Source organism: Sylvia atricapilla, chromosome 9 (genome assembly GCF_009819655.1).
Source record: "Sylvia atricapilla isolate bSylAtr1 chromosome 9, bSylAtr1.pri, whole genome shotgun sequence".
NCBI classification, from domain to species: domain Eukaryota; kingdom Metazoa; phylum Chordata; class Aves; order Passeriformes; family Sylviidae; genus Sylvia; species Sylvia atricapilla.
The window spans coordinates 24,881,543-25,116,838 of record NC_089148.1 but is presented as its reverse complement, the minus strand read 5'-3'; the positions used below and the strand labels follow the sequence as shown (position 1 = coordinate 25,116,838).

Sequence of the window (235,296 nt, the reverse complement as noted above, 5' to 3'; positions counted from 1 at the left end):
ATACCCCAGAATCTCCCACAGCTGAGCCCCAGAACCCTCTTGGAGCCAAAACCCCAAACCCTCCCATGTCCTAAACCCAAAACCTCCCATGGCTCAGTCCCAGAATTCCCACAGCCGAAACTCAGAACCCTTCTGTGGGCAAAATGCAAAACTCTCCCATGGCTGAAACCCAGAACCTCCAAAATCCTAAACCCAGAACCTCCAGTGTCTGAAACCCATAATCCTTCCATTCTAAACCCAGAACATCCAATGTCCTAAACCCAAAACCTCCCATGGCCAAAACCCAGAACCTCCAATGTCTGAAGCCCAGCACCCTTTGATATCCTAAACCCAAAACCCTTCCATGTCCTAAACCCAGAACTTCCAATGTCCTAAACCCAGAACCTCCAATGTTCTAAACCCAGAACCTCCAATGTCCTAAACCCAGAACCTCTCATATCCCGAACCCAGCCCCTGCCCTCCCGGTGGCCCCAGGGAGCGGCTCCTCGGGCGCGGGCAGAGCCGGGCTCCCGGTGGCAGGGCCACCATCCCTCGTCCGCGGGGCCCTCGTCCTTCCTGCGGTGGCAGCGGAGGCGACAGGAAGGCGGGCGGCGGCAGGAAGCGGTGGCCGCGCACGGCCCGGCCCGCGGGACCTTTCATGTCCCTGCCTGACCCAAACCAAGCCACTTTCCAGTCAAAAACATCCTGCGCCAGGGCAGGAGCTGCGGCACAGGCGCGCCCTCGCTGCGGGTGACACCGGCAGTGTCCCCTGGGGGGCTCCAGCGGCTTTCCCTGGAGCCTCTGAAGCCAGCTCACCTCCTGTCACATCCCTCCTGGGCCGGCAGAAGGGGCTTCAGCCGCAAGATCCGGGGGATTTTCCCAGCTCCCAACCAGGGTCTGAGCCTCGGGAACTCCTTGGTGAAAATTCCTTGGTGAAAACTCCTTGAAGAGCTACTAGTGAGGATCTTTCCCAGTGGATTAACAGAATCCCAGAATTGGTTTGGGTTAGAAGGAGCTTGAATCTCCCCCAGTGTCAGCCCTGCCATGGCAGGGACACTCCCCACTGTCCCGGGCTGCTCCAAGCCTGGTCTCGGGCATTTCCAGGGATCCAGGAACAGCCACAGTTTCTCTGGGAATTCCATCCCAGCCCCTCCCCACCCTCCCAGGGAAGAATTCCTTCCCCGTCTCCCATCTGAATCTCTCCTCTTCTCATTTAAACCATCCTCCCTTCACCGCACTCATCCTCTCTCCATCCCTGGGCTGTGCTGGGGCCGCATCCTGCCCGCGGCTCCCGGGGATGTGCAGGGATGGGGAAGGGAATATTGGGCTGGAAAAGCACCGGCACTCCCGGGGGAGGAAAGCACCGGACCAGGGGGAGCAGCAGCGCTGGGGCTGCGGCTGGGGCACCCACGATGGGGCAGGGGGTGCCCGGGTGGGGGCCCCGGCGGGGCTGCTCTGTCCTTGTCCCCTCTCTCTGCCCGTGTCCTCTCCCCTCCAGCCCCGCTCTCTTCATTCCTGTCCCTTCCCTGACCCAGTTCTGCCAGGCGGCTTCCCTGGGATCACAGGCAGCTCCGGGGCTGGGAAGAGCCGCCTTTCCCTGCTCCTTCCCCGCAGCGGCAGCACCGGGAAAATCTTCCAGTGGCTGCTGCGCCACAGAACCGACCCCGACCCTTCTGTTTTCCCTCTGGTTTTAGGGTGGAAATCCCAATTCGCTGGCTCAGTGTCCTCTGCTCCTCTGGGACTGAGGATTCCCCGTGGCTCTGCTCCATCCTCCGTCCGGAGCTGCCGGGGGATTCACACGGGTTCCTTGGGCCCCGGGAATTGGCAGCTGGAGCAGGGATGTGGGTTCCTTCTCCCCGGTGGGTGCTGCTCCCCCTCCCCGGTGGCCCCAGGTCACTTCCAGCGACTCCCAGCAGCTCCTGGGGTGTGTGGGGTGGATGGTGAGGGACCCCAGCTCAGGGTCTGCACGTTCCTGGGACACGGATTCACAGGGATGCACCCGGATCTGTCCCCTCCATGCTGCCACCATTAACCACAGATGTCACCACAGCCCCTGAGTGACAGCTGGCCTTGTCCCCGAGGACACCATTCCCCCCTGAGGCCATGGAGCTGGGATTTCAGGGGGATTTCCACCAGCCCTAAATGCACCCACGGGCCTCAGTCCCAGGGATGAGCAGTGGGAGCAGATCCAGCCCTTCCCGGGTCCCACAGAGCTCCTGCCACTGCCAGGAAACTGCTGACCCACAGGTCACCCTTGTTCACAGGGACTGTGCTGCAGAGAAATAAAATAATAAACCAGCCCTGCTGCTTGTTCCCAGCCCAGCCTGCTCCCCTGGGGCTGGATTTCCGTGTCCTTCCCCCTCCCCGGTCCATGGGAGTTAGGGATGAGCGTGGCTGTTCCCACCTGAACATCCCAGTGATGTGTGACAGGGCCAGAACAAGGGACAGACAGGACAAAGTGGCCTCAAGCGGCACCAGGAGAGGTTTAGGTTGGACATTTGAGGGAATTTCTCCATGGAAAGGCTGGTCAGGCATTGGAAGAGCAGCCCAGGGCAGTGAGGAGTCCCCATCCCTGCAGGGATTTAAAATCCATGTGGATGTGGCACATGGGGACAGCCAGTGGTGGCCTCAGGGGGCTTTTCCAACCTCAGTGGTTCCATATTCTCCTGTCCCTGCTCCACAGCCCCGTGTCCCTCTGCCTGGGACATTCCCAGGTTCTGATCCAGCCACGAGGATCTGCGGTTGCAGGAACCCTTTGGCAGCCGAGGGCGTTTGGGTTCCAGTTCCCCTGGAATTCCCGAGGAGGAGAGACGTGGAGAAACAGGGAGGAGCCGGGGCAGGAGCACAAAGCGGAGGTTTTCTCAGGGCTGGAACGGGGCCCAGGGCTCCCAGCACCGGCAGCTCCCGAGGGAAGGGAGATGGGAAACCCCCCCTGGCTTGGGGACACTGAGGGGACACGGGGGTGGCCGGCAAGGCCAGGGCAGGTTGTGGTCCAGCTGATGGGGTCTAAGGTGGGTTTGGGGGTTTAAATTCTCCCGAATGTCCCTTTTGGGGTGGCACAAGGCGCCCGAAGCCAAGAGTCCCCGAGGTGTCCCTGTCCCCAAGCCCTGCTCCTGCTGCCCGATTTCCTGCTCTGCTGAGGGAGTTTCTGCCACCCTGGTGTGGCACCGTCCCCACCCGTGTCACTGCCCTGCGGGGGACACGGCGACAGCAGAGCTCTGCCCACGGGGCTGCAGGGCGGCACGGCAGAGCACGCGGTGTCTGCACATCTGTCCGGGCCCTGCACATCTGCCCGGGCCCTGCACAGCTGCACAGCTCCATCTGCCGAGCTCCCGGCGCTGCGCAGGGCTCGGGCCGCTCCAGAGCCGGGCATTGCCCCGGGAATGGGGAATGTCCCCTCCGGGGACACGGCGGGGCCGGGCCGGGCCCTGCAGGGCTCACACAGCGCGGGCGGCACAGCTGGAATCCCGCACAGCTGGATCCCCCACCGCTGGAGGCAGAGGCTCCAGGGCTGCGCTGGAGACTCCTCTGCCTTTGCTGCCCCAGATGTTTCCCCCTCGCTGCTCCTTTTTCAGTTCATTTCAAGAAGAATTCAATAATTAATTCAGAATTCAACACCCTTCATTAGCAGACGGGCCCGAAGGTGATCAGGACGATTCCCAAAACCACCTCGGATTTGAACGGAAGACTCCACTGAACTGTGGCAGGGCAGAATTTGTTCCTCGGGGTTTCTTTACACAGCTGCGATATTTTTTTTAGCTGAAGGAGGCCGAAGCTCCGCTCCAGCCCCAGGAATAAACCCCGAGGGAACGGGCGGGGCCGGGGGATGAGCCTGGCTCGGGGCCACGGGGGATGGACCCATCCCCATCCTACAGCACGTTCCAGGGATCAAACCCCAAAGGGGCTCGATCATATTCCGTGGTGTGAGATGGGAGTGTGCCTGCAGCCCCCCAAACCTGCACCACCACTCTGCCAGCGTTCCTGGACACCTTTTTCCCAAAAAAAGAGTAAAGATTAATTAATTGTCAATATTCTGGAGCATCCTGGGGCAGCTGCAGCTCGTCCCCATGGAGGGGTGGTGCTGATTACCCTAATTAGCGCCGGGTTATCAGGGTCGGGGCCGGGCTCAGGGGTTGATCCTGGAGCAGAGCGAGGTGAGTTCCCTTGTGGGGTGTGCAGGGATGTCCCTTTGGGGTTTGGGGGCTGCTGGCTGTCCCTGGGTGCGGTTGCAATGGGATTTTTGGGATTGGAGCAGCTCCCAGGAGGGTGTGGGACCCTCCCTTTGTGCCCCTGGCCACAGCCCGGTGTCACCGCCGCCTCCGGGCAATCCCTGCAAAGAGGCAGCGCTGGTTCTGGAGGGGTTCAATCCCTCCCGGGTGTCCCCTTGGTGTCCCCAGCACCTCTGGGGACCCCCGGCTGCTCCCTGGCAGGGCTCCCTGCCAGCTTTGGTGGCCCTGAGCAGAGCCGCTGGCACACGGGTGGTGCCACCTCCGTGTCCCTTGTCCCGCCGGCTGCTCGGCCCCACAACCGCTCGGTTTAGGGCATTCCTGCCCCGGGCCAGCCCCTCTGTGACACCGGTGACACCCCGCCGCTGTCCCCAGGGGGTGGCTCTCTCCAGGGCTGGGTGGGGCTCCTCTGGCATTTCGGGGCTTTGGGGGCTGCAGGGGATTTTCAGAGCCCCTCTGGGGGGACAGGGGGGGTTTTAGGGCCGCAGCTGCCATCCCGAAGGGAGCTCCTCCCGTGCTGGGATGTGCCTGGGCCAGGGAGCGTGTCCATGCGAAATTCCCTTTTTCCCGGCGCTGCTCTCCAGCCCCATCCTGCTCTCCTCCTCTCCGGGCTGGGAGCTCATTCCCTCCTGTCCTCCCGGGGTGGAAGTGGCTCCGTGTGCCTGGGAATGCCCAGGATTCCTGGAGCACGAGGGAAGGGAGTTGTGGAGCGGCTCCAGCCCTGAGGAAAACCCTGGGATGAGCTGGGGGCTGACAGGGGCTGTTCCTATGGATTCTGCACCTCTGGGATGAGCTGGGGCTGCTCCCGTGGGCTCTCCATTCCCGGGATGAGCTGGATTAGCTGGATTCCTGGGATTAGTGTTTTCCCATGGATTCTCCATTCCCGGGATGAGCTGGGATTCTCTGGATGCTCATGAAACGCTCAGGTTGCCCAAAGCCCAACGTGGGGCTGCCCCAGGAGTGTTTGGGGTCAGCCTCTTGGGGTTCAGGGGGTGGCACCTGGGAGTCCCGATGGTGCCTTTGGGTTTTCAGGACCTGGGCGATGGATTGATCCCCTCTGTGCCCTCCTGAGCCCTTTCCTGGGGGTTCTCCCCTCTCCCAGCCTCCTTCCCTGCTAGGGCAGAGCCTCTGAGGAAGGAATGCTGTGAATTGGCTCCAGGGAGAGCTCCGAGCCCCTGGCAGGGCCTGGAGGGGCTCCAGGAGAGCTGCAGAGGGACTGGAGACAAGGGATGGAGGGACAGGACACAGGGAATGGCTGTAAGCTGGAAAAGTGGAGATTTGGGTAGATATTGAGAAGGAATTCCTGGCTGGGAGGATGGGGAAGGGCTGGAACAGAATTCCCAGAGCAGCTGTGGTTGTCCTGGATCCCTGGCAGTGCCCAAGGCCAGGCTGGATGAGGTTGGAGCAGCCTGGGACAGTGGGAGCTGTCCCTGCCCGTGTCTCCTATAACCCAAATTTTATAGGGAAAGAGGCAAAAAAGCCGAATTTCCCAGGAAAATCCATCCTGCCGTGCCCAGGGCTGTGGGAACCCCTGGACAGTGACAGCTCCAGCCTCTCCCACCTCACTCCCGGCGGGATCAGCTCAGGGCTCAGCCCAGCTCCATGCACCTTTAATTCCAGCCCCTGCCAAGGGCCGTGGGGCGATAGCAACAACCCCCGGCTGCTCCTAACGCCGGGGATTTGCCACGTCGTGCCCCAGGCTGAGGATTGGGGTTTTATTTAGCAAATCCCAGAGCTGCTGCAGCGGGGCCGGGCTCCTCCGCTGTCACATGGAGCTGAGGCTGACTCTGCCGGGGATGACTAATGCTCGCCGTGACTCATTCCCTGCCTCTTTTATTGGGATTTGGGGGTTTTTTTCTCTTTTTTTTTTTTTAAATCTCCAGGCCCTGCTGGTCTCTCGCTGGCAGCTCCTGGCTCCTCTCCTTGGGGAGATTTCCAGCGCTTTTGGTGGGGATCGTCCTCGTGGTCTCCTTGGGGAGGGGTTTGGCAGTCAGACGGTGGATTCCAGAATTTTGGAAGGATGGGGTTTGGTGGCAGCTGCCCTCTGCAGGGACATGGGAATGCTCCAGCAGGGACCAGGCTCTCCTTTTCCACCTGTTTTTTTGGGCAAAGCTCGCTCCAGGAGCAGCTCCGTGGGCTCATTTTGGCCACAGGAAGGGCAGGTTTGGTCTGGCCCCGTGGCAGGAGAAGTTTCACAGGGCTGAGATTTCCCTGGATGGATCCAGGGATGATCCCACGGCTCCAGGGAAAGCTGGAGCAGCAGCCAGAGGATTCCCAGGTGGGATTTGGGGGAGGCCGCCCAAACCCGGTGCTGAAACAGGGGAATTTGGTGAAAAGGGTCTTTTTTGATGCATATCCTGGCCTGGGAAGGGATTGGCAGGGATCTCCTGGCTCTCCTTGCTTGGCTAAGGAATCTCAGCCCTCTGGAGCTGTGGGAAGGGGGCACTGGCTCTGCCCTGGGTGGATCCCACTGGATTTGGGATCACAGATCCCCAGATTTAGGTTTGGAGGGACCTTAAAGCTCACCCCAATCCAGCCCTGTCCACCTTCCCTTAGGATTGCTCCAGACCCTGTTCCCTGGGAAGTTTTTTTGGGGGGGGATTTGTGTTATTTTGGCGTGTCCAGGAGGAATTTGGACAGGGAAGTTTCCTGTCCATCCCCGGGACAATCCAGCCTGGCTCCTGGGGGTGTTTTAGGGCCGGGTTTGGGGACAGTGGAACAACAATCCAGGGGTTGTGCTCAGCCTGGGATTACAACAGGAATTCCTCTGGGCTCCTGTGCTGGAATGGGGACTGGTCACAGGAGCTCCCGGCAGGGATTAGAGGAACCATCTGCTCCATAATCCCGTCCCTGGGGCTGCTGTTGTGGCATTTCCCACCAGCTGGGACGGGACAGGGCTGTGCTGGACGCAGGGACCTCGCTGGGCTCCTGTCCCCTCACTCATTTAGCCACACCCTTGGAGGTGCTTGGCTTCTGGATTAATTTTTAACATTTTAAATTTTTTTTTTAATTAATTTTTTGGTTGGTGGGGTTTTTTTTGGGGGGGGGGTGGGTTTTTCGGTTAGTTTTGTTTTGAGGTTATTTTGGGGGAGTATTTTTGTTTTGTTTTGCGGTTATTTTGGGGGGATATTTTTGTTTTGGTTTTGTGGGTTTTTTTGTGGTTTGTTTTGGGGGGGGTTTTTTGGGGGGGGGGTTTGGGGTTTTTGGGGTTTTTTGGGGTTGGTTTTTTTTTTTTTTTTTTTTTTTGGTTTGTTTTTTGGTTGTGGTTTTTTTTTGGTTTTTTTTTGGTTTTTTTTTTTTTTTTTTCCCTAGAGAAATTGTATTTTAACGGGGGAAAAATAATTGATTTTCATTCATGAAAAAACTGCAAAAAAAATTCTTTTTAATGGGAAAAGCGATGTGTGTGGGCATTGCTCCCCGCGCGGGGAGAAACCCTGACAAGCCCCTGGGGCTGATCCTAAAGATGCTGATGCGGGGTGAGCGGTAGAAGGGAAGGTTTCCATCCCCGCTCGGCGGTCACGTTGGAAAGCCACTTTGGGACTCGCGGCTTGTCCCCAAGTCGCCGGGACAGAGGCGGCTCCTCCACGGACAGCGGTGCCTGTCCCGGGTTGTCCGGGAGCGGTTTGGGATGAGGAGCCCGGCCGGGATAGGCTCCAGGAGGATCCCGGGGGGATGGAGCGCGTTTTCTGCCAGGGAAAACCAAAACTTCAGCCGGGCTTCAGGAGCTGGTTACCGCCGATTTTTGCCAGGGGTGGTTTTAAATCCCGAATTTCCTTGGTTAAGGCAGGAGAGATCCCGGTAATCGGGGCTGAGCTTGGCCTCGGCAGCGGTGACAGCTCTGGGGACAGTTGGGAAAATCCCCCCGGGGGCTCTTCCAGGGCACAGGGACGGGACACGGGGCGGGGTGGCATCGCGAGGGGACACGGGGCAGGGTGACAAGATGGGGACACAGGGCAAGGTGGCATCGCGGTGGGGACCCAGAGTGGCATCACGGGGGACACAGGGCAAGGTGGCATCGCGGTGGGGACCCAGAGTGGCATCACGGGGGACACAGGGCAGGGTGGCATCCCGGTGGGGACATAAAGCAGGGTGACACGGTGGGGACACAGGATGGCATCGCCGTGGGGACACAGAGCGGGGTGGCATCACAGGGTAGGGACATAGAGCAGGGTGGCATAGCGAGGGGACACGGGGCAGGGTGGCATCACGGGGACAGCCCAGCCCGGCCTCGGCGCTCGCAGCCCCCCCGCCCTCGCTGCCTCCCCGGCCTCTTTTGTTCCTCGCTCCGCTTTCCCTTCATGCGAGATTAATTCCCGGGCGCTGTCAGAAGCAGTCGGGGAGAAGAAATTTTTGATGGTTGTTTTTTTTTTTTTTTTTTTTTTCCTCCCTCATCCTCGTGTCGGGGCTCATTGGTGGCGCCGTGACGTCAGGGATGGATTTGTCCCCGCGATGGCTGCGGGAGAGGCGCCCGGGAGGGCCCGGCTCCATCCCCGCGCTGCGCTGCCTCCTCCAGCCGGCCTGCAGCCCTTTTTAAATCATTATTCTTATTCTTTTTCTCGCCGATTCTCGGCCCCGCACGCTCCCTAATCTGACAGCGGCCGGGAATTAGCGGCGCTGGCCGCAATAGGATTAAGGGAGGGGGAAGTGCGTCACCAGGTGGGACAGCAGGTTTGGGCTTTGGGGACAGCGGCCACGCTGGGGAGGGTGGGGAAAAAAAAATAAATAAAATCGGAGGTTTAGGGGAGAAAAAAAAAATGGGGGGGAAGGAAAAATCTGGGAAGTAGGTTGGAGCGTTCCCGGGGGTGTGTCGGCAGCGAGCGCGCATGTGAGGGGCGGGAGGCACCGAGCCCGCCTCGTCCTCCCTTTCTCCGAGCATCCTCCGCGATGCCAGCCTGGAGGTGATACAGGCACGGCGGCATCCACGGCCTGCCAACCGCGGCCTTCCTCCTCATCATCCTCCTCCTCTCCTCCTCGTCCTCGCCCTCTGGGCAGCGGCGCTGAGCGAGCCCCGCGTTCTCCCGTCTGCTTTTTCCAGGCTCCTGGTGAAGTGAGGAATGCGATTGTGCCACCATGATGGAAGGTAGGTGATGATTTTCCGCTCGGGAAAAGGAGGAGGCGCTGAGCCCCTTTCCTGGGCTGCGGGGAGAGGGTTGGAGCTTTTCCGAAATCAAATGATAATAATGGTGTAATTATTATTATTAATAATAATAATAATTCGGTGGGCTGCTCCCCTCCCCCTAATCCCCAGCAATCCGAGGCTGTGCCGAGGGTGGTGATATAATATCCAGCCCATCAGGTTCTTTGCAGTTCCAGCCCTGTGTAGGCAGCTCGGGGCTGGGCGAATTCCCGGTTTTCCAGGGGAGCTGCCGCGTTCCTCCGAACCCGGAGCCGCCTGGAGCCGGGAGGGTTTGGATCCTGGAATTGGGATTTTTTTCTTCTCTCCCGGAGGATGGAGCTGAGGGTGTGCAGCTGTCCGATGGGATCGGGTGGTTTTTTTTTTTCCCTGGATGGATGAGCATCACTGCAGTGGGGAAAACGAGGGAATTGGAACTTGAGATGATTTTTAAAAAATTTTTATTTTATTTTTTTTTCTTGCCGTGTGGTGGAGATGCAGCTCTGGGGGAGGAGGAGGAGATGTCGGATTGGGGTTTCTTGGCATTAAAAAAAAAAAAAGGGAATGAGGAGGGAAACAGGATGCTTCAGGGAGCCCTGTCTGATGCTGTGTGGGAAAAGCCTCTGGGCATGACAGGAATTTTATCCTCTGTCGTCTGTCTCGGCCGTATGTAAAGCTCTCCTTCATTATTTATCATTTTAATTCCTCCCGGAGCAGGGTGCAGGCAAAGGATGTCTGCGATTTAATGATATTTTAGTAGCACGGATCCTCCAGGGCCGACGAGAACAAAATATCTTGAATTTTGAGAGGGGGGGGGAATTTCTGGCCCGTTGGTGGCAGCAGCAGCAGGGCCTGGTTTGGTGGAGCCACTTCCAAGGCAAGGATTTTCTTGGGATGACAGGCAGAAATTGGGATGTTTCTTGGGTTGTCCCTGAATTTTGGAGCTGCTCCTTGCCCGGATTTACCTGGGATTTGTGGGATTTGGATGAGTTTCAGAGATTTCCCTGCTCTGGGGTGTTCAGGTGTCGTCGTGGGGACACACGGAATGGCTTCTCCCAGGGATTCTTTGGGATGCTTTGGTGCGAGGGAAATGAGTTGTGTTGTCTTTTCGATGCTGGGAAAAGCTTTCCCTGGTGCTGAGGAGAGTCACAAGCAGGAGAGGTTTTAATTTTAGCCCGTGACATCAAACCCATCCCACGACAGGAGCAGGTCATGGCAGGGGAAATGCCATTAAAAACCCAGCTTCACCCAAAATTCCAAGCTTTACTCAGGAATTGGCATGGATTAATTAAAGTTGTCTTGTTGTAGGCCTTGGTTTGAGTCATTGGTTCAGTTTTGAGGCTGTTTGAGGGGAGTGAATCGGGTTTTTGAGGCTGATTTGGGGTTTTTTTTGGAGGGGTTGGTTTTATTCCTGGAGGATTTTGGCCTGGCAGGAGCTTTGGTCACATCCCCACACTGGGGATGGATCCAGGGCATTGGGATCTGGCAGAGGTGGAATCACCTTCCATGACCCAGTCATGCATGGAAAAATAAAATTAAATACTCATCATAAAAAGGGAATTATTAAACAGCTTGAAACGTTCCCCAAGCGGCTGAACAAACCTAGAACAGGAGTTGGAAAATGAGAAATAATTCCTGGTTGGTTTTTTGGGGTTTTTTTTGGTTTCTTGAGTTTTGCAATAGTTTTGGAAATTGGTTTGTGGGAGAGTGGATCTTCAATCTGAAACCCTTGCAGGGGGGATTTATTGGATATTAATATAATTAATTCAACGGTTTTTAAGAAGCTTGGCTTAACTGGAGCTGAAACTTCTAAACCTGGGCAGAACACCGAGAGCTCCTGGCAGTGAACACCTTGGAGGGGTTTAATTATTCCTGCAATTAATGATTGAAGTCATTTTTGAGTGCTGAAGCGTTGGACACGGGGCTGGAAGTGGAGGCAGGACCTGAGGCCAGCAGGATGGAGGTGGCTCATGAATTCTTTCTGAATCCTTTTCCTTGAGGGAAAAAAGAGAATTCTCCTCGCTGGGAATGGCGCAGGATGAGCGATTTTTGCTGGATATGGACGTTATGTTCAATACATGGAATATTTTTTTTTTTCATTCTTCTGGGAGAAAACTGTTTCTTTTTGTCTAAAAATCCCCAAGAGACTGAATTTTGGGAGATGTTTCCAGAGGCCAGACCCTGCTGGAGGAGGCTGGAGGTGTCACAGGTGTCTCCAGCAGTGGAAATTCCTCCAGCCTCACGCAGGGGCAGGATGAGGGGCTCCAGGAACATCCTCCGTGGATTTGTTGTTCTTGGCTTGGCTGAGCAGGGTCAGGATGGGGATTTCACCCCTCCAGGTGTGAGCTGAGAGGGGTTTGGCCTTTCCCTGGGATTGGGAAAGGCTCAGGAACACCCCGGGCACGTGGTGGGGGTGAATATCCGGGCACAAAACGGGTTTGTCTCCTTTTGGGATCCTCTCCTGGATCTCCAGGGCGTCGGGAGGGTTTAATGAACTTTAGGAATCGCTGCTCGGGGTGGAGCTCCGGGATTTTGGTTCCTGTGGCAAAGGTGATCCCTGTTTTCCCTGGAGCTGCTCCTCCAAACCCCCCAAAAAAGGAGGAGAAGTTTTCCCAGAGTGGGGATTTCTCTGGATCTCTTCAAGCTGGGAAGTTTGGTCACTCAGGGAATTCCCGTGGGAATGTTGTGTGCAGCCAGGGCTGGTGGAAGGAATCCAAGCCCACGGCAGGGGTGGGATGAGATGGGATTGAAACCAACCCAAACCAGTCTGGGATTCCCTGGTCACAGCCAAGCCTGGAAAAAATTTTCTGGGATTATCTTTTAGTCCTTGTGGTCTCTGGTTTTTTGGAATGCTGGGCCCAGAGGGGTCAATGGCACATCCAAAAAAAATCCCCTTTGCTGGTTGAAAATGGACTTGATTTTATTTTCAGGTGGTCTTGTCTCAGGACATTTCACCTGAGTGTGCTCAGTGTCGTTCACAGGACTCAGCAAGGAGATCATCTGGGGAATTTTGGGATTTGAGGAGGCGAATTTTGGGGGGGTTTGGGATTTGAGGAGGCGAATTTTGGGGGGTTTGGGATTTGAGGAGGCGAATTTTGGGGGGTTGGGCTTTGAGGAGGCAGATTTTGGGGGAATTTGGGATTTGAGGAGGAGAATTTTGGGGGAATTTGGGATTTGAGGAGGAGAATTTTGGGGGAATTTGGGATTTGAGGAGGAGAATTTTGGGGGAATTTGGGCTTTGAGGATGCAAATTTTGGGGGTTTTCTTTGAGGAGGAGGATTTGGGGAATTTGGGATTTGAGGAGACAAATTGGGGGTTGGGATTTGAGGAGAAGGATTGGGAGGTTTTGGGATTTGAGGAGGTGAATTTGGGGTTTTCTTTGAGAGAGCCACCAGCAGGTTTGATGGAAACATGATAAATTCAGGCATGAGTGGAAAACCATCCCAGAAAATGCCCAGAACCCGGGATCAAGACCTGGATTTCCCAGTGTTTGGTCAGAAATCCACGGCTGAGCTCAGATCCAAGGAGAACCAGGGCTTGGGAGGGCTTTGCCTTCTGAGATGGATTTTTCCAGACCTGCTGGAATTTTCTGCAGAACTGGGAAGGAAACAACTTTTTTAGGATGTAGATTTTTTTTTTTCCCCTCTCCCTCTTTTCCATGCCCAGCCCAGGAAATGCTGAGCCTTGATCCAGGGATTTGGCTCTTCAGGATGGGCTGAGGGTTGTGGATTTCCCACCACTCTCAAGACCAAAAGGATTTTTGGGGATGTTTTGGGGGGAAATTTTGTGTAAATGAGGACTTGGAAGTGAAAAGTTTGGAAGAGAAGTGGGGGAAAAAAGCTCTGGAGCTCTTGGGTTTTGTGGTTAAAAAAAAAATTTAAAAAAGTCAAAATCTGGAGGGAAAGTAAAACCAAAAACAAAAAGGCAAAACCTAAAGAAAAAAAGCAAAACTCCTCCTTGGGATGAGCCCAGTTTAAAAGGTGCCCTTGGGCATCTGGAGCTGGTGCTCAAACGCAGGAATTTGGGTTTTCCTGCCAAGGCAGGAATTTCCAGAGTGATTCATCAGCCTCACTCGTGTTTTCAGGATTTGGGGGGAGAAAAAAAATTCCAGGTGAAGTCAGGTGCTGCTCACCTTGAACCTCCCCCAGGGTGGAGTTTTAGCTGTTAAAATTGTGGATTTGGGGTGGAAATCCTGCCCTAAATGTTGGTGTTGAGCCCTCAGAGCTGTTGGAGGTGGAAAATGGGATTTATCCAGAGTTTGTGGGAGGAACCTCAACACAATTTTGGGGTTGGAGAGGAGGAATAGGAAGGAAAATGAGATTTATCCAGAGTTTGTGGCAGGAATCAGAATCCAACATTGGGATTGGAGGAATATGAGGGAAAACGGGATTTTCCCAGGGATTGTGACAGGAATCCCAATCCCATATTGGAAGAGGAGGAATATGAAGGGAAATGGGATTTATCCAGGATCTGTGGTGGGAATCCTGACCCAATGTTGGGAGAGGAGGAATATGAGGGAAAATGGGAATTACTCAGAATTTGTGGCAGGAATACTACCCCAATTTTGGGGTTGGAGAGGAAAAACATGAAGGGAAATGGGATTTATCCAGAATTTGTGGCAGGAATTCCAACCCAATTTTGAGATTATAGAGAAGGAATGTGAAGGAAAATGGGATTTACCCAGAATTTGTGGCAGGAATCCCAACCCAATTTTGGAGTTGGAGAGGAAGAACACGCAGGAAGGCTTGGGCAGGAGGGGGATGCAGAGCTCCTCCCCAAAACCCTGGAAAATGCTGGGATGCTCCAAACCCATCAGTGACGACCCATCTGCCTTGGCAGGGAAGGCATTTCCCTCATCCCCATTCCCCCTTTTTTCCCTAAACTCATTTCCTCAACCCCAAACCACGCGCATCATCCTTTCCTTTTTTTTTTTTTTTTTTTTTTTTTTTTTCTCCCCAAAACTGGGAGGGAAAAAAAAAAATCCCCCCAAATTAAAAAAACCCCTCCTCCTTGAGTGCGCTGCAGGTGGGTTTTTGGGGCAGGAGCTTTTCCCGGGAGCACAAAGGGTGGCCCTGTTGGCTGTGCCAGCCATTGAGGAGCTCAGCTCTTTGTGTGCGCACCCCAAAGTCCCCCGCAGCAGGAGCCTCTTCCCTCGGCCACTTCCGAAGGGTTTTTTTCTTTTTTGCTCTGCCCGTGCCAATGAAAGAGGAGGAGAGGGGCTGGAAATGCTTCCAGCTGCTGGCTTTTTGTCCTGAAAGCCTCAAAAAATGGATTGGTTTTTAGGTTTAATTTGGTGATAGGGGTTGGGGAGGGTTAAAATTTTAATTTTTTTCCCTTTTTAAATTTAGGGTTTTTTTCCCTTTTTAATGGTGTTCTTTTCCAGTTTTTAATGTTTTTTTAAATTTTTTTTCTTTTTAATTTTTTAATGTTTTTTCCCTTTTAATGTTATGATTTTTCTTCTTTTTAGCATTAGGTTTTTTTTTTTTTTTCCTCCTTTTTAGTGTTGGAGGGTTTTTTTCCTTTTTAGTATTGGAGGTGGTTTTTTTCCCCCTTTTTGGTGTTGGGTTTTCTTTTTTCCCCCTTTTTGGTGTTGTGGTTTTTTTTTTTTCCCCCCCCCCTTTTTGGTGTTGTGGTTTTTTTTTTTTTTTTTTCCCCCCTTTTTTGTTTTTTTTTTTTTTTTTTTTTCCCCCCTTTTTGGTGTTGTGTTTTTTTTTTTTTTTCCTTTTTAATGTTTTGGGTTTTTTCTCCCTTTTTAATGTTTCCCTTTTGATTTTAACTTTTTTCCATTTGATTTTAATTTTTTCCATTTAAAGTTTTTTTTTTTGCCTTTTTTTTTTTTTTTTTTTTTTTTCTTTCCCAATTTTAATTCCTGGGGCCAGAAATTTTGGGGGTTATCTTGTAGGAATTCCTGCCCTTTCTCCTAGAAACATCTCCTCCCCTGTAGAGGAAATTTCGATGTGGGATTGGGAAAGAGGAATTCCCAGCACATTTACACTGGGATATCCTGGGAATATTCTGCAGCTGGAATCTTGTCCCTGGGACCTGAGTGATTTGAGCTGAGCTCTGCCCACGGAGTGATTTGGGGTTTTTTTTAATACCTGGCTGTATTTAGGTTGGATTTTTGGGAATATTTCACCATGGAAAGGGTTTTCCAGCCCTGGCATGTGCTGGATCCCCATTCCTGGGGGGATTTCACGGCCCTGTGGATGTGCCACATGTGGGGACAGGGGACAGTGGTGGCCTTGGCTGTGCTGGATTTGATCTTGGGGAGCCTTTTCCAGCCTTAAAATTCCATGATTCCAAACCAACCCTCACTGTGCACGGAGCAGGATTTCACTCCAGGGCTCGGGAATTCTCCAATCTCCTTGAATCTTTGGGGAGGTGGCAAAGAGAGGGACGTCCTGGGAGCCCAAATCCCACTGGGAATGTGGGGCTGGATCCTGCTCTGGGACAGGGGGACACAACCCCAAGGTTGGGGTGACCCCAGAACCTCCTGGGATCCTTCCCACCCGGAATGGGAGTGGGAGAAAGGGTTTGGGTGTGAATTCAGCCCCCCTTGGGAGGAGTTCAGCTCATCAGAGGCTGGATTTGGGATCAGCCGTGGGATTTTGGATCACCACTGCAGGGAGATCCTTCAGTCCCATATTCCCATTCAGTCACTCCTTCAGTGCCTCTTTCTACTGAAATGTCTGAGTTTATTTGTGGGGTTTTAACAAAACCCAAACCCAGGGTTGTTGCTGCTCACTTTGATTTTTCAGGGATTTCCTTTCCTCAGGGCCACAGGCAAAGTGCCAACAGTGTCCTGCTCTGGCAGAGAGTGATGGAACATCCCTTTTTCCTCTTGTTTTTATTTTTTTTTTTTTCTTGAGGGGGGTGGGTTGTGGTTTTTGTTGTTTGGGATTTTTTTGTTTGAGTTGTTTTGGGGTGGGTTTTTTTTGTTTGTTTTTGTTGGAGTTTTTTGTTTGGGGTTTTTTGGGGTGGTTTTTTCATTTTTGTTTTTGTTGGGGTTTTTTGTTTGGGGTTTTTTGGGGTGTTTTTGTTTGTTGTTGTTGTTGGTTTGGGGTTTTTTTTGTGGTCTTTGTTTTGGTTTTTGGGGTTAGGTTTTTGTTGTTGTTGTTTTTTTTTTTTACTTTCTAACAGGGAGGAGCTGTTGTAAGCCTGAGGAGGGTTGTAATCCTAAAATCATGGAATTGTTCAGTGGAAGGGACCTTAAAGCTCATCCTATGGGCAGGGACAATTCCACTGTCTCAGGCTGCTCCAACCTGGCCTCGGACACTGCCAGGGGCAGCCACAGCAAATCTGGGAATTCCATCCCAGGGAACAATTCCTGCCCGATCTCCTATTTGGGATGTTGGGAAATCATTCCCTGTCCCTCCGTCCCTTGTCCCCAGTCCCTCTGCAGCTCTCCTGGAGCCCCTCCAGGGGCTCAGAGCTCTCCCTGGAGCTTCTCCTCTCCAGGTGCCCATTCCCAACTGCCCAGATGCTGGATTTGGGGCTGGATCCCGATGGATTTGTGCTCCCAGGGCAGTGCAGGAGCAGCTTTGGGGTGCTGCTGCTCCAGGATCTCGTCCCTGGAGCAGGATCTGGGATGAGACTTGGCAATGAGGGCAGCTGAAATATTAATGCTCTGTTGGAGGGCTCAGGTTGTCCCTGAGCGCTGCTGCGGAGCAGGGGCAGGGGGAAGCCTTTGGAATGTTAGGAAAAGCATTAATTAACTTAATTAATTGGACAAAATTAAAAGCAACGGTGGCTGCAAGGTGGTGACCGGGGCTGGGTTTTTTTTTTGTGCTGCAGAGGGTGAAGAAATGGAGAATTTCGGGGTGTTCAAAGGACCAAAAGTGCCCGTTTTGACACCAAAATGGCCTTGGTGGTGCCCAGGCTGCTGCTGTGGAGGAGGAGGGGAACCTTCTGTAGAACCTTCAGCAGTTGGGGTGTTGATTTAAGGTTTTAACACTGGATTTGGTGTGAGGCTTTTCCCTCAGGGTTTTGGGGTTTGCTCTGCTGTGCTCAGCACAGGCAGGATTGTTCCCCCTTTGGGTCCCCCCATCCCTGGGCTCACCCAAGGGAAATCCAGGAGGAAAATGCAGGTTTGTGTGTGCTGGGCAAAGCAAAAGCTGCTCAAATCCAGCCCTGAAAACACCCCCCGTGCCCCTAAAACTAGAGAAAAACCAAACCTCAGAGTGATTATTTCATTTTCCTCCTCCTTCTTTCCCTGCTCTTGTGTCCATCACAGCCATGGATAAATTTAATCTTTGTGCACAAGTGAAGTAGAATTCATTTCAAGCATTTATTTTTTTACTTCAATCACCACAGGGAGCATCAATACTCTGTCTTTGCTCTTGGAGAGGTGTTTTCCTTGAGAGTTCAATGCTCCCAAGGGAATCATTTTTCCTCCAGGGACCTCCCTCAATTTTTTGGGAGCAGCTGCTCCCTGGGGTTGGTTTGCTCCTAGAATTAAATTTTTGATGCAGAAAACGATGTTGGTCCTTGTTAAGAACGAAACGAGGAAATTTTCTCAGTGTTAAATAGTAAATTGTGGTTCTCAGGTGGAATTGGTACAGGCAGCAGGAAAAAAAGGGGTTTTAGAGGTGGCTAATGCCCTGGATTTGGAGATTTTTGTGTGTGTGTGTTTGAAGTGAGATGAACCAGCAGTGGGTTTGTTCTGGCAGCTCTGGAATCTCCAGTGCAGAGAATTCCACATGGGATTTCCGTGGCTGAAGGCTGTGACCTTTATGAAAAGATCTGGTCAGTTTTTATAAAGCTGAGTCTTGCCAGGACAGTTCTTGGGGTGCTTCTTCAGCCCTAAAACCACCCGAGAGGAGCAGAGGGCGCAAATCCCAACCCTCAGCTCAGTCCCTGTGCCTCTGGATGGGGAATTTTCCTGTGGCAGGGGAGCTCCTGGGGGGGGATCCCAATTCCTGGGGGGGGATCCCAATTCCTGGGGGGGGATCCCAATTCCTGGGGGGATCCCCAATCCTGGGAAATCCCAGCCTTGTCCCACCTCTGAGCTGTGTCCCCTTGTGTCCCCCTTGGGGCAGTCACTGGGATTTTTATGGGTGGGTTTTTTGGGGATCTGCTCCCTCTCCAGAGACAGAGCTCCTCTTTATTCTCCTTTTCCCAAATATCCCTGTTTTCCCCCTGAATCCAGGCAGATGGAACTCTTACATAACCCAGCTGCTGAGCAAATTTCAGATGGAGGTTCTGCTTCAGAGGAGAGCCAAGAGCAGCTCAGTCCTGGGGGTTTGGAGGATGAGGATTTTTCCAGCAGGGAGATAAACGGGGAATATTCCTCTGGTGTTAAAGGACTCACCTTAAACCTTGGAGTGCTGGGGACGGGGAAAAGGCTGGATTTGGGGACACAGAGCCATCCAGGAACGGGGCAGGGTGGGTGAGCCTGTGGGCTTCAGCTGGTTTTTATGGATCCCACAGGCTGGAAAACTTGGGATGGGAGAAGTTCTCCTTGTTTTAAAATCCCCCAAACCATCCTGGAACTCTGCAAAAAGAGAAACCCACTCCTCCTCAGGCTTATGGTGGTGGCTGCTGCTCCTGGGGGCTCTGGAATTCCAGGATATCCCTGCTGGCTCCAGAATCCTCCTGGTCCCAGGAATTGTGCAGATAAAAACCAACCAGGTTCAGGGTTTAAACTGGATTTTTAACACCCAGGAGGATTTTTTTCCTCCTTTCATCAGTGCCCACAAAGAGCAGGGGAAAGGAGGGAGTCGTTAGGGCGGAAATACTGGGAAATAACAACTGGGAAACAAATAATAACTGGGAAATGATAATTGGGAAACAAATATTGAGTGGGAAATATTAACTGGGAAACAATTGACTGGGAAATAAATAATAGCAGGGAAATAAGTAATAGCTGGGAAAGAAATATTGACTGGGAAGCAACTGGGAAAATTAACTGTGAAACAAATATTAAATGAGAAATATTAACTGGGGAACAAATATTAACTGGGAAATATTAACTGTGAGACAACAATTGAGTGGGAAATAATAACTGGGAAAGAAATAATAACTGGGAAATAATAACTGAAATAACTATTGACTGGGAAACAATGAAATGGGAAATATTAATTATGGAATAAATATTAAGTGAGAAATATTAACTGTGAAATAAGTATTGAGTGGGAAATATTAACTGGGAAACAAATAAGAACTGGGAAATAATAACTGAAATAACTATTGAGTGGGAAACAATGAAATGGGAAATATTAATTGTGGAAAAAATATTGAGAAATATTAACTGGGAAATAAGTATTGACTGGGAAATATTAACTGGGAAATAAGTATTGACTGGGAAATATTAACTGGGAAACAAGTATTAAGTGAGAGATAATAACTGTGAAACAAATATCGAGTGGGGAATATGAAGTGGGAAATAACTCAGTCCCACGCACAGGGGGAGGGAGTTAATTAGTGTTAAATGAACAAATAAATGGCAGTAAGGAATGTCCATCCCCAAAACCCTGGCTCCTGGGGTTCAGTGATCCCCTGGCTCCTCCCTTTGCCCACCTCATTTCTGAACTGCTGCCAGCGAGGGAAGGAGGAACCTTTGGGAGGGTTTATTGGAGGGCTTTTATTACTATTGACATTTATTAATATCAATTTATTTTTCCTTTTGTGTTGTTTGTTTGGTTTTTTTTTTTCCCTTTTGTGTTCCTCTCGCCCTCAGGACTGAAAAAACGTACCAGGAAGGCCTTTGGCATACGGAAGAAAGAAAAGGACACTGATTCCACGTGAGTCCATCCGAGCTCCTGAGATTTCTCCTGTGGTTTGCAGCAGGCAGGAGCTGCTCCTCAGCACAGGCAGGGATTTGGGGGCATCCCAAGCCCTTGGGATGTCTTTGGGATGGGTTTTGAACAGCAGACACGTTCCAGATGTTTGCTCCACAAACACCTGGCCAGTGTGGGATTTCCTGGGGGCTGCTGCAGGGTTTTCTCGGCGTTTGGGGTTTTTTTTTTGGGGGGGGACCAAAAATGACTCCTCAGAGGTGGAGCAGATTTATCTCCTCATAAGCTGCTCTTGGGGCTGCTTAGAGATGCAAATTCCATTTTTCACTGATGTTTTGGGGCAGCTCAAGGGGGGGCAGGTGCTGCACGGGGATTTCACATCCCAGGAAACATCTGGCAGGGAATTCTGCCCACATCTGGTGGGGGATGTTGTGTGAGGGTCTGGAGCCCCAGGAGAGGCTGAGGGAGCTGGAAAGGGACTGAGCCTGGAGAAAAGGAGCTCAGGGGGGACCTTGTGGCTCTGCACAACTCCCTGCCAGGAGGGGACAGCCGGGGGGGATTTGGGATCTGCTCCCAGGGAACAGGGACAGGAGGAGAGGGAACGACCTCAGGCTGGGCCAGGGGAGGTTTAGATTGGGTATTTGGGAATATTCTTTCATGGAAAGGTTGCCCAGCCCTGGCACAGGTAGAGTCCTCACCTCTGGAGGGGTTTAAAAGCCACATGGATGTGGCACTTGGGGACACGAGGTGGCCTTGGCAGTGCTGGGAATGGTTGGATTTGATGATCTCAAGGGGTTTTTCCAACCCAAACAATTCCCTGGTTCTCAGCCACCGCTGCTGTGGCTTTGAGGTGGCTGTCCCCAGGTGCTGTGGCAGAGGAGCCTGTGCCACCACACCCTGGGGACAGGCAGCAGGGAGTCCCCTCCTGCAGCTCTGCTGGCTGTTGTGTGTCTGTCAGCAGAAACTCTGAGGTTTTGCCTTTTATTCCATTTGGATTTATTTCCCTGAGTTGTTTTACGTCCTGGTGGAGTTGTTTGGAGGTTTCCCATGACAAGGGACACATCCCAGGCCCTTGGTGACCCTGGTGGCACTGCCATCTCTGCCATTTCCTGCTGCAAACAGGGACCGAGAGCAGGGGACACAGAGCCCAGCCCCGAAAGAGGGATGTGCATCCCCTCGGTGCCATCCTGCTGTCCCCAGGGATGGTGGCATCCATCCCCCGAGCTGTGGGACAGCCAGGAGCTGCAGCTGGCTGTGAGTTCATCCATCATTTTGAGGGAATGAGGCTCCTTTGCATCTTCTCCTCCTGGAAACCCTCCGGGGCTGGGCGCTGCCTTTATCCAGCGCTGAGATGGCCGGGGACAGGCCGGGGACAGGCCGGGGACAGGCCGGGGACAGGCCGGCAGGGCCAGGAGGGATCCCAGCGGACGGAGGAGGTCGCCCAGAGGCCGCTGCAATTAGCAGCAGCGGTGATTAGCGCGGCGGGGTCACGGCGCGGTCACGGCCCCGAAGGGCTTTGGGAGCTCTCCAAATCCCCGGCGGCTGCGGGAAGGGACAAGGGATGGAGATGGGAGAGGGATGGAGAAGGGACAAGGGAAGGGATGGAGGTGGGAGAAAGGGAAGGAAGGATGAAAGGAGGGTGAGAAGGGAGCCCGGGAGAAGAGAAGGGATAGGAGGGATGGAGCTGGGAGAAGAGGGAGAGAGGGATGGAAGGAGGGATGGAGCCAGGATAAGGGATAAGAGAAATGATGGAGAAAGGAAAGGAAGGATGAAAGGAGGGAGAGAGGGAGGGATGAAAGGAGGGATGGAGCCGGGATAAGGGAGGAAGAAAGGATGGAGGCGGGATGGAGCAGGGACAAGGGAAGGGAGGGATGCATGGAGCTGGGAGAAGGAAAGGAAGGATGAAAGGAGGGAGAGAAAGGAGCCCGAGAGAAGGGAGAGAGGGAGGGATGAAAGGAGGGATGGAGCTGGGATAAGGGAAGGGATGGAGAAGGAAGAAGTAAAGGGTGGAGGCAGGAGAAGGAAGGGGAGGGATGGAGCAGGGATAAGGAAAGGATGGAGAGAAAGGGAAAGAAGCATGAAAGGAGGGAGAGAAGGGAGCCTGGGAGAAGAGAAGGGATAGAAGGAGGGATGGAGCCAGGAGAAGGGTGGGATGGTGGCATCTGTCACCTCCTGCAGCCAGCCCCGGCCGTGGCCAGGCCACCACAGCCCCAGGACGCTGCGCTGGGCTCCCTGGAGCTGCTGTGGGCAAGGAGCTGCTGCTCTGGGGAGGGTCTCCACAGCACTTCCAGCCGGGCTGGGAGCAGGGAGGGACATCCCCTGGGCTGGGAATCGGCACAAGGAAGAAACACAAGAGCAAAACGGATTTTTTTGCCACTTCCAAAGGATTTCAGAGGCGTTTGTGAAAGGAGGTGGAGCCTAAAGAGCAGAGGTGGGACACAAGCATGGATTAGTTGGATGTGCTGACAACGTTGTAATTCCAATTTTTGCTGCAATGAATTCATTAAAAAATAAAAAAAACCCAACAGTTTTTATGAGTTGATTGGGTGAGGTTTGGGCATTAACCCAGCTCCTTTTTCTGTTCTTTGCAGAGGGTCACCAGACAGGGATGGCATCGTGAGTATTGCCCAGCCCCAGTGTCACCTCCCCTTCCACCTCCATCAGCACCTGTCAACTGTTTCCTGCTTCATACAGAAAATAAAAGTAAAAAAAAAAAAAAAAAAAAAAAAAAAAAAATTTAAAAAAAGGGGGCAAATTCCAGGTTTCCTATAAAAAATAACCACAGAGGGAGACCTGAGGAGCTCCAGGGGCAGAGGGAGCAGATGTCCTGCTAAAGCCCAGCTCCTCATCCTCATTTCTGCCCCTGCTAATTGGCTTGGGCCAGATTTGCTGCCTGAGGAGTTTCAGGGCAAATTGTCAGAGCAGCTGTTTGCCGCCTCTATTTTTATTTTCTGTATTAACCTGCGAACGAGGAGATGTTTGTGGTTGGTTTTTGGTTCGTTTTAGAGTGGTTTGGGGTTTTGTTTTTTGAATTATTGCTGCTTGTATTCCTAGTGTTAGTCTGGATTATTGCTGCTAGAGCTGGGGCCTGTCTCCTGAAGTGTTTGATATCAAAAATAAGCTGGGCTCAGACTGGGCTTTACTTATTCAGGTTTTAGAATTTCACCTCAAAATTAAGCTGAGCCCCTCATGAAGCTCAGCAGGGAAAGCAGTGCTGGGGTAATTTTTTAAAAACAAAACAAAAAAAAAATTTGGAGGGGCCAAGCTGCTCTTTGCAAGAAATCATTTTTGTTTTCCCCCCAATCTGACCCAAATTCCTCAGCTCTGGGCCTTCCTTGTGTTTTCAAGCTGCTTGTTAGGAAATAGAGATTGAAGTGAAGGTAGTGCCTTTAGCAGGGCTCTATTCAGCAGTGATAAATGAATAAATAGCAGGTTCAGGCTGGATATATTAATAAATGACAGGGTTAGGTGGATAAATTAATAAATATCAGGTTTAGGTTGGATAAATTAGTAAATATGTTTAGGTGGATAAATTAATAAATGGCAGGTTTAGGTTAGATAAATTTATAAATAGGTTTAGGTGGATATATTAATAAATGGCAGGTTTAGCTTGGATATATAAATAAATAGATTTAGGTGGATAAGTTATAAAATGGCAGGGTTAGCTGGATATATTAATAAATAAGTTTAGGTGGATATATTAATAAATAAGTTTAGGTGGATATATTAATAAATGGCAGGTTTAGCTTGGATATATTAATAAATGGTAGGTTTAGGTTGGCTTTCAGAGGAATTTCTCCACACAAAGGGGGTCAGGGAGGTTTGGGGTCCCCATCCCTGGAGGTGCCCAGGGAACACCTGGATGTGGCACTTGGTGACAGGGTGGGGACAGGGCACAGCTCAGACTTGGATGATCCTGGAGGATTTTCCCCACTTGAATTCTGGGACTCTCCAGGGAACATCCCCAGGCTGTTCCCTCTTCCAGCAGAAATCCCATGGAAATTCCAGCAGCTTTTCCATGCCGGGTGTGGGCATAGGCACCTCAGGTGTCCTCTCCAAGGATGCAGAAATGCAATGTTTTTAGGGAATAAAATGAAGCCCCTGATGGTGATTGAGGCAGAGGGATTGGAGGTGGAGACTTTGAATATTATTTTTCATCCTTCCAGACCCTTTTTCCACGTAATTTTTTGCAGCCACTGGAATATCCAGGAGGCAAATCCTGACTGCTGAATAGAGCCCAGAGGAAAATCCACCTTGAATCCTGGTGGAGCCACAGCTGAACCTTCCTCTCCTGGCAAAATCTGTGTTCCCTAGCTGCTAAAACTTAGCTTTAAAATGAGAAACCAAAATAAAAACCGCAGGCAAGGAGCAGATTTAACCCTTTCTCTGCCACCCCCACCCTTGCAGCAGCCCAGCCCTCATCCCAATGATCCAAGTTCCAATAGCAAAGCCGAGGGCACGCGGGAAGGAGGAAATAAAAACGGGGTAAGGAAAAACTGAGCTCAGCTCCCAGCTCCCACAGGGCTGTGGAAAAACAGGGAGTCACTTTTGCCTTGGGATCCAGAGGGCAGGAAAATCCCTCTGGGCTCAGCCAGGCTGATGGAAACGGGGTTGGGTACAAAGGGATCCCGTGGAGCAGCATCCAGAATTCCCATGCAATAGGATCCTGAGGTGGTTTTCCCAGAGCTGAGGTTTTCCAGGGAAGCTGCTCCATCCTTGGGCAGTGTGAGGGGGTCTCCTGGCAGGGACCTCTGGGGTGGGAATGTTCCCTCTGGAAGCTCAAGGTTGTTGGATTATCCCATTTAGCAGCCCCAAATGATTGTGGCCGTGGGGCTTTGGATGGGTTTGGGTGCCCAGAGCCAACCAGGAAAGGGGTCCCAATGTTCCAGAGGGTTCCTGGAGCCTCTTCCAAAGGGAATTCCCTCGATCCCAAGCAGCAGTTCCTGTGTGTGTTGGTGTTTCATGGCATGGACTCATCCCAGACCCTTCCCAATGCTCCGTCCTGAATTCCCAACGCCTGAAATGTGGGATAATGGGATCTGAATCCTTCCTGGGATTGCCCTTTCTTGGGGAAGGGGTTTCTCTCCCCGGATAAGCCTCCTTGCTCCCCTGGAACTGGGAGCCTCCTTCCCAAGGGCTGGAACACCCCAGCACAGGGAGAAACAGCCATTTCCCCCTTTTCCCTGAGGAATGTTGGATGTCCACCTGAAGAATATCCAAAAAAACCCTCATTCTTTCATCTCTGTGGGAGGGGAGATTTCCAGAGATGGGGAATGCTGTTGGAGTTCTGATGTGGGTGTGGGATCCTGCCCTGGGATGTGCTGTGCTCCTGCTTCCTCCATTTAAACCACAGGAATTTTCCTTTCCAGAAGAAAACCAATGGAGCCCCAAATGGATTTTATGCAGAGATCGACTGGGACAGATATGTAAGTGTCCCCTGGAGCTTCCCAGGGGAATCCTGGGCTCTTCCCACACTCATTTTGGGCTTTTGGGGTGGAATCAGCTCTGTCCAGACCCAACCAGAATTCCCAGGAATGAGGTGGCTCTGGAGAGCTCTATCCTGGCTCAGGGGAGGCTGCAGTTTATCCCGAGAAAACTTTTAATTATAAATGAGGATTAAAACCTTTCCTTCTGCAAAATGGACGGTGGGGTTTGAGGGGCCCTTTGCTCTGGGTGGCCCCAGGGGAGGAAAGAGCTGCTCCAGCTTTCCAGGAATTAATGTTCCTAATCTTCCTGATTTTTGTTTTGTTTTATTTTGGTTTTTTTTCCCTATCCAGAACTCTCCTGAGCTGGATGAGGAGGGATACAGCATCCGACCCGAGGAACCAGGATATATCCTTTGGGTTTGGCTTTGCCTCTTGGGTTGCAGCCTGCAACAAGAGCTGGGCTTCACAGGCAGGCCACTGGCTCTTTTTATTTAATTGTTATTAATTATTATTATTCATTTCCACCTTTTGATTTTTCAGCCTGCAACAAGAGCTGGGCTTCACAGGCAGGCCACTGGCTCTTTTTATTTTATTATTATTAATTATTATTATTCATTTCCACCTTTTGATTTTTCATTTGGAGCTGGCAGTCCACGGGTGAAGCTGAATTCCTCAGGGAATTACCTGAGGCGTTGGGATTGTTGTTGGTTCACTGCTATGAAATGAGGAGTGGGGGAAACATCCCCTGGGTTGGAGACTAAAATGTCTGTGATTATCCTGGAGAAAAGGAGGATCAGGGAGGAATTTGTGGCTCTCAGCAAGGAGGGGACAGCCGGGGGGGTCAGGCTTTGCTCCCTGGGAACAGGGATAGGAGGAGAGAGAACAGCCTCAAGTTCCAGGGGAGGTTTAGGTTGGATATTTGGGAAAATTCCTTCATGGAAAAGGCTGGTCAGGCACTGGAGTCCCCATTCCTGGAGGGATTTAAAATCCACGTGGGATGGTTGGAGCCCATTGTCTCACAGGGCTTGGAAAACAGGGAATCCCCCTTGGTTTGGAATCCAGAGAGTAGGAAAAACCCTCTGGGGTCAGCCAGGCTGCTGGAAATGGGGTTAAACCCAAATGGATGGGAGAAAAGCAGGAATTCCAATGGAACAGGATCCAGAGGAGGTTTTTCCCAGAGCTGAGCTTCCAAGGAAGCTGCTCCATCCTTTTCCCTTGGGCAATGTGAGCAGCAGAGGTGTGAGGGGCTGCATCCTGGCAGGGAGCTGGGATGGGAATGTTCCCCCTGGAAGCTCAAGGCAGCTGGACTATCCCTAGGACCAACCCCATGAAATCCAGACCTGGATCCACCCCCTGGGCTGGATTTATCCCTGAGAACAGCATCTCCACAGGGCTCCAGCACCGACAGCACCATCTCCTCCCCCAATTTGGGCTCAGCATTTTTGGGGCCGGCAGAGATTCCCTCTCTCCTGGAAAACCCTGAGGCAGGCCAAATTCCTTAACTGAGCTGTACCTACCAAAGGAAAGCACTTCTACTCCTCCAGCGAGTCGGAGGAGGAGGAGGAGGCGCACAAGAAGTTCAACATCAAGATCAAGCCCCTGCAGGCCAAGGACGTGCTGCGCAGCGCCGCCACCGTGGACGAGCTCAAGGCCTCCGTGGGCAACATCGCACTTTCCCCGTCCCCCGTGGTGAGTCCATCCCAGGGTGAGCCATCCATGGGGATCACCCCAAACCTGCAGTTCCACTCAGCTTTGCTGCCTTTGTTTTGGGGGTCTGGCCCGCAGGGATGTGGCTGCTTTTGGTTTAAAGCATCTGGAGAAATTCGCTTTCTTGCTCATAAAAGAGGTCAGGGTGTGTTATTCCCTGATATTTCCCCCTGTTTCTCCTCGTTTTTTGATGAGGAGAAAGGGGATTTTTCAATCAAGGGCCATTTTCAGTTGTTGTCATTCAAGGTCTTGCCCTAATTCCTCAGGCCAAGGGTAACATCCGTGTGATTTTCCATGGGCTTTTAGAGGGATGTTTCTCACCCTGGAGGTGAATCCAGGTTCCTTGAAGGAAAGGTCATTTTTCCTTAGTCCATCCTGGCACAGACACCATCCCCCCTCTGCTTTTCCTAAGGCTTGTTCCGTTCCCGTTGGCTCATCCCAATCTGTTCAGCCACGGAAAGATGGATTCTGGGCTTTCAGGAGGATTCAGTGTGGGCTTCAGTGACTTCCCAGAGCTTTCCATGATTTATTTATAACCTGGATCTCAAGTGTGAATGACTCTCCAAGCCAAACTGAAATAAAATCCCTGTGATTTGTTCCTGCTTCCCAACCGGGGAGTCTGTTGGTATTCCAGGATTTGAAATGGCAGTTGGATGCTTTGGGAAGCCCAAAAAAAAAAAAAGGAGAAACCCAACCTCAAAACAAACAATTTAAAAGTGAGGATGAATTATAAATGATGGTGAATTAGAAAAACTAAATCCTTGTGGAATGTGTATTTTACCAAATAGGATTTTTTTTTTTGTCTCTTTTCCGTGGGGTTTTTCCGGCCGAGGTTGGGGTTGTTTGGGAAGGGGAGAGGAGGATCCCAGTGTGTGGGATGTGAGTGGATGAGGGGTTTGGGTGCTGGGTTCAGGGGACACTGCTGTGCCTGGGGCTGGAGCCTCCCTGTGGAATGAGCTCAGGGAAAAGCCAGGCTGGGCAGGAGGATCCCAAATCCGGGTGCAGAGCCAAAGGGAGCAGATGGGCTGGGAGTGGAGCTGCTCTGGATCCTGGCACAGGCCTGGAAAGCCCCAGAGCCCGGGGCAGGAGCTGCCTGCAGGAATCTGGCATCCACAGGAATTCCAGGTTTCACTGCCAGGTCCCTGCCCTTCTCCTGGCCTTGGCTCCTCTCCCAAAGCAGCTGCAAATCCCTGCTCCAGCACCACTGCGGGAAGGGAGACCAGAAATCCCATGGGCTGGGCTGGGAGAGACCAGAAATCCCATCCCATGGGACTGTCCCAGGCTGCTCCAGCACTGCCAAGGATCCAGGGGCAGCTCCAGCTTCCCTGGGCAGCCTGTGATCCACAGTCATCATCATTCCCATCATCATTCTGCACTGGGAATTCTGCTGCCTTCCCTGGGAATGGCCAGCAGGGCCTGCAATGATAAATCCATGGAATTCTTTCCTTTAAGATGGCTCAGACACAACTTTTATATCCCCAAATGCTCCTTCTCCCTCCCATGTGATGGGTGAAGCTGGAGCATTCCTGTCCCTCTGCTTTGCTTCCTCTTTAACCTGGAGGTTTTAACAAATCTTTGATTCCTCTTTATTAAAAATCCCTCACTTTCTCATTCTCTCTCTCTCTTTTTTTTTTTTTTTTTCCTTTTCTGCCTCCTTTTAGAGGAAAAGTCCGGTAAGAAACACCATTTTTGTCTCCTGGAATATTTTAACCCAGCTTTGTGTGCCCTTGTCCTGTCGCTAGGGCTGAGCTGAGCCAAAAGCAAATACCAAATCCTGCCCTTCTAGGATGGAGTTTAATTTCCTTTATCGCTGGCTTAGAGCACCTTAAAATAGGATGTGTAAAAATAGAGCTGGGCTTGGCTCTCAGCGTGCTTTGGGTGCAGGAATTTTGCACCAGGTGTGTGAGGGTTGGGTTTTACCTGGTTTGTGGCACACCCAAAGGTGGGAGAAGGCAGGAATCCCACTCCGTGCTGCCATTGGGGTTTCTCCAAGAGAACTCAGCTTCCAGTGGGGAAATCTCCCCCATTTCCCAGGGTTTGGGTTCCCCTGGGGGGCTCTCCCAGGGTGACCCTGGAGGTGTGGTGGCTGTTGGGGACCTTGGGGTGCTGACCTGTCACTCTCTGACCAGGTGTCTCTTCTCTCCCCTTCTCGCTGACCGCAGCGGCGCAGCCCGGTAAGGACCCTGGAAATCCTGGGAATGGGATCCTGGAGGGGTCCCTGCCCGTGCCAGGGCTCTGGGGTGGGCACAGGGCCTGGGGACAGCTGCCAGTGGTGTCACACACCCCATTGTGTGAGCCCCAGGGATGGTGGCACTTTGATAACACCAAGGGGTGTCAGTGGTGGGAATCCTGGAGATCCCACTCCTGTTCTGGGGTGTCCCTACTCCCGTGGCTGGGATAATTTGGGGTTTGCTCCACGAACCATTGGCACAGCTGCCCACAGCAGTGCTGAGTGCCCATTCCCAGAGGGATTTAACATCCCCATGATGTGGCACTTGGGACACCTCCAAAGGCAGAGGTGGCTTCGTGTGGCTCAGAGGTGTTCTGTGGGGTTTTCTGTGGGGTTTTCTGCTCCCTAAAGCTCAGCCAGCTGCAGGAAATGTTGCCTCAGACAGCTCCTGCTGGGCTGCTTTGCTCCTGGGGTGACAACTGCCATGCCCCCATGTCCCCGTGCATCCCACTTATTGCTGTGTTTCTCCTTCCAGGGGACGATTAAAAGGAATTTATCCAGTGAGTATCTCCTGCAGCCTGTAAAAACAACACTCATTGCACCTGCTGGAGGGGTGGGGAGGGAAAAAGGGGTGAGTTCAATTTGTTTTAAAGTGGTCCTGGCAGAGCTGGAGTTTTCCTTGGTGAAAATCCTTGGGATACCTGCAGCAGTGCAATTCCCTGTTTAGTTCTGTACAGAAATAAAAGGGAATTAAAAGCAGATTTTTTTTTTTTCCTGCCAGGATCTGCCCAGCAGGGTGGGTGGGACATCAGGGGGATGCCCTGGGGTGGGGGAATGACTCTGATCCACGTCTCTCCTGCCCCAGGTGAGGAGATCACACGGCCCCGGCGCTCCACGCCCACGCCAGACCCCTCCAGGTCAGTGCAGGGCCCTGGGTGGGCTCATCCAAGGCTCAGGCTCCTCATCTCAGGGTGGGTTTGGGACATTCCCACTTGCACTGCGCTTGGTGGGAAGCTTTGAGGGGTTGGATGGGATATTGGGGGAGGAAGGGGATTCCCAGAGCAGCTGTGGCTGCCCCTGGATCCCTGGCAGTGCCCAGGGCCAGGGTGGACCCTGGGACAGTGGAGGTGTCCCTGGGACAGTGGAAGTGTCCCTGCCATGGCAGAGGTGGCTCTGGGTGGGGTTTAAGGTCTTTCCAACCCAAACCATTCCAGGATTTTGGCAGGACTGAGGAGCTGGTGGTGGTTGGGATATTTGGTGTCCACTCCGGTTCTCCAAGGACATTCCCTGCTGGAAGCCACCTTGAGCCTGATCTGTACAGAGCTCTGAGGGGGGATGTATTGATTTAGGACAGCAAACATGCAAGTTTTTTATGGAATGAAGCCAAATCTCACTGGGAAAGTGCCTTGGGCAGCTCCAGGGCTCCACTCAAGGCGCTGTGGACCAAACATGGCCCAACATAAACTAAGGTCCAATTTAAGTCCAATATCTAAACTTCCTGTTTGAATATTTCTAAATGATATTTAGAAATCATTTATTTAGATATTTAGATCTCTAAATCATAAATTATTTATTTAGATATCTAAATCATAGATTTAGGTATTTAGAGAGCAAAGCAGGCTCCATTTTTTAAAAAAAAAGTGTTAACATTTATCCCTATATACTTTTAAAAAGACATCCTTCCTACACTCCACATTTCCAGCTGACAAAGTGCTTCACTTGCCCCATTTCACGTTTAGTGAAGCAAGGCAAGCAAAGTTTAGAGTTTCAGTATTGAAACTCATGGAGGAATTCTTATTCCTACCTCCAGAAAAGGCAAATAATACAAAAAACCAGGACACTCTTTGCATTTAGACTTTTTGGGTTTTTTTTCCCCCCATAATTTTTCTCTGTGAGGAGTTTCAATTCTTACTTAAACTCAGAAATCACACATTTCTCATGGTATTGCACTAGAACTTTAAGGATTATAGACTGTAAAATTTGACCTCACACCCTGAGGGCTCACGACACTGTGTGCAACACCTCCTTGCACTTTGTGGGAATAATCTCTGCATCACCCAGCTTCCAAAAAGACCAGAGCTGCACACAGAACTTACACACAGAACCCGAGATGGTCCAGATCTCGAGTATTTATTTCTTTAAATCCTTTCAAGTTTTTCTTTAAATCCATGAAGTTTTGGGCTGATCCTAAAGAGCAGTTCAGTGTCCCAGCCGCTGCTGTGGCACCACTGTGGTGCCACCGCTCTCCTTTCCCATTTCCCCCACCCGGAATCCTGTGTTTGCCCAGCTCCTCCTTGGCCTGGGATTATAAAAATAGTGCTGAAAAGTGTCGGTGTTTGTCTCGAAGGCGGGGTGAGGGCACAGGCCTGCCCCTCAGCGTGCTCTGTGTCACCCCACAGCAGGAGAGGCGCAGAGGACGCGGCGGCGCTGGCCCCGCTCTTCGGGCCCCCGCTGGAGTCAGCCTTCGAGGAGCACAAGTTGGAGGGTGAGTTTGGGGAGACGGTGTGTGGGGCTCTGGGGAGCTTGGGGACAGGGTTTGGGGTCCTGGTGCGTTTGGTGGCAGTGTTTGGGGCCATGGAAGGTTTGGGGTCCTGGTGAATTTGGGGCCGTGGTGAGTTTGGTGACAGTGTTTGGAAGGTTTGGGGTCCTGGTGGGTTTGGAGCTGTGGTAGGTTTGGGGTCGTGGTGGATTTGGTGACAGTGTTTGGGGCCGTGGCAGGTTTGGGGTCCTGGTGACTTTGGGGCTGTGGCAAGTGACTTTGGTGACAGGACGAGTTTGGGGCCGTGGCAGGTGGATTTGGAGATGTGGTGAGTGAGTTTGGGGCCATGGTGAGTGAATTTGGGGACCTGGTGAGTTTGAGGCTAGGGCAGGTGAGTTTGGGGCCCTGGTGTGTGGGTTTGGTGACAGGGTAATCTTGGGGCCTGTGGCAGGTGGATTTGGGGATGTGGTGAGTGAGTTTGGGGACATGGTGAGTTTGGTGACAGGGTTTGGGTGCAGGGTGACTTTGGGTGCAGGGTGACTTTGGGTGCAGGGTGACTTTGGGGCTGTGGCAAGTGACTTTGGTGATGGGGGTGAGTATGGGGCCCGTGGTAGGTGGATTTGGAGATGTGGTGAGTGTGTTTGGGGACATGGTGACTTTGGGGCCGTGGTGTGTTTGGGGACATGGTGACTTTGGGACACGGTGGCATCTCCTGGGCAGGTTCTCCAGCCCTGGCAGGAGTGGAGTCCCCATCCCTGGAGGCATTTCTGAGCTGTGGCACTTGGGGACACGTCAGGGGTGGAATTTGCTGTGCTGGGCTCCGAGGGCTTTTCCAAGCTGGACAATTCCCAGGTTCCCAGCCCTGCTGCTGCGGGAGGAAGGAGCCCAGGGAGGGCTGGGAGGGTTGTGGCCTCAGGCTGGGTGGAAACAGAGCAAGTGCTTAACTCAATTAGTTAATTACCAGGTCCGGGAGAGATCCTGACAGGGAACAGCTCAAGAAGAGCAAAACTGAGGATTTTCCCATCCAGCCATCCCCCTGGAGCAGGGGGGGTTAACTCCATCCAGGATTCTGGACAAACCTTGCACCCCTCCATTCCTGGGAAATGCCACCTCAAAAATGTCCTTTTCCCCCTCCTCTAACATGGAGACACTTTGTTTTCTTCCAAGCCTGATTTTTTCCTGAAGCACAGGAGCCTTGCAAGACTTGTTTTCCCCAAAACCAACCCCATTCCTGCCCCTGGAGCAGGCTGTTCCCAGAGATTTTTTTTTTTCCTCCTCCTTTTCCTCCAGGACCTCAGGGAGTGCCCACTGCCCTCGTAGCCTCGTTAGGTCCTGTCATTAACGACTCCAATTAATTCTTTTAATCAAAGCAACGTTTGCAAGCAGTCCTCTGCACAAAAAAACCTCCAAGAAATCTAAATTATATATAAAAATATCTCTTTTTTCCCCCTTTATTCCCTGGGAATAAAATAATATTTTCATTTTAATACCTAATGGGTTTTTGGTTTTGTTTTTTTTTTTTTTTTTGCATTTCCTAAAATCCCAGACCCCTTTTGCCATCAGGAAAATGTTTTCCCTCCCATAATAATGCCTCCCAATCCATCCCTGGCATTGTTTTGTTTGTCAAGCAGCATAAGTGTCAAACTAATTGTACGTCCAGCTTCAAAATCAGACAGGATTTTAATTATCCACCGTGACAGAGCCCCCTGTCTTTAATTAATGAAGTTTCTGTCACTGTCTGGGCCCTCTTTTTTTCCCAGGGCCTCGGTGTCTCATTTGTGCGTTTGGAAGAAAATATTTGGGTTTTTTCATTGCTTTCAAATGTTTATTTTTGATTTATTTCCAGCTGCCCTGGACCAGCCTGAGGTGTGGGGGTCAGTCCAGCCCATCAACACCAACGTCGAGTCCCCAAAACTTCCAAGACCTTTTCCAACTGGAAGTAAGTGACCAGAAAAAAAAAACAATTCATATATCCAGAGGATCAGGTCAAAGATTTGAGTTTTCCCTCAGCCAGCTCGTGCAATTTCAGATTATTTTATTAAATTCCAGAATATTTTAAACTAAAGGGTTTTTTTCTCCCCCCTTTGTGGGGTGGAGGAGGAAGGGGGATTGAGGGATGAGATGGATCCTGATCCTGATCCATGCCAGGGTTACTTGGCTGGAAATTTGGAAGCACCAGTTTTTCCAGGATAACATCAGGAAGAGCAGCACAGCCCCGAATCCCTGATTTTTATTGCCATTTTCCCTGTGCCCGGGGCAGCCTCAGAATCATTTCCTTTGCAGAAATACCCCTTGTAAAGCACTGCTGGTTAATTAACTGCTGGTTAATTAGCCCCAGCATTCCCGATGCCGCCTTCACATCCTGGATCCACGCGGGATGGGCACGGGAGAAAGGTGGAGGCAGCTCCGTGCCTCAGAGAGCCCAGGTTTAATTAAAATGTTAATTTAGGGGCTTGAAAGAGAAGCGCAGGCTGAGATGTAAAATTAAAAAAAAAAAAAAAAAAAAGGAGGAAAATTTCATCAAACCCAAGAAAACTTGCATTTCCCACAGCCAGAGGAGAGGGATGGATGAGGTTTTGAGATTTTGGGAAGGAATTCCTCCTGGTCAGGGTGGGAGGGATGAAATTCCCACAGGAGCTGTGGCTGCTCCATCCCTGTGAGTGTCCGAGGCTGGGCTTGGAGCTCAGCCCGGCCTTTGCCCCTTTTCCCGGCAATCCCCTCGGATATTCCAGGGAACGTCCTGCCGCTCTCCAGCTGAATCCCCCTCTCTCTGTGCTCTGTTCCAGCCCCTCCGCCGCTGCCCCCGAAGAACATCCCGGCCACGCCGCCGCGCACCGGCTCCCCCCTGCCCCCGGCCATGGGTACGGGGGACACTGGGGGGACAGGGGCGACATCGGGGGGACAGGGACACTGCCTGGGGTGACACCGGGGGGACAGGGCCACTGCCTGGGGTGACAGGGAGACGGCCCGGGGTGACACCAGGAGGACAGGGACACGGCCCGGAGTGACACCGAGGAGGGGACAGGTCCCATCCTGAGCTCCAGGGAGGACAGGTGCCATCCCCAGCTCTGGGGTGACACTGGGGATGGGACAGATCTCAGCCCCAGGGTGGCACTAGGTGGGGACAAAGTCCCATCCTGGGCTCTGGGGTGGCACTGGGGATGGACAGGTCCCATCCTGGGCTCTGGGGTGGCACTAGGAGGGGGGACAGGTCCCAGGGCACTGGGTGGGACAGGTGCCATCCCCAGCTCGGGGGTGACACTGGGGATGGGGCAAGTCCCTGTGGTTGTGTTTTGGACACGGATTTGGTCCCTGGGCATCCTCTTCCCTTGGCATTCAGAGAATTCCAGACTGGGCTGGGAGTTTAAAGCCCATCCAGTGCCACCCCTGCCATGGCAGGGACACCTCCCACTGTCCCCAGCTGCTCCAAGCCCTGTCCAGCCTGGCCTGGGACACTTCCAGGGGCAGCCACAGCTCTGTGGTGTTTCAGTGGATGCTGCAGTAGAAGCAGCACAAAGATATTTTTGCCTCCCATGCTGGTCTCACCCCTGTGAAATTAATGTTCTTTCCCCCATCCGTGCCTTTGGATCTGTCACTCTGGGAGTGCAGTGCAGGATTAGCCTTAATACCCTGCTGAGAGCTGGGATTTATTCCCAATTCCAGAGCCCTGCTCCTGCCTGGGGCAGCCCTTCATGGGCTGTGCTGAGGAAATCACAGGGTCTGCATCCCTGCTCCTGCATTCCCCGGCCCCCAAATTCCTACTGAAAGGTGGGGAAAGCCCCTCTGGCCGTGCAGGGCGGGGAAATGGTGCTGGGAACGAAGGACACCCTGAGGGCAGGGATGGGAAGGTGCTGGATGCAGCCAGAGGACATCAGGTGTCTCCAGGCATATAATTCATGGTGCTGGCTGATGGAAAAGCAGCGTTGGAGCAGAGCCTTTGGAGAGGGCACTTTTCCACAAATTGCTGCCCTGCTCTGTCCATCACCATCTCATCTGTGCTGCCACATCCCGATTTTCCTGTTTTGTGGGAGCTGGCAGAAGTGTCCGTGTCCATCCATTGATCCATTCCCAGCAGCAAATGCTGGCTCATTTGCTGGGCTGTGCCTCGTGTGTATCTGTGAAGCAAGTGGCTGAGGTCTGGTTCTGTCTGGTGTAGCAAATTCCTCTTTTATTCCCCTCGCCCTAAATGTGGAACTGTGGATGGCTCCCTAAAACAGAGGAGCAGGGCTGGGCTGGTGCTGCCTGAGGATCCCAGCGGGCATTTGAGTGTTAGGATGTCCCTTGGCTGGATGTGAAATGCTTGGCTGGTGGATCTGTGGTGGTTCTGGAGGCAGGTGGGGAGGTTGGTGTGTGGTGGTTCAGCGAGCAGAGCCCCCAAATCCCGATCTGTGCCCCCCCAAATCCCGATCTGTGCCCCCAATCTGTGTCCCCCAAATGCCAATCTGTTTCCCCCCAATCCCAAACTCTGCTCTGAAATCCCGATCTGTTCCTGCTTGTGGCTGGAATACACTCCCCGTGTGCGTCCTGTGCTGCATGCCCAGCCTCCAGCAGTGTCCAATCAGCATGTCTAAATATATATACATATATATATTTATACCTGAGTGTTTATAAATATATATATATACACAGAGAGAGAGAGTGGGGCGTGCCAGAGTGCTGAGTGCACACCTTTGATATCTGCTGATAATTCAGAGTTGCTGATGAGGACGTGATGTGGTCGAGAGGACAAAACAAAAAAAGGCGGTAAATTTGGGGGGAATTTGGGATTCTTGGCTGTGAGCGCCGGCTCGTGGTGCATGCTCGCTCCTCCAGCCTTTGGATCCCGCGGGATTCATCCCATGTCACACACCTGGCTGTGCTGGAAACCTTCTTGCCCATGAATTATATCAATAGCCATAAGAAAAGGTGATTTATTTTTTTTTTAGAGCCTCTCCCGTAGAAGTAGAGCCCGTAGAGAGTAGCGCAACCCTGGCTTAATGCTCGGTGTAAAATAAACCTCCTCTGACCACAGGAGGGGACCAGGCAGCAGCAGCAGCAGAGCCCAAACGGGACAAACTCCCGTCCATCAATGACTTGGACAGCATTTTTGGCCCCGTGCCGTCCCCTAAATCTGCTGCTGCCACGGCTGAAGACAAGTGGGTCAATTTTTCCGATCCATCCCCGGAAAACGCTCCTCCGGATTTGTCACCCCGGGAAAAAGCGGCGTGTCCTCCTCCGGCGGCGGGCAGCGCTCCGGCCGAGCATCCCCCCCGCCCGCTGCCCTCGCCGCTGCAGCTGCAAGACGCTCCTAAGAAGCTTTCGGAGCAGCCATACCTTAAGGATGATTCTTCTGAACCGGTGGCATCTCCTAAAGATTTCGGGCCGGGTCCAAGAGGCACCCCGCCGCCCCCGCCGCCGCCCACCTACCGCGCGGTGGTTTCATCGCCCGGACCGGGCAGCAGCACGGGGAACACCAGCGGTACGTGCTGTGAGCTCGGCTCTGCTTCGGTGTGGTCGTGGTGACCCTCCTGCCTGGCTGTGTCCCACCCAGCCGTGTCCCACCGTTGCTTCCAGCCTGTGTTTTGCGCCTCTCGTGTCCTTCCCCGCGCTCCCACGGGGCTGGGAGGGTGTCCGGAGCTGCCCTTCTCACCCCCAAATTGGGCACGGGGTTGTTGTTGTTGTTGTTGCTGTTTGAGCCTCGGATCCAGGGTTTATTGGGGGGGTTTTGGGGTGGTTGGGTTTTTTGTTTAATCACATCGTGTCCTGCCGGTAATTCACGGGTGTGAATGGTGCTTGGCCCTCCCTGGCTCTGGGGATGGGGAGATGTGCTCCAGGGTGTTCCTGTCCCCACGGGAGAAGCTGCTGGCTCTGCCTGCCTTCACCTGCTTAATTATAAATGTTCATTAGGGCAAACGAGCTGGCGGAGGCTCAGTTTACTCACAGCCCTCGCTTGAGGAGCTGCAGCCTCAGCCTGTTCTTTGAGGGCTTGGCCCCAGCTCAGCTCCCACCCTGCACCCACCAGGGGTGATCTCTGTGGGATTCACCCCACGGAGCCTTGAGGGACCCGCACTGTTGTTGGGGTGGGTGTGCAGCCCCCCAGCTCCGTATCCCATCCTTGTCACCCTCCTCACGGGAGCTTGGAATCTGTGTCACTGCCTGGGGCATCTGTCACCTCCCCTGAGTGCAAATGTGGCTTTGCTTCAGTGGCTTCTCTGTGCTGGCTCGGGGGGCTGGGTGGGGTCCCTGTGGGGGCTGCGGTGTCCAGCTGGAGCTGGAACTTCTCCAGAAGCTTCCAGGAGCAGCAAACGCCAGGATTGACCCTGTGCTGCTCTCCAGCCCATTCCCAGCTGAGGAATGGAGATGGGATGGAGGATCCCCACTATGGGATGGAGAAGTGCCCAGGGCTCCCCACGTGGGGATGGATGGAGGGGCCTCACTCAGCCTGTCCCAGAAGATCCACATTCCCTCTCCAGGAATTCCCTCCTGTCTCAGTCTGGATTGTTTTGCAGCCCCGGTGCAGCGAGCTGGGAAACCAAAGTGTGGGCACAGCAAATCCTCCACGAGCTGCATCGGGGTGTGGGCACAGCTCCAGCACCTGTCCCGCCCCTCCCACCTTGGCAAGGCTCATTTTTGGGTGCTGTGGAGCCACCCCAGGATCTCCTCCTGCCCTTGGATCCCGTGGGTGTCACCAAGGCAGGGCTGGGGGGGAGAAGGAAGCGTTGGGTTGGGTTAGAAGGGCTCTCAAAGCTCATCTTGTTCTAACCCCCTTCTACCACCCCACGTTGCTCCAAGCCCAGCATTCCCACAGATTTCTGATCCTGTTTCCACATGCTGGCAGTTGCTGGGGTAGGAAATATCCATTCCCTGGCTGGAAGCCACCACGTGCCCGGATTTGGGCTGCCTGGTGGCCACAGTGCCCTCCCTGCAAGGCTCCACCCTCTGACACTCAGTCCTGCAAGGTTTTCCCTCAGTGTTTCCTATTTGGTCAGGTTTTTAGTGGGATAAGGAAGGAAAATTTCCAACTTTTGGCTTTGAAATAAACGTGGCTTGAATTTTGGAGTCGTGCACAGGAATGACTGGAATTTACTGCCTTTAAGCCAGGCCCTCTCTTGTCTGAGCCTGCCCTCCTTCACCTCTTTATGTTTCTATAAATCCAGCTTTGATCTTTGCTTAATCTGAGCTCTCACCCAAAAAAAAACCTAAGAAATTATTCTCTTGTAAGAAAATGGTGAAGTTTTCATGCCATCAGACTGAGCCAAGCACAGAGCTGCTGAAATCCATGGAAGCTGGTGATAAACACTGGCTCAGTGATCCTGGGACTGAGGTCTGGGCTCCCTCCCGTTCCTGGTGCCCTTCCTGTCCTGGTGCCATCTCTGCACAGCTCCAGTTCGTGCTGGACTTCTCCTGGAAGGAATTCCTGCCTGTGGAGCAAAGCAGGCTCTCGTGAAGCTGTTGAAATCCCCATCTGCTGACAGAAGTCCCCCTTTGCAGCAGGACCCGTGTGAGCCCTGGGATTAACACCCCTTTGGGAGGCTCTTCCCGAGGGCTGGGAGCTGTGTCATGCTCCCACCAAATCCCAGCCCTTTCCTCTTCCTCCCTGTGCTGAGGATCCCTAATTCCCGGCTCTGCTGCCCCTGGAGCAGTGGATTCACCCATCAGTCCATCCCTCCTGCCCATATTATTTTTTTTTCTGGGTGGAAAGCTGCGAGTTGGTGCTACCCAAGCCGTTATCACTCTGATAACACTTCTACAGAGAGGACATGGAGCAGCCCTCTCCAGGAACCCCCGGCATCCTCCCACGGTCCGTGCACATCTCCCGGGCTGTGCCACCACCACGGGGAGCTCCCGGGGGCTCTGGGGTGGGCAGCGGAGCCCTCGGGGCACTCACGGCTCCCGTTTGTTGCAGGTTCCTCATCCCCGGCTCGGCCCGGCACGCCGCTGGCCACGTGTGGCACTCCTCCTCCGCCACCGCCCCGGCCCCCGTCCCGGCCCAAGCTGCCCCCCGGCAAACCGCCCGTCAGCGATGTGGTACGTGGGCACGGGCTGGGGACACGGCGGGGACACTGCCGGGCTGGAACGGGGCCGTGCAGGGCAGGGAGGGACCTAGGGCGGGACGGGTTTTGTTAGGATTTGTCCACTGGGGTAAATCGCCCGTGGGAAGGGCTGTGCCCACCTTGGCTCTGCCAGCCTGGAGATGCCAGGTGGGTTATTCCCACCTCTGCCAGCGTGGAGATGCCAGGTGGGTTATTCTCACCTTGGCTCTGCCAGCCGGGTGATGCCAGGTGGGTTATCCCCACCCCTGCCAGCCCGGTGATGCCAGCCCTGCGTGGGCACTCTCGGCAAGGGCAGGGAATGGGCTGAGGTGGGAATGTGCCCCGGATGAGGGAGTGGGGCAGAGCAGGTCCAGCCAGCCCAGGAGTGGTGCCCAGGCTCCAGGTAACGTGTGTGGGGTTTGGGACTGATGCTGAGGGGCTGAAATGACCCCTGAAGGCCTGGGGAGCTGGCACCTGGTGGGCACTGCTCCCTTCCCAGCCCATTCCACACACCCCACAGCCCCTGGAGCTCCCATCCTCGCTGTGGAAGGGTGGGAATTCCAACACCCACCCCCACACGATGGTGGGGATAATGTCTTTTCCCTGCTCCACGCTAAAATGCCATTAGCGCTAAAACAACTCAAGCCATTCCCAGGTTGTTTTTTTTTTCCCTCTGGGACACCAGCAGAGCAATGGGGCAGGTCCAGACAAAGTTTTATTGGTTTGACGCAAATGTTTCTGCGCGGATTTTGTTTAACTTTGTGTTATTTTTATGTTTCTCTCTCCAGTCCAGGCCTTTTAGCCCTCCCATCCACTCCTCCAGCCCTCCTCCGATAGCACCTTTAGCCCGTGCTGAAAGTACTTCTTCCATCTCTTCCACCAATTCCCTGAGTGCAGCCACCACACCCACCGTCGGTAAACACACACAGCGCTGCTGTTCTTTCACCTTTCCTCCGCCCTCGAATAATTCCCGAGGCCTTGCCATTCGCCAGGGCGTTCTCTGGGCTCGGATTCCATAGTTTTAAAGGCTAAAAGGGGTTTGGAGGCAGGGGGTGATGGATCAGGAGGATGATGCTGCTGCCAGGGAAGTTTTTCCAAATGTTGTGGGAAATGGAGGTTTGGTGGAAGTCAAGGGAATCAGAATGTCAAATGTGGTTCTGGGCTGTAAATTGGGGCAAAATAAGCTTTTTTTTATTATTATTTTTTGCAGGGGGTGCTTATGCCTGGAGGGGAGTGGGGCTGGAAGCCAGACCTTGGGATGCAGGAATATTAAATCTCTTGGGATGTTTTAAATTCACCCTTGCCCCTAGAGCAGTAACAGGAAAAGGGGTTTGGAAAAGCCTCTTCCAGGCACAGGGCATGTCCTAGGGCAGAACCAAACGCTGCAGGTTCCTTTTAGAGGAGTGTCCTGAAAGAAAAGTGGGGTTTGCCCAAACCCCGGGGCTGAGACGAGGAACGGGAATCAAGTCTGGCTGGCAGCTCCCAGCTCCAGGCGCTGGGTCCCCCCACGCCATCCCCTCTGTCCCCTCCTGTCCCCTCTGTCCCTGCTGCCAGCGCTGTCCCCTCCATCCCTGCCAGCTCCTCGCTTCCTGCAGCTCCATCTCCTCCCGGGGGACATCTCCCTCCTTTGTCTTTTCTTCCCAACCCTCTGGAGAACCCAGCCTGGCGGGACTTCCCGTGTGCTCTGTCACTGCTGTCACCTCGGCCAGCGGTGGCACTGCCACCAAGCCTGCCTGTGGTGGCTGGAGGGTGCTGGTGACAAGGTGCTGGTGGCAGCACTGTCCCCGTGGTGCTGGTGGCACCGAGCCCTCCCTCGTGGCTTTGCTGGAGTCTCCGAGTGCGTCTCCATCCTGTTGTTGCTTCACTCTCAGGTGTTGTGGGTGCTCCCTGTGCCTGTTCCGGCTGTTGGTCACTGTCACAGCACCTTGCTGGATAAAATGTCACCTGGACAGCGAGCCCTGAGCGTCCCCTGTGCCGTAGGCCACCGCTGGTGGCACTGGCAGTGGCCTTGAGCGGTGCCTGAGGGCACAGTGGCCACAGGGACACGGTTTTAGTGGAGGGGACAGCCAGGCTGAGGACAGGGACAGTCCCAGGGGCTGCAGGAGGGTGATGGGAGCCACCCGAGGGCTGCTCCTGCCACCCGAGCTCCCTCTCAGTCTGGAGTTCTTTTCTTCTCTCATATTTTTGGGAACAAAAGCTGCTGTTTGATGGTTAAACGACCTCCCCGTGCTGAGCAGGGGTTGCTGGGCTGGGGGGAGAAGCAGGAATCCCACACTTCCCATGGAGGTCTCCATGGAGAAGAGCCAAAATCGGGGCCCTGGAGCCATCCCCAACTGGGGAACTCCAAATGGGGCAGCCAGGAGGAGCAGCCCAGACTTTGTAGGTGTTGCACTTCCAGCTCCATGCACAGATTATGCTGAGTGGGAAGGGATCCATCGGGATCATGGGTCCAACTCCTGCCCTACACAGACCCCCAACAATCCCACCCTGAGCACCCCTGGCAGTGCTGTCCAAACCCTCCTGGAGCTCTGGCAGCCTCGGGGCTGGGCCCACTCCCAGCACCCTCTGGATGAGGAATCTTTTCTGCTGGCATCCCACCTAATCCTTGGGGAAAGCTGGACGAGGCACAGAAGGGTTTGGGATCTGCGTTGGGGAAGCCTCTCCCTGTCCCCACCGAGGCCAGGGTGGGCACTGCTGCTGGGGGAGCTCCCCGGAAAACCCACAGCACAGGAGGGACAACTCCCAGGTCCCGAAATGGGAAGAGCTGGGCTGGGAGGTGTGCAGGGATGGGCAGGTGTGGAATCAGGGACCCCTCCAGGTCCCGGGGGGCCTGGGACACCCCAATCCAGCTGGGGCTGGAGTCTGCCTCCAGCACATCCCTCGTTCCCTGGGGCAAAGCCTGACGGAGTTTGCCCGGGAGCACGGGCAGGGTTGTTCCATCTCCGTGTCCTCCGTGCTGTTCTGGTGTGCTTTCCTCGTTGGCTGCATGTCCCTCTGGACAATTCCTGGCACAGCAAGGAGCTGTTTGATTCCCGTGTCGGTGCCCCTCCCGTCGTTCCCGTGTCTCTGCGTTGATACAAGTGCGCTGCTTGGTTTCACTTGGGATCCGTGTTTTCATTCTTTTTGTGCTCTTTTTCTTTCTTTTTCTTTTCTTTATTTCTTTCCTTTTGCGTTTCTTTCTGCTTGTGTTATCAGAGGATGATGCTTTTATTGCCAAACTGCCCGCGTTTGAAAGGCGCAGTGAAACGCCGGCAGGTACTGTACTAGCAGGGAGTTTTCCAAGAAATCCGCCTCCGGAGCGGCCCCCCACCGCTCGCAGCACCTTGCATGACAGTTTCTCAGTGACTCAAAGGACTTGGAGGTGGAAGGCTGGCACCTCCTCAATTCCGAAAGGTTCATGTAGCAGCTCAAAAAGCTGGTTTTGCCCTTCTTCATCCTCCTCCTCACCCCGCCCTCACATCCCGAGTTATTGCAGCGTGGTGGCTCTGGAAGGGGAGCGCTGTGATGGGAAAGGGAAGGCTCCAGCTAGGATCCGCTGCTGTGTGTGTGCGTGTGTCCGGTTCTCTGCAAGTGTCGTGTCCTGAGAGGCGAGTGCCAACAGCCACGTGTCACTGTCCCTGAGTGTCACGGCGGGGGTGACACGAGGAGCAGCATCCCGCCGGGAATGCTGCGCCCCGCTCCGCGCAGGCAGACCAACCTCTTCTACCGCGGCCAAAACAAAAATATTAACAGAAACAATCCAAAACCTCCAACCTGCTCACCCAACGGGCAGAACGACTCTTCCATCTGGGCTTCCATAGCTTTGCTTCCCGCTTTCTGTCCCCCCCGGGCCAGCGGCCGGTGTCACACCCCTGTCCCCTGCACGTGTGACCGCCCTGCAGCGCCTCGTCCCCACCCCGTAGCGACATTAATGACCTGCTCTGTGACTCACACTGTGTCCTTCTCTCTCCCTCTCCTTAACCTTTCCCATCCCGCTTCAACTCCTGGCCATACAGAGAATGAACAGCCTTCCCTCGTTTGGTTTGACAGAGGAAAGTTTTATTTGACTTTCGAAGGTAAGTAGTGCAAAGCACGCCCGGTAACCGCTCGCTCCCCTCGCTCTCTCTCGCTCCCGGGGTTCCCTTCCAAGGCTCCATCCAATCCAGCTTTTCCAGGCTCCATCCTGTGCAGCTTCCCGTGCGGAATGCTATGGCTACTTAGGTGATTACATCGCCAATCCGACCGGAATCCTTTTAATTTGATTTTTTGTGCCATTTGTTCTGCTGATCTCTTATTTATTTTTTTTCCCTCCTCGCTGATTTCCTTACCAAAAAAAAAAAAAAAAAAAAAAAAAAAAAAAAAAAAAAATCCGGCCCAAGCAACCCAAAAACCCAAAGGAACATTTGGAATATTCGGAATATTCCCAGATGGAGGTGAAAACCAGGGAGCGGAGCCGCTTGCACTGCCGAGGAACTTGACTCTGCCAGGGCTTCTCTCTGCTCTCCCTGCGAGCTGCTGGGTGCGCTTAATTCCCACCCAAAGGTGTCAAGGTGTGAAGGTGTGAAGGTGTCGGGTTCGCTGCCTCCTCCCCACCTCCCGTCCCAGGTTTGGGCAGGAAAGGCTCCGGGAACCGCCCCTGGGCTTGTGCTGCTGCGGGGTTTGGTTGGGAGTGCCGGAGGATTTTGCGGTCCCTCGTGGATGAGGGGCGCTGGGGAGGGGAAAACCTCGGTGTGGGGCCGATGGCACCTTCTCCGAGGGCTGTCACATCCCAGAGAGGACAAAGGGCCAGTCCCGCGGGGCACTGAGCCACCGTTTCCCTGTTAACACCAGAAAGAAGAGCAGGAGGTTGGTTTGCAGGGGAGGGATTCCCGAAAATGCCAAGGAAACACCTGGGAGCTGCTGTGGTGCCTGCAGGCAGCGCTGGGCATCTGCTGCCAGGCCCGAGGGTGGCTCCATGTGTGATCCCCAAAGTGTCCCCTCCTGCAAAGGAGTGGCCCAGGGTGGCACTGCCTGGCTGAGGAGTGACCCAGGGTGGCACTGCCTGGCTGGGGACAAAAGGAGTGACCCAGGGTGGCACTGCCTGGCTGAGGAGTGGCCCAGGGTGGCACTGCCTGGCTGAGGACAGAAGGAGTGACCCAGGGTGGCACTGCCTGGCTGAGGAGTGGCCCAGGGTGGCACTGCCTGGCTGAGGACAGAAGGAGTGACCCAGGGTGGCACTGCCTGGCTGAGGAGTGGCCCAGGGTGGCACTGCCTGGCTGAGGACAGAAGGAGTGACCCAGGGTGGCACTGCCTGGCTGGGGACAAAAGGAGTGGCTCAGGGTGGCACTGCCTGGCTGAGGAGTGGCCCAGGGTGGCACTGCCTGGCTGAGGAGTGACCCAGGGTGGCACTGCCTGGCTGGGGACAAAAGGAGTGGCCCAGGGTGGCACTGCCTGGCATGGGCTGCTTGAAGCCATGGAACAAACCTATCCTGGTGACAGTGATGGCAGAGCAGAGCAGAAGGAAGGGGTCAGGGTGGTGACATGGGGGGTTGGGTCCTTCCTTTCCCCCTTTTTCCTTGATCCCAAGGTCCCCACTCTGACAATCCCTGCTGTGATGTCCCCACTCCGATGGCATGTCCCAGCCTGGACCCAGGAGGGGTCATGGAGGAGCTGCTTCCTCCTGGTGCTCGGGGCAGTTTTGCTGTTTCCAGCCCCAATCCCTGTCTGGATTTCCTTTCTCAGGGGCTCGTTGGGAGCTCTGGGAAGAGCTGAGAACATCAGGGACAGCGTTATCCCTCAGCAGGGATATTCCAGCTCCACATTCCCCCTGCTGCCTGCATTCTTCCTGCCCCAGCGCTGCACCTTTGGGGCTTTCCTCGTGCCTTGGAATCTTAAACTTGTATTGGAACTCTTGGCCTTGGTCCTGGTGGTGTGAATGGTCTGGAGCATGGGGTGGGGTTTTCCTGGGACTGCAGGAGTGTGGCACTGATCATCCCACAGCCCAGCACGGAGCTGCCTCACTCCCACATGCTGCATTTCCTGCTTTATCTCTACATATATAAGCCCAACTTCAAAATATATATTAAAAATTATAAACTTCGTGTGCAGGGAAGTGAGAGGAGATCAGCTGAGTTTGGTGTCTGGAACTCAGGGCATGGAATGCCAGAAGGGAAATCATGGTTTTGTTCTGGATTTGGGGTTTTTTTTGGTGACAAGATGCATGTGCTTGAGGAGCCTGGGACAGTTTGTCCCTGTGTGGAAGGAGATGTGGTGATGCTGTTGTGCAGAGTTGTGGTCTGGGATCCCTGGTTACCCCACAGCTGCATTTTCCTCTTTTTACAGGGAAAAATAAGGCAAATTAAACTGGTCTGCTGCTTATGGCTGGATCCAAAGCTCCAGAAAGTGGATTTTTTTTTCTTTGTTATTATGAGGTCGTTTGTGCAAATGAAATGTTTACAAAAATGACTTTTGAAGCAGGAGCTGAAAAGGCAGGTTTGAGGTGGAGTTGTGCCACAGCAACTGGATTTGTCTCTCAGATTTCTGGATGATAATTCCAATGCTTATGATAGTTTATACTTCTCTTTTTTTAGTGAAAACCTGAGCGTAAAAATTAATTTATTCTCTGAAGCCACGAGGAGAAGGATTTATGGATCCCTGAGGGAAGAGTGGAGGGAACCAAGAACCCCAATTCCTCCCACATCTTCTTCAGCCCATTAAAAATGAGGATGTGTTTTGTTGGTGTTGCTGCTGCTCAGATGGACTCACATTCCCACATCCCAGCTGAGCCTGGGGATCCAGGAGATCTCCTTGTTTATTCCTGGTTTCTCATCCTGGAGAATCGAGGATAACAATGCAGAGGAACAAAGAGGAGAGATGGAAAATAAGGAGAGAAGTGTGGTGGTGTGGGAGACCCCTGCCCCACATTCCACGCCCTGCTGAGGGGTCCAGGCTAAACCCAGCTGGACTTTGTGCGTTTGGGAAGTGGGAATTTGGGAATCATCCTTCAAGGAATGATGATTCCATTGCCAAGCCCTTCCCATGGGACCAGCCTGAGGCTCCTCTGCTGGTTGACACCTCCAGTTCCCCCCTCCACAGCGAGAATTGGTGGATGTTTTCGAATCCCATCTGTATTTTGGGGTGGATGCAGTGGGAATATCGCACAAATATTTGGGATATGGACTGGGTTTGATGCTCTGAGGGTTGCTGCTCTGGGTGGGGAGCAAGAACTTGCTCCCAGGGAAGGACTTCTGGAAAATGTGTTGTCCCATGTCCTGCCCCCTCAGCCATGAGGTTTTGGGGTGTGGCGTTGTGGTTTTTGGGGAGCTCCCCGTGCCCTGCTCTGGAACTGTGTCTGTCCTTCAGTGGGAATTCCATGGGGGAATCCGTGCTGGATGTGCTGGGCTGTGGCCTCAGGAGCAGGAGACTCGTTAGGATAATGAATGTGTGTGTGTGGCAATGGGTCTGGGGTGTGGGGGGGAGATGTTCCAGCTGCCCACAACAGCTGGATACAATCCCTGAGCATCCCCAGCCCACAACAGCTGGATATGATCCCTGAGCATCCTCATCCCGGGCTGCAGCTGGAATCCCAGATTCCCCTGAGCCTCTTTGGATGTGTGACCACGTGTGGCTGCATCATTTTTTTTACACTTTTAGACACTGGGAGGGAAAACCCCTCATCTGTGCCTCTAGCGAAGAGCACTTAGGATTTATCCATTCAATCCTAAGAATTTAGGATTTTTCCATGAATGTGTGGGTGCCTTGGAAAAGTGTGAGGATTCCTCCTTGTTGGTGGAAGGAATTTCATCATTTCTCCCATTAATCCCCTCAAACTCCAAGTGCAATTGAAGTGGCAGAAGTGCTTCCCCCTGGGAGATGTTGCAAATCCCTGCTCCCAAATTTCCTGCTCCCAAACCCCAGTTATTCCCAACGGGAAGGAGCAGGGAAAGAAGGGAAAGGATCATTTTTGAGGATGGCTCGAGCAGAAGAGCTCACCAGGGATGTGACAGGTTTTGCTCAGATTTGCTTCCCCCTCATCCACTGCCTGTGGAGGTGCTGCCCTTCCTGGGGCTGGCACTGGAATTCCTGCAGCTCTGGAGTTCCTGCAGCTCTGGAGTTCCTACAGCTCTGGAATTCCCATGGCATTGGGAGGAGCTCACATGCTCTGAGCAAACCCCTGGCTGGATCCATCCCCCCTTGCAGCTCTCTGGCAGTGATGGTGATGGAGTGAGCCCATCCCTGGATCAGCTGCCCCTCTGGAGTCCTTTGCTGTCCTTTTTTTAGCTGGTTTGGGGCAAAAATAATCCTGGTGTACAGGGTGTGGTATTAAAAAAGGTTCCAAGATGGTGCATTGCAGGAAATAGGTGAGGCTGAAGGGCAGTGACCTCTCCAGGATTTTTGGGGTGTCTGTGGGATCAACACTTTGGCTATCTGGGCTGATCTTTGGATATTTTCCTTGGAGAAGAGGTGAGGGCTTGGCTGTGCCAACCCTTGGTGGTGGGCACAGGTTTCCAGCACACCTGGAGCTCCTGAGGAGCGCTTGCAGTGATGATTTCATCCTCCAAAGTCTTTTGGAAACAACAGTTCCTGGCCAGCAAAGGCAAACCCGTGTGTGATCCTGCAGGGCTGAACTCTTTTAGAGCCTGGCTGGTGCCCATGGATGCACAGCACCACTGAAGCAAACTTTCCTCCTTTCCCAAATCCTGGACTCCTAGAACGGTTTGGTGTGGAAATTGAATCTCAGCTTGTTGCAGCTCATTCCAACTTCCATATCCCAGGATCCTGTCCAAGCTGGACACTTCCAGGGACAGGGCAGCCACAGTTTCTCTGGACAAGCTGTGCCAGTGCCTCTGTTTTTCCAGGTTTCTGAAGATTTACAGATTTCCTGAGGGTTTCACGGAGCGAGTGGGGTGTGGAGGATGCTCCCGGCATCCATAGGGCAGGAGAGGAGAACAGAGCATGCCAGGGATCCCCTCAGTGTGGGGGGACATCAGGGGACACTGCCAACACCCCGGGGACAGCCTGGTGACACAATTAACCCCCCTCAGCCCCCTTTTTTTTGTGGGGCCCCAAAAAAGCGACTGCAAAAACTGTCATGCAAAGCCTGCCGTGTGGCAGCCCCGCATGCTGCTCCCGCCTGGCCACCTCCATCCTTCCCTTTGCTTGCTTTTGGCAGCCCAGTGGGGCGGGGAAAGGGGGCAAAACATCATTTTGATTTTTTGATTTTTTATTTTTTATTATTTATTATTTTTTTAAACGTTTCAAAAGCCTCATCCAACGCTCAATGGGGGATTTTTAATTTTTTTTTTTTTTGTGTTTGTTTGGTGGTGATTTGCCCATCGAGTCAGGCCGGGGGGAGGCACCCTGAGGTGCTGTGGTGGCAGGCAGGTGCCAAGGGGAGATGTTCGCTCTGTTTTAGGCTCGTCACGAGGTCCCAGCCCCCTGACCATGGGGGCACAGGACACCCTGCCCGTGGCCGCCGCCTTCACCGAGACCGTCAACGCCTACTTCAAAGGAGCTGACCCCAACAAGTAGGTGCTGACCCCCCCAGGGGGAAAGATTTTGGGGTGTGGGGTGCAGGAGAGCGTCACTAGATCACACTCACGCCTTCAAGTTGTGAGAGGAGAAAAAAAAAATAAAATAGGATGTTTATTTTGGTTGGGCACATTTCCCTCTCTCTTTCCCCACTGGCTGAGGCACTTGAGAGTTCAAGACTTCCCAGAGTGCCCAATACCTAAAATTCCCCTTTAAAGTATAACCCCCCTTCTAATTTATAACTCTTACGGAATTTATGGGTTTTCCCCATTGTTTCTTTCATCTTTCAATATCCGGTTTCATTTCTCAGCAGACCCACAGTTTGTTTGTAAAGACAAATCTCTTCTTTTCCATTCATCCATCAGTGGGACCCTCCCCATTGTTTCTTTTCTCTCTCAGGGCTGGTTTTATCCATCAGCAGACCCAGATAAAGGCTCTTGTTGGGTCTTTGAGCTGGACCTCAAAGAATGTTGCTGTTTTCCATTAAGCAACATGCTAAAAAACTCTTCTAGGCTGTTGAATATTTAAGAGAGAGCATAGAGATTCTCAAGGCCTTTCGAGGTGTCTTAGCAAGCGCAAGGGACCTCCCTGCCCCTTGCAGAGCTTTTACTCTTTTATTTTGTGTATGGTTTGTTATTTTCTTGTTTAATGAAAACCTTTATTTGCCTTTTCAAAACACCCCGGATCAGCCCTCTCACTAATTATTTGGAAGCCATTTCTAGGAAGTTGCTGGCAGCTCTCAAAGTGTGATGGATCCTTCTAGGGTTAATGTGTTTTTTGCTGGCCTCACACAAAAATTCACCAGAGAGGGAGGACAGGAGGTGAGGTGGCCAAGGGCAGGAGACTGCTGTGGTCTAAAAATGTTTCTGCTGTGGGAAAAGGAGGTGAGGACTTTGTGTGAGGGATGTCAGAGAGTCTGAGCTCTGCTGGCCTCAGAGAGAGCAGAAGCAGCACAAGGGGCTGGCAGGGATCTTCTTATCCTCACTGCCCTGCTTAAAGCTTCTTATTTCTGCTGCCATTCAGCATTTCAGTGAAATTAATTCATCCTTGGTGTGGCCCTTTTGGGTTTTATCAGTTAGTTCATCTGGTCTTAAAGCACAGATGGGAAAACCCTGCACGTTTCTGTTGGAGTGCTATGTTGGGAAGGGTTGGGGTATAAATAACGAGTCCGATTTCATAAAAGAATGCCAATTTATTGATAAGATTTGGCGGAATAGAATTTTATGGAAAAAGCCAGAATCAATCATTCAGCACGGACCCCGGGGTCGATGCTGGGTGACCCTCAGACCCCACACCGTGCCCTGTCCTCCCTGGTCACCAATCCTGCCCACACACACTCCAGTCTGATACAGCTTTTCTTGCCAGAGGCAAAAGCTGCCTCACCCCATTTTCCACTCTGTGGGTGCTCAAATTCATATTTCCTTTCTTTCCCTCTGCTGGTTTGGTGAATGGTTTTCTGGGCAGTGTTGGGGCTCCTGATTAGATTTGGGGGACCTTGGCATTCACACCCCACCGGCCAATGGAGATAACATCCCAATGAGGTGTTACCACTGGGTCGTTGGCAGTCCCAGCTCCTGAGATGACCCATCTCCTGGTGGAGACTCCTTTTGTTTTGCAGATGAACGGGCCTCCTATTCCTGGAAGGGAATTGTAGTTGCACCACACTTTTATGTCCAGGAGGAGGAGGCATTTGATACAGTGTATATTTTATATAGGATATCTATCTAAAAAGAACCAATTAATCCCCCGATATTTATAACCATTGGGAAGGCTGCAGCCCCCCTGCCACCCTCCTTGTGCTGCTTCTGCTCTGTCTCAGGCCACCAGAGGCCTGGGGTGGGCTGGAGGGGACTGTCCCCAGGCTGTGCACAGTGCCAGCCCTCTCTGGATGCGGATTTTGAGCCCCCTTTGCTGTCCCCTGGCTGTCCACGCCGGGTGCTGCAGGTGCATCGTGAAGATCACGGGGGAGATGGTGCTGTCCTTCCCCGCGGGCATCACCCGGCACTTCGCCAACAACCCGGCCCCGGCCGTGCTCACCTTCCGTGTGCTCAACTTCAACAGGCTGGAGCACGTCCTGCCAAACCCGCAGCTCCTCTGCTGGTAAGGCTTTTTCATCGCAGGGGAAGGTGGGGATCCATGGAGATTCTGGAGTGGGGTTTGCAGAACTGCCTCGGAGGCGGGGGATGGTTTTGGGGAGTGAAAGTGTCAAACTTTTAAATGCTTGATAAAATCTCCGGGTGGTTTGGGTTGATGGAGCATCAGGATTATGCTGATGGGTATCAGGGTTATCCCATGGGCAGCATCACTTTCCACTATTCCAGGTTGTTCCAAGCTCAAATGTCCAACCTGGCCTTGGGCACTGCCAGGGATCCAGGGGCAGCCACAGCAAATCTGGGAGTTCTATTCCAGGGCCTGCCCACCCTCCCAGGGAACAATTCCTGCCCAATCTCCCATCCAGCCCTGCCCTCTGGGAAGCCATTCCCTGTGTCCTGTCCCTCCATCCCTTGTCCCCAGCCCCTCTGCAGCTCTCCTGGAGCCCTTCAGGCCCTGCCAGGGGCTCGGAGCTCTCCCTGGAGCTGCTCCTCTCCAGGTGAGCACCCCCAGCTCTCCCAGCCTGGCTCCAGAGGGGCTCCAGCCCTGCAGCAGCTCTGGGGATCCCTCTGGGATCTCTCCAGCAGCTCCAGGTCCTGCTGCTGTTGGCCCTGGGGCTGGGGCAGCTCTGCAGGTGGGCTCTCACCTGAGAGGAACAGAGGGGTAGAATCCCTCTCCTTCCTGCTGCCCACGCTGGGGGATCAGCCCAGGACTTGGGGAAATCTGAATCCTGGTGCAGATGGATCAGGACGAGCTGGAGTTGTTGGGAGGGAGCCAATATTCCTCTGGAGGTGGGATTGAGGGCATTCTCTGTGCTGTGTAGATCAGCTCTCCCCTGCCCAGGCAGGTTATCCCAAGGGCTCATTCTCCTCCGTGCAGTGACAACGTGCAGAGTGACTCCAACTCCAAGGAGTTCTGGGTCAACATGCCAAATCTGATGACTCACCTAAAGAAGGTATCGGAACAGAAACCTCAAGCCACCTATTACAATGTGGATATGCTCAAATACCAGGTAGGGGTTCTTTTGGTGAGATAAAAATGTGAAAAAAAAAAAAAAAAGAAGTGTGCTGAATTACAGCTGTAAAAAATGGTATTTCCCTAGTGCAGAGTGTGAGGTGGGGGCTTGTTGTCCCACTGCCCCTTCTGTGTGGCACTGGGTTGTCTGGCTTTAAGCCCAGCCCAAAATTCAGCAGGAATTAATTCCAGGTCTCGCCCCCGAATGCGATGTCCGCGTCTGTGGGATCGACACAGGGAAGGGAAGGGAGAAATGGGATTTCTCCCTTCAGCCCTATGGAAACTAAATGTTTTTTCTGTCATTTCTGGAAGGTATCTGCCCAGGGTATTCAGTCTACTCCATTAAACCTTGCAGTGAGCTGGCGCTGTGACCCTGCAAGCACTGACCTGCGCATCGACTACAAATACAATACTGAGGCCATGACCACACCCGTGGCTCTAAACAACGTCCAGTTCCTCGTCCCCGTCGACGGAGGAGTAACCAAACTTCAGGCTGTGCTTCCTCCTGCTGTCTGGTAAGGAATTGCTCTTCCTGTCCCTGATTACAAGTCCCGTCCTGCTGCCAGGAGGGTCGGTGGGTGGGAGCTGGGGGCACGCTGGGGACCCAAACGTGCCCTCCTCTTGTAGGAGGAAATACTTAACCCCATTAGGATTCCCTTTATCTTGTCATTCCCACAAGAAAATGGTCAGAGATGAAGGGATGTGTGCAGGCAGCCCATATTTTGTGTTTTGGCTGCTTTGTGCAGGGTTTAGAGGGATGCAGAGCCAGGCCCTGGCACAGGTGCCCAGAGGAGCTGCGGCTGCCCCTGGATCCCTGGCCATGTCCCAGGCCAGGCTGGAGCAGCCTGGGACACTGGAAATTGTCCCTGCCCATGGCAAAGAGTGGGACTGGAGGAGTTTTGAAGTCCCTTCCAACCAAAGCAGTCTGGGACTCTGGGATTCTGTGGAAGGAAGCGTGGCTGTCACTGCCATAGGCACTGGCACATCTCCATATCTCTTGCCCATCGTTCACCTGCAATCCTCATAACAAGCTAATAGAATTAGATATTTGGATGATACAAAATATCTAATACAATTATTCTGTTTGGAAAAGCCTTCCAAGACTATCAGGTCCATCCATGAACCCAGCACTGTGAAACCCAAACTCAAGCTCCTGGAATTGCTCCTCCAGAGAGCAGCACCAGAGCAGTTCCCTCCAGCCCCCAGCCTTTGGCAAAATTCAAATTACTCCTTGGCACTTTCTTGAGTCTTACAGAAATGCTCTTCTCCATGTCTTTGCAGGAATGCTGAACAGCAAAGGATATTGTGGAAGATCCCTGATATCTCCCAGAAGTCCGAAAATGGAGGTAAATCCTGCAATTATGCATGTCATTAACTGGGAATCCTTCAGTCAGACCCTGACCCTCTGAGGGTGCCAGCACACAAAGCCCAGACACTCACAGTCCTGCTGGGCTTGCTGGGGACACAGCTAGGTAATTTTGGAGCTTAAAAAGCAGGGCTGTGTGCCACCAGGGCCGCTTTGGCAACCACCTCGGCATGGCCAGGGGCATTCCCAGCCCGGGCTGGGATGGGTGTGCTGGTTTGCCAAGGCCTGTATCCAGAGGCTGAGGCCCCACTTGCTCCCCCGTGGGGAGGATTGCTGTCTCCCACACGAGTTTTTCCACGTGGAAAGCTGCTCCCAGCGCTGGGATGTGTGAAAAGCCCAATCCTGGGGGAGGATGAGCCCCTGGTGCCTCCGGTGCACTGCTTTGGACACGCCCTTGGCAGTGCTGCTGTCGGGAAATGCCTTTTTGTGACTTAGAGACAGGGCTCCTGAGAGGCATTTGAAAGACTTTTATTCAATTTTTCAACCTCATGTGGAGGGTGAGACAATACAGATGTTATAATTCACAATCACCATCAGAATCCAAACTATTTCCTAATTACAACCCATTATAAGCTTTTTTCTTTTTGGCCTATCAGCTTTTATTAGACAATGCTGCTAATGCTTCTGAGCTAATCATCTATTAAAATACCTCACGTGGGCCTTGCTACAATACATCTCTCATAGTTCCATTTCTCAAAAATATCTAAGCTATTTCTCAAAATATCCAAGTATTTCTCTCAAATCTATCTGATCTATTTGCAAGGTCATCACTTGAAACTTGTTTCTCGTTCCATTTCTCTCTCAGCCATGTCTGTCCCATTCCATGGCCTTTCTCAGTCAGCATTTTCCATCTCAGAGTTTGCACACAGATGCACGGGACTGTGTGAGCCTTCTAAATCCATTTCCCACATGCTGGGATGCCATGGAAATGCCATGGGATAGGACAGACATTGTTGAGAGAGAAATGGAACTAGAAACAATTTTTAAATGATGGCCTTGCAAATCAGACTGGATACTTTGGAGAAATAAAACCATGAACGGTGCATTGTAGCAGGACCCACGAGGGGTGATTTTAGGTGATTGGCTTTAAGCATTTGCAGCATTGAGTGGCAAAAGCTGATAAGCCAAAAAACGTTTACAATTGATTGTAATTAGGAAATAGTTTGGCTTCTGATTGCGATGGTGTGAATTATAACACTTATATTGTCTCACCCTTCTCACGGGACTGAAAACAGGATAAAAGCCTTTAAAACACCTTCCAGTTTCCCCATCTCTGGGTCAGAAAAGGGGATAACCTGACCCTCAGTGCTCATGGAGGTCTCTGCCCTGGGTCAGAAAATGCCATAACCCAACCCCGGTGCTCATGGGGGTCTCTCTGGGTCAGAAAAGGGGATAACCTGACCCTCAGTGCTCATGGGGGTCTCTGCTCTGGGTCAGAAAAGGGGATAACCCAACCCCAGTGCTCATGGGGGTCTCTGCTCTGGGTCATAACCCAACCCTGATGCTCATGGGGGTCTCTGCCCTGGGTCATAGCCTGACGCCGGTGCTCACGGGGGTCTCTCTGGGTCACAAAAGGGGACAACCCATCCCCGGTGCTCATGGGCTCTCCGTGCCCTCTCCTGGCAGGTGTGGGCTCGCTGCTGGCGCGGTTCCAGCTGTCAGAAGGCCCCAGCTCCCCGGCCCCACTGGCCGTGCAGTTCACCAGCGAGGGCAGCACCTTGTCCAGCTGTGACATCGAGCTGGTGGGCGCTGGATACCGCTTCTCCCTCATCAAGAAGAGGTTTGCAGCAGGTGAGTGACCCCTCTGGGGTGGCCATGTCCCCGCAGGTCCCCTCGGGCTGGCCCGGGATGGGGGGGTTGGGAATGCTGTGTTTTGGCAGAGTGGGGACACAGGGACAGCAGCTCCTCCGCATGAAATCAGTCCTGCTGCTGCTTAGCAGCCTCGGATTGCATGGCTCAGCCCTGCTCCTGCTGAAAGGCAAGGGCTGGCATCTCCAGGGCATCTCCAGGGCATCTCCAGGAAGAGCTTTGTGCCCATTGCTGCCAAGAATTTTGCCCTGTGCTCATTGTTGTAGGGAATGCTGAGGATTTTTCCTTGTGTTCTTTGCTGCAGAGAATATTGAGAATTTTTCCTTGTGTTCTTTGCTGCAGAGAATATTGAGAATTTTTCCTTGTGTTCGTTGCTGCAGAGGATATTGAGGATTTTTCCTTGTGTTCGTTGCTGCAGAATACTGAGGATGTTTCCTTGTATTCGTTGCTGCAGAGAATATTAAGGATTTTTCCTTGTATTTGCTGCTGTAGAGAATAAGGAGGATTTTTTTCCTTGTTTGTTGCTGCAGAATACTGAGGATTTTTTGTGTTTGTTGCTGCAGAATACTGAGGATTTTTCCTTGTGTTTGCTGCTGTAGGGAATACTGAGGATTTTTCCTTGTGTTCATTGATGTAGGGAATATTGAGGATTTTTTCCTTGTGTTTGTTGCTGCAGAATACTGAGGATGTTTCCTTGTGTTCGTTGCTGCAGAGAATACTGAGGATTTTTTCCTTGTCTTCATTGCTGTAGAGAATATTGAAAATTTTTCCTTGTGTTCCTTGCTGCAGAGAATATTGAGGATTTTTCCTTATGTTTGTTACTGCAGAATATTGAGGATTTTTCCTTGTGTTCGTTGCTGTAGGGAATATTGAGGATTTTTTCCTTGTGTTTGCTGCTGCAGAGAATGACAGGGATCTTCCTGGGGGTCACAGGGTTGGTGGAAGTGGGCAAAACCTGGGAATCAGGGCTGCTCCTTCCCCCCAGCTGATTTCTGATCCCGTTTCTAGGTAAATACTTGGCAGATAACTGATGGAAGCTTATGCAAGTCTATGGAAAACACTATGGAAAATCCCCAAGGACTGCTGTGCGTGGAACGGGTTTTAATTACAGTTTAAGGCAAATGAACTAAATCCTGCACTCGGGACATTTCTGTTGGAAGTGTCGACAACTTTCAGCATTTTTTTTTCCCTTGGAAAACACCGTCTTGACCAGTCCTCCAGTATTTACTTCTAGATGTAACATTGTTAATGGTTTTAAAATGTAATTATTGTATTTGTAAATTGTACTCATCCCAGTAAGGCTGTATTTTGGCAGTTAGACACTTTGAGTTTTAGCATTTTACCATTCATGAAATGGATGTAATTTAAACTGTGGTATATAAATCTAATAGTAGTACTGTTGAATGGCACAATGCTTACAGAGGTAGATTGCATTTTGTCAATATATACAATTTAAATACGATACTGGTAGCTGTTATGAAGGGGGTGCCTCATCAAAAGAGAGTTCAGTAGAGCCCACAGGCTGATTTCATTTTCCTTCAGTCCTCAGTACGTCTCAAAGCAATCAATAAAAAGCTCAGCCTTCAGGTTTAGCTGGTCTAACTCCAGAAAAAAAAAATATTGTTGGAAAGGTGGAGTTTCCTAGGACAATCTCCCAGGAAGAAAAAAAAAAAAAATCTCACTTTTGCAAGAGGGATTCACTCCAAATTTCCAGCCCCGTGTTCTCTTACAGCTGCAGATTCCCTGCTGGAATCCCAGCAGCTCTTTCCTGCCCCGTGCATTTTGCAGGGACACAGATGAGGCAAGAAGCAGCAGAGAGGCTGGGTGGTCCCTCTGAGCTCACAGCACTGGCACAAAATGTCACTGCTGGGTTCAAGGATGTGTTTTCTGAGCTGCCTCAGGACGTTGGGTTGCGTTTTTACGTTGCTTTGCTGGCTTTTTTTTTTTTTTTTTTTTTTCTGCCTTTCCCCCCGATTTTTGAAAGCTCTACGGGTTTAGAAAATGCTTTTAAAGAATTTCAGCTGCACCTGCTTCTCTATTTTAGCACTCAGGCAGGACAATGTGTATGGAGAAACACTGGGAAGCAATTCCCCAGGGAGCAGGAGCAGCACGGGGGCTGCTGACAGCAGTCAGGGCAGGAGCCCAGCTCGCCAGCAATGGGAGCAACTCTCTTGTAGAGATGGGAAAACACATGGAAGTGCTAAACTGGAGAGTGGGGGACAAAATATGATCCCTCTGCGTTTTCCCTTTCCCACTGTGGGCTGCTCATCCCCGTGGATTTCGGTCTCACCCTACTCCTGGCAATGCAGTGAGAGCGTTGGTGGCACTCGTGGTGCTGCAGCTGCTGAGCTGAGCTTGTTCAACAGGAGAATTTGGCAATATCCAGGAGGAAAAAATGAAGGGATCTTGGTGAAATTAAACACAGACCTCCAGAGGAGCACAGGAATGGGGTGAACAGGGGCTTGGGGAATGTGCAAGGTGACAAAAAGGTGCTGGTTTTACAAGTGTTGCCAGGATTAGGGTGGTGCACTCCCACTGGGAAGCAGCCTGGGCACGCTGGGAAGTGCTCACGGAGCAGTCTCATGTAGGGAAACAGAGATCTGCGTCCACCTTGAAAGAGAAGAAGGAACTGTGGGGATACTTCAGGTGTCAGGCGGCTCCCAGAGGCTGAGATCTGGGGGGTGAGCTGTGTGTGAGCTGACCAGAGGCAGCAGCAGGAAAGGAAAAGCACAACTCACTCCTGCAGCTTCCCACATACTCACGGATTTGGGGAGTGCATTCCCCAGGGTTCCACTCCATGATTTCCCCCCTGAACTGGAAATTTGTATAAAGTGTGGAGCTCACCCCTTTCTGACACTGAAATACAGAGCAAGCCCTAAGAATCAGGTTTATGGTGTGTACAATTGTTCCAAACCCATCCTTCCAAAAGAGATTTTGGCACAGACCTGGAAAAAAAAATAGGGATTTATAATGTAAATATTACCAGAACATAGAGATTTTACTTTATATTTCATTTGAAAGACAAGGTGTTTACATTAGCATTGGGTTTTTGAGTGCTTTTTGAACAGAAAAACCCATAACCCAAAGCTCCCAAGCTCATCCTGTTTGAGCTGGTGAACAAAACAGAGGTCACTTTTTTGGGATGCAGTGCCCTCATGGCCTGGGGAGAGAGATGGGAACAGTCTGGGACGTTTTGTCCTATTTCTGGGACATGTGGGATGTGCCAACACTCCCAGCCCCACAGGGACACAGTCCCCAGCTCCAGCCCCTGGCAGGTGACACCAACCCTGTGACACTGGGACCAAAAGCAGCGATTTTGGGACAGGTTTTTCCGACTGCTCTTGGCAGGTTTTGGCACAGCGTTTTCTCAGAGTGCCCCATTCGAGCTCTGCAGGCTTCACCTCGGTTTTTAGGTAGGAAATACTGTGTATTTTCAGGGAATTTGTCTGTTTGGGGTTGCCTGCCCACTGGCAGAGGGCAGCTGCAGCAGCAGGGAGGTGAAATGGCAGGGATTTGGTTTTGTACAGATCCCAGACTGGTTTGGGTGGGAAGGGATCTTTAAAATCATCCTGTTCCACTCCTGCCATGGCAGGGACACCTTCCAGTGTCCCAGGCTGCTCCAACCTGGCCTTGGGCACTGCCAGGGATCCAGGGGCAGCCACAGCAAATCCGGGAATTCCATCCCAGCCCCTCCCCACCATGCCAGGGAACAATTCGTGCCCCAAATCCCATCCAGCCCTGCCCTCTGGGAAGCCATTCCCTGTGTCCTGTCCCTCCGTCCCTTGTCCCCAGCCCCTCTGCAGCTCTCCTGGAGCCCTTCAGGCCCTGCCAGGGGCTCGGAGCTCTCCCTGGAGCTTCTCCTCTCCAGATGAGCACCTTCAGCTCTCCCAGCCTGGCTCCAGCATTCCCAGAGGGAAGCACCACAGCTCTTTTCCCAGCAGGGATTTTTCCAAGTCAGGCTGAGGCTGGAGAAGATGCTCAGCTCTCTGGCACTGCCCAGCCCTGGCAGCCCTGAGCTCAGCAGCACTGGGACCCATCTGAGCAAACAGCAGGATAAATAAAGGAGGCATTAAATCAGAAATGTGTGGATGCACGCACAGAAAGGCTTTAGCTCCGTTCCTTCCGTGGACCTTTCCTTCTGTCCTCAGCAACTTCCCCCAAAGGAATTTTCCCCTGGGAATTTGGCAGCCCACACCTGCAGGGTCAGAGCAGGAGAGGTTTTTTTTTTCCCCAGGGACACCCTCAGACTTGGACTCTTACATGGTAGGAGCAGGAAGTCATTTCTTTGCCATCTTTCTGCCATTCGTTGCAAATACTCCCAATTCTCAGCCAGCTCATGGTGCTCCTCACAGGAGACCTTTCAGAACAGTCTTCTACTTTAATGATAATTTCCTCATAACTCTGAAATCTCTCAATAGTAGGAAAAGCCACCAAATAATGAGCTTTTCGTTCAGTGCCTGCATTTGCTCTTAAATATCACTGGCCTGTTGAAATCTTCTTGGCTTTGCTGTCGTTCAGGATTTCAGTTAAACTCATTTGTCTTCGTTCTGCCCTTTCAGGTTTTATTTGTTAATTGTTTTAAACATCAGGTGGGAAATCCCTGGAAGTTTCTGTTGGAATGCCATCCCTGTTGAGCCAGGCAGAGTGAGGATAGGAAGGGAAAATACAACTCCCCTGCCACCCTTCCCCTGCTGCTCTCAGAGATTCCTCAAGCAGGAGCATCCTAAAAAAAGTCACCACCTCTCTTTCTCCCAGCAGAAGCATTTTTAAATGGCTGGAGTGCACTGAAAAGGTGACAGATTTTTAATTGACCTAAGAGGGGGTCCAACATTTTTTTTCCCCTACCTTTTTGTTGTTTTTATGTGAAAATACCTTAGCTAAAACCCCTAATTTTAAAGCTTGTCACGACCAAAATATGTAATATCATCTTGTTGTACTTTCCTGGTTAGAAAACACTGCCTCAAAGGTTTAATTTCATAGCCAGAATTCTTCTGTCCCACTTTTCCTCACAATTTCCCAAGGAAATGACTCCATGTAGAGCCAGGGAGGTTTTACGATAATCAGGATTATTCCAGTCAGGATTTTAATTCTTCTTTCCCTGCAAGGCCAGGAGAAGATTTGCAGGAATACGCCCTGCTCCTGCCTGGTTCTCTTGTCCCTTTAGGAGGGCTGATGCTGCTGGCAGTGGTTCTTGGAACCACGAGTTGATGGTGGTGATGCTGTGCAGAGGTTTGTGGTGGAACACACCAGATCCCAGTGAGCCTTGGGGGATGCCTGGTTCATCCATTAGGAATGCCAGGTTTTCTGGGACAGCAGGAACTGCTGCGGATGTGCTGTCCCAATGTTGGGTTCATCATCCCTGCAGGAAAGGGGGTTTTCACTCCCAAACTTTCTAAGGTTGATTAAATCCCTCGGATGATATCAAACAAAGGGAGAAGTGTGGTGGTCTGAGCCAGGAGTTGAGTCGGGATGTGCCAGGAAGGTCCCAGGGCTGGTGGCAGGAAGGCCCAGGACGTGGGACAACCCCGCTGTGACACCCCAGCAGTGAATCTGATATCCCCCAGGTATCACCCTGGGCCATTTAATGAACTCCCTCATGTATAAAATGTTTATAAATATTTGTGGATGAAGATACACAGGTCTATTTTTCAGATTTAAGTTAAATAAGTTAATGAATGGCTGGCCTTTTCTGCCTAAACGTGCAATGAGATATATTATACCTTTAGTCTACGATGGCCTAGGTACTGCTTAGTCTGTGATGAAAACTTTGCTGCTTTCCTACTGTTCTCAGAGAAAAAAAATAAAAATAAAAATAAAACCTATAAAAGACGTACAGGTTTGTTGCACAGGGACTACTGCAGCGAAGCTTTGTATTTGACCACTGGTAATATGAATGTGTTGTATTGACTTGTTGAAGATAATCATGAAACAACATATTTTAAATGTTACTTGCCTTATAGATTAGAGTACGACTATGTGGATATCATTTTTGTAAATACTGTTTTTTATAAATGTCTCTCCTCCATCCTCCCCCGTCACCCATTTCACCGACTCTCAAATATGCAATTATTTACCATGCAGAGCGTTGTGACAAAGAAATCCCCAAGTCAGAACAAAGTTTATTCATTCTATACATAAGAACCCCATGAAATACCCAACTGAGTTGCAATTTCAATGTGATTATTATTTTTTTTTCTCCTTGAAAATAAACAAAAAAATGTAAAACATTCCTTTTCCTCAGCGAGTTTTGCTTCCATGTGCAGGAGCACTCAGAGGAGTGGGCAGAGGGATTGAAACTGGCACAAAAAAGAGCCTTTTGATCCAAAAAAGGGTCCCTGTTCCAAAAACCATCATTGCTGCTGGAGTTATGTGCAGTGTCCCAGCACGGGGACAGGTGGAGGGTGGGGACACATGAGGATCCACAGCTGTGGGGAGTCCAGGGCATTTCTCTGGATGCCCTGGAATGTCACAGACCTCGGCAGAGAGGACTGGGACCTGATTAAGAGGATTTGAAATCTGGCCAGAGGGGTCTGGGTCTGTCCAGGGGGGTCACCTGGCACAGAGCCCAGGGAGACACAGCCTTTGATCTCAGTCCATGGACAAAATTTCTAACACTGAGAGAAGAATGACAAGTCACAAAGGTGTGACAGACAGAAGTGTAGTGTGTCACAGGGTAGAAAATTTGTAGTTTTGGGGTTCTTAGTATGGAGGTGAATGGGGAATAAGATGGAGGATTTAGGGTGGTGCCCTGGCTTCCATCTCCTGCTGTGATGATGGCACAAAGTAGTTTAAGGGGATGGGGTCAGAGTAGAGGTGACCCAGCTAGTACAGGTGATAGACATTGGCACATAACTGTAAATAATATACATATAATTAATTATCTGTATCAGAGGACAGTGACCTCCCATCGAGAGGAGCCATCCTGTGTCCGAGCAGCAGAACACCTCAGCCAGGCACAGAGAACATTGTGAGATAAGAATTAATAAACAACGTGAGAAACCTTGAAAAACAAGACCTTGAAGACTCCATTTCATTCTCACATCTGGCTCAGGGCCTTCAGAGGGCAAAAGACTCTAAACCACCTAAATCTTGGGAGAAGAACCCACCCCAGGACACAGGGACCGTGGGGATGGATGGAGCTTGAGGGAACTGGGCTGTGGGGACATGAGGGACATGGGGCTTGGGGGACCCACAGAGGTCATGGGGACCCTTCAGGGCTGTGGATCCACAGGAAACTCAGGAATCTGTAGGGACCCATGGGTGCCATAGGGACCCACAGGGGCCATAGGGACATTGGGGGGGACCGTGGGGGCCATGGGGACCTGCGGAGGTCACAGGGACCCTCAGGAGCCTTGAGAACATAAAGGTGCTGTGGGGACACATGGGGACATTTGGAGGCCGTGGGACCACGTGGAATCTTCAGTTTTATGTGGGAGCTGTGGGGAGCCGGGCAGCTGAGGGGATATATGGAAGGTATGGGACATGCAGGGACATGTGGGGACACAGAGGGACCTGTGGAACCTGTTAGGGATACGTGGGAGCCATGAGAACCTCTGGGGAGGTTCTCTGTAAAGGATAAACTGTTCTCTGTAAAGGAATACAGAGACCTGTGGAAAACATGGGGACATGCGGGAGTCAGTGAGAACCTGTGGGGACGGCAGTGACACACAGAGGGCTGTGGGGACACCGGGGACTACCGTGGGGCACCAGGGACTGCCATGGGGACACACAGGGAGCTGTGGGGACTGCCATGGGGACACACAGGGACTGCCATGGGGACACCGGGGACTGCCATGGGGCACCAGGGACTGCCATGGGGACACACAGGGAGCTGTGGGGACACACCAGGGACTGCCATGGGGACACACAGGGAGCTGTGGGGACTGCCATGGGGACACACAGGGACTGCCATGGGGACACCGGGGACTGCCATGGGGCACCAGGGACTGCCATGGGGACACACAGGGAGCTGTGGGGACACACCAGGGACTGCCATGGGGACACACAGGGAGCTGTGGGGACTGCCATGGGGACACCAGGGACTGCCATGGGGACACCGGGGACTGCCATGGGGACACACAGGGACTGCCATGGGGACACACGGAGACTACGGGGAGCCGCAGGAACACAGAGCCGTGAGTGCGGGAATGCCGGGGCCGGGAACGCCGCGGGATGGAGGCCGGGAAACGGGAATACGGAGGGATGGAGGCGGGGAGCGGGAATACGGAGGGATGGGGGCAGGAACGGGAATACGGAGGAATAGAGGCCGGGGACACGGAGGGATGGAGGCCGGGAATACGGAGGCGGGGCCGGGAATGAGGCGGGCGGGAATGAGGCGGGCGGGCCGCGCTGCCGCCGCCGCCTCTCCTCAGCTGAGGGCGATGGAGAGCGGCGACTCTCCCGCCGAGCCCGGCTCGGGTGGGTCTCCATTGCCCCTCCAAAAAACAAAACCCTCCAGCGCTGCGATTTCCCCTCATCCACTGGAGCTTTGGCTCTCGCAGGGCCCGGCCGGCGCTTCCCGGCGGCGGCGGTGGAGGAGATCGTGCGGGAGGTGGTGGGCAGCGCCCTGAGGGAGCGGCGCTACGAGCCCGGGCCCTGCCGGCAGGCGGCCAGGGACATCGCTGAGGTGGGCCAGGGACATCGCTGAGGTGGGCCAGGGACATCGCTGAGGTGGGACAGGGACATCGCTGAGGTGGGCCGGGGACATCGCTGAGGTGGGACAGGGACATCGCTGAGGTGGGCCGGGGACATCGCTGAGGTGGGCCGGGGACATCGCTGAGGTGGGACAGGGACGTCGCTGAGGTGGGCCAGGGTCATCGCTGAGGTGGGCCGGGGACATCGCTGAGGTGGGATAGGGTCATCGCTGAGGTGGGCGGGGGACATCGCTGAGGTGGGACAGGGACATCGCTGAGGTGGGACAGGGTCATCGCTGAGGTGGGCCGGGGACATCGCTGAGGTGGGACAGGGTCATCGCTGAGGTGGGCCAGGGTCATCGCTGAGGTGGGACAGGGACATCGCTGAGGTGGGACAGGGTCATCGCTGAGGTGGGCCGGGGACATCGCTGAGGTGGGACAGGGTCATCGCTGAGGTGGGCCGGGGACATCGCTGAGGTGGGATAGGGTCATCGCTGAGGTGGGCGGGGGACATCGCTGAGGTGGGACAGGGACATCGCTGAGGTGGGACAGGGACATCGCTGAGGTGGGCCGGGGACATCGCTGAGGTGGGACAGGGTCATCGCTGAGGTGGGCCAGGGTCATCGCTGAGGTGGGACAGGGACATCGCTGAGGTGGGACAGGGTCATCGCTGAGGTGGGCCAGGGTCATCGCTGAGGTGGGCCGGGGACATCGCTGAGGTGGGACGGGGACATCGCTGAGGTGGGACGGGGACATCGCTGAGGTGGGACAGGGACATTTGTTCTCGTGCCTCCTCGGGATGCCCCAAATATCCCCCCCCCAAAATGCCGAGAAGGTATAAGGGTGGGGTGGTTCAGAGAGGGGTAAGGACGTATAGGAGTTAATGAATTGATTTATAGACTGGTTTGGGTGGAAGGTCATAAAGCTCATCCAGCCTCTCTCCTCTCATGGGTAGGGACACCTTCGGCTGTGCCAGGTCGCTCCAAGCCTTGTCCAGCCTTACCCTGGACATTTCCAGGGATGCAGGGGCAGCCACAGCTGCTCTGGGCACCTGTGCCAGGGCCTCAACACCCTCCAGCCAGGAATTCCTGCCCTCTGGCACTTTAATATTGCTCCCCCTTGCCCTGCTTCTAGAAACTGATGCCTTGGGATGGCTGAGCTGGAACAGAGACTGGGCAGGGCTGGAGAATAAAGGAGAGATTTATTAAAAGGCCTCCAGGATCCACTTTGGGCAGGACAAGAGCCTGGCCAGGGCTACACCCAAGGTGGACCCAAAATGGGCACAAAATGGACCCAAAATGGCACAAAAAAGGCTGACCAGTCACGAGGTCTCACGCTTTTCTAAGTTTTGGTCCATTTGCACCTTGGGGTCGAATTGTCCCATTCCAGCCCCAGGCTGTGAGGTCCCATCCTTGTCCCTCCCTCCAGCCCACCCTTGTTTGTGCTTTGGGGCTGAAAGTTGTCCTTGGTGTGCAGCAGGAGAAGGATTTGTTTTGTGTCCCTGCTGTGTGCAGAGCTGAGTGACACTGACTGTGAGCTCAGAGCTGCACCCCTGGGCACCACAGAATGTGAAAAAACACGACAGCTTAAAACATAAGGCGTCATTGCTGTGAATCCATCCCCATCTTTTGACCACACACAGACCACATGTGTTTTTCTCTGCAGGCTGTGAAGGCGCGGGTGAAAGCCCTGGAAGTGCCCAGGTACAAGATCGTGGTGGTGGCACACGTCGGGCAGCTGGGTGGGCAGAGCCTGCAGGTGGGCAGCAGGTGCCTCTGGGATCCCCAGAGCGACACATTCTGCTCCTACGTCTTCAAGAACACCTCGCTGTTTGCTGTGACAAATGTCTACGGTGTGTATTTGGAGTAGGGAGGTAGTCGAGTTTACCAGCAGGAGAAATGAATATTCAGCCTTAACTCTTCCTGTCTCTGTAGTTGAAACTAGCTGTGAAAGAACAAGATACTCTCACCTGCTTTGAAATGTGAGCCTTTGGGTGAATGGAATAAGGGGTTTTCCCAGAGTTTCCTCTGACACAGTTTTGCAGCTGATTGCTGCTTTCAGAACTTGCCCTGGAGGGGAAATATTTTCAGAATATTGTCTGTAAGTAATGTTTTCCCTGTTCTCCTCCAGGAAACATTACTGGAAGCATCTGGAGTAGGAAATAAACCGTGGGTTTTTGCCTGCCTGGTTTTGGGGCTGGTGCTGATGGTTCTAAGTCTCTCCTGTTGCAGCCATTCCCCGTTGAGGTGGGGTCTGGCTGACCTTGCTCTGAGTCTGAAACCAGACTTTTTGCTGCTCCTATGTCCCTGCTGTTAGGTTTTCCTGACTCAGAGAACAAATCTATCACAAAACTGCTTATTTTATTACCTTTTAGGTGCAAAGCTGAAACCAGAACAGTAGTTAGTTGGGAAGCAATACTTCATGTACTCATGACTGCAAGTTTTACCCTACTGTAAACACTGTGAAATGCAGACAATCTGAAGCCACTTGCTGGCATGCTCTGTGACATTTAACACCCAATTAAAGGACACAACTGCAAGAAGGGTGGTTGATGTCATGATTGCTTTAATCCCCGTGAAGCCGTGACGCCGAGCTGCTGCGTTTCAGCAGAGTGAGCTGATCTCTCTCCTGCTGCAGCCCACGGTGCAGCAGGATGTGGCCAGCAGCGTGGCTGCCTCACGTTTGTTCAGCACAGAGGCTTTGCTGGTGTTTTGCAGGTCTTGCTCAAGTTTGACATGCTGGAGTTCTTGGCTGTGGGGGCCCAGCCTGGGCTCTGCGTGTGAGGAGAAGTCGGCGTCGCCCTCGTCCTCGTGTGAGAAGTGCTGGGGGTTTTCACTCTCTGTCACAGGAAAATGAGAAGTTAAAAGTCACGGCAAGACTAGTGATTTGTGCTTTTCATCTTTACTAGAAAGACAGACCAAGCTACAGCCAGGGAGCTGAGTGTTAACCTCTGATAGGAGCAGCTTATCACAGACTTCTCACCGTGAGGAAAACAATCTGTGATCAACATGATAAAACAGTAGTTCAGGGATTTATACTGAAGAGTGTCCTGTGCTGCCTTGAGTCTTACAATGATATATTTGCTTCTCCAGGAAAAACTGGGATTTTTTTTCTTACACACTCCACTGTGTAAACGTGTCAGAGGCTCTTGACCAGCACTTTAAGCTGGACCTGGGGTGGTTTCCTGAATTGCAGGTGTTGTATTAAGGCATCAGCTACTCCAAAGTTCTGGATATTCCCACAAAAATTACAATCCAGCTGCACTTGAAACACCTCAGTACAGCTGGGCCTTGAGCAGCCTGTAAAGCAAGATTTTGGGGAGGGGGTTGCCCATGTTACCACTTTTGTATTTTTTGAAAGCTGCTGCTACAAGAGAGTTTTCCAAAAATGCAGGTGTAGGAAGTGCAGAAAGCCTCTGTTACTGTCACCTGCCTCAGTTATTTTCTTGTTCTCTGTTTATTTCAGTCTGTCAGAGTACAGATTTCTAGCTGTGCATGTAATGGTTGAATTTTCTGACTATCAAATCAAAATTTTCTGAGTATCAAGAAATGTGCTAACAAATATAAATATACACAAAAGCACGTGAAGGTGCTTAAATTGCAGAGTAGATATTCAACGTGCTTGAATTACAAAGTTTATAAAGTTTCTGTTTTGGGAACAGAAAATTTGGGGAAACAGCGGGGAAAATGAAGACCACAGTAAGACACTTGCACCAACTTCAGCAAAACTTGTCACCGTCACTTGAAATGTGATGGCAGAGAGATTTTCAGTGACAGCCTTGCCTTGAATCCTGTTCCTCAGGTGAGCTGGGAAAATCATGGTCTAAATAATTTTTCTGTAGCAGAATAGCCCGGGAAGGTGAGGCAGACAAGCTACGAGGAGAGGAGAGGGAACACGAGGAGAGGAGAGGGAACACGAGAAGTTGCAGCTCTTCTCTGGCTGCCTCCCAGCACAACCCGAGCTGCAGGGATTGAAGGAGCAGGGGATGTGCTGGTTCCCAATCCCCCTGGATCCCCGTGGATCCGCTCAGATGCAGGTGCAGCAGGCAGGGAAGAGCCTGGGAGCTTTCCCTGGTACTCACCCCGGCGGTGGTGGTGCTCGGTGAGGTGCCTCCTCCAGCGGGAGCCGCCGCAGGTGAACACCACGGCTCGGATGAAATCCCTCCCGCAGAGCCTCACCGTGTTCCCTTCTCCTCTCCCTCCCCGTGCCAGGAGCAGGAGGACGAGGCAGCCCAGAGCCAGCACCGTGCCCCTCATGCTGTCAACGTGGGCAGGGCAGCAAGGGATGGAGTGGGGAATTCTGCTGGAACATTCCCATTTATACTGGCGGTCTGTGCACTCCACTGAGTAACAGCTCACTCTGAGGGCAGCAGTGTTTGCTAAAAACAAATAAACTGCTTGTTTCTGGTCACGTTTGAAGTGCTTTGGGATCTCAGTCAGGTGTTAAAGATTTCTGAAGTCTACAGTAGCTGCTTTTCTGGGAACACCTGTGTCACACGTTTATGGGGGTATGGCTTAGGTGGCTGCAGTTAATGTGTGTTCTGCCAGAACAAAAGGGTGTTTATGACGTGGTTTGTACCTAATGAGTTTGGTGTCTGTGTTCCCAGCACGGCCTGATTCCCACTGGGGTCTTTTTGTGTTGGTGGTCCCAAAGAAAAATTGAATTAACTGGGTGGAAATTTTAAGTTCCATTTAAAAAATGGAAAAAATGGAATGAACTCCTTCCCATGATGTCTGCATCCTGCACCCTGCCAGTGGTGAGAAAATCCACTCCAGAGTGGGTTTGTGGCATATGTTGGTATCCCAGCCAGGATTTCCAGTGTGCCAAGAGATAGGACATGATCCTGCAGCACATGGAGCTGAATCTCTGCTCTGAGAGCAGAGGTTGGTTCTGAATTATTGGTTCCTACTCTTGGCTTCAGTGTATTTACATTTCTGTAAAAAATCCTTGCAATAAAATGCCTCTAGGGAGGAGATTTCTCAATTATCCCGTCAGAAATTCCACGTTTAAGGACAAAATCCATAAGGAAATTGGGAGATCTGGTGCCCTTCCCAGCACCACGAGGATTTTTCCAGCACCATAATGTCACAGGTAATTAATTTTCACTGGGTGCTGGGTGGGTGATGATGTGTTATGGAAAGCTTGTTTTTTAGCAGTAAGCAAACAGTCGTGGGCATGGATGGAAAATATAAGGTGTATTTTGGCCAGATTTATAATAATGATTAACAAATGATTCACCTTAACGAGTGGCTTTCCTTGAAACACACCAAGATGAATTTTATGTCAGGGGGAAGTTTGCACGTCCCCTGTCAGATGTGCAGCACACAGGAGGAAGTGGATGTTAATGCAGCACAAATGGTCCTTAATTCAGTGATGTGTTTGAGTGCTGGGTGTTTATTGTCAGGATAATGAGAGGCTGGATGTTGTGCATCTATAAAATACACGTTTCCAGATGTAATGTGCTCAGCAGCAAGGCTACAACTTGTGCTTAATCACTTCTCTGGAGATGCTCCTTATTTCCTGTGGGCAGGAAGTGCCTGGAAATCCTCCAGCTGGGTGGTTTTTCTCTGTTTCTTCTGCTCTGCCTCCCCAAAAAAGCCAGCCTAGGCAGCCAAACAGTCCCTGCTTTCAACCCGAGGAGAAGAGACCTTGGGGGAAAGGCAGAAAGGGATAAAGGTCCAAGGAGAAAAGCCTACAGAGACCTTTCCATGATCAGGATTCTAGAGAAGGGCATCCATGTGTGAACACTGATGGTGCAGTGAGGGCACTTCCAGGGGGATATTTGAAAGAAGTTTCTGAGTAGTGTGGCTTCAAAGAGAAACTTTATTGATTGCAAAAGGATAAGCAGTTTATGTTCATACTACAGCAAGTGTTTCTTGAAGGAGAAGGGATCTCAGCTACTGTTAAACAACTCCAGCAGGAGCAACAATGTCCCACAGGGAACCAACCTGGAAAACAAGAGGGAAAAAGAGCTGATTCTTCTTTGGAATTCTGTCAACAGAAAAACAACACTTTTGGGCAGGCCAGCTTGGGTTGCATTTGTGCTGTCCTATTTGGCAGCATGCAAACATTTCTCTTGTTTATAAAGGAAAATTAATTTCCAGTGGTGTGGCAGCAGAAAGAGCAGGACCCCACCACCTTTTAACCTGGTGCTGGAATTGTGATCCCACCTGTTCCAGTGTTCCCTGGCTGGGTGTTTCCAGGAGGAATGAGCCCTGTGAGCAGAGCCATACCTGGTGGCTGCTGGGGACAGCCAGGTTGTGCAGCTGCCACACGCCCACCTGGCCACAGCTGTCCCCCAGGAGCAGGCACTGGGCGTTCCTGGCAAACAGGAGGGAGCTGAGCTTCCCTTCAGGGCTGGCAGCACAGGACAGCACGGGGTCGAAGCTGCAACCCAAGAGTTAATGGGTATCATGCATTGATCAGCTGGAAAGCGGCACATTTCATTTTCTGTGTTCTAGGTTGGCACAAATATTGGGAAGTGAGGCAGTGTTTGGTTTGGGTTCTGCTAGAAGACACATCCTAGCTGCTGTTAGCTAAGAAATCCTGTGTGCCTAAAATCTGTCCTAACCTGGGGGTAATTTTTTTATTAGGTGAATAATTTGCAGGATGTGGGAGGGCTCTGGATCCACCAGGGCTTCACACTGTCAGTAACACAAAACCCAGAGCAGCTGGACATGGTCACAGGTAACTGAGTCATCTCAACTTCAAATCATCCAATCTTTACCAAAGTAGCAGAGTTTTGTTCTTTTCCCTTCTAACTCTGCCACAATTTCTGCAGTAAAGGGGCTGTTTTACACTTTATCAGCTCCATGAGGCATCCAGCTCCTTCTCTTCTAACCTCAAATCTCTGGTAACCACCATCTGCTTTTACACAACGAGTATTTCAGAATGCAAAGCAAAGTGTGGAGCTGATGAAATGATCTGATAAAAACACTGATGAGGGAGCAACGTGTGACAGTTACATTTCAGACTCTTCCCTGAGCAGAGCCATTACTCACATGCTGACAGTCAGATCCCAAATCTCCACCCTCTGCTCATTCACTGCTGCGAAGATGAAAGCTGATTTTGGAGCCCACTTGATGTCATGAACAACAGCTGTGACAGAAGTGAAGGTCAGAAGGGGGGTGTGGGAATCCCGGTGCCACAAAAGGATGCTCCAGTCTGCAGAGCAGCTGAGGAACATCTCTGTGCTTGAGGGGTTCCAGGCAACTTTGTACACGGGGCCCTGTTGGGAGAGGAACAAACCAGAACTTGGTGTTGCTGTAGAGCTACAGAATCCATTCCAGAGCTACCCAGCCTTCCTCCCACAGGTAAGACTATTTAACTCTACAGGACAATCAGATTTCTGATTGCTGTCTTAAAATAAAGCCAGAACTAAAGCTTTAAACCAGTTTATAGTACCAGTTTTAATAAATTACTTGAAAAAAAAATCTGATAGCATAGAAAGTAATCCTGTAAGACTGTGATGCTTTATGCTGTGGGGATTCATTCCTATTATAAGAGAAGAAGTTTAGGTTTCTTTTGTTGCAGATGTTCACTAAATATAAGCAAAGAAACTGTTAAATTTTTGAATTGAGCAGTTCCTGCTGTCCTTGTTTACAGGGTGTCCCTCACCTTATGGCCTCTGTAAGTCCCCAGAATCTGCTCCTTGCCTGAGCAAGAGCAGCAGTGGATGTGGCCCTCTTCTGTTCCAGCAAGAAAAAGATCAGGATCCTGAAAGAAAGGGAAATAAAGTAGCCTGGGCTGGATGGATTTATCACTCCTGCAGAGGAGTTCAGAGGCAGTGCTCTGCAGAGCCAAGGAGGAGCTCCTGGGAGTGGTGGGTAAAGTGGAACCACAACGTTGCACATTTGTTGGGTGTGTGCTCCAACAATGCACAGTGTGCTGGGGTTTGACTCCTGGAAATCTTGGATTTTCAGCAATCCACGTGGAAAATGCAAGAATTCTTGGAGTGCTCAGCTGGATAAAGAGAAGCTCAGCTGAGTCCTGGATGTGGGAGGTGTTGAACAACTTCTCCCAGGCTTGGCCATCACAGAGGGGAACTGCCCCAAGGAAATGTGAGTAACGTGGCTGGGAGGACAGGGTTTGTTTTACCATTTCACCCATTTGGGGTAAATCTTAGGCGCTAGAAAGCAATTTATTATTTCAAAATCCATATGTTTTAAATAGCAGTGCCAAGTCTCTGATTAATTCCCATTAAAGCAGCTCCAGCTGAGCATCCCACCTCCACTGCAGAGTTTTCCTGGGAACCCTTCAGCCAGGATGGGCTTTCTGAACCTACCTCTGGATGGAAGTCAAAGCACATTCCAGCTGCCTGTTGTGAAATAGGACCTTCACTTTTCTCTCTCACCTGGTAATTTTTTCTTCTCACTTTCTGTTCTCTTGATTTTCATCACATCTGTGCAAAGAGCAGGAGGTTTGGTCAAACAGGTGTGAGGGGCTGGTGCTGCTTTGGGATGCCCAGCAGCTCTGAAATGCTTTGTGGGATAACTGGAGTAAAGAATGACAGCTGGGATCAAAGAGAGCAGTTTCAGGTGCTCACCAGAGCAATCCAGCCTTTGCTGGATGAACCACTGAGTCATTCTCCCATCTCCAGAGATACACATCAGTCTCTCTGTTTTGTCACCTGCTGTTGCACCTCTGTCCTGTTCCACCCACCTCAGCTGCCACACAGGACCTTTGTGTTTATTTAGGGATGTGCTGGGACAAAAAAAAAAGCCCAAAAAACCACGTGGTAAATCACAGATGAGCAAAGACAATGCACCATGTTTGACAAATGATTACGCTTCTACTTCGTAATGAGTGTTAAGTCTTACAACAGAAATGTTTTGCTGCTCTTTGAAAAATAATGGTCTGAATATTGGTTGTTTTCTCCAGGAAAATGTTTCCCTCATTAAACATGTTTGATAATTAGTTTCAGGGCAGTGTTTATGTGCTTGCACCATGAAATCAGCCTGCAACTTGTAGGAGAGTGCCCGAGCCCTGGGGAGCTGCCCTTAGGGCAGGTGCTTCCCTCATCACACCCCCATCCCTTCTCTCATTCTCTTCTTAATTCCTGCTCACCCCTCACCTGTTCTGATGTTCTCTCCATTTTTGGCAAGAGGGATCAGAGAGAAAGCACCAAAAGCTACGACTGGTCTCCCATAAGGATTTATTATCCAGGGCTGGGTTAGTTAGGACAAGAAATATAAATGATAGATGGGGGTAAATAGCTGCAGTTCCTTAAAGGGTGAGGGAATGGCACTGCTTTGTTGCCCCTGTTGGAGCCCTGGGCACTGAGAATTCCATCCTTTCTGTGCTCACAGGCACTGACCCCCAGCAAACACTGCACTGACCTGAGCCCATGGAAAAGGCTCCAAAATTGAGTGACAGCCCTGGGACTGTGGGTGTGGGGTTAAATAGAAGTGTGTGACAGCACAGGGTGGGAAACTCAGAGTTTAAGGGTTTAGAATACAGTAATATAGACACAAAGCAAGGTGCAGGATTTAGGGCATAGGCTGTGTTCCTTTTTCACCTTCTCCTCCATGGGTCTGGGTGGGGTTTTGTAATTGGGTAGAAAAATCCCCATTGTGGGCCAGGAGTGGTTGGTTATTGGGTTAAAAGTCAAAATAATTGAGGTGTCATTTCTTAATTGGACAGTTCATCCTTAAAAGGCCTTGTAGAGAGATAGAGACAGAGCCATTTCTCACTTTGTTAGCTGGCAGTGCTGGAGAACCCATGGACTGTGAAACTGTAACACAGGTAAGAATTAATAAACATCCGGACACGAAACACTGTCTCCCGTGCAATTAATCCCGACTCTTAACAGAAAAAGAAGATTAAAAAAACCACAGAAAAAGATAAAAAAAGCCCCAAATAGCAGATGAAAAGGGTTTGGTTGCTCAGAGGTGCCCTGGGGGGAGGAGTGGCAGCTCCCAGGCTGACCTGCTGTCCAGCAGCGTGGCGTCGCTGCGGCTCCGGACGTCGTAGACGGCCACACATCCATTGGCCATCCCAACTGCCAGGAGGTTTGGCCTTGCCAGGGAGAAATCCACAGCAGTGACACCGTGCTCACAGCGGAAAATGCGCTCTGGCCACTGCCCAGGAGACAAATACAGCAGAGTTGTGAGTTGGGGTATGATTTGTATGTCTTTTCGTAACACTGGGCACTAAATGTCTGCTGGGAAACTCAAATGATGGTGGCCACAGTGATCAGAAATGATTGTCTGTTCTGATTGGAAATGTATTTCTATTGCTAAAATTAGGGAAAAGATAAAGATGGTGCAGAAATATGACAATGGAAAGAAAGTTAGGTAGGGCTACTCCAAAGCAAATACCTAAAAATGTCAATGGTAACAGCAGAGAATCATGAGAGTATTTGATGTGGTAAAGATGCATCAAAGATTTGACTCTGCCTGGTTTAAATTAGTCTGATACAGTTTTGGCCAAGAGAAGTCTGTAGTAGAAATCAAACTGAAATGTTTTTAATTGATTTTTGTTCCTACAGCTGAACTGAGATTGTAACTGAGATCTGTAACTGAGATTTCCAAATATTTTTTTTTAATGCCTGGTTTTAAAAGGGTCCCTTTTCATCTGCAGAGGTGTAAATGTTACATTTGTGAAATTTCCTCTCTTATTGACAGTGTTGTGAGAAGTTAAGAGCAAATGATTGTAGTTAAAAGGGAAATAAAGCAGAAATTGTCCCAAGAAAATAGACTGCAGGAAAAGCAAATAAAGGGGCTCGTTACCATGGGGTTCTTCAGTGACCAACAGCAAGCCAGGCCTTTCTTCTGATCCTGAGAAACAGACTCTCTGTAACCAACTGCTAGGAGATCCTGCAAGCACAGAGCAACAGCAAGATCTCAGTTCCACTGGAAGCTCAGCAGGACATTTCCAAAGGCACCTTTGTGTCAAGGCAAAGTCTGGAATAACAAAGCTTCTGCCCTGTGCAGGGAGGAACAGGAGATATAATCGTTGTTCTATAATCGTATTTTAATGTGCATTATTAATGGAGTACAGGAGAATACTTCTCATTTTCCCTCTTGGGGTTAGTTGTTAAGGGAGTTTCAGAGAACAAATCAAACTCCTGATTTTAGCTTTCCACAGTCCAGTGAATTCCCTTCCTTCCTTTCCATAGGCAGAAGTAAAAACCACAGCAAGTCTTTACCCTTCGGCTCTGTTCATTTTTCTTTTCTTGGACTCAACAATAGTTTGTGAAACTCACATTTTAGAATTAGCTGATTGTTTGCCCTGTATTCTAAGACTGAAGTCTCTAAATGTGTCTAATTTTTGATTATCTGGAGATTTGGTGCACTAAAAGCATGAAATGGTCTTTATTTTCTCTCTCTTTTTCTTTCCCTCACTGGGTTTCTGTTTCTCATCCTCAGCCACTTTTTACCTCTCTTCCATTCATTATTTTTGTTTAATAAGTGAGTTCTGTTGGGAAAACAGAGCTTTACATGGCCAGATTAAAGAAGCTTTGGCTTCTGTGCTGTTATTATTGTGCATCTTATCCTGAAATTTTGAGGAATCCTGCTTTTTTGGGGAGGTTCCTGTTAGAGACAAAGACTAACTATTTGTGGTGTCTAAACTACCACAAATGAACTCCATCAATGATACTAAAGTTTAGCAGCAGGGGTTAAATTTCAATTTTAGAACAGACCAAGTCTATTAACATTGCTGTTCAGGAGTAATTAATGAAATTCTGGGCCAATTAAAGCTTTGATTATCCATGTGTAGGCAAAGTGCAGCCTGCAGATTAAAGCAGCAAGAGGGAGGGATTGGATCTATCTTTGAAATCCCTCCCGGCAAAGCAGAATCCCCAGAACTCCCAGAATCAGGAGTTCCCTGTCCCAGTTTGTGGCCAGCTCAGGAAGGATTTGAGCACTCACAGGGTTCACTTTGTTCCAAGCCACGCTGCTCACGCTGTGCCCACTGGTTAAATCACACCTGTATGACCACAGCTGCTCCAGCCTGGGACCTCCACCTTCTGCTGGGCTTTCCTCTGCCTCTGGCAAAGCTTCCTCCTGCTTCTCCTCTTCCTCATCCTCTTCCTCCTCAGAGTCTTCCCCATCACTGTCTGAGCTAACAACAGGTTCTGAAATGCACAGATGTAGGATCTGAGTAGAAATATTTCTTACTTATACTTACCTCATTCTTAATTATTCACACCAGAAGGAAAATTTGCCCTTTCAGCAAATATTTTGCAGGGAAAAGAAAAATTTAAAAAGAAAGATGTGAAGATTTGAGGAATTAAGACATCCAAACTTCTAAAACTGTGACTAAAATTGGTTGGGGACAGAGCAGAGAGGTGGATTGGGCTGGAGTGAGCAGGTAGGTTTAGCTACCCAGGCCAAAAGTGAGGAATTTCTGTGGAAAACGAGGAATTTCTGGCTGGGAAGAGGCAACTGAGCAAAGAACAAACCTCTAAGGACAGGAATCTGCCGATAAACTGCGAGTTTGGGTTGGAAAATGTTCTCCATGAGAATCCTCTCCATGACAACTAAATCCTGCTGCAGGCTTGCTGAAGTTAGGATTGAATGGCATTCCTTCTCCTCGTGGCTCCTGGCAGGAACAGCACTCTCTGCAATGATTTTGGAAGAAGTTAAATCACAGAATGATGGGACATTCCAGATTGGAATGGATCCACAAGGATCACAGAGCCCAACAGGCCCATCCTGCCTGCCAAACGAGAGAGAAATGGGACAGAAATGCTTTGAACATGATAAAACTTGACACAGCAAAATCAAGGGATAAGAATTCTCCCCTTGCAAAAAGCAGAGAATTCAAGAAAATGCTTTCACTATGATTTTTTTCTTGCTATAATTTTCTTTTCTTATAATTTTATCATCCTATCATCTTTTCTTATTATAATTTTCTTATCTTTTTCAGATACTTCTGGAATGTCTCACAAATGGTGTTTTGCTTCTACTTTTTAAAGTGAGTACCAGCAAACCTTGTCCCTGAGTATTTCTCTTTATTTAATTTCTGATGGCAGAGTGCAGAGAAGTGCAGCCCTGTCCAAGAATTCTTTACCAAACTCTCTTGCAGGTTCCAGGCAGTGTTTTTCAGGAGGTTTTCCCCACAAATCCCAGGGATGTGCTTGCTTTAGGAGGATGAGGACAGAGCAGGAATAGAAAATGTTACCTGTGGCAGATGGGACAGCCACAGCCTGATCTTGCTCTTCAGCTGTGGGAGATTTGCTGCTTTTCCCTGCTGGAGTTTTTGGTTCTTGTGTCTCTGTAGGTTCTGCTTCTGAGGCACTCAGTGAATTGTCCAAATCCCAGGAAGTCACCATCATCCCTGGGAATGAGTTTCCCTGTGACACAGGGCTCTTGTTTGGGTTCATTATTGCAAGGAGTTTCCTACACCCCAACTGCTGGCCTGGGGGCTTTTGGAACCAGCTCTGCTTCCAAAGATGTTGATATTTGAACTGGTATTTTTGATTTAATGTTTTTATTTCATCTTTTAATTGCCATCTTTTACAAATTTACAGAAAAGGTTGCCTGTGCTTAATAAGAATCATTAGAGCAGATAAAATAACTTTCAGCTTCCTCCTGTTGTGTGACTGCTGCAGCTCCAGCAGGAGTTTTTTTTTGGGGTGTGGCTCCCCTTGAGCAGGGCCAGCTCCCACCCAAAATTTGCCTTGGTGTGCTCAGGGGTTGGAATGAGCCCTGCTGATGCTCCAGGCACACAAAAAGTGGCAAATAGCTTCTTAAAACAGATTATTATCTCCTTTTGGGCTTTATTCCCTCATTTTACATACATTAACACAAAGGAAAAGGGTTTGGAACAGCATTCCCCACGATTTTTTTTTTTGGCCTTTGCACACAAAAATAACATTCTCTGGGAGTGTTAAGAGCAATTTTATTTCAATGGATTCAGCTCTAAATTCAAGATTTAGGAGGGGCAGAAAAGGCCACACAACCCACATTGTCCTGTCTGAACTTAAAAGCTCTGGAAGTGGAAGTTGAGGAAACACCTCCTGCTTAGAGATGGAAGTAAAAAAAGGGATTTTTTTTACTCTCCTGCCCAGGTTTACCTTTCTCTGCCACAGTGATTGTCTCACATTGCACTTCCTTGGTTTTGGCAGCTCCAGAGATGGTTTGCACCATTTTTTCTTCAAAGTATTCACTGCCAATTTTAGCATTGCAAATTTCTGCATAAATCTTATTCCTCTCCCTGGAAAACAAAGGAAACACTGGCTGGTGACTCCCTGGAAAAAAAAATCTGCCTGGAATTTTCAGTGTTTTTAACAAGAAGTTGATCAGGAGAGGTTTTTCCATCTCTTAAATTTCCTGCTTTTTGTATTCCTGGATGTTATTTCAGCCTTTCTATCATTTTAGCAGCTTTTTCTGATCTCTGTGATGCTGTTCTAAAACAGGAGTGGCCTGTGGGGAACAGAACCCATAAAAAAGAAAGCAAAAATCCCTCTTCCAGCTGCCTGTGAATTTTGGGGAATTCATAGTTTAGAGCTCCCATAATTTGGGAGTGAAAGGCAGAGCATCAGGAGACAAAAAGGAAACTTCTTCTTTTCGATTTCAGAATTTCCACCAAAGTTCTGGTAGTTCAGGGAGGACCAAGGGGAGCTGCCTGCTGTGTTTAATTCTTCATAATTAATAAATAATTACAAGCTAGACACAAGAGTCAATGCAGCAGTTTGAAATGTCTTCCTGTTCTCATGAAAATCAAATTATCACCCTCCTCCACCCCTGGATTTTCCTAACCTGCCATGATTTTTCAGTGGAAGGGAATAAGGATTTCATCAAGAACATGGAGCTGTAAGAAATGGAGGGAGAAGAAACTCAGAGAAAGAGGTGCCAGCTGACTTAGAGAATTCTCTGTCTTAGGCAGTGCAAGATGAAACCAGCAGTTTATATTCTATTGCCAGCTGTTAAACCAGCTGGGGCAGGGTTCCTTATCCCTTCCAGGACCCATCACTCTGGGGATATCTGCTGTTAAACCAGCTGGGGCAGGGCTCTTTATCCCTTCCAGGACCCATCCCTCATCACTCTGGGGACATCTGCTGTTAAACCAGCTGGGGCAGGGTTCTTTATCTCTTCCAGGACCTGTCCCTCATCACTCTGGGGATATCTGCTGTTAAACCAGCTGGGGCAGGGTTCTTTATCCCTTCCAGGACCCATCACTCTGGGGATATCTGCTGTTAAACCAGCTGGGGCAGGGTTCTTTATCCCTTCCAGGACCCATCCCTCATCACTCTGGGGATATCTGCTGTTAAACCAGCTGGGGCAGGGTTCTTTATCCCTTCCAGGACCCATCCTCCCCCAGGGTATCTGCTGTTCAGGGGCCATCCAGGCTCAGTGCAGGGCGGAGCCAATCCCATCATCCCCTGGGGAGAGGCCCCGCCCAGGGGGAGGAGCCCAGCATTCCCCCTGGAACACCCTGGGGTTCAGAGCCCAGCACAGCCTCTGCACGGGATTCCCAGAGGAGAGCAGCCCCAGCTCAGCACCACTGGGCCTTCTCCAGGGTCATCTGTGCTCCAGCAGAACCACGGCTGGCGCTCAGGAGGTTTGTTTGGGTGGCACCAACAGGGCTCAGGGCTGTGCTGACCCTGGCAGCGTTTGCTTTTTTGTTTGCTTTTTTGTCCTACTTCATTTTAATTTTAATATTCCTAGTAAAGAGCTGTTATTCCTATTCCCAGATCTCTGCCCAAAAGCTCCTTAATTTCAAAATTATAATAATTAGGAGGGAAGGGCACTATATTCTCCATTCCAAGGGAAGCTCTGCCTTTCCCTGGCAGACACCTGTCCTTCCAAAGCAGGACACTGGGGCTGGAAATTCCCCCAGCAGCTCCCTGAAATGCAGGGCCAGCCTTGTTTCCTGCCAAGAGGGGCTCAGGTCTGTGCTGACCCTGGCAGCGTTTGCTTTTTTGTTTGCTTTTTTTTGTCCTACTACATTTTTATTTTTAAATTTCTTGGTAAAAACCCCTATTATTCCTATTCCCATATCTCTGCCTGAAAGCCCCTTAATTTCAAAATTATACTAATGTAGAAGGAGGTTGGTTTCCATTCTCCATTCCAAGGGAAGCTCTCCCTTTTCCTGGCAGACACCTGTCCTTCCAAAGCAGGACACTCTGCCAGGGGACTCACACAACTCTCACAGCTTCCTCTGCCTCCGTGGACACCACAGCAGTTGGCAGATCCAACATCCAGAGCGTGTCTGTCTCTGACAGGAAAATCTCCACCCTCTGCTCCAGCTCTTCTTCTGTCAGGGCTGCTTCCCCCTCCTCCTGCACAGCTGAGAAAGCAGGGGAACAAACAACACCTTTACTGCTCTAAATTAATAGAAAAAAAAAAAATTCTGGAAGTGTCGGAAGGCCCTGAGCTGGCTCAGGGTTTCACAAATTCCAGAATATACAATTTTATACATTATTTATTTATTATTATGTATCTAGATTTTATTCCTTTATTATTTATTATTTATATCATTTATACTATATATAAAAATATTTTTATAGCTATTTATATAATTTTAGGTTTTCTAATTCTTGGGTGTGTTCTTTACCAGACAAGCTCAAAGTTGGCTCTTGTTGAGGTTCTGTTTCATCTAAGCCAGGCTTGGTTGTTGATATGCTGCTTCCATGTGTCCTTCAGGGACAAGAAACAAACAGGAATTGTCTCAAAAAAACAAAAAAAAAAGTGTGTATTTTCAAGTCATTTTTTTAATGTATATTTACTCCTGGTTGATATTCTAACCCCTGGGATTGTCCTTTGGAGCAGCCAGCCTGGGAAACATGGCAAAAATAGCAATCTCTTCATCTCAGAAATCAATGTTTGCAATTGTAATAATTAAAAATTGTAAATAATTACAATTATTCCTTGCATTTCAGTAATGCTGTGGCTCAGGATTTTTCTTTTACAGCACCATAAGGTAAATAAATAATAATAATAATTATTTGCCTTCTTGGCATGACTTAATTGAGTTTGTCAGCCTGAAGTCCACTGACTTTGGTTTTTTCCCCTCTGTGCTGGAGGTTTGTAAATGAAAGTGTAGTGAAACATAATTCAGGAGTTTTAACTCCAAATTTTTTTGTTTAAGAGCATTTTTGGAGATGGATGCACATAATCACACCGAGGTCACTTGCTTCAATATTATTAAAGCAGAGCATTATTATTATGTTGACCATATTTTGATAGATGAACTTTATTTTAATTCATTGAAATAATTCATAATTCATTTAAATTTATTTTAATTCGATATTTTAATTTATGTCTTTTTAAATTTTAGATAGGGGGTTGTCTGCCCTTACCAAACATCATTACAACAGATAAAATACTTTAAAATAAAACTTTTCTTGCCTGGGCACAGCAGCCTTTGGGTCTGGATGGAAGAGAGGACGGGGTGTCACGTTCTTCCCCTCATCATCAAAAACCTGATGAAAAATTGAAATGATCAGGATATTTTCCTCGTGTTCCCACCCAAGGGGCAGGGAGGGCACTTGGTAGGGGTTTGCATTCCTGCTTTCCTGCAAGGATCTGCTGCAGTTCCCTGGGATTCTTTGGGAAAAGCCACATTCCTGCCACTGTCACAGCCCCTTCTGCTGCTTCTCCCTGTGGCTTTTCCAGCTCGTTTATTCCATAACGACCACTGAGGGTGAATTATTGATTCTGATTAATCCAGTCCAATTAACAGAGCAGCCAAATACATCAGATGGACAACCTTTTGAATGACAGTGTTTAAAATGTTGCAGGAAGATCAGTGAGGTGCTGAAATGATTCCCAGGTTAGGTTTGGGGAATGTTCTGGATTTGGGGTGAAGAAGCAGCTGCTCCAGTAATGAATCTCAGATTAGAAATCTTAATTATTGTCAAGCTAGGGTTGCCTCATCCCCTGAAGTGTCCAAGGCCAGCTTGGAGCACCCTGGGATGGTGGGAGCTCCTGCCCTTGGGAATGGGATGAGCTTGGAGGTGTAACCCAACCATTCCAGGGTTCTTCCTGCAGGTGGATTTGGGGCTCCTCCCACTGTTCCCAAGCCAACCATTCCAGGCTCCCAGGTTGATTTTGAGCTCTTCCCACCTTTCCCTTCCCAACCCAACCATTTCAAGGTTCTCACAGGTGGATTTGGGGCTCTTCCCACCTTTACCAACCCAACCATTCCAGGGTTTCTGTCATCCTTCCTGCAGGTGGATTCGGGGCTCTTCCCACTTTTCCCAAACAAACCATTCCAGGGCTCTCTGGTTCTTCCCACTGGTGGATTTTGGGCTCTTCCCACCTTTCCCAACCATTACAGAGTTTCTGTGACCCTTCCAGCAGGTGGATTTGGGGCTTTTCCCACCTTTCCCAATCCAACCATTCCAAGGCTCCATGGTTCATTCCACAGGTGGATTTGGGGCTTTTCCCACCTTTCCCAAGGGTGCTCCTGGATCATCTCACCTGGACAGGTCCCTGGCTGCCCACCAGGACCTTCTTCTGTTTGGGTTTTTCCTGGGAAGCCGTGGAACTTCTCCGGGAACTTGAGGCTTTGCTGGATGCAGCATATCCTGCTGCTGCTCTGGAATCACCACATGATCATATTTGTATTTATAAATCATCGAATTTAAGAGGAAATTAAATTAATTTTAGTATTAAATCGTATTTATTAAGTGATATAAGTTATCAAATGTAATACTGCATTAACACGAAAGGTTTGACCATTGGGTTATTGTCGTTCTCTTCCCAATTTATCATAATGGATTATAAATTATCAATTATTGTAAAGGATGCAAACAATTTATTATTATAAATGATTTTTATCATTTCTTATATATTATAATGGATTATGTATTGCCAAATATTGTGAAGGATGTAAACCATTGATAAGAAAAGATTTTTACCATTTCTTGTATATTATAATTTATTATATAGTGCCAAATAATGGATGTGAACCATTGATAAAAAAGTATCTTTACCATTTCTTATATATTACAATTTATCATATATTACCAATTGTTTTAAAGGATTTCAGCCATTTATAACCATTAGAATAAAAGGTTCTTACCATTTCTGATGTATTATAATTTATTATAAAATACCAATTATTTTAAAGGATTTAAATTATTCATCATAAAGGATTCTTATAATTGATTATGTGATGCTAATTATTTTAAGGGATCACACCCATAATCAGTATAATAATATACTAAATAAAAGATTTTAACATTAATTTATCATAAACTATAATATATTGTGTCATATTATAGAATGTAATTTGTTATGTATTTTCATTTATTATGTATGACCGATTCTTTTGAGGGATGTAAACCATTTATAATGTAAGATTGTGGGATTGCAGTCATTTATTGACTATAATTTATTATATATTGTAACTCATTATCTATTAATAATTATTTCAAAAGATTTTACCATTGATAAGACTACAGCCATTTATTATAATTTATTGTATATAATAAGTAACTACATATTACTAATTATTGTAAAGCGTTTAGATCATTAAAAAAGGGCTTTTGACTAATTATTTGCTATAACTTCTTATAATTTATTACAGGATACAATTTATTATAGAATATAATTTATTGTATATTACAATTAAATTTATTATACATTACAATTCATTATCTATTATCCATTAGTTTAAATATGTAAACCAATTATAATAAGGGGTTTTAACCATTGATTTATTATGATGTATTATAGAATATAATTTATTACAATTATAATCCGTTAAGTATTACCCTTTATTTTAAGGGATAAAAACCATTTATAATTAAGCATTTTGGACATTTATGTAATTTACTAAATATAATTTATTATAGAATACAATTTATTACATACAAATATTATACCATAATAACTTATTGTATATTATACTATAATTTATTATATAGCACTACTCAATAATACATTATAATTATGTATTACTAAGTATTTTAAGAGATGTAATCCATTTACAATAAAGGAAATTTCCCATGCATAAATTACAATTACTGATCTATTATAATTGATCTATTATAATTTATCATCTATTCCCAGGCATTTTGAAGGCTTTGAAGCCTTTTCATTTCAATAGAGTTGATGCCTCAGGCCCGATCCTCTCCCACTCACGGCGGAGGCCGCGGCCCGGCGGGGCCCGACATGGCGTCGCACCGTTACCATGACAACACCTCCCAAGACGCGGCGCGCCGATTGGTCGCCAGCAAGCGCGCCGCTGATTGGTCGCTGCGCGGCGCGCGGGCCGCGCTGTGCTCGCGGCCGCAGCCCCGGGCCGTCCCCGGGCTCCGGTTCGGGTCCCGCCCCCGCCCCGTGTCACCGAACCAGCGCTGCCCGCGACACCGCTCCGCTGCCGGCTCGGCCTTCCCGCGGGGCTGCAGCGCCTCGCTCGAGGGGGATTCACCCCTGAGTCAGCAAAGTCGCGCCCGCCGCTTCTTTCGGCACCGCCCGCGGGGACCGTGTGAGGGTCGGGGATGCGGCTCCTCGGCGGAGACGCCGGGCGTGCGTGAGGCGTGAGGCTCTGCAGGGGCACGGCCGAGGCGTTTAACACAAGCCGGAGCCGCGGTGTCCTCGCTGTGACACGGCCGCGATGCCCGACGTGCGTGTCGGGCGCTGCCCCGTTCCGGCCCGGGGACAGCGCTGAGCCGGGCAGGTGAGGCACCGGGGCTGCAGAGCGGACACGGTGAATTACCGCTGGTTCCGCATCTTTGCTCAGTTTATTTGGGATGGTTTTTCGGGTTTTGTGTTTAACATAGAGCTGTTATTGTGTCACCCAAGAGTCTCACGCCCAGCAAAGAGCCCCCGTTCCCCGAGGACCCCCCGTTCGCCTCACGGCCGATGAGACACTCCCCGCGCCTCTGCGGCTCTCCGCGTGAGTACGGCGGCCGGGCCGGAGGGGGGGAGCGGCACCGCGGAGCAGGGCGGTGGTGCGGAGCCGGTGCCGGCGGCGGGCGGGGCCGGAGGGGACTCGGAACCGCGAGGGGCCGCGGCGAGCGGAGCCCCAGCACCGGCCGGGGCGTGGCCTGGGCATTGAATGAGCCCGGAGGGGGCGTGGCCTATGCGTGATTGCCACATGGGGGCGGGGCTTGTGCCCAATGACATATATGGGCATGAGGGGCCGCGGCGGCCGCGCCTAAGCAGAGTGGGGGCGTGGCCTTCGGTTGGAGCGACAGGCGGGTCCTGTGGTCTGCGTGACAGACGGAGTTAGGGCGTGGCCTGAGCGCTGAGTGGCGGAGAGCGGGGAGCGGTGTGCGCTTTGATTGACACGTCAGGAGGTGGCCTTAGACTTGGAGTGACGGATGGGGCTTAGCCTTTGCGTTGCATGACGCGCGAGGGCGTGGCCAATCCCTTAGTGACAGGAAGGGGGCGTGGCCTCCATCCTGACTGACAAGCTGGATAGCGCTATATTACATGCGAGGGGCGTGTCCTCTTGTTGACTGACACCCGCGGTGGGCGTGACCTCCCCTGACTGACAGCCGCCGCACGCGCCCTGCCCGCTTCCCGCGGTGCGCGGTGACGTCGTGCGTAACGTGGCCACGCCCCTCCCGCCCCGCCGCCGCTCCCGGTCCCGTCCCCGGCGCTCCCGCCGCTCCCACCGGGACCCGGCGGCGCTTCCCGGCGATGTGACCCTTTCTCGGCAACACCAGCGATCATGGCTGAGGTGAGAGCGGCGGGGGCCCGCCCGGGAACTTGTTGCGCGGGGCCGCAAGTTTGTTGTGGGGACCGGAGGCCCGCGGGCACCGGCGGTCCCGCCCGCTCCCCTCAGGGCCCTTCAGCCCCTCGAACGGGGCCGTCCCGGCCGCTGGAGGCCCCTGAGGGGAGCGGGCGGGACCGAGCGCGGCGCCTCCCGCTTTTTAAAGGACGGCATATGTTAAAACATCGCTTTATTTCCTTTAAATATCTTTTTTTGTGGTCGTTAAGACAAAGGGGAATTGCTTCAAAGGTAGCGCGGTGTCCCGGCAGGGAGAGCTTCCTCGTGGAATTGCCTGGATTTGCGGGGAAGGGGGGGTTATTTGGGGATAATGGGAGTTGTGTTGTGGGATAAAACGGGGATGTAATATGGTAATGATAGGGAAATCGAAAAAAAAAAGCCTCTTTATCGTAGTGTCGGGTGGGTGGGGGTTGGATTTGCCCGTCCCAATAGGAGCAGCTCTTTGCCTTTTAGGAGGGGAATTGGGACTGCTGAATGGATATTCCATTGAGTTTTCCTCCAGTTATCCCCAGATCCCAATCTCGAGGCTGTTCGCTGCTCCAACGGTATTGACAAATGTGTCAGAAATGAAAATTTGAAAAGTATCCGTTGGACAAGTAGAATTTGTGGGACAATTGTTACTTCCAGGGCAAGCTGGAAGCGTCAGGATTTGAATTTACAGATGAAACTTCTCCCCTTGAAATCCCGGAATATATGGGGATTTTTCCTTAAATTATCTTCTCTTTTCCTCCCAACCCAAAACTTTAATGGAGCAGTCTTCCTGTTGTTGGGACAACACGTCCTGAGCTAATCTTAGAAGTCCTAAGAAACCTGCCTGGGTGGTTTTGTATCTCGAGAGGGAAATCACAGGTCTAATCCCCAAAAACGGGGATATTCTACAAAATTGGAGGGACAATGAGGCCTTTGCTGTGGCCATCAGAGCATTGGGGATGTTTGGCTGAAGTTTTTGTGTGTTTTGTTTATTTTTTCGTTCGTTAACCCTAACCCCTTGGTTCTGCTGCCCGTGTTTGTGGGCTCCGTGTCCTGTGGGGCTGAGCTGTGATCATTTCCTCCTCGGTGTCCCTTTGTCACAGCAGTGCCAGCCCCGAGGGCTGAGGGTTTGTGCTGCCCAGGGCAGGGAAATCCCGCTGGGATGTGGATTTTCCCTTGGTGGATGTTGTTCCAGTGGCTGAGGTCTTTGCTGTGGGTCACTCTCGATGTCACACTCAAAAAGGAACAGCGTTTTTGGGTTTGGTTTTTTTTTTTCATCTTTGCTTTTTTTGGAGGTGAATTCCTTGTGGTGTTTTGGCCTCTCTGGTTGAGGTGTAGGGGCAAGAGGAGGGTTTGATCAGCTCAGGAGGAGTTCAGTCCCAGGCAACTGTTGAATCTGCCTGGAGAAACAGTAATAATGGGAGTGATTTACCCAGGATACAGTTGCCAGCTCAGTTTGTGTCCCTGCCCATGGCAAAGAGCTGAAACTGGGTGATCTTTAGGGCTCCTTCCAGCCCAAACCATCCCAGGATTTTAGGAATTTAGGGAACACAGAGGGAACGGAGTGAGGATTCTCCTAAGTGTGACATTTCCAGCTGCCTGCATGACCAAACTATGGATGGGGAGGTGTCAGACTGATGGTTCCTGCCCTCCTTCCCATCCTCTCCCAGTGGAAAACCTCGTGCTGGCTGTTCTGAAGGGATGCCCAGGAGCTCATTTCTCCCTCAGGAACGATCCTAAAACATCATGTTGCAGAGAATCAGCGACAGACACAACCCCCAAAGCCCAGCAGAACTCTGAAACTTGTTGAGCTGCACAGGAAGGTTCTTGAGACAGCAGGGCTGGAGGGCAGAAAGTGAAACTAAATTCACCAAAAGTGCTGCTTCACTTTTTGCAGAAATGATTTGAATACAGGACAGACAAAAGGGAAAAAAATATTTTAAATATATATTAAATTTGGGATTAATAACCTGTGTTAGGGGTTCTTTTTACTTCTACGTGATTCCTCCTACTCCAACGTGTCAGAAGTTTGTTCCAGTCATCAACTGGAAAGAAAATATCTCTAACTTGAGATCAGCTGAAGCTTTGTGACTGTTACAATATCTGCATTAAGCTGCTTACGGGGTGCTTTTGGTGGAGGGAGTGCTGATACACACAGATTTTCTCCAAAATAAGTATTTTAATGCCTCCTGAGAAGAAAAGGTTGGGGCTGAAAAGCTTGCCTGAAAGAGAATGGAGTTTTGTGGGGGTTTTTTTTGTTTTTTTTTTTTTTTTTTTTTTTGTTAATTCAGCCTTTATAATGTTGGAGTGCAATGTAAGTGAGAGGATGAGATCTTCTGATCCCAAAAGTGGGCTCAGACTTTTGTGTTGACCAGAGGCAGCTCAACACTTGCTGTAATTTCCAGAAGTGCCCAATTCCTGCTGCTCCTTTTGTTCCATGAAGGGATGCACTAAGTCCAGGATCCTGAGCATGGAAAACTAAAGGGAACAAAGATGAAGGTTTAGGTTTGGTTTTTTTATTGTTGTTGTTCAGTGAATTAGGAGGAGTATCAGGGCTGCTGCAGGGGGAAAAAGGGTGGTCAGAGGTGAGGTGGAAGCTCTGGGGACTAAATATCCCTGATTTTTGGGTTGGCTTTAACTTGGAATGAACTGCAGGCTGGTTTAGGTGTGGGTTGAGGTGATGTGACAGGTCCTGGAAGGGGAAATCCTGCTCCTTCTGCTGCTGTTGTGTGATGTCCCTGAACTTCCAGGAGCTGATCCATCTCAGGCTGAGAACGTAAAAGCTTCCAGATCCCCCAGGAGCTGGAGTGGGGCAGCAGGAGCAGCCCTGGAGATCAGCAGATCCCCAGGAGGCTCAGGGGGGGACCCTGTGGCTCTGCACAGCTCCCTGCCAGGAGGGGACAGCCGGGGGGATTTGGGATCTGCTCCCAGGGAACAGGGACAGGAGGAGAGGGAACGGCCCCAGGCTGGGCCAGGTTGGATATTTGGGAAAATTCCTCCTGGAAAGGGCTGCCCAGGGCAGTGCTGAGTCCCCATCCCTGGAGGATTCAAAATCCCTGTGGATGTGGCACTTGGGGACACTGGTGGCTTGGCACTGCTGGGAATGGTTGCACTCAATGGTCTTGGAGATATTTTCCAACCTAAAAGATTCCATGATTCCTTTCCCCGTGGAACATAATTCCTGTTTCTCCCAAACCTCCAGCTGAGCAGCTCCTTGTGGTTCTCACCCACAACCTCTGAGGTTCCTCAATTTTTTGGCTTGCTGAAATAAGAACTTCAAGTTTTGCTTCTGCAGAGTGAATTTCTGAGGGGTTCAAAACCTGGATTGGCATTTTATGGTCTTGGGAAAGTGTGGGAAGGAGCAGGAGCTCTCCTGTGGTGTCAGGGCACAATTAAATGCCTCAACATCTTGGAATCCACTTGAATGGTTTTAAGTTTCTGAAAGTTGAGTTGTTTTCAACCAGAGAATCAATTTATTAACATTATGTGCTTTAAGAAGTCATCTATAAATTCCTATTGCCTGTAAAAATTCCCTTTTCTTCAATGTTCCGCTTTCAGGAGAATTTTAAACTTTGGGAATGTCACTGAATTCTGTTTTTGTATTTTGAACATGAATTACTTTCTGATTTCTGTTTTGAAGCAGTTTCAGGGCAGAATGCAGAAGGAACACCTGATCTGATAACTGTTCTTAGTAACCTTTTGACATTCTTGGTGTTTTTATTGAACTAAGGTGTAGTAGGAAGCAGCAGCAGAGTTCACACAGCACTGATGTGTTTGCAAATTGAGATGTTTGAACAGTCAGAGTTTTTGAGGAGCTCCTGGATACAGAGCAAGGTCAAAATAAAATAAATCTGTAGTTCCTCCTGATCTAAATCACAATTAAAATCAGGGATTGACATAATCAATCATATTTTGCCTGGTTTGATCTTAACTAACTGGGAGGTTTTGTGTCATTTTGAGCAGTGGACTTAATGGAGAGCTGAGAATTCTGATTTTTCCCTTCCTTGGTGAGGGAATAAACCCCGAAGTGGTTGATTAGAAGCACTGATTGGCTTCTCTCAAGGCAATTGCAGGCAACACAGTGGCACTCTCCCTTTCTAATCTTAAAAAACCAGGGTGGCCCTTGAGTTATTTTGTCATTCTAGAAGAGTTTGGAGGATATTTTCTACATGTGATAAAACACTGATGGTTTTGGGCTTCCAGTCAGGACTTCAAGTCCTTCCTGAGGCAGCAGAGGGATTTAGGCAGAGGCTGGAATTGTTGTGAAGTTGTTTCTTTTTGAGCCTTTCCTTGGCCAGAAGCCCCAGGCTGCATTAATATTTCCCTCCTAATCCATCCAAAACTGTCCATAGGAATGTTTCCTTGGGGTGCCTGGCATCTCTGACTGTGGAATTCTGGAGCAGGAGCCCATCACTCCTCAGAATCCCAGTTTTCTCAGCACAATAGTTTAGATTATTACAAGAAGTTAAGGAAGATGCTAGAGAGAAAAGAAATAGGAAATGGGGAAGCGTTGGGGTTGTGTGCTGCTGGTGTGAGTTCTGGCTGCCTGTGGTGTGCTGCTCCAGAACCCTCATGGAATGGGAAGTTCTCCTGCTGGAGCTGCAGGGAGCATCACGTGCTGTCCTTCCAGCAGCTCCCTCGGGCTGCAGCACCAGCACTTCCCTGGGGACACAATCCCTTGGGAAAATCCCTCCCTGGTGCTGCTGGAGTGGGCCAGAGCCTCCTGTCACCACCCTGAGGTGCCCTTGCTGGGACTGGGCACCCCGAGAGCTGCAGGAGCCCTGAGCTCTCCCTGGGAGGGGATCGCAGGGATCCAAGGGGGGATCAGCTGCTGTCCTGGCACTCGGATGTCACTGTCACCTGTCTGCCCTGCCCTGTCCCCACTGGGCACCTCAGAGCCCCTGGCAGGGCCTGAAGGGGCTCCAGGAGAGGGACTGGGGACAAGGGATGGAGGGACAGGACACAGGGAATGGCTGTAAGCTGGATTTGGGTAGATTTAGTGGATACTGGGGAGGAATTCCTGGCTGGGAGGTGGGGAGGGGCTGCAATAGAATTCCCAGACTTGCTGTGGCTGCCCCTGGCAGTGCCCAAGGCCAGGCTGGAGCAGCCTGGGACAGTGGAAAGTGTCCCTGCCATGGCAGGGGTGGGATTTAAGGTCCCTTCTCCAGACTAAACACCTGCAACTCTCTCAAAACTCTCCAAACTCATCATTATGGGATGATTTGGGGTGGAAGGGAGCTCAGGAGGTCTCTGCTCTGAGGTCTCCCAGGCTTGCTCAGGGCTGTCTCCAGCCTGGTCTTGAAAACTTCCAAGGGAAAAAACACTGGGAAAAGTCCCCTTAAGACAGGGATCAAGTCTCAGAAGGGAATGGCCAAGGCAGGGCAGCTTTCTGAGGTAGGAGCCTCAAGGCTTTGATGTTCACATTTGGGGTCTGTGAGTTCAGACATTGCACCTGCTCCTCATCTTCGGGAAGGAGAGGAATTTTCTCATGTCACAATCCATGGATGTGAAGGCTCCATTTGAGGGAAGGACAGGAATTTTCTGGTGTCACAATCCATGGATGTGAAGGCTCCATTTGAGCGGTGTCACTGCACTTTGGGCTGTGCAAAGATGCACGTGTAGGCCTGAAAAAGAAGACCAGAAGTGTTCTTTCTTTTTCCCTTGCTTCAATACGTTGCTATTTTCTGCCCAAGATAAAAATGGGGCTTTTTTTTATATTTTGAAGACAAGTTAATTTGTAACACAACACACAGAGAGGGGCAGGCTGGGACTGTAACTTTCCTCTTCTGGAAAGGGAGTCATTCCCTCTGGAATTAACCATGGTATTCCCTATTTTACCCAGCTCTTGTCTCTGGGCCCAGCTCACAGGAGAGTTTATTAACTTTGGGATATTTTCTTGGTTGCAGAGTTCATGACCTGAACAAATTGATGGGCTTGTCAGGCATGTTGCTATCCATACAAACAGAATTCAATTCTAGTTTTTAACTGTTTTATGTAACACATGAGGAGCCATTAAAGACAACTGAGGCAGTTTGGACAGGATGTGTATTTGTCTCATAGGCACTGCAGATTATTCTGCAGGTTTTCAGATGTTTCATTATTCAGCAGTTGTGTCAAACAGTGTGAAAGGTGTCAGCAAAGACAAGTTCTGTGGCTAGGAGTGAAACTGTGCAGTGTCCTTTGTGTCCAGGTGTTTTTGCTGCAGGGGAAAGAGAGAGAGAAAGCTCAGTGCATTCCACCTGGAGCATCCCAAGTGCTGGGATGAGACCTGGCCACCTCCTGCCAGCCTGCAGCTCTGGGGATTGCCTGGAATAAACCCTGCAAGGCTGCTGCCTCCTGAGGGCTGCTGCCTCCTGAGGGCTGCTGCCTCCTGAGGGCTGCTGCATTGAATCAGCTGTCCCAGTGGCAGCCCGGTGGGATACTTTCATTTCCACCCCAAATGCTGGGATCAGACACATCCCAAAGTCCTGGGAGATGTTTTAGGGGAATGCTGTGGATGTTCCATGTGGGAATTCTCCTCTAGGGTCTGTCCCATCTATTCCATATCCAGGGAATATTCTGGGATGGGATCTGTCCCATCTATTCCATACCCAGGGAATGTTCTGGGATGGGATCTGTCCCATCTATTCCGTAGCCAAACCCTTGGGAATATATTGAATAGGATCTGTCCCATCTATTCCCTATCCCTTTGGCTACATATTGGGGAAATGTTGGCTGTGATCTTCTGGCTGGTTGTTGCTGCAAGTGTCCCTACCCCTGGGAAGTGCTGTCTTTGCTGAGACTCCTGAAAATCCCGGGGAATAAAGAATGCCATCCCCACAGTGCTGATGCTTGGGCTGGGTCTCTCCTTTTCCTCTTCACGTGAGGTTTGTCCCGTTCTCCCCTCAGAGCTGCCTCTCCTGTGTTACTGGGGCACTCCCAGACCTGCTCCTCGGTGTGCCCAGGCAGCAGCAATCCTTGGCCACTGCAGTTTTTCCTCCTTGGCCAGGAGCTGGGAGTTCCTGGATGGTTTTTCATCCCTTTGAGCTCACAGTGCACTGCTCACTGTGACCTGTGCTGATGGTGCAATTCCAGCACAATTGCAGTGTGGATTGTCAGGATCCCCTGGTTTTCTCCTCTTTTTCCCTCCCAAGCCTTGGATCCCGTTATCCTTTCATAGGTTACATCTCTTTGTTCCCAGCATTGCCCTTGAGGCTGAAAGTGTTCTGTGCTTCCCTGGGAATGGCTGAGCAGAAAATGAGGATCCACTGAAGAGCAGAGCTGGCCTTTTCCCTGGAATTCCTGTTCCATGGCCGTGCCATCCTTAGGAATGAGGATGTGCCAGCCCCAACCTAGCCACATGATCCTTAACCAGGACATTTCCATCATCAAATGCCCCCCAATCCCTCTGGTGTCCACTTGGAGGCACAGAATGGGAATTAACAATCCTTGCAGGCTTTGTCTTGGAACAACTCTTCACCCAGAGGATTCTCCTTCCCCTCCTGTGCTGTCACACTGCCACTTTTCTGAGCTTTCCAGCCTCAAACTGGTGTTTGCAGCACATCTGGTGCTCACAGAGCCCGGGATAAAGGCAGGGAGAGGCTGGAAAAGTGATGCCAGTCATCCCAGGGATGGCACAGGAGGTCAGGGAGCTGCTTTGGGCATTCCTCAAGATCAGCTGGAATGTGACACTGCTTGGAGCTGGAAATAGAAGCAGGGAATGATTGGCTCATCCCAGACTGGAGAATCCAGAGGCAGGGCAGATGTGGTGGGCAAAGCTTGGGGACAAGGAACACAGAGCCAGAGTCTGCTTTTGGGGCTGGAGTTTGGAGTCGTGGCTCCCTGAACTCCCATTTTCCCTGTTTTATAGCCTGAAAAATAGCTTTTTTTGAGAGCCTTTTTGCTTCTGGATTGAGAAAAAGAATAATATTTTTTCCTCATATGAATAAAATAGGGAATAACATCTTTAATTCCAGAGGGAATTTGTTCCTTTCCCCAGAAATTCCCTTGCCAGGTTGGAGCTGAGGGCAGATGAGCAGAGTTGGAATTAAAAATCAGGAGAAAAGGGAGAAAATATGAACAGAATTTGGATTAAAATCAGCAGAAAAGAGAAAATATGAGGAAGGTTGGAATTAAAAGTGCATGGAGCATCCAGAATTCCCCACGGATTACCACAAAATCGAGACACTATTAATTTATAAAACTGCTTTTATGTATTAGTATTTATTATTTTATTTATTAATAGTTATTAATTTAGACATCCATAAACTGAGACCTCCTCAAAACTCCTCTGTTACATCAAAAATTACCCAGGGAACATTTTGGAAAGAGTTTGTTGGTTTGGTTTGTTTTTCCGAGTGAGTGTTAATTTGTATAAGAGGCTCCCACTAACACGTTTCAATGGCTTTGGTGAGGGCTGTTCCTTCATTTCATGAGGAATTCTCCTTGTGGTTTGGGATTCCTTTAAAAAATGGGTCCTTAAATTGAAGGAAAACAGGGGATTTGTGCTCAGCTTCAAACAGGAATCATTTCTCTTCAACTGGGACTCACTGGCAGTGGAATCTGGATATCTTTGGGTTGTGGAGAGGGGGATTTATACCTGGGGTTACATCAGAGCTAAAGCTTTAAAGCTTTAATAATTTTAATTCTAAGATGGTATTGGCAGCTTTTTTTTTTTTTTTTTTTTTTTTTTTTTTTTTTTTTTTTTTTTTTTTTTTTTTTTTTTTTTTTTACTAAGGGAAATATTGTATCCCTCAGAAATAACATAAATATAAAAATTGTATCCCTCAGAAATAATATAAATAGAATCAATTCACCTCAGGCCTTGAAGTCCAGCTCTGTTCCATGGAGGGCACAATCATTTCTGGAATAATTTTTCCTTGTGGAATTAAGGTTGGAAAAGACTTTTGAAGACCCTTGAGTCCATCCCATAATCAGCAGCAGCCTTAATCCATGTCCCCAAGTGCCACCTCCCAGATTTGCTGTGACCAACCCTGTCCTGGGCAGCTTTGACTTGAGAAAATGGAATTTTATCTGATTTCCAACCAACGATTGCTGCAATAAACTCATTAAGACTTGGTTAATTTGTATGAATGATTGTATTCTATTAATTACTCAGCTTTGTCAGACAAACAAAACCCCAAATGAAGCTCAGTCCTTGCTGGCTGATCCTGATATTCAGCTCCACATCAGTAAGGCTGGACTCTGGAATTTGTTAAGATAATCTTTGCAAATAAAGACCTTTTTTTTTTTTTTATTTTTGGGTGTAGTGACTAGCAAAACTTCCTCTGGTGTTGTGCAACCATCTGCAAAAAAAAAAATGTTTGTGGTGTTTCCCCACTTAATGTGAATTTTTTCTGGGAATCCTGAGGGGCTCCAGGAGAGCTGGAGAAGGATTTGGGACAAGAGGACACAGGGATAAATGGGATATTCGCCAAGAATTCAGTGGTTATATTCTGGTTTTTCCTTATTCTGGACACATTTTGAGTTCTTTTTTGACATTGGACATTCCCACAAAAAGGAAGGCATCTGTGTAAGTGAAATTATTCCCTAGGAAAGTCTCTTTCTTCTCACTTTGATCTAAAAGAACTTGAAATCAGACACAATTTTTTTTTTTTTTCAGAGTTTTACTTTGCTGCCTCACTAGGCCGAGTTGAGAAGGAAAATCCTTTAGAAAATCTAAATTTTCCCTTGAGGACCCCGTTGTAAATTAATTAATACAACAATATCCACGGTGCCAAACAAGAGCTGAGTTTGCAGGAGGCAACAGGAGCACCACAGGGAAAAATTCAGCTTTTCCTGACATGGAAAATAAACTCTTCAGCACTCCCTGCCTGAAAAGAGTGACAACATTTTGCTTGAATTATCCAAACAAATGAGCTTTGAATGGTTCCAATGCAAATTTCCCCCTGCAGGAGGTTCAAGATTGGCAAAGGGCTAAAAAAAGCAGGATTTTATGGAAGGGTTTGTTGGTGGAGGTTATAAAACACCAGGTTCCCAAATTTGGGGCCAAAGAGGAGCTCTGGGGTGTGGCTTATTGGGGAAATCTCCTTGTCTTTATCACAAAAATCATCTTTTCTGGTGGTTTTTTTTTTCCTTACAAATGGGCTGGAGATTCAGATTAAATTGATTGTTGTTTTCCTATTTTCTGGTGATTTTTTTTGGGGTTTTTTTCCTCACAAATGGGTCAGAGATTCAGATTAAATTAATTTTTTTTCCTATTTTCTGGTGATTTTTTTTTTTCCCTCACAAATGGGTTGGAGATTCAGATTCAATTGATTTTTGTTTTGCTGTTTTCTGGTGATGGTTTTTTTTTCCTCACAGCAGGGTTGGAGATAAATTGATTTGTTTTCCTTTATTCTGTAAGGAATTCTTGTTACGATTTGGGGATTCCTTTCCAAAGTGTCTCCTTGAATTGGAGGAGAACAGGGAATTTGTGCTCAAATGGAAGAATAATTCTTCTTAAACTGCCAGTGGAATCTGGGATATCCCTGGGTTATGAAAAGGGGATTTATACCTGGAGTTAGATCACAGCTAAATTCAATTATTATTTACCTTGGTGCTTTATTTATCAATTTAGTTATTCTTTATAAATATATTTTTCTGCAGTGAGTTGTTCTGTACCAGCTGAATAATTTGATTTATGCAGGTTCAACATAGCAAAAATAATTTCTTTTCTTTTTTTTTTTTTTTTTTTAGCCTTCTGTTGAGTCTTCAAGCCCAGGTAAATATTTTTAATAATTTCTAAAGGGTTTTGGCATCCTGGGAGTGGAAAAAAAACTTTCCAGGAGTTCCTTTAGCTGGATTGTTGTTGCTTCTTGAGGTTTCCTTTCTTTCAGAGAAATAATTAATTGCTTCATAATTCAACCTTAGAGTCACTCCTCCCTGTCACACCCTTAGTGTGGGGGCAAGGTTTGGAAAATGGAATTTAAATTGTGCAGGGAAAAAAAGGGGGGGAAATATGAGCAGGGTTGGGATTAAAAATCAGGAGAAAAGGGAGAAAAATATGAACAGGATTTGAATTAAAAATCAGGAAATATGAACAGGATTGGGATTAAAATCAGCAGAAAAGAGAAAATATGAGTAGGATTGGAATTAAGGGGAAATATATGAGCAACGTTGAGACTAAAAATCAGGAGAAAAGGGGGAAATGATGAGCAGGTTTGAGGTTAAAATGAGGAGAAAAATATGAGCAGGGCTGGAATTAAGGGGGAAAAGCTGGGCAGAGTTGGGATGAAAAATCAGGAGAAAAGAGAAGATGTGAGAAAGGTTGGGATTAAAAATCAGGAAAAGGGGAAAAAGGAGCAGAGTTGGAATTAAAAACAAGGAGAAAAGAGAAAATATGAGCAGGTTTGGGATTAAAAATCAGAAAAGGGGGAAATTTGAGCAGGGTTGAGATTAAAAATGAGGAGAAGAGAGGAGGAGAATGTGAGCAGGGTTGGGATTAAGGTGGAAAAAATGAGCAGGGTTTGGATTAAAAATCAGAAATTGCTGAAAAACCTGGGGGAGAATAACTCAGCAATAAAAGCTGCACAAGTGGTCAATGTACATTTTGGAAAAGGCAAATTTTTTTAAAATCTTTGCAGCTGTAAATGAGGAAGGTGCCTGAAAATGAAGGAATTTTTATTTGCTGAGGTTTTTACTCTCTGTAGAGCTTGACTGAGGCAGATTTTGGGATGATTTCAAGGTGAAATGATCACAAATTGAATTTTCCAGACATAATGTGCAGAAAGGGAGATCTGATCCCCCTCAAAGGAAATTCCCCTCAATAACCAACCAAAGACAAAGGAGCCAGGGACAATAATTGGAATTTTTTTGCTCCAAATTCCACTTCGAGCATCACTTAAAGAAACAAATTTTAAAAAAACCCAACTCTTTGAGGCCTTGATGGACCTAAAAATGGAATTAAAAATCTTGCTGGGGGCTGTTTCCCACCAGGAGGTTCAGCAGCATCTGATGACCATGAGTTTGACCCATCAGCTGATATGTTGGTGCACGACTTCGATGACGAGAGGACATTAGAGGAGGAGGAAATGATGGAAGGAGAAACAAACTTCAGGTCTGAAATCGAGGATCTGAACAGGGTAAGTGATGGCCTGAAGGAAGCCTAAATTCACCCCATGAAACATGCAGGGCTTTAGCCCTTCTTTTAGCCCTGCTTTTTTAAAAAAATCATCCTGAATCCATTAATAAATAAATAGGGAAGAGAGGTGGAAAGGGCTGAATAAATGTTCCAAAAATTGGCGAAAAAAAAAAGTTGTACATAAATATTAATAATGTGCTTGGTTTGCTGCTTTTTGCATCTTTAGGATTTACATTTTGGGAGTAACATAAATAAAAATATCATCTGGCTAAACCTGTGTATTCCAACTAACCTGAGCCTGAAGGAATCCCAAACTAACCCCATAAAACAGCCAGGTTTTATCCCTTCTGTTTGGATTTGTTTTTTAAGTTGACTCTAAACCCATTGATAAATAATTAGTAAAGAGAGGTGGAAAGCGCTGAATAAATTCACCAAAAATTGGGAGGAAAAAATAAATTGTACATAAATATTAATAATGTGTTTGGTTAGCTGCTTTTGGCATCTCTGGCATTTGCATTTTAGGAGTTATAGAAATAAAAATATTATCTGGCTAAACCTGTGTATTCCAACTACACCTGAGCCTGAAGGAATCCCAAACTAACCCCATAAAACAGCCAGGTTTTATCCCTTCTGTTTGGATTTGTTTTTTAAATTGACCCTAAACCCACTGATAAATAATTAGTAAAGAGAGGTGGAAAGGGCTGAATAAATGTACCAGAAATTGGGAGGAAAAAAAAATTGTACATAAATATTAATAATGTGCTTGGTTAGCTGCTTTTGGCATTTTAGGAATAATATAAATGAAAATATCATCTGGCTAAACCTGTGTATTCCAACTGCACCTGAGCCTGAAGGAATCCCAAGCTAACCCCATAAAACAGCCAGGTTTTATCCCTTCTGTTTGGATTTGTTTTTTAAATAGACCCTAAACCCATTAATAAATTAATTGTAAAGAGAGGTGGAAAGGGCTGAATAAATGTACCAGAAATTGGGAGGAAAAAAAAAATTGCACACAAATATTAATAATGTGCTTGGTTAACTGCTTTTTGCATCTGTAGGATTTACATTTTAGGAGTAATATAAATGAAAATATCATCTGGCTAAACCTGTGTATTCCAACTACACCTGAACAGTGCTTGGAGATTTTTATTTGAAAACAAACCCCCTCATAGTTCACGTTTCTTGATCCATGAAGAATAATAATAATTCACATTTCGATTAATAAATTAATTAATCAATTAAAAATCAATTAATTTTGATACAAATCCCTGCCTAATCTAATGGGAGCACCCAGAAATACCTTCATTTAAAGGGAGATACACAAGAACTGATGTCCCAACCCTATTGAGCATGAATGATTATGCCAATAGCACTTTCAATTAAATTGAGTGCTTTTAATCAATATTTCCAGTGCAAATGCTAATTTCTTGCTGGTAATTCCAGGTTCTATGTTTTTCTTCAGTTATTTCTCAGGCAGCAATAATAGTCTTAAATTACCAAGTGAGTTCATTAGAAATGCAAAGTAATTGAGATCCTGTCTGTGGCCTTGTTGGCCTCCAGAACAGCTCATTAATGAGTCACAAATGAATATTTGATGTACAAATCCTATTTAGCTTAAATGATTCTGCCAACAGGACTTGAAATTCATTGACTCCATTTTAATCTATATTTTTAATCTATATTTTTACTCTATATTTCCAGTGGAAATGATATTTTTTTAATCTGTTAATTTCCAGGTTGATATTAAATGAAAAAAATAAAGATAAATAGATAGTTGGTGAATCTAAATGTGCTTTGTGTGGATTAAATGAGGAGTGGAGCTCCACGTGTCTCTCATGTGGAGTTTAAATTGAAAAAGTCCCTTTTTTTTTCTCTTCATCTTTGGTGTAATTCTCTCACCACATCCCAACCCTTCAGTTTATCCTTTCATATCCAGTGGTTGCCTCTAGTTGTGGGTAAATAATAAATAAATATATTAATTTTTTCACTTTTTAATTTTTTTGCAATTCCCCTGAAGCGATCCAGAAATCCCAATTTGTCTTTCCTCTTGGGGAGTTGCTGGTCCTTGGAGCTCTTGGAATTGCAATTTAAGAGGTTTAACCTGAGTAAAATATTATAAATATAATATAAAATATTATAAATACAACCCCCTTTACTAACACAAGGGTCAGTAAAATTCCTCTTCTGTCATTCCCAAATACCCACAAATCCCAGGAAAAAAATCTTGAATTTTTGAATTCTCGTCTCCATTGGATTGGGAGTGTTTAAAACCAAAGAGATTCCTTTCCAAAATATCCTGGAGAATATTGAACTCAAATGTGATCTTTCTGCTGCCAGGTTGAATTGAGACCTTTTGTGTTGTCTGTGGCAGTAAAATATTAATTAAAATTATTAAAATATTATTAAAATTAAATAAAAATATTATTCCCCAAAAACGGAGCAAGAAATCAACATTTAATTCTGGGATATTTGCAGGGGTGGAAAGCTGAGCCAGAGAAGGGAGGAGGAAAAGGTGGTAAAATGGCTTAGTTCTTTGGAAATGAAATGAAGTGAAATGAAAGTAGAGTAAAATGAAATGAAAAGAGAATAAAATGAAAGAAAATAAAAATTTAAAATTAACTAAAAATAAAATGAAATTAAAAATAAAATGAAAATGAAGTGAAATGAAATAGAATAAAGTGAAATAAAAATAGAATAAAATAAAGTTTTAAAATTAACTAAAGATAAAATGAAATTAAATTAAAAATAAAATTAAAATGAAATGAAGTGAAATAAAATGAAGTGAAATGAAATAGAATGAAATAAAATAAAAATAGAATAAAATAAACTTTTAAAATTAACTAAAAATAAAATGAAATTAAATTAAAAATAAAATAAAATTAAATTAAAATGAAATTAAATAAAGTGAAATGAAGTGAAATTAAATTAAAAATAAAATTAAAATGAAATAAAAATGAAATGAAATAAAGTGAAGTAAAATGAAATAAAATGAAATAAAAAATAATATAAAAATGAAATTAAAATAGAATTAAATAAAAACCAAAATGGAATGAAATAAAATAAAATTAATAAAAATGAAATGAAAACTTTAGGAAAGCAGAGCTGAGAAGTGCTGCTGCCCCCTGCCCCTCCTCTTTTCCCAGAGCCCCACCAGCTCCACTCCTGGCACTGGGATCAGAAATTCCCTCAGTGCAGGGAGTCTGAGGTCAGCCCAATAAAATACCTGATCAATATCATATAAAAATATCTGATCATCAGCCACCATCTGCATTAAATACTCAGGGAAAAGCAGATAACTCCAGACAATCAAAGAGAATAAAATGCTCTTTTCAGAGACCATTTTTAAATCAAATTTTTTGAATTTTTAAATCAAATTTCCTGAATTTTTAAATGAAATTTTCTCTGAGGGATGATTATTCTGAAGACAGTATTAAAAGTAATAAGTTAATTAATTAATTAGCAAAGACAGCAATTTTTATTAATAGTATTTATTAATATAATATGATTAAAAGTATTTATTAGTAATTTTACTAATTAATTTTTACTAATAAATTTAGTCATTTACTAATTAATTTTTACTCATGATTAGTAATTTTTACTAATGAAGGTTTAAGAGTTTTGGGAGCCTTTGTTGTGCTTGAATGAATTTGAGGCCTGACAGTGATAAATTGAAGTGTCTCCTCAGAGTGGGCCCTCTTTTTAATCATTTTTTTGAATAAAAATTTTTAAGGTTTTAGCAGCTTTGCTTCCATCTGGGGCTGGATTTGGAGCCAAGCAGCTTAAAAGAAATATTAAAATAAATGTCTCAAATAAAGCCACCAATTCCTGCTGGATCTCAGGGATCCCTCAGCCCATCCCAACTCTGAAAAAGGAGAATTTGGGGTGGAATTTTAGATTCCACAAGGGTGAAACTCTGTGGAATTATCCCTGGAGCACAAATTCTCCTAAAAATAGAATTCCATGTTCCAGGTGGTGGAATTTGTGATGGAGCTGAATTCCTGGGGTCAGTGCAGGAATTCCTGGGGCAGGGATTGTCCTGGGCCAGCTCCTGCCTCCTGGGCTCTCAGCTCTGGGTGAGCCATTTCCTGCCCATACACATTTCACCCTTTTTTTACCACCAATTTGTATTAAAAACCACCATTTTCCAACTTGTTTGGGGCCGTGGAGGGACATTGTTAATATGAGATGATATTATATGATATAATACAATATAATATAATGTAATATAATATAACAACGATAATATAATATAACAATATAATCTAATACAGCATAATACAATATAATGTAATATAACATAATTCTATATAATTCTGTATAATTCTATATTATCATTTGTATTAGAAACATATCTTTCTAATAAATACATTTTTATATATAAAAATATAGAAATATATATTATTAATAAATATTCCTGTAGGGAATGGGTTTGCTCTGGGTACTGAAGGTGTTTGATAAAACCAAATTCTTTCAATGAGCTTTGTGGCCACTTGGAGATCCTGTTGTGGTGGAAGATCTGCTGTAAATAAATCAAGGATTGGGAAATAAATGATCCCACATTTTTCTTGGAGCCCAAACTTCCCAATTTTGCCAACCCATCCCTTTAGGAATGACCATTCTTGGTGTAGGTGCCCCTGATCCCTGTGGTTTGCTCTCTGTGCTAATTCCAGTGGGATTACCCCTGTTAATTCCCAGTTTTTGTTAGGATTTGGCCAAGGAAAGCAACATCCCCATCCAGGAGATCCAGTTGGGGTGGAAGATCTGCTGTAAATAAATCAGGGATTGGGAAATAAATGATGCCACATTTTTCTTGGAGCCCAAACTTCCCAATTTTGCCAACCCATCCCTTTAGGAATGACCATTCTTGGTGTAGGTGCCCCTGATCCCTGTGGTTTGCTCTCTGTGCTAATTCCAGTGGGATTACCCCTGTTAATTCCCAGTTTTTGTCTGGATTTGCTCCAGGAGAGTGACATGCCCATCCAGGAGCTGCTGAGCCGCTATGGCTACGATGGCACCGTGCCCCTGCAGGAGGAGGAGGAGGAGGAGGAGGAAGAAGAGGAGGAGGAGGAAGGGGAGGATGATGATGATGTGGATAACGATGACAACAGCGGCTGCAGTGGGGAAAACAAGGTAAAGCTGGGCTCATTTGCATATGTAAATCCACTATTTGCATACCTGCACTGCTCAATGCCCCAGGTCATGGCACTGCTGATTTATAAATAATTATATATATCTAGTCACTGCTAATATATATAATTTATAAAAAAGTTGATTTCAAACCTTGCTTCGCTAATAAGCTTTATTAATTACCCATCTGTATTTCTCTTAATTGCTCTTAATTGCATTTCCCTCATCCCAAACTGAGGCAATTTAAAATCCACGGATGCAGCATCGTGTAAGGGGTGGGAATTGTCCTTCAGACCTTCAGCAGTGACATTTTAAATGCCTGCAGACACCAACTTCTTACTCGGAGCAGAAGAGCTGATTATTGAACCTGCACAAGTGTGGAGTTGGATTAAATGTGGCTCTGGGTCTTGGAAATCCTGCAAGTTTTCCAACTTGAGCTTTTGAAATTGTATTTTTCCAGCCTTGGTTGTACTTGAATTAACTGAACTTCTTGCTTCAAGTATCTTTGCAAAATGTTTCATTTTGAGCTTAGAATCTTCCAACTCCTTTTCTGTGTTCTCTTCAAATAATGCTCTGATTTTAAAAAAGAGTTTTTTTCTATTTGGGATATAGAATCCTGTCATGGGCACAGCTGCTGCACCCTGAATTACATTAAGATCCAAACCCCTTGGAATTATCAGGTTTCATTCCCTAATGTGCCTCTTAAAAAAATAGATCCATCCTGAGCTTTTTGGTACCTTCACCTATTTTAGGATCCCTGGAACAGCACCCAGGGATGAGGGATGGCACATGTGAGGCTGGAAATGAAGTTCCTGGGGTTTACAAGCTGCCTTGACAGATGCTGGAGAAGATTGTTCTTTGTGGGGGTTGAACAGTTCCAAAGGAAGATCCAGAGTTAGATTGGATCAGGAAAGGTTCAGGAGAGGGGGAGAAATTTGTGTAACGTGAAGGGTGCAGGGAGAATTCTTTCGGGGAGAGCTCTTCTGGGAAAATCCCCTCATGGAAAGGGTGGTCAGGCTTTGGAAGGGGCTGGAGACTCCTGGAGGTGTCCAAGGAGCCCCTGGGTGTGACACTGGGTGACAGGGTGGGGATGGGTCCCTGGATTGGCCTGGAGGGCTTTTCCAGCCTCAGTAATCCTGTGCAGGGTCAAATTAAGGCCCAAATGTTCATTTTGTTGAGCTTGATGGTGCTCCTGAAGCGCCACTTCCTTCTCTGTCACTTCTCAGTTCCCTCCTGGCACAAATTCCATCCTGGAATGTTCCAGCCCTGTCCTCAGGGCTCTGCAGCAGCTGAGTGAAGGTCCTGTGCTGTCCTGTGTCCCCTGCAGGGCCACCCTCCACAGGGACAGGGCAGAGCTGGCACCTTCCTGCCTCAGTCCATCCCAGTTCAGCCCATTCCAGCTCTGGGATCAGGCTCTCCCCAGTCCTATCCTAGTTCAGCCCAGCACTGGCATCAGGCTCTCCCCAGTTCATCCCAGTCCATCCCAGTTCAGCCCAGCTCTGGGATCAGTCCCAATCCTATCGCAGTCCATCCCAGCACTGGGATCAGGCTCTCCCCAGTCCATCCCAGTCCAGCCCAGCTCTGGGATCAGGCCCTCCCCAGTCCATCCCAGTCCAGCCCAGCTCTGGGATCAGGCCCTCCCCAGTCCATCCCAGTTCAGCCCAGCCCAGCTCTGGGATCAGGCCCTCCCCAGTCCATCCCAGTTCAGCCCAGCCCAGCACTGGGATCAGGCCCTCCCCAGTCCATCCCAGTTCAGCCCAGCCCAGCACTGGGATCAGGCCCTCCCCAGTCCATCCCAGTTGGATTTCAGTGCTCTGGGCTGTGGTTCTGAGCTCTGAGGTGCTGCAGGCACCAAAAGCAGCTGTGGGGGTGGAATAATTGTAGAAATCCTTGAAGCTTTCCCCTGCTCCATCTCTGCTGAGCCCATTGAGCTCCCTGCACTGAGCTGGTTTCTATTTTTAAGCTGCTTTAAGCTGCACATGTGACAGTGCTCTGGTGGCTGCTGGAGGTGCACAGCCCTGTGCTGGGCCTGATGCTCCACAAAACACAAAATCTACAAACAGCAGCCTTGGAAACACCAAAAATGGATTTAAAAAAAAAAAAATCTGATATTTATCTTCTCTGCTTGGAATAATTCCCCTAGTTGTGGTGGTTTGTCTGCAAATAAAGGAATTTATTTGAATTGAGTTTTGATTCAATGTGCTGAGCCAACCCTGCTGTTCTGTTCAATTCACATGGATTTTTGTGGAAGGTACCATTTCCATCTAAATCCTTTCCATATTTTCTTGAAAATTCCTAAGAAAGGTTTTTAAAGACAAAAATAAAATTTCAAGTAAAATGAAATTCAATAAAAACCACAAGGATTAAAAAAAAAGCAAAGATGAAGATTTCATTTGATTTCATATTTCTGATTTGTTACAGTCTGGCTGTTCTATAGATCCACTTATAAACAACTTCAGAATCTGTTCCCCCATTACAAATGTTACTAATAAAGGAATTTATTCTAATAAAGGAATTTATTCTAATTTTTGGTCTTGACTCAATGTGCTGAGCCAACCCTGCTGTTCTGTTCAATTCACACGGATTTTTATGGAAGGTACCATTTCCATCTAAATCCCTCCCTAGTTTCTTGAAAATTCCTAAGAAAGGTTTTTAAAGACAAAAATAAAATTTCAAGTAAAATGAAATTCAATAAAACCCACGAGGATTAATAAAGGATCAAATATTTAAGTTTTATCTACATAAATAACCCCCTCAGAATACGTTCACACATTAAAAACTTCCATTTGTGGTGGCTCAGCCTGGACAAGCCACAAATAAAAAAAGATTCAGGGCCTTGACCTATTAATAACCCAAAATTATTGCCAAAATCACATTTACCACTGCTACGGAACAACTGAACTGCTGATTTAATTTATTTTTTTCCTTCTTTGATTTTCTTTTGTGGCAGGAGGAGACCATCAAAGATTCCTCAGGGCAGGAAGATGAGACCCAATCCTCCAACGATGACCCAGCCCCATCTGTGGCTTCTCAAGATCCCCAGGAGATGATTCGCCCTCGCCGCTGTAAATATTTCGACACCAGTAAGTGTAGGAGAGTCCACAGAGGGCTGGGACAAGGAATTCTGCCCACCTGGGTATTCTAGAACATGTGGGTTTATTGCAGGGGCCGTGGGTAAAAGGGCCTTGCCTTCAGCCACCAGCCTGGGCTGGAGGGAATCCCAAAGAGAGAGGGAGAGAGAACAGCAGGGGAGAGCTGAGAGAGAAGGGAGAGAGAGAGCAAAGGGCAGGGGGAGAGAGCAGGAGAGAGCGAGAGCAGGGGGAAGAGGAAGGGTGAGAGAGCAAGGTCCTTGTTACAATCCATTATATCTCCTTTTGTGATGAATATTCTAATTTATAGTGACCAACCAACATAAGACACAAAATCCTACAGAATCTACATACAGCCTGTAAGAACTACTACATCACCATACTGTGTTATATTTTAAACTCTAAAAGCTACTCTTTAGACTTCTGTGTTGCTGCATTGACCTTTGGGTCCCTCAGCCAGCAGAAAGGGATTGTTCAATCCAAAGGGATTCTCCTTCAGCTAGACCATTGTTTTCAGGTTCTATAGGAACTAAGACTCAGTGTCCTACAACTCAAAGTCAGCTCTCATTTCTATTTCCATTATAGGTTTCATATTTTCAGAATCTTTTGCTAAGCAATCATATTTATAAGGTTTCCCTGATTCATCTTCCCCAACAAGTAAGCCCAGTTTAATGTTCCAAAATCCCAGGATCCCTGAGCTCTGGGAAGCTCAGCTCGAGTTAAACTCAGTGTTCTGGGTCAGAAATTCATGTTGCTCCCTAAAAATACTGAGTTTTCTTCTCCGTGCTGCTGCTGAGAGCAGAGATTGATGAGAACTGGGCTCAAAACGAAAAAGAAAACTCCTGGGTTTAGCTGCTCTGCTCTCTCAGTGGAAAGACAAGAGATAATATCTTGATTTTATAAGAAAGGATGGAATTTGGAGGGGAGGACAGGAAAGATTGAAAATTGAAATTTTACAAGTTAAAATTAATTTCCAAAATATTTGCCAAATATTATGTTATTTGCCCAAAGTCTGAGCTCATCTGGAGGAGCTCAGATCCACCTGAAGGGAAAAATCAACTGAAATTCCCTACAGATAAAACTCAGATTTCCTCAGAAACAGAAAAGCAATAAAAGAAATACTAAACTAAAATTAAAAATTAAAAAGAAATATTAAATTAAAATTAAATTTTAAATATTCAAAAGAAAGGCCAAGAATTGTTAACCTTGGAAATAATGGAAGGGGGGTGGCCACAAAGAAGAAAAGTTGTTTCAAGAATTCCACTTTTCATTCTGTTGCCAGCATTGAACTGATCATTTTCATTCTTATTTTGTTTATAAATTGATTTTCCATCCACTTGAGCTCTGATTTCCCTGGAATCTCCCCTGATGGGATCTGACCCTTTTGGGCTGCTTGGGACAGCAGATATTTTATCTTTGGGATATTTAGCAGATATTTTATCTTTCTTCAGTCAAGTTTGAAATTCCTTCTGTTCTCTGTTTGAACAAATAAAAGCTTCCTCACCATCCCTTACACTGGATAATTATGAGTTATGACTTTATAGAAATGCAATTTTTAATTTGTAGCTTATTTAAATCCAAAATTGCCAAGGAACCTTTAAATTTAAAAAGTGCAAAATTGTAAAGGAACCTTTAAATTTAAATGAACAATTCCCAAGTGTGGAGCTGTGCAGAGGATTGCAAATATCTTCAATGAAGTCCTATTTTTAAGCAGAGAATTAACTTAATTCAAGGGTATTGCATTAGGTTTGGGGATTTTCACAGCTTTCAGCTGTGTAGAAAAGGTCATTTAATGTATAAATAATTTTAATGCTGCTGTATCACATCCTGTAGAGAAACCAGCACCTTCTGAAGGGCAGCTGTATCATAAAGAGCTTAAAATTCCAATCCTGATCCCAAATAATCTCCTGGAAGTGCTGCTGGGCCTCTCCAAGCTGTGCACCCCAGGAAGACACACTCCCAGATTTTGAATTGATTTTTTTATTTGTTTTTTTATTTATTTTTAATTTATTTTGAGTTTGTTTTGAATTTATTTTGAATTTCTTTTTTATTATTCTCGCCCCCACCTTCTGCTAAAATCTACCTGAAATTCCCTGAAAAACAACAGCAGCAAGTCAACCAGGAGCTGATTGAAAAATCAGCTTGAAACCCACAAAAATATTCCCACAAAAAATTGAGAATAAACCTGGGGATCGTTCAAAGCGTAGAGAAAAGAGATTTGAATTTAACAAATTGAATTTAAATTTGAAATTTCAGGATGTGTTTGTTATTTATGTCACAATTCCTCAGAGCTTGGCTTGGATCTTAGTCCAAAATATGGGTGGGTCAATTTTTTTTTAATCTTGTCCCTGGCCCTGCTGGGGGTGAGATAAGGAGGGAGGCTGGAGGCTGCTGAGCTCTGCTCTCCTGCCCTTCAATGTCTGCAAAATTCATTCCAGATAGTGAAATAGAGGAGGAATCTGAAGAAGATGAAGATTATATTCCCTCAGAAGATTGGAAAAAGGTAATTATTCCTGAATAATTAATTAAGCTGTTACTGGGTTCACCCATGAGCTTTGTGTGAGCACCTAAATCCTCTGCAGGTTGTTCCTTATAAATAAAGAGAATTTTGGTAATGAGAAGTTTTGAAATCCTCCCCAAACAGTCAAAAAAAAAACAACCCCAAAAAATCCATTTCCATAGAGTTGTTTTAAATTTTGAACCTGCTCATTGCCTTTTTAGATTTTAAATAATCCAAGTTTTAAGAGAGGGGAGGAATAAAGATGGGGTCATGCTCCTGTTTGCTAACAACAACAACAAAAAAACCCCCCCAAAATCTCAGGGTTGCTTCACTTCTTCTTTTTCTGTCCCATCAGGAAATCATGGTGGGCTCCATGTTCCAAGCTGAAATTCCAGCTGGCACCTGCAAATACAAAGAGAATGAAAAAGGTGAGATTTGACCTTATTGCTGCTTGGGATTAATGTCCAATTAAGCCAAAGAAAAGATTTGATTGATGTCATGTGTCTTAATAAATGAGTGACAATTAGAGCCACCATCATGAAATTACAGCTCATCCTGTCCTTCAGCAGAGCTGGAGGAAGAGGAAAAGAAGGATTTTATTTTTGAGCCCTTGAATTGTGATTTAGTGATCCACACACAAGCTGCAACCTCTCCACTTAGAAATTTTCTTTTATGTCAAATAAAACAGCTAATGGAGAAATTGTACTGCTGGAACTGGATTATCACACTAAAAGGGGCAAAAGGCCACCAGCAGCTTTGATTTTCACATTTTGTACCTCTTCAATCAGGAATAAAAATTCTGCTTTGGTAGATCTATGTTTGGGGTGGTTTTTTTCCCCTAGAAATTTTTCCACTCACCCCAAGCTGGATGCTGTCAGGAAAGGCAGACTCACTTGGGAACATAATAAAAAAAGGAAATTTTCCTGCCCATTGAACCCATTCCTAAGAATTTGCTCCCACTGCAGATCAGTGAGAATGGATTTTTTTTTTATTTGGTAGTTTTGTATAATTTAATTTTTAAATAACCACCACAGAGGTTGTGGATTCCCCTGGAAGTTCCCAAGCCAGGCTGGGCAGGACTTGGAGCAGCCTGGGATGGCAGAACTCCCTCCTCCCAGTGGAATCCATGGAGTTGGATGACTTTTAAGGTCTTTTCCAACCCAAACCATTCCAGGATTCTCTGAGGGTTCCTAGAACATTTTTTTTTTTTTTTTTTTCTTGAATGATCAACCAAAACATCATCAACATCACCTCTGGAACAAAAACCCTCCCAGAAAACTCCTGGCAGCTGTGTGCTGGCTGAAACGAGGCTGCTTTCTTTACAAGACATTTAATCTTTTTTCTTTACCACTTTGGGGGTTTTATTTGCATTTATTGCCATGATAAAATCCCTTTTCTGAGTAGAGAATCATCTCTGAACCCCCTGAGCTCTCCCCACGCCTCCCTTCCTGGGCTGGCCCTGCTTTGCCAAGAATTCCTCTTGGAATCAATGTTCAAATTCCTTTCTTGCTGCTCTTTCTCAGGTGGTTGAAGCCCACAGAGAAGGTCTGGATGGATATTTTGCTACTTTTAATAGCCAGAATTCCACTTGGGTTTTTTTTTTTGCTACAATCCAAAGCTTGGCTCTTCCAAAATAAAATCGGGGGATAATTTCACTTTGGCTCACATTTCTTCATTAATTTCAGTTTATTGTGGCTTCCCTGTTCTCAAGCTCCTGTGAAAGCTCTGGAAAAGGTGGAGATGAAAATTCTGGATGAGTTCTATAATCCAGAACACGGATCATGGCCAGGGATTTGAAGGCAAAGTCCAAAATCCATGTTTGAATCTCTGCATCCACAAACTTTCACCTGTGTGTTTAATTAACGGTTGCTCCAATGATCTGCTGAGGTGGATCCAAGACAATAAATACCTTCATAATTATTGCATTTTCTGCTAATTCTTTGATGTTTCTTGTGTTCTCTCTGGGGTTTATCCAGTGTATGAAAATGACGATCAGCTGCTCTGGAATCCTGATTTTTTACCTGAGGATAAAGTGATAGAATTCCTCAACGAGGCCTCGAGGCGCACGGGAGAGGAGAAAGGGCTGGATGCAATTCCTGAGGGCTCACATATTAAAGACAACGAGCAGGTACACAAAAATAAACACAATATGCAGTTTCTTTTCTAGAATTCATCATCTCTATCTTGAATTTGACTCCCAAGAGGTAAAATTAAGTTGAAAAGTTTTATCGTTCCTCGTGGAAATAGAAATGTGATGAGGTTTTTACCTCAGTGAGGAGAAAGGGCTGGATGCAATTCCCAAGGGCTCACATATTAAAGACAACGAGCAGGTACACAAAAATAAACACAATATGGAGTTTATTTTCTAGAATTAATTCTATTTTTTATTTAATTTTACTCCCAAGGGATAAAATTAGGTTTGAAACAGTTTTATCATTGCCTTGTGGAAATCGAAACTTGAGGGGTTTTTTTTTACCTCTCCGTGAATATTAAACTGTTAACTTGGGCTTCATGTTGCTTTATATAAAATAAATATAGAATAGAAAATAAATTAAATCTTTATATATATATATATATGTAAATCTGTATGAATTAAATCTCTCAAGTACAGATTTTTTCAGTTATAAAATTCTCTGTGAATGGACACTTAATTTTTTCTTCATACTCAAAAAAAAACCAAAAACCCCAACACATCAATTCTACAAATGTGTGTAATGGATGGAAAAGTTTCAAAATAAAACCTTCATCCATTTTACAAATGTGTGTAATGGATGAAAAAGTTGCAGTGCTTTGCCTGGGTATTTTCTTGGAAATTGAAACACAGTAAATCCGTCTTAAATTACACCACGTTCATTCCAAGAGGTTATTTTTACGCTGATATTTATTTAGATTTATTTTTATCACTGATGGTGATTTTCTGAGCGTGCTGCTGGAGCACAGCAGAATTTGGGGTGGTCTCTGGAGTGGTAAAATTGTGGATTTTCCTCTCTGCAGGCGTTGTATGAACTGGTGAAGTGCAATTTTGATCCTGAGGAATCCTTACGAAGGCTGAGATTTAATGTCAAAGCAGCCAGAGGTGAGCAAGCCCTAAAGCAGGAGTTTTTATTCCTGAATTTTGAGTTGATTTCACAGCCAGAAATTGGGATTTGCTGTCAGAAGGTTGAGTTCAGGTTGGTTTCAATGCGGTCTCAGTGAATCTCTTGTTGTTTTCTGGGGGAATGGAATTAGCAGATGTGGAAATTCACTTCCTGGCCTTTTTTGATAGAAATATCTGGATAAAAATTCAGCAGCTACTTCAAATTGAAAATGACTCCTGAACAACTCAGCTGGGCATTTTTGAGGTGTTTGATTGTGCTCTTCAAGACTTTTCAGTCATCAAAGTGAGTGCAACAAACATGAGACATGAAATAATCCTGAATAAAGGAGAAAATTCACCTTTTATTTTACATAAATAACATTTAAAAGCCTGATACATAAAATGAAATAATCCTATTTAAAAAAGCAAATTAAGCTTCTGTTCCCAAAGTGTAGCATTAAAAACCCTGATACATGAAGTAAAATAATCCTAAATAAAGGAGTAAATTAACCATTTATTTTATAAAATGTAACATTAAAAACCCTGCTACATAAAATGAAATAGTTCTCAATAAAAGAGCAAACAAACCTTTTATTTTATGAAATATAACATTAAAACCCCTGATTTGTAAAATGAAATAATTTGCAATAAAGGGGCAAATAGTTCTCAATAAAGGAGCAAAACCCCAAAAATAACATCAAAAACCTTCGTACATAAAATGAAATAATCCTAAAAAAAGGAACAAATTCACCTTTTCTTTTACAAAAATAACATTAAAAACCCCTGGTATGTAAAATAAAATAATCCTAAAAAAGGAACAAATTAACCTTTTGTTTTCCAAAGTGTAGCATTAAAAACCCTGATACATAAAATTAAATAATTCTCAATAAAAAAGAAAGAAAACCCTTTTATTTCCCAAAATATACCATTAAAACCCCTGACCTTAAAGGTGCTGTGGGGTCCTGAAGCATTTCCTGTGCTGATATTGATCCCTGCACTCAGGAACCACAAACTGAGGGAACTCAGGGATTATTTTTAATGTTTTTTTTTCAGTGTTTTCAGCATTGATTTGTTGGTGATGTTTCCAAAGCTCTCCTGAGCTCCCCATGGCACATCACAAGGCAGAGATGAGCCAATAAATGAGATTATTTTGCTCTCCCACTCTTTTAAACTTTATTTCCTGGTGGCCTGAAGGATCAATGAGGCCACATCAGGCTGAGTTTATGGCAGTGCACACAAAGCACCTCCTCCCATTTCCCAATCTGATCCTTCAAAGGGGAAAATCCCCATTTTTATACTAAAAAATGAAATTCCTGGAGGTGGAGAAAGGACCCAGCTCATCCCAGATCTTTTCTATCACTTCAGTTGCCTTTTTTTTTTTTAATGAACTATTTCATGAATTGCTTTTTATTTTGGATTTTCCTACAGAAGAATTATCTGTTTGGACAGAAGAGGAGTGCAGGAACTTTGAACAAGGGCTGAAAGTCTATGGCAAGGATTTCCACGTGATTCAGGCAAATAAGGTAAATTTTAAGGACAATTCTCCATTTTTGACATTTTAAACCAAAATAATTACAAATAAATTTTAAGTGCAATTCTCCCTCTTTTACATTTTTAAACCAAAGTAATTATGAATAATTTTTTTGCCCTTTGTAAAGAAATGGACAAAATAATTTAATTTTTGCTGTAAAATCACAAAATCCTGTGAAAGGACCTTAAAGGTCCCATGGGCAGGAACATTTCCATTATCCCAGTTTGTTCCAACCTGGCTTTGGACACTTCAGACATGGATCCAGGGAGGAATTTTCCCCCAATATTTCCATCCAATTTGGGTTTGGATTTAATCTGGATTTCTGGGTTTCTCAAAGCCCAGAATTTTTAATTTTTAATTAAAACTGAAAGTGCAGAAATCCAGCAAAAAATCCTGTGATTTTTGAGAAGAGCTGCTTCCCTGGGGGCTGGAGAGGCTCTGGACACTCTTGGCATTTTCCTCCTGGAGCTGGTCCTTCCCTAAAATCTCCAACATTTTGACAAACACCCTTAACTCCCATCTCCATAAAACAATTCCATAACATCCACAAAGATTTGACTTTTATTTTAAAATAAGCCAAGAATTTCCACTTTTTTGAGCAGCTTTGACTTGGAATTTCACTTTTTTTTTTTCCTGTTTTTTTTTTTTTTTTTCTTGGAATTTCACCTGTTTTTTACTACAAATGCTGGGTTTTTGGGGACCAAAAATACTTCTTTTAATTGACCAAGACTTGCTTGTCTCTTCCAGGTTAGGACTCGCTCCGTGGGGGAATGTGTGGCTTTTTATTACATGTGGAAAAAATCAGAACGTTACGATTTCTTCGCTCAGCAGACTCGCTTCGGCAAGAAAAAATACAACCTGCACCCTGGGGTCACGTAAGATGTGCCTGATTTCATCCTTTTTGGGAAGGGTTAAATCTTTATTTGATGCTGTTCTCAGCTGCAAAAAAAATCAGGGCCTTCAGAGCTTTTATTTGCAGCAGAAGAGCCAAAGTAAAAGTGTCATTAGTGAGTGTGAACAATCTGTAAAATACATTTCTTTGGAGCAAGGCCAACACTTTGCACCAAGGAGCAATTTTGATTTGAGGTTGGGTAGAATTTGGTCGGTTTTTTTTCTTTTCCAGTGTTAACAGGTTTTCATTTCAAATGCTTGTTTGAATTAAATGTATTTCCTTACCAAAAAAAGCGTCACTCTCCCGAGTTTCAGGTGGAATTTGTGGTGCATTGTTCATCCCTCATTCTCAGCAGCACAACACCAAATCCAGGGGGATTTGGGGGGTATCTAAATCTCCTTTTCCCATTCCCATCCTTGCTGAGGAAAGGGGGAATGTGTGAGCATTCCCAGCTCCTTCTGCTGCCCCTCATTCCAGAGCTCTGATTTCCTTGGCCCACTCTTTCCACTGCCTCTTGCCAAACTTTTTTACTCTTATTTTCATTCCTCATTTCTTCCTGGCTCCTCCTTTGGAATATTATTGTTTCTCCCAACATTTCAGGGCTCTGGCATACCCAGAGTTGCCATCAGGGGCTTTGTGGATGTTACTGAGAGTTTCTCACCTGTCTGGCTCCCCCTCCACTTCCATTTTTTGGTGGGTTATTTCCCCCTAATATTCCATTTTTCACCATTTTTTCCTCCTCTTTTCCATTTCCTCCCTCTTTTCCATTTTCCCCCCATTTTCCATCTCTCCCTATTTCCCCCCCCCCCCCATTTTCCCCCTTTTTTATTTTCCCCATTTTCCATTTTCTATTTTCCATTTTTCCCCTATTTTCCATTTTTTCCCTATTTTTCATTTCCCCCTATTTCCTCCCCATTTCCATTTTCCCTATTTTCCATTTTCTCTCTTTCCCCCCCCAATTTTCCATCTCCCCCCCAATTTTCCATTTTCCCCAGTTTTCCATTTGGCCCCAAATCAGACATTTTTGGTGGTTGGTCATCCAAAACTCTTCCTTAAGGCCTGGGCTTGTCTGTTCTTGCCTGATTTTGCAGATAAATTCAGGGACTTGAGGCTGTAATTCCAACACAGTGACGTGTCAGGAGAAGCTGCTTCTGGAATTAACCCAACTTTCCCATAAAATCCAAGGATTTTATCCTTTTTTTTCTTTTTCATTGTCCATTCCTGCCCTAAACTGGAGCAACAAATGGCAGAGATGGGGAATGTCTCAAACTCTGCAGTTTTTCACTTGGTTTTAACTTTATCCGTTTCATGGGTTTCGTGCACAAATGGGATTTATATTTACTGGAATGGTTTGGGATTGGTGGCTCAGCAAATTCCAAGGGTTTCATGCCTGAAGGGATCACTTTTGGAAACCAAAAATAAAGGATTTGGAATCATGGAATGGTTTGGGTTGGGAAGGAACTTAAAAGGACAATTTCCACCATCCCAGGGTGCTCTAAACCCATCCTTGGACACTTCCAGGGATCCAGGGCCAGCCACAGCTCTTCTGGGAATTCTTCTGGGAATTTTTCTGGGAATTCTTCTAGGAATTTTTCTGGGAGTTCCATCCCAGCCTGTCGGTCTGATATTGCTGAGTCTGACAGATTTCAGCCTGCTGGCAGCTGCTGAGTTTTTCCCAAGGAAAAATTTCTCAAGGAAGTTTCTTTTCAAAACCATCTTGGCCAACAACTCTCCTTTCTCAGAACAATCCTTCTCCAGGTGGTGTTTTGCTGTTTCTCTGGTTTAACCCGTGGGATCAGAGAGGTGTGATTCCTACTCACCAACCATGTTAAATCTGTATGGGAACACCTGATAAAAGGCAGTCAGAATTAGACAATAAAGCCTTTTTTCTATGCTCTTTGCCTTCTGAAAGATTTAAACTGAATATTTAAAGTCTTTCTTTCGTGTCCTACAGCGACCCCAGCCCCTCCCCGCCCTCCCAGGGAGCAATTCCTTCCCCATCTCCCATCCCTCCCTGCTGCTCTATCAACAGGGCTCCTTCCCCAGGGGAAAACCCTCCGCTGCAGGGTGTGCAGGGTGTGCAGGGCCCCTCCCAGCCCTGCCATGAGCTGTGTGTGTCCTGCAGGGATTACATGGATCGGCTCCTGGACGAGAGCGAGAGCGCCGCCTCCAGCAGGGCGCCGTCGCCTCCTCCCACGGCCTCCAACAGCAGCACCAGCCACTCCGAGAGGGAGGACTGCACCTCCAGCAGCACCCAGAACGGTGAGAGGGGCTGCTCCTGCCTCTGCAGCCTGATTCCAGAGGGATTCGGGCTGGGGGAGCTCATCCAGGGACACCTCCCACCAGCCCAGGCTGCTCCAGCCCAGCCTTGGGCACTGCCAGGGGTGGAGCAGCCACAGCTTCTCTGGGAATTCCATCCCCACTCTCACTGGGATGGATTCTTTCCCATCCATCCCTGGCCTTTTATCACTTTATTCTTTCCCAATATCCCATCCATCCCTGGCCTTTTATCAGTTTAACACCATTCCCTGTGTCTTGTCCCTCTCCAGCTCTCCTGGAGCCCCTTTAGGCCCTGGAAATGGCTCTGAGCTCTCCCAAAACCTCCTCCAAGTGAAAACCCCCAGAGACAAACAGCCTATTTCAAGTTAAAACTGGTTTTTAAAAACCTTCCATGTTTGCATTTAGGCAGGGGCCTTGTCTTGGAGGTAAATTCCCCCTGGGATTTCCTGTTAACTGAGATTTGTGAGTTCTGTGTGCCCTGTGCCAGTGCAGAGCTGTAATTCTAATGCTCTGGGGTGTCCCTGAGGTGGGATTTTGGGGGGCTCCTGCTGCTCCTCAGGAGCTGTTCCTGAGGGCTGGGAATGGGACAGGAGCCAGGAGAGGAGAGCAGAGCTGAGGGACTCACTCAGAGCCTGGAAATCACCTGGAAGCTCCACACAGTGCCCAGGTGAGGAGAGCTCCTCTGCAGCTCCTGCCACCCCAGGACATTTCCCTGTCCCTTTGACTCCAGTAAACCCCTGGGATCATTTCTATGCACACAGCCAGGAGAAGGAGAAAAAAAAAAAAAAAAAAAGACTTTTTAAATTCATTTTTAATCCAAATCGTGCTTTCCTCACCCAGCCCGGGGTTCTGTGGTGCTGCTGAGCTTTGCTGATGGGGCTTTTCTCCACCCCAGGTGTCTCTGCCAACGGCCCAGGGGAGGTGCCAGGGAAGGAGGAGCCCAAAGTGGAGGGAGTGCACCTCAATGGACCTTGCAGTGGGAAGAAAACCCCTCACCCAGAGCTGGACACAAACGGTTATGAACCTGAAAACCTCTCCAGTGAGCCCAAACTCGCTCATTCAGCTGCAAGGAACGAGCCTGAGCTGGAAGAAAAGAGTGAGAGACCTCTGAAAAGAAGAAGAATTAACAGCAATGGCAAGGAGAGTCCTGGTGCTTCAGAGTTCTTCCAGGAAACCAACTCCCACGGGAAGCTGGAGGAGCTGGAAACTTTGGATGACTGAGTGCTGGGAGCTGGTTTTATTCCTTGGAGTAAATTTGGGGTGTCTAAAATTTTCAGGGTTGATGGGTTACCTTCCAAAATCCAGTTCCATAAACAATCTGAGATTTTTTGGTTTTTTTTTGTTTCCTGAGACCTTCTAGTTGGCTCTAAAGATCTGATATTTGGGGGTTTTTTTCAGTGCTGAAAAAACAGCAGAATACTGAATTTCTCAGGGCTGGCAGCTGCAGTTCTGGGATAAAAGGCTCTTAAATATTTAAGGAACAATGCAGTGAGTTGCTGCAAAAAAAAAAAAATATTCCCAGCCTAATACATTAAAGAATGTGTTATAATACAGCATTTAATGTATAAAACAGCATTTAATCAGTGTACAAGTGAACAAAGCATTTGGGGCTTTGCAGGAAGTTAAAATAAAACAGGAAAAGCCAAGACAGAGCAGGCACAGAGACTTCCACTCCTGCTGGAGAGAGGAAAATGTCATCCCATCATTAAGGAACCCTCATGAATCCTGAAAGTTATGAGCACAACTATTTTTATATATAGAAGTTTTAAAAAAGGTAAATAAATAAACCAGGTCAGGTTTGTCTATGTAAAATTGTTGACATCAATGATGTCTTTCCATATTCTTTTATCTGGGCTAAAGAAATACATTCTGTATTTTTCCAGATTCCTTTGTAGCCTTTGAAAGATTTTTACAGTACTTATGTCTTGATGGAACTGTCCTTTCTTAAAACAAAAGCTTGTATAATTTTCTTACCTTGTACAGTTGGTAAACTTTTATGAGAGAGTTGATACCCTGAGTCTAATGTCAGCTTCCTTTTATTTTGCTGAAGTCTTTTCTAAAAAAAAAAAAAAAAAAAACCCAACAAAAAACCAAAAAAAAAACCCCACAAAAAAAAAATCCAAACCAAACCAAACCAATGGACTTTAAAAGTTAATCACCAACTTGTTAATTTTTCTTTTCCAGAAACTAGTCAATAATTAACATGAGAATGGTTAGGAGGCATTTGATTTTGGAAACGTGTTTGTTTTTTTTTCTTGTTTTATGGGGAAATGATGTTTCCATTTTTATTTGAAGCATGCTGCTTGCATTGCACACATTTCCTTGCTCTCTCCCTCCCTTTATTTGGAACTGAGAGAAAGTTCACAGCAGCCAAATCCTGGAGTTTGCTGAACCTTCCTCAAGTTCAGCTGTTCCACCGTGGGTTTGTTTTCAGTCTGTGCCCTTTCAGGGAGCACAGCTTGGAAATACAAACCTCCTAAAAAAAAACCAAAAACCCACTGGTTTAAAAAAGGTTTTCCTGAGCACAGGGATGGCTTCAGTGGGCAGAGGTTGGACCTGATTGATCTCAAAGATCTTTTCCAACCTAAAAAATCCTGGGATTCTGTGCTGGTGCACCTGGAGAAGGGAGAGCAGGAATTTCAGATTGAGCTGTGGAGAATTGATTTCAGTTTGGTGAAAACCAAAAATTTCCCATCAAGGAGTGGGAAGTGCCAGCAGCACCGAACGTGGTGGATGTAGGATTTACATCCAGCAATCAGGAACATCTGAAATCCAAATTTCTTTTTGGTTTTGGTTGGTTGGTTGTTTTTGGTTTTGTTTTTTTCTCCCAGCCCAGCTCCACTTCTGCTCTGTTAAAATTGGGGGTAATTGTTCATTTGTATCATTGATAACCCTGTGTCCTCCTCCTCCTCCTCACAGGTGTACTGTTCATCCTTCACTGCTTCTTTTCTCTCCAGGTTTATGCTCTTTATGGTTCCAAGTTGAACTGAATGGTTTGAAATGGATATTTCAGCCCCAAAGCCCGGTGCTGAGGGCTTGGGCTGATTTCTGGCTCCTTCTCCACTGAACTTCCCTTGGACTTTGTGATCAGGAATGAGCCCAAGCTCGGGATGAGGATGGAGCTGTGGATGCTGCTGCTCCCAGAAGCGTGGGGAGTGCTCAGCTCTGCCTGCCAGCCCTGCTCCTGGAGAGGCTCGGGGTGAGCTTCGTTAATTAAGGCCTGTGTTAATTAAGGAATGCAGTGATTAATGCCTGAGGCAGAGGTTGCTGTTAGAACTCTCTCCTCTGGCGATGAGCACGACCTCAAAGTTTCCCCTTTCGCTCAGAGACGGTTCCACACAAGCAGAATCCTGTTCTCAATTTCATTTGGATGCCCTTCGTTTGCAAGTTGGAAATTCTTCCAAAAAAAAAAAAAATCCATAGGAAAGTTTCCAAAGGAATTGTCTCAGGCTCGTGTGTGAAATCCAGCACTGTGTATATTTTCAGGAATGTTGCTTTGTTTTTTATCTTTATTTTATTTTAATTTTTTTGGTGATACTTAGAAGAGACCTGACATTCCATAACCCACTATGTAATGCTCAGCTAGACTTTCTAAGAATATTTAATTCTGATTTACCTTTTGTTTATGCTGGTGTTTTATACAATACTTTGTTCATGTTTCAAACTGCAGCCACTATAACTCGATAAAGTCGTTGCACTACTAAAGCTATTGAAAAATCCTGGAAATCTGCTAACTTTTGCTTTCTTTCTCCAAGCCTTCAGTCCCAACAGGAAATCCTTGGCCTTCCCAAGGCTTCAATGTGCTCCAAAATCCCCACAAACACACAAACCCTACAGATGAGTTTGATACGTTGTTGGTTTTTTTTCCACACAGTATTTTGCACTGTCAGTAATTCCTTCCTCTTACTCCCCTTCCCCTGTCTGCAATTCTGAAAAAGCTTATTAAAATATTTTTAAACTTAATGTCTGCATCCAGAATTCCTGACTTTTTTTTGTTTTGCTCCAGAGGGGTGGAATATTTCACCTCAGAGGATGGGAGAGCAGTGACTCTTCTCTGCACTGAAACAAAACCCATTTTTCTGGATCAACTTCCAACTGTTTCCTTCATTCCCCAGAATGTTTCCCACATCCCTCTTCCCTTCTCAAGGGATATTCCAAGCTGGAAACTCAGAATTCCCAACCTCACCCTGCTGGGGCTGTGCAGAGCCCCCCAAATCCCTGATTTCTCCACCCCCAGCATTCCTGGGAAGAGAAGGAATGAGGCAGGAGCAGCTTTGGTTCATTGGTTTATTGGAAGCAAATACAAAAATACAGAGGCACATAAATCCTTTCTGCTCTCATTCCTCACATCCACAGCCTGCCATACATTCAGCTTTTCATCACTAAAAGGCTCATTTTCTAAATAGATTCTCTATAGAAAACATTTCAACTTTTTTTTTTTTTTTTTTTTAGTCAATTAATAGCATAAAAAATACTGTTAGAGGAATTCTTGGCTTTGCCAGGGTGCAGGATCCAGCAGGATCCCAGCATGGCCAAAAGAAGCTTTAAAAAAATCCTTCCCTGTTAGGACTGCAAATCTAACCAGTAGATTCAAACAATAAACAGAAAATGATTAATTAAAAAACATCCCTCTGACAGAATCAACCTCCTGGCTGTGAACTCAGCACAGCAGAGTGGGAGCACACAGGGGAAAAAAAAAAGGGAATTTGGGAATGCTGCAGCAAGAGGCAGGAGCAGGTGGGAGCGAGCCCAGTAACACCTGGATACTGGAAGCAGTGCAGGGATTTCTGCCCAGCAGGAAGGGTTTGTCACCCTCCCTGCCCCAGGCCAAAGCCCAGGGTTTGCTGGGATTTTAGGAGACAATCAAGGAATTATTTTTTTTACTGTGCTCAGAAGAGGCTGCTCCAGGACACCCCCAACTTGCCCCTTGTCACTGCAGTGACCACCAAATCCTACAAAAAAAAAACCCAGAAAGGGGGAATTGTGGCTCTGGAATTGCTCCAGGAGTGGGATGTTGGAGCTCACTCACTACACACTTCCCCAGCACTCCAGGCTGGAGCTGCACCCTCACAGAAAATCTTCCCATCCAAAACCTTCCAAAAGACTCCAACAAATGCAGCTTTGTCCAACAGCAGTTCCAATTTAAGCAAATATCTTCTAAAAAAAAACCCACTGTCAGTGTCTGGAGAAGCTGTTAGGGCACAAAACTCTCTAAAAACGTTATTTTACTAAAAGTTGGGGGTTTTTTTAACCGAGCTTAAAACCAATTCTTTTTAAACCAAAAGACAACCCCTGGAAAGAAGTGCTGGGTCAGACAACCTTTAAAAATCACTGAACACTGCCCAGTGCATTACATTTCCCATTCTTCCAGTGGGTCACAAACCCAGGGTGATTCACTCCAGAAACAAGAGTTATGGGGCATCCTGTCCTTGCCAAAACAAAAAAACAGTAAAAGTTTAAGTCCTTGGTGCCTCTTCCAGGGGTGGGAGCTGCAGCTTTTGCAGATTCCCTGGATGTGCTGGGCCACGTGGGCAGACGCCCTTGGCTCTCCTGTGATCCCAGCAGCTTTCCGTAATGCAAGGCTGGAGTGAGGAGGCTGCAGTGGCAGGAGAAAACCTTCGGAGCCTTGAAAAGCCAGAGGTGAACCCAGGAGGGCAAACCCAGCTTGAGAAGTGGGTTAATGGTCACACAAACAGAAAATAACACCAGAGAGAACAGCTGAAACTTCAGTCCAGACAGCTCTGAGCATTCATCCAGGAGGTTTTGGCTCAGCCCAGCAGCAGCTTCCAGGGAATGTTGGTGCTCGAATCCTCGGAGCTGGAGTCTCCTTGGGCATTCCCGTCCTTCCCGAGGGAGCAGCTGGGCACAGAGGCAGCCCCAGCCTCCCAACCAGCCTGGGATCAGCACATCCACGGACCCCAGGGAGCAGATCCAGCCGGGAACAGCCCCGGCACATCCCTGCCAGCAGAACCTGCAGCTCTCTCCCCGCCCCTCTGTCCACTGCCGACTCCCAGCTTGATTAGAAACCCGTTAATTCCTCCCGATCACACTTAATTAGGCTCATCCTTTCCCCCCCTCATTGTGCAGGCTGGGCTGGATCTTCCCAAAGGATTTGTGAAGGCAGCAAATCTCAGCTGTGCAAATCAAAGGCGTGGCCGCGGCCCCGGGCAGGAGCCCCGGCTCCCTCCCGAGTCCCGCCCGCGATCAAGCGAACGGAACGGGCTGGCTTCTCCCGAAACGATCCAATAAAGCCTCTCCCTGCTCACACCGAGCTCTTCCCTTTAATATCCATCTTGCTGCCAGCATCTGACTCCTTGTTCATCTGCTCCTCGGTGAAAGTGATGTAGGAATACACCAGGCTTCCAGCAATACTGCAAAGAGAGTCAGGGAAGGCGTTGGGGATGAGCTCGGCTCCTGGAGCAGCCAGGAAAAGCCACTGCTGGAAGCATCAATTGCCATGAGAATTCCCAGTTTTCCTCCTAAACCCAGGTGGGTTTTTTAATTCCCGCCTAGTGCTGGATCTGTTCCACCCCCAAGGACGGGAGAGACTCCCACTGCACAGCCCAGAAAGGAGAATTGACCAAAAACTAGAAATAATCCCAAAAAATTCTTCTTTTGCTGCTTTAATTCCAGCAATACTGCCAAGAGATTCAGGGAATATGATCCACGAGCTCAGCTCCTGGATCAGCCAGGAAAAGCCAGAGCCACAGCACAGGGATCTGCTGGAAGCATCAATTGCCATGGAAATTCCCAGTTTTCCTCCTAAACCTAAGTGGTTTTGTTTAATTCCTGTCAAAAAAGTTCCCAGCCTGGTGCTGGATCTGTTCCACACCCAAGGACAGGAGAGATTCCCACAGCACAGCCCAGAAAGGATTCTTCTCCAAAAGCTGAATAATAAGAAATACCAGGAGGAAAAAAATAATAAAAGAAATCTTATTTTGCTGCCTTAATTCCATTACTCTGCTTGGCAACTCTGGGAAAACTCAATTTTCCTGCTAAAATATTCCTGTGGATTCTCCTGGCTTTAAAACAAACCAAGACCAAGAATAAAAAAACAATTCCATGAGTTTTTGGGGTTTTTTTTTGGGGAGGGGGGAGAAAAAAATCCATTAAATCAGTCGAATCTTACCAGTTTTTCACCCCAGTTTTCAGTGAGAAATCATAAATAAACCACTGCTCTTACCTGATATTTAGACCAATGAAGTTCATCCATGTAAAAATATAATCTCCTCCAAAAAACATCCCAATATAGGTTATTAAAATATTCTGCAAAGGGAGAACAAGATGGGAGGATCAGAACAGCCTGAGACACAGGAATGTATGGAAAAGGGGAATTTATGGAAGAGGGAAAATTATGGAAAAGGGGAATATGTGGAAAAGTGAAATATGTGGAAAAGGGAATGCAGGGGATGGAACATGGGGGCTGTCATCAGGGGTTAATGGGATTTCCCATGGGACAATGAGGGTTTTTTTGGGAACAGGGAATGCCACTGACCTTAATGCAGCCAACTATTGTAGTTGTAAGAGCAGAGTTGTACTGAGTGCAAAGGACCGTGGAATACATCAGAATAAACCTGTGGGGAAGAGCCAGGATCAGGGAGAACATCCTGGGAATCACCTCAGCCCAGGGAAGGTGTTCCTGAATTAACTCAGGGAAGGAATGAGCTGAGCTGAAGGTCCCTCCCAACCCATCCCAGGATTCCATGATCTGTTCCCATCCTTTCTCCAGCAGGATTTATCCCACTTTTTTTTTTTTTTTTTTTTTTTTTTTCCTTAAACCTACACTGGAGGAGGGTGGGAGATAATTCCCTCCCACCACGACTCTCAGGAATGAGCTCCCTCACAGGACTGAGGATTTATGGTGATTTTTTTAATACCAGGGCACCAGAATTCCCTGTTTCTGGAATGGAGGTGATGCTTTCTCTGCTCCCAGCCCAGCATCCCAGTCCTTACCCCATCACACAGGACAGTGTGAACTGCACGAGGAAGAAGGTGTCTGCCCAGCCCTGGTATTCCATTGCCTGCAGGGAACAGCACCTTTAGAGCCTTGGCAGGCACAGAATTCCCAGAAAATTCCCAGAAACGCCCCCCCACCCCAGCACTGGCTTTCACCTCGCAGCAGGAAAAAAACCCCAACCCAATTCCAAGCCTGGAACGACACCCCGAGGCTGAGGATCCCCTCCAGCCTCAGCACTCAGCTCATCCCTCCTGGAAAAAGCAGGGAAGAGGAATCAGGAGAGGCATGTCCCAGCCAGGACTGGATCAGTCTGGAATTCCCAAACCACAACACTCAGGCAGCACATCCCAAGGGAGCCGTGACCTCTGGAGCTGCTGCTGATGGAGTAGCTCGAGGCAGAGCCTGGGTTTTAGGGAGAGGTTGTTTTTTTTTTTCTGGGATTTTGGGGTTTAGGGAGCATGTGGAATGCTGGATCTCAGAGCCAGGGAGAGTCCAAGCTCCTGCAGGGCCTGGAGCATCTCCCTGAGGAGAGCTGGGAGCAGGGATCTCACCCAGGAGGTGGCCAGGGGCACACAGGGACACCCAGGAATGTCCCTTTGGATCTCTGCAGACACCTGGAGAGGTGCAGAAGCTGCTCAGAGAAGTCTCCAGGAGTCACCCAGAACCCAAGTGGAATCCTCCAGAGGAGCCTCAGGCACGAGGCAGGAGCTGGTCCCCTCATCCCTTCCCACAGGAACCCCAAATTCCAGCCTTGGAGCAGCTCAGCCATCCCCTTTTTCCCCCAGGAATTCGAGACAGGGCTTTGCCCAGCAGCAGCAGCAGGAGCACACAAAGCAGCATGTGTTACCTCGGGATCCTTCCCAAGGAACCACAAGAATTCCCAGATTCAGGAAAAGGCTCCCAGGCCCTTCCCAAGGGCTTTTTCCTGGAGCTGCCAAGGAGGAGTTTCCTGGCAGCAGCCCCAGCACAGAGCTCATCTTTGTGCAGCCCGGCAGAAAGGAGTTTATTCAGGGCAAAAGTAAATTTAAAAAAAAAAACAAGCCATTTCTCACTCTGGGCTGAACAGAAGCTGCTCACAGCAGCATTTCCCTGCCCAGGCCCAGCTCCTGCTCCTCAATGAGGATTTTTATCCCAAATCCAGCCCCGGGAGCTGCTCTGGAGGGTGGGGCTGAGCCACTTCACCCCCTGCTAATCCCAGCTCATTATCAGGGAGCTCCTAATGAGGACAAAGCCACCGAGCTCAGGGGACAGGAGCGGCTGGCAGGGGAAAAAAGCCTCTGCAGGAGGGAATTTACCTGAATTCCCTGCACAAGACAGGCAGGGAAAAGGAATTTGTTGCTACACATCAGTGAAAATTATTATTATTATTATTGTTGTTGTTGTTGTTGTTTTTTATAATAATAATAAATTATATAAATAAAAAATCAACTAAATATTATTTTCTACTAAAATAATTACATAAATAACATTTTGAAATATATTTATAGAAATATATTTATAAAGATATATATAAAATAATTTTACATACATTAAAATATTTGTATAGAGTATGAACAATTAACATCATATTAACTAATAACAATAATTTATTCACTTATGATTTATTACTACTATTAATATAACGTATTGTACTGTAATACCATGATATTAATATTATTAATACTATCATTACTAATAGTAGTAGTAATAACATTAATAAATCATCTCAGGCATACAGGCCCACAGGTAAATAATCATAATAGTAATAATAAAGAATCATTTCATGTGTGCAGGGCCACAAGTAAATTATTACTATTATTATTTTTATATAATAATTTTATATGATGATAATAATAATAATAATTTTATATATTCTTATTGTAATATATAATAATAATATTTTTTCACACCTCCAGGACCCACAGCCCCAGTGGGGCACCACGAGCCAAGTGAACCCACACAGCAACTCAACAAAACAGCCCCAGAGAGAGGAAGGACAGGAAAAACCCCTGAAGGAACTCATTGATTCTAAAACGACTCCATTTGCTTTAAATAATATTTGGGTTTTCTCCTCGCTCTGCCCTTCCCCCTTCCTCAGGCATTACAAAAACACCTCCCTGGAGCAACTCTGTGGCTTTAGGGCCAACAGAAAAGCTGCAGTTCCTTTTCTGTTCCTCTGCTGAGGAGCTTTTGGGGCTCCCCACGCTGCCCATGGGATATTGTGACACAAACCCTGGATTTGGGCTGGAATTATGGGAATCTTACCTTGTGTGCATCTCCAGTGATGTAGGCAATGCCCAGGGTGGGCAGGATCATGAAGAGGGCGTTGTAGTAGAGCAGCCCGTACTTCCCCAGCTCCTGGAAACGGGAAAACAGCCCAGGGTTTGAGTGGGAACAGCAATTCACACTGCCAGCCCTGCTGCAGCTGATCCACGTGGGATTCCTCACACAGAGAGGGGCTGGAGGGGGCACTTTGGGCACCTCGTGAATTCCATCTGGTTTGGGTTAGGAGGGACCTCCAAGCTCATCCAGTCCCATAGGCACTGCTCCAGGCTGCTCCAAGCTGGTCCTGGGCACTGCCAGGGATGCAGGGACAGCTTTCTTGGGAATTCCATCCCCTCAATTCCATCCCAAAATCCCACCCAGCCCTGCCCTGTGGCAGTGGGAGACCATTCCCTGTGTCCTGTGCCTCCAGCCCTCCAGCTCTGGGCAGATTTTTGGGAATGGGATGGGTGAGCCTCCCCCCTCTGCCCTCACAGAACCCCACATCCCAACAACAATCCCAAAGGAAGGCAAAGCTCATCCCAACCTTGGAATCCAGCTTCTGTTTCACGTAGGCACCGTTTGCAGCTGTTAAGGCATCGTTAATGAGGATAAAAATATATCCCTCCAGGTCGAATGCCAAGTCAGCACTGGGAGAGGGAAAAAGCAGGAGTTAAAACAGAAAAAGCTGGGCTCTGCAGGGGAGAGCCCTTCCACCTTCTGTGGAGCCAGAGGGTTGTCAGGAAAAGTTAATCATCAAGTTGGGATTTGGGTCAGGAAAACATTCTTTCCTACTGGAGAGCACGTCTGAGGAGGGGGAAAAATAATCAGTGTTTAATGCCTCTGTTCTTAGGACACACTGTGGGACTGGATTGCCATCAGGATGGAGCCTCTGGAGAGGTGGGAATGGGGACAGCTCACCTGGCAGCTACGAATGCACCAAAGATCATTGCAAATACTGTCATCTGAATGCCCCAGGAAAACTTCTTCCTGCAAAGGAGAGGCAGGAGGACATCAGCCACTGCTCAGTCCTTGGGAATGCTCTGAGGCCTTTGGAGCAGAGGAAGGAGAAAGGGAAAAAAACCACCCAAAGCAACCCCAAACCAACCGACCCGTGCAGGAGCTGCTGTGAGTGAAGGCATTATTGGACAATTATCTCTGGGATTTGTTTGGGAAGATAAAGAACTCAGCCTGGAGGAGTTCTGCCTGGGGCAGGGAAGGGCTGAGGCAGCCCTGGGAAGGGGCTTTGGGTTGGCACAGCTCCCTGCACCTCCCAAACAAGTGGAGACAGAGCAGCACATCCCCCTGTGCCAGCACAGGGACACGGGGAAGGGACCGGGGCCAGCCGCTCCTGCACCCGCCCCTGTCCCTGTCCCCACCCAGCCCCGGGGCTGTCACCGTCCCCGGGAAATGGCAGCACTCACTTGAGCAAGAATCCCTCGGCAAACATCGTAAACGGGATGGAAAACCTCCTGAGGACCGTGAACATGGGCAGGCTGCGGGAGGAAGGGACTGGGGTCAGAGGGCGGCCCCTCCTTCCCCGGGGACAGCACAAAATCCGGCAGGAATTCCCTCCTGGACAGGGGATTGATCCCCTTCTGGACATGGGGTTAATTCCCTTCTGGATACAGAATTCCTCTCTGGACATGGAATTCCCTTCTGGACATGGGATTGCTCCTTCTGGACATGGGATTGCTCCTTATGGACATGGCATCACTCCCACAGCCACTCAGACCTGACCCTGCCCAGGGTGGGGGACCCCAAGGGACACCCCCAAACCCTCACCCCACAAATCCCTCCCTGCCCACTGGAAGCATTTGGGAACAAAAAACAACAGAGGCACCCAAATCCTTTCTGCTCTCATTCCTCACATCTCCAGCCTGCCACTAAAACGTTTTTGTCACTAAAACGTTCATTTTGTAAACAGATTCTCTACAGAAAACTTTTTTTTTTGGTCAATTAATGGCATTAAAAAAAACCCAAAAAACTTAGTCAATTATTAGCATAAAAAAATACATGCAGATTCTCATCACTAAAATGCTCATTTTGTAAATAGATTCTCTACAGAAAACTTTTTTTTTGGTCAATTAACAGCATAAAAAATACATGCAGATTCTCATCACTAAAACGCTCATTTTGGAAATAGATTCTCTACAGAAAACTTTTTTTTTTTGTCAATTAATAGCACAAAAAATATATACTGTTAATCAATTAATAGCATAAAAAATAAAAAATACTGTTAATCAATTAATAGTATTAAAAAAATACACACAGATTTTCATCACTAAAACGCTCATTTTTAAATAGATTCTCTACAGAAAACTCTTTTTTTCCAGTCAATTAATAGCATAAAAAACCCATACTTCTAGAGGAATTCTTGGCTTTCTTGGGCTGCAGGATCCCAGAGTGGCCAAATTAAAACTTTAAAACTCCTCCCCCTGTCAGGACCACGAATTGAAGGCAGCAGATTCCAAAGGCACGTGGCACATCCCGGCGTGGGCAGGGAAGGAAGGGAAGTGCTGCCACAGCCCCGGGGCCCTGCAGAGCTCCTGGAAAAACCCCCAGGGAACCAGCTCCAACCCTCCCCAGGGCAGGAAAACCCATCCCTACTTCAGTTTCTTTGTGCTGAACAGTCCTGTGATCTGGTTCCCGAAATACAGGAGAGGTAGAGGAAATGTCTGCAAAGGAAAAAAAAGAGAGAAAAAAAGCTGTGTGAGCGACCCCAGAGCACCCCGAGGGGGATAAATATAGCCTGGGATTATTCCAGCCTGCCCTGGAACCCTTCACACACACACACACAGGGCACACACATCCCAAAGGGCCCGTGCTGCGACAGGGACACCCGGGGGAAAGGAGCCCGGGGAGGGGAGCTGGGTGCTGGGAAAGGGGAGCTAGGTGCTGGGAAAGGGGATTTGGGTGACGGGGAGAGGATTTGAGTGCCCGAGGAGGGAGTTTGGGTGCCCGAGGAGGGGATCTGGGTGCTAGGGAAGGGATTTGAGTGCCTGAGGAGGGGGTTTGGGTGCTGGGGAGGGGATTTGGGTGCCTGAGGAGGGAGTTTTGGTGCCCGAGGAGGGAGTTTAGGTGCTGGGGAAGGGATCTGAGTGCCCGAGGAGGGGATCCGGGTGCCCGAGGAGGGGATTTGGGTGCTGAGGAGGGGATCTGGGTGCCCGAGGAGGGGATTTGGGTGCCAGCAGGGCTCTCACCCGCCGCGGGATGTGTCTGTCCAGGTCAGGGAACTTGACCACCCGCAGCACCTTCCCTGCCCAGAGCACGGCCACCGTGGCCACCATCTGCAAGAGAGCAGCAAGGGACAGGTCACCCCAAAGCAGGGTCCCCACAAAGCAGGGACCCCCTAAAGCAGGGCCACCCCAAAGCAGGGGTCCCCCAAAGCACGGTCACCCCAAAGCAGGGCCACCCCAAATCAGGGGTCTCCCAGAGCAGGGTCACCCCAAAGCAGGGTCACCCCAAAGCACGGCCACCCCAAAGCACGGGGCCACGGCGGGTCCCACTCACCTGGCCCAGCCCCACGCACAGCGAGGACGGGAACCTGCGGGAGGAGAGCACAGATCAGGGGGGTCCCCAAACCCGCGGGGACACCGGGGGCGGGGAGGGGCTTTGGGGGGCGGCAGCCCCAAGACAGGGGGTGCACGGGGGGTGACACGGGGGGTCCCCGAACCCAAGGATGGGGTGAATGGCGGGGTCCCCATCCTGTGGGGGACCCCACGGCGATCCGGGGGGGATTCCCCATCCCGGGGGGGTTTCCCGATTCCGGAGGGAGCACCCCGATCCAGGGGGTGATTCCCGATGCCGGTGCGAGTACTCCGATCCCAGGATGGGTTTCCCAATTCCGGGGTGGATATCCCGATTCCGGGGGGGACACCCCGATCCCGGAAGTGATTCCCGATCCCGGGGAGCGGATTCCCGATCCCGGGGCGGGTACCCCGATCCCGGGACGAGCACCCCGATCCCGGGGCAGAGGGTCCCGCCGGCTCGGCCGTACCCGTAGGTGGTGAGGACGCTCTTGTTAACGACGACGATGAGGAAGGAGCTGAGGCCGTAGAAGGCGGCGGCCAGCAGGCGCAGGCAGAGCGGCGGGGCCGCCATGCCCCGCTCCGCATCGCCGGGCGCGGGGGCTCCGGCGGGGGCTCCCCCCTCAGCCGCCCCCTCGGGGCCCCCCCCGGCAGCGGCCGCGGGGCGTCTGCGCGGGGCCGACATGGCTGGGGAGGGGCGGGGCCGCCAGCAGTGCGCAGGCGCCGGGAGAGGGGGCGGGGCCACGGGGAGAGAGGGGCGGGGCCACGGGGAGAGGGGCGGGGCCACCGTGTGGGGAGGGGAGAGACGGGAGGGGAGCATCGCATTGGGGAATGGGATTGGAGCTGGGATGGGGCAGTGATGGGGACATCGCACAGGGGAATGGGGTTGGGGTTGGGATGGGGGGTGTCGGACAGGGGGATGACATGGTATGGTATGGTATGGTATGGTACGGTACGGTACGGTACGGTACGGTATGGTATGGTGTGGTATGGTGTGGCATGGCATGGCATGGCGTGGCATGGCATGGCATGGTATGGTATGGGGGGACATTGCACAGGGGAATGGAACTGGGGACAGTGATGGGGGACATAATAAAAGGGGCTGGGATAGGGGATAGCACACAGGGGATTGTGATAGGAGACAGTGATGAGGGGACATCACACAAGGGGCTGGGATGGGGGATGTCGGACAGGAGATGGGGGGACATGGCACAGGGGGTTGGGATGGGGGCTGCTATGGGGGGACATTGAAAAGGGGGTTGGCATTGAGGACATTGCACAGGGGAATGGGATTGGGGACATTGCACAGGGTGTTGGATAGAGGACAGTGATGAGGGGACATGACACAGGGGGCTGGGATTGGGGGACATCACACAGAGGGTTAGGATGGGGGACAGTGATGAAGGGACATCACACAGAGCGTTAGGATCGGGGCAGTGATGGAGGGGCATTGCACAGGGGGTTGGGATGGGGGCATCGAAAATGGGGCTGGGATGGGGGGCAGCGATAGGGTGCCTTGGTGGCACAGAGAGCATTGCTGGGGTGGTGGCACAGGGGCTGGCACATTGACAGGGGGAGGGTGAGATGGGGGGCACAGAGCAGAGGTCTGGCATGGGGGGCACTGGCACAGGGACATGGCACAGAGGGCTGGGATTGGGGGGACACTGAGCAGGGGAGGGATGGGATGTGGGGCTGGTTGGGGGGCAGTGATGAGGGCAGGGCGGGGGCTGCTGGCGGGGCACAGCAAAGGGGGGACATCCCACGGCAGTTTGGACGGGCAGCGTTGAGGAGGGGCACCCCCGGCTGTGGCATGGGGGGCATGAAGGGGCCATCACCCATGGGGGACACTGCGGGGACACCAAACTCGTGTCGCCTATGTGGGCAGGGGCACAGGGGTCCCTCGGCCCCTCCCCACAGCAGAACTGGGGGCTCAGAGCCGTGTTGTCCCCGCTGTCCCCAGCACGGTGGCCCCGGGGGCCCAGCACCCCCCGGGTGTCGCCCTGGGGTGACCCCGCACGCCGGATTTTGGCACCAACCCTCCCCTTTCAGAGATTAAATCTTCCCCTCCGGGCTATGCTCTGCCAAGTGGAAAAATCCCCAAACAAGGCAGCTCGGAGCACGAAACCACCTCCGCCCGACGGTGGAGGGAACAGATGGAGCCGGGGGACAAGGGGTGACACGGACCGGTGTCACCGCGGGGAAAATGCTGCCAGCAGCCCCATCCCAGGCGGGGAGCCGAACCCCCCGGGCAGGGCTCAGCCCCCCAGGGCAGAGTGTGAGCCCCCAAGGGCTGGAGGGATGAAGGAGCAGAGGGGAATTGAGGGTGGGCATATGGGGAGTGAGGGATCAGCCTCCGCTTGGAAATAGCAGCGATTCCATTAAAGCTGGGATCTTTTAGCTTGGAAAAGCCCGCAAAGACCATCCAGTCCAACCCCTGCCAAGGCCACACTTATCCCACGTCCATCCCCAGGCCTTTTAAACCTTTTTAAATCAGGGTTGATTTGAGCATCCCTCCCAAAGTGAGGAGGACAGGCAGCAGCGGGACATTCCGTGACCGTGGCTGTTTCCAGCCCCTTTTGAGGAGCATTATTCCCATTTTTCTCGCTGCCACGACCTGCCTGGGCACAGCCAGGACCCGCCTTCCCTCCCGATGGAAATGGGGCATGGCTGGGTGCCGTGGGCAGGAGCTCAGCTCGCCCCGGCACGCTCGGCTCCCCCGGCACTCTCCCCTCGCAGGGACAGGCAATCCCTGCCCAAACTTTGCTTTTCCCGGCCGATTCATGCCCGTGCTGCTGCTCTGCTCCCGGGGATGGAGCAGGGGCTGTTCCCTGGCACGGCTCACAGGAAAGATAAACTGACTTTTAAAGTCCGGGAGTAACTTTCTCTCCTATCTCGGGTGTCCTTTTACCCCGGCCAAAAATCACAGTCAAACGCCTCGTGTGACATTGGCATCACCTTCCTTGTTCCTGCACCGAGCTCTGGCTTTTCCTGCACCCGCACAGGAGCTTGGACTTGGGAATATTTCCTCCTCCAGCGGCAGAGACAGGAACCTAACCCTGCCTGGAGCGCGGTGCCAGCGGGGCTGAGGCCAGCAGCCCTGACTGCCACCCCTCTGGCATGTCCCTGTCCCCTGGGAACCCTGTGGGGACAGTGTCCTCACCCCCGCCACCAGCTCAGCGCCACCGAGGCAGTGTTCGGATCAAATATCTGGGCGACAAGGGGACGAGCCTGTGCCATGTGTGTGGCCCTCGTGTCCCAGGAATGGGAAAAGAGGCTCTGGAGATCTGCACCGCCAAGGCAGGGCACGGAGGGGACAGTGACAGTGGCAGTAACAGTGACAGTGGCAGCAGTGGCAGGGCAGTGGCAGTGGCAGTAACAGTGACAGTGGCAGTGGCAGTGGCAACAGGGGCAGAGCAGTGACAATGGCAGCGACAGTGGCAGTGACAGTGGCTGGTGGATGCGATGGCCGGCGCGGGGGCCATGGGGACAGCACAGCAGAGCCCCGGGGAGCGGGGCCGGGGCTCGGTGTCCCCAAACGCGGGCGCTGCTGGGTGAAGTGGCTGTCCCCTGCCGGGCTGGAGCCCAGGACACATCCCGGCTGTGCTGCAGAACCTGCGGGGCCGCGGCAGCCTCGGGGGGCACTCTGCAGGCCACCAAAAAGCTGGAAAGGAATTTCCTGGGAAGGTCCCCACCTCTCTTCCTAGGATCGCAGGATGGTTTGGGCTGGAAGGGAGCACAAACCTCACCTTGTTCCTCCTCCAGGCTGCTCCAAGCCTTGTCCAGCCCGGCCTGGGACACTGCAGGGACCCAGGGGTGGCCACAGCTTCTCTCCACCTCCTCACCCTCCCAGGGAGGAATTTCTCTCTAGAGCCAACCTCTCCCTGCCCAGTTTCCATCAGGCTCGAAGGAATATCTGAGCAAAGCCCAGATGGGGGTTGGAAAGCTGCCTGGGAGGAGAGCAGCAAACCCCGAGACTCCTGAGCCTGGGAAGGAGAAGTGGGTGGGAAGGAGCCCTGGCTCTGCTCCGCTGCTGCCCACGGGGCCGGGAGCTCCGGAAGGGAGAGAAAGCCACAGCAGCCAGCGGAAGGTCAAGGCCCTGGGAAATGCAGGAACCAGCAGCTCCGAGAGGTTTCTGACACTTTTCCTGGGAAAGCTCCACGTGTCACGGCACTGGGCCGGCTCCAGATGTGCCAGCTGGGCCCAGATGTGCTCCTGCTCGGTGCCAGCCTGGCCCCAGACGAGATGAGCTGGCTCCAGATGTGCACTCCGGCCGTGCAGCCCCAGCTGTGTGTTCTGGGCATTAAACACTCCCAGAACCTCCCAAAGCTGAAATTCCCACTAAAACCCCTCCAGTCCTGCTCGGGGGTGTGTGTAACTCCCCAAACCCAGAGGTTCCTACAGCCACCCAGGCACATTAAAATCATGATATACCTTATAGACATTTTATACATTATATACCCCAGGTGCTGGCAGGCTCCTGCTCTCACTTCCACAAAAAACAAAAAAAAAAATCCCCGTGGATCAGTGAAATCCCGGAGCAGCCAGGGCTCGCTGGCACAGCCTTTTTACCCCGGGCTGGGTAAATTCTCCTCGCCGACATTTCCTCCGGCGAGGCAGAGGCGGGAGCAGAGTGCGGGGTTTCCTGTGGTTGCAGTGTCTAATGAGGTTAACACTGTTTTTGAGGTTTAACTCTTCAAGCGACACGGAAAAAGGAAGACCCGAGCTCTGCAGAGCCGGGCTTTGGGAGCAGCAGAGGGAGGCGGAGGGCTGGAGAGCGCTGGAGCATCCCTGGAGCATCCCTGGGGATTTGGATCTCGCTGGGAATTCTCTGCCTGTGAGAGCCTGGGATGAGCCGAGCAGCGCCACGAGCACGGAGGGACTGACAATGCTGGTACAAACAACTCCTTTCCTCCAGGATTTTCCATCCCATGCCTCTGGGATGGGTAGGAGAAGGCTCCTGCCCTGAGAGCAGCCGGCAGTCTCCCTGTGCTCGGGTCTCACACCCGCCGGGATGGGCTCGGCTCTGCCCCGGAGTCTCCAAACCCTGCCAGGGCTTTAAGCTGCCCCTTCCCCCGAGGCTGCCGCTGGCAGGGATGCCGGGATTCCCCCTGGACTGACTCAGCCTGCGAGGGAAACTCGATGTAGGTCAGCCCCTCTCTGCCCTGGTTCACGCTGCTGATGCAGCTCCCGAGGAGTGCCGAGGTGAAGGTAAGGGATTCCTCTGCTTCCCCCGGCTCCCAGCCCCCTGCATTCAACCCCAAAATGGCCCAGCTGCTGCTCCTCACCCGCTGCTGCTGCGTTTTTCCTCTCCTGGCAGAGCCACCCTTGAAGATTTGGGTGGTTTGGGTTTTCCCCGTGGAGCAACTTCTCCCTTCTTTGTTAAATTCACATTTCTTTAACCCTCGTGCACGGGGAGGCTTTATCAGAGACGAGATCAGAGCCCAGCATCTCCAAATGGCCTTGTTCTTTGGGCTTTGAGGTTTGCAAAGGCCTCTAAATCAGAATAAAAACACAATTGTGACTCCCAGAGAAGGCAGAACCTGCAATACCTCGGAGGCCTGGGCAGATTTTGAGTTTTCAATTGGATTTTTATTCTTTTCCTCTGACTTGCAGAAGCTTCGTGGGCCCTTGGGAACCAACAGCTTCTCTTTGTAGGTCAGGTAAGAGGGGAAGCACTTGAAATTTGACTCACTCATGATGAAACCTTGATCAGCTCTAAAACCAAACCAGGTCACCTCACCCTGCACGAGAAACACCGGAGCACTCACTGCTGCTGCTGCTGCTGCTGCTGGTGGCCTGGTTTGGGGGGAAAAACTGCATTTTGAAGCTTTGACTCTGGCCTCTGGCCTCCCTCCAGGAAAACTCGCCGTTCCTGACAGCAGGTATTCCAGGGGGAAAGGAAAGGATGGATGTGGGGCAGGTCAGTGGGGCTGCCAGGGCTGCTTCAGGCTCTGCCCTGTGCCCAGAGGGGCCGGTGGAGGTGCTGGAGCTCCAGGGGATTGAGGGGGGCCTTGCTGGCTGCTTCCAGGAGGAGGTTTTTCTTGGAAAAGACCAATTTCCCCCCTCCCAAAAAATGAGCTGGATTTTCCTGCTCCTCAGCAGCCTGTGCCTCGGTTTCTGCAGAGCCTTCCCAGCCCCACGAGGCTGGGCTTTGCTCCCTGCATCTTCCTAAAGAGACTGTGGGGAGAGGAAAAGGGAGAAGGGGAAATTTGGAGCAGTTCTGGGATGTAGGGACAAGGGTGACTCCTCTGGGAGGGGTGGGAAGGCCTGGCCTGGGATTTTGGGGCTGTCTCAAGGGGATTTCTGCTGGGAAGAGCCATTGCTCAGCCTGGGCAGCACCTGGGGGGAAATCTTACGGAAACAGGGAGTTTCTATCCCATAAACCCATGTCTGAGCATCCCCAGGGATGGAGACTGCAGGACAGGCAGCAGCCCCACTCTGGTCCACTTTTAAAGGGCCTTTTCTTGTGTTTAGCTGGAATTTCCTGATTTCCAGCAGGAGCTCATTGTACCCTGTCCTGTCCTGCCCCACACCAGGAGGGCTTTGGCTCCCTCACCTTTTCTCCCCCATTCCCAAGGATTTGCCCCTCGGGCTGAGCAGCTCCCTCAGCCCTTCCACACTTCTCAGGTGCTCCTGACCCTCAGGCCCCTTCCCTGGGCTCATTCCAGAGTGTCCACACCTCTCCCAGCCCTGGAGCCAACACTGGGGATGGGTCCAAACAGAGGGGTCCTTTGCTCATCAAAGAGGGGCCCTTTGCTCATCTTCTCCAAGAAGCTGCTCAGAATTCCCTGCCACAAACCCACATTTCTTCTCCCCTCCTGGCCGTGCTGGAGCTGCTTTCCCAGGAGGGTTTGCTCCATGGTTTTTCCCCTTTTTCTCCTCCAGACTATGCAGCAGCTCAGGCCATGGCGGGGTCCAGCAAGGCTTTGGTGCTGCACGTGCTGCTCTGCTGCCTGTGCCCGGGTGAGTGACAGTGACAGGGCCACCACGCTGCCACCTGAGCCCCTGAATCCCCTGAAAGGGATTTACAGTGAGAATGGGACAATGACAGAGCTGGGGAGGGTTTGAGGGGAGCATTGCAGGGAAGTCCCATGTCCTGAGGCTCTTTTTACCCTCTGCCCTCCTTGGAGCAGGGCCATTTCCAGGCTCCTGAGGCCATTTCCAATCACCCAGGGACATTTCCAAGCTCTCAGGGACATTTCCATCCTCCCAGGACCATTTCCCAGGGACATTTCCAGGCTCCTGGGGCCATTTCCAATCTCCCAGGGACATTTCCAGGCTCCTGGGGCTATTTCCAATCTCCTAGGGAAATTTCCAATCTCCCAGGTTCATTTCCAGCCTCCCAAGACCATTTCCCAGGACCATTTTCCAAGCTCCCAGGGCCATTTTTCCAACTCCCAGGGCCATTTCCGAGTTCCCAGGGCCGTTTTTCTCCTCCATCCCCCTGTGCTGAGCTCTGGGCTCTGCCCTGGCAGCCCCCCCGGGCTCGGCCCTGCCCTTTCCAGGAAGGCTCAGATGGAGCCCGATAGCGCCTGAGGGCCGGGGCTGCTGCTCAGCTTCATCTGATAGCGAAGGGCAGCGCCTCCCTCGGCCCTAATCTTGGGGATCAGAGAGCTCAGGTTATTTCCCTGCACTCATCTGAACATCGCAGCAAACCCCAGAGCGGGGTGAAACTGCTGAAAGTGGCTGGGATGAGTCAGAGGGGGTTGGGAGCTGCTGCAGGGGCGGGGGGGGTTTCATCCCAGTGCCGGACTGGTTTGGACTGGGAGACACCTCAGAGCTCACCCAGCCCTGCACAGGGACAATTCCCGCTGTGCCAGGCTGCTCCAAACCCCATCCAAGTTTTGGGCGCTGCCCATCCTCATGGAGAACCATATCCCCCCAGCATCGCTCGTCACCCGGGCTTTATCCACATCCCACCGGGCTCCGAGCGGCCAGGGCGGGGTGTAACCTTGGCTGTGCACCCCAGGGAGCACAGCAGCTCCGTGCCCAGCCCTGCAGCCCCCCGCCTTCTCCCGTGGGATCCCCCCGGAGCCTCCCCCGCTCTGCCGCAGGTGCTGCCAACCTCCAGTGCAAGGGGCGCGTGTGGGTCGAGCCCGCCGCGGTGGTGCCCATGGGCTCCGACGTCTCCATCGGCTGCCAGTCCAACGTGAGCTGCTCCTCGGCCCCTCGCTTCTTCATCCTCCTCAACTACAACCACACCGAGGACAAGCCGCTGGCCCTGCCCGGAGGCTCCGTGCGGCTCCTGCTGCGCGATTTTCGGCTGCCCTTCGCCACCGTGCTGTGCTTGTCCCGCTGCGGGGATTCCTCCAGCCACCAGTTGGTGTGTGGCACGGAGCTGCGGGCGGGCTGTGAGTGTTCCCTGTGCCCCCTGTGCCCTTTGTGCCACCCGTGTCCCCCGTGCCCTTTGTGCCCTCCTGTGCCCCCTGTGCCCTTTGTGCCACCCGTGCCCCCCGTGCCCTTTGTGCCCTCCGTGTCCCCCCGTGCCCTCCGTGTCCCCCTTGTCCCCCATGTCCCCTGTGCCCCCCGTGTCCCCCCGGCCCCGGGGAGTTTGGGTTCGGCTCCTCCCGAGCCCTGAGCCGGCCTCGGCCCCGCAGACCCTCCGGACCCCCCCGGTAACCTGAGCTGTGCCATCGCCGAGGGCTCGGGGAGGCTGCAGTGCTCCTGGGATGGAGGGAGGCTCACACACCTGGACACCCGGCACAGCCTCCACCTGCGCAGGTGAGCGCCGCCGGGGCAGCGCGGCTCGGGGGAGCGGGGGTGACAGCCCGGTGACAGCCCCTGGTGACACTCACGGTGACAATCCCGGGTGACAGCCGTGTGTTGCAGCCCCAGGTGACAGCCCCCGGTGAGACCCCTAGGTGGGAGCCCCGGTGACAATCCCCAGTGACAGCCCCGGGTGACACCCGCGGGTGACATCCCCGAGTGATACCCCCTGGGTGGCAGCCCTGGGTGACAGACCTGGTGACACCCCCGGTGACACCCCCGATAACAGCCCCGGGTGACACCCGCGGGTGACATCCGCAGGTGATACCCCCTGGGTGACAGCCCCTGGTGACAGCCCCTGGTGACAGCCCTTGGCGGCAGCTCTGGTGACACCCCCGATAACAGCCCCGGGTGACAGCCCCGGGTGACACCCGCGGGTGACATCCGCAGGTGATACCCCCTGGGTGGCAGCCCTGGGTGACAGCCCCTGGTGGCAGTCCCAGGTGACAGCCCCGGGTGACAGCGGCGCTGTCGCGCCCCAGTTCCACTTCCTACAGCTCACGTTTTGTCACCTCCTGCCCGCGAACCGCACGTTCCACCGCAGGACGGGTTCTGTGAGCACCTCTCGCATCCCATCGTGCCCTGCCCCGGGGAAGCTGCAGCTTTCAGGACAAGGACAGGGTGACCCTAACGCTGCCCAAACCCCAAAACTCAAAGCCCAGCTTGAATCTGAAGCAGAGGAGCTGTGCCACAGTCCACCCTGGCATGCTCCCTGCCACCAAAGTCCCCAGGGCGCCACCTGGCGTGTCACACTCCATCCCAGGATGGTCCCTGCCTCTGGAGTCCCCGTGGCACCAGCCCGGCAGGATCAGCTGGAGAGGAGTAGCTCCAGGGAGAGCTCCGAGCCCCTGGCAGGGCCTGAAGGGGCTCCAGGAGAGCTGCAGAGGGACTGGGGACAAGGGCTGGAGGGACAGGACACAGGGAATGGCTTCCCAGAGGGCAGGGCTGGATGGGAGATTGGGAAGGATTTCAGTTATCCTGACTCAATTTTAAAGACATTAAATCCCACCACATGGAAGCTCTGTGAAGAGAAGGCACAAAGCTCCTGTTGAAGTTTGGGACCAAACAGAAACGTGCAGCCAGGAAGGAAAAAAATGGTTCCCTTCCCAGTGTGAAAATACAAAGTGTCAGGGAAGGGAACTTCCCGTTTGCTTTAGGGGTGACAAACTCGGGGTTTGGGGATGGCCGTGCCCTGCTCATGAGCTGTGACACCTCAGGAGCTGGGCTGGCTGTGCCAGAGGGTGTGTGCTGCTGGGCTGGGCACTGATGGAGCTGCCCTCTGCTTCCAGGCTGGTGGCACAGGGTGAGGAGGACGAGGAGGATGAGGAAGAGAAGAGCTTCCCTGCAGACTCACCTGTGCTGCTGAGAGAGCTGCACAATGAGAGCCACTACTCGGTGTGGGTGCAGGCCAGCAACGCGCTGGGCACCGCCCGCTCGGCCCCTCAGCACCTCAGCCTGCAGGAGATTGGTATGGCCGCCTGTCCATCCTCCATCCATCATCCATCATGCCTCCATCCATCATACATGCATCTATCCATCCATCCATCTCTCCATCCTTCCCTCCAGCCATCCCTCCATCATCCATCCTTCCCTCCATCCATTCCCCCATCCCTCCATCCATTGCTCCATCTTCCATCCCTCCCTCATCCATGCCCCATCCCTCCATCCCTCCATCCCTACATCCATCCCTCCATCCATCCATCCTTCCCTCCATCTACCCCTCCATCTTCCATCCCTCCATCCCTCCCTCCCTCCCAGAGCAGCACGCTGTGTCCCCCTGCCCCGCGCTGCCGTGTCCCTCCAGGGCCACCCCCGAGGCCAAGGCCCGTCCCCACGGCCGCCGTTCCGTGTCCCCGCAGTGATCCCCGCCCTGCCCGAGCCCCTGGGCGCCGCCACCACCGAGCGGTCCCCGCCCAGCACCACCACCCGCTGGAGGAGCCGGACTCGGCTGCGGGACGTGCGCTGCGAGGAGAGGCACAGAGCCACGGGCACCCCAACCTGGCGTGTGAGACCCCAAACCGCCCCCCACCCCGCCCCGTTAAAGTCCCCGTCCTGCTGGAGGCTCCCACGGGCAGCGGGATATTTGGGGTCCCTCCAAACTCTCCCCTTCGCTCCGCTGCTGGTGGGGAATGGGCACCACAGGCAGGTCCCATTTCGGGGGGGCAGGAGAGCTGATGGCACCTGAGATGATGCCACCAGACGGCCTCGTGGGCAGGGTTAGCTCAGCTTTCCCTGAGAATTTGAAATTTCTCAGAATTCCGAATATTTCCGAACGTTTCCGGACAAATCCACCCCGGGGCAGCTCCACCTGAGTCCTTGGCAAACATCAGGGCTGAGCTCAGATCCCAGCTCCCAAAATCTCCGCGGGGGCAAAATCCCAGTGCTGGGGGCTCTGGGTGTGCCCGCAGGGTGGCACTAGAGGAGATAGGGTGGCACCGGCGGGGACAGGGTGGCACTAGAGGAGATAGGGTGGCACTAGAGGGGGAGACAGGGTGGTACTAAGAGGGGACAGGGTGGCACTAGAGGAGATAGGGTGGCACCGGCGGGAACAGGGTGGCACTAGAGGAGATAGGGTGGCACCGGCGGGGACAGGGTGGCACTAGAGGGTGGGACAGAGTGGAACTCGAGGGGACAGGGTGGCACTAGAGGGGACAGGGTGGCTCCCGCCCACGCAGACGGAGAGCGCGGTGACATCCCCCGTGACAAGGGGTGGCGGTGGCATTGGGGACCCGCTGGTTCACGCATCCCCCAGAGCGCTGCCCCTTCCCTTGCAGGTGGAGCCATGTGACAAGGTGACACAGGAGGGTCCCCGGTGGCAGCACGAGCTGCAGAGCGACACCCAGTTCGTGTTCCAGGTCAGGTGCCGGCTCAGCACCGCCCGCAGCCCCTGGAGCGCCTGGAGCCCCCCGTTCCTCTACAGGACCCCCGAGGCAGGTGGGCTCAGCCCCGGTGCCACCCGCGTGTGGCGTTTGTCACACCCGGGGGTCCATGCCGTGAGGATGTGGCGCTTGGGGACCCCGGGAAGCGCCGGGAATGGTTGGGCTCCATGTTCTCCGAGGGGTTTTCCAGCCCAGCAGATTCTTTGGCGGTTTCCTTGGGTGGGAAAATCACCCGGGTCGTGGTGTCGCGATAGATCCCTGTCACCTGAGGCAGCTCCCCTCCATCCATGCCAGCTGGGCATCTCGGGATGAGCCTGGGCACTGCCATCCCGGGACTCCCGGGCTCCATCCCGGTGCCACCGGGGGTGGTCTCATCCCCCCCCAAAAAAAGCCAGCAGCGCCCTCCGATGCTGCGATCCGCGCTCTTTCCTCTCCCAGCCGCAGAGCCGCGCTCGGGAAGGGGCTCCCCGGGGGGCTGAGGGTGTGCGGCACCCCGGGGTGCCCTCGGCTGTGTCACGGTGTCCCCGCTCGTCCCGCAGCCCCCGCCGCCGCTCCGGCCGTGTGGCGCCGCCTGGGCCCGGCCCTGCCCGGCGGCAGCCGCCAGGTGACGGTCTTGATCAAGGTAAGGACATTTTGGGGCGGCTGCTTTTGTGCCGATTGTTGGGGTGTGGTTGTTTTTGGTTTTTTTTTTGGCTGCCGGAGGAGGTGCCGGGGGATGGGAGTTAAAAATCCAGCCCAGCTCGGAGCCGAATCTCTCCATCCTTTTAAAGGAGGGGACAACTGTCCTGGCTGGGTGTGGCGCTGTCAGAGTCCCCAATCTCTGTCCCTGTCGCAGCCTCTGCCAGCCCGGGATGCCCGAGGGAAGATCCTGGACTATGCCGTGTCCTCCGAGAGCCCCGAGGGGCGGCGGCTGCTGTGTGTCACCGCCGGCACCGAGTGCACGGTGCTGGTGCCTCCCGGAGCCCGCAGCCTCCTCGTCACCGCCCGCAATTCCAAAGGGGCTTCCAGCCCTGCCAGCATCCCCCTGAACCGGCCGGAGGCTGGGGAAGGTAGGATGGCACCCGTGCCTATCTCAGGGAGCCAAGATTTCAGGGGAAAGGCTGGAATTGTGCCAGGGAAAAGCCCTGGCAGAGCTCTGCCCGCTCTGCCCAGAGAGCACGAAGTGCTCCAGACAAGTCCAGCGTCTCCTGGAGATGCTGCACAGTTGGGTGTGGAATCATGGAATTGTGGAATCATGGAATTGTGGAGTGGTTCAGGCCGAGAGAGACCCCAAAGCCCCTCTCAGTTCATTGTCCCATGGGCAGGGACACCTCCCACTGTCCCAGGGACACCTCCCACTGTCCCAGGTTACTCCAAGCCCCAGTGTCCAGCCAGACCTTGGACACTTCAGGGATCCAGGGGCAGCCCCAGCTGCTCTGGGAATTCCATCCCAGCCTCTCCCAACGAACAATTCCTTCCCAAAATCCCATCCATTCCTGTTCTGTGGCAGTTTGAAGCCATTCCCTGTGTCCTGTCCCTGCAGCCCTTGTCCCCAGCCCCTCTCCAGCTCTCCTGGAGCCCCTTCAGGCCCCGGAACCTCAGCTCCTCACCTGCCCGTGTTGGGTGGCAAAGCAAAGGGTGCCAGGCTGCTCCTCTGCTCCCAGAACAGCCTCTGCCAATCCCCTCTGTGAGCTGGGCCCTTCCAAACTTAAAAAGAAGGGGGAAAATCCTTTAAAAAGAATTTTTAGGACCACTCAATGCTCTCTGTACCCTGGGCTGTGGTTTTCTCCCACAACCACACTTTGCTAGTTCTGAAAAAAGGTCTCTTTGAATGAGCAATGGGAGGGGAAAGTCCCGCTCAAGCTGAGGACAAATACATGACTAAAAAGAAACTGAAGAGAAGTAAGGTGGAAAAAGCTCACTAAGCTCTGATGTTTATCAGAATCATGCACGTTTCTGGTAAAAAGTGACAGGTGAAGCATTTCAGGGACGTGACAGAGTTGATGATGTGGGGTTTTTTGGGATTTGTAAGCACAGAGCTCCACATGTGGCTGGAGATGAGCACAGGAGGGCCAAGGGCATATGGGCTGTGGCAGTCCCAGCCTGCCCCCTGTGCTGGCACTGCTGGGGACCGCTCTGGGGTCACCACTCCATGAAGGACATGCACAGGGAATGGAGCTGGGAACAGTCTGGAGCCCCAGGAGGGGCTGAGGGAGCTGGAAAGGGGCTGAGCCTGGAGAAAAGGAGCTCAGGGGGGGACCTTGTGGCTCTGCACAACTCCCTGCCAGGAGGGGACAGCCGGGGGGATTTGGGATCTGCTCCCAGGGAACAGGGACAGGAGGAGAGGGAACGGCCTCAGGCTGGGCCAGGGGAGGCTTAGGGTGGACATTAATGAAAATCTCCTAATGGAAAACTTTTCCAGCCCTGAGACTCCTGGGGTGGAGACTCCATCCCTGCAGGGATTCAAAAGCCACGTGGATGTGGCACTTGGGGACACGGGGCCGTGGTGGCCTTGATCTTTAAGGTCTTTTCCTACCAACCAAAATAATTCTATGAAGCACAAATCAATACGTAAAGATTGATATATTTACATATAAATCCTGTTTAGATATAATTCTATAATTCCCTGTTCACCCTTCAGTTTCCAAACACCTCCAGAAAAGCCACATTTGTCCTGGGCTTGGCTGGCCCCTCCCAGTCTCCAAGGAGGATTTTGGGGTGAGAGCCTCTTGTCCTTTTTCTCCACAGAATTCCCAGCCCCAGGGGCCATGGAGGTGAAGGCTGAGAACCAGAGCAGGGTCCTGGTGCAGTGGCAGCCCCCCCAGCCCAGCCAGAGCCCCCTGCTCTGGTTCATACTGGAGTGGATCTCCAGCTCCTGGCACGGCCAGGAGGAGCAGTACTCCTGGGAGAGAGTCCCACACCAGCAAACACTCACCTACATCCAAGGTAAGACAGCCCAGGAATCCCTTTTCTGCTTGGTACAGCTCCTCAGGGTGTTATAAATCCAAATTAGATCACAGATCCCGACTGGATCACAAATCCCAACTGGATCACAAGTCCCAACTTCATTAGAATTTGAGCCCCAGCCCACTTGTTTTTGGGGAACAGGGCTATGAAGAGCCCTTAGGGAAGAAGGATGAGGGAAGAAATTGGAGATTTGAGATCAGACAGTGAAATTGGGGTCCCTGGGTGGAGATCACAGGGAAATGAGAGGATGGGAGGGAAAGAAAATGAACTAAAAATGAGCTGGCGGGTCAGGAACAGCACCAGAGCCACCAAGGGTGATCCACGTGCTTTCACCACTCAGAAACAAGCCCCTGAGCAAACCTAGAGCCTTCAGAGCCCGTGAAAAAAGCACATTTTGAAGGCAACTCCCTCTTTCCCCAGCAGAGGCAGGCGGAGGCGCTCCCCGGCGCGTGTCGCTGTTCGCGGTGTATCCCAGCGGGATCAGCCAGCCCAGCTCCAGCCCAGGTGAGCAGGGAAAAGCTGCTGCTGCTCCCCACAGCCTCGCCTTTGGGGCATTCCCTAGGTTTGGGAAAGGGATAGACCCTCCCCAGCCAGCGGGATGGGAAAACAAATTGTTTAGTCAATGTGGTCTTATAAAACTCCTTGTTGTGGTTTGAAAACAAACCAAGTGAGAGGCTCTAAGTCAGAAATACAATCTAATGAGAAGAAAAGGAAAATAAAATAAATGCAACAATACAAAAAACAGAACAAAACAAACCATTGACAGAGTCAGAATACAACCTGATCAGGGTGATGGAAGCAGTCCAGGTGAGGTAGTCTTCCTGAAGAAGATCTCATAGAAAGGTCTGGTAGCTCCAGTCTTCTGGGAATCCAGTAGGTGAGGGTTGCTTCTACTGTCCCAAATCCCAGTTTATATCCCGGTGAGAATGCTTGGCTCCTCCCTGTGGGCGGAGCATCTCCCAATGGGATGCTGAGTCATACAGGAGGTCCTTGATGGCCCATTAAAGAGAGATAACTTCCGGAGGCAGTTATTTATAAGGTATTGATGGGCCATTAACTGAAGATGGTGATAGAACACATCCTAACCCAGGACACTCCTCTCTAGCTGGTCTTTGCTCTGCTGCACAGACCTAAACCACCCAAGAGTCTCATTCCCCTTCCCCCAGGGGAGTTGTTTTCCCTTTTTCACAGCAGGAAAGTGAGGCTGCAAAGGCACAATTCATGAGGAAAGTTCACAGATAAACCAAAATACAGCCAAAAGCTTTTCCAGAGAGCAGCAGGGCAGAGCCAGCCCGTCCTCAGCTGCAGTGGGTTTGGAGGGGACACCTTAAGCACCAGGAGAGGATTTAGGGAAGGGCAGGAGCCAGGCTGCAAAGGGACATCATCACCTCCATCTCTGGGGTGGTTTTGGGGGATCCCGGAGCTGGGCAGGTCCTCGAGGGGCTGAGACTGAGTCTGAGCCCTGGAGCTCCCCCAGCACAGCCCGGGTGGGCTCTGAGGGCCAGGGCTGGGCTTAAATAGAGCCTGACCTGGGCTGGGGGGAGCCAGGTGAGGCTGGGCAGGGCCATCAGGGACCTGCAGGGGACACCTGAGGGTGTCCTCAGCCCCCAAACACCTGAGATGGCTCCTCTGCAGCTACCCAGGGATTCTCCTGTGCCACAGCAGCTCTGCCTGGCTTCTCTGTGACCAGGAGAAGGGCAGAGGGATTCCCCAGGAATGGGAGCCAAGACATTCCTGGCTGCTTGTTCAGCACCCACAGAATGAGAGCTTGGAGTTTGGTTCTCTAACGAGGTTAAAATATAACGTCCAGTACGAGTGGGAAAACACAGAATTAACCTGCACAGGAGGTTGATTGGGTCTTGTCCTCAGGGCAGGACCCTTCTCTGTGGCACCAAACGTCTGTCAGGGACATTTGGGATCCCAAGGGAATGGCTGGACTCAATCAGGATCCAAGCTGGCTGCCAGTTTTAGCAGAAAGAGGCTCCTTGCCTGTGCTAGCTCAGTTCAGGAATTAGAAATACTAATTTATGTAATGGTTTCACATTTACTAGTCTCTGCTAATCACTGTCGTGGTTTGAGTATTTACCAGAGTTTTGCTGTGAGGTGGGATTAGGAGAAAAGCAAAGCAGGCCTGAACTCAGAGGGTACAAAAATCAATTTACCCTCAGATTTTCAGGATCCTGCCGTATTTCACCCTGTGTGCTCACAGAGATGTATAAATTCTCTGTCAGCTGTATCAGCTGTCAATTTAAAAACTAATCACTAATTAGTTTAGCTTTAATTTCTGTAAAAAAATTACTTCTCTGATGTTAAAGTACTTAAATTGTCGTGGGAGGGTGTTCAGCTGCACAGAAATAACTGGGAGATTCATTCAGGCACTTTGGGAAATCCCAGAATGCCACAATGGGATTCTGCAGGGGAGATGTTCTGGGAATGGGGCCAGGTAATGATTAACATCTCCTTTAATTGGATCTCTGGGAGATGGGACACTGTGGAGACCCCAGACAGAGAGAAAACTGATAATAAACCGATAATAAACTGAAATACAAATTACAAATAACTCAAGGAACAACTTCCTGGAGTCATTCATTACTTCAGTAACGAAGTAATTCGAGTTTTTCTCGTCACACTATTGTTTGTTTTTCTCAAAAGATAAAACCAGGCGGGGTTTTGTGTCCTCCACAGTCCTCCAAGTGAATCTCAGACATTTTCCTCCCCTCTCTCTTCCAGCCCCTGCAGAGGAGCAGCTCCCGGGCAGCACCTCCAGCGAGATGTCCCAGGGTAAGGAGGGCAGCTCTGCCCTGAAAAACCAGGATTTTCTGCTGGAAAAAACCACGTGGGAGTTTATCCCCAGCAGCCCCTGGCATGGGAACTGAGAGCTGCTGGATATGTTGGGGAGGGCAGAGCCAAAAACAAAAAAAAAAGAACTTTTCACTTCATGAGGACACAACTCACCTGCGGGTGGGGCTCTCGTGGAGGAGCAGCTTTTGGTTGGGTGTGATTATTTCTGGGTTTTAATATCAATAGGCAAAGATAAGACAGTTTTTGAGGTGCTGACACGAGTGAAAGGGTGCAAAAACCCCTGTTGTTCCTCTTGAGGAATGGCTTAGGGACTACTCCCAGAGAGATGTTAATTCGAAGTGCAGGTTCCCTATCACAGGGAGTTTTCTGTTTAAAAACAGCTCAAATTATGGAGTTGTTGTTGTTTTGGTTTTTTTTTTTTTTTGCCATTTGAGGGAGGTCTTCTAAGCCCAGTCTTGTGTTATTTTCTAATTTATGATATAAGGTATTTAGAGGTGTGGTCAAAGTGCAGCACCCACAAAACGAGAGCTTTGAGTTTGGCTTTCCAACGAGGTTAAAATAAAACATCCATAAAACACAAGTGGGAGGTGCCCAAAGGCAGGAAAATCCAAGATGACCCTGCACAAGAGGCTGATCCCATGGTGCAGGTTGAAGCAGGGACTTGTCTCAGCCTTTGGGGATGCTCTGCTCATCCTCTAGCAAAGGTCAGGCTCTGTCACAGCCCTCAAACCAAAACCAAAACCAGCTCGGGCTGAGGAATTCACGTCAGCACTTGTGGCAGCTGAGGAAGGAAATGGTGAGGGGCTGAATCCCCGAGGCCCAGGTGTGACCTCCTCCCTCTACATCCTTTTGCAGATAATGACATCAAAGTTTTCTTGGGACTGAGCCTCAGCACGGTCGGATTGTCAGTCCTTTTTGGAGTTGTGATGTTTAAAAAGTCAGTCAGGAAAAGGTATTTCCTTTCCCCTCCATGGTTTTCTTCCTCATTTCTAATTAATCATTTTTCTGCTCTGTAATTTATTTTTTTTGTATATACAAGAAATATAAAATATTTCTTTGTATATACAAGAAATGTAAACTATTTTTTAGTTTACATTTGTAAACTAAAAAATAGTTTACATTTACATTTATATACTTTGTATATACAAGAAATATAACTTTTTTTTTGTATCTACAAGAAATATGAACTTGTATATATATACACAAGAAGTATAAAAAATTTTTTGGCATATACAAGAAATATAAAATTTCTCCTGGGATGTTTCGAAAATCAACTGCACAGTCCTTTTCACCTCAGCCCGAGGGAAATGTCACACATTTATCAGGCTGTTGTATGAAAGGATTTTTGGTGCTCTACAATAAGGCAGGGGCCAACAAAAAAAAAAAAAAAAAAGTTAAATAAACACAAAATTGGTGAAATTAAAGAACGAGGAACCCAGAGTTTCCAAGCCCCTCTCAAAGGCTGGGTGTTCTTCACGTGTCCAGAGTTTTATCCTGCATGAGGAATATCTGAAGAATAAACTGGATTAACCTTTGGGGTTTGTTTTTTCCCTCCCGGTGAAGGATGAAGGCCACCCTCGTGTCCCTCCTGCCCAAGTGGCTCTTTGAGGACTTTCCCCACATGGAGAACAGCACCGTGGTGAAGTCACTGCAGGTGAGGGCAGGGCTGTCTCCTGGCTTTGCTTCTCCTCCGATTAAAGCTTGGCTTGGCAGAATCAGGGAGTTTCCCAGGTTGGAAAACCCCTCGGAGATCACTGAGTCCAATCATCCCCCAGCAGTGCCAAGGCCACCACTGCCCCGTGTCCCCAAGTGCCACATCCACAGGGATTTTAAATCCCTGCAGGGATGGGGATTCCACCACCCTGCACAACCTTCACACAAAGAAATTTTCCCTAATATATGACCTAAATCTCTCCTGGCCATTTCCTCTGGTGACATTCCTTGTTACCTGGGAGAAGGCAGCTTTGCTCCAGAGTGGTGAGGAACGCTGGTGGGAAGAGGTTTAAGTTCTAAGGGGTTGGGAACTGCTCAGGAATCGTTTCTCATTTCCCAGGCATTTGTGAGGGCCTGGATTAGCTGAAGTCTTGAAACCTTCATTCCACACAGTCTTTATTCCACAGTCTTTATTCCTTTATGGCCACAGCTGCCCCAGGCTGGGAGGGACCTTAAAGCTCATCCCATTCCACCCCCTTGGCCAGGCTGCTCCCAGCCCTACTGGCAGCTCTCCTATTCACAAAATTTCCCAGTTGCTTGCCATACCCATCATTTTTTCCCCCAGGACAAGAGTGGTTCCTTCCCCAGTGAGAATCTCCAGGAGCCATTCCTGCCCTCGGGTGATCCTGCGGTGACGGAAATCGAGGAGGTGCCAGCACAGGAGCAGCACGACAGGGACACCAAGGCCACGGCAGAGGTGGCAGAGCCCAGGGAGCTCCCAAGGACCGTGGTGATCCCCAGAACCCCAGCCCCAGAGCAGCTGGGTGCCTACAAACCCCAGCTCTCCACCCTGGGATACGTCGCTGCTGGAATTTACCAGGAGCAGCCGCCCGCGGCAATCCCGGAACCTGTAACGGGAATCTTCTCCCAGGACTACACCAGCCCTGTGCCCCAGCTGTGGGAGCAGCAGGGAGGGACACCCCAGCTGTGTCTGCTGGAGAAGATCAACCTGGTCCTCAACAGCAGCCAGGCATTCCCAGTGCATCCCCAGGGATCCTTCCCGGAGAACCCCTGGGAGCAGAGGCCACCCAGCGATGTCCCGGAGCAGATGTTGGTCCCCGAGGAGCTGCTGACCTGCCTGAGAGCCACCAACAGGGAGCCTGTAAATCCCTGCTTCCCACAGGTTGTCCTGAGAGGAGCTGGAATTGTGGATAAAACCCTGGAGCAGTGACCAGGGCAGTGTCAGCACTGGGATCGCCAATGGAAGAACCAGAGCGAAACTCCGCGTTGGAATTATGGCCTCTCACTCCACTGCGGGTTCTTGGGGCTACCTGGGAATCTTGGGCCAGCAAATCCCAGTTTTAACCTGACCTCACACTGGCAGGAGCAAAAAAAAACCCCATAAAGCTTGGATTCCTGGAATGCCAAGCAGCAGATTCCTGCAGGGTGGAATATCTTCAATTACTGCTCCGCATCGTCCTCTTGTCAAAGGTTTGGAGCATTTCATACCCAAAGGTTTGGAGCATTTCATTCCCAAAGGTTTGGAGCATTTCATTCCCAAAGGTTTGGAGTATTTCATTCCCAAAGGTTTGGAGCATTTCACTCCTGGATGCAATTGCAGTTAAAATGGATTTAAAAAGTCCCTCAGACATCCTGGAAGAGAAGTGGAAAATATTTTGGGATTGCTCCTGATGAACAAACACAGCACCAGGGAGGATTTATGGATCACAAGGGCACCAAGAACACGGAATCTTTTCTGTATTTCATTTCCCACCCACTCCCAATAAAAACCCACTCAGGTGAGAACAAACCTCCACCGCCTGCCAGGCTGATTTAAAATCCCTCTGGATTGGTCCCTGGCCAAATCCTTCCCTTTGGGAGAGGGATTTATCATCTCACAGCACTTTGTCACCCCTCAGCCTCGCGGTGGGAAGAGCAGCATGGCACAGAAAAATGGGATTTATCAGGCACACCAGCAGGAGCTTGGATCTTTGGACGCCCAGAAGGTGAAATACAGAAATCTCCTCCCTTTAGCAGCCTTGGAAACGCTGCCAGGTAGTTCTGGGACCTCCAAAATATTCCCAAATAATTTATTAAAAAAAAAAATCCCAGGCACTTTGAGCATTTCTCCATCATCTGTTGCACAAATGAATTAATTCTGTTGTTCATCCTCAATACTTCCTAAGTTTCATCCTCAATCTTCCTAAGTTCTGGGACTTATAAAATATTACCACTATTTTGGGAATTGAAATTTGTAAATTTTTTTAATTTTTCCCAGGCGTTGTGAGCATTTCTTCATCATCTGTTGAACAAATGGATTAATTCTGTTGTTCATCCTCAATACTTCCTAAGTTTCATCCTCAATATTTCCTAAATTCTGGGATTTACAAAATATTCCCACTATTTCAGGAATTGAGGTGGTTTGTTTTTTTTTTTTTTTCCCCAGGCACTGTGAGCATTTCTCCATCAGCTGCTGCACAAATGGATTAATTTTGTTGTTCATCCTCAATAATTCCTAAGTTCTGGGACTTACAAAATATTCCAAATATTTTGGGATTTTTTTTTTTTTTAATTTTTCCCAGGCAATATGAGCATTTCTCCATCATCTGTTGCACAAATGAATTAATTCTGTTGTTCCTCCTCAATACTTCCAAACCAGCCTGGTGTGTGCTGTGCCTGTCCCCTCTCCACCCCCAGGGACGTGTCACCGTTTCCAGAGGAGCAGTGACCTGGCCAGGAGGGGAGGATCCTCCTCCAGAAGCAGCAAACAAACACAGAAATGTGGGTGCCTAAAATTAGTGAGTGCTGCCTGTGCAGGAAGGAAATCGTACAGGCACAACGTGAGCTGGGGAAGGTTTTTTGGTTGTTTTTTTTCGATGTCCACATCCTGAGCTGTCTCTTTCACCTGAGCTGCCAAACCTCGAAGGGGGAGAAATGCTCCTCTTGGCAGGAAACAAGGCTGGCCCTGCATTTCAGGGAGCTTCTGGGGCTGGAATTTCCAGCCCCAGTGTCCTGCTTTGGAAGGACAGGTGTCTGCCAGGGAAAGGCTGAGCTTCCCTTGGGATGGAGAATGAAAACCCCCAACTTCTACATTAGTATAATTTTGAAATTAAGGAGCTTTTGGGCAGAGATCTGGGAATAGGAATAACAGCTCTTTACTAGGAATATTAAAATTAAAATGAAGTAGGACAAAAAAGCAAACCAAAAAGCAAACGCTGCCAGGGTCAGCACAGCCCTGAGCCCTGTTGGTGTCACCCAAACAAACCTCCTGAGCGCCAGCCGTGGTTCTGCTGGAGCACAGATGACCCTGGAGAAGGCCCAGTGGTGCTGAGCTGGGGCTGCTCTCCTCTGGGAATCCCGTGCAGAGGCTGTGCTGGGCTCTGAACCCCAGGGTGATCCAGGGGGAATGCTGGGCTCCTCCCCCTGGGCGGGGCCTCTCCCCGGGGGATGATGGGATTGGCTCCGCCCTGCACTGAGCCTGGATGGCCCCTGAACAGCAGATACCCTGGGGGAGGATGGGTCCTGGAAGGGATAAAGAACCCTGCCCCAGCTGGTTTAACAGCAGATATCCCCAGAGTGATGGGTCCTGGAAGGGATAAAGAACCCTGCCCCAGCTGGTTTAACAGCAGATATCCCCAGAGTGATGGGTCCTGGAAGGGATAAAGAACAATACACATAGTGCTGCACCAAACAGAGAGAAATGTGGGGAGGGCCTGGAATGGAATTCCCAGAGCAGCTGTGATGCCCCTGGATCCCTGGAATTGTCCACGGCCAGGCTGGACACTTGGAGCACCCTGGGATAGTGAGAGGTGTCCCTGCCATAGCAGGAGTTTGGAACAAAAAGAGCTTTAAAATCCCTTCAACCCAACCCATTGTGGGATTCTGTGATCCCAAACCCCATCCCAGGCTGCTCCAAGCCCCATCCAACCTGGCCTTGGAAATTCCAGGGGCATCCCATGAATCCCATCACAAAGTCACTCTTGACTGATTTATTTTAACATCTCAGGGTTCCCTCCTTCCCTCAAACTCCCCAGTTTTTGATATCAGGTTTTTTCTATCCCCTGCTTTAAGCTTGGTTTTACTGTTGGATCTAGTGGCAGAGATTTTCCCAGCTGTTGTTTGTCAGCGCAGGAATGAATTCCACGATTTTCACAACCCCCAGAGACACACCACATGATGCTGTCTCATCACTACCAAAGTTCTCACAAAACCTCTCTAAGAAAAAAAAAAAAAAAAAAAAAAAAATCTTTTCATATGAAGGGAAGGAGGGGACAAATTAAAAGAAACAAAAAATTGGGTGCAGAGAGTTCAGAGCTCCAGGGGGTTTGGAAAACAGAGAGCCACCCACTCCTGCTCCATCCCATCACAGCAGGACGTGTGTCTACCAGCTCAAGGAGTTCCCACTACCTCCAGAGATCAGCCAGAGCCTCCCCTGTGGGACTCGTTTACCTCTTCAAAAAGCCAGCTTGGAAATGATTGAAACTGAAATGAGAATAAAGAAACAATAAAGAAATGCAATGCATAAGAAATGATGCATTAAATGTGCCCCTTCAAACCCTTCATGGCACTACCATGCAGGAGGATGTGGAGTTCATGCTGGTTTGAGGTTGGCAGCACAGAGAGCTGGGTTTAGGCTCAGTTTGTCACCAACTGAGGACATTCACCTGCTTCTTATCTGCAGCGTCTGCGTTCCTACAGCTGGTAAAGCCTCAGGATCAAAGCTCAAAAGCACCTTAAACCTTTTGGGAAGAGCAGCAGGACCAGGAGATCACAGGAACCTCCTCGGAGTGCCCCCGTGCTGCTGGGTTTTACCAGGTGTCTGCAGCCCGTGCTGGAAGCCTTGCAAGAGTTGGGTTGTCAGTAAATTGCAGGAGAGATTGGGTGGCAGATAAAGGCCCTGCAGAGGCTAAAACTGGATTTCAGGCTGGGAGGTTTCACAGAGCTCAGTAACACCCGGAGACCTCCGGGGATTTCTGAGTTCACAGAGCAGAGATCAAAGCCCAGATTGTGACCAAGGCTCGTGCAGAGCTGCAAACGAGTGCCTGGGTCAGCAAAAGCCTCCTGGAAACGTGGTGGGGCAAAACCAGCAGCAGCTGGGACAGCCTCACAACAAAACTGAGAATAATCATTGCAAAAGATGTGATTTGGGGGAGCCTCTCCCATCCCTGAGCCTTTTCTGGGAGGAGGATGAGGAGTCCTGCACAGGGCTGAGCTCAGTGGCACAGGCTGAGAGCAGGCTGGTGTTTCAGAGCAGAGGATGTGAGAGCTGAGGCTGTGGTTTGGGTCTCACCAGGCTCCCCATCAGTGCCAGCTCCTAAATGCCAGTTTCCCAGGGCAAATCCCACAGAATGGCACCAAAAAAACACAAATAAATGCCAGTTTCCCAGGGCAAATCCCATAAAATGGCACCAGAAAAGCCAGATTTCACCTTCTCAGGGCAAATCCCATAAAATGGCACCAGAAAAACACAAATAAATGCCAGCTTCCCAGGGCAAATCTCATAAAATGGCACCAGAAAAGCCAAATAAATGTCAGTTGCCCAGGGCAAATTCCATAAAATGGCACCAGAAAAGCCAAATTTCACCTTTCCAGGGCAAATCCCAGAGAATGGTACCAAAAAAACCCCATAAATAAATGTCAGCTTCCCAGGGCAAATCCCACAGAATGGCACCAAAAAACCCCACAAATAAATGCCAGTTTCCCAGGGCAAATCCCATAAAATGGTACCAGAAAAGCCAAATAAATGTCAGCTTCCCAGGACAAATCCCACAGAACAGCACCAGAAAAGCCAAATTTCATCTTGCCGGGGCAAACCCCAGAGAATGGCACCAGAAAAGCCAAATATCAACTTCCCAGGGCAAATCCCACAAAATGGCACCAGAAGAGCCAAATTTCAGTTTCCCAGGACAAACCCCATAAAATGGCACCAGAAAAGCCGTGGGAGCAGGGCTGGGATTAAGGAGCAGGGCTGAACACAGCACATGGAAAGCAAATTCCAGAGGAGATGTGACAAGAGGAGGTTCTGTGAGTGCTGCTCACCAGAGCAGCCAAAGCCTTTCCCCAGCAGAGTCAACTTTGCCACGAGGATACAGAAAAGCCACAGTCTGAACCTCTACAGGACACAGATAACGATGGATTTCGTGCATCATCCCGTTTCCCAGAGCAGCAGGGCTGGATCCGAACTCTCCCTGCGGGCCCTTCCTTGGCTGGGCTCTCAGGAGGAGGCAGAACAATGGGATTTTTCCAAGGCTCAGTGACTCATTCCGTCCTGCTGGGGACGGCACTGGGAGTCACCGGCACACAAAGGGATGGAAAACACGGAGCCACTGCCGAGGGGACCCTGAAAGTGTCACCCTGCAGGGCGAGAGGTGACCAGCTGCCCTGGCTCCTGCTGCCGCTGCCGCTGGGGCTCAGCTCTGCCCAGCCACAATTCCATGGTCCAGGTCCCAGGGAAGCAGAGATGGACACCAGAAGGAAGTTATGGAGCTGCTGGAGAGATCCCAGAGGGATCCCCGGAGCTGCTGCAGGGCTGGAGCCCCTCTGGAGCCAGGCTGGGAGAGCTGGGGGTGCTCACCTGGAGAGGAGCAGCTCCAGGGAGAGCTCAGAGCCCCTGGCAGGGCCTGAAGGGGCTCCAGGAGAGCTGCAGAGGGACTGGGGACAAGGGATGGAGGGACAGGACACAGGGAATGGCTTCCAGAGGGCAGGGCTGGATGGGAGAATGGGCAGGAATTGTTCCCTGGCATGGTGGGGACGGGCTGGGATGGAATTCCCAGGTTTGCTGGGGCTGCCCCTGGATCCCTGGCAATGCCCAAGGCCAGCTTGGAGCAGCCTGGGACAGTGGGAGGTGTCCCTGGGACAGTGGAATTGTCCCTGCCATGGCAGGGGTGGCACTGGATGGGATTTAAATTCCTTTCCATCCCAAACCAATCCGAAATCCAGGATTCTGTCACTCTCTGCCCTCCTCTCCTGCACACACAGCCCTGCCCCGGGCTGTGCTGGCTGATCCCGGAGCCTTTGACCGTGTCCCCACCCTCAGTGTCCCCATCTCGGTGTCCTGTCCTGGATTGCAGTTTAGGATGTATTCTATCACCATCTTCAGTTAATGGCCCATCAATGCCTTATAGATGACTGCCTCCGGAATTATCTCTCTTTAATGGGCCATCAAGGACCTCCTGGATGACTCAGCATCCCATTGGGAGATGCTCCGCCCACGGGGAGGAGCCAAGCATTCTCACCAGGATATAAACTGGGATTTGGGACAGTAGAAGCAGCCCTCACCCACTGGATTCCCAGAGAACCAGAGCTACCAGACCTTTCTACGAGATCACTGCTTCCATCACCCTGATCAGGTTGTATTCTGACTCTGTCAGTGGTTTTTCTTTTTGTATTGTTACTTTTATTTTATTTGATTTGATTTCCTTTTCTTCTCATTAAATTGTATTTCTGACTTAGAGCCTCTCACTTGGTTTGTTTTCAAACCACAAGAGTGTCCCCGTCTCGGTGTCCCCACCCTTGGTGTCCTCACTCTTTTTTGTTTTTCCCCTGGAATTCTGTAATCAGCAGGAGTCAGTGAAAAAGGAATCGTAGGGAAAAGCAGGAGTTCGGTGGTTAAAATGAAGGGAAAGGGGAAAGCAGAAAAGGAGTAAGGAGAAAAAAAGAGAGGAGAGGAAGAGGGAGAGGGAGAGGGAGAGGGAGAGGGAGAGGGAGAGGGAGAGGGAGAGGAGAGGAGAGGAGAGGAGAGGAGAGGAGAGGAGAGGATGGAAAAAGAAAGAAGAAAAAGAAAAGTAAAACAAGTCAAAGGCAGAGAAAAATACAAAAGAAGAAAAGGCAAAGGACGAAAATAAAAGAACCGAAGTGGAAAACAAAGATGTAAAGGAAAGGAAAATAGAAAAAAAAAACTCAAAACCCCACCAAAAAACAACACACACTCTTTTTAAAAGGAGAAGAAAAAGGAAATAAGAAAAAATAGAAGTAAAAAGGAAGCAGCAGTGCTCTGTGCAGGGTGATGGACTGGTGATTTCCTCCTGCCTGTCACTGTGACACAAACCTCTGATTGTCACCGGGGCCACCCCTCGGTAAAACATGTCCTGGGTGACAGGAACAGCCCCGGCCCGGTGATGCCGCCGAGTGAAAATTCCTGGGAAATCAGCAGCATGGACGAGGCAGGAAAACCGGGATTGGACCCCCCCGAACTCCTCGTGGTGTCCTGGATTAAACTCCTCCGGATCCTGGCTGGAGCAGAGCTGGGAAGGGCTCTGAGAAAGGAGAAGTGTCACGGGAACTGATAAGGACAGAGGAGAAATGAGAGGTAAAAAGAAGCTTTTTGATATTCGGGATTTTGTGGGGTATTGGCTCCCTCAGCCCTTTCCCCCAAAAAATTAATGGCAATTATTGGCAGGAAATCATTTCCAGGCTCTGGAAAGGAGCCCAAATGTTGCTCCTGGTTTTGGGAGGGAGGAAAAGCAGCTGGAGGCTCAAAGGCAAATTTGGGGATTCTGGATTTTGGAGGCTGCAAACTTTGCGTCCCCTCATTTCTAAAGCCGGCCCTGGAGCACCCGTGCTGAGGCGAGAACAGCTGATCCAAACCAGTCAGAGAAACCGAGTTCATGCCATGGACGACTTGAGAAGAGAAGGAACAATAACACCAAGTCGTTCATTCATTGAAAATCGTTAAATGTGAGATTGTGGGAGTGCAGGGAAAAAAATGTGAGAAAGCAAACCCCATCTTACAAAGAAGGTAAAATGGGAGTGGAGGCGTCTCTGTACAAGCTCTGCACAAGAGGGGCTGGGCTGGATTTCATTTTATATCTCCTCTTCATCTCCCTCCCCTTTTCCCTTTTATTTTTTCCCCCTTGTCCCTTCCCCTTCTTCTTTCCCGAGTATCCCCCGGGCCGGGCGGAGCTGCCGGAGTTACTCGGGGTGAGTAACCCCGGGCCGGGCTCTGGGGGTACCGGGGGACCCCCGAGACCCCCGGGGATGGGGATCCCTCATTGTGGGGCTCTGCGGGGCCGAGGAGCCGTTCCTGAGCTCGGGCACAGGGATAGAGGAGCTCCGGGAAAGGCGGGATGCTGCTGCTGCCCTGGGATGGTGATGGGATTTTCATTGCCCTGGGATTTTCATCCCCTGGGATGCTGATGGGATTTCATTGCCCTGGGGTTCTCCTGCTGTGGGATTCTCCTGCCCTGGGATGATGCTTTACTGGGATTTTCTTTGCCCCGGGATTCTGCTGCCCTGGGATTTTCGTTGCTTTGGGATGCTGCTTGCATGGGATATTAATTGGTTTTGGGATGCTCCTGCCCAGGGATGTTCCTGCTCTGGGATGCTTCTTATTTGGGATTTCCTCTGCCGTGAGATGCTCTTGTCCCGGGATTTTGCTGCCCCTGAACACTGCTGGTCTGGGATTTTCTTTACCCTGGGATTTTCTCTGCTCCGAGAATTGCTGCCCTGCAATTTTCTTTGCCCTGAGATTTTCATTGTCCTGGGTTGCTCCTGTCCCGGGATTTTCCTGCCCCGGGTCGCTGCTGCCCTGGGATGCTCCTTACCTGGGATTTTCTCTGCCCCTGGATTTTCCTACCCGGGGCTGTTCCTGCCCTGGGATCCATGTTTTCCCGGATTCTGCTGCCCAGGAATTCTCATTCTCCCAGCCATTCCCTGCACCCTGGCATGGAGCAGCCTGAGGAGAGCAGTGCCAAAAGTCCATCCTGGCCAAGGCTGTCCCCTCTGTCCCCTCCTGTCACTCTCTGAGCTCTGATTGAGCGACACTCGAGCAGGACACCGCCAAGGTTTGGGGTGACCCGAGGTGCCACCGTCCTCCCAGCCCCAAAATGCGGGAAAACTTCCCCAAAAACTCCGCCAGTGTCGGTAATCGGGGCTTTGGGGGCAGGAAGATTTGGGGCTTTGTTCTGCCTGAGATGACCGAGATGTTCCTCTTTCCAGCAGTGACCGTTCCTGCCAGTTCTTGGAAAGCACAGAGGAGGTTTTCTAGGGAGAAGTGTGTGAGGTTTCTTATCTTTTCTTCGTGTTAGGGCCGAGATTAATGCAGGGGAGTTGCAGTTTCGTGTTTAGACTCGGTGTTAATTAATTCTCATTTATATCACAGTAGTTGTGAGTTCTGGCTAACAAGGTAGAAAATGGAGGTGTCTCCAACTCTTCCCGAAGTTATTTAGCATTAATTACCCCATAACGAGGTGACACCTGTATTATTTATAGTTTTAGCCCAATAATTGACCACCCAAGGTTTGCAACGCAGACCTTTCTCACCTAATTAGGAAAAAAAAACCCCACCCAAACCCATGAAGATGAAGGACAAAGATTTAGACAACACCTTAAACCCTCCAGATTGCCCCATATATATTAATTACTATATGCGAAAATCTTAAATTCTTAGTTTTGCACCCTGTGCTATCACACACTTCTATTTAACTCCACAGTCCCAGGGCTGTCACTCAATTTTGGAGCCTTTTCCACGGCTTTAGGTCAGTGCAGTGTTTGCTGGGGGTCAGTGCCTGTGAGCACAGAAAGGATGGAATTCCCAGTGCCCGGAATTCCCAGTGCCCAGAATTCCGACAAAGAGGGCTTGGAAGCCAACTCTGGAGCTGTGCTGCTTCACAGCTGCTTTCACCTCAGAGCTGCAGGGACAGGCAGAGTCCCTGGGCCACATCCATGGGGTGACAGAGAGCATGACTTGTGACCCTGGGGCTCTCAGATGAGATTTTGGGGGGTAAGAGCACAAACAGGCCTGAGCTGGGACCCCACAGACACCTCGAGACTTCTCCACGGTGGGAAATGGATTTGTAGAAATGGATTTGTAGAGGGTTCTCAAAGCCTGGCAGAAGGCTCACACAGTCTCTGTGTGCAAACTCTGAGATAAGAAATGCTGATTTGGAAATGCCATGGGATAGGACAGACGTTGCTGAGAGAGAAATGGAACTGGAAACAATTTTAAAATGATGGCCTTGCAAATCAGGCTGGATATTTTGGAGAAATAAAACCATGAAAGGTGCAGGACCCATGAGGGGTGATTTTAGGTGATTGGCTTTAAGCATTTACAGCATTGAGTGGCAAAAGCTGATAGGCTAAAAAATGCTTATAATGGATTGTAATTAGGAAATAGTTTGTAATTATGAAATGGTTTGTAATTAGGAAATAGATGGTGATGGTGTGAATTGTAAGATCTGTATTATCTCACCTTTCACACGAGACCGAAAACGGAATAAAAGCGTTTAAAACGCCTCTCAGGTGCCCCATCTCTGGGTGAGAAAAGGGCACAATCTGACAAATCCTCTACAAATCCGCTCCTCCTCTCCCCGTGCTGAGGCAGGACCATGGCCTTGGTGTCTCTGCTCATTTCCCTCACCGAGCTGCAGATCTGGGGGGAGTTTCCCACGAATTTTCCCCTCTGCTCAGCTCTGAGCTGGAGGCTGTTCCTCAGCCCTTTCTCACTCTTTACTCCAGTCACAACTTTACATCTCCAGCTCCTCCCGGACTGCCCCCAGACTGACCAGAGGCTTTGAAGTGAGGCTGGTTTTTTTTGCCTCCCCTCGGGTATTTTTGGGGCAGTTTGCACAGCCTCCAGACGGGGTGGGTTTAGTGGAAGGCAGAGCATTTCCCTGAAGAGCCCGAGGTGCTGAGATTGCTCATCCTGGCACCTACGAATCACCTCCACAAGGCACACCACATGAAGAGGCTCTGGGGCTGAGCTGCTGCAAGGCTGAAACTGCCCCAGCCTCTGGATTACAACAAAACCAGGGAATGTTGGTCACAAAGACCTGGCAGAATGAGCATTTGGGATTTTCTGGAGCAGTAGAGACAGAAAACGCCAAGATCCGGAGGGAATATCCCCGATTTTTAGGAGCTGGTGACAGGAATTCCTTTCCCTCTAGGTACCAAAATGCCGTTTGCATGGATCGTGCCCTCAGCGGTTTGGTTGGTGCTGCACTTCACCGCAGGTAAGAGGCTTTTCCTCCTGCTCAGCAATTATCTCTCTAATGAAGCACTCAGCCTCATTACAGTGGAGGGTGTTTTTTCCCCAGTTTCTACCCCCAGTGGCTGTGGACATTTTCCTTTCTGGAGGTACAGAGTGATAGGGGGAGATTGTTGGGGTTTTAGTTCAAGGTTTTGAGAGCTGTGGGTTCTGTGAGAAAAGGCACCGGGGACAGGCAGAGCTCATGAACAGGGAAAAAAATCGTGTTCACACAATCTCAGATTGATTTGGGGTGGGAGAGACCTTAAATTCATCCAGTGCCACGGCAGGGACACTTTCCACTGTCCCAGGCTGCTCCAGCCTGGCTTTGGACACTGCAGGGATCCAGGGGCAGCCACAGCAAATCTGGGAATTCTATTCCAGGGCCAGGAATTCCTTCCCAATATCCCATCCAGATCTTCACTTTTTCAGTTTGAAGCCATTCCCTGTGTCCTGTCCCTCCATCCCTTGTCCCCAGCCCCTCTGCAGCTCTCCTGGAGCCCCTTCAGGCCCTGCCAGGGGCTCGGAGCTCTCCCTGGAGTTTTCCCTTTTCCAGGTGAGCACTCCCAGCTCTCCCAGCCCTGGAGCAGCTCCAGATCCTTCCTGCACCTCCTGCCACAGGCACTTTTACAATCCCCAATGACAGGTGGGTTTATATCCTGGTATTTTTTATCTGGGCTTGTGTTGGTTCTCTGGGCACTGGGAGCGATCCCACGGTGGCTGAGCCCAGACCAGATCCCAGAATTTCCCGTGCAGAGCCCGGAATTTCTCCATCCATCACCTGGGGAGGCTCTTGCTGGAGCCCAGCATATCCCACAGGGCTCCTGCCTGACTTTTTCCTGCCGTTCCCTCTCAGAATCCTGCAGGAGAGAGGCGGTGAGTGGCAGCAGGGCTGCAGGGGTCTGTAACAAGGGGAATGTCACCGCCAGCACCGCCTCTGTCATCCGGCCGGGCACCAACGTCACCCTGAGCTGCCACCTGCGACGCACCAGCCCCTCGTGCAAGGCTGCCATTTACCTCAACGACTCCGAGCAGATCAGCAGGCATGTGAGTCCTGGAGAGCGGATAAAATCACCGACAAAGGCTCTCTGAGCAGCTGGAGTTAGAAAAGTGGGATGGTTTGTGTGTTACTGTCACTCGGGGAGTCACCTCCTGAATTGGTGCCAGCAGGTCACAAGGCTCTTTGCCCTCCTATTTATTTCCTTAATCTAACATACACTATGGATTTATTACTATGTTATATATGCATTAGATATGATTTTAAAATAATTTTTATAAATTATTATTATAATAGATAAATCTTATTATTTTATTATATTTTACTGTATTTTTATTTTAATATTTATTATAGTATATTTATTATATTGTTATTTTATTTATTATTATATATGAATTATAATATATAAACTTTTATATTATAATGTCTCTATTATAATATATCTATTATGATATAGCACTGTATAGATTATAGATCATTATCTATATTAATAAATTATTTACATTTGCATAATTCCAGCACCTACCACTCTCCACTTTGTATAAAAATGAGGCTAAAATGAGGTTTAAATGAGGTTAAAATGAGGCTAAAATGAGGTTAAAAGTCCTTCACACCTGTGCAATTCTTTTCTGGAACTGGGTCAGTGCTCTTGGAGGATGAAGTCAGGAAAGTTTTCATCACAATGACCTTTCTACCTTGGTGCTGCTGGCAGCTTTCCTGACCTTCTGGCCCAATCCAATCCCTCCTGCTTTATGACCAATTAGCACCGAGTCCAGGTGCAGGTCATGGTTTCAATTCCATTGGTTCCAATTTGTTATTGTGCTGCTCCATCTATTTAATTTCCTTCTATAAAAACTAAACCAAGCACATACCAGCAAGCAATACATCATTCAGCTCTAACTCCAGCATCTAAAAACCATCAATTGATCATTTGGGTTTTTTCCTAAATCTCATCCTAATCAACATAAATGGTTTCTAACCCTTGGGTAAAATCTTTTAACCCTTTAAAATCGTGATTCACAGGGAGACTCAGTGAGCAAAACCATTCTGGTCACTACCTACGGCAAACACACCTTCATGTGCTATAACATCTGTACAAAAAAGGAGCTCGTTTGTGGAATCGATATCGAGTGTGGAAGTAAGGAAAATCAGTTATTAATTACTTACTGCTCCCCTGGGGAAGAGGGAAGACACTGGCAGGGCGTGACTTTGTCCAGGACTGGTGCTGTCTGTGAGGGGCTCTTCCCATTGGAAATATTCCTGGCTGGAATTGTGCAGCTCCGTCATTCCTGGAGGGAGAGAGGCTCAATAAATCTCCCTGCTCAGAGCAAACGGCATCCTCCTCACCCAGCATCCCCCAAAATATTTCCTGCCAACATTTTTGAGGAGGAAACTGAAGGCCAGGCTGGGTGGAGCTCTGCTCTGCCTGAAGGTGTTGGACTGAAGGACTCGGAAAGGTCCAACCCAAACCAGGCTGGGATTTTAGGACTGACAGGAATTTCCGTTTCAGATCCTCCAGATGAGCCCAGGAATGTGTCCTGTATCCAAAATGGGACACGGGGACATCCCACCTGCACCTGGGACAAAGGAAGGGCCACCTATGTCTGCACTGACTATGAAATAGAGTGAGTGATGGGGCTGTAAATGTAATTAATTAATGCCTAATTATGCCCAGGAGCAGCTCTCTGACCATGCCCTGCAGCTCTCTCAGGGTTCAGCAAAGAGATTGGGCCAGTCTTCCCTTTGGATAGGGAATTATCCTGTCCCCAAATTCCCAGAATTTACCCACACCCTCAGGATTTACCTTGTCCCCACCTCCCCAGGATTTACCTTGTCCCCACACCCTCAGGATTTACCCACACCCTCAGGATTTACCCTGTCCGCACATTCTCAGGATTTACCCAAACCCTCAGGATTTACCTTGTCCCCACCTCCCCAGGATTTACCTTGTCCCCACACCCTCAGGATTTACCCTGTCCGCACATTCTCAGGATTTACCCTGTCCCCACACCCCCAGGATTTACCTTGTCCCCACATTCTCAGGATTTATCCTGTCCCCACCTCCCCAGGATTTACCCTGTCCCCAGGATTTACCCACATCCCCACACTCCCAGGATTTATCCTGTCCCCACCTCCCCAGGATTTATCCTGTCCCCACCTCCCCAGGATTTATCCTGTCCCCACCTCCCCAGGATTTATCCTGCCCCCACACCCCCAGGATATATTTTGCGCCCAGGATTTCTTGCTCCACAGAAATCCAACCAAACCTCTCCTTCTGCTCCAGGCTCTCCAACGGGACGGATTCCTTTTGCTTTCGGGAAGAAACTTCCGATCAGGTCTTGGGCTCTGGGGCTCTGAGCAAGCTGGATTTTGACTCCAATTACACCGTGGTGGTTTTTGCCTCCAATGGATTAGGAAATTCCTCTTCCCAGCCATTCACCTTCACGCTGGTAGACATAGGTAAAGCAGCACTCCTCACCCCTCAGCCAGCCCCAGACATTGGGGAAGAGCTGGAAATATTTAGGATTTCTTGGAAAAAAAATTAAACATTAAAGCTCTTGGAAAAATCATCCATCCAGTCTGAGGCAATAATCCTGTTTTCCACCTAACCCTGGGATATTCCTGCTCCAGGATGCTGCCCTGGCACGGTTTAGTTTAAATATTACTTAGTTTTAATGATGTTATTTTAAATACTATTATGTTTGGGTCCTGGTAAGTTCAGGTTAAATTTAAGCTTAAGTTTCATAAATTTTAGGTGATATTAGATCTACATCCTGTTTATTTAAATTTCTATTACGTGTATGGTTTGGTGTTATTTAATTTAATAATTACCCTAGGTGTTGTTAAAATGTGCTTATCTAACTTGCCAAGTTTAGTTATTTATTTTAGCTTATATTTATCTAGTTATATTTATTACTTAATTTTGGTTATTTAGTTTAAAATAACTGGGATTTTCTTTGCCCTGGGAGTTTCTTTGCCCTGGGATTTTCTTTGCCCTGGGATTTTTTTTGGCCTGGGATTTTCTATTCCCTGGAATCCCAGGAGCCTTCTGAGCTGTGCTGCCCCTCTGAGCTTTACTTATTTCTCTGTTTCGCTGCCAGTGAAGCCACACCCTCCCAGATTTTTGGTGGAATTTGATAATTCTTCTGCCACCAACTGCACCCTTTCCTGGCACGATGAAGCACGAGCACAGCACTACAGGCTGAGATATCGACCCCGCGGAGGGCCTGGAGCCTGGAGCACGGTAATCCTTTTGGGATTGGGGGAGTTATGGACCCACTGGAGAAGAAGAAGCTCCAGGGAGAGCTCCGAGCCCCTGGCAGGGCCTGGAGGGGCTCCAGGAGAGCTGCAGAGGGACTGGGGACAAGGGCTGGAGGGACAGGACACAGGGAATGGCTTCAAACTGAAAAAGTGGAGATTTAGGAGGGATATTGGGAAGGAATTTCTGGCTGGGAGGGTGGGGAAAGGCTGGAATGGAATTCCCAGATCAGCCTGGATCCGTGGCAGTGCCCAAGGCCAGGTTGGAGCAGCCTGGGACAGTGGAAGGTCCCTGCCATGGCAGGGGTGGGACAGGATGGTCTTTAAGGTCCCTTCCCACCCCAAACCACTCCATGGCTCCATGAGTGCTTTTTCCCGTTGCTGGGAGCTGAGCAAATCACTCCAACAGAGGTTTTGGTGTTGGCACATAAGAAATGAGGGACCTTTGGGATGAAGCCCTGCAGCTCTGATGATTCCTCACATCATTCCTTGAGTTTTTGGAGCTGCCTCAGGCCAGGGTTTCCCTGTAATTTTTTAAGTTATGCCTGAATTTGTACTCCAGCCTCTCACTGCCTTCAAAAACTCAGCGAGTTTTTCCTTGTGAGTTTTGTTGGAACCCAGGAGGCTGAGAATTTCAGGCTTTTTTTGGGCTGGCAGGCACTGGCCCTCAAGCCAGCACCACATTTGACCCGAGGCCATGGAACAGGTTTCCAAAATTGAGGGATAGAACTGGGATTGTGGGTGTGGAAATTGGGTAGTATTGTGTGATCTTACAGGGTGAAAAACTTAGAATTTAAAAACTTAGACCTCGCCCAAACCTGGTTTGGTCAGTTTAGATGTTACAAAGGGTTTAGTATATGGTAATATATGGGGCAATATGGAGGATTTAAGGCATTAAATTTTTCTTCACCTTCTTCTTCGCAGTTTTGGGTGTTTTTTCCTAATGGGGTGAAGAAAGCCCGCATTTCAGACTTTGGGTGGTCAATTATTGGGTCAAAAATATAAATAACACAGGTGTCACCTCGTTATTGGGTAATTAATTGGAAAGAGTTGGAGACATCTCCAGATGTGAGCCAGAGCTCATGACTCCTGAGGCTGTAATATAAATAGGAATTAATTAACTCTGAGTCCAAACACAAAACTGTGACTCCCGTGCGCTAATCCCGGCTCTGACACGACAAAAAGGAACATCACAAGTTAAACACCAATTTCTCCATCTTCTTGCAGGTGGAAATCTTCAGCAGGGAGGAATACCATCTCCAAGGGCTGGAGCCTGACACAGACTATGAATTCCAGGTGAGCTGCAGGATCCTGCCGGGCCGTGGCTTCTGGAGCGACTGGAGCGGGAGCTGGGGCCGCACCCCAACAGCAGGTAACAACCCCCCTGCCCTAAACCCAGCCCTGGGCTCTGCATCCCACGGGAAACTCCAGCTCAGGAGGGAAAAAAACCTGCTGTCGGGGTGTTCTGTGCGGAGTGTGAACAGCGAGCTTCACTCACTTAGGAAAATTTATAGTTTGAAATTTATTAATTAATAAAAAATAAAAATAGGCAATTTAGGAGACAGAAAAGCGGAGGTGGCTCGGCTGAGGGTGCCTCACCAGAAAAGCACACCTTCACCCTTTCCTGTTTTTAAGGATTGTTGTGTTGCATATTCAATAGATCCTAATGCACGATTCTCTTTGAGTTTCATCCCTTTCGAATATCCCCAAATCATTTTATCTGGTAGATCCATCGGTGGGTTGCTCCACTTTGTCTGTGATGTGGGTCTCGTGAGTTCTTCTCCGAGGTTTTTGGTTCTCTTCATTTGGATAAGAAACAGAAAGCCAGCAGTTTTTATGCAGAAATGCAAGGAGACCTTCCCCAAACCTGGTTTGGTCAGTTTAGACGTTACAAAGAGAAATAAACCTGGTCTTTTTACTGTTAACCCAATGGTACAGTCAGAAAATAGACACTTATTACCTTTCTAAACTCTGTTAATAAAACATAATACAACACAATTATACATACAGTATTCATTTTAATATTTGTGAAAAGCCAACTATAAAATATGCATTTATAACAAAGGTCTAAATCCAGACCTGGAGCCAAGAGAGGGAAGTTTCTGTGAGGAAATTGGTTTTTTTTAATGAAGGAACAATGAAAACTTGTTGGTGCTCATCACAAAAGAGGAATTTCCAGAGGGTTCTGGGGGTAGGAATGAGATGATCTTTAAGGTGCCATCCAACCCTCCTAATTCTGTGATTCTCAGCTCTCCTGCTTGGCTTTGGCAGCTCTTTTTTTTTTTTTTTTTTTTTTTTTGTGGATTAGCACGAGTCCGTGGGACTGGTGCAGCTCTGACTCAGCCCATCTCCATCTTCCTTTTCCCCCTGTGACAGCGGCAGTTTCTCTCAGAGGCATTGGTTGAACCGTTCTCTCCCTCCCCCATCTTCCTCTCAACATTTTTCTCCCCTTTTCGTCGCACCCTGGAGCACTTTGTGCCCTCAGACGCCGAGGTGGCAGCGAGGGGAGGCTGCAGACGAGAAGCTCTGGGTGCAAGGAGCTGAAGTTCTGCACGAGCTGTCTCGTGGCAAACCCCCAAATTAAACCTTGTCAAGCAGAAATTCCCTTTCCAGCTCCTTTTTGTGAGAATTTTGCCTCGCTGGTGGGGTTCACAGGCTTTCAAATCCAGGCTGGAGGGCAGCAGATGCAACCCCAGATTCGGATTTTTTCTGCTTTGAGCTCACAGTCAACGCTCTGGGATTTATTTCTGCTGCTGCTGCTGCTTCTTGTTTCTGTTCCAGTCACTCCTTCCAGTCAATCCAGGACAAACTGCTCTGAACGTCGCTGACATAAAGGGGTTTGTGTCTTTGCTGCAGCCCTGGGCTGTTCATCAGCTGCCCCCTGCCCCGGCTATTAACAATTCGCCCCAGCTATTAAAAAATTAACTCATCAAATTTGATTTTGTTGAGTTGAGGCTGGTCAGGGTCCTTGAGGAGCCGAGCCCTGTCATCCTCTGTCACTTCAACTGTCCTTAAATATTTATCTCTGATTCTGGATTTCAGGAGCACATCCAGATCTTCTCTTTAATGTCACTTTGGGAGGCTCCTTCAAAATATCCAGAGTTTCCAGCCAGAATTGTGGAAGGAACCAGGGGTTTCAGCTGCCTCAGAGAAGCTGTCAAAGGCATTTATTGCCTAGAGCCAGGCAGGGAAATCCTACACATCCCTCAGAGGCCTTCATCCACCCCTGCCTGTGGTTCCAGGATCGATGGAGCCGACCCCAAGGACGTCCATAAGCCTCAAATTTATGTAAAGACAGGAGTTAATGCTGTGCTTTGATGTGTGGGTTTCCTTGGGATCCATCAGGGTTACTGAGGTCAGGATGAAGCCACCAGCAGGTCCCAACTCCTCTCCTTGGCTTTTATGGCTCCTTCTCCTCGAGATCCCCACCCCCAAAGCAGCCAAACAACAGCAAACACGGATTATCACACCCTGCAGCATTTCAGGGACAGTGTAAAGCCTGAATTTGGATTTTTTTCAGGGGTTTTAGCTCCTCATTGTCCCTTTTGTTGGCTTCAGCCATTCCCAGTGCTCCACTTTTCCTTCCCCTCCAGCTCCAAGTGGGATCCTGGATGTGTGGTACCGGCAGCAGGACCTGGACTCTGGGCACCAGAACCTCTCCATTTTTTGGAAGGTGAGTTGAGTGAAACCCCAGCAGAGGCAGCAAAACCCAGCCAGGTGAGAGGGGAAACAAAACCCCAGAGCCAGGTGAGAGGAGAAATTCTGATGTTTAGGACTGCAGGGAAGGACTAACCCTGGGAGAAGAGAAATTCTGATTTTTAGGATTGCAGGAAAGGATTAACCCTGGGACAGCACAAGGGTTCCCAGGGACAGGGTCCCCTCCCTGGGAGGAGATTAATCATCGTTTTTCTACCTACAGTTTCATGGAATGTCAGAGATATTTGGATTGGGAGGGATCTGGAATGTCACCTTGTTCCAAGGGCAGGGACACCTTTCACTGTTCCAGGCTGCTCCAGCCTGGCCTTGGACACTTCCAGGGATCCAGGGGCAGCCACAGCAAATCTGGGAATTCCATCCCAGCCCTGCCCACCCTGCCAGGGAACAATTCCTACCTGAAATCCCATCCAATCCTGCCCCCTTGCAGTGGGAAGCCATCCCCTGTGTCCTGTCCCTTTCTCCCTTTATCCCAAGCCCCTCTCCACATTCCATAGAATTTTTGGGGTCTGGTGGGCAAAGCTGGTGGCTGGGACCCCACAGGGAACATTCCACACAGAATGTGGTTTAAAACTCGCCAGAATTTGGTTAAAAAACCACCAGAATTTGGTTTAAAACCCAAGTTTTTTAATTGGGTACAAAACTTCACCGTATTTCCACACATATTACCAACAAGCAGCAGGCTGCAAGTGAAAGCAGAAATTCTCATGAGATTCTATGACCTTAGACATTGTGGCTTTAACTTGAAGACCTTTATCTTGCAGCACTTTCTTTATCAGGAGTGACTTCCTGCAGCATCATTCATAAAAAGGGGCAATAAACTGCTTTCAGAGGTTTCACAGCAGCCTCAAAGCCAGACTGACACTCAGGACCACTTCCTACCAAGGGTGTGCTCTTATTCTCAGAAAAAAATACCCAGAAAAGGGCTGGAAATTTAATTCCAGCAGGTTTCCAGCGCTGCCTCTGGCCTGAGCCGCTGCCAAAGCACAGCCACCGTTTTGGTTTGTGCTCTGTGCTTCGTTTCGTTATGACAGAAATGAGCCCAAGGAATGAATTGATGTCACAGAAACATCAGGAAACTGAAACTGGGAGTACAACTGCAGGCACCCAGATGGGAGTTGAAACCAGGGTGTGGTGTTCCACAGACTGTCAGAGATGTGTGTTCTGAGTGGTTAAATTTAAATAATTCTTTATGGTGGCTTTAAGTAAAATCCGGGTTTTTTTCCTCCCAGGCAAAACCTGCTCATTTTGACCAATCCAGCTGAGCAGTTGATCATCATCTTTTTTTTTTTTTTTTTTTTCCTCCCTGGTGCAAAGTGAGTCTGGAATTCAGGAGCAGGGCAGGAGGGGGCTCACTGCCCCCAGCTGTGCTGCTGCTGGGAAAATCAGCACCTCACAGCAAAAGAGCTTCATTAAACTGGAGTTGAGTGGGAAAAATAAATCTGGGAATGGTTTGGGTTGGGATGGACCTCAAAGCCCATCCAGTGCCACCCCTGCCATGGGCAAGGACACCTCCCACTGTCCCAGGGACACCTCCCACTGTCCCAGGCTGCTCCAAGCCCCAGTGTCCAGCCTGGCCTTGGACACTGCCAGGGATCCAGGGGCAGCCACAGCTGCTCTGGGAATTCTATTCCAGGGCCTCCTCATCCTCTCAGGGAACAATTCCTGCCCCAAATCCCATCCAGCCCTGCCCTCTGGCACTGGGAAGCCATTCCCTGTGTCCTGTCCCTGCAGCCTTCATCCCAATCCCCTCTCCAGCATTCCCAGGTGACAGCAGCGACAGCAGCAGTGACAGCAGCAGTGACAGCAGCGCTTTCCCCACAGGCTCTGAGCAAGGCAGAGGCAGGAGGGAGAATCCTGGGATACACGGTGACCTTGGAAGCCCTGGAGCACGGGGATGTGCCGGCACAATCCCACCAGAGCAGTGAGACCAGATTCTCCAGGGTGACCCCCAGGGTGGCTCACAGGGTGACAGTGACCGCCCGCAACTCCCGGGGCAGCTCCGGCCCCGCGGCCATCCTGACCCGCCCGGGCAGCCCCGGTAAGATGAAACCGTGTGTGGTTTTGGAGTGCAGCTCCAGCCTTTCTAAACCCCAGTCAGCCTCTCTGGAGAGAAACTGCTTGGGAAGTGTTCAGGCAGCAATCCAGCTCACACAGCCACACGCGTTACAGGCTGGCTCAGCAGAGGGGCAGAAGGCTCCCAGCCCCAGAACAATTCCCAGCAAACGTTTATTCCATGTGCTGAAGGTGGATCTGGAGCCAAAAAGAGGGAACGTGGATTTCCTTAGTTATGTAGGGTCTGAGGGTCGTGGGGGGTACAAGGGGCAGGGGGCAAGTGACCATAGGGAAGAGATAACAGGACACCAAACCCCACAGCCACTGGGGAAACAGGGAAAGGGGATGCCATGGGGTGGGTGATGGACCTGCAAAACCTCAAGAGAACATTGCACAATGTCTGCAAAGATCCATGGGGAGAAGCCGGTTTTTTTTTTTACACCTGGGGTATCTTTTATCTTCCCTTTTCCAGGGAAGGGCAGTTGGAAATTGCTTTAATGGCTCAAGGGTCTCCACAGTAAGAGCCCCCAGGCATCTCCTGCTGCCCTGGGATCCCCGGGAGCACAGCCCTGCTCTGCCTGGTGCCACACACCCTGGGAGTGTTGTGGTTGCTTCACTTTATCTTTGTCTAGGTGGAACTTAGGGAATGTGCAGATCCCTTTTCCCTGTGGTGTTTTCCCCCAGCTTTGCCAGCCTGGCTCCAACATAAAGTGGCTCCAGGCCTTGGAATATCCCTGCTCCTCCTCTGGAATCGCTGCAGCAGCTCCATGTCCTTCCCCGTGGTTCCATCAGGGCGTTGGGCAGTGCCAGCACCTCGCAGGGTTTGGGATGGCACAGCCAAACCGTGCTGTGGGGTGTCCAGCTCATGAGAGGAATGTGACTATTCCTGTCAGCAAACCCCTCACCCTCCCCACTGGCACCTTCTCTTGGGTTGTAATTCATTTTTATCCTTCCCACGGTGCCAAAGGAAATGAGATCCTGTATCAGATGTCACAGTTCGTCATTGTAGGACACGAAAAAAAGACTCAAAATATTTCAGAAGGCAAAGAGAATAGAAAAAAGGCTTTATTGCCTAATTTTGATGACCTTTTATCAGGTGTTCCCATACAGATTTAACATGGTTGGTGAGTAGGAATCACACCTCTCTGATCCCATGGGTTAAACCAGAGAAACAGCAAAACACCACCTGGAGAAGGATTGTTCTGAGAAAGGAGAGTTGTTGGCCAGGATTGTTTTGAGAAGGAGCTTTCCTGAGAAACTTTTCCTTGGGAAAAAGTCAGCAGCTGCCAGCAGGCTGAAATCTCTCAGACCCCAAAAACACCAGGCCCACAACGATTTGACTGATGCTGTAACAACTTTGTGCTGACAGAGGGTTTTGTTCTCCCCCTGCCAGAGCTGCCCCCTCCTCAGCGAGTCTCTGCCGTGGCCCTGGGGAACAGCAGCATCCTGGTGAGCTGGAGCCCCCCCGTGGGAACCCCCCTGCCCATCGAGGGGTACCTGGTGGAGTGGGCAGAGCCCCGGGGGGAGCCCCTCCTGCAGCCCCGGCACTCCTGCCTGAAGCTGCCCCCGTCCCACCTGTCCACGGTGATAACAGGTAAATGCCAACCTGGGCACGGCACCAGCTTGGAAAGATATCGTTGGAAAATGTTTAAAGCTACAAGTCAGGTGTGAATTTGGCCTCCAAGGCCAGGCTGGATGGAGTTTAGAGCAAGTTGGGATGGTGGGAGGTGATCCTGTTATGGCACTGACAGGCTTTGAGGTCCCTCCCAACCCAAACCAGTCTGGGATTTTATATGTCTATATTTCCATAATTTTTACTAAAATCACTTCCAGAGATCCAGGGACAGCCATAGCTTCTCTGGGCACCCTCCCCACCCTCTCAGGGAACAATTCCTTCCCAACATCCCATCCATCCCTGCCCTCTGGCTCTGGGAAATCATCAATTTTCAGTTTAATGCCCAGTAAGGCTGTGCCAGGCTCAGTAGATCAGAGAAAAATTTTCCCTTCTTTATGAAAGATCCATCAACAATCACAAGATTTATCTCAGATTTAAGCAGCTGCTGCAATATCTCTTCCCTGACTGCAAATCCTTGAACCAGCAACTCCCCAGCTGTGATTTCTCCCTGCAGAGCACATCAGAGATAACGTCTGCTATCAGATCCACGTGTCTGCACTTCACCAGGACAGAGCTGGGCAGGCAGCAGCAGTCAGGGGAAACTCCACAGCACAAGGTGAACCCCAGGAATGCCCTTTTGGGGGTTTTGATGGCGTTTTAAGCTCAGCTCTAACACCAGCCCTGTGTCTTGCAGCCCCATCAGCTGGGCCCCAGATGATCACGATGCCCTTGGCCAGCGGTGTCCTGGTTTCTTGGCAGGAGATCCCAGCTGCCCAGCAGAGGGGCTGCATCACTGCCTACCTCATCTACCTGCACAGGAGGGACAGGCAGGGCCAGCCCGAGGTCCACGGTGGGTGCCTGGGGCTGGAAATGCTTCTCCTGCTCCCCTTTCGTCACTGAAAGGCTCCAGTGGCATCATTCTAAGTTGGTTTCAGTCTGGAACTATCAGATTTATCTCTGCTTTTTCTCCCTTCTCCTCTTATTCTTTTTCCTCCTCTTCTTATTGCTCTTTTTCTTCTTTCCCTTCCTCATCTTCTCTTCTTCCTCCTTCTTTCTCCTCCTCTTATTCCTCTTCTTCTTCCTCCTCCTCTTCTTCTTTCTTCTCTTATTCATCTTGCTCTTCCTCCTTCTCCTTTTTTTTTCTCTTACCCATCTTCCTTTTCTTTTTCCTCATTCCTCCTTCTCTTCTTCTTCCTCCTCTTCTTTCCTCTTATTCTTCTTCCTTTTCTTTTGCCTTATTCCTCCTCCTCCTCTTTTTCCTCCTCCTCTTCTTCCTCTCCCCCTCCCTCCTCCTCCTCCCCTTCTTACCTTTCTTCAGAGCCCCATTCCAGCCGAGGGCAGTAAAACCTGTGCCAGGTTCTCCTTTCCCATCCGTGTGTTTCCCTGCAGCTGTTCCCGCCGGGAATTCTCCTCTGTCCCTGCACATCCCTGACCTGGAGCCGGGGGAGCACCTGGACCTCTGGATGACAGCGGTGACAGCGGCCGGGGAGGGGCCCCAGGGCAACAGCGACAGCGTCTTCCTGGAACGTAAGGAAGGGCTGCCAGGGCGGTCCCTGCACTTGGATCCTCTTTTCCGCACTCTGGGAATGCTTTTCCTGCTCCTCTGTAATCGCTGGAGCTCTCCAAGCGCTCTGAAGGTCTCTCGGTTGCTGAAGATTTGTAGTTTCAGCTGGTTTTAGGATGTGGTGTCTCTTTCTGTGCCTTGAAGCTCCCAGTGCTGTGCTGAGGTGTTTTCCCTGGAGTTGAAGGGTGGTTTATTCACGGAGAACAGAAAGATTTGAGGGTTTTATCATCCTTTTGAGGGAGCTGAATGGTGGCTGCTCTGCTTTTCAGGTGCTGGGAACTGGGTGACTCTGGTGATCGTCTGCAGCTCCTTCATCCTCTTAGCCTGTGTTTGTTCCGTGCCTCCAGGGAGGAAAGTGTGAGTGGATCCATCAGCTGTGTCCCAATAAATCTGCGATGGGTGTTAGGAGGGATTAAATCTCAGGATGGTTTGGGTTGAAAGAGATCTTACAGCCCCCCAATGTCACCCATGGGGCACCTGCCACTGCCCCAGGGTGCTCCAAGCCCCATCCACTGGGGCTTGGGCACTGCCAGAGATCCAGGGCAGCCACAGCTTCTCTGGGCACCCCGTGCCAATGCATTTTAAAAACCTTTTCTCCCATCTAATCTAAATCCACCCTCTTTTAGCTTAAAACCCTTTTCCCTTGTGCTACAGGATGGTCACCCCCCTTCATGAGCACGGAACAGTGAGGATTGTTCAAAACGAAGGTTTCAGGGTACACAAATGATAATAAAAACAGGCTCTGAGCTTAAAATACACCTGCAGTCCATAGGTATTGCGAATTTTTAACCAGATCTTGAAACCAAACTGAAGGGGAGCAATCCTTGGGAATTATCCCCAGCCAGCCAAGAGCTCTGCAGGTCCCTCTGAGGGCGGATCCACCATCACACCTGGTTTAATCCCACACCCAGGGAGCACAAGGATGCTGCGGGTCTCCCCATTCATGTTTTGAACTGTGTTTATCCCCTCCCTGCAGGTTCCAGTGGCTCCTGTCCCTCCTCGTGCCACAGTGGCAGAGCAAAGCCATCCCCGACCCTGCCAACGCCACGTGGGCCAAGAGCTTAATGGCCACCAAGGTAAATTAGAGAGGGGTTGAATTCTAATCCCACAACCTTCATTAAAAAAAAAAAAAAAAAAAAAAAAAAAAAAAAAAAAGGCAAGCAATTGGAGCCATGCAGGCCGGTAATCTCCTCAAGCAGCAAATCCAGCAATCTCTGGCAGAGGATAATCTCTGCTGGAGGATGTGCTGGGGCAAATTCAAAGCCCAGAAGAATTGGGAGATGTTCCGTTTGTAGGCGGATGAGCGGCCGTGGGGAGGGAATCCCGGGAGATCCGTGCTGGGATTCACTCCGTGTTCCCCCTGCAGGAGGAGCTGAGCTCTCCCTCCAACCTTTTCCTGCCCAGCGGCTTCGAAGAGCCCGAAACGAGCCCGGTGGAGGAAAGCTTGGAGCATCCCGAGCCTCCCATCCCTGGGGACAAGCTGCTGGTGGGCAGCGCTGGCAGCAGGGGACACGGGGACTGGGCACAGGAGGAGCAGCAGCTCCCGGAGCTGTACCAGAGGCTGCTGGTGGAGCCCCCGGAGCTGGAGTACATCTCCAACCCCGGCACCTCCGCCCTGAGCCCGGGCTGGGACACCGAGCCCGAGCCCGAGCCCATCTCCGTCTTCCCGAGCGCGTTCCCGACTCCTGCCCTCTGCTGCCAAGGGAATCTCACTTTGGATCGGGTGAAACTCAACTGCGGCTCCTTCCCGAGGTAGGCAGGGAGCGATGTGAGCCCGGCAGGAGTTTCGGCACTTTACAGACAATTTCGGCGTTTCTGTGTGAGTTCAGCCGGCAGATTGGCATTACAGAGAATTTCGGTGTTTCAGCGTGAGTTCAGCCGGGATTTTTAGCATTACAGAGTATTTTTTAGTGTTTCAGCGTGAGCTCAGCCGGGATTTTGGCACTTTACAGCATATTTTGTCCTTTCAATGTGAGTTCAGCCTGGGTTTTGGCACTTTACAGCAGATTTTGTCGTTTCAATGTGAGTTCAGCCTGGGTTTTGGCACTTTACAGCAGATTTTGTCGTTTCAATGTGAGTTCAGCCTGGGTTTTGGCACTTTACAGCAGATCTCGGTGTTTCAATGAGAGCTCAGCCAGGATTTTGGTATTACACAGCATTTCAATGTTTCAGCGTGAGCTCAGCCGGGATTTTGGCACTTTACCAAGTATTTTGGTGTTCTGATATGAGTCCAGCCTGGGTTTTGACACTTCACAAAACATTTCAGTGTTTCAGCAGCGCCAGTCCAGTCACTCACATGTGACACCTCCAAGTGACAAAACCCTTCCCCAGTCACACCTCACCTCTGCACACTCTGCAGAGGCACAGCAGGGGATGCCAGAGCTGAATTTTGGGGATTTTGGGAGCCTGTCCCACAGCCTGGCTGGGCCCAGCCCAGGATCAGAGCTGGAAATCATCATTTCCACCAAAAAGAGCAAGGAGCTGCAAAAGGGAAGGATGGAACAGCTCAGCACCTCTTGCTCCTCCCCAGTGACACCAGACCCATGAAGGACGCAGCACCAGAACTTTCCTGTCCTCTTCCTTGCTTCAGTTCAGGGCAGGAAAATTCCTCACCACAACTAAAAGCAGCAGGCAGCATCTATACTCAGTCAAATGGATTGGCAAGAGAAATTTCAGTGATTTATTGGAGTGTGCTAATTACAGGCTGGAAGGGTGTTACACATTTAATGACTTTGTTTACCAGATGCGTGTATATAAATAAAATGTTGGAAATCGGAACTTGGCTTCCTGTTGTTTTCTCTGGTAAAGCTCCAGCTTTACACAGAACAATTAAAGATTAGAACTAAAGCTGAAACGTTGCAGTTTAGAGATGGAGTAGTCCAGGTCTGAACTTACCTGGAGCATCCCCAACAAGCTGCTGATGCCTCCATTCAAGTGCAGATCTGGGTTTTGCCAAACACCAGCTCAGCCATTTCACTTTGGGCTTTTCTGAGAGTTTGGTTCCACCTTGTGTCACCTGGCTGAGTGTCACCAAAGGAAAACATCTCCCTCAGAACTGGGGCAGAACCACAACTTGCTGCCTGCTCTTCACACCCTGCCTGGGAGCCACCCTGGCAAGAGGATTCTGCCTGAGCACCACAACCCAGCCTCTGCAAACCAGATCAGACTAGAAAGGCAGATTAGATGCCAAAAAAGGGGGTTTTTTTAATATAAAGCACTACTTTGCCTTTCATACCTTTCTGCACGTTGATTTTCTACCTCAATGTAAGGATAAGAAAACATCAGAATTTATTTTGTCCTCTCTGCAATTCTCCAAATCCATCAAAATTTGGGGTTTCCAGTCCAGCCTTACTCCAAGAGACAAGGACCAGACTTTTGGAACTCCAGCCTGGAGGCCTGAGCATCCCAGGAAATCCCCTTCAGGATTTCCTTTCCAGCAGGAATATCAGGTTTGGAGTTCCTGGGGACAGCCCAGGCATGGAACCTTGCTGAGCAGAGCAGCCCAAGGGAGGAGTTTGGTCCTTGGGATGACTCTGGAAAGCAGCAGGGTGGCACAGCTGGAAATGGCACAGCTGGAGTGGCACCTTTGGGTGTCAGAGCTGGGTTCATTAAACCAGAGTTGATTAAACCAGTTTATTAAAAAACTCAGGCTGTGCAAACCCAGCCCTGTGGGTTGTTACAGGTGAGGGTGGGCTCAGCTCCTCCCACTGCTGCCACCACACATTCCCAGTGATTCCTGACATTCCAGGAGAATCCATGTCCTTTCCCACACAGCCAACTCTTGGAATTAATTGATCAATTAATCCCTCCTGCTCCCTCCCACCACTCCAGCTCTCAGATCAACTTTCCTGCTCCAACCTTGTCCTTGTTCATTCCAAAGCCAATCCGCTTTCAATTTTTTTTCTGCTCTCTTTTCCAAATGATCAGAATTTAAAAGTTGTAGCCCCCTAGATTTGGTGTGACAGCAGGAGCAAGCAAGAGGACAGAAAATGTTACTAAAGGCAACTTCATCCATCATAAATAAACCTATTTGGGAGATGCTTTTCCAAGGCAAAATCCATCCTGGGAATGGGAATGCAAGCTGGACTTCCTGGCACAGACCCTGGATGAGCCACTATGAACTGAAGTGGTTTCATTTCCATGTTTTCAGGACATTATTTTTTTTTAAAGAGCATGAAAATAAACCTTTATTTCAGTTAACACCCACCAATATTAAAGATAAATGTTCACAGTTTTAGTTCTTGACACAAATGGACTGAAAGAGGCAAACTTACATCTGGCAGAACAGCAGAAGGATCAATCCTAAGTTACAAGCTGTGTTGAAAATCACTCTAGGTGCCATTTGGGAATGCTCTAGAGAGCAGGAAAAGGGAAAATCCAGCCTGTAAAATCACCTGGGAACAGCAAAGGAAGGTTCAAGGAAGGTTTGTGTTCCAGGGAAAGCTCTGCTCCACGAGTTTGTGTGTTTGCTGTGTTATCCAGGGTGTCCCTAAGGCTGGAAGTGCAGCACATCCCACCCAACGGGAGAGAGAAAACAACTCTGCTCCTACAACAGCCCCACATGGAGAGAGCAGAGTCAGGAGAGGTGAACTCAGATTTTTTTTTTTTTTCTCACCCTCTTGATGGAAAATTTGCCTCCTCCTCCTGGCCTGGGGCTGGAAATCCAGGTGAGGGAAGGGATCCATGATACTCACAGTGGGTCACAACACGAGCTCTGGTGGGAAACAGCTCAGGAAAAGCAAAGCCAGCTGCCAAGAGCACAGCTGAGCAGACTGGTGTTCCACATTCCAAGGTCTCCAACACTTTCTGCCTGTCCTGTACAGTTTTTATAAAAATAAGGTGTTACCTTTAGTTTACTACCTACCCAAGAAACTACAAATATGTTCTAAGCTGGCCAAAGAGGAAAACACAAAATAAAAGGAGAGATTTGTTCCTATTCTCCTAGCAAATGTTGATAAAACCCCTAAGAAATCTTCCTCATCATTCACACAACTCCTTTTGTGTATCGAAGGGACACACGGGGATGAAATTGAACCTGTGGTGGGTTTTGATGGGGAAGAAGGAATTTCTTTACAATCATTCTCTGGAAAAAAAACATTCCTTGGTGATGTCCCAAGCAGATCCTGAGCCCTGCACTGAGCCAGAGCTGCATTTGGATGGAGAGAGGTGAAGTGTTGAGGTTTTGGGTGCCTCATGCACAAATTGCCATTGTCCCAGGCTGAAGCCACAAGTCCCTCCTGAGCCAGCCCAGTTCCTTCCTGGGAATAACCTGGAGCAGTGCTGGGAAATCCTCAATTCCAGCTGGAATCCGCCTGGGCTTCCAGAGCCACAGCTGCCACCTTTTCCCAGCTCCAAAATTACCCCAACCTCATGGAATGCCAGCTCCAAGGACAGAATTACCCAAATCTTGAGGTATCCCAGCTCCAAGGACAGGAATTCCCTGTATTTCAGGGTATCCCAGCTCCAAGGACAGGAATTTTACCTGTATTTCAGGGTATTCCAACTCCAACAACAGGAATTCCCTCTATTTCAGGGTATTCCAGCTCCAACAACAGGAATTCCCCCAATTTCAGGGCATCCTCGCAAACAAAAAGCAAAGGTAATTTAAAAACTCTTTTTTTTTTTTTTTTTTTTTTGCCAACAAAGCATTTTGTTCTGTTGAAAGGAAGGAGGAGGGAATAAAGGTCCAGAAGGGGAGTGAAAGGTGGGATACAGGAATTTTAAAAACCCTGGTTTTCAGACCAGTTACCCATTGCTGGATCCATACACAGGTATTGAATCACAAACCAATGTGCTTTGAATCTTGATTTCAAGCATCTGCTTTCAATTTTCTAGAAAGATTTTGTGTAAACAAACTACCCAACAAAGATGAAAAAAAAAAAAAAAAAAAAAAAGACTGGTTTTCCATGTTGGAAATGAAGCATTAAAGTTAAGCACTCCAGGAGTTCATTCCATACAGCACTAACAGTCTGCCAAAGGAATATTCCACAGATTCCATGGGCTGAGAAAAAGGAAACTGAAGTAGTGTGCAATAATTAAAACCTAGTATGGGAGTTTGGGGGGAGGAAAGGGAGGGATAAGTCTAAAATCCTGAATTAAAAAAAAAAAATGAACACAAATGAAGGGGAAGCTTTTAACTGGTACACACTGTTCACACCTATATTTCAAGTTTGGAAACGCATATTTTCAAGCAGCAATACAAAAAAGTATCCATGAAGAATGCATAATCTCTGAAAAAATTATGAAAACATCCCTGCTACCATTACATTTCTAAATACAAAACTTGACTACCATATTGTTGCTTCTGTGTAGCGAGAGAAGTTCATTTTCAAAACAGATAAAATTCAGTCTTTAGGTGTGAATGGTATGAATGACAGTCTCTTTTTTTTTGTTTGTTTGTTTTGGGGTTTGTTTTTTTTTTTTTTTGTGGGTTTTTTTTTTTTCAATTTCTTAGTTGTTTTAGGATCCTTAAGCATGCAAGCCTCGGAGAGGAAGGCCCGACCAGGGCAGGGTTGGCTTTTATGACATCCAGTTTAGGACAGAGCTGGGAAAGCCTCTGGGTCATCTACGTCAGGAGCAGAAGCACTTGACTGAAAAGAGAAACATCACAGAGTTATTGCCTTGAGGCAGAGCTGGTAGCATTTTAGGGCTGGAGAAATTACTACCAAAAAAAAAAAAAAAAAAAAAAAAAAAAAAAAACCAAAACCAAACAAAAACCAAAACAACAACAAAAACCCAAAAAACCAAACCAACCAAACAGAAAAAAAACCCCAAAAAACAAACAAACAAAAAACCAAACCAAAACAAAAAAATCAACAAAACAAACAAACGAACAAACCACAACAACCCCCCCCACATCTCTTTTTTTTTTTTTAATTTATTCCAAGGATTACAAAGCCTCTTATAGTGTTTTTTTGAATCCAAGCTATCTGGAGAGGAACTGTAGGCAAATTGATGTTTGCAGATTAAGATTGCACAGTTCTCTTTTTAAAGAGATCTCAGGATGGTCTGGGTTGGAAAAGACCTTAAGGGCACCATGGAATTCCAATCTCCTGCCATGGACCAATCCTTACGGAGGGACACAACTGAAATGTTCCAGAAAAGGCCCTCTCTGGAGCACTAATTAAAGTTTTTCATGTCTAATTTTTCCCATTCAGAAACCAGATGTTGATAAAAGTCATTTTTTTTGTGCCAAACTTTTAGCCCTAAAAATTCATGCATTAGCCAAGGACCTCAGTAGTTTTTAACAGAGTTCTCTGAAAGGCCCTGCACCCCATCTGAAAACCAAAGCAGAAATTAAGAATTTAATACTATTAATTTGGTCCCTGTAGAAGAGCCAGGATAGTGAAACTTCCTGTCATGGTATTACTTTACCAAGAAATACATTTAAAATGAGACTTGCATCAACACCTGTAGCTGCAGAGTCTCTGCCTTGCCTCAGACTCCACAGGCCACAAACCCAGATTTAAAATGTAACAGCAGGGTTTGAGCTACAGGTTCAGCATCTCCAATTGCTCAGCACACAAGAGCAGAGAGAGCCATAAAAAGGAGGGAAGTTTTGGTTCCTGATGCCAGGGAATGCACATGCACAGCTCACCCACCTGGTTGGGCGTGTGGATCACATCAAACTCCTTGACCAGCTGGAAGGAAACAAAGGCAACACAAAGTCAGGTGCAGGAAAGCTTGGAATTACTTTATGACAGCATTCTTGAAGAGAATTTGTGAAACAACTCAGAGCAAACCACCACTGTTTCATTTTAATTCCTTAAAATATTCTGATATTGTTGTCAGGAGAGAGCTTCCCAATTAAAACACTAAAATTTGTAAAGTGTGTGTCTGCTAGAAGAGACAAAAAGGAGCAAACCTGTGTGAAGAAAACCACAGCACACAGACTGAGCTCATTTTCCCATCTGTAACAATTTGACTGATGTCTTTAAGGCAAGTGATTGACAGTAAATCAAATCTTCAGTATAGATACACGACAGTGCTTGAACTTCACGTATTTCTCTCCCAAAGCCCATTCAGTATTTTTCCAGGGTACTCCCCATGTGCTTAATACCAAATAAGGGGAAAACATTACTGGTAGCTAGAGAAAAACCAGTAAGAAAATCTGAATTCCTCAGGTTCAAGAGTTGACATGCAGCCGTACAACCAGTCCTTCACCCCCAGCAGGTCACAATGCACACGCAGTGTCCTGGCTGTGGCTGAAAATAACCAGCCCAGCACTTGTGATTCTGCTCTGGCACAGCAGCTGAGGCAGCTCATGGTACATTCAGACCTGTCCACGCTGGAAAGTCAGTCATTTTTCAGGTTTAGACACAAAGAGAGGCGCTTTTTAAAAAAATTCACCCTCCCTTTTTTGTGTTTGATGACGACACTGCTCCAACGCTCACCCTTTTGTCCTAACAACCTGGCTTGAAGCAAATCTTGCACAAAAGGACTTTTTCACTTAGGTTTTGTGGAATCCTCTCATTTTCAAGAAGCTGAAATCTGATGTTACTATGTTATCTCCTCCCTTGACCCAAACCCCAAGATCCCTTCCCTGCAATATCTGATAAACCCCCACGACCCTGCTCTCTCTCTATTTCCTCCCTTGACCCAAACCCTAAGACACTTTCCCTGCAATACCTGATAAACCCCCATGACCCTGCTCTCTCTCTCTGCCCGGCTCACGGGGCGGAAATAAAACACACTCTCGTGTTTAACAAAACAGAGACTCGCTCCTGGAGGCGATGAACACGCGGTTTGTGGTCAGAGCAGCAGCAGCAGAGCAGTTTCCCCCCAGGACAAGAGGAAGATGGCAGCAGCAGGAGGGTTTGGCTCACCTTGTCAGTCCTGCCCCCGCGGCTGGCGCGGCCCCCGCGGCCCCGGCCCCCCCGGCCCCCTCGGCCGCCGCGCCCGGGGCGCCCCAGGTCTCCAAAGTTGATCTCCAGCTGGGATGTGATGTCGTTGGCGGGCTTGCGGAAGTGGTGATCCATTACCGAGTCCTCAGCGTGAGCCTGTGAGGAAAGGGTCTCCATCAGAGAGGAAACAGCACCAAAATCCCCTCCTGGGAGCCCGTAGCTGTGCTCTGGTCACCGCAGCCCCCGCCCGCCTCTGATCATCCACTCCCTGGAGAGACTCCGGAATTTTGGGAGGTTTTTTTTTGCCTTTCCAAGAGAATTCATTGTTTTGTTGGAAAAGTCCTTCAGGATTGAGCCCAATCCCCACACCTTTGTCACCAGCTCGTGTCCAGTCCTTCCCTGGACACCCCCAGGGATGGGCACTCCAAACTTCCCTGCACAGCTCCTTCCAGTGCCTGACCACCCTTTTCCACGGAGAAATCCTTCCCAAAATCCCGGCAGAGCAATTCTGATGGCAATTCCATCCACTGTCCTTATCCCAGACCAGACTATCACCATGCCAGTACAGGATCTTGTGCTTTAACATCTCTCACTTTGTCTCCTGCTTCCAGCAGTTCCTTCCATTCTTTTTCCACTCTTGGTCACTCATCCTTATTTTGCTCCCTGAGGATTTACACTTCATTTGCTTTAGCCCTTGATAAATCCTTAAGAGCAGGGATCTGCTGAGAATCCCTCACTGCTCTGCATTCAGTGTCACAGCAAATGAGGCACAAAAAGCTCAAACAGAGGAACTGGAGGAGCTAAAACAGAACCAGTCCCACCAGTGACACGGGAAAATGTGGATCTCAGCACCTTTGCCATGATATTCTCTTACTGGTTTGTTCCCAGTGCATTTGGTGGAAACCTGAGCCCGAAGGAGCAAGGGATGTTCTCAGGAGTTACAAACACCAGCAACACTGTTATTCAGCACCTTGGAAAATTTCTGAACTCCACCAGGTGTTTTTAAAGCAACTATTTCTCTTATTTCACACAGAATTTTTTTTTCCATGTGCAAGCCACTTTTTGGCATCTAGGATAATATAAAAAATGTAATGAACTGCCTATTACAGCTCAACCACAGTGTTTTGGAAACATGACATCCTCCAACACTTTCCTTCCCTCCAAGCCCCCAACTCCTGGCCCAGCAATCCTGAATTTCCTGGGTTTCCTACACAAATGTGCAGGCTCAAGCTTCCCAACCCCAACTGACTTTTCTGCTGTAGTTATACAACATTTGGACTTTCAAAGGCAATACATCGTGCAATTAAGTCCTGTACTCTTTAATTATCATTTGTGGAGGCTGCCAGGGGATGGAGAGGTCTGGAGTCCAAGCTGCTTTCAGGGATTCCATGGGTCCTTCCCAACATCCCATCTATCCCTGCCATTTCCCCTTTGTCCTCTCCCTCCATCCCCAATTTGATTAAAAAACCTCTTCCATGCTGCTTCATCTCCAACACATTCCACTGGGATGTATCCCAAAGAACAGCTGGTCTCTGCTCCTTTCCTGATTTTATTTATTTCACTGTACACCCTTCCCTTGGAAATCTCTTGGCCAACCTCAGGAAGTTTGTCTCAATGAAGAAAAGTCACTCCACGCCTCAGCCTGACATGGCACCACTCAAACCTAACACCAACACTCTGTAAAACACCACAGAACACCTTAGAGATGCTTAAAATTCCTTTCTCATTAGTTCATCTTTTATCTGCAGTTTTTATCACTGCAGGGTACTGAGATTCTATTTCCAACTAGTGGTAGCCACGTGATAATTCCCTTTTCTGAGTGGTGGGATCAGTGGATTTGGACAGTATTTCTGTGCATTTCTGTCCCTACGCTGTTTTTATTTAAAAACAAGTCACTACAGTTTACCAAAAATCATTGTATTTTCACCACTTGATTTTGGTATAACCACTGAACCAATAAATTGCAAATTCCCTATGTAAGCTGATGATTTCTCCATCTAAAGTAAGTAAAGCTCTTTTAAAACTCCAACAAAAGACTTGGCACGTTCTCCTCAGCCTCTTCCATCACTTGGGTGATAAGCCAGACATACTAAACAAGTTGAAACATTAAATTTCTATGTATTGGTGACTAAACAGTGCTCTGATTTAATAACTGATCACTTCTTGAAGGCAGTGCTTCACTGAAGGGTCTTGGGGAAGGCTGTCAAAAATGAAGAACAAACTACCAAGAGAGCCAAAGCAGACAGTGATGGAAAAAAAAAGAAAAAAAGAAGATGATAGAAGCTTTTTTATGATAAGGTTTGAACTCAGCAGAATAAGGAGCAAAGGGACTGAAACCATGCTGGGCACTGGGTGGCGCACAGCGAGACAACAGGCACGGACAGAAAAGCTCCATGTTCAGTAAAATCCTCTATTTTGGTGAGTTTTTAATATCCAGAGGTTCCCTGCTGAAGGGGCTGATGTTAACACCCAGGTATCACCAGTTAGAGAGAAAGGATCAGTACCTCATTTGAATCCAGCAGACTCCCCTGCATTTCTGTCATCGCCTTTGTCTGGTGACAGTTGTGTGTCCACGCCATAAGTGACAAAAGGAACAAAGGGAGAAAACAAAAGGAAGAAATGAGACTCAACTACGTACAGGAACAACAGGTAATCAGGTCACACGAGCTGAGGGTACAGATGGCACCGAGGACATGGAGCAGCAGAGGGAGGAGGAGCAGCTCTGCAAGCAGCCAGAGACAGCCCAGGATGGATGTGCCAAAGTGTGGAGACAAGAGAAAGCTCAGGTGGACACCAGGAAAAGCTCAGATGGACACCAAAAAAAGCTCAGCTCGGGTGGATGGACATCAACAAATGTTCAGGTGGACACCAGGAGAAGCTCAGATAGAGAGACACCAAAAAAAGGCTCAGATGGAGGGACACCAAAAAGGACCCACGTGGACACCAAAAAAAGCTGAGATGGACACCAAAAAAAGCTGAGATGGATGGACACCAAAAAAAGCTCAGGTGGATGGACACCAAAAATGCCTCAGGTAGACACCAGAAAAAGGCTCAGGTCAGGTAGATGGACATTAACAAATGCTCAGGTGGACACCAGAAAAAGGCTCAGGTCAGGTGGATGGTCATTAACAAATGCTCAGGTGGACACCAGGAAAAGCTCGGACACTAAAAATGCTCAGGTGGAGGGACACCAAAAACTGCTCAGAGGGACATGAAAAAAAGCTCAAATGGACACCAAAAAAAGCTCAGGTGGATGGACACCAAAAAGCTGCCCAGGAGCTGCTGGAAGCCTGGGCAGAGACCACACATGCAGGCTGGTCTCCAGCATGGCACAGAGCTGAGAAGAGCTGGGATGTTTGGATCACTGTTCATGGAAATCCTCCTGCAGAGCCTTCCTTCAAGAGTCATTCCTTGCAGCTTTGAGGAGATGAATTATTCTTTTCCAAATACATTTCCTAATCTCTCACTGCAACCTCCTCTAAGGGAGGGACTGGATTCGTGAGGCGGTCTGAAGAGGCACAGCAGGGACAGAGATCTTACTGAGTATCAGTTTTTCCAGGAGTCCTGGATTCCACTTTTGGGATAAATTTTAGGATCTGTCCACAATGTAACTCGTTTTTTGTAGGAACTGAAGATTCAAGCCACTAAAGCAAGTGCAGAGAAAAAGAAGATCTCTGTTTTATGGCATAACCCTGTGTCCTGGCAAGAGGCTCACTGGGCCAGGGCTGCTGAGGGCCCTGGATTTCAGATCAAAGCAGCAAAGAGACAGAACTGAGAGGACATTTTATCAGCACCTGCAGAGTAAATGGGAAAACAGACAAGACCTCAGGCAGAGCCAAGCATTTCAGCCCTCAGTGAGGAGGGCAAGCAGGAGGAAAAGGAGGACAGCTCTTTCCCAAGACTGAGGCAGATGAGCAGAATCAGATCCTCATTCTCCCTTCTGATTCCTGAAGAATTCTTCGAGGAGTTCTCAAGCTACAGGAATGCAGGTGCTCACCACAACACTTCCAATTTCTGACAGATCTATTGGGGCATACAGTGTTTTTAAGCCACAACAGTACAGAAGATTTGGGGGCTAAAAACCAAAATTTACCTATAAACCAAATCACTTCCACCCATCATCTCTCTTCTTACCAATAAGAACCAGAGAAACTTTAATTTCTTCATTCCTAAGTACATCCAAGAGGACAAAGAGAGGAAACAGCAGGTGATTGGTGTTTCTTTAAAAATATTTTGCCTTCTAAAGCTGCTCACAATGAGCTGCAGTGGAAGCTCTCCTAACGCCTGTATTATAGAGCTATTCTCCTATAATCCTGAGAGAAAATCCCCACACTGCTTCCCATGGGATCAGGGAACAATGAAGAAGGGAGATGGGGAGACACATCTGCTGGCTGTACAATAAAGCAGGCTAAAAGCAGCTCAATTTAAAGGCAGATTTGTTAATACCTCACTTTCATGCTTACGCAGCAAGAGGCTGTTACCTTCTTATGGGATGGTGCTAAAAATATCCAACTTGTTTATTTGAGAAGTTCACCTCTTAAATAGAACAATCTACTAATTATGTCAGGTCCTCCATGGGAGTAATTTGATTATTCACAGTTTTTGTTTAGATTTTTTATTTGTTTTTGTTTGGTTTTTTTGGGGGGGGTTTTTTGAGTTAACAGATTCAGTTTTCAAATGGAAAATACAGTCTGCATCTTTCTAGCCTCTAAATTTCTCACAAGTAGCATCACCTTTACTATCACACATGTTCATATGTTAAAAAAAGAGTGCCCTCAGAGGAGTAAATGTCAAATAAATCTGATTTAGAGAGACTGAGGGAATTTGAAGAACTATAGGTTTAGTAAATCTTGGTAAAGTGCATAAATGCTTCTGTTTAATACATTCTTTCAGTACACAGCAACATGAAATGTAACTCAAATTCCTTTTCCTACCCAAGCCAGAGAAAGAAGCATTTAATGAACACTTCAGTGAGCAGCTCAAAGGAGACACAGCCATGCAATCACTTCCAGAACTGGACTACCCCATACAGCAAGAAAACAGTCTGATTTGTGAGCAAGGCAAGCTCACTGTGAGCTCCATCAGAACAGAAATGGAACTTTCCCTGGAACGCTGAGCAGCGCCCCCCACCCTGTGCTATATCCCAGCTCCCAGGGTAAAAACCGGCAAGGTGTGAAAAAGCAGGAATACATTTCAGGAGAGCAGCCACTTCCAAAGGGCTCAGCACCATCAGTATACAAAGTTGCAGCCACCAATCCCTGAAGTGAGCTACTTAACATATTACAGAGTGCTAAAAACAAAGATTAAAGATTAGCACAGCCCTGCATTACAAAACAGGAGCTCTCAGCACTTCCCTCCCTTGTGCATCTCCCCCCTTGCCACTCTTGGAACAGAATAATGAACATTATGCAATGCCTGCAAGAAGAAACTACAAATTTAAAAACAATTCTACAGCAGCTATGCTGAGTGTCACTGGAGCACATAAATCATCTCAAGTGCCTTCCCAAGAACTTGTCTGTGTCACAGCACTAAGTGAAGGAGACACCCACGTCTCAAATTTAAGATGCACAGTTTGGGTTTAAGGTCTCTGAGGCATGACCAGTCTTCCTTCAAGCTGACATCATTTAGCAAGCCCCATGAATCTGTGGACTGCAGAACAGATGCTAAACAACACAAGTTTCCTTTTTTAAAAAGCAAAATTGACAACATGCCCCTGAAACTCCCACCAAGAGGCAGCTCTTACAAACCTAAGGGCACACAGCTCAGCTCTCAAACCCAACCACAGTCAGAATGGCCACTTGTGCTACTGCAGAAGTTCAATTTTGCTGAAAGAACATTGTTCAAATTAACAAGAACAAAGTTCAAATTAAAATAATAATAATAAAAAAAAGCTGTTCCCATTTTCTAAACCTCCAACTCCAGGAATTGAGCTTCAACTCTAAAAAAAAACCACCTGCTCATCAATAACAAAACCTTTACCAAGTGGACACTCCAAGCATGGCAAGGCACGTTTTACCTCCTCACTCTTTGACTTGTGGAGCACAAATCCTTTTTTCCACTGCCCATCAGCTCCCTCGTTTGGTTTGCGGATGTTGAACTCGACTTTTGCACGGTCCTTGCTTTGGATGGCTTTCCACTCATCCAGGGTCATTTCCTTAGGGCCTTCTTCCTTAACTTCTTCAACCTCATTCTCTCTGCAGTGAATTCATGGAGATTATGATCACAGCTAAGCATTTACACTCTGCATACGATTTGAAAAATCATCTGCTGGCTGGTACAAGGTTAAAAATGGAGCTTTGTCAAGGGTTTAGCAGTTTAAGAGGTGAAAATGTAAATACTCGCTTCCATCACAGGAAAATTCATTCTCCTTTAGAGGGAATGCCAAAAAAATTACACCCAGCCACCTCAGAGCACAGCAAAATGTTAAAATTGAAACTGACCCATGCCATCAAGTCTCCATAGTACTGTCAATTTTAGTTCCAAATCTGAAAGTCTAACTTCTGTCATGACTTGTTTGGAGCTCCTTTTCCCCCCTTTTTCAAATACATCTCTCATGAACATTTGTGTCAAGGCAGTGAGAACTCTTTCTTCCCACAGTTTTCAAGCTTTTCAGTATTGTAAAAGCCAGAATTTAAGCAGCTTTGGGTAATTTGCTTCTTTTGTTGAACTAAAGACAATTACTCAAACAAGTTTTACTTCCAGCTAATTTGTAAAAATAACAGCACACACCTTATTTGTGAGATACAGCACCTCTACCTCATGCCAAAGGCTATTTTTCAGTAAAACACACAACCACTGTGCTCAATAACAGATCATATTCCAGCTACTGGAAGCCTCTGGTCATTGTTCAGTGTGTTTATGCAACTGAATTTCTGATTTATAGGAAACCAATGCTGTGTATGTGCAGCAAAAAGATCATGAAAGTCTCAGTTACAAAGGTTTTCATTTGGCACTCATTAACTTTGAACAATAATGCAAAGATTTTATGTCAAAATGACTGTATTTCACCTTTTTCTCCCTGTGTAGGAGAGAATGATTTTTGACATGGGATGTAATCAGACTTTGTTTTGTTCAAGACAAAGATTTTACTGCAGTAAAAGATCCTACAGTTCTGCTGAAACACTGAGGGCAAAGATCCACATAAAATGAGTCAATTAAAGAGTAACCCATGTGGAGATGCTTTTCCATACGAAGTTTTTAGTGATGCAATCAAGCCACAGCAAACACATTAGGAATCATTAGGAACAAGCATTTCAAAACTGTTTGCTGTTTTTTTGAGTCCTCGACCAAGCCCCTTCCTCATTAAAATACAACATTAGTCACACTAGGCTACCATAAAAATTTGTATTGTATTTTTACACCAACTCAGTACCAGTAAGGCTCCTTCTGCCTCTCTGGTTACTCTTTCATTCATCCAGCCCCTGGTTCCTTCTGTAACTGTGTCCAAATGTGATGGGCAGAGATCCAGGTAACTTTGAAAACTGCCTGGAGAATGAAAGATACAACCTTTCTCCCACAGCTCAGTCACACAGTCCCCAAGGCTGTTTTGGAAAACTGAGTTTCAAAAAAAGTTGCCTTCCACTGGCATTTCTCTCCCACTTGCTTGGTGTTTCTACCTGGTCTGAGCACAAGATGCTTTTGGGTTTGGAATCTGGAGCTGCAATCCAAAGACCCAAAGTGTATGAGAAACGATTATTAATAAATAAACCTGAAAGAGCCTGCAGGACACCAAGGAATGGTTTGAAGCCAACAATTTTCAGACAGGTTTTTAAGGAGACTCATTCAGCAGCACTGTGGATGATCTACTGATAACCTGAGTTTGGCCAAACAGATGTGGGAATAAATAGCAGAGGTTAAAGGCAATGCAGCAGCACCTCTGAAGCAAGGCAGGAGCCCAGGGAGGGGTGGTACTCACTTATTTTCAGAATCAGCAGGCGGATGCTCCTCTCCCTCTGGCGTTTCCTCAGTTACAGCTGACTGATCCAATTCACTGCAATTACATAACGTTGGGAGTTGGGGCTTTTTTACAACTTCATCCCTCCTTAAAGCTATGTAAGATTAACAATCAAGATCTACGGTGGATTTACTGTTTCACTAAGGATTGGTGCTGTCTGTGCCTTTTAAATTCTATGCTTTTCACTTAACCAATGGTTTTCCCCAACCCTTACTACCCATCCTGAAAGACTCCTGCTGCCCCTTCCAACACAAAATGGATTTGGGCATTCAAAATAGATTCCAATGGGTCAGCTGAGTTTTTGTAACACAAAATGCATGCTTATCCTGATCAAAATTTACTAAAAACAGAACAGTTTCATTTTAACAAAGAATTGTTACAAAGCCAGCCCAAGGCCTCCCAAACTTCCCCAAAATCCTGGCCGAACAGAGAAGCTATTCTTACACTACAAAAAAACCGCTGGGGTTTTAAACTCGGCAAAAATCACGGAGATCAAAGGCAAAAAAGGCAGCTAAATCTGGGTGTTCTGCAAGCCATAATTAGGGCCTGATTAACAGAGTGCTAATAGCTTTGTGAGCAGTGAGAGGTTACTAACGTTAGCTCGTCTTTGACGGTTCCCCAGTTGTGCGATCCGCTGCCACCGCGCTTGTCCTCGTGCTTCAGGCCGCTGAAATGCGAATGTGAAACAGAACTAACAAAACTGAGTTAACATTATAGTGTCCAGGCACAGAAACTCAAAAGATCAATCTCAAACAGGGGAAGGCGAGGGGAGAGAGGGTCAGAGTGGCCAAGAGGAGGGCGGGGAGAAGGTGAAGACTCACGATCTATCGCTGCCGCTGTGTCTGTCGAATTCCCGTTTGCCGCGGGAGTCGAAGCCGTCTCCTCGGCCCATCCCGCGCCCACGGCCGCGGCCCCGGCCCAGCCCGCCACGGCCACGCATGGGCCTCTCCAGGATGGGTCTGCCATGGAACACACACACACAGGTCAGGCTTTTGCTCCACGAACACACTGCGTTTCTTCACGGGCTCGTGCTCTTCGAGGATTTTATTCACTGGGTTTTGCTTTGGTAATCGCTGTTGGTAAGTTGGGTCCGAAGTGATTTGCCTCCCAAAATGTACGGCGGGTTTTTCTTTTCCTCTCTGAGAACTTTATTTACTCGTTTTTTTCCTTTGATAATTAGTTTGTAGCTGATTATCTAATTTCTGAATTTAAAAAAGTCACTCCTCCATCCCTGGAAGTGTCCAAGGCCAGGTTGGAAGGGCTTGGAGTCACCTGGGATAGTGGAAGATGTCCCTGCCTGTGGTATGGCTTGGAATCAAAACACCTTTAAGGTCCTTTCCCACCCAAACCATTCTGTGGCTCCATGATTTGAGAATCTGGAAACAAACGCTCAGGATTGTTATTTGTTTGCATCTTCTGGCATTAATTCCAAAATTTTATCTTTGTATTGTGTTACACAATTAACTGATGCTAAAATCTCAACTAAACTCGCTTTTATCCAACTTACTTTTGAAAGGATCTTAACTTTGCAACTAGAACTTTAATATTTGAACATTACTCAAATTCTGGCTGCCTCACAACATTAGAGACAGTTTAAATTTCATGTAGATCTAAGATGGCTTCACCACTCTCAGGTCTGAAGCCACTGCAGCCAAGGTGCAAACACCTACGTGGACAAACTTTAGCTGGCTTTAAGTTAGCTGTGCACATTAAAGCCACAGCTGTAACAGCAAACAAATCTCATCCTGCAGGAAACAGCTATGCTTGGGCTCCCTTCCTGAACTATCTGCCATAGATGTAGAGAAATGTGGTGAACATCTTGATTTAAACCATAACTCAGTTACGCCTATGAACACATTCATGTAGATCATGCCCAGCCTAAAACTTGAGTTCAGTTTGCAAACAAAACCATGGAAAAGGGAAGCCTTATCCTCTGCACCACAGGGATTTCATCTTGATTCAACCAGTTTTTTGTCCTGAGCAGCAGAAGGCGGGACAGCCCTGTCCTGTCAAAGCTAAGAAAGCTGTTTATCAGCAAGACAAAACTCTTACTTATCCACAGAGAACTCTCCTCCCTCGCCCTTCTCCTCGGCGGGTTTCTCGAAGCGGCGCTCGCGGGGAGGTCGTCGCTCGGGTCTCCTGTCGATGGGTTTGCCTTCGCCCTGCTGCTGCTGCTGCTGCTGCTGATCAGGCCTCCTGCCAATCCTCCTTATCCCTGCAACATCAGGCCAGACACAGCAACGGAATGAGGAGTGCTCCGGGACAGATACCGACCCCCTCAGGCAAACAACAGGGAAGAGAAGTTTTATTTCTGTATGAACCGAGCGATTCCACTTTCACCTGACTCTTCTCAGCCACATTTTTACACCCAGGAGTTCAAATTGTGTTGGACTGAAAACTTAAGTAATCCCTGCTGAAATGACAGGGTCAACTTTCAAGCAAAGATTAAGGTAAGCAAGATTTTATTACTTGTTTTTTTTCTCTGAAAGTAAAACAAGTAGGTTTTATTTGAAAAACACCCAAATGAAGTGAGCATCACCTCACTGGCCCTAAGACAGTCAATCCTGTGCTCCCTAAATCAGACATCCTGTTCTGACAGCTGCAGCCCATGATCCTGGAGGTGTTTTCCAACCTAAATGATCCTGTGATTCTGTCCTTGGAAACTCTTCTAGGCAGCAGTGCCACCACCTGTACAGACAGGTGTCACCTGCAGGTACTGCTCAGTGACTAACTGGGGTCCTCGTCCACAGGGATCCTCCCAGCTCAACATTCCCTGACAAAGATTCTCCTCCTGGTGCACTTCTCCAAATAGTTGAACAATCCACAATGCCACTGAGCTGCCCAGTGCTCTTCTTCCCTGCCTGGGCCTCCTAAAAGGGTTTTTATTGCAAATAAAAACCTCCCGTGGGCATTCTCTTCTTTACCAAGCCCTCTCAAAGATCTAACAGAAGTTTTCTTTTCCACTCATGTGAAAGGCCTTGTTTACTCTTCTTTAAAAGATGAGGACAAACACGTTGCTGGTTTGTTATGCCATCTTCTTGCCTAAACGCTGGGTCTAAAATGAACGAATCAGCTTTTAAATTCAAAGGTGATTTTTAATTATTTTATTTTTTTTTTAAAAAAGAATCAAGTTCCTGCCTAGCAAGCAATGTCAATTTTGGGTGGGGCTACAGAAGTTGCAGTTGTAATGATATCCAAGCCAACACACCCAGATGAACAATGTCTCCCTCACCTTCCAGGCTGTATTTAACATGAAGTTTGCATGGCACACACAGCACACCCAGAGCACTCCTGAGGAAACAAGGGGTTAAAGGCAGCAGGCTGCACTCGGAGAAGGGCTCTCCAATGAGGACAGGACGGGCACTCCATGTGAGGAGAGGCAGGGAGAGGAGCAGGCATGCTGCAGAACTGGAATGGAACAGCCACGGCTTTTGAATTTCGAGTTCGACGCCCTGCACTCAGAAAAACCCGGTTCCTGCTGAAGCCTAACCCAAAATACGAGTTATTTCTCAGCATCACTAAGCTTTGAACTGCTAATTCAGCAGGCAAATCACTTGCAGCCTTATGGAGTAGTGGAACAGCTTAAAATACATTCACACAGGAAACAAACCCTGGCATCGAGCACCTTTATGATGCCAGAATTGCAAAAAAAAAAAAAAAAAAACCAGCCACGCACAAAAATAGACCTTTTCGAACTGGAAATTAACTTTCTTTACCACACTGCTACAACAGCAGCCCCGACTTTCTCCCCATTTCTCTGTTTCACTACCACAACAAACCACGGAAACACTTATTTTCCACAATGCTCTTGAAAACAAGATGTGAAAATCGGGAGGTGAAGAGGAGCTGCCAGCCCTGCCCAAAGCCCTCCTGTGATGCCAAAGACGCTGCCATGCCCCAGATGGATCTCGTGGGGGACAGCACTGGAATCCTGCACTAAGGCTTCCAGAGAACAGCGGTTCAGTGAACTGGGACGCCGGACAAATCACTGCATCCCTCACACAGAAAACATTCCTAAGCGTTCATGAGCAGGAGATCCACGAGCAAAGAGTAATTTCTAACAGAGTTCCTAAATTTGTCTTCTCAACAAGGTGCTTTCAAATAACATTTATAACCCTAATGTTCGAAAACAAATAAAGCATTAAGACGATTTCTTTCTTTAAGAGCACAAAACAGCGGAGAACGAGCATCACTTTGTACCATAAATGCGGTAGCATTAAGATGCCCTCGCGTAGCACGGTGCGCTCTGTGAAAAGCTGGTTGAAATCGCAGTTCACCTGTTATTCCCTTGCTCCCACGTCACCTGCTGTCACCCCACTCGGATGTTTTTCAGGGGAGTCCTCTGAAGGCGAGCTGTGTGACCCACCTGGGGCGCGGTGGAGCAGCCGGGACGGGACGCCATGTGCCCGCATCCCTCCCTGCCCATGTGCGGCCCTGGCCTCCCGAATTCCCAAAGCATTACCTTTCAGTCTCTTTTCTACTTTCATTTCTTTCTTTCCAAAGGTTTTTCACGGAGGATGCTTTACAAATTTACGGGTACTAGAAATTCGTGCTAGTTATTATTTAAATATATATGAAAAGAAGATTGCCATCAACGCTGTTCCCCTTAGAAAATGACTCAAAGAGATTTCGAAAAGCTCAAGAACTTCCAAATATCCTGTCAAATCCATCGGAGCACCTGAAACAGGAGCCAAGTTCAGGATTCAAGGCTGAAAGGCGCTTGGTGCAACCTGGTCTAGTGGAAGGTGTCTCTGCCCATGGCAGGGCTGAACGAGAAGGGCCTTTCCAACCCGAACCATTCCAGGATTCCATGTGCCGGTTTAGATGGGATATTGGGAAGGAACTGCTCCCTGGGAAGGTGGCACAGGTTATCCAGAGAAGCTGGGGCTGTCCCTGGATCCCTGGAAGTGTCCAAGGCCAGGCTGGACGCGGCTTGGAGCAACCCGGGCCAGTGGAAGGAGCCCTATGGCAGGGATGGCCTTTAAGATCCCTTCCCACACGAGCCGCTCCACGATTCCCTTCACTGCTGAAATTCCCGAATTGGCGATGCTCCTCTCCCTCCCCGCCGGTACCGAGGCCCGACTCCATTTTGCGCGGGCCGAGCCGCGGGACACGTGGGGCCGAGGCGAGTCCGGGGCCGCCGCCGCCACCGGCCCCGCGGGCGGGCTCCCGGGCGGCCTCCGCCATGCGCGGCCCCACGTGCGGCTCGGCCCTTCCCGGGCCTCCTTTGTGCGGGCCGGCCCGACCCTCCCCGCCGATCCCCCGGTTCGCTCACCCTCTTTCCGCAGCGGCGCTCCGGGCTGGCCCCCGCCATCCTCCCGGCGGTCCCCACCGGCGAAGGGCGGCAGCGGGTTCTTGCGCTCCTTCTGCGACTCCCTGCGCAGCTGCTTGGCCGCGCTGCCAGCGCCGCCGCCGGCCTGGCCTGCTCCGCCGGCGCCGCCCGAGGAGCCGCTCTGGGCGCCCGCCGGACCGCGGGCTCCGCCGCCCGCTTGGCTCCCGCCGCCGCCGCCGCCGCTCTCCTTCCTCCGGCTCTCCGCCGCGCGCAACACCTCGAAGGGGTCGGACTCGTCATCGAAGAGCTGATCGAAGCGGTTGGTGACGACGCACCCGAAGCCCTCCTGCAGGTGTCCGGGCATGATGGGCCCCCGTCGGCGGGATCCTGCGCGGATGCTACCGGGCCCCCCGCGCCCTGCTCGCTGCCGCACAAGATGGCGGGCCCTGAGGAGACGCGCTTCTCTTCCGGCGCGGCCACATCCGGGCACCTCGGCGGGGAGGGCGGGCGGACGCTACAGCGCCGCCACCGGCAGCGCCGCGAACTGCGCACGCGTTGTGTGAGGCGGGCGAGGGATTTCCCGCCATGGACTGTACCATCGACCAGAGCGGAGGGGAGGAATGGGTCGACGGGGGAGGCGGGGGGGGACGCGGGGCGGGGCGGAGCCCCGCCCCGCGCCCCCCCGCCTCCCCCGTCGACCCCCGCGCTTCTGTCGCCGATGGTACGTCCCGCGTGTGGGCTCCCTCAGAAATAAACCTAAATAAAGCGGAATTGCCGTTATTAAGTGATACAAGTTGATTTTCAGGCCTTGATCTGAAAGTTCGAGCAAAATTTCCCGCTTTTGTGGGCGTTTCTGCCTGGTCTAATTAGCGGACAGGCGTCAAGTGGATGTGGTAGATGTTTTGCCGTGTTAATGCATATTAACATGCTATTAATTTACAGTACAGTATAAATTAATACTGCGTATTGGTATATGTAATAAGGTGTAATATATGGTATATGATAATATCTATGCTAATGTATAGTATATAATTGCATAATACATAATGCATAATACACAACATGCAATGCACAATATACTAAATATTGTGTATTAATATTAATATATTGATGTGATTGCATGTCAGCATACCACTGTTATAATACTGATATATTATAATAGATATGCACTAGTATCTGGTTATAACAAAAAGAGATATAGACAAAAAAACATTATATCAATGTTATATCAAAAGACAAAAAACATCATATATATAAAAAGCGTAATAAACAGGCACAGATTGGGCATGTCCTTCAAAACACAATTTGATTGCTCACAGTTTACATCTCTAAGTCATCAGAACATTTTGGCACCTGTTGTAAAATAAACTTTGTGCTCAGCAAGGATGTTATTTCCAATATTTGCTTTGCCTCCTCCAAGAAGCTTGAAATAATTGCTTTAAAACCTAAATTAATTACATTTGTTCCGTTCTTGAATGCGTATCGCTCATAAATTCAGGACTCAACACCATCCATAGTTTAGTTTCCTCAAATAAAAGGGAAATTTTTGGTTTCTTGGATTGTTCATTATATTTCTCTGCGGTCCAAATAAAGGGGAAATTTTTGGTTTCTTGGATTGTTAATTATATTTCTCTGCGGTCCCTGCTCAGGTTTTGGGAGGTTTTTGAGGAAACCCTCCCTGCCCTGACTCTGAGGAGGACTGGAGCAGCTCCCCCCCTTTTTTGGGGTGTGAATAACCCCCATAAATTACACCCTAAGAACTGACAACATTCTCTTCTGGAAGCCTTTTAGGGATGAATCAAACGGCACGGAGCAGCAGCTAATTAAAACTCTGCGTGGACGTGGTGACATTTCCAGGACAAGCCCGTCACACGCTCCGGGGCCGCGTTGCACCACACACATTTCATGGACAAAACACAAACAATTCCCGCTCCGATCCCTGACGTGCTTTTGCCAGATGGCACCGGCAGCTTTATGGGAGGGGATTTGCTCAGGGAAATGGGCTGCCTGTCTCTGAGGGTTGGGATTTGCAACTCCAAGGGAAGGCAGAGCATCTGCCTTTTGTTGCTGCTGAAAAGGGCTGGATGTACACTCAGTGTTTCAAGATATTCCGTATTTTTCCAAGTGCAGATGTGGCATAAAAGGTTTGGGGTGACACTTTGAGTTAAACACGTGCCAAACACAGGACGAGGGGAATGGCTTCTCACTGCCAGGGGACTGCCAGAGGTGGATGGGGTATTGGGAAGGAATTCCTCTCTGTGATGGTGAGGAGGCCCTGGCACAGGGAAGAGAAGCTCTGGCTGCCCCTGGATCTCTGGAATGTCCCAGGTCAGGTTGGAGCAACCTGGGACAGTGGAAGGTGTCCCTGCACATGGCAGGGGATAGAACCAGATGGTCTACAAGGTCCTTTCCCACCCAAACTATTCCGTTCTCTGATGAGAACAGATTTGAAGTATTCAATACAATCAGGGAAATGGCTCACCGCATGAACACAATTACCAGAGTTGTGCATTCTGTGTAGCAGGAAGCAGGAATTGCAGCCTGCAGGAAGCTCCAGCTCCGTCCTTGCACGTTGCTGTTTGTATTAAAAACGGCCCCACAATCACCTACATGGGTCAAAAGTCCAAAGACAACATTGTCCATGAGTATAATTCACTCGCTTTTCAGGCACTTCTGGCTTAAGACAACATTACCATTCCTAACATTAAAAAAGGGTGTTTAAAATACTTAAACTAAAAGAAGCCTTTACACCAAGGGAAGATCCCAGTGGTGCTGTACCCACACAAGAGCTGTCTGTCATGTGAAGGACCAAGACAGGACAGAAGTCACCTGTGTTTTGCCTAATTTGAAAAGCAACACATTAATTGGCACACTGAAATTGGTAAGTTTTCCCCAGTGGACAGGCACAGCCTTGCAGGAATCCCAGCCCACACTGGATCAGGACACAGATCACACTGCACCCAGCCGAGGGAAGGATGGACAGCAAGGTCTGCACTCATGAGGCACCAGCAGACACTGAGGGAGGGATTAAAAAACACACAGAGAGATCTCCCAGGTGCTGCCACCAAAAGCTGGGCTGGCTTTTCCATCCTCCTGCACCACAGACGTGTGTGTTCTCCTTTCCCCCTGGAGCCAACCAGCATTTCCACCGGCCAAAGGAGCAGATTCCCAGTGCTATTTCTGGCTGGGGACATGCAGCTCTCTGTGGCCTATGGATATCCCACCTAAGGAGCTGCTCCTGAGCTGCTGCCCAAAAGAGGCCCCAAGAGCCTTGGGACAGGCCACACTCCTCTGCTATGCCCAAGCTTTGCCAGCAGCTGTCAGCTGCCTGCTTAATAAGCAGGAATAGGAAATGCAGCAAGTTCACAGCAGGGGGAAAAGTATTCAGCTGGGTCCTTGCTCCATTCCAAAACCACAGTTTTCCTACTTTTTGACTTTGAAATTCTGCTTTGTGGGAGTTTCAGTTATTTCGCTGTCAGCACATGCAATATGTGGACAAGGAGGATGTTGCTTGGAGGTTTTTTTGACATGAATCTTCCCTTAGGTTGGACTCGATGATCTGGAATGTCTTTTCCAGCTTGAATGGTTCTGTGATTCTAGGCCACAGGTAACACAGGGATTGCTTCCAGATAAAGTCAAGTGTGGCCATGACTTCTGAGCATGAAAAAATTCACATGCATCACAGAGAAATGTAGCGACTTCTCAGCTTGCATCCCCACGTGGATCCCTTCTGAGAAGAACTCCCAGAATTAACCAGCACTGCTGGACAGCAGGAATGAGCAGGAGAAGGCAGAGCTCACGAGGAGATCCACGATCTGCAACGCACGTCTTTATCCTCCCACATATTCTGCTCATTTCAGCACATCACTGCTTGGTTGTTTGGTTTGTTGGGTTGTTTTTTTTTTTTTTAATATGGCAGAAAACGCTGCAGTTTCATTATGAGGAGGGCTGTAAACATGTGAATAACAGCAGTATTTCTGCCCTAAGTACGTGCAGAGAAAAACGCCCTCCCACAGCATTGCTCTGTGCTTTAAAATGTGCACAGACAAGCGGAGCAAATCATGCAGACACAGAACTTGGCTTGTAAATTAAGGCAGACTAATTGAGCTCTGCCTGAACTTTCTTCCCCTGAATCCTAAACAACCTGCCGAGCAAGTGTTCTTCCTTGGAGCAGCCAAGGTAAGAGGTATTTTTAGTTTGGAAAAGCAGCACTGGAGCTGTACAAAGCAGAAGGTCGGGTACACCAAACCCTCCTTCTGTCGCTGCTATTTCTGTGAGCTGGGCTGGTTCCTGTGAGCTGTGCTCCAGCCATCCCTTCCCTGGCTCCCAAAGCTGAGGAATGCTGGTGCCAGGAGGGGCTGGGGGATGGAATCATGGAATCACAGGACGAGTTGAACTTGGAAGACCTAAAAGTTGATTCCATTCCTCCCCCTGCCATGGGCAAGGACACCTTCCATGAGACCACAATGCTCCAACCTGGCCTTGAACACCTTCAGGGATGGGCACACAGGAGCCTCCTTGGCTGCAGTGATCAAACACCTCCCTTGGAAACTGCCCTGGAGGAGAGAGGCTTTGCTTTCCTAATCTGAAAAGATGGAGAAGAGGAGAAAAATTATGTTTTCCCTCCTAAGAAGCTCAGGAGAGCTCAGACACACTGGGACCACAGTGCTGTGGGACCAAGGGGAGCCTCCACACGCCAGCACCCATCGCCAGCTCCTGCTGGCCACCAAACCCTCCTGCCCCAGCCCCCTCCAGCACCCACAGCAGCTCATCCCAGGGTCATTACTGGAGGAAATCAGGAACATAAAATTAGGACGTGTCTCCACGAAACACCCAAAGGCCGAGAGCAGCAGCGCTGAGAGGACTTTGGGACATGCCCAGGTGGAACCCGCTGGGCAGGCTGGTAACTGTGTGAGCACAAATCTGCTCCTCCCTGCCAGTCAAACCGCTTCTCCTTCCAGGGGCAGCTCCCGCCTGGCTGCCGCTGCCGGGGCGCTTTGTGCCCGCTGCCACCTCCCACGGCCCCGGGAATGCACCGGCGGCTGGAGCGGCGCCCGCTCTGCCTGGCAAAAGCCAAGATGCCGGGTTTTTTTTCCTTCCCCCCCGTGTCACTTTGTTGCAGGCTGGCTGTGCCGGTGTCGCAGCCCTGTGGGCGGCAGGAAAAGGGAACACGTTAAACCGCGGCTGCAGCCGAGCGTGGGGCAGGCAGCCCACGGCTGTTCCGTGCTGGGAGTTGTGCTTCCCGTGCCCACTGCCCGTGCTGGAGCAGCTCAGCCTCCTGCTGACCCTGACCCACTGCCAAAGCCTTGGTGTTGAGGGAATCAGGGCCCTGAGAGGGATACGGGCGTGGCAGTGATGACTGGGACTCTCCTGCACATGGAATGGGCACAGGAGCTCCGGTACCTGCAACAGCCATCTTGCAGCAGGCTGACTCACTGCCCTGTATCCTGAACAGCCAGCCAGCCAAAATCTGGGCTGGCACTGTCCCTGGGGCCTTGGAAACCTCTGGGGTACAAGTGTCAACACACCCCATGGTGACATTGCCACCAAAACTGTCCGGGAGACCCTCACCCAGTCATGGTCCCCCTGGGGAAGGGGTGGTGGGGATGGAGCTGTGCTGGGCACTGCTGCCTCCAAACCCTGCCAGCACCGAGCCCAGCTGGTTCTCTCCATGCTGAGAACCAGCCCGTCCTGTTTGTGCACCCAGCTCGGAGCAGGATGGGCCCCGGGCTGTGCAGGGAGGCCAAGGGAGCTGAGCCAGGCTGCTGAGCCGGCAGCTCTGCTGGATCTGCGGGAATTGCTGCAGAGCTGGAGCAGGAGAGAGTGCCCTGAGTCACCCCATATCCACCCTGCCTGGCATGGGGCAGTGCTCATCTTCATCATCCTCATCCTGCCTGCTCACCCTCACCATCCTCAGCCCGTCCTCTCACCCTCACCATCCTCATCATCCCCCATCATCCTCAGCCTGCCGTCCCAGCAGCTGCCTGGAGCACAGAGTTCATCTGCCACACCAATGAAAAAGGTCTTTTCGTTTTATGGAGCGCAACGCAGGGCAGAAACGAGTGTAAGTTTATTTTGGGGCATGGCCAAGGCAGGGCTGAGTTAAGGAAGACATGGTTTCCCACCTGGCAGCTGCAGGAGAGTGAAGAGCAGGAGCTTGGCCGAGCTCTTGGCTGCACGAGTTGAACCCTGGGATAACCCTCCTGGAGAAGGGATCAGTGCAACCCACCCCAGGCCCTCTGCACCCAAAGCCCTTCTCACACGAGGGGCCTGTCCCAAACACGACCCAGCCCCAGTGCTCGGTTTTTCTTGTCCCTGCAGTTGCATTTGACACAAAACTGACCTGAGCCAAGCTCTCCGTGGCAGCAGCACAGCCTGGGAACACCCAGGCACTGCTGTTTGCTCATGGGGCAGGGCCCCCAACTCTCCTTGTCTAGCCTGATCCTCCCGCCTGCTTCTCCCGCCTGCTTGGGTTCTGGGAGGAGCCCAGCCCTGAGGACCCCTGGGGAAGTGGGGACATACCCTTGAGGAGTGTGCAGCACACAGAGTGACCTCATCATCGGTTCCCAGCACTCAGCTGAGCACCCCTTTTCCCTGCTGTGCTGGATGGAAACAGGTTTGGGGCAAACTCCAGCATCTCAGTGGGACTCTGGGCAGAGCAGGACGCGCTCCAGCAGCTTCAGTGGAGAAACCTCCCATGTTCTGGGCTCGGGGGTGACACCAACTCTGCCACCAGCGCAGTGCCAGGTTTGGGCTGTGAGCCAGAGCCGTTCCTGCCAGTGCCACCAGTCACGGACCAGGCTGGTATTCCCAGCCCGGCATTCCCAGCCCGGCATTCCCAGGCCGATATTCCCAGCCCGGCATTCCCAGCCCGGCATTCCCAGCCCGGCATTCCCAGGGTGATATTCCCAGCCCGGCATTCCCAGCCCGGCATTCCCAGCCCAGCATTCCCAGGCCGATATTCCCAGCCCGGCATTCCCAGCCCGGCATTCCCAGCCCGGCATTCCCGGCCCGGTATTCCCGGAGCCGAGCAGGGCCCCGGCTGAGCCCAGGGGCCGTCCCCGGAGCGCTCGGAACACGCGTTCCGGGCCGGCGCTGCGGCGGCAGGAGCGGGGCAGGGTTAGGGAGTAGAGGAAGAGGCAGATCAAAGAGGCCGAAAGGAGGTCACGGAGCTGCCGCTCGGAGAGGCACCTACTCATTAGGGCGATTAGAGACACCCAGCGCTGCTAACGAGCGGCGTGGGCCGCCCGAGCCGCACGTCTCCAACCAGCCCCGCGGCTGTTGTCGCACGTTCGGCTCAGCTGCGGCTCGGGTGGCACCTTGGGAGGTGTCCCCGCTGTCCCCACCGCTCCAGCCCGTCCCAGCGCCCTGCCCTGAAAAGAGGATCCTGCGTGCAAGGATCCCAAATCCTGGGAGGTGCAGGGCAGGCTCTCTGTGCGTTCGTGGGGTGTGGAGCGGGGTCGGCGCGTTTCCAGGGATATTGAGGTGCAGAGAGCACCTTTTCCGTGGGTGTCACGGGGGGATGAAGGGGCTGGAGCTCAGGGCAGCACAGAGGAGGCTGCTCACGGGCTGGGCTGGCTCTGCATCACACACGGTCCCTACAGCATCGGCCTCAAAATGCCTGAGGAGGATGTGCAAAAGCTCGGGATATGTTTGGGAGGGCTGCTGCCGAGGGAGTGAACCTTTGCCTGGATCCTACCTGGATCCTATCTGCATCCCATTATCCCTCCTGCATCCCACCATCCCACCTGGCCCCTGGGCTGCAGGCACAGCAGACAAATGAAAGATGCTCAGCCCAGGACCTGCACCAAGCCCTCCTCCTGCTGAGGATTCAACCCCGAGTGCTTCAGCCCCTGCCTTGTGTCGCTCATGTGCTGTCCCTGATGTCGCACAGGGTGCCCTTAGATAAGTACACAGAGGAGCAGGGAGCTGCAGGGCTGCCAGCTCTGATAAGGCACCGCAGGGGGTGCAGTCCCCAGGCTGGTGGCATGATGGGCATTGTCCCCAGGCTGGTGGCACTGCAGACACCCCATCCTGTCCATAGCACAAGTTCGTGGTCAGGGTCATTGGATCACAGAAAGGTTTGGGCTGGAAGGGACCTTAAAAACCATCTTGTTCCAATTAATCCTGATTCTAATTAGAAAATTATGCATATAGAAAATAAACGTGTATTTTCTCAAGACAAACAAACCACCCTTGTCTCAGGATCGTGTAAAAGGATTGGCCTGAGAGGTGCTGCTTCAGAAAGTGGGGGCAGGTCCTCAATCCCCCCGTGGCGGGTGGAAAGTGGTGTTACCCACAGCCCCGTGACACGGTGACATCCAGGAGCCCCCAGCCCTGCTCCTGCCCCACGGGACATTGCTGCTCCATGAGGCCAGGCAGGAAGCAGTTCCCTGCAGGCGCCCTGGGACACGTGCTGCTGCATTTTTCTGCTGGTTTCATCACCTCTAATTCCTCCTAAAGAGCTTCTGGGCTTGGGGCACCAACCCCACATTTCCCTCAGGCTGCCCCGCTCCCTGCACTGCTGGACGGGTTTGGTGTGGAGATGCCACCAGGATGCGATGTCCTGAGCTCCATCCCACCCAGCTCCCGCTGCTCCTGCCGCTGCCTCCACCCTCCACGGGGTGGTTTCTCACCCTTTTCCCTCTGTTTTTGCAGCCCAAGTGCCCCCAGCCTGCAGCCCCACAGTGGAGCAGGGGGCTCAGCACAAACAGACTCAACCCCAGTGCCCCCACCAGGCTCTCCATATCAGGATCCCTTGATTAAAGGCTCAATTCAGCCTTCTCTTTTTCCTCACTGCAAAACTGCATTTAAAATAATAAAAACCACACTCATTTTTCCTGCCGCGCGAGAAGCGCCATGAGCTCCCGGGTGCTGTCCCCGGTGCGGCCGCCAGAGGGCACCGGAGCGACAGCGGCACGTCCCCGCCGTGTCCCTCTCCGTGTCCGTGTCCGTGTCCCTGTCCCCATCCCTGTCCCTGTCCCCATCCCTGTCCCTACTCCTGTCCGTGTTCATGTCTGTGTCCGTGTCCCATCCCTGCCACTGTCCGTGTCCCTGTCCCTGTCCCTGCCCTGTCCCTGTCCCTGTCCCTGCCCTGTCCCTGCCCTGTCCCTGTCCGTGTCCCTGTCACCATCCCTGTCCGTGTCCCCGTCCCTGTCCCTGTCCCTGTCCCCGTCCTTGTCCTCGTCCCTGTCCCTACCCCTGTCCCTATCCGAGCAGGGACAGGACCCAGGCAGGGATGCTCCAACCCCATCCAACCTGGCCTTGGATATTTCCAGGGATCCAGGGGCAGCCACAGCTGCTCTGGGCACCCTGTGCCAGGGTCTGCCCACCTTCACAGGCAGGAATTCCTGCCCAATCTCCCATCCAGCCCTGCCCTCTGGGAAGCCATTCCCTGTGTCCTGTCCCTCCAGCCCTTGTCCCCAGCCCCTCTGCAGCTCTCCTGGAGCCCCTTCAGGCCCTGCCAGGGGCTCGGAGCTCTCCCTGGAGCTGCTCCTCTCCAGGTGAGCACCCCCAGCTCTCCCAGCCTGGCTCCAGAGGGGGCTCCAGCCCTGCAGCAGCTCCGGGGATCCCTCTGGAATCTGTCCAGCAGCTCCAGGTCCTGCTGCTGTTGGACCCCCAGGGCTGGGGCAGCTCTGAAATAGGGTCTCATAATAGGGTCTCATAAGCATTATGTACATTTTACGTTTTATACTTTAATTAATATTTTTAAATCTGCTCTCAGATAAACACCTCAGTTTCATTATCTCTACTGCAGTGACCATCAAACTCTGGGCTCCAAGGTCCTTCCCTTTTGCTTTCCAAACACTCTCCCCACTCCATGCATTTATAAGAGAAAAACATGAATTCAAATTCATGATTTAACGTCCCCCCTGAGCTCCCCACTTCCCACAGGAGCACCAGCGGAGGTAACTCTGACTGGAGGCTGAACCAGCCCAGTTCCCTGCTTCCTTGTGCATGGCTGGGGGCTGCTTTGGGGAGGCTCCAGCCTCTCTGTGCTCATCCCGGGGCTCTCCTGCCTGCACAGGGAGAGCAAAGCTCCAGGGAAACACAGAACTTCTCTTTGGGATGCGGGATGGGGGCTGCTGGCTGCCTCCAGCAGGGCACAGGGAGATGATCCTTGCGGTGTAGGACAGCGTTCCCTCACGGAAACGTGCTGCTTTATGGCGCCACGCTGCCATCGAATGGACAAAGTTTGTTTTTTATTTTACTGCAGCTCTCTCTCTCTGTCCCGATCCCGGACTTTGCCCGGCGCTGCCCGGCCGGGTGATTCCCACCGGCAGCCAGCGCTGCCACGTGTGGGCGGCATGCACAGGCTGGGAAAAAAGGCCCCTTCCTGCAGGGAGAAGGGATGGAGGGATGCACACCGAGCCAGGGGTGGCGGGCACAGCGGATGTCCCTGCAAGGAGCAGCACAGGTTTGAATTCACAGGCACCAGGAGCCGCTGGGAGCCGAGCAGGGACTTGCTGGAGCTGGGGAAAGAAAACATATTCCAGCAGCTTCCCAGGCTGGTGGGACACGGGTGATCCATAAAATCATAGAATGCTGGAATGGTTTGGGCTGCAGGGGACCTTAGATCTCATCCAGTCCCACTTCCCTGGGGAGCTGGCAGGGACACCTTCCACTGTCCCAGGCTGCTCCAAGCCCTGCCCGAACCGGCTTTGAGCACTTCCAGGAATGGAGCAGCCACAGCTGCCAGGGTCTCACCACCCTCACAGCCAAGAATTTCCTCTTAATCTCCAATCTCCACCTCCCCTCCTTCAGTTTAAAGCCATTAAAGTGCTCCCAGGCTCCCACTCGTGTTCCCTGTTTGCAGAATCGCTGCTGCCGAGCCGCAGCCAGGGAGACCCAGCTCCTTTCCAGCGGCGTTCCAGCACCACGGAGGGCGGCAGGAATGTGCTGAGTGCGGGCAAACCGGGTGGGATAAACACATCCCAGATGCCCCAATCCCCCAGTCCCACAGCCCTCCCACTTCGGGGAGAGGTAACCCCCAGTCAGGAGGCTGCAGAGGAGCTCGGGCCAGGCAGGACGGGAGTGTCCGTGCCAGGGAAGTGGCACCGAGCCGGGCTCTCAGCTGCACTCCCGTGACCCGGGCGGTTGGGAAAGCTGCTGGCTCCGTGCCCGGCTCCAGAGCCAAACCCAGCCGGGTGCAGACTTCCCGGCTGCCCTGGGAGCTCCCAGGTCTGCCCAGAGTCAAACCTGAGCAGCAGCAGGGGTGGCTGCACCTCGCTTTTAGCTCCATCAGGGATGGAGGAACTCCAAGGAAAACAGGAGGGAAATAATGTCATGCTCTTGCTGTGATACCAGTGCTGGAGGGGACACGGCACTGAGAGCACCAGAGGCAATCCCAGGCTCCTGCCTTGCTCCACGGGGAGGCAAAGCCAAAATTTCCCGAGTGCCAGAACCCGGGGGGATCTGCTCCTGCAAGGCCCCGCTCGGGGAAGGGGGATGTGCCCGGACACAGCAGCCAGCTGGGACACCGGGGGCAGCTCGGTGACACGGAGCTGGTGGCACTGGGAAAACAGCGACTCTTGGACCAGAGGCCGCCCCTGGAATGTGCAAGCTGTGCGTTTGCTTTGCAGCAGCGCTCGCTGCCCTCGGGATCCAGCAGATCCACAGGGGACAGGGAACGCTCAGTGGCCCCGGTACAGCAGCCTGGGGTACCCAGGGGACACGGGGGGTGTCCCAGCAAAGGGACACGGAGGGATTTTCCTGAGCAGAGGGACGGTCACAGGGGGCCAGCGGGGCTGGGCGAAGGTGGCACGGGTCAAGGCAGGGAAACAAGGGAGCGGGTCAGGGACACCCAAAGCAGGCACAGCAGGGAGCCAAGGGAAAAGGGAGCTCCTGGCAGAGTGCCGGGAGCTCCGGGGCCGGGACCACCCCGAGGCAGCCCCCGGGAAGGGCCCTGGCAGGGACGGGCCTTTGTCACCTCTCACTGACACTGTTTGATGGTTGGTCTCGTTCCCAAAATCGGAAATTAAACAACTTGATGCTTTTAGGTGAGAGAAGCACCCCTGCAGCTGGCCCAGACAGCTCCCAGCGAGGGCTCCAGCGGGCATCTCCCACATCCCTGGGGCATTGGGATCCCCCAATTGCTCTCCAAGCTGCCTCTACCCACGGGTCCAGAGAGTATCTGGGGTGAGGATCTGCCGGGTGGGGGAAAAACCGAGCCCCTCGCCAGAGCCTGAGCCCGGCTCAGCTCCCGAGCCCCGAGTGTGTGATGCCGAACACGGAGGGGAGAGCAGGCACAGCCTGGAGAATGATGAAAGTCAGGATTAAAGGCCAGGGGGGGAGCAAAACACCCCGGCCGCTTTTGGCAGGCGATGAAAGGAAGGTTTAGCAGCAGCTGCCAGCTGGGAACCGACGGAGGGACAACTGCGGGTCCGGCTCCATCCTGGGCTGCCCGGCCACGGCACATCCCCAGCGCGGCCACCCACTGTCACTGTCCCCGCAGCAGAGCCGAGACACCTCCCGAGCTGCTCCTCCGGGAACAGGGAGAGACAGGAAAACTGCGCCCGGCCGGGAAAGCCGCAGGGAAAGCGCAGCTCCAGAGCATCGCCTGCCGGGTCCGGGAGCTGCCGCCGCCCTGGAGAGAGAAAAGAGGCTTCAGCTGCTTCCCAGCTGCCTCCGAGACTGATTTAGCTCTGGGGCCGGCACAGATGGGGCTGCGGGGCCGGAGCCACAGGCGGAGCCCTCGCCGCGGAGCCCTCACCCGCAGTTGCTAATAGAGATACAGCAAATTAAGCGAACTTAATTCGGAGGGTCACCACACAATGCTCCCACCTGTTTTGCTGCGGTCCGGCCATCTGCCACCCCTCCACCTGATGCAGAAAGGGCTTTTTTTCCCCCCCTTTCTCCCGACGCCGTGGGCTTCGTTAAGTCGTGTCGGGTCTCACCAGGCTGCAGCAGCAGCAGGGCAGAACAAACCCCTGGGAGGTTTCCTCCCGGAGCCAACACAACCCGGGGACACAGAAATCGCCCTCTTTATCCTGCTGCAGAAACGCTCTCGTATGTCCCTGGAGTGTTCCAGGCTGGACAGGACTTGGAGCAACCTGGGATGGTGGGAGGTGTCCCTGTCATGGTAAATAAAACGATCCCTGAGGTCCCTTCCAACCCAAATCTGTGATATCTTCTTTCCCAAAGTCGGGCATGGAGCCTGGCACCCCCCTGCACGCTGTGCTTCAGCAAACACTGCTGGTGAAAACAGCTCCTGCTGCTCACGAGCTGGAGGAAAACACTGACACAAGCAAAACTTGAAAGCACACGCTGCCAAAATCTCCATGAGGGACCACCAAGGGTCCCGATTGCAGCCCTGCTCCCTGGAGCCAGTGGGAATGTGGCAGCCCAGAGCCAGGCTGGGGAAGAGCTCTGGCACCGGCTGGGGGAGGATGGAGGGGTTTGGGTGCAACAGCTGAGAAAGCTTTGACACAGCAGCCAGCAGGAGAAATCCTCCCCGGAGTTCTGCAGGCTGACATGGGACATCTGGAGCGGGGGCAGCTTCCGGGAGAAACCCCAAGTTCTTGGAACTCTGCAAAGGGAAAGATCACAAAACTGCAGGGACCTTAAAGATCACTCAGTGTCACCCCTGCCATGGGCAGGGGACACCTTCCACTGTCCCAGGCTGTTCCAAGTGTCCAGCCTGGCCTGGGACACCTGCAGGGATGGAGCAGCCCCGTTGTTGCCTGTGGCAGACACTGTGTTTGAAGGTTGGTGAGGCCGTGTCCTGTTCCCTGCAAGGAGCATTCCAAGAGTGCAGTCCCTGTGGAGGCAGGGGAAACAGAGAACAGCAGCCATCGAAGGAGGGGATTCTGTCCTATTACACCTCTCAGGTGAGGCCCCACCTGCAGAGCTGCCCCAGGCCTGGGTCCAACAGCAGCAGGACCTGGAGCTGCTGGAGAGATCCCAGAGGAGGCCCCGGAGCTGCTGCAGGGCTGGAGCCCCTCTGGAGCCAGGCTGGGAGAGCTGGGGGTGCTCACCTGGAGAAGGGAAAACTCCAGAGAGCCCTCAGAGCCCCTTCCAGTGATTAAAGGGGCTCCAGGAGAGCTGGAGAGGGACTGGGGACAAAGCACAGAGGGACAGGACAAGGAGAATGGCTTCCCACTGCCAGAGGGCAGAGGTAGATGGGATTCTGGGCAGGAATTCCTGCCTGTGAAGGTGGGCAGTCCTGGCACAGGGTGCCCAGATTTGCTGCCGCTGCCCCTGGATCCCTGGCAGTGCCCAAGGCCAGGCTGGATGGGGTTGGAGCAGCCTGGGCTCTGGCAGTGTCCCTGTCCCTGTCCCTGTCCCGGTCCATTCCCGGTCCCTGTCCCTGTCCCTGTCCCTGTCCCTGTCCCGGTCCATTCCCGGTCCCTGTCCCTGTCCCTGTCCCTGTCCCAGTCCCTGTCCCTGTCCCGGTCCATTCCCGGTCCCGATCACTTCCAGCGGGGTCAGGCCCGGCCGGACTCGGCAACACCTGGGCGTGGTCTCATTTGCATGAGCCAATAGGCGCTGGGTATGCAAACGAGGGCGGCGCGGGTTGGCCGGGGCGGGCGGGGCAGCGCGCGCGGGGCGCCTTTGTCCGGCACAGGCGGCGGGGCCGGAGCGGCCGGAGCGCGGCCGTGTCCCCTGTCCCCTGCCCGCTGTCCCCTGCCCCCTGCCCCCGTCCCGGTGCCCTCATCCCCGTGATGACTCTGGAGGAGCTGCCCGGGGAGCGCCGCGCCGCCGGGAGGTGAGGCCGGGGAGGACGGCGGTGGTGGCCGGGCGGGGAGCGGCGCGGGGTGGCCGGTGACGGGCGGTGCCGCGTGTCCCGGCGCAGGATGGAGCAGGCGGGGGACGCGCTCGAGGAGGTGCTGAGCAAGGCGCTGAGCCAGCGGAGCCTCACCCTCGGCGTCTACGAGGCGGCCAAGCTGCTCAACGTGTGAGTGTCGATCCCGCTGTCCCGTACCCCTCCCCGGTGCTCCGGTTGCCCGGTGCGCCCGCGGTGACGGCGGTGCCCCGCAGGGACCCCGATAACGTGGTGCTGTGCCTGCTGGCGGCCGAGGAAGAGGAGGCTGGAGACGCGGCGCTGCAGATCCACTTCACGCTGCTGCGGGCCTTTTGCTGCGAGAACGACATCAACATCCTGCGCGTCAGCAACCCGGCTCGCCTGGCGCAGCTGCTGCTGCCCGCCGCGGGCCCCGAGCCGCCCGCGGACCTGCACTGCGTGCTGGTCACGGTGAGCCCGGGCCCACGGCCCGAGGGACGCCCGCGGGGCCCCGCTGCCGCTCGGGCCGCCCCGAACCGCCGCGCCCGGGGCTCGAACCCGCGGCCTCGGAGCGGCCGTCCCGCGGGGCTCCCGGGACAGCGGCTGCCTCTTCCCCGCGTTCTGCTGTTTGCCCCATCTCTCCCCTTTGTTTTTGCTTCTCCTGTTTTTCTCTTTTTTCTTTTCCTTAGTTTTCCTCCTTTCCCCCATCTCTTTATTTTCCCCATCTCCTCTTTATTTTCCCCCTTCCCTCTTTATTTTTCCCTATTTCTTCCCCTCCTTTCCCCCATTTTTCTTTCCCTTCCCCCCTCCTTCTTTTCCTTTTATCTCTCCCTCTTATTTTTTTTTTCTTTCCTTCTCCCCGTTCCCTACTCTGCCCCAGAGTCCAAAGCTAAAACTCCTCACATGCTTCCAGGCCTGACTTGTTTGTTTGCTTGCCTCGGTAGCAATTTAAGATGATTCACACTCCTGGGCTTTCTGCTGCGCGCTTTTTCCTCCCCCCTGCACCTCCCGCCGCGTTCGGCGTTTGTTTTTGCTGCCGCGCTGAAGCTTGGCTTTTTTTTTTCTTTTTTTTCCCCGTCCCCTTTTCCAGAACCCGCAGGCATCGCAGTGGAAGGATCCAGCGCTGAGTCAGCTGATGTGTTTCTGCCGGGAGAGCCGGTACCTGGACCAGTGGGTGCCGGTGATCAACCTCCCGGAGCGGTGACCCCGGAGCCCGGCCCCGCTGCTGCAAGATTCTCTCTCGCAGTTGCTCAGGAAGAAAGGAAAAAAAAAAAAAACCAACCCAAAATTCCCTTGCCTCACCCTCGGCTCCAAGATTCTGCAAGGGGAGGGAGGAAAAATAATAAAACCCGACAAGAAAAAGAAAAATAATAATAGATGTAAGATAATCAAGTTAAAAGTGATGTCGTCGGGGGGAAAAGGGGGGGTTTGGCTGCAGCTTGGAGCGTGGGGCTGGAGCTGAGCGATGCCGAGTGTGGGAGCTGAGGAAAAAAGAACTGGGATGAGCCCAGCCCGATGTGCCCTCCCCAGAATTCCCCTCACTCTCTCTGTCCTTAAGTGCCACTTAAAGTTCCTGCTTTAAACACCTTTTAACGAGCAAACAAGGTTAATCGAGGCCTTTTGCCAGCAATGTTGTTGTATTTTTTTGGGATGTTAATTCTCACGTTTTTATGCTAAGATATATAATAATAATAATAAGTTATTTTCTGATATTGATGAAAAGATTATTTATACTCGGAGGTTTGAGAACCCAAATGCCCTCAAGCAGTTGGTCTGCAACCAACAGATCTTCTCCCAGCTGGCTGCAAAAGCAGCACCATTAATATAATTGTTTGAAATTCGAGTGGGGTTTTGTTGGGGTTACGGTGTTCTTGTTTCGTGTTTTCTTTTTTTTTTTTTTTTTTTTTGGAAATAAAAGTGTAAAATCAAACCTTTGGCCCAAGCTTTTTGATTTCCTTGCTCCAGGAGTGTGCAGGCACAAGGGCTGAGCAGCAGCTGCTTCCTTGTCCTGGCCACGGGCAAGGTCCTGTTGTGCAGCTCCAGTGTGGCTTCATTCCCGGCCCCTCCCAAGCAATTAAACGCCAAAGCAGCCGATGTGCTGCAGGAAATGTTGGGAATGTTATTTATTTCTTTTGCTTGAACGCTGCCACAACAGCAGCTAAAAAAAAAAAAAAATATTAAAAAAACAAAACAAAACAAAGGGGCTTTGCTGCTGAGGCTTCCCCACTCCTGCTGCTCCTCTTTGGCAGGTGGGAAACCCGATTCCTGGAGGAGGAGAACCTGGCCCGGTGTTTCCTTGCAAATCCCCCCGGGGCTGGCAGCTCCCGGTGCCAGGCTCCTCTTTAATAATGACACCACAGCCAGGCTGGCACAGATGGCAGGAAAGCCACAGCCCTGCTGCTGGCACTGCCCGGGGAGGCTCTGGGGACAGCAGTGACCCACACTGTCCCTCCCTGAGGACACCCACGGCTGCCCCAGCAGTGGCACAGGGTCACTCTGTCCCCAGCCCTGGCAGGAGGGGAGGCTGGACCTGTTCTCCCACTCCTGGGATGCTCCAGCACGAGGCCACCCTGGCCTTGTCCCTGTCCCTGTGTCCAGCCTGCCCGGGGACACTGCAGCAGCACCATCACCAGATTTATTTCTCCAAGCTCAGATCCAATCCAAACTCTGGATTTCTCCCAATGTCACCCTCAGCTCTGTCCCCACACTACAAACTGGGTTTGTCCCTCGTTCTTCTCCCCAAATCAGCCAGTTTGGCCAAGGACAAGAGGAGCAGCCCAGTGGTGGGGTCTCACCGTGGGTTTCTCCCAGCACCTGTGGATGCCATGGTCTCACTTCTCCTGTTTTAAGAAATTCTGTGAGGGTAGAGTCTGTATTTCCCCCAAATTTTACAATCCCTGTTCTTTCTGGGGGTAATGATGGCAAAAAAGTGAGCCACTCCAGATTTCACGTGTGGTGAAATATTGTGTTTTAAAATGTGCATGTTGCATTTTAAAATAATGTGCATGTTGCATTTTAAAATGTGCATGTGGTATTTTAAAATGTGCACATTGTATTTTAAAAATGGCCAGTGAACCAAAACTCTCTGGATTAAATTCTGTCAGATTTGGGCACTTGTGCTGGATCACTCTCCATGACCCCACAGCTGCATCAGCACCCTGATCTTTATTTAAGCTTTATTTAAGGGCAGACACCAAAGAACATCCCTGCAGCCACACCAAGGAGCTGGATTTGGGCTGGGAACAGGGACCTCAAACCAACCAACCAACCAACCAAAAAAAAAAAAAAAATCCCAATTTCTTCCCAGATTCCTAGGAAAACAACCATCAACAGCACAAGGCTCCTTCCCTGAGCAATTAATTAACAGAGCTCATTAATTCTGACCAGGTGTGAGACAAATAGACACGGTGCAAAAGAACCACCTTGTTGGTTTTTAAGGCTGCCACTAGAAAAAAGACTCTGATTACAAAAATCATTTGCAGGCAAGCACAGGAGAAGCAGCAGGTTTCTCTGTCAGGCTGACTTTTGGGAGCTCTGCCAAAGAGATTTGTGAAACAAAGTTGAAATATATATTTTTTTAATCTGTATCCAAAGTGGGTCTGTAATTTCATCTAGAAACGACAAATACGCCACGGAAATGACAAATGGTTCATAAATCCTGCAAAGATCCTCCCAGAAGTGCAGGGTTATGGCAGAGGACTTCAGCTGCCTGCACAGAAGGACATTTGCAGCCAGCTGAAGTCAGGACTTATTCCTGAACCCTCCAAAATTTGCTGTTAATATATCGAGTTTATATATCTACACACACAAATACACACAGAGAGAAAGACTTTTTTATTATGTGTATATATAAAATATATACTAGATGGAAAGGCCCTCCAATTATAAATGCATAACCACAAGCTGGAGATAATTTGGCATTATTTCCTGTTTAAAAATGAGTATTTTTTTATAAAAATGAGTCAGGTTCTGACTCCCTGCACAGAACCCAGCTGGGATTGGGAGTGAGGGCAGCTTTCCTCCAGCTCTGCCAGGGCACTTCCATTCTTTTTCCTCCCATTCTTTTTCCATTTCTTCGAGGGTGTGTTTTATACTAACACAGGTTTTTTAACTCGTGAAGAAAATGCAGCAGAATCCAAGCTGGAAATTCTGCTTTTTCAACTCTTGGAAAGCAGGGAAAGCATTTCTGATTCCCAGCTCTACCCTTTAAAAGCCCTGGGAAGAGAGGCCAGCAGGAGGAAGGCCGAGGCACAGCTCCCTGGAGCTCCCCAGCAGCTGCTACAATCATTTTGCAAGGTAGATTTTGCTAGAAAATGCACTTTAAGCGTGCCTGTGCACAAACAGGTGCTGCCAGCACAGGCACAACCCTCCCCCAACAAAAAAAAAAAAAAAAAAAAAAACAAAAAAACAACGCACCAAAAAAAACCAAAAAAAATCCACAACTTTAAAAAATGTAAACCCAGTGATTCCATCAGGTCTCTACAACTTTGCTCTCTCTGCAAAGCTCAGGCAACTTTGGTCGTGTTGGAGTTGGCAAATGCCAGCAGGACCCCCCCGTGCAGAGACCCTGGAGCCCATTCCCTTGGCCAGGAAAGACAGGGATTGAGTCAGAAACCTCCTAAACAGAGCCAGGGGTCAGCAGGAATGCCTGGGGAAGCTCAGGGAATGGTCTGGGCAGGGTCAGGGAGCAGCCACGGGGTGCAGGTACCTGGGGGAGTGGTGGTGCTTGGCCCAGCTGGGCTGGCAGGGGCTGGGCAGGAGGAGCTGCCCCCTTCTCCTACAACAAAATGCAGGTTTTCTTGTCCTTGAAAGGGTTCTCAGAGGCTGGAATTCCCATGAGCAGAGGGTCCTTCTTGGCGTGCTCCTCACAGTACAGCATGAGGTCTGCCGAGGCTTTGGACACCTGCAGGACAGGGAGGGGGAAAATCAGCATCAAATGGGGTTTTCCCATGGAAATGGGGCCAAAATGCTGAGGGCTGGGAGGGAACTGAGTGGGGTGGGAGATGGATTCATCCTCCAGGGCTCTCTGTCTGCTGCTTTGTTCCACAGGGGATGAAGGAAAGAAGGGAGCCCGCTGTTCTTTGGGGGTGGTTGTGACACCAGGCAAAGGCTCAACGAACAGGAGGGGCTTCAAAATCATTCCAGAGGAATTTTTGTCTCTCCTGGAGTGACAGGAAAAGGGGGAACAGCTCCCCACTGCCAGAGGGCAGGGCTGGGTGGGATACTGAGCCACAAGAAGAGGATTTCTTAGGATTTGTTGAGCTTTGAGAGGTGGAAACGCTGAGCTGTGGGTGCACAAACCACACACACACTGTTATCTCACTGTGCTGCAGCTGGGAGGGAAAAAACAAGGCAAAGGAAGGGGCAGGAGGCTGTGGCCTCACCTTTATCCTCTCGATGGAGGCTTCTATCCTGAGCTGCTGCACGGTCCTGCGGGCCTGGGCGATGTTGTTGGTGGTGGTGGCTGTTTTGCCAGACATTTTCAGTGGAGCAGGGAAGTTCTGCTGGGAAAGACAAGGGGCTGTTATTCCTGAAGGCAGCACAGCACCCTGAACTGCTTTTAGGCAGAGGCATCTCCACTGCACGCTGCAAAAAGTGATGTTTAAAAATTATTCTTGTTATATCCAATCAGCTCAAGAACAACTCTGGAAGTTAAACAGGCTCCTAATAAAAGCATGGAGCTGCTGTGCAGGTTTCTGAGCCTGTGGCACAGCTTTGGCCACTTATCCCCTCATGTGAAGCTTCCTCTGGGATTCCAGGGATCTCAGAATGTGTTGGAAAGCCACAAATTCCCTGTGAGCTGCACCAAGGAAGGGGACGAGGTCCTGAGCCTACCAGAGAGTGAAAACAAAGAGAGAATCACAGAATATTGAGGTGGGAAAAGTTCTCTGAGATCATGGAGCCCAACCATTCCCTAACATGGCCAAGGCCAGCACTGCCCCATGTCCCCAAATGCCACATGCACAGGGATTTTAAATCCCTGCAGGGATGGGGACTCAGCACTGCCCTGGGCAGCTGTGCCAGAGCTGGAAAACCTTTCTGGGGAGGAATTATAACCCTGGCACAGGCTGATCTCAGCTGATTCTCTACCCAGGCAGGCTCAGCCCCAAGTGTCTAAGGCCAGGCTGGGGCAGCCCGGGACAGGGGAAGGTGTCCCTGCCCATGGTAGGGGTGGCACTGAATGGGTTTTAAGTTCTCTCCCAACCAAACCAGTCAGTGATCCCAAAATAATTCGGGTCTGAGGGAATCCAGAGAGTTCAGCCCAGCCCAGCCCCGTGTCCCAGCCTGCAGCAGGCCTCAGCACAGCTCCAGGAGGATGAGTGCCCCGTGGAGCTGTGTCTGAATGGCTCTGCAGTGAGCCCAGCCCAAGGCAGCTCCCTGACCTTTCTGAGCAGCTCCTGCAGGGTTCAGGTTTCTCTCACCCAGCCTGGCAGCAGGGCTCTTTTCCAGTTGGTGCTGGGGCCAGCCCAGCAAGCAGGAACAGCATTTTCCTGCTCTCTGTCCTTGTTTTGAGGGGACATTGCCTGGAAAAGCTTTGGGCAGGGCAGGAAATGCCTGCCCAGACACAGGAGGAGGGACATTCACTCCTCGTATTTGGCGTCTCTAAAGAAATGATTTCCTACAGTAAATAGCAAGAGAATCCTCCTGCAGATCCATGGATGCTCCAGGCCTTGTCCCACCTGGCCTTGGACATTTCCAGGGATCCAGGGGCAGCCACAGCTTCTCTGGAAATTCCATCCCAGCCCCTCATCACCCTCCCAGCCAGGAATTCTTGCCCAATCTCCCATCCACTCCTGCCCTCTGGCACTGGGAAGCCATCCCCTGTGTCCTGTCCCTCCAGGCCTTGTCCCCAGCCCCTCTCCAGCTCTCCTGGAGCTCCTTCAGATGAAAAATGAATCTTCCAAGCAGGAAACTCCACACCAGGCACTGCCAGAGCTGCTGGATTCAATAGGGGCTCTGCCCATGTGCAGTTCCAAACCCACCATCTCTGGGATAACAAGGAGCTGTTTCATGTGGACACAGAAGCAGAGATCCACCACAAACTGGGCCCAAATTCCCAGTCCAGGCCCTGCAGTTTTCCCTTACAATAATCAAAAACTGCAGTGTGAAAAACCCAGGGCAAAGCAATTTATTTTTGTCCAGTAATGAATGCAGCTCTGAGAGGACTCTGAGAGTCTAGGAGTTCCTGATTCCTGTAATTTTAGTACCTTTCTTTTTTAAGGTTTAAAAAGTTGCAAAATTAAAAGATAAACCTCTATAAGATAATAGATAAATTAAGGATTATCCTCTCATTTAACTGGGAAAAGGCCATGCTCAGCCTTGCCTGCCCCAGCCTCAAACCCCCTTTTGCCACTGGAGCTGTTTGATTCTCTGGATCCCTTCCCACCCTACATGGATTGACCTCCTTAGGAAAGTTCCAGGGCTTATTTTCTCAGCTGCTTCGCTTTGTTAATAAATGAGATGTTTGGAAAAAAACAAACCAAAACAAAACAACCCAAACCATAAGATTTGAAAATCCAATCGCTGCATTTGCCCATCTCAAAACAAACACGAGCTTTAATAGGCCCTCCTAAGATTACTAAATCTCTTCTGCAGGGAGATTTACAACAACTAGGTCAGCTCCCAATAAATCTGTTTTCCTTCCCAGTTGCTGGCAATGGATCCGAGCTGCTGCAGCCACGGGATTTCTCACAGGGCACCCTGGACTGCACAAAACTCCCCAGATTTAAACTGGAGGTGTCAGAATTCTGCACAACTTGGAGGTTCAGACGCCTGGGCAGGGTTTTGTGGGGTAGGAGGATGTGCCAGGAGAAGAAGTTGTTCCCTGAAGAAACGACCTCTCGGTCGGAGAGGGCACGGCTCTGATTTCTAGGAAATGATCCCTGGTGCTCAGCAGGCAGCCCTGAGCCAAAAGGAGCCCTGAGAACCTCCCTCATCCCAACACTTTCCCTTCAGGATCTTTCATGTCCCAGCACTCCCAGTCACAGCTCCTCCTTCTGTGCTAAATGCACCAAAAATGAATTTTCAAGTTTTTTCTATTCACCACCTAAACCAGAACATGCTTGGTGCTCCAGGCCAGGTTGGACACTGGGGCTTGGAGCCACCTGGAACAGTGGAAGGTGTCCCTGCCTGGGACAGGGGTGGAACTGGATGGGCTTTGAGGTATTTTCCAGCCCAAACCATTCTGGGATTTTCTGCTGTGATCTCCAAGCAGAAGGGGGTTCCCTGTGGTGACAACCTCAGTGTGATAAAGCTGAGCAGAGGCTCACAGGACCCACAGGGTGGTGGTGACAGAGATTCCCAAACCCCAGAGCAGCTGCAGGCACGGCTGCAACCTTCACTTGGGTCTGACTCACAGCCTAAAACGAGACAAAAGGGTCAGGCCATGGCAGGGACACTCCCACTGTCCCAGGCTGCTCCAAACCCTGTCCAGCCTGGCCTTGGACACTTCCAGGGATCCAGGGGCAGCCAGAGCTGCTCTGGGCAACCTTCAGGGCCTCCCACCCTCCCAGGGAAGAATTTCTTTCTCATTTACCCACTGAAAACTGAGGTCTTCAAAGGAGGATTCCCAAAGCTGCTCTTTGCCAGGGAAAAACAAAAAAACCCCATACTTCCAGTGCACTTCCTGCAGCCACACACTTGCACTTTTTTTTTTTCTTTCTTGAAACACCTGCAAACAGGTGGAGCTGCCCCTCTTCCACCAAAAAAAAAAGCCCTATTTTTCCAGGCCTTGCCCTATTTCTTTCCTCAGGCTTTAGGTAAGGAGGTTGCCATGCAGCAGATCCCCAGATCCGCCTGGGCTGGCTGCCAAACTCCAGCTCCAGTGGGATAATTAAACTCTGGACTGTCTTATTTACTCTCTTAGATCCAGGACTTGTGAAGCATCTGCCCAGTGAAAGGTAATTAAATCAGCGCTGCTAAAGCAGGGCTGGGAATCTGCTGGAAATCCCAGCAGCTCTGCCTGGAACACAGCTCCCAGTTTGCTCCAGCTGTGCAAAACCAGCTCACACTGGAGCAGCAAAGCCTGGCTGGCAGCAGGATAAAGGCTCAAAGGTGGCTTGTAACTGTTTCTTTGGAAATAAAGCAGATTTTGAGGTGAATAACTCAAAACTTGGATCATACAGAGCGGGTTGGGCAAAGCACAGACCAACAGCAGCAGCTACAAGTGTAACAAACACCCTGCCAGCCCCTGGTTTGCCAGCTCCTGGTTTTCCAGGGCTGGCAGCAGGGATCTAAAGTTACAGCTCATCAGCAAATGCAGCTTTCAAAGGGCTCTCCTTTTCCAGAGCCATTGGAGCCCTGCTGTGGAGGATGGAGCAGGGAAGTGGAGAGGTCTCTGTACCAAACTCGCCAAGGAAACTGTAGGAAAAAGACATGGGGTGTTCCCAAAATTCCCACCGACCCTGTTCCCCATGGTTTGGGTGCCCTGCACACCCTGCAGTGCCATGGGAAGGGAAGGAGCACCCCAGGGAGACACTGCTGCTGCAGGGAATTGATGCTGGAGCAGCTCCAGCCAGGAAATGTTTGGCTGCTGCTGCCTGATAAACCAGAAACAATCACTGTTGGAATCCTGGAAATTTAGAATTTGAGGTTTTAAATAATTCCACCATGGGAATTATCCCACTTTTCTTAAAAAGCACAGGAACAGGGGGGAAAAGAGGAAAACAAGCATCTGGACAAGTTCAGAGCTGCTGCTGCCAGCTCATTCCCACTCCTGAGCTCGGGTTAAAGGTTTCAGTAATTCCACCACAAGTGCTGCAGGTTTCCAAGTGATGCCATTCCCAGCCCTGCCAATTCTCTGGTGTTTGCTGGGAGAGTTTTAAGCTGGGTCTGGTTTGTCACCACCACTAACACAGGCTCTGATTGCAGCTTCACAGCCCTGCCTGCAAAACCATTCTCCTCCCTCCTCCCTTTCACCACGCTGCCTTCAGCTGGGACCCTGCAAAAAAATTTGGGACTAACACCAGCAAATCCCAAATCCAGCTCCTCTTCTCAGAGACACTCCCCAGAGCTCACAGGAATGAAAAGAATAAAAAATGTTGCTTCTGAAAACGCAGGGATTTTCTGGGCAGGAAGGTGATGGGAGAAAGAAGAGGGGCTGCACGGGGTGACACCAATCTGAGGTGTCACTTATGGAGAAGAGGGAAAAAGAGCCACAGTGGCCCTTGGAGGGGTGGCACAAGCAGGGGGTGATGCCAGAGCCTGGGCTGACCCCCATGGGATGAGGTTTCCTTGGATTTTGGGGGTGTTCTGCACGTGCTGCTTTCCCAGGAGCTCTGTGGGACAGCCAGACCCGGCGGCTGGTTGGGACTTGAATGCTGGAGCTTGGTTTTCCTACAGGGCACCCTTGGGAGCTCGGGAGCAGGTTTGTCATGACTTGCAGAACCTGAAAATGCTCCCAGTCCAAGCCAGGAGGCCACTGCTGGCAATAAAGGTGGGGGCAGGAATAAACAACTCACTTCTGAGGGTGCATGGAAGCACAGCCAGCTACAGCAACAGACAAAACAATTCCACACAAGCACCACAAATCTCTGGAATTGTGATATTCCTTCATTTTGAATTTTGTTTTTTTTAGGCCTCCAATGGAAGGATCTGTTGGAGGGATCTCAGTGTGTCTGGCTTTCAAGTGCTGCAGAGGATTTGGAGGGCTGATGTGTCCCCCCCAGATCCTGCACAGCCCAGAGCACAGCACAGGGTGACCCACAGGAGGGCTGGCAGAGGCACAGAGCCCCTGAGAGCAGCAGCAGGTGGGAGAAAGGAGCAGCCAAGGGATGCCTCTGCCCACCTGAAACCCCCATGGCCCTCGGGGGTGCTGCGTATCCCCCAACACCAACAGGCCTTGAAGCAGGTGCCTTGCTCTGGCATGCCAAAGAATTTTGGAAAAGACTTGGGGAAGCCTGGATGCTTACTGAGAGTGGAAAAGGAGTGGGAAGGGCTGGTGTGGAGAGGGAGCAGCCCTGAGCTGTCCCCAGAGCCCTGCGTGTCCCCACAGCACCTGTGGGCACGCTGCCATTCCCATCCCCACCTCCAAAGCAAACAGTGGCCGGCTCTCCCCCGCTGCTCCCCAGGCACCAGGGCCCCGCTGTGCCGCCTGTCACCTTCAGCAGGGAGCGCTGGAACGAGATGTGACACATCAGGCACGTCCCACACCGCTCCTGCTCCAACCGGTTGTCCTGCCGGGAGAAGGAGGAAGGAGATTCCAGCCCCACAGCCTCATCCCGGCCGGGCAGAGCTGCTCCCAGCTCCGGCCATGTGGCCAGCCTGGTTTTTCCAGCCCGAAGGGAAAGGCCAGGGCTCTGCTGCTTCAGTGCGGGGCCGTGCTGACACCCAGTGGAAAAAACCGGAGCTGGAATCTTTTCCTTCTGCTGAGCTGTCGAAGAAGATGGGAAATGAAGCAGGAAAACCCCGGGGTCTTGCCCCCAGGCAGCAAACTGAGCTAAAGGAAAAGTAAAGTAAGGGATTGGAGATGGTTTATGGTCGTTTCTCTTTTTTATGGAGCTTTGGTCCCATCCCTAGAAAGGTCCAAGGGCAGGATGGGGCAGCCTGGGACAGTGGGAGGTGTCCCTGCCCAGGGCAGGGGTGGCACTGGATGGGATTGAAGGTCCCTCCCAAGCCCAACCATTCTGGAATTTCCCGATCCTTATTCCCTAGACAACGAGCAGAGAGACAAGTGGTGCAATATTCTCCAGATTTCCAGGAGCACCTCGAGCCCCTCCTGCACTTTTCAGGCTGAACACAACATCCACAGTGCCAGGAAAACTTCCCAGGGAAAACGGGATCATCCACGACCTCCCTGCTCCCATCACAGGAACCTGTGGCCAGGAGAAGGATTTTTCCACACCTACCCCAAACCAAACTGTGTACAGCAGCTCCCTGGTTCCTGGCAGGTGAGAAGGGCTGGATTTTAAACAGGACTGGATTTTAAACAGGACTGGATTTTTAAACAAGACTGGATTTTAAACAGGACAGGGTTTTTAAACAGGACTCAGGTGAGATTTACAGTCGTGACCCAAATATTTTATATTCGCCAGAAAAAGTTTGGGTTTGGTGAAAAGAAAGCAAGATCCTCCTCAGACAAGATCCTCCCCCAAGAATCACAGTCTGGAGAAGGAAAGCTGGGCCATGTGACAGCTGCAGGACTTGCAGGAGTTTTGGGGACAATGGGGATGCTCTGGGATGCACCACAGCTGAAAGGACCAGGGGAGCTCAGGCAGCTCAGATTTCAAACCCAATTTTCCAGCAGAAAAGGCCCAACTCTGCTCCAATCCCCCTCCTGGAGGAGGAGGTTCAGTAGCCAGGGCTGGATAAGAAATGGGAATTCTGGCAGATACACCTGGGTGTGCACAGGGCACCTGTCAGTGCAAACAGAGAATAAAAGCCCCTTAAAGTACACAACATCCATTTGTGATGTTTCCTCCTTCAGAGATTTTACACTTGAGAGTAGTAGGAGAGATCCTACACTAAAGAGCTTTTTTTTTTATTATAAATAATCCTGCCAGCGTCTTAATTGGGGATTAAAATCCTTAATGATATGAAATGAAAGGAAACAGACAACTCCTACAAGATCTTCAGTAGGACTTGGTGTTCTGGGTGTTTAATTAAGGCTGTGTTCCTTCATAACCTCCACTTCATAAGTTATTCCAGCACCATCCTGCTGATCAAACCTGGGCTGCAGCTCCCTTTGATTTTCAAAGTCAGCCTCCACTGTGGGATTCTGTCAAACCCAATACTGAGAGAGGAGCAGTGGAAAAACCTGCTTTTGTTTTCCTCCACATTTCCTCCGACTTCACTTTTTCTATCTTCAACACACACAAAGAAAGCGACTTTTAGATCAAGGTTGCTTTGAAAAACATCTGAGCAGTGTTATTTTAAAGACATTCAGCCTGAAGTCACTGGAAAAGGCAATGAACTGCAGGGTAAATTCTCCACTGAAGGTCCCTGCTCCTCCCCACAGGGCTCTTTTCCACCGGGAAAGAGGGTGGGAAAAAAAAAAAAAAACAACCAACAAAGAAAACCTACAAAGAGACATTTGCAAAGAGCCTTTCAGCTGGATGAAACTCGGGCTGTAAAGCAGGAGAGGGCTGTGCAGAAAGCTCCAGCCTGGCAGTCACGGGATGCAGCCTGGCCCCAGGTTATGTGACCTTCAGCAGATTCTTTGTCTGCCACAGATAAAGCCGAGGACGCCGGCGGGAGATGCTCTGGGGAGAGCTCAGCTCCAAGAACTGGGAAGGTGGGAAGGGTTTCACCACCTCCTTGGCTGCAGGAATTTATCAAAGTGCCTGTTGTTTTTTTTTTTTAAGGATGGGGAGAACAAAGAAAAATTTGCTTTTCTTTTTGATGGTCAAACAAAATACATGTAAGCACAACAAAGACAGAAATGATGAAGATTTGCGGGCTGGTCCTTCCTAATCAGGGGAAGAAACTTAATTTCTGTGGGAAAAGCAGGTTTTTCTGCCTCCCTAAATTCAACCCAAAAGCAGTCAGGCAGTTAAAAGAATGAGGTGAAAAGTGGCAGCAATCCTGCCAAGGACTTTATATTTGCTCTGCTCCAGAATAAAATTAAATCACCAAGGTTTTGGGACCTGTTGTGCTGCTTTGTGTTTTGCATGAAAGAAAAGAACCAGAGTGGACTGGAAACTCACCTACATAGGCAGACTTGCTCCCTGTCCAGCTTGCCTTGATTTTATCGGTGAAATGATCCTGAAACAAAAATAAAATAAAAATTATAAGGATTTCACAGTGCAAGAATGCCAAAGCTGGAGGTGGGGGGGGTTGGAACTTGTGGTTTGATGCTAATCACAAAAACAATATTTTGAGATTGGAAGATCTACCTCGAGCTTGGAGCAGCTTGGGACAGTGAAAGGCGTCCCTGCCCATGGCAGGGGGTGGGACTGGATGGGATTTAAGTTCCCTTCCAACCCAGACCACTCCAGGATTAGTTTGTGCCTGGAGACTCAGAGCTGTCAGCCTCCAGTGATGTGTCCTCACAGCTGGGTTTAAATCACTGCCTAAACAAATCTGAGAGCTCACATTGCCTATGGAGGCCTTCCACACCCAGAAAGAAACTTGGTGATTTTACCAGTCCTCATATCCTGGAGCCCCTTTAGGGCCTGGAAGGGCTCTGAGCTCTCCCTGGAGCCTTCTCCTCTCCAGGTGAGCACCCCCAGCTCTGAAAACCATCAGGGGATGGGAATTCCGTGAGAGCTGGAGCAGGGAGTGTATTTACAAGGAAAATCATCTTTCCTTTCATTCTCCTGCCTGTGCTGCTGCCGGGAGCCAAAGGGCTGCACAATCACTGCAGTTCACACACACGTGTGCAAATAGAGCTGTCAGGTTCTAACAGCTCATAATCCACCAGGGACTGGCAATTCCTGTGTCACCCTTCCCTGGAATTCCCACTGCAGGTTCCCAGCCCTGCAGACACCCCCAGTGTGGAGCTGGGATCAGAGGCACTGGGTATTTCCTGAGCTGGCACAGCCAGGGCATGGCCGGATCCGGGATTGCCACTGACACCCTCTGGAATGGATCCAAGCTCCAGTCACCAAGGGCTGCAGGAGCTCTGGCACCCAGCCCTGGAGCTGCTCCATGGCCATGGGCCTGGAGAAGCCACAGCCATCCCCTGCTGGAGCCCTGGGCACTGGGAATTCCAGCCTTTCTGTGCTCAGAGGCACTGACCCCCAGCAAACACTGCACTGACCTGAGCCCGTGGAAAAGGCTCCAAAATTGAGTGACAGCCCTGGGACTGTGGGTGTGGGGTTAAATAGAAGTGTGTGACAGCACAGGGTGGGAAACTCAGAGTTTAAGGGTTTAGAATACAGTAATATAGATATAAAGCAAGATGGAGGATTTAGGGCAGAGGCTGAGTCTTCCTTTTTCACCTTCTCCTCCATGGGTCTGGGTGGGGTTTTGTAATTGGGTAGAAAAATCCACATTGTGGGCCAGGGGTGGCTGGTTACTGGATTAAAAGTAAAAACAATTTAGGTTTCATTTCTTAATTGGACAATTAGTCCTTAAAAGGCCCTGTAGGGAGAGAGAGATAAGGCTCCATTTTGTTAGCTCAAAGTGCTGGAGAGCTCATGGCTTGTGAGACTTTAATGTAGACAAGGATTATTAAACATCTGAGTTCAAACAAGAAATACGGTCTCGAGCATTTAATCCCAGCTCTGGCAAAAAGAAGATAAAATGTGACAATCCCCTTCCCTCATTCCCAGGGAACAAGGAGGGAAAAACCCACCTGAAATTCCCAAGGGATGGTCCTGAGCAAGGCAGAGGAGGCAGCACTTGCATTATTCCCGTTATAATCACAGCCCACTTCCTGTGCTGGAAACGGGATCACACTTTTAATAAGTGCTGCTCAAATCATTGTGTGGAGGAGGAAAATAAATTGTGTTAAGGACAGTTTGCCTTGCCACAGTCCTTGTCCCTGTGCCAGGCTTGTCCTGTCCACATCCAGCAAGGAAACCAAAATAAATAAATGTGACACGTAACCTCCTCCATGGACGTGCGGCCGCTGCACAAAATCAAAGTTTGAGTGGAAAAGCTGCTGCTCTGCTTATCTGTGCAATATCCCAACCTGCTCACACCCCCTGGAAATCGTCAGGGAACAATAAGGAAAAATTTTAAATTGACTTGTGCATCCTGAGGGGGATGAAAACACAGTCAAAACAACCACGGAGCACAGGGAATGGTTTGGGCTGGGAGAGACCTTCAGGGACACCAGGCAGTCCAACCCCATCTTTAATACATCTGATCAGTAATTCTGGCTCCTGGAGCCGCCTTCCACCCCAGAGCCACGCTGATATTGCTGCCTAATCAAAGCTCCTATCAAACCAGCCATAAAAACCCACAAACCCAGCATTGCTGGCATAGTTTGAGGCTGGTGTAATGCACCCCCTGCAAAAGCCTCCACTCAGAGGCCAGGCCACGCTCAGGAAGGAATAAATCAGGGAAGGGCACGTGGGCTGAGGAAATTCCACAGCTGGATGGGTCCCAGTCCCTCTGGTCAAGGCTGGCAGCACCAGCCAGGTCCTCCTGCACTGCAGGAGTTCCAGTTCCAGCTGGAGCATCCCTGCTTTGCAAAAGGAATCCCCTGCAAGTTTTACAGCAACATGAACCAGATTCAGCTGGGACAAGGATGGTCCCTCTCCCCTAAAAGTTCAGGGACACTTTCTGCTTATCCCAGCTCCAAGTTTAGACCAACAAACTCTGCCTTTGGGAGGGGGCTGGAAGCTACAAACAGAGCTGAAAATGTAATTTGGGATCTGCTCGAAATTATTCACAACAAACACAGAATCATAGACTGGTTTGGGTTGGGAGTTCACCTCATCACACCTCCTCTGCCATGGCAAGGACACCTTCCCCTGTCCCAGGCTGCTCCAAACCCTTTCCAGCCTGGCTCTGGACACTTCCAGGGATCCAGGGGCAGCCACACCTGCTCTGGGAATTCTTGTACCAGGGCCTCCCCACCCTCACAGGGAGGAATTTATCCCTAATATCTCATCCAAACCTGCCTTATTTTGCTCTTTCTATGATAACCACTAGCTCCTGACGTTTCCCTGGTTCAGGCAGCAAGGGCTGGGTCCCAAGGCAACCCCTTGGCCTTCTCTTGGAAACTGGGAAGGAGAATTTTCTCTCCTCAGCTTAAAACCCCAGAAAACCTTCTGGTTATGTGCTCTGGGGGAGGTTGGGCACAAGGAAAACTCTCATTTAGATGGGAAAACCAGACAAAATCTCCCCTGTGTGCCGCACAGGGAAAGGTTCTGGAGAGCAAAGGGTGATGGTACAGAGCAGCTGAGCACAGCCTGGGAATGCAGGCTGGGAATTCAGCAGGCTGCTCCCTTCCCAGCAGGACTGAGATGGGCTTTTCCACCTCCAAACATCCCAGAGAGCCACGCTGGAGGAGAACAGCCCACGCAGAGAGCCAGGGCTCCGAGCTGGTGATACGTCAGAGCGGGGCAGGAAGGTTTGGATCACACATCCCAAAGCGAAGTGTGCCAAAAAATCACCTGTCCCTGCACAGGAAAGACACGGGAGAAGGGATAAAGGGGGTAAACAAAGCAGGGAGAAGGGCTGGGTCCTGCCTGAGCTGAGCTGAGTGTTTAGACAAGGAGCAGATCCCAGCGGCCACGTCCTGCCGGCCTCAGCTGCTGCAGTACAAATAATCCTCACAACACACTCCTTTCCCTTTCCCTCCTCCCTCTGGAACTCCATCACATGCCAAGACGCTGATACGGACACAGGAAGCTGAATATAAACACATTGCCTGTTTTACCAAATATTCAAAGGAACACAACTAAAAATACTCAGCTGCTGGTGTCCAGGAACATCCCAAAGTTGTGATCCACCCCCAGCCTGGGGCTCCAGGAGTGAGAGAGCTGGGATTTGGGGTACACTGAGCCCCAGGCTTCAGCTTTCATAGAATCCAAACTGGTTTGGGTTGGGAAGGGACCTTAAAGATGATCTTGTTCTGCTCCGCTGCCATGGCAGGGACACCTTCCACTGTCCCAGGCTGCTCCAAGCCTCAATGTCCAACCCTGGGCACTGCCAGGGATCCAGGGGCAGCCACAGCTGCCCTGTGCCAGGGCCTGCCCAACCTCCCAGCCAGGAATTCCTTCCCAATCTCCCACCCATTCCTGCCCTCTGTAAGTGGGCAGCCACTCCCTGTGTCCAGTCTCTCCATCCCTTGTCCAAAGTCTGTCTCCATCTTTCCTGCAGCACCTTCAGGTCCTGCAAGGCCACAACGAGGTCACCCCAAAGCTTCTCCTCTCCAGGTGAGCAATCCCAGCTCTCCCAACCTTTCCTCTTGATTATCCTGGAGCCTCCTCTGGATTCCCTCCAACAGCTCCAGCTCCTTCCTCTCCTGGGGGCCCCAGAGCTGGAGGCAGCTCTGCAGGGGTGTCACCAGAAGGTCCAGGAGTGGATCCTCTCCAGGGACACCTGGCTGGAAGGGGTTCAGCAGCTCCACAGTAAGGAATGCCACATGGCCTGGGAATGCTGGATCCCCCAGAGCCACGAGTCTCTCCAGGGGATGGATGTACCCCCACTGCTCCCCCCACCTTCCTGCTTCTCCCTAAAATCCCACGGAGAATCCCACCATAACCCAGTCACCCTGAGGACTTCTGTCACAGCCTCTGCTCTTTCTCATCAATCCTTGCAAAATACAGAATGGAAGCTCCTTGCTCGTGTCATCACTGTTGTCTCACCCTTCCAAATTCCCCCCAGGTTATTCCTGAGAGCAGAGGTGATGTGGGTCCAAGAGCTCCCAACACTGAATGCAGAGTGAACACGGGTTTGGAAAAACCAGCTGTGTAATATTGCAAAATTCACCGAATAGCTGCACAGTTCCAGCAGGGCAGGAATCCCAAGAGTCACCAAACATCTGCAGCTCCCATTTCCCAAGAAAAAGTGAGTCCGTGACGACTTTCAAGAACTGAGGGTGTTCCATCCCAACGAATGGAGTTTCACTCCAATCTCTGCCCCTGCACAGGGATATTTATTTCTGTGCCAAGACACAGGAGCCAGCAGCCTTCCCCCATTCCCATGGTTTGTGTAAGCCCAGATGGAGTTGCAGCAGCTCAATCCTCCCTGGAATACGGCTCCATGGCTGGGCCAAGGTTCTGGTGGTGTTTCCCTTGATAACCATAAACCTTTGGAAATGATTCCCTCCGCCCCCGGCAGTGATCTCTGCTCCGGCAAAGGGGACAAAGGGAAAGGGCAGAGGGTGAGGATTTATGGGGCTGCACCACGGATTTCTGCAGCAAGATGGGTTTGCTTTCGCAACACAGCACAGTCAGAGAGGGATACACAGGGATTTGGGAAGCTGTGTCCAGGGAAGGAGCACGTTCCCACCCCACAGAGCTCATGAGTTCAGCATCTTCCACTCAGCATTCCAGTAACTCTTGCAGGGATGGTGGAGCCACAGAAAAAGGAGGGAGAGGGACTTTTTAGACAGGCTGGGAGAGACAGGACACAGGGAATGGCATCCCAGTGCCCGAGGGCAGGGCTGGATGGGATTTTGGGCAGGAATTGTTCCCTGGCAGGGTGGGCAGGCCCTGGCACAGGGTGCCCAGAGCAGCTGTGGCTGTTCCTGGATTTCTGGAAGTATCCAAGGCCAGGCTGAACATTGGGGCTTGGAGCAGCCTGGGACACTAGAAGATGTCCCTGCCCATGGCAGGGGTGGCACTGGGTGGGATTTAAGGCCCCTTCCAACCCAAATCATTTGGGATTCCATAATTCTACTGCGTCACCCCAGGCTCTACTACAGAGAACTCAACATGGATCTGGTTCAAATACTCTGAGTCTTTTTAGCAAGAACCTAAAAACTTAAGAACTTTCCATACTTAAAAAGTTATCATATTGCCAAAGGAACATTATATTTGAAATAAAAAATATCTAAACCCTACAGCACAACTCAATAATTTGATTTAACACCAGCAAGGCATGAGAGGTCAGTTGTTCTGCTGCCTGGGAGCCCAAGGAACTCCTCCAGATTAACAGGAGAACTTCATCTTTCAAGGAAAAATCCTCCATCAGCTGGGTGATTATGGAATGAGCTCGCCCTCAGCATCAGAGCCCGTGCAGTGTTCCTCTCTGGAATTCATTGCTCCTTGATTAGAGATATCCCAAATGCCGTGGTGCATCCCACGCCGGGATGAAATACGGGATTGAGGAGTCATTAACTCCACACTAATCCCTCAATCTCATTTAGTGGCACTGAGCAGCACAAAATCCTGCCACTCACTATCCACTACTCACCCTTTACTCCCAGAACTGTATTTCCAAACCAATTTACACCCCAGACAAACACACACAAGTAAAGTGTCCCTCACCCTGTGGGTTCTAAGCCAATTAAAACACCGGGTAATCTCCTGGCAAATTGCTGGGAATTCCACTTGATGTGCCACGCTAATTAAATCATAAAATCACAAAATAGCCTGAGCTGGAAGGGACCCACAAGGATCATCGAGTTCAGCTGCTGGCCCAGCACAGGACAATCCCAAAATCTCACCCTGAGCTCTGGCAGCTTTGGGGCTGGGACCATTCCCTGGGGATCTGTTCAGTGCTCACCACACTACAGCAAGAACTTTTCCCAATATCCAACCTCAACGCCTCCTGACACAGCTCCAGCTCCTTCCTAAAAACACCAGGCTAAAATCACAATATACACCAAAAACTCTTCCCCCCTCGCCCCACCAAAAAAGTAAAGAATTGAAGTTACAATAGAAAATCTCAATTTAAAAGTTACTAAAGGAACTAAGAAGTTCCAGGAATTGGGCTCGATGATCCGTGTGCGTCCCTTCCAACTCAGGATGTTCTGCAATTCCACGATTCCAAGCAAACTTATTACTGCAACAGGGTGTGTAATCTCAGCACGAACACGAAACCTCCTGGAATAATGACGCTTGCCACTAATTAACCTCCTTCCCACACTCAGCCCACAACTCCCCGCACGTGGGAAACTTCCTCCGTCAAGCAGAGCTCCGTGAGGCCAAGGAAAAGCCATGGGCCGACGGCTGGGAAAAGGAAAATGGGGAAAATTGAAAGGATTTAGTTGAAAGTTGGGGTGGTCCCTGTGTAGTTGGAGCCGGCAGCTCTGGGTATCCATCGGAGCCATGGGGAAGGTCTGGAGGGAATGAGGCAGGAAGGAGTAGGAAAAGAAGGAAAAAAAAATCGCCTGTTTTAGAATTACTTTCGCCTAATTAACCAGATTATTTTTTACATAATTAAGCACATTTTGCCTCATTCCCGCGCCACACGCCACTTGTTGAACCACATCACAGCTGCGCGCTGCCTCCCGCCGGGAATCCTCCTCAACACGACAAAAAAATATCGGGGGAAAAAAAAACCAAAACCAAACCATAAAAAACCTCTCCAAGCCAACCCCAAAAGTAGCCAAGCACGGCTCGGGCCCGGCCCGCCCCGCCAGGCCCGGCAGCCAAAGGGGCCGGGCTGGCGCTTCCCGCTGCTCCCGCGGTACCGGGCGGGCTGTCCCGGGCGGCAGAGCTCGCTATCCCCGCTGGGAACCCCCCTGTCCCGCGATCCCGCGATCCCGGTACTCACCGAGCGCCGCTCCCGGTGTCTCCACGGGCGACCGGAGCGGGAGCTGAAGCCACGCCCACCGAGCTAAGCCCCGCCCCGTTTCTCTTCGGTCACGCCCACCCCGTCCAGGGCGGGGGCTAAGGGTGGGCGGGGCCATGGGGATGGTGGGCGGGGCCGCGTGGGTATCCCGAATCCATGCGGGATTCCGCGGTCAAATCCGGTTTGTCCTGTTCGGAAATGTGGATTTAGCCCTGCCCCGTGTGTTGGGGAAGGGGCTGAGCGAGAAAAGCGTGCGCCCGAGGGATGGGAGCACACGCGGGGATTCAGGGGTGATGGTGGTAGAGAATCCGGCGGGGTGGAGAGGTTGGAGCATCGATATCCTGGGAAACTTGGGAGTAGGGGTTGTGGCGGTCGCCGGGGAGGGGCAGATGCGGTATTTGCAAAGGCTTGTCTGCTGCCCGAACGGGCCCGGCGTGCCTCTGCTTGTGGGGCTTTGATCCTGGGATCACCTGGGAATACATTTGTCTCCAGAGGCAGAGGAGGGTGTGGATTAAAATTTAAATACGGGCTCCTGCCTGGGAGCTGCAGGAGGGAGAAGGCTTGGAAAATGAGGGTGTAGGGGCCCTGGCACAGATTATCCAGGGAAAATGTGGCTGCCCCTGGATCTCTGGAAGTGTCCGAGGCCAGGATGGACTCTGGGGCTTGGAGCAGCCTGGGACGGTGGAAGGTGTCCCTGCCCATGGCAAGGGGTGGAATGGGATGGGCTTTGAGGTCCCTCCCAAACCAGTCTGGGATTCTATGAAATGCCAGTAACACTGGGGAAGATCCAGCGCTCATCCGCATCACCACCTCTGGCGATGGAGAGCGCCAGGAAAACCGCTCCTTGCTCTTTTCCGTGGTTTGCCCAGTGCTGTCACAGGCGGCTTGTTGCTGTCCCTGGCGCTGCCAGGCTCGCCCGGCTCCAGCCTGTCTCCGCAGCAGCTTTTATGGGAGAGGAGATGGGATCACCCGTCTGCTCGGCTCCTCTTTATTGCCATTCCAGCCGGGAACACAGGGATGGCACAGGAGGACCTTATCCTGCCTGATACCGCAATGAAAAAAACAACCCCAAACAACTCGTTTAGGAAGACTGTTAAAAGAGAAGGAATTTCTCGTTCGATTTATAATTAAAGACACAGGAATCCGGTTTTTCCCAAGTGTGGCCACCAGCCAGGCGGGAAGCGTTGCCCTCTCGTGGGCTAAAGCAGCAGCTTCCCACCATTCAGTCCTAAGCGAGAGCTTAATTAGCCAGTGTTAATTAACTACCTGCGGCCTCACAGTGCAGCCCTCCCAGGCGAGCAGCCCCTGACCTGAGCTCGTCAGGGTTCCCTGGAGCTTGTCAGGGATTCCCAGGAGCTTTGCTGGGGCTCCTGCCCCATTCCAGCCAGTTTGCCACTGGGCACACACTGGGAGGGCACCCTGGGGCATGGACTGGGCACACTGGTTGCACTGGGGCTTGTGCTGTGCATACTGGGAACACTGGAGCATGCAGTGGACACACTGGGGAAGGCACACTGGTTTGAACTTTGTATTTTCTCTATTAAACATTCATTTCCTTTCCACTAGGGGCGGGATAAAGACAGCAAGAGGAGATCTCTTGTTTTCCCTTCCTTTTGTTCCCTCCCAGACATTCATCCAGTGGATGTCTCACCTTTGTCTGAAGGCAGGACCGAATTCTTTGGATCCTGGTGATACAAGCACGCGTTTCCCTTTCTCCTACAAAGAGAAATATATATGTAAATTATGATGGTGATGATGACGACGATTATAGCTGTTGTTATTATTATTAGTGTGTAGCAATAGCCTAGATCAGGGCACTCACTCTTAGATATTGGGAAGGAATTCTTCCCTCTCAGGGTCTGGCACAGGGTGCCCAGAGAGGTTGGGGCTGCCCCTGGATCCTTGGAAGTGTCCCAGGCCAGGCTGAATGGGGCTTGGAGCAGCTGGGACAGTGGAAGGTGTCCCTGCCCATGGGAGGGATGGCACTGGGTGGGCTTTGATATCCCTAAATAACCCACATATAGCCCAAGATAACTTTGATATTCCTTTCGTAACCCAAGCCAGTCTGGAGGTGAGATACTGGGAGGGACTCAGAGCAGGACTTGGAGCAGTATCCAGGATGGAATCCTGTCCCCCAGCACCATTTATCTCTGTGAACTCTCGTTATTTCCTGTATAAGGAGGTTCAGAGTTCAGCCAAGGGCTGCCTGCAGTCCACAGCCTGGGAGGTTTTGCAGCAGCTCTGCTCTCAGGGTGCACTTTGGTCAGAGAAAGCAAAGGCAGATTTCTTCTGCCTATTTGACAGTGCTGCTGCTTCCCACCTTGAATGCTCTGTATCCCAGAGGAGGTGGGGGATTCACTCAATGAGCTTGGGGGACTTTCCCAGAAGGATCATGGAAATCTCTGATGCTGGAGAAAATGAGCCACATCACTCCCAGCCCAAATGATCCTGGCAGGGGCCAGGCAGAGCAGAAATGCTCAATTCTTGGACAAAATTTTGGTGATTTTGGACAAAATCACCAAAATTATACCACATTCCTCCTCAAAATCCAGTGAGTTTTCCCTAGGATCTGTGCAGAACAGGAATTTTGACTTGCTTTCCCCAGCACCTTTGCAGAATGGGAATTTTGACTTAGTGGCTTTGCTGAGCTGGTACTTAACCAGAAATGCACAGAAAAACAATCCTGAAATCAGCTGAGAGCAGGCAGGGGCTCACCCCTGATTAAAGGCTGGTGCAGGGTGGAGGTCAGTCATTGTCCTGTCTTTCAGGAAGAGGGGAGCTCCCAGCAGTCCTGGGATTATCCCTGGGCGTGAAGTCCAGAGTGACAGTCACAGAAAGGGACTTCATAAACGAAGCAGACAGCTGTGCACAGCCAGCAGCCAAGGAAGGCTTTCTCTGGAGCAGAAGAGTAATCGAATTCCGCGTGGGAGAACCGGAGGTGCAGGAGACGGCACAATGTGATTTCCAGGCCAGACATCCCTCATCATTGCTCCTCTCTGCAGGGCCACAGCCTGGGCCTGTCACCGTGTGTCTGGCCAGGAGCAGCTCCTGCTCTCCCCTCTCCATCCCTGCT

At 50.0% G+C, this 235,296-nt stretch overlaps 11 protein-coding genes across 18 annotated transcripts; 6 read left to right on the top strand and 5 right to left on the bottom strand.

The window, feature by feature from the left end:
- The first annotated feature begins 9,231 nt into the window (after positions 1 to 9,231).
- SGIP1 (SH3GL interacting endocytic adaptor 1) lies at positions 9,232 to 58,005 on the top strand. The gene is made up of 25 exons (XM_066325342.1): positions 9,232 to 9,285; positions 19,997 to 20,060; positions 22,646 to 22,670; positions 24,462 to 24,539; positions 25,424 to 25,480; positions 25,832 to 25,886; positions 26,994 to 27,169; positions 28,849 to 28,860; positions 29,350 to 29,361; positions 29,893 to 29,917; positions 30,223 to 30,274; positions 31,757 to 31,842; positions 33,683 to 33,775; positions 34,623 to 34,697; positions 36,848 to 37,294; positions 39,722 to 39,843; positions 40,637 to 40,763; positions 43,844 to 43,903; positions 49,222 to 49,333; positions 51,282 to 51,437; positions 52,308 to 52,440; positions 52,755 to 52,957; positions 53,724 to 53,788; positions 55,435 to 55,599; positions 56,626 to 58,005. The coding sequence occupies exons 1-25, from the start codon at positions 9,276 to 9,278 to the stop codon at positions 56,646 to 56,648; spliced, it is 2,433 nt and encodes an 810-aa protein (XP_066181439.1). The 5' UTR covers positions 9,232 to 9,275; the 3' UTR covers positions 56,649 to 58,005.
- Positions 58,006 to 63,764: 5,759 nt separating this feature from the next.
- DYNLT5 (dynein light chain Tctex-type family member 5) lies at positions 63,765 to 66,274 on the top strand. The gene is given in 3 exon segments (XM_066324559.1): positions 63,765 to 64,103; positions 64,106 to 64,243; positions 65,916 to 66,274. Coding segments are annotated over 3 exon segments (681 nt in total). The 3' UTR covers positions 66,120 to 66,274.
- Positions 66,275 to 66,793: 519 nt separating this feature from the next.
- INSL5 (insulin like 5) lies at positions 66,794 to 68,915 on the bottom strand. The gene is made up of 2 exons (XM_066325570.1): positions 68,332 to 68,915; positions 66,794 to 67,089 (listed from the first exon to the last, which is right to left on the bottom strand). Exons 1-2 carry the CDS (start codon positions 68,504 to 68,506, stop codon positions 66,854 to 66,856), a joined length of 411 nt encoding a protein of 136 aa, XP_066181667.1. The 5' UTR covers positions 68,507 to 68,915; the 3' UTR covers positions 66,794 to 66,853.
- A 1,138-nt stretch (positions 68,916 to 70,053) lies between these two features.
- On the bottom strand, positions 70,054 to 84,324 carry DNAI4 (dynein axonemal intermediate chain 4; the record flags this gene model as incomplete). Its single annotated transcript, XM_066325343.1, is given in 18 exon segments — positions 70,054 to 70,465; positions 70,467 to 70,637; positions 71,252 to 71,478; positions 71,868 to 71,966; positions 72,535 to 72,595; positions 72,597 to 72,651; positions 72,796 to 72,953; positions 74,178 to 74,329; positions 74,981 to 75,067; positions 76,124 to 76,329; positions 76,657 to 76,815; positions 77,379 to 77,534; positions 78,274 to 78,413; positions 80,342 to 80,489; positions 80,757 to 80,839; positions 81,551 to 81,624; positions 82,625 to 82,742; positions 84,293 to 84,324. Coding segments are annotated over 18 exon segments (2,292 nt in total), but the record flags the coding sequence as incomplete, so codon positions are not given.
- Positions 84,325 to 84,493: 169 nt separating this feature from the next.
- On the top strand, positions 84,494 to 120,378 carry MIER1 (MIER1 transcriptional regulator). Of its 3 annotated transcripts, none has more exons than XM_066325334.1 (14): positions 84,494 to 84,830; positions 84,956 to 85,049; positions 96,537 to 96,561; positions 97,776 to 97,921; positions 102,883 to 103,050; positions 105,998 to 106,130; positions 108,575 to 108,639; positions 108,992 to 109,064; positions 110,613 to 110,764; positions 111,631 to 111,712; positions 113,141 to 113,235; positions 113,991 to 114,118; positions 116,261 to 116,397; positions 117,311 to 120,378. In XM_066325334.1, exons 4-14 carry the CDS (start codon positions 97,823 to 97,825, stop codon positions 117,634 to 117,636), a joined length of 1,458 nt encoding a protein of 485 aa, XP_066181431.1. In that variant the 5' UTR covers positions 84,494 to 84,830; positions 84,956 to 85,049; positions 96,537 to 96,561; positions 97,776 to 97,822; the 3' UTR covers positions 117,637 to 120,378. The 3 variants fall into 3 exon arrangements, 2 of the variants coding, with proteins under 2 accessions (XP_066181431.1, XP_066181430.1); XR_010744267.1 differs by lacking the exons at positions 84,494 to 84,830; positions 84,956 to 85,049 and adding an exon at positions 85,426 to 85,838 and having other exon boundaries at positions 117,311 to 119,208; positions 119,335 to 120,378; XM_066325333.1 differs by lacking the exons at positions 84,494 to 84,830; positions 84,956 to 85,049 and adding an exon at positions 85,426 to 85,838.
- Positions 120,379 to 120,688: 310 nt separating this feature from the next.
- Positions 120,689 to 130,843, bottom strand: SLC35D1 (solute carrier family 35 member D1). 2 transcript variants are annotated; one of them, XM_066325339.1, is made up of 12 exons: positions 130,614 to 130,843; positions 130,127 to 130,160; positions 129,817 to 129,903; positions 129,224 to 129,291; positions 128,038 to 128,109; positions 127,535 to 127,603; positions 127,161 to 127,263; positions 126,617 to 126,709; positions 124,369 to 124,436; positions 123,911 to 123,989; positions 123,599 to 123,681; positions 120,689 to 122,786 (listed from the first exon to the last, which is right to left on the bottom strand). In XM_066325339.1, exons 1-12 carry the CDS (start codon positions 130,826 to 130,828, stop codon positions 122,678 to 122,680), a joined length of 1,080 nt encoding a protein of 359 aa, XP_066181436.1. In that variant the 5' UTR covers positions 130,829 to 130,843; the 3' UTR covers positions 120,689 to 122,677. The 2 variants fall into 2 exon arrangements, with proteins under 2 accessions (XP_066181436.1, XP_066181438.1); XM_066325341.1 differs by lacking the exon at positions 128,038 to 128,109.
- A 6,205-nt stretch (positions 130,844 to 137,048) lies between these two features.
- IL23R (interleukin 23 receptor) lies at positions 137,049 to 150,442 on the top strand. The gene is made up of 14 exons (XM_066325331.1): positions 137,049 to 137,106; positions 138,198 to 138,494; positions 138,741 to 138,864; positions 140,199 to 140,377; positions 140,769 to 140,914; positions 141,684 to 141,843; positions 142,328 to 142,410; positions 142,624 to 142,837; positions 144,516 to 144,713; positions 145,155 to 145,238; positions 147,465 to 147,515; positions 148,392 to 148,488; positions 149,100 to 149,190; positions 149,815 to 150,442. Exons 1-14 carry the CDS (start codon positions 137,049 to 137,051, stop codon positions 150,418 to 150,420), a joined length of 2,388 nt encoding a protein of 795 aa, XP_066181428.1. The 3' UTR covers positions 150,421 to 150,442.
- A 10,637-nt stretch (positions 150,443 to 161,079) lies between these two features.
- Positions 161,080 to 177,119, top strand: IL12RB2 (interleukin 12 receptor subunit beta 2). Its single transcript, XM_066325330.1, has 15 exons — positions 161,080 to 161,137; positions 162,008 to 162,198; positions 163,172 to 163,286; positions 163,659 to 163,773; positions 164,433 to 164,608; positions 165,250 to 165,392; positions 166,634 to 166,778; positions 169,000 to 169,079; positions 170,945 to 171,161; positions 172,569 to 172,769; positions 173,305 to 173,640; positions 174,180 to 174,317; positions 174,624 to 174,711; positions 175,331 to 175,430; positions 175,721 to 177,119. Exons 1-15 carry the CDS (start codon positions 161,080 to 161,082, stop codon positions 176,108 to 176,110), a joined length of 2,493 nt encoding a protein of 830 aa, XP_066181427.1. The 3' UTR covers positions 176,111 to 177,119.
- Positions 177,120 to 180,485: 3,366 nt separating this feature from the next.
- SERBP1 (SERPINE1 mRNA binding protein 1) lies at positions 180,486 to 197,018 on the bottom strand. 4 transcript variants are annotated; one of them, XM_066325336.1, is made up of 10 exons: positions 196,427 to 197,018; positions 193,204 to 193,366; positions 191,973 to 192,110; positions 191,747 to 191,818; positions 191,113 to 191,187; positions 189,214 to 189,391; positions 185,702 to 185,749; positions 183,180 to 183,353; positions 181,956 to 181,994; positions 180,486 to 180,944 (listed from the first exon to the last, which is right to left on the bottom strand). In XM_066325336.1, the coding sequence occupies exons 1-10, from the start codon at positions 196,785 to 196,787 to the stop codon at positions 180,888 to 180,890; spliced, it is 1,305 nt and encodes a 434-aa protein (XP_066181433.1). In that variant the 5' UTR covers positions 196,788 to 197,018; the 3' UTR covers positions 180,486 to 180,887. The 4 variants fall into 4 exon arrangements, with proteins under 4 accessions (XP_066181433.1, XP_066181432.1, XP_066181435.1 ...); XM_066325335.1 differs by having other exon boundaries at positions 191,747 to 191,842; positions 196,427 to 197,016; XM_066325338.1 differs by lacking the exon at positions 185,702 to 185,749 and having other exon boundaries at positions 196,427 to 196,994.
- Positions 197,019 to 210,971: 13,953 nt separating this feature from the next.
- Positions 210,972 to 213,075, top strand: GADD45A (growth arrest and DNA damage inducible alpha). The gene is made up of 4 exons (XM_066325328.1): positions 210,972 to 211,130; positions 211,218 to 211,319; positions 211,403 to 211,616; positions 212,236 to 213,075. Exons 1-4 carry the CDS (start codon positions 211,087 to 211,089, stop codon positions 212,347 to 212,349), a joined length of 474 nt encoding a protein of 157 aa, XP_066181425.1. The 5' UTR covers positions 210,972 to 211,086; the 3' UTR covers positions 212,350 to 213,075.
- A 1,881-nt stretch (positions 213,076 to 214,956) lies between these two features.
- On the bottom strand, positions 214,957 to 232,298 carry GNG12 (G protein subunit gamma 12). 2 transcript variants are annotated; one of them, XM_066325326.1, is made up of 4 exons: positions 232,206 to 232,298; positions 224,789 to 224,846; positions 216,530 to 216,649; positions 214,957 to 216,048 (listed from the first exon to the last, which is right to left on the bottom strand). In XM_066325326.1, exons 3-4 carry the CDS (start codon positions 216,623 to 216,625, stop codon positions 215,923 to 215,925), a joined length of 222 nt encoding a protein of 73 aa, XP_066181423.1. In that variant the 5' UTR covers positions 216,626 to 216,649; positions 224,789 to 224,846; positions 232,206 to 232,298; the 3' UTR covers positions 214,957 to 215,922. The 2 variants fall into 2 exon arrangements, with proteins under 2 accessions (XP_066181423.1, XP_066181424.1); XM_066325327.1 differs by having other exon boundaries at positions 216,530 to 216,646.
- Between the last annotated feature and the right edge of the window lie 2,998 nt (positions 232,299 to 235,296).

Coding starts and splice junctions, on each gene's coding strand:
- IL12RB2 (XM_066325330.1), top strand. CDS start 161,080: ATGCCGTTTGCATGGATCGTGCCCTCAGCGGTTTGGTTGGTGCTGCAC. Junction 162,199..163,171: donor CCGAGCAGATCAGCAGGCAT/GTGAGTCCTGGA, acceptor CGTGATTCACAG/GGAGACTCAGTGAGCAAAAC. Junction 172,770..173,304: donor CCTGTCCACGGTGATAACAG/GTAAATGCCAAC, acceptor TTCTCCCTGCAG/AGCACATCAGAGATAACGTC.
- INSL5 (XM_066325570.1), bottom strand. CDS start 68,506: ATGAGGGGCACGGTGCTGGCTCTGGGCTGCCTCGTCCTCCTGCTCCTG. Junction 67,090..68,331: donor CGAGCACCACCACCGCCGGG/GTGAGTACCAGG, acceptor TTCCTGTGACAG/AGAGTGAAAACCCCCAGCAC.
- GNG12 (XM_066325326.1), bottom strand. CDS start 216,625: ATGTCTGGCAAAACAGCCACCACCACCAACAACATCGCCCAGGCCCGC. Junction 216,049..216,529: donor CCTCCATCGAGAGGATAAAG/GTGAGGCCACAG, acceptor CCTGTCCTGCAG/GTGTCCAAAGCCTCGGCAGA.
- SERBP1 (XM_066325335.1), bottom strand. CDS start 196,787: ATGCCCGGACACCTGCAGGAGGGCTTCGGGTGCGTCGTCACCAACCGC. Junction 189,392..191,112: donor CCTGCTGATTCTGAAAATAA/GTGAGTACCACC, acceptor AATTCACTGCAG/AGAGAATGAGGTTGAAGAAG. Junction 180,945..181,955: donor TGATCCACACGCCCAACCAG/GTGGGTGAGCTG, acceptor TTCTCTTTTCAG/TCAAGTGCTTCTGCTCCTGA.
- SLC35D1 (XM_066325339.1), bottom strand. CDS start 130,828: ATGTCGGCCCCGCGCAGACGCCCCGCGGCCGCTGCCGGGGGGGGCCCC. Junction 128,110..129,223: donor TTCAGCACAAAGAAACTGAA/GTAGGGATGGGT, acceptor TTCCTCCCGCAG/CCTGCCCATGTTCACGGTCC. Junction 123,990..124,368: donor ACACTGTCCTGTGTGATGGG/GTAAGGACTGGG, acceptor TCTTCCCCACAG/GTTTATTCTGATGTATTCCA.
- GADD45A (XM_066325328.1), top strand. CDS start 211,087: ATGACTCTGGAGGAGCTGCCCGGGGAGCGCCGCGCCGCCGGGAG. Junction 211,131..211,217: donor GAGCGCCGCGCCGCCGGGAG/GTGAGGCCGGGG, acceptor GTCCCGGCGCAG/GATGGAGCAGGCGGGGGACG. Junction 211,320..211,402: donor GCGGCCAAGCTGCTCAACGT/GTGAGTGTCGAT, acceptor GGTGCCCCGCAG/GGACCCCGATAACGTGGTGC.
- MIER1 (XM_066325333.1), top strand. Junction 97,922..102,882: donor AAATCGAGGATCTGAACAGG/GTAAGTGATGGC, acceptor GATTTGCTCCAG/GAGAGTGACATGCCCATCCA. Junction 116,398..117,310: donor CTCCAGCAGCACCCAGAACG/GTGAGAGGGGCT, acceptor TCTCCACCCCAG/GTGTCTCTGCCAACGGCCCA.
- IL23R (XM_066325331.1), top strand. CDS start 137,049: ATGGCGGGGTCCAGCAAGGCTTTGGTGCTGCACGTGCTGCTCTGCTGC. Junction 148,489..149,099: donor AAAAAGTCAGTCAGGAAAAG/GTATTTCCTTTC, acceptor CTCCCGGTGAAG/GATGAAGGCCACCCTCGTGT. Junction 149,191..149,814: donor CCGTGGTGAAGTCACTGCAG/GTGAGGGCAGGG, acceptor TTTTTCCCCCAG/GACAAGAGTGGTTCCTTCCC.
- SGIP1 (XM_066325342.1), top strand. Junction 34,698..36,847: donor CCCCCTGCCCCCGGCCATGG/GTACGGGGGACA, acceptor CTCTGACCACAG/GAGGGGACCAGGCAGCAGCA. Junction 52,441..52,754: donor TGGATATGCTCAAATACCAG/GTAGGGGTTCTT, acceptor CATTTCTGGAAG/GTATCTGCCCAGGGTATTCA.